The 288,358-nt window shown below is 42.0% G+C and overlaps 2 protein-coding genes across 2 annotated transcripts; both read left to right on the top strand.

The window, feature by feature from the left end:
* The first annotated feature begins 154,435 nt into the window (after positions 1–154,435).
* OSR1 (odd-skipped related transcription factor 1) lies at positions 154,436–161,587 on the top strand. The gene is made up of 3 exons (XM_019754812.2): positions 154,436–154,735; positions 159,192–159,888; positions 160,643–161,587. Exons 2-3 carry the CDS (start codon positions 159,221–159,223, stop codon positions 160,776–160,778), a joined length of 804 nt encoding a protein of 267 aa, XP_019610371.1. The 5' UTR covers positions 154,436–154,735; positions 159,192–159,220; the 3' UTR covers positions 160,779–161,587.
* A 3,239-nt stretch (positions 161,588–164,826) lies between these two features.
* On the top strand, positions 164,827–285,202 carry LOC141571772 (uncharacterized). Its single transcript, XM_074333906.1, has 4 exons — positions 164,827–165,095; positions 211,039–211,137; positions 213,210–213,397; positions 283,159–285,202. Exons 1-4 carry the CDS (start codon positions 164,827–164,829, stop codon positions 283,305–283,307), a joined length of 705 nt encoding a protein of 234 aa, XP_074190007.1. The 3' UTR covers positions 283,308–285,202.
* Positions 285,203–288,358: the final 3,156 nt, after the last annotated feature.

Below are 288,358 nucleotides of genomic sequence, written 5' to 3'. Positions count from 1 at the left end.
CATCTATTTTTGCAAATGAAATGTAATCAAAAGTGATGTTTGTCACTTCAGGACCCAAGTTGTTAAGAAGAGGGTGTACCTTTCCTACCATCTCTTTCCTTTTCTGTCAATTGGAAGCAGAGTGTTCTATGTCCAGGGGTTTGAGGAACCACAAGATGCCAGCTCCTCCCACAAGCCTCCCCCTCCCCCCATGTATCATGTGGTGTAGGAGGACAGAGGCCATGGTCTTGGAAGCGAGACTGCCAAGGTTTGAACACAGGCTCTGCCATTTCCCACCAGCTGTGTGACTTTGGCTACGCCCCTGAGCCTCTGTGCCTCAGTTTCCTCGTTGTGAAACGGGCAATAATAACCTACCTATTAGAGCTGTTTGAGGATAAAATGGGGTCATATTTGTAAAGTTCTTAGAACAGAAACGGTCATAATAAGCATGATTGAGGCTTCACATCTCATAGCTCTTTGTTCCTTCTCACTTTTCTTGCTCTACATCTGTTCCCCAGCTCCTTTAGACACTGAGGAGTCAGGGATGAGATCAGCCCAAGGCCTAGATAGTGGGTGGGTCTACTCTGTGTGTCACTGACCACTGGTAATTAGCGAGGGGCTGCCTGAATGCTGTGTGGAGGGTGATTCTGTGCCAGAAAGAGAACCATGACCAATGGCTGCATGTGTCATTAATTCAGGAGAGGAAATAGTGGCATATGTGTCTGTTCCCAAAAGAATTGGGATTTTACTAGAAATTGTAACTTAGAGGAATGAACAATTAATTACAGAATTTCAAGTATCTATAAGTAAATGTTCAGAATTCAGATGAATCATAGAACCTTAGAGCTCTAAAGATTATTTACTACATATTCTCATTTAACTTGGGAAGAAACCAGTGCCTATAGACATGTGACTTGTCCAGGATGCCTTGATTGATTGCAACAGAACAAAGACAAGAATCAGGCCCCTGACTAGTGTCTAGTGTTGTCCTTAAATATCACAAATGTTAACCTCAGATGAATCTGGTAAAGCTTTTCACACCTTGCTCTCCTATCTAACAACCCTCAATTGTTCCCCCACTACTTTAAAGATAAAGGTTAAGTATCTTATAAGTATTGAAATCATCCATAGTCTAGTGTCCTTTCCCTACTCAGAATCCCTCAGTGGCTGGTACTCTTTACACTGTTGGTGATGTTGTAAATTAGCATAATCTTTTTGAAAAGCAGTTGGCAATACACATCAAGAACCATAAACATGTACTATGGTCCAGTAAGTCTACTTTTAGATCCCTTCCTAAAAATATATCCCTTAATACAGAAAAACCTATATATATAAAGATGTTCATTGTAGCATTATTTATAGTAATAAAAAACTGGAAAGGCCCTAGGTGTTTACCATGAAAAGGATTTTTGAATAAATTATGATATATTTACTAGATGAACAATTGTAAGATCATTATAAGTTATGGAGATAAAAACTATGAAACAACATGAGACATATCTATACGAAATAATGTTAAATGCAAAAGCAGGATATAAAAATATATGTAGAGTATGATTACAATAATCTGAAAAATACGTGTAGGAAAAACACTAAAGAAATTTAAAAAACTGTCATATGGGATTTTTTTTTCTGTTATCCAAAATTTATGCAATAGCCCTACATTATTTTTCATAATATATAAAATGTAATTTTTCTTAACGGTGGATGTTATCATTATGAAATGTTTAGAGATTCCTCATTGCCTACTAAAGGATAAAGGAAAACACCTCATCCCAACACTTAAGGCCCAGCATCTTGCCCCAGTTCTTACTTCCTATATCCATTTCCTGGAACTTTGGTTTTTCATGCTCCCTATGTTCTTGTCAGGCTAGTCCTACGTGAGAAGGAGGCTGTGGGGTCAGGGAAGGAAACATGGAGCCTGGAGATGGACAGACTTTAGTGACCCACCTTTGTCAATTTTTAGCTGGGTGGCTTTGGACACACTGAGTATCTCAGAGCCTCCTCCTCTATAAAGAGTTTCCTCCTCTATAAAGTGAGAAATAATATTTATCTCTCAGGCTGCCAGAGGGATTAAATGGGACAAATATGTAACATACTGGACACAGTAGAGGTATGTTTAATAAAGTTCATTCCCTGCCATGGTTCAGTCCCATTTTCAGCATTGCCCTCACCTGGAATTCTTTTATTCTTTTCTATGTTAATTCATAAGATAAGATTTCTGGCATGTGCTTTAAAGCAAGGATGTTCGGTGTGCGGTCTGCAGACCTGTCGTCAACCAAATAGGTGTAGAAATTGAGTAAACATCAATGTGATCTTGTCACAGATGCGGAACAAGCAGCTTGAGGCCCAGCACAGGGTTTGAGTGGTGCCTTCAAACGCGCTGGGAAGAAATGGGGCGTGTGGAGAAATGGTGAGGGAGCCAGGCAAACAGTTGGGCAAAATTACTGAAAATCAATGACAGGTCCATGGGGGTTTACTACATTAATTATTTTACTTGTGTGGATATTTGAATATTTCCATAATAACCAGTGTTGGAAATTCCTATGCAGGTTTCCTTCAAGACGCCTGTCTTTTGGGGCATATTTTTTGTGTGCATTTTACTTATTCCGATCTCACTTTTAATGACAAGCTTGAATGATGAATTATCATTTTATGTATATGTTTGTGTATGTGTACACACACCCACAAACATATATATATATATATATATATATATATATATATATATACATATATATGTGTAAAAGATAATATATATTATCTTATATCTTATTATATATATTATTTTATATATATATATATATATATAGAAATGTACGTATGTATGCACATGTATAACCTCCAAGGAGAGTATAGACTCCTTGAGAGCATATGCATTTCTTCTTGCCCCATACAACACTTTTTTAAGATGTGGGGATGCCCCATCATGATTTTATCAATGATTTAGACCAGGGGTGTCCAAACTGCGGCCCGCAGGACAACTGTGGCACGCTATCTATTTTTAATTGGCCTGCAGCAAATTCCAAAAATATATTTAGTTTACTTAACTAAACCAGGTGAGGCAATACGTACTTCACCTCGAGTGAGTGGCCCGGCGATTTGTGTATTTTACCGCATATGGCTCTTGGTGAAAAACGTTGAAAAAAGTGTGGACACCCCTGCTTTAGATCATCTTTTTCAACTTGCCTGATGATAAGGTACTTGTTAAAAACAGATTCTTGTGCCTCTTCTGGGATATTCTGATTCACTTGGCCTATGGTGGGACCCGGCCTGTAGATCTGCCAGGAAACCTGCCTTCCTTAGCGTCTGGAGAGCAATTTGGTGTGATAATGTCCCCTATTAAAATACACATGCATGTAGGAGGAGACAGTCAATTCAAACATTTACTGACGCTTACTCGTAACTTACATTTACTCTCAACCAACACTGTCAGCTCTTATTCCTTCAGTTGCTGGGCTAGGGCACAGAATGGGAACCTAGGGTAACCTGGGCTCTGAGAGACAAGGACAAAGAGCAAAAAGAGAACTTCGCTAATTTTTAATCAACACTGACTCTGTCTGTGATACCCATGTCGTCAGCCTCTATAAAGCCCTTCCAAAATCTCCTTTCAATTATTTAAACAAATTTCAAGATAATTCAGCAATGTGCAACAACTATCCACAAAAAGATCATGAGCCTAAGAAACATACACTCTACAAAGGCCTTAATTATAGCTTAGAAATAATAACAGATATAATGGGTTCCATGCATTGGGTGCCGATGTGTAAGTCCGTATGCCAAGGGCTCTGCGTGCCTCGGTTCTCAGACAGATGGAGAAGCCAAGGCCACACAGCTTAGTAAGTGGGAAAGCAGCTATTTGAACCCAAATCAGTTCTGTGTAAAGGACATCTTTTTATTATGCCTCGCTGCTTTTTTATACACCTAATAACAAGGGTCAGGAACAGGGTGGATTCTTAGTAAATACTGGTTAAATGACTGAGTGAATATTCCACAGTGTTCGGTTCCTGTGCTCAACCCCATTTTGGAGGACAGAAGGTTCAAAGCAGGACATAGAAAATATAGAAGGAAACTCTAGGAAAAGAAAAATGTTTAAAAAGAGAGAGTAAATAAAAGGTAGAAAAGTAAAACAAAATCAAGATTTAGAGGCAGAGTAAAATGATTGGGGTAATTAAACACGCAGAGGAAAGCGCTGACGGCAGCCCTCTAAATGGCCCTTTTGGTTTATGAAGCGAGGAGGAGCATAGCGAGAAGGGGACGCATGGCTGGAGGAAGAGGTGGAGGCTCGGTAATCACTGAAGTGGCCTGGGACTTAGCCGCAGTTGGGCAGAGCTTTGTGGAACGGTTGACCATGGGGTTTTGGATGGGAACCAATGCTGAGAAAAGTACAGGAAAGGAAAGAACTCACCGACGGTTTGGTTTGCAATGCTGGTTCTCGTGCCTGCCCCGTGTGCATATATCATCCAGTGTTCTACCAGTCCCCTCTTCCCAGCATCAGTCTTGACTATCGCAACAACTGGAAATACCATTATCTGAATGTAATTGCATTTCTGCAAGCAGACCTCAGTCTCAGTGGATAATCTGACCTCATAGGCCATGATGGATCATCTCAGACCATATGCCCTGAAAGACACACATACCACACGAAAGCCAAACATTATGTCACATGCACTCTGGTCTCTCCATGGAAGCTCCTGCTGTCAAGAGGTTGAGCTCCAAATGAAAGCATGGAAGGCTGCAGAAAACCAGTCCATTCAGCCTGCATACTGGGAGCAGTGGACTCACTGCACTAGTCAGCAGTGGCTAGGAATGAATTGGCAAAGGGAAGCTTAGTTCTCACCTCCTGGATCCCACACATACTGGGGGGTCGAATCTTTTACTCAGCCTTCCTGTTTATTTTTGCTGTCTCCCCCTCCTGTTTCTTTTGAAATCAAGCAAAATTAGATCCTATAGTTTTAACTAGTTTGAGTAAGTACCATGTTTCCCTGAAAATAAGACCTAGCCGGACAATCAGTTCTAATGCGCCTTTTGGAAGAAAAATTAATATAAGACCCTGTCTTATTTTGCTATAATATAAGACCAGGTCTTTAATATAATATAATATAATATAATATAATATAATATAATATAATACAGTATAATACTGGGTCTTATATTAATTTTTGTTCCAAAAGATGCATTAGAGCTGATTGTCCAGCTAGGTCTTATTTTGGGGGAAACAGGATAGTTACATAAGGAGCATTATTTTTATTAAGTCTGTCATACATAAAAACCAAACAGAGTAGAGGAGAAAGGTTTCCACCTGGCGATGAGCACAATCCTTTTGATTACGAACGGCTTCAAGCTTACTGAGCTCATCCCAACCCCATTCTTGATGTCCTGGTGCCTGGATTATGCATTTGCATCTCTTCTTTTATTGGAAAATGTGAAATAATGTCACATAAGGAGATTCCCAATTGACTTCCAACTATGTGGAGTGACCGATTTTCTTTCTCCAAAAATGGGTGGCAAACTAAAAACAGTCAAGTACTCAAGGACAGGGGAAAATATTTTTGGTTCATGTGTTAAGCCTGTTGTATTAAAACCATCCTCAAAGCCTCTTCCAGGAATCTCAGAGCCTTCAGTCCTGACGGTCTCCACCTCCCCTTGGTTTCCATAATCCTCTCTTCTTAGGGTCCTTGTCGCAGCTGGGCCTAAACCTGCTGAATGCGATGCCGTGGCACGTTTGCTTATGCTTTTTCCTTCAAGGATAGCAGAGAGCCTGAACCCCACGGGCATTGCATAGGTGTTTTGTGAAGTCCAACCTTTGTTCTAGAGAGCACTAGAGTGCCCCAGGAACCCCTTTTAAGTAATTAAGATGGCAATACATGGCCCAGCTCCCTACTTCCTAAAACAGAGAATGATTTCAATGGTAATCCAACTTGAGTTTGAAGCCAGATGTGGCTACACCTTTGTGTGTGTGTGTGTGTGTGTGTGTGTGTGTGTGACCAACTCACAGTTCCAGAGGAACCTGAAACTTCCTAATGCAGAAATGCAGCCATAAGGAGATGTCGGTCGCCGATATGTATTTCAACATTTGGAGGAGGTTCCAGGTAAACGGAGATAAGGTAATAGTTTCCAGATATGTGGAGATTGTTGCTGGCTCAATGATTGTCCCCATCAAGCTGGGAGATAATGAAAAGTGCCCAAATCACTTCCTCCTGTTGGATGATTTTTTTGAATTATACGAAGTTATATTCTGTTTGTAAAGGAAGAGGCTCATTGTTCTATATTGACTGTTCATGCTTCCTCCTCAGGACAATTTTGCTATGCTAATTTATCCTTATGAAATAATTTTTAATATCGTGAAGACCTATGTGGAATTTGGAATATTTTCTATAATTATTTCACAATAGCATATGGATTAGCAAATAGTGTGGGGTAGAGGATACTAACAGAGATATTTACGGGGAAAAAAAAGTACACATGAAATATGGTTTGGCCAGGTTTAATACACACAGAATACACTTTAATACTTTCATATGGTCTGAATAATATCCCCATATTGATTTTTTCCTCGTTTCTACCAACTCCACAGCAAATGTACGACAATGGCTCATTGATTTATTGTGAGTGTAGCAATGGGTTTATAACGGCATGAATCATGCCGATTGCTCAATTCACCACATGCCTTAATAAAAGTTTCACTTTAATAAAAGTGAGCTGAGGCAAATATGCCCAGAGGCTGGCCTGACATTCCTTATACATTACCCTGCCTCAGGAAATTATTGCCATATATTTTACAGCAGCTACAGTAGGCTAGGGGATCAGGATTAAAATGTACTAACTACTGGGATATTTAACAGAACCCCTGTGTTCCCAGTTTACCCTCACAGGTACAAAATGAACAGAACAATTAGGAGTGGGTACCGTGTAGGGGCTAGAGCTGGGCTGGGATGCAGGCCCTGGAGGACCATGTGCCCGCACCCCGAGTGTGCCCTAGCACTCTGGGCAGTGGAGGTGGGGGACCTCTCCTCTTTTCCTTCTACACATGCTATAAGCATCAAAGGAGAAAGAGGCGGCCCAGTGCTTTATAAACTACAAATGCAATGCAACTGTCAGGTGAGGGAGTCATCCTGAGGGACAGAGCCTGCAAGGAACACACACCAACCCCTCAGCACTTTGAACTCTGCGTTTGGCAAGATCGATCCTCATGGTTGTGAATAACACTAGGTTTGCATAAATAACAGATCTTACTTTATTGATAGGTGTTTAGGGCTAAAAAAAGAAAAAAAAACAGTCATTCTAATAGTGCTATATTATTCTTTTGTAAACTAAAGATTGCATTTTATCCTCCCTAGTAAGAGGGAGGAACGGCCTCATGACACCTACCTGCTGTTAGAAAAAAAATTGAGCTGGAGTTTGAGAACGTAGGCCAAAAGGAATTGTAGGTACTACTCAAGTGACTTATCACCTGCTCATTATTGCTCTGGGAGAAATTGTGATTAGACGATTGGTATACGATTAAACACTGATCGGTGCAATGCATGTTAGTCCAAGGAAGCCTCTTTGGACCTCTAATCAATACCAATGCCTTAGGCCTTCCTTACAGAACGTGAGCTAGAGGAGGGTAGGTGGTATGAGCCTGCGGAAAGAGTCAGACAGCTCTGGGCTTGAGGCTTGCCTCTGCCGTTAACTGCTGGCTGTAGATCTTGCACCAGACACAAAATCTCTCTGGGCCTCCATTTCCTCATCTGGACTATGGGGTGTTCAGTTTGTTGGAGTGACAAATGCAAAGTGCCTGGGCTCATAGTAAACACTTAAAAATGCAGTTCCCTGCCTCTGTTCTCAGCTGCTGCATAGTGATTAGTCTTCATCTCCTCAATGCTATCACACGTAGCTCCTTTCCACCTCCACACTGGCCGCTGTTTTGCCTGCACCGCAGCCTGGTAGGGAAGACACTGTTCTCCCAGCCTCCCGCTCTGGTTCACGGGGCTGTCCTCTCTGCTCCCACATAAACTTCACATCCAGCACTCACCAAACTAGCCTGTATTCATGTCAGTCCTTGACTTTCTCCCCAGTTAGAAGCTTCAGGAAAGAAACTGTATTTGTTTTTCCCAGCTTTGTTCCCCTAATGTTTAACATTCTGTCTAGCTCATAAAAAGGTAGTCGATATTAAATAAATGATGGAGGAGTATATTAATCAATGATGTCCAGCCAAGCCACATCTCAAAGGGTATGTAGTTTTACAAAAGTGAATTTGATCGTAAGTTTTGAAAATGAATGACAACTCAGGAGCTGCTGGATGCACCCAAACCTAATTTATAATTCAAAGTCACTGCGTCTGAGGTAGAATAATTGCAATAATTCGTGACTGATATTTATCAACTACTTACCATGTGCCGAGCACTGTGCTCCTCATTCCACGTCACTCATGTTTTAGTCCTTATAGCAACTCTATGACACTGGCACTGTTATTAGTCCTACGTTACAGCTTCATACACCAAAGCTTAGAGAAATCAAATAATCTTCCCAAAGTTGCATAGCTAACAGTCGCTGAGCTAGGATTTGAACCTGTGTCTTTCTGATTCCAGAACCTGTGCTCTAACTCTTGTGTTATGCTGAGCAAAGAGCAGTGAGCCCTGATGTACGTCAAAACACTGCTGTCCCCGAAGGGGTTAATGTTTGCATATGGGGCTTAGAATCACAGTGAACTAAACACTAGTTCTCCATATGAGTTTCACTTCCCCGGGCCCATGTGCTGAGGCTTTACCACTTCTTTCTTACTCTCACCCACAAAGGCACTCCAACAGGGGCAGCTGAAATAAAACCCACCATCATCAACCAGGAACTAAGCTGTCAAAAGAAATGAAAAATCCGGGGGCAACTGCAGTCTTACCATTCATTAATGGGTTTATCGGGAGCTCTCTTGACATTGAGCTCTAACTATGGCATTTAAGAAAATCCCAAATTTGAAAATAAATAAGTTGGCTGACATACAGACATTTTACATATGAATTTAATAAAATAGATTTTTCTATTTGAAATCTTTGGTAATCTCTGAAATATATCAACTGCAACCCAGGAACATTGTATCCCAAGTTGTGATTCATGAAATGAAACGGAAATGTATTATGTAATTCAATTTGGAGAGTCCAGCACAGAGCTCATTAGGGCTGTTGCTGGTGACGTGGATTGTAGTTCGAGGCCCTGTGGTTTGGGCAAACTTCTCCCAGTCCTTACCTCCCCTTCCTCTGAGAACATTATAACCAAATATCGTCACCCTTTAAAAATAGCATTCTTGAATGTTTTGCCCACAGATGAGGATAAGCCAGGGGAAATCTTAGGAAAAACTGTGGATTGTTTCTCCTTTTCTCCTCCTTTACCATGAACACATCTCGTGATGAGTCAGGCTCAGAACTGACTCATGGCCTCTCTATGTAGTCCTTGGGTCCAGACCAGACATAGCCCATACATTGGGCAGGGAGACACCAGGATGGCATCTGAGGTGAGGAGCCCAGAGAAATGAAGGGACTTCCCCCAAGGTCGTATGGCTCTTGAACATCAGAGCTAGAACTAACGCTGAAATCTCTGGATTTTTTTAAATTTAAATTTAAATTTTTTTGTTGATCACATAGCCTAAATTTGCAATCAAAGCATAGTTTTCCCCACATATGGTTATTTCCATGAAAACAAGGGGGGAAACGAATAAGAAAGCACTGTACTATAAAGCAATTTTCTTTTAATCGTATCTGATTTTTATTGCACTTTTTAAAATACTGAGATTAAATAAAATTCACCATTTTAACTATTTAAAAGTATATAATTCGGTGGACTTTGGTACATTCCCAATGTTGTGCACTATCACTGCTGTCCGATTCCAGAATGTTTTTATCACCTTGAAAAACCCTGTACCCATTAGCACTCACTCCTCATTCACCTCTCCCTGAGCCCTTGGCAACCATCAGTCAGCTTTCTATCTCTGTGAATTTGCCGATTCTAAACATGTCATATAAAAAATGCACTATGTGGTCTTTAGTGACTGGCTTCTTTCACTTAGCGTGATGTAGTCAAGGCTCATCCATGCTGTAGCATGTATTCGTACTTAATTCCTTTTTTAGGGCTGAATAATATTCCATAGTATGGATATACCTCATATTGTTCATTCATCAGCTAATGGACATTTGGTTTGTTTCCAGTTTTTGGCTATTTATTAATGAATAGTACTGCTATGAACATTCATGTACAAGTTTATGTTTGAATTTTTGTTCGTTTGTTTTCAATTCTCCCAGGTTTACTTAGGAATAGAATTTCTGAGTCATATGTTAATTCTGTTTACCTTATTCAGGAACTCCCGAACTGTTTTTCAGAGTGGCTACACCATTTTACCTTCTCACTAGCAATGTATGAGGGTTCTGATTTTTCCACATTCTCACACATTTGTTACTTTCTAGTTTTGTTGTTGTTGTTATTGGAACCACACTAGTGGGTGTGAAGTGGTATCTTATTGTGGTTTTAATTTTCATTTCCCTAATAACTAACTAATGACGTTGAGAATCCTTTTATTTGCTCATTGGCCATTTTTATATTTTCTTTAGAGAAATACCTATTCAAGTCATTTGCCCATTTTTAAAATTGGGTTGTTTGGGGTTTTGTTGTTGAGTCACTAATGTTCTTTATATATTCTGGATATTAGAACCTTACCAGATATATGACTTGCATTCTGTGGAATGTCTTTTCACCTTCTCTGTGCAGGGAATCCTTTGTGGAGTTTTTGTTGTTCGATTCGTTGTAAATTCCAGGGGAGCTTTACAGAGGCTCACCTCACGCCACCATTTTTCCTCTGATCTCACCTTCTCAATATTGTCCTTTGCACAAAATTTTAAAATTGTGATCAAGTTCAACGTATTTTTTTCTTTTGTTCCTTATGATTTGGGTGTCATATTTATGAAACTATTGTCTAATCCCAGAACATGAAGATTTAGAACTATACTTCCTTCTAAAAGATTATAGCTTTAGCTCTTACATTTGGGCTTTGCATCCTCTTTGAATACATTTTTATATATGGTATGAGATGGTGGTCCAAATTCATTCTTTTATGTGTGAATGTCCAGTTGTCCCAGAACTGTTTGTTAAAAAGGCTATACTTTCTCCATTGAGTGATTTAATCACCCTTGTCGAAAATCAATTGACTATTTTCAAAAATCAATTGACTATAAGTCTCTGAGTTTATTTCTGGACTCTCAATTCTATCCTATTGATCTATGTCTATCTATATTTTTTAGTTACTGTAGTTCACTAGTAAGTTTTGAAATTAGGGAATGAGTCTGCCAACTTTCTTCTTCTTTTTCAAGATTGTTTTGGCTATTCAGAGTCTCTTGCAATTTCATACGAATCTGAGGATCAGCTTGTCTATTACCGCATAAAACACATTTGGAAAGACTCTCTTGTACAACATGTCTACTAGTAATGGACACTCTCAATTTTTGTTTATTTGGGGATGTCTTAATTTCTACTCCTCTATTTAAATAGATTTATTGAGATACAGTTCACATATTATACAATTTACCCACTTAATTGTATAATTTGATCATTTTTCATATTTTCACATTTATGTACAACCATACCACTGTCAATTTCAGGACATTTTCATCACCTTAAAAAACATCCCATACTATTTAGCTTTCACTCTTTCTGGTTTCTTTTAAATAATTAATCAAAACATTTATTTTGGCTTATAATTATTTTCTTCTCCTGTGGGAAACTTCAGCTATGATTTCATTTCTGAAAGATATTACACTTTATCTTAGGAGAAAGAAAAAAACCTAACCAATATGCAACAGGCTGGTTCTGCAACTTTTAAGCTTTAAAACTGTGGCAGATTGTACTGTCCAAAGATGACCAGTATCATCCAAGATGTCTTGAGAAGGGGTTGGATATCATGTAATTGGTATTTGGGTAGCTTGGTCTGGTAGTGTATGCCAGGTGGGCAGACCGACCCAAACTGGAAGCAAGAAGAATGTTTGCACAGTGACTTCCTGGCATGTAGTAGATATTCAGTAAATATCTGTTGAAACAAGAAATGACTGAATTAATTAATTCATTGTGGATGTTCACTTAAGAACCTATCTAGAATGGTAGCTTTAGAAAAATGCAGGAAGGAGTGACGACTAGAGATCTAAAAAGGAAAAAAGTAGATGAACTTGATGAAGGAGCAGCGATGAAGGGCACGCTTGGTATTCATCCGGGAAATAGAAAAATGGAGGAAAGTACGATGGAGAAACATGGTGGACTTGAAAACTGCAAGTCTGTGGCTTTGGGTCAGCTTTTGTTTCCATGATCATTACATGCTATGCACGTTAAATTAAAGAAGGTTTAAAGTTGAAAAATGAGAGAAATAAAAGGAAGGTTGTTATTCTGCCCCAAAGAAAAGATACAATACTTAGGTGAGCTCCTTTAACCTTAATTCCTTGCAAAGACAGCGTGATCCCAGCAGGGATTAAAATATAGAATAGACATTATGACAGAAGAGTAAGAATAGTGCTCATTGCTCATGTTCTCTGCAGAAAACATATTGGTTAATTAATTGATTCAATTATTCCTTCATTCAATAAATATGTCTTGAATATCTGCTATGTGCCAGGAAGTCACTGTGTAAGACACTACAGATACAGTAATACATCATAGTTACTTTCCTCAAGGAGAGACAGATAAGTAAACACACTCGCTGTCATAATGTAGTATGATAAGTACTTCCCTGGGGCTCAGTGTAGGTGTCATCGGAGCACAGGGGAGAGCTCAAAAGCTGACCCCAGAGATCAGAGACTCATTACTTCTCAGTCGAAAGCTAAAGAGTGAATGAAAGTGTGGGAGGCAGGTGAGGTTGGCATGGGCGGGATGGGGAGCATCTGGGCAGATAAATAGCATGTCCAGTGAGCCAGGTATTTGAATATTTTAGGAAATTATTGGCTGTTCAATATGGGAAGGAGAGTGGGAATTTGATTCTGAAGGTAAGCAGAAATCGGATCACTTAGGACCTCTTAGTTCTGGTGAAGATATTTGGACTCTATCAATGTGGAGGACTGAGCCAGTTAATAGCCTCATCTTAAAAATGAGTGCATGCATGTACACACACGTGCGCACACACACACGCGCGCGCGCACACACACGCCCGCGCGCACACACACACATGCACGCACACATACACACAGACCCAGGGAAGTTGTTTTACCCATTATAAAGCCACAGTTTGAGAATCCCTTGAGCACACAAATTCATTATGCACATTAAGTAAATTGTGTGTTGGACTCTGTCTGCCATCTGGGAGGAAAGGGTAACAGGAGATTATTCACACGTGTACTTCAGGAGCTGGTTGAGGAAACATGGAATCAGAATCTCCTTTAAAAGGAGAATAAGTATTCCAGAGTGTGGAGGCGACTTCCTTGACATAGATGGCAGTTCCAGAGGAGAGGCTGAAGTGTCCTAGTCTAGGTCCAACCCACTGGCTTCAAATTAGGAAAACCCAATATTTTTGAAGTTGCCAATTCCCACAACAAGTTCTTTCAGAGAGGGTACATGATATTCCCCATGGAGGTAAGTGAAACCTGCAACATGAAGGGTTTCTGTCTCATTCACTAAGTGACAGAGACCAAGAAGGTAAAAAGAAGATAGGGATAAACAGTCATGCTTTACTGTGGAGTAAAAAAAGCAAAATCTCTTATAGCGCTTTTCTCCTAATGCTTAGACATGGAGAAGACTAGGTGTATCTTGTAAGGACCTTCCTTCAGTAGTTCCCTAGTGGGAAGTGAGCAGTTTCATCTGATAGAGGCGAGGACTTGTGCTCCTTGGAGGAAGAGGTCACTGGGTAACCAGCTAAGGGATCAAGTGAAGAGGATTGTCAGGGGTGCGTGGGATGATCTGCTGGAAAGCAAAACTCTAGTGGAGGAAAAGTGATTCAGATGAATAGGTTTGATGGAAAAAACGAGGATCCAGGCAGGAAATCATGCCCTTTCCATCAGGCAGGCCTTTAACCAGAGGTTATTTCTCGGGGTAAAATTCCTGATGAGCCAAGTGGAAAGTGCTGTTCACACTTTCCTTCCCCAGACATGACCCAAGATGTTTGCTGGAGAAAAGAATCAAAGATATTGCAGGGATTGAAGTTTGAGGTAACTTGAGATCTAAGTAGCCCGGAAACGGGGTGACGCTGAGAGAAACTCTCCACTTCAGATAACAAATTGTACTTACCTTACCCAAAAGAGACGACCTAAAGCTAGCAATGACAGATACTGTTAGGAATCCTTTGCAAGCTTGAAACAGTCCAGCTGTGTTGGAACTGCTCTAGAATTGAAATTTTTGATAAGGTGGTCATGTGGTTAAGAACAAAGATTGTTAATTTTTCATGTGAACTTGGGAGGAAGTGCTAGGCTTTTGTACTGCATCTGAAGATTCCAAGCTCAATTTCAAAGATTCCAAACCTCAGTGAGATTTGTCCAAGTCCCTGTCTTCTATTTCCACCTGGTAGAAGTGTGTATAAGAAGAGTGACAGACCTTTATAATGAAGTAAGCCAAAACAAAGCATGCAACACACCACACCCACACCCACACACACAGACCCACAAGACAATGGAGCAGAAGCCCAGAGTAGAAAGCAAGCTAGAAGGGGAGCCTGTTGCCCCAGTGAGCAACCTGCAGACTCATACCCCCAGGTCAGCTTCTCCACCTGAACAGAAGGAGCACGAAACCTGCCTTGCCCCACTTTGCTGGCTGATAGGAAGAATGAATGAGGAGATCAATGTCTATGTATTTGGGAAGTAGAGGTGTTGCAAAATAAAATGTTTTCTAATCCTCCAATTAGAAAGAATCACATCCAAGGACATTTTCTGTTGACCCTAACGGTCTTCTAGACTGGAAAGGAAAACAGCAGCAGTAGCAACAACAGTAAAAGAGTCCCGATGACCCAAGTCCCACCCAAGTCTGGTTTGTGCTCTGACATTTTTGCTGTGTACTTCTGCTCCCAGTCAGCAAGTTGCTAAGATGCTAGCTTTCACAAATATCCTCAGTTCACCTCCCCGTCTCATGCACTTTTGCTGACTCTCCTTGTCCCCTCTTCCTCTCCTTTCCCTGTACTCAGCCCTCATGGCCTGAAATGTTGGTACTTGGGATCAGTTGCGTGGAGCTGGCTTCTGGTATACCCAGCTCCCCAAGCAATTCTAAGCAACTGGTGACTGCACTATATCTTATCCATCTATGTCTGCCTCAGATTTCAGCACAGAGCTGAGACTAAACATTTTTGGATCAATTGCTTGATCAATAAAAATACTTTTAAAAGTAAAAGATGCAAACATTTAAAAAGAAAACAATGGCATGACCTTTTTGAGTGTACCAAATGGGACATTACTGGCCAGAAATGATTAACTTATCTCCCAAACACACAGAAGTAGAAACACAACAGATTTCGGTTTCATAGCTCACATTTCTCTAATAGAAGTTGTCGTTTTTACTATGAATTTTAGAGAGACTAAATCAACACTAAATTCTAGAACAGTAAAAAATATAGAAAATTGATAACCTCTGTTCCTCTTCACAGCATAAATGTACCTACTTGACAGGTTTTTTAAAAACATTTTCAATAAATTGCTATTTTTAAATGTATAATGGAAAACAAAAAGAATAACGGTGTGGGGTAATGGAAAGAAGACTGGATTTGGTTTTTAAGTCTCGCGTATGAAAGTAATATACTATCCCCAGTAAACTTCTCCAAGCCTCAGTTTCTTCAATCATAGTATCAATATGGCAATAAAATATGCCCACACCCTCAAGGTTTTAAACGACTGAAGTGACATAGTGCATTTAACCATGACTTAGAAATTCTGAAGTGCTTCACTATGTTAGTTAACATTATTACAAAGATGAAACAAAGCTCTCCATATTTTCTGTGAAAAGGGGATTTGGCATTAACCATGATCATTGTGTAATTTCAGATAAGCAGACCCACTTAAGATCACAGTAGACATGCTGGAATTTTGAGAAATGAATGATCTAATTTCATTTTTGTTTTTGTAAAATCGTCAGACAAATTGTTTTGCGGTGTTTTTTTTTTTTCTTTCTTTTCTTTTCTTTCTTTCTTTCTCTTAACATCTGTTTTTTTTGATTCGATCAGAACTAGACATACCAAAAGAGTATAAAAAATATTTTGGGATATATTTGCAGACACTAGTCATTTGGATCTTTTCATGCATTTTCTGGGTTCTTATCTCAGCCCAGCCTAGACACTTGAGTCTTGACATATTCCTCATGTACAAGATGATGTAGTTATCAGGTGAACCTATTTATATTCAGCTTAATTAAGAAGTTTGTTGAGACTGTACCAGTCCAAACTCCTTTACAATAGAAAGTTGGCAGCCACAGTTGTTTAAGTCATTTCCTATCATGCTGTGGTAGGGAGAAAACCTCACCGAGGCGGTAGCTTCTCATGTGCGGCGCCAAGTGAGAAGTCCTGAGTCCTGCTCTTATTGGCGCAACTGGAGCACATGCCCTCTCAAGGCTGACTTCTGACCCACATGGCCAGGTCTCTCCCTCACTTCTTGGCAAGTATGGATACGCTGAGGCCTAGGTACAGTCACCCTGGTTGTTGAGGCAGGTGTCCAGCCAGCGCAGGAAGAGGTGTCCTGTAGTCCTCCTTCCTTTCCTCCAAACCAAGGCCACCGTGACCTCCTTAAGCTTAAGCATGAGCGTAGGTCAGCTGGGGTTCTGTCTCACTCTGCACTATGGAATTAATCTTCACAGATGAAACTGCTGCTCATCCACCAAGAACAGTCCCAGTCTGCAGACAATCATGTGGTCAGTTGGTGCTCAGTATTCAAAACTAGATGTTACATGAGTGAATAAGAGGATAGCAACCCACTGAATTTCTCACACACTGAGCTTTGGGGTGTCAGTTTTCCTTCATTCATTTATTAACGCAGTCAAAAAATGTTGATTGAATGCCTGTGGGTCAGACAGTATCAAGATCCTAAGGATGCAAAGGTGACAAGACATGCAATGGTTCCTGTCCTTGGGAACTTAAAGTCTAGACATGGAGAGAGACTTGAATCCAAAGGAGACACAGTCAACTATAAAACCACCACTATGATGAGTGCTAGAAAGAAAAGATACCAAGTGCTATGAGGGTAGAAAAACTGGGGATCCAATTCAATCAGTGTCAGGAAGCCTTCTTTATAAAAGTGACATTTGAGTTGAGATCTGAAGAGTGAGGATGGTTCATCTAGAAGAGAATTTCAAGAATAAGCAGTTGCTCCAGCAGAGACTCTGTTACGGGAGGAAGAAACGTGTTCTGAAGAGTTGAAAGAAATGGTGCAGCGTGAAGTTAGAGGTAGAGTGATGCCTGCTGATGCTAGGACAGCAGGCAGGGACCAAACCATTGAGGCTTTGTGGCCAGGATAAGAGTTCTGATCCTTACACTAAGAACGATGGGATTTGAAGAGCTTGGCATGAAGAACAGTTTGGAGTGGTAAGAGTGAATGTGGAATACCTGTTAGGAGGCTAGAATAGTAGTCGAGATGAAACAACATGGTAGGTAAGAAAGAATAAGGCAGTGTCAGAAGAAAAAAAAAAAGGAAAATAAGTGGACAGAATGAAGAACTTGGTAAGAACTGACAAAACTTGGAACTAGATTGGATGGTGAGATGCATCAAAAATGACTCTTGGGTGTTTGGCTTGTATAGTTGGACAGCTGAGGGTGTCATTTCCTGAGATAAGGAACCATGGGAGAGTACCAGGTGTAAGGAAAGATTATCAGTTCGTTTTGCACAGGTAGATCTTGAGGTGTCCTTATACCATTGCTGTGTAGACACAGAGCAACTTTGGATAGATGAGATGAAAACTTAGAGGCGAGGCCAGAGCTGAACCAAAAATTTGATTGTCATTGCTACGTAGGTGGCATGAACATCAATGAAGTCAGGGACATGAGTGAAATTCAGTGAAGTGAAGTGAGTATTCCTGCTGATTGTCTCGTTCCATCTCTACAACCAAGCTCTTGGTTCCCAGCCACACACTGAGAACTGCCTCCCCAGGCCATTGAGGATGCTTTTCATTCAGTCCTGGCAGGCTTCTTTTCAGCTTACACAGGTGTGTGTGTGTGTGTGTGTGTGTGTGTGGTATATAGGTAAAGGTTTATTCTGTGGATCGAGAGTTGGACAGTTACCATAGACTGAGTTTGGATTTCATTTTCTAATGCTCTAACGTGCCAAAATTTTCAAAATGGAGGGAGCAAAGGTGCTTTTCCTGGGGCGTAACTTGTTTCCTTTACTCTTGGCTTTTTACAAAGCTCACATGTTTTTCTCCAAGTTTCCCTACTGCTTGAGACTTTAAATGGTCTGATTTTATTTCTAATTTTCTCATAATTTCACCACCCACAATTACTGGATAGCTGTACATTTCCTTCTTCCAGCAAGGTTTACTAGGAGTTGAATACCTACTTTTTATTTTCCCACCTGCCTTGGCATATGATTCTGATTCCTAAACTGAATCTATTGGTTACAGCACCATATGGGCTAGCACTCCATCCCCACAGGTGCCCAAACATTCTGTTCCTTTGAGAGGGCGCTATCAGAGGTCTCAGTCTTTCCAACGGAATTGTAATTGAAATTGCTTGATTTTCATGGACAATTTACTTCCTTGGTTTGGTTTGTATTGATGGGGGAACACACTTGAAAAACACATCCCTTATGCTATTCCTGAGGTGGTTTTTCTTGCTTTTCTATATATCTTGAGGAAAAGGTAGAGTTTTCAAGGGGCCAGAATGTAGATTTTGAAAATGTGCTGGTTCTTGCTCGTGCCTGAGAGTTAGGCTTACCCAAGACTCAGATTTTAGGGTCTGTTTTTATTGCCTGTCATCTTTCAGTACTAGTTTGGAAAAAGATACATTTTGCTTTGAATTTAATACCAACCAATATAGGGTGAGTGCCTAGTATAATCTGCTGGGTTCCTGCCCTGGGGAAACCAAAACAAAAAAGAAAGACATAAGCCATGCCTTCAAGATACATATGACAGAAAATGACCAAGTCCAGGGTGATATGATGACAAAGGTAAGGGAACTGATGTTAATAACATAAATTATTCCACTGGGGATTTTATGAGTTATGTGTTTTAAGGAACGAGGCCTGCTTAGCCGACACCAAACAGACGTATTAATAATTCACTTCACAGCAAAAGATGGTGGTCTCCACAGACAGATTATGAAAACAGAGTACATAGCCAGAAAGTAGAATATGGGCCTAAATATTCGGAAGCTCCTCCATCAGTTAGATTAACATTAAAATTAATGGATAAGTAATTCAATGGAATGGTAGATGCACAGAACATACCAGTGTTAACAAAATGGCCAAAATTTCATTGCATGAAAGTTGAACTTTAAGAGCTAAGATATCTAGAATAACCTCAGCTGATGCCACACAGAAAAAAAGAACCACCCAGCTGAGCCCTGCATGACCCTCTGAATCATGAAAAAATAAAATGATTGTTGTTTAAAAAAAGCAACAAAATGACCTAAGGTGTCTAATAATGTCCAAAAAGAAAAAAATGTATATGAAGCTTCCATAGCCACCAGAAAGACAAACATACATATAATTAATTTTGGATCTCAAATGTGTCTTAAATCAACAAACTTCTACTTATGTTAATGTCTTAATTAAATATCATAATGAAAACTACCCACAGATTAAGTAGAAGAATTCTAGCTGGTAAACATGCCCTGGACATTTGCAAGAATATATTTACTATATTACATAACTGCCTAATGTACATTCATTATGTTTTCAGGTAACAGGAGGAAAAATGCGGTATAATTTTTCCCCCTTGTTAAGGCACTGTCATTCAAGCACCAACCTGGAGTCCTTGAAATATAATTCAGGTTTACAAGATGAAAGCATGGAAATAAGTGTCAGGTGGCCATGGAAGCATGTGTTTCTGTAAAGTAAAAGTCTTAAGAAGGAAAACCAGAAATGCCATGCTCTCTCCATCTTGCTTAGTGAAGGAGCGACAGTTTAAACTGTCTCGAGTAGTAGGTTCAGTGAATGTTGTCACAAATCATGTTCATTTTTGAGGCGACGTGGATGCTGACAACTAGTAGTGTCAGAAATATATTCAAGATTGCTTTGATACCTGTCTTTATAACAGAAAAATATTTCTGTTAAAATGCTGTCTCTGCAGGTTCCTTCCATGTCACAGACATGGTAAATATTTGATTATAGTCTTTGTTGAACAAACCATGCGGTTAAGTTTTAGTGAAGCCAACAAAAAAAAAAAAGGAATTAGATATGTGGATATGTGATTTGAAGATTAAAGTTAGTTTTAAAAAGTAAATAAAACATGGGACATGAAAAAAAAATAGTGAACTTCAAGTTTTGAAGGGACATGGCAGAGGGAGGTAACAAATAGAAATTCTGTATTATCCCAGAGGACATAACTAGGGCTTAGGATTTATAGGGATGTGAAACTTGGCACACTAGAAGGGAAGAACTTCCCAAGAACTTGAGATATCCACTATGGAAATGAGTTGCGTCAGGATGATGAACTCACAATGACAGCACTGTTCAAGCAGATATTAGATTACTGCCCATCAAGGATGCCTAGAAGGAATTGGTTTGTGTGAAAGACTAGGCTAGATCAGTGACTTTCACTCTACTTTTAACGATTGGAACTTTTTTTTCAAATCATCTCCTACGTAAAAGCAGAACATTTCAAAATATATACAAAGGGTCAAAGGAGGACTGCTTTGGTGAGCCCCCACCCTCTGGGTCTCCTCAACTCTCACATAACTGCCCCTTGGAACCTCCTTAGAATTCCAAGGGCTTGGACAACACCCCCCCCCCCCGGCCCCCGGCCCTACAAAATATCTAAGGATTTATGACTCCTTTTGCTTCCAGGATTCCAGGATTATTCTGTATAGGAATCATTCTTGTTTGAAATGGTTCATTGGCCATGTTTCTTTTCTTTTTGCTTTAACTCCTAAACCATAATGCAATTTCACAAATTAGGTTCAGAAATTTTTAGACCAGAGTTTAGTTTTGATCTGCCTAAACACATATCTTGACCAGTCAGAATATAGAAATGATGATTTCTTTTTTCCAAAGAAAGATTTTTCGAGATCTGGTAATATATGTTTTAGATTCAAACTACTTCAAATCCGATTATATGACAATGAGGAAATACAGCACTAAGTAACCAGCTCCAATAACTTTGATCAGCTTGTATGTAGTGTGTTATGGAATTATGTGTTTCTTTCAACTCTGTCTGGCCATAGAGGCTCTTTTGAAGCTCACATGTAGGCAGTTAATCTTACTGGGTTCATTGATTTACAACAGGGAGAAAAATGCTCTCGTGAATCCAAATAACTTAAACTTGAAAAAGTTTCAGTCAAGTGATTTTGTACCTAAGCCACTAATAAAATTAAAGAGATGTCCAACAGAGAACAGATGTCTTGCAGGGGTCATGGCTGTGCAGGTGAAAGAATGAGTTGACCAGTTAATCAGTGTGGGAGACTCAACACACTAACTAACCTAAAAGAGACAGACGCAACAAGCAGATAATGATTTATGAATCAGCATGAAGGAAACCATGGCAGTTCTGATTTGAAAATGAGACTTTTATTTTAAATCAGTTTGTCTGGGGTGTATGTATTCTTAGCAGGCTAAATTACAGTCAATGTACAGAAGAGAGAGACTGGGACAATAAGTCATTGTTGCCTTAGTTACGACAATGAGGGGCTGAAAGGCGTCACCTGGAGAGTCTGCAGTTAAAATGTGGTGGGTGTGTTCACCTTGGGATGTTAGGAATAATCTGTTGGAAGCAACATACTAGCTGCAACAAAGCAACATGGATTCATTGTCATGACACAGAGTTAATTTTCAAAAGAAAAATTGAGATACATAGCACAGTACTATTTCCATAAATTAAAAATATATCAATAAGACTCCTATTTTGTCAGAGCACATTCAAGCACATGGTTGCCTATGGTGCGATGCAGGAAGAACAGGAGCTGAGGAAGGGGAATTAAAGGGAATAAAAACAGCCATCAAACCATTAGTTGTACGGTGTAAAACTAGTCGTAGGTAGGAGAAATGTCCAAATTAAAATTTTGAAACGAAGAAGAAATTGATTAAATCTGTGGATTAGAGAAGATTCCTCAGGGGAGGAAATACTCGAGCTGGTTTTCAGGCACATACCAATATGGAAGTTTGGGAGAGCTTAAATAATTCAGTGTAACTGGAGCAAACCGTGTCCTTTGAGAAGTAGTGAGAGATGAGGTGACAGATCACAGAGGGTCTGGTGTTACCATATAAGCAACTTGTATTTCCCCTACCATGCTACCCCTCGTTGCTCTGCCTTAAATGTAAGAAGTGAAGTGTCTGTATGAGAAGGTATTGTGTGAGCAGTAAAGGAGACACACAAGTTAAAGGCTCACAGGACAAGGAGAGAACTGGGTTTTTCTCTATACAGGAGAACACATCTATGTAATCACACATATAGAATATATTCGTCACCACAAAATTTCCCCCATGCCCCTTTCTAACCAATCCCCTCCTTCCACACCCGACAGCAGAGGCGACCACTTTTTTCTTTCTGTTCCCAGCCTTTGTGCTTCCCTAAACCTCATCAGAAGTCCCCCTGGGACAAATGGTGGTGGATTTGGGCCTTGACTAGATTTCAATTCTTCGGCATAGTCTGTGTGACTATCAGCACTCGACTGGTTTGTCTTTCCGCTAGTAAATTACCTCTGTCTCTTCTCGCACTATCATCGGCAAATAGGACTCGCGTAGAAAATAGCCAGCATTTGTCAGCTAGCCCTAGAAAGGACATTTGCTTTTTTTTAAAATTAAAGTTTATTGGAGTGACAATTGTTAATAAAGTTACATAGGTTTGAGGTGTACAATTCTGTGATACATCATCTATATATCATATCGTGTGTTCACCACCCAGAGTCAGTTCTCCTTCCATCACCATATATTTGGTTCCTTTTACCCTCATCTGCCACCCCCCACCCCCCTTACCCTCTGGTAACCACTAAGCTGTTGTCTGTGTCTATGAGTTTTTGTTTCTTCATTTGTTATCTTGTTCTTTTGTTGTTTTCACTTTTATATACCACACATCAGTTAAATCATATGGTTCTCGACTTTCTGTCTCACTTATTTCACTTAGCATTATAATCTCAAGATCCATAAACATCACAAATGGCACTATTTCATCTTTTCTTATGGCAGAATAGTATTCCATTGTGTATATATACCACCTCTTCTTTATCCAATCACCTATCGAAGGACATTTTGGTTGTTTCCTTGTCTTGGCCTCCATAAAGCTGCAATGAACATTGGAGCACATGTATCTTTATGGATAACTGTTTTCAGATTTTGGGGATATATACCCAGGAGAGGGATTGCTGAATCATATGGTGATTCTATTCCTAATTTTTTGAGGAACCTCCACACTGCCTTTCACAGTGGCTGCACCAATCTGCATTCCTGCCAACAGTGTATGAGGGTTCCTTTTTTTCCACAGCCTCTCTAACACTTGTTATTATTTGTTTTGTTGATGATAGCCATTTTTTGAGTCGGGAAATTTAGGTGATTTAGCCATTTTTGCTTTTCTACAGTTATCTGATGTCTTCAAAAATATTACTTTAAAACATTTTTCTATTTTTCTCCTTAATGGTTGCAGCAGAAATGTAGAGCCACCACATCTTGCTATATACTCCTTGAAAGTGGAAGTCTATTTCCTTTTCAAAAACTATTTTAAAAAAGATTTGCCAGCAAGCACTTAATGGACACCTGTTTTATTCTTAACATTGTACTGAAGGAGTTAGGAAAAGAATCTAAGCAATGATCCTTAATCAAGGTTAGCTGACATCCATTTGAGAAGACAAAACATACCCAAGTGAAGCAATTCGAGAATGTGGTAGCATTGTCCAATATAAGGGGAAAAGATATAACCATGGTTAAATCATCTTTTCTTCGAGATCTCAGTTTCCTCAGTTGCAAATAAGAGGTTTGATTTCAATTAGTGGTTACCAAACATTTATATTACGTACACTGAGCCAGATAATGGGTCTGGCCAGCTGATTAGCTGTACGGGATATCCATCTATATGAGGTGTTAAAACAGCAATAGAAACAAGATAAGATGGAGAAAACAGAAATTATCAGAACTCCTCTCAGGAAGAGTACCATATGTGATCTTAGAGTAAGCCATTAGGGATATTGGGTGAGATTCCCAAGGAGCAAGCTTAAGAAACAACAGATGTAGGATAAACCTTTCTAAAGGGAGGGAATCTGGTTTACCACAGAGCTGTTGTTCTATTAAACTGCAAGATTGGGCCCCTTCCAAGACGCCTGGGACAATGGAGGGAGGCTGAAACTTGCCACTAACAGCCCTATTTTTCTGCCCCCTTCATGCAGTGTTTCGTATTTCTACATAAATGAACAAATATTTTAAAAATATAGCCTGACTGGGACGCATAAATATTAGCACTGCATGCAAATGACTCCTTTAAAATGAAAATTTACACGGAACCTCAGAATGAAAAATAAGTAAAAGGAAAACTACCTTGATTCAAGTAGGGGGAGGACTTCAGACGTCACTCAGTTTCCCTTTAAACCTGCTGAGAACATTTTGTCAAGTCCTAATCCTCAGTGGAATACTGTTTGGAAATTATTGACCTAGATGATTTCCATCTTTTTTTAGCGTTAATGTTCTGTGATTCTGTGATGAGGTATAGACATCTAGCAAATCAGATTGTGATACTTTATTCCTTAAATTCTAACATGCCTCTCATCAATATTAATATTAGGAGCTATCTGATTTAATAACAGATATTTTGAGAAAAATGAAACACTTACGTGTTAAATGTATAATTTTCCCTTATATATCCTCTTTGTCTTTTTATGTTCTGAAAGTTTTCCTGAACTCCTTCTTTCAAACCTTGTATTGAATAATATGTTTCCATTTCCACAAACTCTTTCTTTGATTACACCTTTTTAAAAAAATAGTAACCTGTTCTTGTTTCATGGATGCCCTCTCTTCTCAAACCTTTCTGAGGCTATTGGAATTCTTTTGACATTTGTTTCTCTTTTCTAGATTTCCTTCTGTTTGTTTCTCAGGTTTTGTTTCCATCTATTTTCTTCTCTTTTGAACATCTGGTTCTCTGCAAGTTTCCCAGAAGCCTTGACTGAAATTCATATTTAAGAGGGTAGGGGGATGGTAGATGAGGGTAAATGGGATCAAATATATGGTGATGGAAGGAGAACTGACGCTGGGTGGTGGACACACAATGTGATGTGTAGATGACGTATTATAGAATTGTACACCTGAAATCTATGTGACTTTACTAACCATTGTCACCCCCATAAACTTTAATTAAAAAAGAAAAAAAGAATGAAAGGCTATGTTTATTAATAAAGCTAGACATGTGGTTTCCTCTGTTGCTTCAGTCCCCCTTCCAGAAGGAGGTGGCAATTCAAATTCTGGGGATGTTGATGGTCAGGCTTCCTACCTCCACTTCTGCTGGGCTGAAATAAAGGGAGCCAACTTTGGGGTACTAGTTCTCATGTGGGGGCGCAAACTCCTCTCTGGCAGATTCCTTGATCCCTTAGGAGCATTCCTCAGTCTCCATCCAGGGGGGACACACTGCTGGGGCATGCAGCAGGATGATTGGAGAAGGGGTGTATCACGCTGAGCCAGCGGGTGGCGCTTCATTCACCGTCTCAACTTCTGCCTCTTCTCCCATTCTCTGCACCCTTGCTCATTCTAAAACACTGCAATGAAGAAGTAGTTACGTGGCAGCCTTCTTCCTATACACACTCTGAGCTGTGGCCTCTTATACGTGAGTTTATTGGATAGTATGATCCTATCGTCAGGGATTGTTTTAATGACTATTACTGCTATTCTCAGTGCTTTGAATGAATTTTTCCTTTTTTTGTAATTTGTCATAGTGACATATTAAAGATGGGGGCAGTTGGAAAACTCCATTCAGGGTGTAGGTAATAGGGGGTACATTGCTGGTAGAGAATTTATAAACAATAATAAAACCAACTGAAAGAAAGTCTGGTATTTATTATCACCAAGGTCAGGAATAAAATGCTCTCCCTACCCCACAAAAAGCATCTTTTTAAAAATCTAAGTTTGAAACAGTTGCTTTGGTTCGTGTAGAGTTTTAATCATCGATACGCATGTTTCAAATGAGCACATTTTTTACTACTTATTCTCTAACAAACATTGGATTCTACAGGAAAGTTAATTTGGAAACCTGCCAATTATACAGTTGACCCAACACAAATAGACTCAGCTACACATGTTTATTTCAAGAATAAGTATGTAAAGTTTGGAATCATTTGAGCTTGCATTTGGCGCCATTTGTGTCTCCAATCCCTGTGGTACCCAAATACTCCTGCATCTAAACAGTGGATTTGAAATGAACAGTGACAGTACGTATTGTGATGAGAAAGAAACAGAGCTTGAGTTACTTCAATTGTCTCATTCTATATGACCGTTCTGAGTTTCATTTGTGTTTAAATTTAAAGCCGTGCTATAGAGAGCAAACTGTGAAGCGTAATATTTTTCATGGTAAGTGCAAATTGTAATTCATGCATGAAATCTTTTTTAAAGTTAGAATAATATCCTTAGGTGGAAAGTTCTTCTTTACAAATTAATACTTTGTTTTAAACTAGGGAACAAACCAAGGAAATAATGACTATTACTGAAAGTAATTTGTCATAAAAGAGAAGGGAGTATTGAAAGATGATCCATTCCAGATGCCAAATACTTTCTGCATGCCATTGCTATATGTCGTATCAGTGGGTTAGGGGGAAGAAGGAAGTACATGCATGTGTTCTAGCTGCCATTTTGAACCAGAAGTAGGTACCATGAAGTAACAGAACTCAAGAGGTTAAATAACTTTTTCAAAAACAACATAAGTCTGTATGGAACTCGTGTCACATTCCCATTTACTTGTAGCCAAACTGGGCTTTGTACTTCGTGTGGGCATGCAGCCTGTGGCGGACATGCACACACTTCCAGCTCTCCCAGTTCCTCTGGCCTGATCACAACTCAGACTGCTTTAGCCCAGACCCCGCTCAACTCCCACATATCTTATTCTTTATCCAGCACTTCTCATATTATGCCTGTGTTTTGCTTCCACTTGGACTACTCTTTAAGAGTAAGGACCATATCGTATGCACCCCTACATCCCACGCAGCACCGTGCCTACTTACTATCGGTTCCCTGGGTTGTTTGGTGATGGACATGGTCATGTCCATGCTAGCGAAGAAGGGATAACTAGCCCTCAGTGGTCATCTACTTTACCAGTGGATTTTTTTTTTAATGGCCAATTCATTTGGAAACTAGACTGAAAAGTAAACTCTGAAATCTAAGTGCTTTTTACTTCTTAGTCAAACGTGAAATACAAATATAAAGCAATGAGATTTTCCCACTAGCTTAACTTATACAATGACTTTAAAGGAATTTCTGAAGTATGATAACAGTTGTGTTCTGTGCTATGGCAAGGTCACTGGCATAAGCATATATAACCTTCAGAGTAGAGGGACTACTCTGAAAGATAATACTCTTTGGATCCGCTGGTGGTGTTGCCTAAATATCCTGAGGTAATACTATTTTCTTAAAGTGCTAAGTCACACTGAGTGCATTGGTTCGATCTGAAACCAGAGATTGAAACAAAATTTAACTTGACAAGAGAGTAACAGTTTTGCTCCTTTTCATTTCAGAGAAATTCATTGTTGTAATCAGACACCTTCTGTTCAAATGTTGCTCAACTTCAATTTCAGAGAAGGGTAGGGTAGCTGTGGCTGACAGGAGAATATTAGCTTATATCATTAAGATCTGCCTTAAAAAAAAAATCCAGACAGACAGTTGAACAGATTGAGGAAGTGGTGGGAGAAGAGGTAGCTGTACAAATTCGGTCTCAAACAAAAAGATCTTTCATTTGGAAAGATAATGATGTATTTAGATAAAATCAGTTTATTGAGTCCTGATGGGGTGGAGAGGATAAGCTAAGACTTGTTTAACAAACACCAATTCTAGATATTCAAGAGTGGTAAGTTTAGAATAAATAAAAGGGAGATATACTTTCAACAGAGGGAAGTGAATACACTTCTGGAACCCATTAGCCTAAGAGCTGGTACTGGCTAAAATACAAGTAGACTGCAGAGAGGTTCAATTCATCCATGGATGACAGGTATAGCCAGGATTATTAAGGGAGGCTAGGGTGTTTGGGCACCTCCCTGACCTCCAAGGCTGATGTCAGATGTGGCATCTTGGCCCTCTAGGACTCACTCTTGGAATCATCATTAGAGATAGTCTCCTGGACTGCAAGGACCAAGGGACTGGCCCAGGGGCACAATTCTAATGTTCTTATGTTTCATCTTACTGGGCTAAATATTAACTTTCGGCCTGAAGTGTCTGTCACCAAGTCATCTGTCTTGGTAAATGCCTTTGGGGTCTCAGCATTGTGAGGAGACCATGAATCTTCCCTGCTGACAGTGAGAATATCCACGCCAAACTGCCACTGAGATTTCTGCTTCCCACAATGTTTATGACAGTAAATGAGGCTGTGGAGCGCACCAAAGGTTGTTTACATAACCCCTGATACCTGGTATATTTGTCAGCCCCACTCCACGAACTGTGACTTTTGTAGAGACAGAAAGTGTTTAAAATATAAGGCTACAGATAATATATAAAATTATCAGAGCACTTTACAAGAACTTGCACTGCTTTATTTAGACCTTTCCCTCAAGTCTCATACATTTTCTTTTCTCCTTTGTCTGTTTGGTCCTCTCACTATCATTCCATTTCCTCTGGCTTCTTTGTTAGTTTCAATTGCATACCCAAACAGAGTAGCCGGGCTCTCCCTTTAAACTTATTGTTGGGTCCTCTGTTTGTCTCCCTACATAGCCATTTTCTTAGGAAGCTCAGCTCCACAGATTGGCTATGTGTGCAGTGATTTACAAGTCTGAAGATTCTACTATAACTCTTATCTACACTCTTTACCTTGTTTCCAGTTGTTTCTCCATAGTTTTATGGTTACACTTACCTTACCAGTTTAGTCCTCAGCAGAAAAGCCTATGTTATATGACCTGCTTGCAAAATAGAGAGGCAGATTATCCATAAAACAACCTCTGCAGACTGTCATTCCAATCAAAATCAAAACTTTGGGGAAATATTTACCTATTGCACATATTTCTCAAAAAAAATTTGGAACTTGTGTGTGTAGCCCTCATTGGTGGTAAATTTGTCCTTTAATATTGGATTCTGACTTTTAAAAAGAGCCAAAGTTACCTGATTTAGATTCAACAAATCTGGTAGTAAATTAGCCCTTACAGATTTAGTTAGTTCTATCCTTTATACAATTCTTACTTCTATATCAAATTTATTTTCTTGTGAATTTTATTCCTTTGATGTATTAATAATTGAGTGATGACTTTATTCTTAGAACTGCAGAAAAGTTGCTGATACTGAGGTGAATGATACACAGTTAATATTATTGAAATAAATAGTTGGTCTGGAGGAGATGTTTGATTCCTTGATTCTAACAATCCATTGAATCTATTTTTTTTATGGCTTTGAGTAGGTCAAGACTAATTAATAGATTGTGAAATTTTAAATTTGGTGGTCACGACCTATGATTGATTGTTTTTCATGGAGTGGAAAGAATAGAAGAGAATTGATGTAATTTTTTTCTAACTATCGAGATATAATTGAAATGGAAGAGAATGGAATGATACAAAATGGAATAGGATTCTGATTCTGCTTAGGATGTAGAAAGCCACAAAATAAGTTTGCTTCCACTCTATTAATGAGAAAAGACTGAATAATCAACAAACTAGCAATTTTCTTAAATCATAATAGATTTAAGGTTGCAAAACAACCAGGTTAACTGAATTCCAGGAGTGACAAGTCTCTCCAAGGAGAGAAAAAACACACGTTCACCTTTGGTGGAACATGGGAAGAAGTGGCTGCCATAAAGGGGAGAAGAAGAAGGCAGCTAACATTTTAATGAATTCTTATAGGCTGAACATGGACTCATAGGAAAGTTTGGAGTAACTGGGAGCCCCAGATACAGGGATATCTGCATTCATCCACAAACTATTTTCTACTGGTCTCCAGTGGGTGCTCAGAAGAAAGATTAGAGACTGGGGACAGGGGTGCCCCTCAGTGGTGCAGATGTGTGGGGATCAGCTGCTGCTGGCCTGTAGAAATAAAACACCACTAACTTCCTGAGATCCTTCTCTCATACCAAAAGAAAGGCTCTAACATGCTGGCCAAAAGGCTTGAAACCTTCTCAGATACAGGATTCTGCACCGATACAAAGCAGATGTCTTCTATCACTGAGAAGGCGACAAGAAAGTCTGAAACTCAACCCTCTACCACCACCATCACCACCGCATAGATGCAAATCAGAGTTTGGTTGTCATGGTGAGGAGAAGGGCAGGAGCACCAAGAAAGTTCAATGCCCAAGGCCCTGGTGCACAGGGCCTGCCTAAGACTAAGTCTGTTTCAGGAGGACACGGAACTCCCACTATGTCTAGTACCAAGGAACAAGTGATAGCTGTCTTCTGCGGGAGTTGTTAAGAGCCTGGAGACAGGCCCCTCTATGGTACAGAGTTGGAGGGACTGCTGAAGGCTGAGAGGGGAGCAAGAACACTGCGGAAAGCTCCTCAGCACTCCATGCTCCACACGAGGCGCAAGGTACTAGCATCCCACTGCTGGAGGAATTTTAGTCTGTGGGGCGCCAAAAGTAACTATCACAGTGGGAAAACTCAAACTCAAATCAATTAGATTGAATCAACTCCCCATACTAATGGATTGACCGAAGAAGAGGCATGCCTTTAACTCCATCTATATTGTTCTTCTAAACTATAAAATTATGAAAACCCAAAAGAGCAGACAAAAACCAACCCATTGAAAGAGACAAAACAATCAATAGAGATGATTTAGAGATGGTTGGAACCATCAAACTTGTATTTTAAAATAGCCATGATTAATATTTATTAATTATATTAGCCACTGGAGAATGTAGACAGCATGTAAGAATAGATTGATATGGAGTATATTAAAAAATACAGTTTATAAGCATGTTGGGTACAGCTGAAGAAACAAATGAGTGAACCTGAAGTTAGGACAATAGAACTCACCCAAACTAAAACATAAAGAGGAAAATCAAGCAGGGCAGGAATGGAGGGAGGACAAAACATTCAAGAATCATGGGGCAATACCAACCGTCTGCTATATGTATAGTTGGAGTCCCAGATGGAGAAAAAATGAACAAAGCACATAAAATATTTGAAAAGATCAAGGACAAGAACTTCATATTAATGAAATGCAATAAATCAAAGATCCAAAGAGCCCAGCAAATCTCTGAGTAGGATTAATTATCCCCTCAACACACCTGGACACATTATATTTGAATTGCTGTAAACTAAAGAAGACAATATCTTAAGGCAGCTAGAGAAAGAATACACTTTAAAAATGTTGTAAACCATAGAACAATCATGAAAAATTAAAATTAAAATAGAGGTATAACTAATAAGTCAAGTGGAGATGAAATGAGCATGAAAATAATCAAAAAGAAGGCAAGAAGAGAGAGGCAAAAGCTATTAAGAACGGATGACATAGCAAGCAACTAGCAAGATGATAGATTTCTGTCCACCCATATCAATTATTAGATCAAATGTAAGTGGTCTACACACTCCAATGAAAAAGCAATGGAGATACACACACACACACACACACACACATACATATATATATTCATTCAATATATATATATTCATCAGTCATTATATAGTACATCTTAAATTTACAGTGTTGTATGTGATTTATATCTCAGTGAAGCTGAGAGAGTAAAAAAGAAAAGCAGTGATTCCCAGATTGGACAAAAAGTAAGTTAAATCTATACAGTTTATAAGAAATCCATTTTAAATAGAGATGTAGCTAAGTTAAGAGTATAAAGAGGGGGAAAGATACACCTTACAAACTCTAACCAAAAGAAAGCTAGAGTAGCTATATGATTATCAGACAAAATAGACTTCAAATGCACATTATATTATTATAAAGCAGTCAATTTATCAAAAGACATGATAGTACATAATGTATCTGCACTTAAAAATTTGAAGTACATAAAGCAAAATTTGCAGAACTGAATGGAAAAATAAGCAAGTCCACAATTTAGGTGAAGAACTTAATACTCTCACTTGGTAACTGATAGCATAAGTAGACAAAAAATTAGTGAAGATACGGGAGACCTGAACTATACCATCAACAAACTTCAGCAAATTGATATTTATAGAACAATTACCCACCAATAACAGAATACACATTATTTTCAAGTGCACATAGAACCTTCACTAAGATGCACTACCTTCTGGGCCATAAAACAAAACTCAACAAATTTCAAAGAATTGAGATTATGCAGAGTATGTCCTTTTGATAAGAATGGGTTTAAATTAGAATCAATAGCATAATGTTATTGGAGAGAGTATTGTAAAATACTCAAATATTTCAAAATTAAATACTAACATACTTCTAAGCAATTGATGTGTTTAGAAATCATAAGGGTATTAGAAAATATCTTTTTCTATTAAATGAAAATGAAAACACAACATATAAGAATTTGTATGATGTAGCTATGGCAGTACTTAGAGGGAAATGTATAACAAAATAGAATAGGATAGAAAGCATTAGTGTATTGCAAGTATTCTAAGTAGAAACTGCATATGTTACAACTAATATTCAGCCAACTGCTATGAGCCAAGTGGGTGATACATTTGCTTGAAAGAGACATGATAACTATACACATTATGTAGAAATGAGTTTTTTATTTATTGCTCACTGTTTTCTTATTTGATTTTGTGATATAAGACAGCCAGTTTGATTATAAATATAGCAAGAAGTTTAAAGTATAGAGTTTAATGTTTTTATTGCTATAAAACCTTATGAAGCATAATGTCATACTTATGAAGCAAAGGGAGATTTTTTTTCTCTGCTTTTTGCAAGGGTATGGAGACTTTCAACCAAGTTTCATTTCTAAACTTTCAGTGTGTTTTTTCAGAAAGGAAGTCAGAATATGACATTTTCTGAGTTTGTAACAACTGTGGTATTTAATTCCAACTAGTGTAGATGGCACAATAAAATATATTGTTTTTTTTGTTAGAAGAACAAAGAATATGCATGTGCAATTTTAACTCCTAGATGTAAATTGTGGTAATATTGAGAAAATAATTGACTGTATTCTAAAAAATACTTTATATTAAAGTTTATTGAAAATATAGTTTTAGCAAATGCTGAAAATGCAATGAGAATGACAGAATCCAGTGTATTTTTGTTATGAAACTTCAAACCTTAAGAGATAAAAATCTACTTGGCAACATCGTATGCCAAATTTGTTGATAAAAATTTTGAAATATTTTCATTGGAAAAAAAGACAGTTATTGCAACATTTTCTACAACATTCTACAACCATTAAGTAAGCCTTATTATCACCATATTTAATAGTCTCTAGTAATAATATATAGTGTCCCAAAGAGGCAATTGATCATATTATCAATGGAAAATTACTTTTTGCATATGTGTTGATGCCGTGTGTACCTTAATTTTATCTTACATAATCTTTATTATTAATGTTCCAAAAGAATATTTATTACATTTTATACTCAATTATAAATTTTGCAATCCAATGTGCTCAATGTCCAAACATTTGTAATACTTTTAATTTATGTGAGATAATTGTGGTAAGACAATTTTATAGAGCATTTATTTAGTTGTATAAATTAACCTAAATTTGAATTCATTTAATCTAGATTTGAATTTCTTCCTATATTTAAGAAGAAAAATTGTTAGCTAAGTGAACCTGCAAAAATTATAAAAATAATTACAGGTGATAAGGCTGAAGGTGTATTGGAAAGTATATAGATGTTACTAAACTGGTTAAAGTCTATTAATAATGGATCCATTTCAAAACATTTAATAAAAGATCAGAAATCTTGGGAATCCCAAAAAATTCTGATGATATTCCTGGATATATTTAAAAACACATTGAATGATTTTTAATTTATTTAAAAATACTTTACTAGGTAACTGGGTTTTGGAAATATTTTGTTCAGAAATTGTACTTAACCATTACTATTTACTACATCATTCTGAAATTCCTTGGTTTTTGGAAGAGCAAGTACTAAGCACGGCATATGAACTCACGAATGAGATTCACATTTTTAGTTGTAAAAGAATCCCTCTTGGAAAATATTTCTACAGATGTCATATGGGTAACAAGTTTGGCTACTTAACTGATATTTTTAGCATTCTTAACAAATTTAATTTAAAACTTCAGGGAAAACCAATGCTATATTTCAACACATCAAATGTATCCAAGAAGTTCCAGAAGATGTTATGGCAAGCAAGACTCAAAAATAGTCACACTAGTTGCTATGTTTTCCCAACATTGCTGTAACATATTGAAAAGAATGCTATTAATGAAGCCAATTTGAATAAAATAAATTTAGAGATATTGTTACAGTTCACTTCTATGTCTTAAACTTTTAATCATATTGTCCAGAAGAGAAATTTGAAACACTAAAGAAAAATGTTTTCTTTGCAAACCTTGAAATAATAATTGATTTAAACTTGGCCCACCAAAAAGAAAGTAAATTTTATATCTGAGTTCTTCATTTATACCGAAGACTATTTATAAGATAAAAGTTACCAGTACTTTGGATTAACATTACAGGAGAATTTCTATTGCTAAATAGAAAAAGCATATACTGACGATTACGGTTCACAATGACATACTTGTATAAACTAAGATTTTCAAAAGTGAACTAATCAAAAACAAATGAAATAAATGAGCTTACAGGTGTACCAGAGGTCATCTGTTTCTGGGTCAGGTGGAAAAACAGGAACTGTATTTATTATTCCACTGGACACGACATAAATAGCAAACAAACAAACAACAAAAAATAAAGGAAATGAAAATTTTCAAGAAATCGGGTTTCAGATAATAAAAAGCAATGACCTCTGAGATACGAGAAACAAATTAAGTAAACCTTATGATTAGCTACAGGAAGAGCTTATTAGTCTCTCTTAGTTGATGAAACAGAGTTGAGACACTGAAGCAGCTAGAGTTCACATGGCAGAGGACTGAAGAAAGGAGAGATACATGGAGAGAAAATCAACAGATTCGTAGAGGGTCCTCCTTGAGTATTACGTGGAGTACTGAGCCTGTTCTTATCAGCAAGACTGGAAAAACCTCATAATTCACAGGGCATTGACTAGAATTCTCAGAAGAGTCTTGTCTCAGTGGTGGGGATGAAGTAGCCTTAAATTTGATGCAGTTCTGGTACCACCTAACAAATCTCAAAAGCAGACCTAAAGGGATTATGCTGTTTACAAATAATCAATGTATTGCAGAAAAATGATCAAAAATGTTTCTAGGAATACAAAAATATTCAGCACCTAGTAAAGTAAAATTTACAGTGGTGGCAGCTAATAAAAATTTACCAAGCATGCAAAAACCAAAATGAAACAAACAAAAAACCAAAACCATATAAATAGCACTCATAATGAGGAGAAAAATAAAGCAATTAAAACTGACCCACAGTGACGCAGATGTTAGAATTACCAAATGCATTAAAAAAATTATTGTAACTGTATTTCATGGGCTCAAAAAGCTAGAGGACCGATTAAATGTGTTACACAGACATGCAAAATATTAAAAAGCCCAAATCATCTTGTTAGAGGTTAAAACTATAATGTCTGTGGTAAAAATACACTATGGTTAATATCACACTAGATATTGCAGAAGTGTAGATTAATGAACTTGAACACATAGCAATAGGAATGATCTAAAATCTGATACACAGGAACCAAAAAAGAATGGAGTATCTGTGAGCTGTGAGACAACTTCAAGAAACTTAATATATGTGTAATAGGAAGACTGAAGTAGAAGGGGAAATTCAAATATTTGAAGAAATAATGGCTAAGTAATTCCTAAATTTGATGGAACCTCTAAAGCCATAGATCTAAGAAGCTCAACAAACTCCAAGCATGAGAAAAATAAATAAAACTACAGGAAGGCACATCATAACACCATTTTCCAAAATCAATGATAAAGAAAAATCTTAAAATCAGCTAGTGAAAAGAAGACACAGGAACAAAGACAAAAATGATAACATATTTCTCATCAGAAACTGTGCAAACAAGAAGACAGTGGAGTAACATATTGGAAACACTGAAAAAAAGAAAACTGTCAACATAGAATTTTACATCCAGTGAAAATATCTTAAAAATAAAGGGAAAAAACACTTTTTCAAATATACAAAAGCTGAAGCAGTTACTCACCTGCAGACCTTCAGTACAAGAAATGTTGAACAAAATAATACCGACCTAAGAATAATGGTACCAGAAGGAAGCAGGAGTCTGCACAAAGGAATGGAGAGTCTTTAAAATGGTATCTATGTAAAAATTTTCCTATTATTTAAATATATTTAAATGATAATTAACTGTTTAAAAAATAAAAACAATGTAGTGTGGTATTTATAATACGTATAAGAGTAAAATGTACGACAGAAATAGTGCAAAGACCATGGAGAAATGAAAAAATACTATTCTAAGGTTCTTATACTATATGTGAAGCAATATAATAGCTCTTGAAGGTAAACTGTGATAAGATAATATGAATTGTTTAAATCCTGTAGCAACCAGTTAAAAAAATAAAAAGAAATATAGCTAGTGAGTTAACAAAGGAAATAGCATTACATCACAAAAATATCTGAAAACTGGAAACAAAAGATGGCTAAACAAATTCTAATATATCTATATAATGAAATCTACAACAACATAAATGAACCAGAAAATAATAATGCTGAATCAAATAGTTACTATATAGCATTTTAAAAAGCACAACAGGTACTGGGAGGTTTTCGTTCTGATACTCTTCCTTCAACATCCTCCATATCATATATGGGGAAATGTGGTCCAGGACCCAAATATCCCATGGCAGTAGCACAATCTTAGGCAGCGGTCTTTTGAGGAGTGGTATTGTTAGCAGTTCTGTGTTCTAGTTCCAATCTTTTCATTAACTAGTTGTGGGATAACAGGAAAAGTCTTTTTTCCCTCTGCTTCTGCATTTTTAAAATTTGGGAGTTGGATTGTAAGATCTCTATGACCCCTATCAACTGTAAGTCACTGAACCACATCAGGTCTTGAAAATCCAGGCATGGAAGTGAATTACAGAGGGCCTGGGACCCCAAAAGAGAAAACCGTTAGGCTTTTGTGGGCGGTGCTGGGCTGATTTAAAATGCACAACGCCTACCTCAGGCAGCTCCCTCTCCAGTGGATGTGGCTGGAGTGAAAACAACCATGGTGGGTGATAGATACTATAGTCGTGATACACATTTTCATTCAAAGAGTGATTAGGAGCCACGGCTTCAACATAATTGGCAGAATTCCACATACTTTTTATGTTTTCTGCATACATTACTTGGCTGGGCACAATACATGTCAAATAAATGCATTCTGTCTTTGTTTAAATGTGTGCATGGCTCTATATTCAAAAAGCCTAGTTTTAATTACCAGTCACATCTCTCCTCTGAGTTCCACATTCCTGTCTCCACTTGTCTCCTTTACGTCTCCACTTGGAGATGTGAAATGCATCTCAAATTCAACACACTCCAGACGGACCTAGTCTCTCTCAGCGTTCTCTGTCCTGGGATTGTCTTCACCATCTACCTAGTTACGTTCATTTTATCAAGTGAATATACTATAGCTAGTGACCTATATATAGTGAATGAGTGAATATAATAAAAACCATCCTTGCCATCCCCCTCACTTCACCCCCCTCAATAAAACACGGTACAAAGCTCTGCTGAGTAGACATCCTAAGGATCTCTCCGATTCATCCACCTGCTTTCTTCTCCTCCTTCACTACTCTAATGTCCTATTAACCCTTGATTAGATTATGCAATAAACTCCAAACTGGACTTCCCACATTCACACCTGCCTCTTTCCATATTTTATTTTATTGCTCTCCATATGTTAGCCACTGTGGGGTCTAATCTTGGGGCAAGACTACCTCTCATATTGCCGCTCTGTCCACCCCCTTAAAACCCTTCATGTTGACCTCCACATGTTTAGTGGCCTCTTCTGTCATCCTGCCTTATGCCCCCTCCTATGTCTTCTTTCAGTTCCTGTAATGTGCTGTGCCCTTGTTCACCACAGGGCCTTTCTGCACGCCGTCTTCCCTGCCTCCGATGCCTTCCTATAGCCTTCCCTCTCTTCTCCTGATTCAATTTAATCCCACTCGGCATGCAGATCACAACTTCATGTTTCCTGACTCCATGACTAATTCAAATATCCCTATTTTACCCTTTTATATCACCATGCACGCCTCCTTTACAGATTTTTATCATAATCATGATTTGGAAGAACTTATTTAGGTCATATCTATCTCTTTCACCAGACTATAAGCTTCATGAAGGCACCCAACTTTGTCTTTTTCTGTCCGTCACTGGATCCCCAGCACTTAACCCGATGATTGACACATATTGAGCAATCAATAAATATTTGTTAAATGAGTGAACGAGTGACTACTATATATATATATATGTATATGAATTCAGGGATACTAAGACATTCTTATCTAACTACAGTTGAATCTGATCTTGAACCTTTCTAGCTAATGAAGTCAGCCACATCAATAAAGGCCCAGCGTAATTTCTCTTTGCTAACGTCATCTCTGTTGATAACCAGAGTATATAGTTCTTGCTGTCCTCTAAGCTCCTAGGACCCCCACTGACTGCACAACTCTTTGGGTCTTGCCTGGGTAATGTCTGCTTCAGGTTACTGCAAGTGCCATGAGCGCATGAACTGTATCTTAGACTGTCTAGTGTTATGATGGCAAGCCAAGTGTCATTAATGAACTGCCAGCTTTAGGGCCTTTGTCCCCCGAAGCCTCTTATACTCTGATGGAGGGACAGAATCTCTCATTGCTCTGAGCTCCCCAAATGCTTGGTTTCTATCTCTACTTTGGCCAAATCAATATATTTATGCTCGGCTTTATTTAAATAAACAAATACAAATGTTCAGGTGTCTGTATGGAGCTTGCTTCATTTTCGCCCGTTCACATAGTGAATATCTCTTCCTGGAAAGGTGTTTTGGAGAACTGGGGTGGTCTCACTTTTCTTCACCTTTTCCAGCACAATGTCTTGATGGTATCCCAGTCTTAGGTAATGTTTTCTGACTTCCACTGACTCATGCAAACCAGGGGCCATGCAAGTGCTGGAGTTTTCCTCTTCTCTTGGTCAGTACACTTGTTCTGCAGGATGGCAGAGTTGCCACAGCACTGGATTATGACTCAGCAAAGTTGGATTTTCGTCTGAGTCGCCTGGTCTCAGCTTTCTCATCTATAAAAGACAGAAAATAACCCCTGTTCTATCCATTGCAATGAGTAGTTTCTGAGATCAAATAGGATAATGGGTATGGAGGCATTTTGTAAAATGTAAAGGATTCTACAGATGTTAGGAATTACTATTCGTTCTAAGTGTGACTATGCAAAGAAACATAGGCTGAAGTAGCTAAGACTTTAATTTGCGGCTCTTCTGAGCTAAACCTATAACTCACAATGGGTGCCGGAGGCAACGCTGGCTTTGCTCTTTATGCAGCCAAAGGGAATGATTCATTAGCTGCTGTTACGAGGCCTATATATGCAGCACCACCTGGGTGTGTGGTCAACGGTGCCAAAGTTATTTGGTCACCGGAATGTGAGAGAAATGCCTGGAGCACATCACTGGTGCTTGGTGGGTGGCGATCGCAAACTTCCTTCTGAAGGACTGGGGGATTAGATTTGATGCTAATATCTGTGAGAGACACTGTTGAAAGGGAATAAGTGAACGTTACAGCATGCCTTCAGCAGGCACAGGAGAAGAATGACTTAGACCCTGCAGCAAAGGGTTGACCCCATTTCCAAAGTGCCCCATGCCCTCTGACTTGGCCGCACTTTATTGTGATGGTTGATTTCCTCTGCTGCTCCTCCCAACTGGCTGTGAATTCCTTGAGGGTAGGAATGAGTTTTAGTCATCTTTTAATTTCCAGCCCTTGAGACTTACTAATGTAGAGTACGTGCTCCAAAAACCTTTGGTGACTATTTGGAGGACTAAAAAAGAAAAAAAAAAGATGGCTAAGACGAGGTTTATGGTCTGGCACAGGGGCAGACCTGTGATCAGACAATTACTAAATGATGTGATGTGCTTTGTAGCTGTGTGTGAGGATAGAGGCTTCAGAGAAGGCTCCTAGGGGAAGATCACACTTTATTGCATCTTGAAAGAGGAGAAGGCTAGCCAGGGGCAGAACAGAGGAAATGATGGTTTTAAAGGTTCAGTAACGTTACACGCTGAAGAGGCTTAACTATTTCAAGGTGCTTTTCCATCCATTGTCTCAATTGTCACAGGATTTCAGATGTGAAGAGGGCAATCCTTAGTGTCACATTTGTAGATCAAGAAACCACACCCCAGACAACTTAAAGAACTTGACTAACATCACATAGAAGGTTGGAGGGAAAACCAGAATTAGAACTGTCTTCACTTTCACTTCTTCGCTTTTCCCTCCAGAGCACGCTGCTTTACATGCTCGCTCTTTTGAGGACACTTAACAGTGCATTGGAAGGAGTTCCCAGAAGTAATTATAAATTGGGCAGAAAAATGAACTGTTATCAGAGTTTGGAATGCAGAGATTTATTTGGTAGCTGGTGCTTTATTTACAAACAAAAGGAATTCACCACTTACAATGTAGATCCCAAGTGTAGTAAAGACAAAGAATCCAATTCATAGTGACGTTGACAAGCTGCTGGGTGTGGAGAATATAGATAAATCAACCAATTGTTGCCCAATATTTGGGGGGAAAAATCCCTTGGATTAAAACAACAGCAACAACAACAAAAAATCCCCCTCAAACTTCCTTCTGCAGGGCTCTTCTAGTTCTTTCATTCCTAAATTTATGAACATCTAAAAAAAATCAAATCCATATGCTTTGGGATTAACAACATTGAAATCATAAAACAGCATTGCATAAGAGCTACTTGATGTCCAAGAGTCAGCCTTTGGTCTCCTCAACGAACGTTGATTTGTAAGAGGCAAGTCCAACATGTTCAAGCACTAATAAATGTTCTTAATGACCATGGACTTTCTCAGATTAAATGTGTGATCTGGAAGCAAGTCGTTTTGATGCTCTTGGACTCAGTGTTCTCATCTATAAATTGGGGTTTATTGGATCATCCCTGTGTTCCCTCCCAGCTGGAGGTTTCTGGCTCACAGCACAGTGAGCCTGCCTAGGTTCGTGTTCTGGCTCTGCCACCTAGGAGCTCTGCATGATTGCCTTGTTGGCCTCGGTGTCCTTATTTCTAAAACTACAATCATCGTACTTACCTCATTGACTTGTGAGGTTAAATGAGTTAACACAGGCAAATGCTGAGATCCAGGGCTGGGACGTAGACAGCATTATAGAAATGAAAGCTATCATTGCACACTGGCCTTCTCCTCCCTTTGATATTAATAACAGCAGCTACTACTGTTCCCTGAGTGCTTCCCTTCCAGGCAGGTGTTCCACGCTTTGCGTGGGTTGTCTCATTCAACCCTCACAACCACCCTACATGGTGGTAATATTTTTGTCTCTTTTGTAGACGAGGACACTGAGGCTTAAGAAACTTGCTCCAAGTCATACGGCCAGTAAGTGGCAGAGCCGGGAATTCAAGTGACTCTCTGGAGTCCAAGTCGGAGTTTTAAGCCACCCTGCAGCACTGCCGGATAAGGTAGAACACTTGGCTCTCTCCAGGACTAGAGATGCGACCTGCTGTCATTTCAAACCCCGTCGGGGCTAGGGCCACAAAATCTGATTCAGAAAGTAACAAATAAATATCAGTCTGTGGTACAGACTCACGTGATTCCTACATCCTCAATGCTTCTAATTTAGTCATCTCATAAAAGTCACTTGCCCTCTTTAACATCAACGTATTGGTTATTTCTGTGTTTTTGATGAGTCCCCCCCTCCCCACCAGCGACGTGCTGTCCTCCCGTTAAATTCAACGAACTACTTAAAGATATACCACTGTGGATAAGGAAAAGCATTGGAGCATTTTTATTTTTAATAATAGTAAAACTCAAACCAAACAAACAAATCTTGAGCAGCACACAATCTTCAATAAATGAAAGCATATCCAAAATATGTCTGCTATGCTCCTGCTGAAAAGAAAGAGGTAGCTTTATGTGTCTCTACATTTCCTAACAGAGGTAAGAAGAACCACTCTGCGGGTATCTTAAGGCAAAGGGAATCAGAGCCATGAGCAGAGACCCCCTCAGGCTTTCCAGCCTCATCTCAGGCCATTCTCTTCCCCTCTCTTTGAACCGTGGTTGAACTGAGCTTCTTTCCGTTCTTGAAACCTGCCACACTCCTTCCTGCCTCACGGCCTTTGTACTTGCTTCTCCCCCTCCGTCTCCCAAATTTTCTCTCAGCTTTGTCCTTTGCCTTGCTAATTTCTATGAATTTTCCAAAGTCCGCTCAAAGCGCTCTTATTTAGGAAGGCTGGACAGCGCGGCCCTGCCCACACTCTCATAACATCTGCGTCACGAATGATTTAACGTTTGTCAATCTGCTGGAAGGTGAGCTCCTGAGAGGCTGGAACCTTCCTTTCTGTCATTTTCACCACTGTATCCCCTGTGGCAAGTGCAATAATTTGTATGCTCAAAGTCAGTGAAAAGTTCATAGGTTCTTAAAAGGTAAATATTATATATTACTCCAGGAAGCCAGTGCCACTCAAACATTAATGCTTAAAGAGAGGACTGGGACAGTTTGAGTTTGGAGTCCAGGAATCTGCTTTTGTATCATTAATCCCGTTGGCACCACACTAGCAGACAGGACCTCGAGTATCATGGAAAAGCAGAGAGAACATGTGTTTTAGAGTCAGGACCTGACTTTCAATCCCATTTATTTGTTAATTCAAAGAGCATTGTGAGTGCCAGATGCCATGCTGGATGCTGAAAAGACAGCAGCACACAGTACCTGTCTTTGAGAACCTCATATTCTGGTGGGGAGAGGAAGGGGGAACAGGCATGTGTGATATACTGGACACATGCTATGAGAAGGGTAAGCACAGGGGGCTCTGGGCAGCCAGCTTGGGGAGGGTACCTACGATTATCTGGGCATCTGGAAGGCTTCCTGAGGAAGTGAAGGCTAAGCTGAGGAGCTCACCGAGGAGCAGTTTAGTGGGGCCGGGATGCATCCGGAGGCATAACCAATAGTGCACGTGGGGGGATAGAATGGGCAGGGCAGGGGACCCCACCGTGGCTCTAAGACAAGGAAGAGGATGGTTGGGAAGGAAGCCTCTCTGAAGGCAGAGAACCTCCTTAATGGTGGGCATTCTAGATGGCTCACAAAATTCCAAAACGTTTCCATATTCTCTTTCTCTTAGATACATGGGGAGTATCTACCCTACCTCCTTAAGACTCATCCTGAAGTTTGAAGCACAATTTTTCCCCACTATGTTACTTTAATGAAATTGCCAAGATCAGCGATTGGTCCCTCATGACATATAAAGGGCTCCACAAACACCAAAGCAATAAAGTTAAGAAAGTGGGTGACAGCACCGAATTTCATAAGTATTACAAGTGAATTTAGGGCTTTTATACGAAACTCCCCAAAGGTCCTGATCATAAATTCTCCTTCTCTTTTCCACAACCACTCCCCCTCCCCCCACCAAACTCTCTGGACTTTAAAGCCTCCCCAGGCCTCCAGAGGGGCTCCCTGGTCCTAAGCAGCACAGTGAACATGGGAGCTGGCAGATGGAGCTTGTCCTCTCCCCTTTCCGAATGAGACTGCCTGTCAACTCGGGTCACTGTCCTCTGGATGAAGGCACACTTTAAAAACACTCTGAGCCAATAACTCTAGACATTTTGGTCTCCTGTTAATATAGGATAATACATTTCTAAGTTCAGCAATGATATATAACCCTTTGCAAATTATTAATACTTCATAAAACAAATATTCTAGCTTTTGTTTAGTTCCTGGCTTTCTCTTGCTCTCTTCCTGTCTCATGTTCTTTCTCCTAATTTTTCTGTTCTCCTCTTCTTCCATCTGTCTTTTCTCAGACTCCCTTCATAGTTCTAAGTTTGGTGTTGATCGCCAAAGTGTTGTTCTAACTGTACAGTTTGCTAATGTATCATTTGATAACCTCTTTGAATTTCCAAATGGGATTTCAAAAAACTTGCTTGTCTTTGTTGCAACTGTTGTGGCTTTGCTTCAGAATTTGTTTTTTTAACCCCCAAGTTAAAGGGGATTTTGTAATTTGTAATTTTTTTCTTTAACTAAGGCTATCTTTTAAAAAATTTACTTGTTCCTTCTTTTTCATCCTTTCTCTCCTAAGATTTCTTTCCACTTCTCTCTTCTTTTTTTCCTATATCATCTCATTTTTCTAGCAGCTTACCCCCTTTCCCTTTCCCCCTTTCTGTTTCTGTCCAATTTCCCTTCCTCTCTCTCTGGTGTTGATTTTCTTATCAGTAAGCATTAATATTATGGGAGGAAAAAAAAAAAGGTTCTGATATCTCACTGGAACCCTCACCAGGTCAGCTGTGGCTGGAAGCAATAAGGATTTCCATGAAGCTTCTTTAAGTTTCACAACAGGCTGATTTTATTTTATTCATCGCCATGGGTCTCTTCTGTTGGCGCACGGTTTGGTCTCTAAGTAGTTAGCCATTTCTCAGTGGCTCGACCTTGGAGATTTCGCAGATGGTTCTAGGTCCCTGGACTCCCTCTGAAGTTCTGGCTGCCCAGGTAGCCATGTGAAGTGGTAGGTTTCTCCACACTTTCATGATCCTGCTGTGGCTCGTTTCCATTTTGATTCAGTGCCTCATTCAGCCTGTGGTAATGGCCAAATAACGTCAGCCCTCTTGGTTTCTTAGACTTAATAGAAGGACTGGGAGTGTTGAGAGAGGCTTTTCTTGAACTTCCTTGAAGGGGTCTTTTTACCCTCTTTGTTGATTGGACCAGCTTGCCTCTGCCTCTGGAACTGAATGGACAGGTGGCCTTCCTCTTCTTCCTCCCTTTGGTGCTTGGGGTTGGTCTTCCATAATTGCTAGTTGCTTGTGGTTTCCTGGTCCCCCTCGCCATATCAGTGTCCCCCAGTAGTCTACCCCAGGTCTCCTGCACTCCCTATATATGCCCCTCCCAGGACAATGAGGGGCCACACCCTTCTGCTTTGTTTGTTCAGCAAGGCTCTCCTCCAGCCAATAGTAGCAGTGGAGGGGCTTAGTCAACACAGGGCACCATCCTGACACATCAGTGGGGGAGGGGATATGCTGACAAGGCCAAGAAGCCCTGCTTGGAGAGACACTGCTGGAATTCTTTTTTATGAACAGCTGTAACAATCTCCCAGGTTCTTGGTGGAGATCCTTTGTGATCAGTTTCAGTCCCTTTATTTCCCTAGGTAGTCTGGGTTTTGTCCCCTTTCCCTAAGAACTGTTTCTGTTTGCTAACTGTAACTGGACAACCAGATTCCAGCAGTATGGTGGAGGCGTTAGATAATTAGATCTTCCGATTTTTCTAAAAAAAAAAATCAACCTTGTTCATTTTGACATTCCAGTGTCTGTTTCAACGTGGCTACTTCTTTATATCACTTGTAGAACTTCTGTTCAACTAGTCTTCGGGTGGTTTTCGTCGATGGTTGATCTGTAATTTAGTTGTAGTTTTGATGTGGTTGTGTGAGGTGAGAGCAGTATTTCCCTACTCTGCCATCTTGACCAAAGTCTCCCTATGAAGATTCTTTTAAAATTAATTTACTGTGACTTAAAAAACACTCCACAATAAAAGAGAACAATATGAAATTCTTAACAGAAGCATATACAAATGGCTTATGCAAACGAACAGTTCCATTACACAACTAGTTTCAGTTTAATTAATACATGTTCCTTCTCTCTGTTGTCTTGATTCAAGCTCTGGGTAAATATGAGTTGACGACCATGTGCTAAATGTAAATGCTAATCTTCACTTTTCAAACATATGCATTCTAGGAGTCCTAGCACTTGCTCTTTTAAGCAGGCATCACTAGCGCTTTCCTGCCACTTCTTAACTCTCCATGTTTTATAGCCTTCCAGGGGGAAAGGAGTCTGACTACTTAAGTACCCCTTAAGGCAGAAGGGACAGCATCTCCAAATATCTAACAGATGTCGTGCTGTATCTCAGGATGAATCCATTATTGATTCAGAACTCTCGCTATGGTAACTTTTGCCAGGTTTTCTTTCACACTTGTGATGAGGAAATAGATTGAGCATCAGTAAGGGGACAAGACAATAACAATAAACAGACATGGATTTAAAGCAAGGCAGTAATAACAAAAACAATCCCGGCCCCCTTGACAGTTGCTCTCTTTCTAGCGCCAGGTTGCAAATCACTTTGTGTTTCCTTCTCCCTGAGCTCACACACATTCAGAGACACAGGCTCTGAAAACGTGCCCATTTCAGTTCTTGTTCAAGGAAATATTTGGATAAGAGAGACAGGTCTAAAGAAATTCAGAGTCATCTCCGAGGAAGTTAGCGGCAGAGATGGGAGTGTTAGGCCTGGGAAGTGAAAAGGACGACTTAATTCTCTGTTCCTGTCTAATCAGAAGCACTTGCGGCCTCAAAAGCACATCCTGATTGCAGTGGATGCCAAAGGCATGTTTTCCATGTTCAAAGCCGAATCCATCATCTTCTCCCCCTCCTTCCAAACCTGCATGTCTTACATCCAATTTACCTAATGCATCACTGTCATATTCATTTTTCTCAAACTCTTTACTCGCGACTGCCTTGGATGTTTTCAGGAAGTTGGTGTGAAAAGAATATATGAATTAGCTTATTCAACCTTTACGTATTGAATGCCTACCTTAGGACTACAGAAAGCAATGAAAAATGGTGGTGTCTGGTATAGCAGGAAGATGGTCTTGTAAATGAAAACAAAGAGACATGAGAAGGGGAACACAGCTCTTACGTGACGCTACAGTGGAGAAAAAGAAGTTTTAACTCAATAGGAGGAGCAAGGCTGGGAATTATCAGGGAAGGCTTCCTGGAGGAGGTGACATTTGAGCTGAATTTCCAAGGATAAATAATGTTTCCCGAGTAGATAAAGAGGCTACTCACACAGAGGTATGGAGGTGTGAGAAATCATGCTGTCTAACGGAACAGGGATAAATTCTGGGTCAAGCATAGGAATCACAGGGGATGCATGTTTGAGGGGTTTACTGGGTAGACAGGTAGGTAAAGTTCAGAAGACAATGGACCTTGAACACCACGCCAAAGGTTTGGACATTATCTTCTAGGAGAGAGGAGCCCACTGATACATTTTAAGCAGAGGGATGATGCAATCATATTTCTACTTAAGTCTGATGACTTGGAGGTGGGGGAGGAGATGGAGTCTGATGGGGGCTGTCCACGAATGGAGAGGTACCAACATGGGACACCAAGAAGAAGGTGCTGCAGTAAGAGCACACGGTGAAATTGGTAGGAGTTGGGGAGCCATTCGCTGTGAGAGGCTACATAATGATAACTAATCAATTAATGCAGACCATTAACAAGATTTAAGAAAAACATTTTCAGTGGTCTCTCATGACTTACCAAATTCAGCTGAAAATATTTAGCCTGATATTCAACACCCTCAGGACCTGGGGTCCAATCTGTCTTTCTGGCTTTATTTCCCAATATTCCTCTCCTGGGAGGAAAAGTAGACTGATGCCAATTGCTTTCCCTCTGTTTTCCTGATCCTCTGTCATTGCACAAGAGTCTTCCTCTGCACTGACAACCCTTTTAATTCTTCTAGTCAGCAGCCACCCAGGAGCCACCTAAGCTATGTCCTTTGTCTCCACCCCAATTGAACAGAATCTCTCCCCTCTTGGAGATTTCATAAGAATCTGAGTTGATTTCTCTCATTTCACTTGTTACTGTAGTGCTTTGTATTTGTGGACTAGCCTTCCGTCTTGTCCACTCCTTTTCTCAACTAAAATATACAGGCATGCTGTGTTTTACTGTGCATTGCTTTATTGTGCTTCCCAGGTGTTGCGTTTTTACACACTGAAGGCAAGACCCCCTACCAGCCAAAGATGATGACTCACTTTATTGTGATACTCACTTTCTTATGGTGGTTTGGAACCAAACCTGCAGTATCTTTGAGATATGCCGGTAATTTTATTGAGGGCTCAGATTCTCTTATTCATGTTTTTATCCCCTTTTGTACCTCATGTATAGACCATTGTATATTACAGTTGTAATTGTTTTCAAATGGAAGATTTCTACATCAGCTGAATTTCCCTAATTACATGAAGTAAAGTGGAGAATTAGAACATTGAGGCAGATAATCCAAATGAAAGTGGCCATGATATCTGGCCATTGCTATGTGAAATCTCATGACAATATTAACTTAGATGAGATTTACTAATTGAACAAAGAAAAACACATATAAAGTTTTATGCCCCAAATATCATATCCATCAATAAATGGATATGGTTAAGTCTGGCATATCTCAAAGAGACCAACAGATTGTAAAGATATTATTGATAAGATTCTATAAGCTTATATCCTGCTATTAATTTTTATACGAAATTCCTATTGGCTTTAATGAGAATTCTGATTTTTTTTAAAAAAAGACTGGGATGCCATAAAAGATTTCATGACTTTGTTTTTGGTTCTATAGTGAGGTATGTGTGGGTACAAGTAGAGAGAAGTGCTTTGGGACATATTTACGGACCATATGTATTTATGCATTTAAAGATATTTGAGTAAAAACTCCCCTCAAAGCATGAAACATGACATGAATATTTGCATCATTACTATTTTATTTCTCAATATGATTATCATCATATTTATGTGGTGTTTGTCTTTGAGCAGCAATGAGTACATCGATTACATAAAAAAAATGTTTCATCTTTACATGGTTCATAAGGGTCGATATGATTGCCATTTAACTGGTATGGAACCAAAGTACAAAGAGGTGAAGCTAATTGCTTGAGAACATGCAAGGTAACCTGGGGGCTTTCTTTGTAACGATTTTACACAGCCTTCAAAACCCAGTTCAATCCCAGTTGCTCCCAATAGGTTTGCCTGGCCATTCTGAGCCACACTGGTCCTTCTGACTCTATATTGCACCTGTTTGGTGGGTGTTGGTCTTGTCTGCCCATTTAGACTGCAAGTTCCTTTAGGGATGGGAAAACTCACATTTATTGAGTGCTTAGCATGTGCCAGGTACGAAGAATAGGGAAAGAAATAACCCAGTACAGTACCTTCTCATTGTCCGTGAGCAAGACAGGAAAGTAAATGTGCAATTGCAGGGAAAACAAGTGCTTTTATAAAGGACCGTATGGGGTGGCATTGGCTCACAGAGAAGGGGCTGCTAACAAGCTAACCATTTAGAATTGATAAAAACAGAGGCTCACAGAGGGCAAGTAACTTGCTCCACGTAATAGCCCAGTAAATGGCAGTTGCAGGAATTGAACCCCATGGTAAAACCCCAGATCCCAGGCTTTTTTCTTTATATCAAGTTACCCCCTTGAACACCTAACTGTGTCTTACATGTTTGTGTACTTACATGTTTGTGTTATAAAACACCTATAAAACTGTCACCAGTACATAGGAAATGGTTATTTTGTTGAATTATTGAATACGTGATGTTTCTTCTTCCTGTATTTTATCCCAAATATCAAATTAATACGAAATGACTCACGGAAGCATTTGCATGTTTCCAAAAGGTGAAAATCACCCTGGGAGCGTGCTTTTCTGGAATGAGGGAGGTTGGGGGAAGGTCAGGACAGATTATTGCTCTATATTTCTTATGCCAGTGAAATTGAAACCAACAAACAAGGCCACTGTTTAGCCCACATGGATGGAAATGAGGCAGAACTAGGGTCTTGCAATGGCTGATGGGGAGAAGTCTGTTGCAAAATAAGTAAGTGGACTTTGCCTTTTTATATCTTCTGTCAATTTCAGCTCTGTCTTATGGGTATCAGACAAGGAAGATTCAAGTGCAGGGTGAATTTTGGACATAAGTGGCCCATTTATTTATGCCCATTTCTCCATCATTAACCCTCCCACTCAGTCCTGGAAATGCAAAGCCCAGCATCTTCCATCTGCTCCACGTTATTTATGATGATGCCTCTAATTATGTCCAATTGAGTTGCTGTCGATGATTAAAGGTAATAGGTAATAATAACTTGGCCTCATCATTACCACCATTATTATTAGCTCATTGATTGCAATAATTTCTAAAATTACCCCTTGGAATAAAATATGTTAAGCACCTGGTTTATCCTTTTTAGGAACATCTGCTCTAAATGTGTGATAGTGTAGGACTGAACGTGTCTTGCTCTGAAAGGAAAGCAAACAATGTTGACATTGGGAGCCTTGCCTGTGCTGGTATGGATATATTGTGAGATGATGAGAGAAGGAAATCATGATCAGTCTCAAGTTCAATGCTGGAACGAGAGCTGTTAAAAAAACGGGTGGGTGGGGAGGAAGGCACACACACACACACACACACACACACATACACACACACACACTCCCCAGAATATCCTGCGGCTACTGCGATCTCTGCTCCTTCTTTGGAAAAAGTCACATCTTCAAAGTGACCCACATCTTTGCTATGGCTGTGACTTTCCTGTCCTCTATAAACAGGACACTGGGTATGTGGTCGGTGGGTGGGATGGGAGGAAGGAGAGATGACAGAGCCATACATGGAGGTGTCAATGGTCTACAGGGAGTCCTTTGAGTAAGACCCTCTTCCTAACACCATGTTTCTGCCTCGGTTCTGGAAATCCTACCACCAGTCTTTCATTCTTTTTTTTTGTTTTTCAATTAAATTGTGCTGGGGCGACAACATTCTTTTTGATCAAGTGTTGTCTTCTCCAGGCTCCTCTTGAGCATGACAACCTGCTATGTGGGCGCACTGTGTATTTATTACACCTTGGTATGCTTCCGTTCATTACATGCTTTCCTCCTTTTTCGCACTGAAAGTCACGGTGGAAATAGACACTGCATGTTCTCAGTGATGTAGGGTACCAGGGAACTACAAGCTTTGGAGCAGTACTTAAAATATAGGTGTGTCAAACGTCTGACCTGCCTGCACTGTCCAGTGTGGTAGCCATTAGCTTCATGCGGCTATTTGTATTTAAATTAATTAAAATGAAGTCAATCTAAAATCTCATTTTGTCAGTTGTACTGATCTCATTTCAAAAGCTCAATACCCAATTGTATGGCTACCATTTTTGTCAGAGAAAATATAGAACATTTTCATCATCACAAAAAGTGCCATGTAAGAGTGCTGGTAGGCCATTAGAAACATTTATTAACTAAAGATTGAAGGGGGGATCTTCTGCTGGGTGCTAACGCTGCTTCGCCATAGGAACCCCCAAAATGTTTGACTAACCTTATCACTTATAATCCCTCCCAGTTCTGAAAGACTCAGACTCACAAAAAAAGGGGGGAAAAAGACAAATGAGATATATGCCTCTGTTACTAATGCAGAGGGTGCCAAAAAAATGTATACACATATTAAGAAAGGAAAAAAAAAAACTATTGAAATTGTAATACTCAATCTATACCAAAAACAAAAGATGAATACAAGTCACGTTTGGCTTCTGCAATTACAAGAGATGCTCAAAGTGGTTACCATCAGCATCCAGACACTTCTGATTACAGCAAACTACTGCTTGAGCAACGTTGACCAAAGTGTCCACTTGTATACTTTTTTTGGCACCCCCGATATATAAAATAAATGAGTGTTTAAAAATGAACTGCTTTCATATTTGTTGTCTCATTTACTACTCATAATCTCGGAGAATGGATTATGCCCATTCTATAAATGTATAAACTGAGACCCAGAGGGGCTAGACATTTTATCTAAGGCCACATAGACTACCAGTGTCACTTAGCAAACCATAACAAGCGGTAGAGCTAGTCAGGCCTTTAGAATCCTATTTCAATATCTTCTCCTACACATACACGTGGAAATTAATGCATATTTACTTTTTCTGCATGGAATATTATACCTCAGATGAGCTGATCTGTATTGGGATCAGACCGAATGCAAATTAAGCCTGCGAAATGAAGAGAAAATGTTTGTAATTTTAAAAATTCTGAATTAAGGTACTTCTCCAAATCTCTCATACTGGGTCAAGAAAATGCAACTCATTTTTTGTTTTAAAAGGTATTGAGTAACGGTGGTTTAAAAATAGAAAATAGATTTTCTAATTTCATCAATTTTGCCACATTTCAGAATCACAGAGAATCACATTTCAGAATCTAGACCATGGCTCTAGATGGCTCTGCCAGCTCTGGGTCACCCCATGCCGTGGTACCTCTGGTTTTTCAGGGACTTTGCATATAAACCTTCTGATTGAATTCACAGAAATCAAGGACTATACATGTCACTGGTATGTAAGTACTTGTGGAACCTCTATGTGACTCCAGGGGGGATGATTTAGCCCTGGCATCCAGTCCCTTTAATACTTTCAGGGTCCCTGAAGAATGTCATATTTCAGGAAAGAGCTCTAGTCACGTTGTATCATTAACTTTATGGAGTGTTGTGGCATAACATTTAGCTTGATTCTGAGAGAATAAAGGTGCAAATCCACATGTATAATTTAAAAATAAAAATCCCTTCACTGGTACCACATAAATACATGCCAGGTGTGAAAGGAGAACTGAAATGGTCTCCAAGGATGCTCTCCTGGAGGAGGCTGAGCTTTCTCCCCCGGCTATTCCCAGGCCCTGGGGCACTCGTATGAGTGCTGCCCATTCCCACCTTCTCATCTGATGTGGCCCCGAGGGTTTTTTCAGGGATCCCCTTTACTCTCCTCACTTAGGGAAAATCAAAGTGAATTTCTGGAGGCTCAAACTGGAATACGTTGCCTCCCTTAATGCAGAAAGGATCAGGTAAGATAGTTACGATAGATTTTTGTTAGCTTCTGTGCTCTGTGGCGTAAGGGAGCCATTTTCTTATTTGCTGTTAGAGTTTAAGTTTCAGCTAAGGAGTTGAGTGCTAAGAAACTCAATGGTAAAATGGAGATTCCTGGACTATGATTCCAAAACAATGGATGAGTAGCTTGGCTGACTTGGAGCCATGGAATGAAAATGTATCAGAAAGCATTTATGTCAACGTGCTCTTCCTTCTGTTCTCTGTCGGGCCTCCTTGCCTTTCACAGGGCTTCCCCTTGATTTTAGCAGCATATGCGTACAAAGGTAGTCCACTGCCCACTTGGGTCTACCCTCAAGAAATATGTTAAGCAAAGTTCTCTCCAGCTTCTCCAAACTCCCCTTTCTAGACCTTCCTTCCTCCTTTTAGGGTCTACACTTTCTTTCTTACCTCACTGTTTTTTTGCTTCTCAAGGTCACCCATATCATAGAGGGAAAGAATACAATAATTCCTTCACAGTGAAATGTTAGGGCCTTTCCAGAGCCCTTACCCAGGACCACCGACACTTAAAGGGAAAAACTAGCAAGGGAGATGTTTTGTTCAGAGAAACGAACGAGGCTTTCAGGCTCTCCAGACCATGAACCTGAAAGCTTCTGGTGAAGATCTTCACTAATACTGGGAATCTCCCGGAAGTCTGATTGTCGTTTTCTAAGCCATTGCTTGGCTGCGGGAGGAGAGAGGAAGCTGCTGGGATCCTGAGCATCAGTCGGGAGGACCTAGATGAAAAGTCTAGAGTGAGGGAGGCCCACAGCCACAGAGTACTTGGAAGAAGAGTAGGAACATGTGGTCCACTTGTGATCTGTGTTTACTCGTCTGTCTGGTGTGTCTGAGAGGAGGGCGTAGGCCAGCCAGAGGTCGGCCCGTCAAAACCCTTTGAAGACAGACCCAGCTTCTGAAATGGATCTGGTGTTCTCTTGTTGGCTCAGCGTCCCACAGTAGTCTGCATACTTCTCAGCCCATCACCTTTTGCATGTACATTGTTCACAAATTTCGTTGGTAGAAATGCAGGTGTGCAAAGTTGTATGTTCTCATTTTTCTGGGGGAAAAAAAAATGCTCTCTGGATCCCCATGCTGTCGGATAGTAGGAACTTTAGTCACTTCTACGCAGGCTTAAATTGAAACCCAGTGAATCAGGGTTCTTCCCCTCACCCTTTGTCAGCTCAGAGTGCCATCTAAGTGGTTTTGGAAGGGGTCGTATGCACGTGTTGACATTAGGGCGAGGGCCTGTCATAGTTGTCTTTGATCTTTGTGGTCATCTGATGGGGTTTACCTCATTCACAATGACACTGATGTGTGTCTCTCCTGCTGGTATCCTGGATCCATCCATAGCCTCAGGTTTGTCCCACTTGTGCTGTAGCTGCTGATGGTGGCCCCTGGTCAGGCCTCTTCTGATCTAAAATCTCCTTTAAGGACTTAGGATAGGTTTGAATGCTCTTGCACATCCCTTGGGCTGTAAGACATTCAGAAGATTGTCTCAGCCTCTTCCTGTTTAACCTTTCCCAGCTTCTTCTCCTTGTTCACTGCGCGGGGGTGCAGGCAGGACACTTCTGGGACAGTCTTGACTAAGCCTGCTGAATAGGAAGTGAGATGCCAGACATCTCCCTTCCCAGAACTGGCTCTTTCCCACCCCACACCCAAATCTACCTACAGCTTACGTCACCTTCCTTTAGGGCTGGGCCTGGTTATGTAAAGGAAAGATGGGAAACACGAAGTCCCTTTTCTGAGACGTATGCAGTGACTGCTAAGTCTTGCCCCCTTTCCATCTCAACTCTCTTCTCCCTCCAGCAGATTGAATTTATGTAATTTTTGGTGGGAATGCTTCCGTCTTCCTAGCACTACTATTTATAGTATAAGATTTGTGTCCTGATTCCATCCAAATGGTGAAGAGTCAAAAAACGTTTTCTCTACCATAAAAGCCTGGGGCTCTCACCATAAAAGTCTTGGCTCGGCTTTGGGTTTCTAGACTATATTTTAGAAATAAAAAGTCAAGATTTGATTCTTCTATTCTCTGGAAGAATCTCTCATTTCCTAAAGCAATAAGCCCAGTCCTAAAACAAAATCTCGGTTTTTAGGTAATGGTGCCACGAAGAAGCGTAGAATTCGCAGTAATGCTCTGATTACCACTTCAGAGAATTACCCTTCTACACTTAGAAATGTCACAATTTGCTTGGCCCATTTTAGCAATGATCAGATTCTCATGAGAACCCAGGAAAGGAAGGTGGAGACTACTAGAAGTACCAAGGAGACAAAAACATAAATTTAAAAAAGAAAGGAACGTTTCAAAAAACAGAAAGCGACTAGACCTTTAAATTGTCTTTACCACTGTGAACCTTTCTGAAGGCGTCATGAAAAAAATGGGAGGTAAACTGCAAAAGAAATTCCCGGTAGTCTCAGCTCTACTGCTGAGTAGCCCTATATTTGACAAGACAACCTTACTGGTTTCTTCATCCATAAAATGCGTGTAATGATATTTGTCTGCTTTGTCTACTTCAGAGGTATGTGTCCACATAGATATCTGAGGAGACGTTATTTTTAATAAGCTTTATTCTATAGAGCAGATGTAACTATGCCTAACAATGGTTGTATGAAGGTGATCTCATTTTCAACTTTAGAGGATAGTTATTTTCTTTCCAAACATAGTAACAGTTCTTATCTCTTTCTCTTTCTTCCTTTCCCAGGAAGAATTTAGGCAGAGCGTACTGTGACATAGTCGTTTCATCGTATTTGTGTCCAAATCCAACATGGAACTATAGTCTTTGGTTGAACTTTTGGGTGACTTATCAGTCACTAGGCATTTGAGAAGTGTGTGTACGTGGTAAGTGGGATATACCCCCCAATGGATTGTGGGGAGCACAAATAAAAGGATAATAATATTGTCCCTGCCTTTGAGAGATTCCACATTCTATTGGGGAGACAGTGTTCAATTATGTATTTCTTCAACAAATATGTATCAAGTCCTCTCCTGTGTCAGACACTATTCTAGTTGCTGAGATTACAGCAGTGAATAAAATAAAAAAATTATTAAAAATGGGGCTTCTATTCTAGTAAGACTTGAAACAAGACTTGAAACATACATAAAACGAGAATATTTTGAAATACAATTAATTGTGAAGTCATGTAGTATAGAAGATTAATGATGTAGAAATGAATGTGGGAGTGTTGTTTGCAAAATGCAGCCTTTAAGGAATTCTGTTTTGAGCTAGAGTTTGAACTTTGGAAGAAATCCTTCAAATGGTAGGCAAGGAAGAAATAAAAGGAAAAGACTCAAGAATAAACATTATTTATTTCGGAAACATGGAGGGGTTTTTCTTGCTTGACTTGAACATCGGGTGTATTTTGGAGAAGATTGGGGACTTTGACTAGAGAAGAAATTAGAAGACCATGGCATCTCTGAATACATGAAGAAGTTTAGTTTTAATGGGTTTGGGAGTAAATGGCCATGGATAATTCTGGGTGGGATGGCAGTAGGGTGCTGGGTATACAACGGTGTATGACATGATGCATGTTGGCTTTAAAAAATATAGGTTTTGTGCACTCAAGCTTCAGGCCACTGGAAGGATTGCACATAAGTTTTCATTTTCAAAGTCTACACACCATGAAGAAGATTAGAAATGACCAGGAGAATTGATTGTGTATATAATGGTGATAAGTCGGGATAAAAAGTAATGCCCTAAAGTCCAGATTATTTAATTAACTAAACAAATCTTACTGTGTTAGTCCCTGTCTAGTTTATACCGATACATGTAGCTTTGCATATCCACCTTCATGACATTTATTTATGGGGCAATTGATGTGGATTTAATGAAATGACTCATGATTTGTTTATTTGGATTTACCAAGTCATGTTTCTATTGAACATCAGGGACTAACAACAATAGGAATTTCAAACTCTTAGGAACAATCCTACCACACAAAGGAAAAGGGCTGTGGTGTCAATTTAGGAACACTTTTCTTTTTCTTGATCCAGTGGCCAAGGGCAAATTGATGACCAGGCATTATTTTCCAGAGACGCTTAAGAAACTTACTGAAAAAGGAAGCATCCCTCTATTGAGAAGTTAGACCACAGCAGCCATGTGTTTTATGAACCTTTGCTTTGTTCAGGGGGCAGGGTTCCTTATGCCACTAAGACTAGGACTCAGTTAAGGATAATGTGGTTCAGGGTTTCCTATAATTAAATGGAAATTCCCTGAGTGAAATGGATGGGTCTGAGAAAGATCAGAACTGACAATGCTCAATGACTTCTGATTTTTCCAATCCATTGGAATGCCCACTGGTCTCCCCTTGGATATCTCCTCCTCAAGCTTTAAGTTGGTAAAGTTCTTAGTGGATCAAACAGTGCTTGCCATGGGCTGCCATTGAAATCTAAAAGGAATAGAATATGTGTTTGGTCAATGGAATTGGCAAACAATGCAGGCTTCTAGGGCATCTGGACATTGTTCATATTGCAACCTTTTATTTGTCAATTAGAAATGAACAATCAAGAAAGCGCCTGCATGTGGAGAATATTTGCAAAATTAGTTCTTGCAGGTTGGGTTTGGCTACAGTCCCATCTGAAGCAGTCACACTTCTTACTGAACAGATTTTGGATAAACCAGGAAAGCTTGGCTCCTCAAATTGTTTGATCTTTGTTGCATTGCCTATTTTTGCAGATTCTGACATCTGGAAGGTGAATCAGAACTACACATTTCATATTTCTGTTTCATGTTTGTTATTGGTCTCCCCTGAAGATTGTTATTCAGAATTGGCTGCCAAGGGCCTGCTATTCTAATTGACAGAGTTCCCATCCAGCTTTCTGGTTATTCCTCACCCTCCCTGAATAGACCAAGAACAGGATAGTGTACTTCTTCAAGTTTCATTAAAAACAGTAAATCATCAGAGCTGTGTCAGTTGCTATTTATGCTGAGCAGTTCATAAATGTTGAATGAGTCATTCTAGAGTCTTCTAGAACAGTTCTGTGTAGAAAATTTTTATTTACACTCTAGGAATTTTGGAGAATCCACATGCTAAACCCCAGACATGTATGTTATACATCTTGTTTCACTTAATTCTGTAAAGTTTGATAAACAAATAGTAGACATATGCTTCCAGATGCTACTGGGAAAGCAAAGGAAAAGAAGGAATAACTTCTACTTTTGACTAATTGTATTAGTCTGCTAGGGCTGCCATAACAAAATACCATAGACTGGGTGGCCTAAACAACAGAAATTTATTGTCTCACAGTTCTGGAGGCTAGAAGTCCAGATCAAGGTGTCAGCAAGTTTGGTTTCTTCTAAGACTCTCTTCTCAGCTTGCAGACAGCCACCTTTTCACCGTGCCCTCACATGGTCTTTCCTTTGTGCTCAAACAGCTCTGGTGTCTGTGTATCCAAATCTCCTCTTCTTTTAAGGACACCAATCATATTGGATTAAGGTCCATCCTATGGGCTTCCTTTTAATTATTTCTTTAAAGGCTCTATCTCCAAATACATTCACATTGTGAGGTACTGGGGTTTAGGCTTCAACGTATGAAATTTGGTGGACATGCCCCATTGAGCCTATAAGAGTACATTTTAGCAGCAGAGGAGAAGCTGTACACCTAATGACTATTATATAAACACAGAATCAGCCAAATGTAAGGGCAAAGTTCTGTGGGGGCTGAGAGAAGAAAGTGCTCCCATGCGTTAGGGAGAGCTAGGGAAACCTTTAGACTTGAATGTTTTGAGATGGATGTTGCAGAATAAACTATTAAACTGAATTGTATGAAACTACAATTTATAAAATCGAAACAGTCACATATTAGCAATTTCATATGGCATAACAACATATTTCTTTTCATACTCCCAGTACAGGGCAAGGGTTGGCAGATTTTATTATAAAGAACCAGACGGTAAATGTTTTAGCCTCTGTGGTCTATGTGGTCTCTTTTACAACTACTCAACTCTGTGATTATAGTAAGAAAGCATACTAGGACAATATGTCAACAAAGGTGTGGCTGCGTTCCAATAAAACTTTATTTACAAAGATAGGCTACAGACATAACTACTTAGTAGGAAAGTCAGGGCAATGACCCAGGTCTCCAGACTTCCAAACTAATGACCTTTCCTCTATGCCATGTTAATTTTGTTTCCTAGGAACTAGCACATTCCTAAGTAAATATTAGAGGGGTTTTGTTTGTTTGTTTGTTTGTTTGTTTTTAATTTTAAAAAGTCCATTTGGGAAAATAAAAACTTCTAAAACTACCCCCTTCCCTCCCCCCAAAAACAATAGCAGGCCAGATTTGGTCCTGGGCCATAATTTCCCTACCCTCATGCAGGGGAAACTTTAAATTTCCTCATGCTTCTATTTCCTGAAACATGTCTTCCCTGACACTTTCACCACCTCTGTGCCAGGCACAGAGCTCCTCTCGTGTGACATGCCAATCCCCTCTGTTCCGAAGCGGAGCTTTCTGCCATCCAGAGACTGGAGAGAAAATACCTTGGCTCCAACTCAATGTTGTCATGTGGTAACGGACCACAAACCTAAGCCACTTCTGCCTTGTTGTTTCACTCTTGGCACATGTGTGTTTTGTTTCTATTTTATTGGCTCTTTAGTGGAACTGCAAAAAGACTTGTGGTCTCCTTTCATCCAGTGAGGGAAAGCAAGCAGCCACCTCTCTTTTCACAATCTTCTTGGTATCTCTACTAAGGAAGGGCTCTTTCACAATATCAGATCTTTCCAGATGACTGAGGATTTCCAGCAAATACAAACAATCCATGGGGTGGGGTGGGGTGGGGTGGGGTGGGGTGGGGAAGATACACAAAATGTACACAAACACTCTTGTATTTCACAGGGAGGAAACTGCCAATAAGGCATCCTCCTTGAGAAGGCTCAGTGGTGTCCTTGGGGACCCCTCTCCTATTCGTTAGCCACAAGTATTTACAGAGTGGCTGTTCCCCACCTTGCTAGGACTGGAGGTAATGGTGACCAGTTAGGGCAAGATTCCTTTGCTCGGGGGAGCTTTCATTCAAAGGAGAGAAGACAAAAAATAAACAAGCAGAAAAGTATATAAATCATATAATTTCAGACAGTAATTATCATTTACAAAGAAAATAAAATAGGGTAATGGGATGCAGATTGTGGGTAACTACTTAAGAACTGGTGAAGGGACTTGAACAGAGAAGGGGCCGGCCATGTGATGAGCTGCCTTGGAGTATTACAGGCAGAGGAAAGAGCAAGGCAAAGGCTCTGGGGTAAGAATAGGCTTGTTTAGGTCACAGAACAGCGAGGCCGATGTGGCTGGTGTGGAATGAACTGGAGGGAGAAGAGTAGAGAATGAGAGTGGAAATCCGCTATGAGCCAGTGAGGCCCCAGGAGACGCTGAGTATTACAAGACTCTGTTCCAGATCCAAATAGCTTCAGACTACTGCACTCTTTAAAGTTCTCATGTCCTTTAAACATTATTTCCTTTCCTTTTCTGTCAAGTTGTCTTAGTTTATGCTCACTCTTTCGATGTCCTGTTTCTAATCTCTGAATGAGAAACTAGTTAATTAATGTTATTAAAACTTGATATATGAGATCAAATTGAACTCCAAATGTGAATGTGAAAGACTCTTCCATGAAAAAGTTCATGGGGTGTTTTATAGCCTTTTAAAAGCTCAGATGCCTTTTTCATACCGAACTCAGCTGGGTTCTTGCTAGTTAAGGCTGCTGAATGCAACTTCTGGATGAGAATGGAGATGCTGTAGAAACACAGTCTCTTTTCTTCATAGTCATATCCCTCACACTCCTGTATCTTTAGAGAGAAATCGAGTAGATTTCTGAAGGAAATCCTTGCCACTCGCAGTAATTCTTGCTTTCCAGAATTCCAAATAATCAGGAGAGACATTGGTGACTAAATGAAGGCTCCAATGTCAACTCTGTTCCCCTCCCTCCTTCTTCTCTTTTTCTCCTTGAGTTTATACGAGAATGAATTATAGAACACATCTTTGCTCCCTCCTTCTTCTACTGTTACTGGTAACAAGAAGATGAACAAGAAAATCACTTCTGTTCCTATCTTTATGGAAGACAGCAGTTGAACAGGGCAGGATTTCACTAGAATGAGGAAGACATTGTGGAAGGCTAAAGGCACGTAGCCCCTAGTTGGAGCCTACATGTCTCCAGGACTCAGTTCCCTTCTCTGTAGCTCTTTTCTCCTTCATGTTCTTCTCCTATGATATTATCCCATGGGATCTTTGGACCAGAGCCTGTCCATACTGTTTTTTCTTCCACAAACCTAGTTTTCAAATTTTTATTTTTATTGATTTTATTTTTGGAGAAGCATTGAAGACCAGAATACTGTTTGGCAGGACTAACACTGATTTTACCACCAGGTGCAGGAGACAGCCACCATGCATGACCTCGGGGACACATAGTAACCCTGCTGTATCCTCGCTCCACCCTACCTTGAAATTCCATCACAGCAGCTATAATACTCTGATTTAATTTTTTTCTTTTCCATTAAAATGTAAATACCCAGAGGAAGAGTAACGCCTTAAACCTTTCTAAGCATTTATCCCTTAGGGGGAGTTAGAGTCTTTACTGACAGTAGGTTTTTATGGAGGAAGAGAAGAGAGTGTGAGAACAGTGGGATGCCTGCAACTCAGGAAGTTGGGGCTGAGGTTGGGGATAGTTTCCTTGGAGGTGAAGGGAAGATTTGAAGGAGAGAACTCAAAAAGAAAGGCTGGAAACACCAAAACAAACGGGGCTGACTGCCCAGTCATCTATAGCTCTGGTCTCAGAAAATGTCACGGGGCTGTATCCTCCCTTGCTTCAAGAATCCTGGTCTCTTTAGTGTGTGTTGATTGCCATCCCTCCACCCCAGGCACCATGTCATAAGCCAGCACCTTTATCCCTATGGGGTATGATTTGCTAGGATTGCTGGGTCCAACTTTCTGAATCATCTCAAGACTCGGTTCACTCGTTCTATTGTTTGGTTCCCCTTCTTTGCATATCATAAATAAGAGCTATCCTAAAGCTAGATGACCATTTCTTCTTACTACCATCATTACCTTTATTCAAGTAATGTCTTTCAGAGTCACAAAGCCCTTCCCTGCCTTTCATCCATCTCCCTTTCTTGAGCCAGTTTTATATTTATTTTTTTAATTTTGCACCTTATATTACCCACATTCCGTGGCTCTTGTCATTGACCATTAATCCTGGATGTGGAATCTTGTCAAATCTTATTTCAAATCAAAGCACTCTTTATACAGCCACTAAATCTCCTTCATTTCATGACAGGGATATCTTCAAGGAACTCTGTCCGATTTGTTAAACATGACCTCCGCTGCCTGGGTCCTTGCAGCCTTTCTTCAATAAAGTGGGCTTTTCCAGGTGTTCTCCTACCATAACTTTTAAGAATATTTCCAAGAACTCTTCTCCTCCACCCCTTCTATCCCTAAACAAACCAGATGTTACCCTATCTCCCTGCTTGTCTTAAAAGGGATCTTAAAAGAAATATGAAGGATGGATCTGGCTATTTTCAAATCCTTGGGAATTACTGAACTGAAATGAATTTCGGTTACTGCCTCTTTACCTTGACTGCTCTTCCCATGATTGCAAGTTTTTTTTTTTAAAGGTAAAATGAATAGCCATGTGTTTTCTACTGCTTTATATGATGTACTTATATTATGTCATTTTTTTTTTTTTTTGAAACTTTCCTCTGAGTCAGTTACCCTCAAATGTAAATTTGGGATTTGAGGCAGCTTAATACATAACATTCCTCTCAATACATAACATGCCTGAGTTCAGAAGCAATTGAGAGATGGGCATAGCTGCACGAAGAATAAGTGATCATCTTTAACACTTTGAATCAGTGAATTTTCTGTTGTTTTAATCCTGTATTAGATATACTTTTCCACCTAGTCTCTGGAAGAGTTGCATGACCGCAAGCGTCCTCCCTCATATAGAGGGAGGGTAGGTCCACCCCACAGAGTAAAATGCACTCTTGACAGGCATGCAGATCCCAAAGGGAGGAGGGAGATGCAGGGTCTGAGCCAAGAATGCCCATTTTACTTTTCCAAGTTCACCACGCAGGGACGTCTTTCCTCCTTAAAGGGTAGAAGGAGTAAGGCTTGGGGGAGGGACCAAAAGGAGAGTTCCTCTATATGGAAATTCAAATAGTTGCTCTTCAGTAATATTGTGTTGCATAAGAATTAGTTTGTTTTAAAATGCAGATTCCCAAGGTCCAGTATGAATGGGATAGAGCTAAAGGTTTCCAAAGACATGAAAGAACTTCACGTGATCTTCTTACAGGTTAATGAACTCCACTTTGGGGAACATTGCACTAGAGTCTTCTAAGATGTTTTCCCAAAATAGGATTATATAGTAAAAGTTTTGGAAACACTGGATTAAAAAAAAGTACGCACATTTTTTTCTAAATTTATTGTATTATAGATGTTTGAGAGGACGAGATGCAGTATTTTCCAAACTTGTTTTCCCCAGAATATCCATTAATCGCATGAAGAAACTGTCTAACACAGTTTGAAAGGTACTGATTGAATGTCTGCGATACGAGAAGTGACAATTATAATCTGTACTGCTTAGAACACACCTGAAACTCAGTGTGAGGTGCTGTTACATTTTATGAGAGTTGCTGAAAACCTGCAGCATGTTGAAAGAGGAGCAAATACAACCGTTATCATATCACCTGAACAATGGTTGAAAGAGACTAAAGAGACACTTAGGCAGATGGCAGCTCAAACATGCACGACTGAACTCACTTTGGTAGGATCAAAACCCTACCAAAACCACAGGAAAGCGATTCAAAGAACTGGGAAATAAAAAGAAAACGACTATCCTATTTGGAAGCTGGAAACTGTATGCACCAACAAGAAATGAGTTAGCCAAACCAAACAGCTGAATCCAAAACCATAGTGAAGAAAGCTGGGAATTGATGTGTTAGCCATCACAGATTCAGACGCTCAGGATGGACGGCTCCGGTTTCCCTGGTTATTGGGCGTAGTGGTGTGAATGAAGATAAATAGGATGGGGAAAAACTGTTGGCAAGGCATTCAGATCTCCAGATCTTACTACTTCTGTGCCACTGGATAACCGACCCACCCCAACCCCATACAAGACTAGAGGTTGATTCTCTGAAGAGGATAACACAGAAGAACTGTGGGTTGGCTGGCGAGATGTTAGGGTAGCTGAAGATGAGTATCCTACTGAAAACAAGGAGATAATCAAATTCTAAATGTATAAAATGCTGAATGCTGACATCCCCGGTCCTCCAGCCCCAAGTGTCCTGAAGTACGAATGCCCCAAACAGGAAATTCAAAGAATATGTTTCATGGATCTGATTATCCCAAGGGGAAATACCAAAATCAAGGCTCCCCCTGAGACAGCTACCCAGGTCACTCTACAGGGAAGCTCATGGTCAACAAACCCTGCTTATAAATGACTACACTATTCCCAGTCCCACGTACAATTCCAGAACCTTACCACTCCCCATTAAGAGGTAGTACCTATTTCTCCTTTTGATATGGGGCGGGATTTTGTAACTGCCTCAATAAGTGCAATGTGTTGCATGGTTTTTGAGGCTAGGTTGTAAAAGGTGATGTGGCTTCTACCTGGCCCTTTCTTTCTGTGGACTCTTGGCCTTAGAACCTTCCTGTCATGCTGTGAAAATGCTCATGCTAGTCCACATGAAGAGGTCCACTGTAGAGGAATTGAGGCCTTCAGCCCAAACCTAGCCTCAACGACAAGGCCCGTGATGATGGATGCCAGCCTCCAGCCTCGGAACCTTTCCACTGAGACCTCTGACTGTGTGAAGCACAAAGTTCATCCTTGCTCTGCTCTGTCCAAATTCCTGACCTCTGGGGTCCATGATCATTGTAAATGGTTGTTTTAGACCACTACACTTTGGAATAAATTGTTACAAAGTCACTTGATAATAATTTGTTCCAAAGTAACTGGAGTAAACATTAATGAAATGTTTAATATGTACAACAATTATTTTGGAGGTCATCTTCCCTAAACATTTCAAGACCCTTGGGGAAGCAAGTGCCATTTTGGAATGTAGAAGAATTGTGTTGGTGTGTATATGAGGAGCAGGGAGATGAGATTATGACGGGAGGTAAATGGGTACAGTACTGTATGATCCACAATTCTCTTAAAAAGTTTTTCTGGAATTTTAACTATTTACTTTTTTCTTTGATTAAAAAACATAGAGGATGAGACATGACCTCATTATAAGACTAATAAGTTTCAGGATTTAGTAAAATGAAGAGAAAGTTTTGAATAGGCTAAATAGGAATTCAAAGAATACTTATAATATGTTCCAGAGCTCAGCAAACTTTTTCAGATTGCCTGCTGTTTAGAATTATAGTCATCAGTGCTGTGTTCAGTTACAGGTGGGGACATTATTTTGGAAACCTCTCTTTGTATTGTCTTTGTAACCTAGATCTATTGCCCATGACATTTTAGCTATTTAATAACTCTACTGTTCCAGCAAAGCTTCCCTGAGGAGTGCTTCAAGCTCCCAATGTCCACCATTCTAAGCTCTCCGATAGGAGCAATGAAAATCCACAGGTGCAAGAAATCTGAGGATTCTTTCTCTGAGGGGTCTCTCTTCAGTCAGTTCTGTTTTTGTCTTAAAATAGATCTTGAGCTCTATGGAGTAATTAATCTTAGAAATACAGAAATGGAAGATTAACCCCCGAAGATTAAATGATTGTCTAAATATGTTAATTCCATATGATTGTTAATTTATTACCTTCTATCCTCATGATGAATGACAATCTACCCTGCAAGCTTCAAACAGATTATTTTCATCATATGAGAATAAAAATTTCCTTGTGAGTAAGGAAAAGACATATCTTTCCTCCAAATGAACAACAGAAAGATAAAACCATGCTTATGTAGCTTATAAAAGGTGTGAAAGAGATTCTGAAGTTCCATGACTCACTCATCTGGTGTGACATTTTTCATTTGAAAGAATATTGTTTCCAGCTTGGATTCATTGTAAAAATAGGATTCCCAATATTTATGGAAATAAAAAAATCTTTATCAGCCTTTCTCCTCCTAAAGACGTTTAGAGTTACCAAATCACCGGCAATCCCTATTGATTCTTAGAGATACTGTATGTCACTTTTTGCTAGGATATTTGATTGGCAAAGATAAGTTAATTAGACATGGAGTTGGCCTTCCAAAAGCTTACAGTCTAATAGGGAGGTAAGTCATATATAAAAACAATTAAAATTCAATGTAGAGAGTGAGATGGACCATAGGAAAGGTGGAGGCACACTGGATGAGAGTTGAGAAGAGGGAGAGAATCTTTGCAGCTGGTGCTGAGAAAGTTGGGATGGTGGGATAAAGGGGTAAGGAGTCAGAGAAAGGTGGTTTCCTGGCAGAGGTAGGCTTGAAGAACCCACAAAGGATTTATTTGTTCAAGTGAACAATAAAGATTCAATTTGGCTGAAACATTCCAATCAGACAAACATCAGGATCAGTGGGATCCTGCTAAAAGGGGCGATTCCTACACTCTACATCAGACTTAAAGATGCAGCCTCTGTAAGGACCCACCTGGGCATCCTTGTGCTTGTTTAGCAGGCTCCTCTTCAGACTCTGGTGCAGCTGGATTCGGGGATCTCTGGGCTGAACTGCAGGTTCACAAAGAGGAATGTTGAGGATGAAGTAGGGAAGGTTGCTTGGTGCCAAATCCCAAAGGACATTGACTTCCACAATGCATATGGGCTTTATTCTTTAATTATATGGGGTATGAGGAGAGACCCTGGAGGAATGCGATAACAGATCAGAGTGGTGCTTCAACAACAATAATCTGCTGGTGTGTAGAGGGTGGATGAGAAGGAAGAAAACCAGAGATAGGGAAATAATTGGGAGCTACCTGTAGTTTCCCAGGAGAAGGTAATCAAAGCATGAATTGTAGGGTAGCAATAGCAGGGCTGAAGAGGAAAGCATGGGTGGGATTCCAATCTATTTCACTCTTGTCATTTACTTTAGTTCTTGTGACATCTCTTACTTTGATCTTGCCTCCCATTGAAGATTCTCTCAATAAGTAAATCTGTAAGTACTCCTGACCCAAGTTCTTCCATTTTGGTTAAAATACATTGTGCTTAAATGTATGTGATAGTATTTGCTGCCATGATTTTAAGGGGGAAGAAAAGTTGTGTTCAGGATATTGAGTCCCTAGACAGCACGATGCAACTGATTCTTTGCCAAAACGAGAAAAGTCAAGGAATGGTGGAAGTTGTTGAATTTTTGTATCCTCCCAGCACATTGCATAAGAGTGGGCATATGGTCGTCACTTAAAAAGTCTTGATTATTGATTTAAGCTCCAATTTTAGTTTCTGAAACCTTTGATTCTGTCCCTTGATTCTCTTGAGAAGTCAGGGTATGTTTTTATGAAATATTTCCTCTCTGATAATCGTCTTCCTCTGCTCTCTCTTCTAATACAGCCAATTCTCATAGACTTAATGGGCCCTCATTATCCTCCATGACTCGTAGACTAGTCGCCTTGGAGGAGTGGTAAGGAATCTGGTGACTTCTCATTGGAATTACCTTGTCTTTGAACCCATGATACTTATGAGGGAAAAAGCTCAAATGGCTGAAATATTACTGGCCAGGTAATGTTACTGGCCAGGTATTTCTAGCTCCTCTATAAAACAGGACACAATTAAATAGAAAGAAGAGAAGGAAAATGTTGTGTCTTTTTAAATGAAAACATCAGAGGAAGAAAAATAATATCTGTCTTAAAAATGTATTGGCTTAATAAATTCAGTTTAAGCTTAACCAAAAAATGAAAAAGGGAATAAATTGTGAATTAATCTCAAGAAAAACTTACAATGACCTGCTTTGATCTCTGAGGTGCCTGTTACAGGCTGAATTGTGTTCCCCCTCAAATCTATCTGTTGAAGCTGAGACCCCAGCACCTCAGATTAGGACTATATTTGGAGATCGAGCTTTTAAAGAGGTGATTAAACTAAAATGAGGCTGTTAGGGTGGCCCTAACCCAATCTGACTGGTCCTAAGAAGAGGAGATTTAGACATACAGAAAAACACCAGGGATATGTGCAGGAAGAGGACACAGCAAGAAGGTGGAGACATACCTGCAAGCCAAGAAAAGAGGCCTCAGGAGAAACCAACCTGCCAACACCTTGATGTTGGACTTCTAGCCTGAGAGTTGTGGGAAAATAAATGTTATCAGGGTGTTAAAAGCACCCTGTCGGTGGGACTTTGATATGGCAGCCCCAGCAGACTAGTCCCGTGTCCCCATGCCAAGGGGAAATCTGAGGGCTCAGGAGGTTCTCACGCCAATGGGAGACCCACCACCTGCAGCAAAGCATCTAACTAGTGGTACTTGTGGCGATGCGTCTTCCATCCCCGTCAATGACGGCATCCCAGACCCCAGGAGCAGAGACCAAGAGGAACAAGTATTTCCAGGACTTACCTCCGTTTTACCAGATGTGTTAATGGTGATAGACTAGACATTGAAAAGACCAAAAGGAGAAGCTGCTTTCAGAGTCTCTCTCCATTTTAACAACTGTATCGAAGTTGAAATGAAATGGAGAGTGCTAGCAAGGAACACACTGGGTTATAGCAGACTGAATCGCTTCCCTTCAGCTTGCTTTCTGGGGTGCCTCCCTCTCTCTGTGTTCATGTCTTACTTTCCTCCCCAACTTGACCTTAAATGCAGTCCCTTCACCATGCATTTCGATGTCATCACTCTGCCCCATGCAATCACTACCTGTTTCCACCTCCACCTTCCTTCATGTTTCAGAATGTCCCTTTGATCTCCAAGCCCATCTTCCTCTCTGAAGGTTTCCCGTCAAACCACAGCTGTGAGCCAACCCCAGCTGCTCCCACAGCAACTCTGACTCACGGAGCCCCAGGCTGGGCCAAAGCTCCAGGTCTGCCTGAGAGGGTGAGAGGACAGAGAAATGAGCCCCAGTCCAGACACAGCCCCGCTGGTTGGACTCACCAGCATTTCAGTGAAAAGTAGAGAAAAGCTCTCGTTAATTAACCTGTACCAAAAATACCATATTCCATCAAATCGAGGATACCATCAATTGGAACACACAGTATTATTTGATATACCAATAAAAAAGAATAAATGCTGACAAACTATTACGTATTATCTATGAACTGGTAGATGCTTTAAATTGCAGAATAGTTCAAAACTTAAAAAAAAAATAGTGTCTTAGAATCAATGACATGAGAGAATGTGTCTTAGAATCAAAGCATGAGAATGACATCACTTAAGGGCAATGACCAAATATTTTTTAAAAAACAGATCGCAAAATGTGGTAATAAGCTGAGCTCAGCTGAGATCAGGCTGTCCTTCAAGTTTATAATACATTCACTTATACCCTGGACATGGGGTGGGGTGGGGAAGGGCAGGGCTGTTTAACGTTCTCCCCTGAATTTCTGTGACTTTGGAGCACCTACAGCCCCATGCTTACTGCCCATCCCGCTTTTCCTCTTCCCATTTGCATCTCATGTCCCAAAGGTATTCTTTTTTCTGTGTCCCAAATGGATCAAGGCCTCTTTCCTCTGTATTTTAAAATATGTCTTGCATTTTATTTTTATGTGTATTCAGTTTTACTGTAGGTTTGGGGCCGACAAACGTGGTTAATACTGCAGTATTTAAAGTCTTTCACCCCTTAACACAAAGAATTTCCCTCCGGATGTTATTTCCTCGTTGAATTCCCCACCCATGAGTCCCGTTTTTCTCTCCTCCGCTCCAATGCTGTATTCTCATCTCCCCTCAATTTTCTCCTCTGCTACACAGGGTAGTTCAGCTCTCTCTTTGACTTCCTGTCTATATCAGGGATTCCATATCTGTTTTTTTTTAAATCTAAAGCAGCTTATCAATATATTTACCCCAGAAAGAAATTGTGGTACTCTCCTTTGGAGGCAAAAGTAGGTGCATTCCCTTGTGTTCGTTGTTGTTGTTTGTTTGGTAAAATTACCAGACAGTAAAACACACAAATCGTGACTGTTCGTTTTGAAGAATTTTGACAACTGTACTCACTCACGTAACCACCACCTCAAACAACAGGCAGAGCAGTTCATCGCCCAGAAAATCCTTATGTCCCTTTCCAGGTAATTCACAGCTCTCCTCACGGGCAACCAATTCCTGATTTTTATCACCATAGATTGATTTTGTCTAACATTGAACTTCACGTAAATGGAAGCAGACAGTGTATGCTCTTTTGCGTCCAAATCTTTTCCATTAATATGCCCTTGAGATTCATCCGTGCCATTGCCTACGCTAGTTGTTCATTTTTATTGCTGAATATGATTACATTCCAAGAATATACACTATTTGTTTCTCTGTTCTCTTATGGATGAACATTTGGGTTGTTTTTGATGTGCAGCTGTTATAAATAAGGCTGCTACGAATTCTATGAGATACAAGTATTTTTGCAGATATACAATTTTCTCTTGTGATCTTTAAATTAGCAATATTTCTTCTCGACTACCTCCAAAATACATAAATTTCCCTAAGGGATCATTAAAATCTACACCTAATATCACACGTGGGTTCTCAGGAGAAGGTAATGAAGACATGAATTCAGAATGAATACTGTCCCAGAGATTTTCACGAATATCTAAACTTGTGAAATTTGTTTATGAGACTGTTTCCAGGAATTCTGCTTTTCTATCGAAAGATTTTTCTATTGTTTCAGGTTTCCTGACAACCCTGGCTATCCAAATTTTCATTATCTGTATTGTTGCTATATAAACTCGGGGATTGAATAGATTTGGATAGTCTTTTTGGAGATGGTCTAACATCTCTCAATATCTCAACTCTCATTCCTGTCTGAGACCCAAGAACAGTCTGATTTGAATCCTGTGTTTCACAATCTGCGATTAAACATTTCCAGATCTAAATGGAACTTTCCAATGATGGTATTGCTAAGCTTCTAGTTAGGACCATGCTTATTTAAGCTTTATCCATCACCTTCCTATGAAGAGACCTAGAAATCCTGTCGTTGGAAAGCTCCATTGTTGAATGGTACACAGTTAAGTCAGTTATTTTGCTTTTCTGACCCTTGTTTTCTCTCTTTGTATGATAAGATTATAACTGCATCATAGAGTTGTTGTGGGAAATATATGTGATAGATTATATGGAAAAGCTTAAGACTTGTCAGAACTTTGGGTGGGCCTTGTTCTGCTTTCTGGGGAGTCTCTGTTCGCCCTGTAGGCCCACTCTCCCCTCTTCTCCACCCTGCTCCATCATGCTCCCGGAAGTTGACTTCTCCAGACTGTATCCCCCAAGCTACCTTCCTTGACCTCTGGCTACCAGTTGGTTTCAGCGAATGGGAAGGAGGCACCAGTAAAGAATTGCGGGCAGGGAGGAAATAGACATTTGGGTTTGTATTTCTCTGGAGTACTCCCCCACCCTCCACACTAGTTGTGTTTTCACTGTGGCACTGCTTTCCCTACCCAGCTCCTGGCAGGTGACACTTCTCCCATGGCTCTGGCTCTGGCTCTGGCTGATCCCTTCTGGTCTAGAAGCTAGAAGGGCCTCCTACCACACTTAGTCCTTGAGAGCTCCCATTCTCGGTTGGTTCCTTTAACTCTGCTCATACCTTTGAACACAGTCCATTTCTTAAAATCATTTAAGTGACTCCTTTAAGTGTGCCATCTGTTGTCTGCCAGGGCCCTGACTGGTGCCATCTCCCAGGCCTGCAGTTAGTGGCATTTGCTCCCTGGTGTATTTTGCTACCTAAGAGACTGTATCTCAATGCAGCAGCAAAATGTCTTCGCCAGAAGAATCCCCATGTGGAACCTGGCTCTGTGCAGGCTTAAACAGTTTGTTTATGTGCTGAAATAGGAGAACGTCATTCTTGAAAAGGGATTTCTTTTTTTTTAACTTTTTTTTTTTTAACTTTTGGCCAAACACCCCCTCCCTAACCTCCCCTCTGACACACACACCTAAAAAAAAGAAGACCCTCTGGCTTGTATTTATGAGGGAGTTAAGCATGCAGTTCTCCTTTCAAAGCTCTTCACATGGAAAGGAAACTGGCCTTGACATTTACACAGTCCAGGAGAATTCCAAATAGAATTTGGACAGATTGGGAAGTTACCATCTTGGAGTGTGTGGGGAAAACAATCCTGGTGGGAAGATGTGGTGACATATATGAGACAATCCATAGATGTCAGGAATGTGCAGCTCTGTATGTGCCTTTCTGCCTCGTGATCCAATGGGATTGCCAAAAATATGCATATGTTCTTTATGATATCACAGGAGAAGGCCATCCAATTAAAACACTCCACAATAAATGCAAGGAGTGTAATTCCTGAGTATATTTATGATTGCTTAATGTCAACAAAAGGGTCTTTTAAACACAGCACATTCCTTACCCTGTACTTGCAGATCATGCTAAACACATCCAAATGCACGAACTATAAAAGAAAGAAGAGGCAGTACCCGCACCAAGCTCTTTGGTTTCTGCATCTGGCTGGCGTCCACTGGGAGAAATGTAAGTCAGAGTTTACCACATGGATTACAAATGTGCTGAATTGCAAGAATGATTATTAAATGAAAATATCCATAGCACCTGCAGCTTGTCCCGGAAAATTCCCCCAGGGTATTGTGGGTGCTTTTAAAAAAAAAAAATTTTTTTTTTTTTGAGGGAAAAACAGCAAGACAGGGTGAGATGCAAATGGCAACTGCAGCTGCCGATAGTAGCAACTCCATTAATGTTCCTGAAGGGTTTACAGAGTCAATTCAATCAATCTGAGCTGCTTCCATTCCCAGCACGAGTGGGGTGAAGGAGGGGCTGGGGGCATATCATTAGCCTCTTTCCTTTGAGGTTCCAATGATCAAGAAAATGAAAATAATAAGAATGTAAATGGCAAGTGCTTTAAAAAACAGAGCACATCAGTGCAGAAAGAAGCATGAAGCTGGCCCCATAGCTCTGGCCCAGCAGTAGTGTTTATTCTGTTATAAGGTCAGGGCTTCTTCTAGAAACAGAAACTGAGCGGCTCTGTGGATTTTGTTGATTTAATACATGATTGTATATATATAAAGAACACTCTGCACATATGTAATATTTGGCTGTGCTTCAATTAGCTTCTGTGTGTGTGTGTGTGTGTGTGTGTGTGTGTGTGTCTATATACGCATGCCCACGCATGTGAAAATCCAAAGAATAAAGTTAGGGGAAGTTCAATGAGTGTTTAATCTCTGGAATTTGAAATTAGAATACCTAGAATCAGTGACCACCCAACCGTGGAAGCACCTGGGCAAGTCACTCTACCTTTCTGAGCCTTCATTCCCTCTTGTAGAAAATAGAGATGATGGTTAAACTCCTACCCATCTCACAGATAGATATAAGGATCAAATGAGGTAATCTGTGAGAAAATGCTTTGACTATGATAAATCGCTAACTAAATATTGGTTATTATTAGAGAGAATTTGCTGCTGCTCTCACACATAAGTATAACTATCAAATGTATCAGCAGAAACAAGCCTCACACATACCAGAACACTTTCCATGTAGGTAACCCCTTGTGGGTTATCTACTAGTAAAAAGAATGAATACATTGAAGTCTCTTTCTTGGGTTGGAGAATCAAAGGTAAATTGGTGTAATGTGTATTTGTACTTAAAAAAAAAAAACACTTTTATTTATTTAAGTGTTTTTCCAGGACCCATAAGCTCCAAGTCAAGTAGTTGTTTCAATCTAGTTGTGGACGGCGCAGCTCACAGTGGCCCATGTGGGAATCGAACCGGCAACCTTGTTGTTCGGCGAGCACTGCGCTCTAATCAACTGAGCTAACAGGCCGCCCCCAGTACCTTTTTCCTTTTTAATGGAGCTTTCACAGCACGAATATGACAGATATCTTAAAAGCATTTTAAAATATAGATGTTTGCACCCCTTTCCTGCCTCCAACCCTCTTCCCACCAACTGTCCACAATTGCACATTTCTTCTTTTTTGTCTAGCTTTCTTTGTTTCTTTTGTTTTAATTAAAAGTTTATTGGGGTGACAATTGTGAGGAAAGTTACATAGGTTTCAAGTGTACAATTCTGTAATACATCATCTATATATCATGTTGGTGGTGAACACACAAGTACAGATTTCTAATGGAGTGTTCTATGGTGTCTGGTGGGCCCTGGAGTTTGTGGTGCTACTCTGGGTTAGTGGTGAAAGTGAGCTGCAATGAGCCTCAGAAAAGCTGAATTGACTTATCTTCTGGAAAAGCCAGAGGAAAAGCAGAAATCTAGAAATGTGGAGGGCAGAAAAAGATGAGCGCCAGTGTGAGGTGAGTTTTCGAATCATTTTAGGCAGTTTTGAGATGGTGAGAAAAGAGATTTGTTAAGATTGCCATGCTGCCCTTGACATCAATCTTAGCAACATCTTTCTGGATGTGTCTCTTTGGGCAAAGCCAACAAAAGAAAAAAATAAACAAATGGACAACATCGAACTAAAAAGCTTTCGCACAGTGAAGGAAACCATCAAAAAATAAAAAGATAACGTACTAAAGGGGAGAAGATATTTGCAATGATACATCCCATCTAATAAGGGGTTAATATCAAAAATATATAAGGAACTCATATAACTTGGCACCAAAAAAACAAACCATCCAATTAAAAAATGGGCAGAGGACCTGAATAAATATTATTCCGAAGAGGACATAGAGATGAACAACAGACATATGAAAAGATGCTCAACATCACTAATCATCAGAGAAATGCAAATAAAAACCACAGTGAGATATGACCACACACTTGTCAGAATGGCTCTCATTAAAAAATAAGCAAATAACAAGTGTTGGCAAGGATGTGAGAAAAGAGAACCCTCGTACACTGTTGGTGGGATTGTAAATTAGTGTAGCCTGTGGAAAACAGTATGCAGGTTCCTCAAAAAATTAAAAATACAGCTGCCATATGACCCAGCAATTCCACTTCTGATTATTTATCCAAAGAAAACAAAAAGACTAATTCAGAAAGATACATGCACCCCTATGTTTATTGCAGCATAACTTGCAATAGCCAAGGTATAGAAGCAACCTAGATGTCTATAGATAATTGAATAAAGAAGATTTTACACACACACACATACACAAACACACACACAAAATGGAATATTACTCTGCCATAAAAAAGTGAAATCTTGCCACTTGCAACAACATGGATGGATCTAGAGGGTATTATGCTAAGTGAAATAAGTCAGACAGAGAAAGACAAATACTATATGATTTGACTTATATGTGGAATCTAAAAAAGAAAACAAGAAAGAGAAACTGACATAAATATAGAGAACAAGCTAATGGTTGCCACAGGGGAGAGGGGTGGGGGAATCGATGGGAAAAAAAGAAAAGAAAAGAAAAGAAAATGACTCAAGTACAAAAAAAGGGAGAGAGATACTTAAGTGATACAAACTGGTGACAGGTATATGTGGAGCTTGAAGGAGAGGACAAGTCCAAAATCTCTAAAATGCCTACTGTAACGTTAGTGAACTAGCAGGTGAGCCCTCTGCTGAGACTCAGGTAGGAGACTTGGACTGGCCATTTGTCCCCTCCAGACCTGTTGTTGCCTTGCTATACAATGAAAAGAGTGAGCTGGATACATTTTTAAATGTCTACTCATTCATTTCAAATCACTTTTACTTAAATGCCATTTTATTTTAAATCACAGATGAACTGAAAAAAAAAAAAAAAAAGACTGACATGCTGTCATGAGTGAAATTTGGGGAAGATAATGGTTTAAAGCAAATTTTGAAGATTTTCCCCTACATGTTGTGCATTGCTATTCCCTTTGCCATGTGCTCGGACTTCAAAAACTAAAGTTTTTTTTATAATTTTTCTTGAATGCCAGCCAGTCTTAGATCTCTTCTCAACTGAATTGTATGTTGAGCTGTAACAGCTCAGCTTTATGTGAGTTATAGAAAGATAATAAAAAGTAACCATCATAAGAATTTTAAGCTATATTTTGATGTTGAATAGATAACAAGTTATCTTTTCAGTTATGAAAAGATTCTGGCATATTTTGCTGAAGAACATGTGATAAAATGTGAAATAAAAGAAATGCTCAGGACATATGTGAATCTATCTGTATCTCCATAGCAAAACGTAGGCGGGCAGAAGTCCCACACATGAAGCACTGTGTGGGCCTCCTGCTGGGAGGTCTCCCTCCACTTGAGAATCCATCTCTAGGAACAGCCCTCCCTATCTATCCTGAACAAGGCCTGCAAAGTTAGGTTGATAATCTGCCTGGCCCTTAAACTGAATGACTGAGATTTCGCAGCTGTAATATTCCCCTCTACTTAACATGCACACTCAATATTACAAAGGAAGTAAGTCTAAGGCGCTTTAATGACTGCATGTGATAACACTTAAGATTCCATTTTTCTTACTTCTAGCACGCCCAAGGTGACACGAGTGTAATGTTGCTCAAAAGCTATAGTTTGAAATTCTTAGACTATAGGAAACCCATTTCAAGTGTTCTTCCTACTCCTAAAAGTTGGCATTCTAGATTTAGTGAGGGGAGCTTCACTCATGGGATTTAAAGGAAAACATACAAACATCCTTTATTCCTAACTGTAATCTAACTGGAAACATTAGGTAAACCTGTAGCTCTGATAGTTTAGTTCTTCTGCTTTAAATTGCAATCTTCCATCTCTGAGTTATGTGCAAACCAAAACTGAGAACTGTGGGAAGAAAATGCATGGCTGTGTTCAAGTTCTGAGTGTTTGAGTATTGGCAGGAATTAGAGATCGACAGGGTCACAGGAAATTGTGAAAAATCATTTTGTATAGTTGCCTCTCCTCCTGCGCCCCCTCCCTGTCATGCATGCCTCTTTCATTATGGAAGGTCCCTGGAAATGTTCTCTGGCTTTTAAAGGGAACAAGAGACTACACCTGCCTTGGATGACCTAGTATCGCGTCCAATAGTACTCACAGAAAAATACATAAGTATTTTCCTTAGGTCCAGCCTAATTTCTAAATATAGACTCTGCTTCTGGCTATGATGAAGTAGCTTGTGGCAGACTTAACCTCCTGCCAAGAACAACTAGAAGCCTGATTTTTAAAATGTGTCTGAAGGCTTAAGGGAGCTGGTGATACAGCAAGGGTTTGAGGAGGCAGGTCCTGGAGAGAAAAGAAGTTCAGGGAGGTGAGCACACTGATTTTCTGCTCAGGGCATCTGGAAATTTGGGGTATAAGGTAAGAAGAAGCCAGTTAAAGGACCACTTCCAATGGGCAGAGAAGTGGTGGAGCTTTAGAAAATACTAAGGGCTAGACAGCAAAGTGAAAGAAGAAAGTGTCAATGCACGATCGCATTTGAATATCAAGAAGACAAAGGGGGGTGGAGGGTGGGAGATGAGGGTAAGGGGGATCAAATATATGGTGATGGAAGGAGAACTGACTCTGGATGGTGAACACACAATGGGATTTATAGATGATGTAATACAGAATTGTATACCTGAAATCTATGAAATTTTACTAACAATTGTCACCCCAATAAATTTAAAAAATAAATTTAAAAAAAAAGACAAAAATCATGAAGAAATCCACAACTTTCATGCAGACAATGAAAACGGTGAGAGGGTTAAAGATTTTGCTGACCTGGGTTCAATAATTAATTCAAACGGAGATCGCAGCCAAGAAATCAAGAGAAGGCTGAGACTCAGAAGGGCAGCAATGGAAGAATTAGGAAAGGTCATCAAAAGCAAAGATGTGTCTTTAGAGACCAAGAGTAAGATCGTCCTCATCCTCGTATTCCCAATTACTATGTACAGATGTGAAAGTTGGACAGTGAAGATGGCTGATAGGAAAAAAAAATGATTTATTTCAAATATGGTTGTTAAAGGAGAGCTCTACAGATTCCCTGACCACTAGAGAAATGAACAAGTGGGTCCTGGAGGAAAGTAAGCCTGAAATATCACTTAAGGCAAAAATGACAAAAACTGAAACTGTCCTACTTCAGGCCCATCATGAGAAGGCCGGGTTCTTTGGAGCAGACAATAATGCTGGGGAAAATGGAAGGCAGCAGAAAAAGAGAAAGACCAAATATAAGATGGATCGACTCCATAAAGGAATCCATACGCTGAGCAGGGCTATTGAGGAGAGGACACTGTGGACGTCACTCATTCATAGGGTCCCCAGGAGTTGTAGCTGACCCAACAGCATGTAACAACAACAAAGGAACAAAAGATTGGAATTGTTGACTTTCAAAAAAGCTGAAACTTGAGAGCCAAGATCCTGAAGAGAAGGAAGGTGCAGAGAAGTGAACCTGACATTTGGCCCCAGTTTTTTTCTTCAGGCATTTGACAATTAAGCTGTGTAGGGCAAGAGGCAGAGAGGCTAAGCAAAAAGCAACCCAAAAGTAGAGCAGAATATGTGGTGCCAAGAAATTTAAAAATGGAGTTTAGAACTTGGAAAACAGGAGGGCCCATTGCAGATACCTCATACTTTCAGCGAGGCCCGCTGGAGGATTATATTCTACATGTGGAGGCCAATCGAAGGTAGACCAAGCCTTTCAATGATGTAACCCAGTCTCAAACAATTCAGTCTATGACTGTATTGAGTTCATCTATCTCCTCCTGCCTTCCAAAAGAGAAGTTGAATCATCTCTGAAAGAAGATGACATCATCCAAAGCATTATTTTTATATACAATATCTGATATTCAATAAAAAATGATCAGGCATGCTGAGAAACAGGATTAATAAGTAAACAGACGAGAGAGACAGGCAGGTGACTAAGATAGTAGAATTATTAGAAATGGGTTTAAAAATGACTGTGATTAATATGTTAAAAAAATAGATGGCAATACAGAGAACTCCATCATAGAAATGGAATCTATATAAAATAATCACATGGAAATTATAGAACTGAAAATTTTAATGTCTGATATTAAGAAATTAATATATTTAACAGCAGATTAGACAGAGCTGAAAGAAGCTCAGTTAGCTTAAATATAGATTTAGTAAAAAATATTTAGCGTGAAGGATGGAGACAAAAAAAAAAGATAAGAACTATCGAAAAGTAGAGGAGATCCAGATATAGTGAAAACCTAATGCAGGGTTTCTAAATCTCTGCACTATTGACATTTTGAGTCAAATAATTATTTTTTGTGGGGATCTATTTGCCTTGGAGCAAATAAACAAATTGTCCCCAGTTGAGAGCCATGAGTCTAACACAAGTAAAATGTTAGCAAAACAATGGGGCAGAAGTGATACTTGAAGAGAAATGGGTGAGAATTGATTGGAGAAGCACTACAAATCCAACACCTAGGCATATCAAAATAAAACTGCCAGAAAGCAAAAATAAAGAGAAAGTCATAAATTAGAGAAAAGGAGATACATTTCTTTTGAAAGATAACTTTAAAACAAACAGCTTGCTTCTCAGCTGATGTGAGGTAAACTATGTGACAATAGAATGCTGTCGCTAAAGCGCTGGGGAAAAAAATGCCAGTTAGAATTCTATAGCCAGCAAAAATATCAATTAAAAATGAAGAAGAAATAAGTACATTCCCGGTAAAAGCTGAGAGATCTCATTCCCAGCAGGATATGACCTACAGGGTAATACTAAAGGGAAATGTCAGAAGAAAGGAAGAACAATGGAAAGGTTAAATCCAAATGAATATTGACTCTAAAAAACAATAACAGTGATGTCTTACGAGATTTAAAAATATATAGATATGGTAAAAATAACACAAGATAGGAGGGGTTGTATAGAAAAGAAGTAACATAGCAAGCCTGGCACAGCTCTACTGAGAAAGACCTGATTGCAAGGTTGACTAAGTACACATCTGGGAACTTGAACTTTGGGAAGTTCCCCACCATTTCCTGAACTGAGAAAAGTGGTTCATTTACTGTGTGGTTCATGCTGAATGCCTGCCTGCTTTTCTCTTGCAAATCTGGAATGTTGGTATGTGCCAGACAGAGGGTATCTATATGACCAGTACTCAAAAAATACCCTGGGTGTTGAGTCTCTGATGACTTTCCCTGGCAGACAAGCATTTGACACGCGTTGTCACAACTTGTTGCTGCAGGAATTCAGCACACCCTGTGTGATTCCGCTAGGACAGGACTCTTGGAAGTTTGAGCCTGGTTCCTTCCAAACTCTGCCACATGTGCCTTTTCCCTTTGTGGATTTTGTTTTGCATTTCTCCGCTCAAATCAATCAAAGCTGTGGGTATGACTCTATGCTGAGTCCTGTGTGGTCCATGGGCAAGCAGCATCTGCATCAGCTGGGAACCTATTAGAAATGCAAATTCTTGGGCCCTTATCCCAGACCCGCTGAATTAGAATCTCTGAGGGCCCACTAATCCATTTTTAACCAGCCCTCCAGGTGGCTGGAGTACGCTAAAGCTGGAGAACCACTGCTCTGTACCCTCACTAAAGCAGTTTCCCCAGCTTGAGATGCTCCACACAGACTTCCCTCCCCAAGTCTGTAGCTCGCTTCTCAATCTGCTTTCTCTAGAAGGTCATTCTGAACTTCCTGAGGCCAAAGGAAGTTTGTGCTGTCTTGCTGAAACGTCAACACACCTGAGCTAATTCATATCCAATTTTAACTTGTTCTCGAAATGGTTTGTGTGTGTGAGAGGAGGAGCTTGACTACTCCTGGAGAGTAGGATTTTTGCCACTTCCCATCCCCCTCCGTAGAAAGTACACAGGAGATATATTTTCTGTACTGAATTGAAATCACACAAAACTCCTTTGTCTTTGCATGAAAAATAGTGACGATCTTCCCTAAGGTGATGAGCGACACCCCAAGATGCCTTTTTGTCTTCTTCCGACCTGAGATGAGAACATCAAAGATCTAGGTGAATGGATTTTGGCGGCTTCTCTCTCTTCACTTAAAAACTTTCCCCTTCACAGGCAAACATGCCAGGGAAGCCAGCTTTTTTTCTCTTTTTAAAATATTGGGTTGTTATTGGAGCTTCAGAAGTGTTGTTGAATTTTTTAAGAGAGCCTCTGAGGAAAGGAGATAAGGCTTAAAAGTCCTCAACAATTTGCCGGCTCTATTTAAGACCTTTAGAAACTCTTTTGGTACATTAAAATGTTTTCCTTTAATTTTTAATTTTTGTTTTACGATAAAGCTAATTAAAGCAACACCTGTTTGGAATGATATAGTTGGTGCTGGGTCAACATTTCCATTGGTTTATAATCCAGCTGTGAAAACTCAATTTGAAGTAAAACTTGGGTGTATAATATCCAAACCCAGGGGGATTCAAAAGAAACACTAATATACCAGTGTGCATATTAGGGGGCAAAACAAATAGAAGCAAAGTGGTTTCAGGTGCTCCTTAGTGCGCAAACAGTTTTACGACCACGGTTTGTAGGCCTTCAGCTCCTCGTGTAGGTAGGATGCCTTTGGGTATTTAAAAGAAATGAAAATAGGCCAGTTAGTCTATGTAAAATACTAGCTACTGTGCACACATGGTAATGAGGCTTCTCTCATCAGAGGGGTCCTAAGATGTGAAATGACTACTCTCATGTTTCTTTGGATTTAAGACTCCCTGGAGGCATCCTGATGTGACAGATGACATTATGTCTTGAAGACCAATGGGCTGCTTCTCTCGCCCCTCTTCTATTAGGAGGCTGAAGCAGAGATTTATTACCATGTCACGTAAAGAAGCTGGAACTCGGGTTCAGGCTGGAAATAACACTGAGGACTAGAACTTGCCCTACAGTGGTTCTCAAACACTTTTTAATACCTACAGAGAGACCAATAAATAAAGGAGATAAAAGTGGAGCTGCACAGATTGAATTCGGGGGAGAGCTTAGAGCCCCCAGGTGCTCAGCTCAAAGCTACCCAGAAGCCTGGGGGAGGCTGGCTGGAAACTCGAAGGCTATGAGTAGCATAGTTCAAAAACTACTTCCTGCCAATGATACGACCAGGTAACCCAACTCTAAGCTTCATTTTGATGTGCTCTTTTGGAGCAGAGGTTTAACCAGTTGGTGACGGAGGTAAAATAAGTGTTCGGCAGGGTTTGCTTGAAGATGGGTTCAAGTAACCCAAAGAACTGGCGAAGATGAGGGTTCTGGCTTCAGCTGACCCCATGAAGTTTTCTATGTGGGACCTTTTGTAAGTCCCTGAGCCCCAGGAGTTTCCCCTAGGAAGTGAGGATGGGAATTCCTGACAAGTTACTGTGGTTCTTTTGCATTTGTTTGTTTGAGGACAGAGGGAAATCAAATAAAATGTTGGATTTTCCTATGAAATTAAAGCCATTGGAGGGAGTCTTAAGACAAAATAGAATGTGAGCTACTGTATCAGAAGCATAAGTCACAGAGGAGAGAGAAAGACATTTTCCCCGGAATCATTCAGAGAAGTTGTATGGATCACATACAGATTGTCTCATCAACTCTTTACGTGTACCTTTACGTTTTCAGTTCCGCATTTTCTCCTCATCTTTCTTACATCCCAGACGTTCACGCTATCTGTATCTCTCCTATGTTTCCTGTCCTTCTGGAAAAGTATCTGCTTAATTTAAAGTAACCTTAGACCACTCAAGCTGGGCAAGTTTCTCGACTTTGTGCTATGCGCCTTCTAATTTTACAGTTGAAAATTCTAACTCAGGTTCCTGGAGTCCCAGGCCAGGTTCTTCTGAGTAGTGGAGATGCCTGGTGACTCCTACTGCAGTGGATGAGGTTGTTGCCAACATGTCACTGGCTGTGGCATCCTCGTGCCCCTGGCTCTTTCTTGCAGGAACTGTGGAGAATCAGTGGATCTCACACTCTGAGATCGCACCAGGGATGAACTGACCATTTCTTAAAGAACATGTCACACATATGACGCTTTGCCATCCTCCCATAATCTCCCACCTGACATCAAACCCTTCTCCCCAAGGTGTCAGTGATGGAAAACAGCTTTGAGTCTAGCGACTCCTGGGGATTTTGTTTAACTATGAGCAAAAATGTGTGTCAAAGTTCTGAATTTCTGATGGCTGGATTTTAGGTATCAGCAGATAGAACACTGGGGCCAGAGGCCTCTCGTCTCACTATCCAGTCAGTCTCCTCTGTCTGTACGGAAACGGGAACAGATGATTTCCATCACTCCCCTTTTCCCTTTTCAACTCAATAGCATGCTAGCTCCCTGTAATAGTGACCTGTAACAGTACCAGGGAAAAGGAGACGAGAGGGAGGTGTACAAGGCCACCCCATATCCCAACTTTCTAAGATAAGTGCATTTTCAATTCTGTGCGGTTACTCCTGGAAAACATGTTAGAAACCATTTAAGTAATGTGGAAATAATAATATTTTAGTACCAGCTACATTCCCTAAACTGTCTTTGCAGTGTGGATCAGCAAAAATTCTTTGTCAGGTCCTGGGCCCTGATTTTTGGAGGCTTAAGAGAAATGTGGCTCACATAGATAGGCAGGGAGTGGGAGATCCTCAGACGATTATGGCATATCTTGTGTTTTGGAGGTTTGGGAACCAGGCAGAATTCAGGAGAGGAGGTGAAGGCAATGAATGGCTTTTGTTTGCAGTTTGACAACCTAGTGATGGCTGGAGAACACTCTGGAGGCCCAAAGAGCTATCTGTCATGTGAAGTCAACAGCCAGCTAACCCCCCTTGATGGGATGGAGATGGAGACAACTAGGGGCTGCATGTAGTCTCTTGAGAGGTTCAGAGCCCCTTGTTTCCACCGGGCTTCCCCACATTTATCTCACACTACTCAACAAGCTGGAATTTGACCTGTGCACCCCTAATTCCTTTTCCATGTGACTCTTCTGAGATATGGCTTCCCACATAACATCCCAAGGCCAACCACACTGTCCTTTGACTGTAACAGAGAAGTCCCAGAAATGAAATCCAATGGTAGCCACTTTATTAAGTGGTTGAACTGAATCAGTTAGGATCAGCCCAACCCCTTCATTCTACCAATTCCCAAAGCAAAAGGCAGCAGAGGGGACAGACAGACACTTGGAAGTTAGAACTTCCGTTTGGAAGTTGGAACAGTTAACCCTGGTTCCCAGAGTAAGTTAGTGGCAGGACCAACACTAGAACCCAGATCTCCTGCTCATCCTTTCCTGAGACTGGACCCAGTCTACAAGCATCTTACAAGCAAAGTCATGGGGGGAAGAGAAAATTCTTGTTCAAACACCAAGTCCTTGGGAGTTTCTGTGAAAAATGCCAAGAATGAGGCTTTTTATGAGCCATTTCTTCATGATAAGCTCTAAGCTTTCAAGTAAAGCTTGAAAGAGGCTTCTGGGCCCACATGCTGAGGAGCAGTTGAGGATGGCAGGCATGTCTATGTGCTTATCATGCCTCCACCTGTATTTCTATCCAACACTCTCAAGTCTAGCAGTGGTACAAGAACGTTTGGGGGAGTTTGGTTTCCTTTGCTGCCCTTCTGTTTATATTAGGGTCAGGAATGAGGATGGGGTTCTAGCTGGAGGAAAGGTAAGGCATTTAAGAGTCAGTTGATCTGACAGAAGTTTTGTTCATTATCACCTGTGACTGAATTTAAGAGACATTTAGTAGGTAAAGATGACAGGACATGGTCACCAAATGAGTTGAGGAAAGGGGCAAGTATAATGTGACTCCCAGACTAGACATTGGGCTGTTTTGCCTGGACCCTTGAATAACACATATGAAATAACAAATGAACAAATAAAATCTCATATGATTAAGAGTTCTGTCGTGTGCTAGAGACTCCAAATGTTGTAGTTTTCAGATAAAGGAGATAATAATAAAGATTACAGACTGAATTGGGAAGATCATTTTCATCTTAAAAAACAAAAAAGAGGTGGTACTTGATTCATACTCTCCAACTCCACTCTCACGCCTGAGTGTGGACTGGACTTAGTCACTTCCAAAGGATAGACTAGGGTCAGGGAAAAGCAGAAGCTTCATAGTGGAGAAGCCTGGCGGACATGACATTAACCAAGTGATTGAAGTGAAAATCATTAGTGTTGTTCGGTAGATCTCATGGACCCCCTGATGTGAAGTGATGGGAGTGGGGTGCCGCTGTAGTATTATTACCCATAACCCCAGTCTCACCATGAGAAAAACTCAGACTGGAAGACATTCTGCAGGCTACCTGGCCAAAACTCCTCAAGACTGTCAAGGTCATGAAAAACGAAAAACTGACAGAGGCTACTGGGGAGATATGACAACTAAATGCAATGTGGAACCCTGGACTGGATCTTGGGACAGAAAAGGGACATTAGTGGAAGAGAGGACGAAGTCCAAATAAATTCTGGAAGTTGGTTAATAGTAATGTACCAATGTTGATTTCTGAGTTTTAATAACTATATCTAGGTAATATAAGATGTTAACAATGCGGGGAACTGGACCATTTGTTTGTTTGTTTGTTTGTTGCTACTTCTCTGTAAATCTAGAATTGATCCAAAACAAAAAGGTCATTCAAAATTAAAAACAACTCAGCCCCCCAATGATCTCCTTTGGCCCTGTCTCTCTCCTTTTGTAGCTGAGCCTTCTGAAACACAACATTCACTGCCCACATGTGCTGTGGCTTCCAATTCATTCCCCATCCCTCTTCTTTCTGGTTTCCGCTCTACAGGACCAAACTCTCTGTGGTACAGTTGACACAACTGACCACTCTCTCCCTAAAGCTCTATCCTCTTTTGGTTAGTGAATCTTCAGGGTCTCATGGCTGACGGTTCCCTCTGCTCATACTATACCTGCTCCCTGGATGGTCTCATCTTTTCTGTGTTTTCATTTGCCACACACTTTATATGCCAATGTCTCCCCTTTTTTTCCTAAAAATTCTCCTGCCTACTGGAAACTCCTTTTGTGTGCCCCAGAGGCCGTCACTCAAAATGTCCCTAAACTGAATTCCTTTCTCTCATTCTCCTTCCTTGAAAATTTCCCTCTATACCCTATACTGGGGAATGGCATTGTGGTTCACCCAGTTGTCCAAGCCAGGAGCTTGAGAGTTTACTCGCGTTCCCTCCCTCACTCCCCATGACCGCTCTGAAGATCTTGTAACTCTGACCTCTTCTCTCGGTCTCCATCCTGCTGCCTTAATTCCGGCTTCCATCCATTCTTATCTGCCATACATCTACCGTCCCCCAACTGGATTCGCTCCCTTTATTTCTGCATCTCTTCAATCCAACCTCCATATTTCTGACATGTATACTTCTAAAAACAAAATCTAAACACGTGAGTCCCCTTTTTAAAACCTTTAATGACTTCCTATTACTTTGAAAAAAATATCCAAACTTCTTTTACGTGGTACGCAAGGATTTTCATCATGGAAGTCTCCCATGCCTCTTCAGTGTCATCTTTTTCTGCTTCTCCACATGTTCACTAACTGCTTGTCATTCTCCAGTTCTCGACACATCACACCTTACCATCTCTTTTGACTTTTGTGCATCTAAACAGTTCTTTCCTTGCTACAGCTCAGCACTGCCCAGTACGTGTGTTAAGACTAAATTTCTTCCTGCCTTATCCTCTGATAAACGGAGGCACAGTGAGATTCATTAACGTGCTCATTCTTCACCTATGAGCAGTGGTCTTTCTCATTGAGGGCCTTGAGCTGGTGGGAGTTTTCCATTGTTGGTCTGTTTGTTGGGTGATGACTTCCCAGAGAAGTAAAAAGTGTTGGAGCATATGGTCTGGTGGTTACCAGAATCCTTTAGGAAGGGAGGAAGGAAAAACTGGGGAGGAATAAATGGACCCTTTATAAGTTTGAGACATGGGAGATTAAGAGAAAAAAAGGCAAGACACTCTGGAAAATGGCGGACTAGTCCCAAAATGTAAAACATTAATTTATAATGATAATCCCCAAAGAAAAACATCCACTTTGGCAAGTGATTCCCAAATTGGAGTGGCTGATGGATGGGAGTGACTGCTGAGATGAGGTATTATGCTGTCCATGGAGAAGAGGGGCGGACATTGGTGAATTATGGGCTCTAATTCCACCTGGGACTGTGAGTAAATAACAAAGTGCCAGAGAGAGGCTCCAGATGGTTTGTGTAGTGAGTGTGACCAGAACTCCACTGAGGAATCACAGCCTGGTAATTCAAACCGGGCCTGTCTTTTTATGTTGTAGCAATTCACGAACTTACCAGAGAGTGTCTATTGGGTGTGCTGGTGACCCCCTTACAAAAACAGACTTCCTCCAAAACAGCTGATACAAAATTTAGAGGCTATCTCACATCCTGGCTAAAGCCCCCTGCTTCCTGGAAGGTGATTATTGATCATTGTAGGGAAACCTCGGGCTCAGATCAATAAGCCTGTATACTCATCAGCCCGACCTATCTATTGCAAAGTGAACGTTCTAGGCTGGAGGGGGCAGAACCAAAATAAGAAAGTGAAGTAACAATCCTTTTTAACCCCCACCTTCATACCTCGTTTTATACCCCCGTCTGCTGGTCTACAATAATGAGGGCTTGTTTTCGTGTGAGAAATGTGGAGGGCCTCTGGAGGCCAACACCATCCGTGGGTCACAGGTGCAGCTGTCCAGCTGAAAACCTAAGCAAGCTTTTCCCATGGCTCCTATCTGTGAGTCTTGAGGGGCTCAAGCACCTGGAACAAGCAAGGTGGGGCAGGATCCACTCCTCCTCCACGTGTCACCTGGAGTAGAGGAAGCCCGCAGGGCAGTGTTTAACAGCCTGAAGGAGGAAATGGAACAGGAGGGAGGGAACACAAGCCGCACACAGCTGCCTGGGGACTGCAGGGCATGACAAACTACTTAAAGGCAAAATCCTATGTTGGACGTCGTTTACGTTGAGAGGTGTATTTGTCTGAGGACAAATCACAAATTCTTTCAGTTAGGGAATATAGTTTTGTGATTTACTCCATCATTCACAAACCACTTTTGAGCATCTATTACCTGGAGGAAGATAGGAAGAAAAAATATAACATATTTCCCGCCCCTAAGAATTATTGAATCAACACAGTCACTGACTCAGCATATTCTACTTATTGGGTGCTGAGTGAGGAACTCAGAGAAAAAAGTTACTCTCCCCCAAAAAGTGCTCACAGTCTAGCCTGAGAAACACATTTAGAAAATGTATCTCGACAGAGCTCATTTGAAGAACCCAGGGGATCTTCCATGGAGGATGGTCAGGACTCGGTTTGAGGGACGCTCGAAGGGTTTTCTGGAGGAGGCATTTCCGCTGAGACTTGGGAAGAGGTTTTCTGAGTACAGGGAAGTTTGTGTTTAACAATTCAGGGGTGAGAGAGAACCTGGGCTATACCTGGCTCTACATGGCTGAAGCAGACAGTGGGGTGTGAAGGGGCAGGATGAGAAGCTGGCACGGCCATCTGAAGGTCATGCCACCACATGGGCACTTGACACTGAAGACTGCTGCAAGGAAGCCCTGGATGATTCTGTGTAAGGGCATGATACGCTCAGAGACATGTTTCATATAATTGGTCAGTAAGGTGAAGGATGGACGAGTGAGGTGAGACCAGAAAACCAGAGAGAACTCGAGAATGACGAAAATAGGCCCCAATGTTTCCTTAGCTCGTGTGCTAGACTTCCCATCTCTACAATTACATAGAGATCAGAATACATCGTGTTAATTTCCAACAACTGCTATGCGTGGCTTGAAAGTCAAATGGCTTGTCCATCCTCATAGATTTCCCAGGCTGTGTTCGGCAGAATCAGGGGCCCATCTGCTCCCTTGGCTTAAAGGGAACAAAGCAGCATGGGATAAACCTTCCAGCACTGTCCTACAGGCAATTCGTGGCCTCATCCTTCGGTCCTGGGATGGAGAAGGCTCGGGTCGCCAAGGGTCTCTGCAGGCCAGGGAGGCAGGACGCTTGGGACTGGCTGCTCCTGTGCGGGTGCAGGCATGAATTTTCATGTGCTGCTTTGCTAGAGAAGTGGTTGAAATCAGAAGCAAAATGCCACATTGCACGCCCACTGAAGTCTGGCTCAAGGGAAAGGAAGATGATTGCCAGAGTGTTAGCTGTTCCCAATCCACTCCTGGACCTGAAGCTGTCTTCAACAGAGTTGCCAAACAGCTTGTTAGAGACTGGCCTTTGGGTGGGTGTGGGCAGAGGAGGGAGAAGAGAAGGGAGCAGTTGGCTCTCCATCTCACTTAACTTGTTCAGAAGCAGCTCCCTTTCAGGGAGGCTCTGGAGTTCGCGTCTACAGCCGGGTGAGTCTTTGACTTTGTACGAAAACTTGTTGTCAGATGCGCTGATTTGACTAGATATGTAAGTAAAGGGTTGTTTCAACTGATTTGGAGCTTTTGATCTCCCATGTCTTACTTTAGTGGGGAATTCTTGGGTAAGAGCAAAACCTAGTGCTAAAGCCTTGGAAAGGAATTATCGTTTGTGAAAGAACAATGCTATCTTTCTGTGGATTTCTGAATGGGGTTCTGGGTTTTCACGTGGAAAAGTCTTGATTAGGAGGTGATAATTTAGACATAGGGCAGGGATCAAGCACCATGGAAAGAGCGATGTCCGGACTCAGTACACTGGGGCTTGAGTCCCAGTTCTAATTCGGTGTTACTTTAGGCAAGTCCTTTCACCTCCTCAGGCCTTGCTTGGTCTGGGTGAAATGAGGGCTTTGGTCTTCGGAGTTAGTCTGACTCTTGCATTTTACAATACAGCAGGCTGAGGTCTGGGGTTGCTGAGAATACTTATTTAAGGTCTCAGAGTGAGTAGATGTCAGAGCCATGCGCAAACGTACCATGTACGGTAATGGAAGCACTTTGGTCCCTTTGTGGCATGGTGGGAGATGTCACACCAAGATCACAGGTCACCATAGTTTCCCCTCTTGTGTGGATGCTGACATGAGACTGGGCTATAGCTGAATAAGCCAGAGAGAGAAGTGTTGAAGAGTGAAACAGAAGCAACCTTCTAGCTTACTGTGTAATGACATCACAGGGTGACGGTCAGGAGAAGCGAAAGGGCAGAGGAAAGGGGACGGTCAGCGAGGGTCCTCTTTTGCTCTTGAAGAACTAGAAAGAGCTGGTTCTTAGAATATGTCTTCATGCTTCTTTCACTCACTTCTGAAACAAAAAGAGCTCAGTCTGGGACCCTGGCAGGACAGCAAGTCTTTTCCTGATGACCACAGTGATCTAGGATGATTTATGACTTGTTGCTTTAAAAAGCACACACCCAAAGTCAGGCTTGGTGCCTTCTGGGCTGATACTGTGGTCTCCAGCCAAAGGAGGGCTTAAAGGATGGTGCGGACCTCTCCTTAGACACCCGTCCAGGCTGTGGGTCAGGAGGGCTGAAGGCCCAAGCCCTCTCGGTAGGTCCTGCGTTCACTGACATTTTCTATAGAGAAGAAAAGGGACAGAGTTTGGTACATTTAGGGCAAAATTGAACATAAAATTCTGACTGTTACTTTATATGAAGAAAGGACAGAGTGTTCAGAGGTAGAGCTCAGAATAAGATTTACATGCTCCTTGACTTTTTTCTACATTAATTTTTAAGTTAAATGTGTATCTATCTTAATAATAACAATAATAGCACCCAGTTCGAAAACACTATGTACCACTCTTCTAACTGCTTTAATTTATTAACTGATTCAGGCATCATTATTCTTGTTCCTGGTGGAAAGAGGAAATCAAGGTATGAAGAGGTTAAGCATCTCGCCCAAGTTCTCAGAGTCAACAAGTGTCAGAGCTGAAATGCAAACCCAGGTGTAGGCTCTAAGCACTGCACCATACTGCTTCCCTGAAAAGCAAACCAGGTAACATTATAAACCTTATAACACAAAACAGGCTGTCCTTGTTCCATCTCCCCCCCCACCTCCCCACATCCCCGCTGATTTTACTCTCCAGAAGTAGTAGCCACTTGGCGATGCTTGCTGTTGGGTCCTCTGGCATTTATTTCCACATCTCTAAATATCATGTGTATGCTGTCTTTTTCTCAATGTCTCAAAATTAGACATTATCTGTTGACTTTGTTCTATGGAAAATGAGTTTTTAACTCTCTTATACCACCCTTTTGCCCCTCCCCTAAACACATATATATCTCATCTCCCCATCCTCCATTATAGTCATAGCACCAATTTTAGTCAAATCAATATTCAGTCTCTAGCATTCTGTAAGTATGTAAATATTATTCAAAGATGAGCCATGCAATGTCTGATTACTCTTTACCTTTCTTGACAATTTCGTGTAGTCAGTCACTCCTTCTTTTGTTTCCTATTGTTATCCGTATAACTAATTCTTCCCCAGCTTTTCTAGCAGAGCTATACAGCGCTTCTCAATATGAACAGATACTTCAGGCAATCTTTCAGGCTCTGTTTTTTCCGAAGAGTTATTCCTCCTCGAGCCATCTGTCCTGTCCTTCTCTGCCAGTCAGGATTGTTTATGCTCTGGGGCTGATGCATTGCTGATACTCTAGGATTTATCTTAATCATCATCCTGGGAATTTCCTTCATCTTCCTCCTAAGTTGGATCTCTGGTTTCCTGCATCTTATGTCTTCCTTTTCCTTAGTTTAGACCCTTATTTCGGCTGGGTGGTAGGGATTATATCTTCCAGTAGCTTCTTCAGGAAAAATACAGGGAAGAAAAAGTTCATAACACCTAGTGTGTCTGAAAATATCTTTATTCTACTCTCATATTTGATTGTAGTTTGGGCATAGATTTTTAGATTGGATCTAGTTTTCTGTTAGAATTTTGAAGTGTTTCTCTACTATCAGTGGACTCCCAATACTTCTTTTTGAAAAGTATGAGGCAACTTTTTACTCCTAATTCTTTGTATGGAAAAAATTCTTTGTATGATTTTTCTCTCTGGAAACTTTTAGGGGCTTCTCTTTACCCCAAATTTCACAATGATATGCCTTGATGAGTCTTCTATTTAGTTCAACATACTGGGCATGCAATATTCCCTTTTGATCGGGAAAGTTGTATCCATTGGCTCAAGAATATTTTCTTACAGTATTTTTTTTTTTTTTACAGTTTTTTTTTTCTCTGATCATTCCTTCAAATTAGCTCATCAGTTGAATGTTGATCTTCATGGGTTTATCTTTTGATTTTCTAACTTCTTGCTTTCCTTTTCCATCCATCTTTTTTTACATTTTCCAGGTTTCATTAACTTTAACCATCTATATATTCTATTAAATTTTAAATGCTAATTTTAAGTGTTCTTATTTTCTGTTCTTTTAATATGATTTATTCTCTTCTGCATAGATTTAATATATTTTCTTATATATGAGAATATGCATGTATTTTTTTAAAAAAATGTTTCTTGATTCTTCAATTGCTTCTGTTTCCTCTGAGCAACTTCTCTCTCTCTCTCTCTCTCTCTCTCTCTCTCTCTCTCTCTCTCCCCCCTACCTCAGTCCCTCCCTCCTTCCCTCCCTCCATCCTTTCCTTCCTTCCTACCTACCTACCTATCCACCTCCCTTGGTTTGGACTCATATTATACACTTACTGCAAATGTCTTAGTGCAAATGAATGGCACAGAGATTCATTTTTAAGTTGAGACCCTGAAAATTGAACTGATGCCACGTATATATTTGGTAGGTGTGACTGGGGTGGGAAGAGGAGGAACATTCATTAATCTATGGGCTTTGCCTTAGGATTGTCAGGCAAGGACCGGGCTGTTTCATTGGGCTCCCAAGATAAGTGGGTTTGTCTTCTCTTGGAGCTGATGAGTTTCCCTGGAGAGGAATTCTCCAGCCCCTTCCTGGGGAGTGTACAGGTCTGGCTGAGCAGGGAAAGATGGAGGGTTTCACCATTTCATATGCAGATGTTTACTTACATGCCCCTCTTTCCATTTTGGTGCCTCAGCCCTGCCTTTAACTGGACCTGAGGTCCTCAAGTCCAGAGTCTCTCCAGAGGGTAAACCTATTTTGCCCCTGGATGGAGGGAGGAAAAGCAGTTGTTCGGTTGCATGGGTTGGGGAGGAGATTTACTTCTTACACAAGCTCCAACCAGTCCTCCTCCTTTCAGATCCCACCACACCCTGGCCTTTGGAGCTGCTTGACACTCGCCAATCTCTGTGCTTGTCCAAAGTTGTATTGGGTGCATCCGTGACATCTTTTTGGCTCCACAATCCCTTTACTGGCAGTCAGTCGTTACCACGTGTTTACGTGCTGTCTATTTCCTAAGTTTTGTTGACCATCTCTTGTCTGCTGTAATCCCCACTTTCACTTTCCTTGTCAGTTAGGGTTTGTATCTTTTATATTCTTTAATGATTTTGGAGGAGGAGGTACTTAGTTGACTTTCAGCTAACCTCTTCATCCACATGCTGCTGATTTTCCCCATCTAAAATGGCTGAAAATATCAGCTCCATTTCCCTTGCAGGATCATTTCTGTGATTACCACCATTTCTCATGTACATGTTCATTAGAAAACAATTCCTGATGGTTGGAGTTCTGGGGTATGTAAAGGATGTGTAGGATCCAGTATCTTCCCTCAAGGGAGGACTAGCAGACCACTCCTGCAGAGCAGAAGATGCACCCTGTGGGCAGGAAAGGGGAAATTTCTGGGATGGGAGTTTAGGAGGGGTCAGAGAGCAGGTAAATTTTAAGTTGTACCAGGTGAGTGGCAGGAGAGTTCAGCAAACGCTATGGGTGAGAATTCACATGACAATAGCAGAGAGTTCTTCTGAGCCTGCCTGGGAAGATAAGACAAAACAATTAGAAACAGATGGGCAAAGAAGGGTGGGTTTTGTTTTTTTTCTTGTTTTTTTAATTTTTTTTATTTTTGTTTTGTTTTTGCCAGAAGAGAAAATATAGATCAGAGTGTAAGCTTGGTCTCCATCAGTTTTTGTAAGGATGTGAAGGAGTACTTATGTTTTCTCATAGCTTTGATTCTAGAGGTTGGAAAATTTCAATAATGTCCCTCAAAAGTCTGGAGTCAAGAGGATGCAGTTGCCCCAGCTGCTCTAATTTCCTGCTGGCCTTTGTGGCTGGACTGAGGTGGGTTTATTGTCCTGGGGATGGATATCCCAGGAGAGGAAGTGCAGTTGTCAGCAAAATAGTGACTTGTTTGGAATTCCTACTGAAGGGGAGCAGAGGGGCCTCCTTGTGGGCCCTTGAGAGAGAGACTGAGTGAAGGGAATCCTAGTAGAACTAAAGGAAGATTAATGGGCAATACAAGTGTCAGTCGTAAGGATGAGATATTCTGTGCCCTTGCTGACATGTTGGTATGATGGTGGTTTGGCAATATGTGTCTCAAGAGTTTGATTATTTTTCATCTTCTCACACTATGACTTTGAACAAGTTGCTTCCTTGGCAGAGTTTTGCTGAAAATCAAGGAGCAAATTTCTGGTTGTGTATATGAGTAGTAGACTGGACATCTGCGTTTGCCCCTGATCCCTCCCCAAACTCAGCCTGAAGCCCTAAAACTCAGCCTGCCCAATGTCTCCGATTTCACCACATCAGTGACAGCACTCCCCTTGTAATCATAAGTTATTAACAATGTAAATATTCTGCATATTTTAGCAGAGGGTGTGATTAATGCAATATTAATGGCATAAGGAAAAAGAAATGGGTGTTCTTTTCTTGTTAGAGGCAACCAAAGAGCATCTGTGGGGTGGAGTGGGCTTCATGAAAAGGAGCATTTTATGAATGTCTAATTTTCCAGGAGATCCAGATTTTCCTGGGTTCCCAAATCACTTCTTGTAACAGGAGACATTAGTACCCCTCATGAATTATTTTGTCCCACCCAAATTAATTTTTGAGGTATGAAAATAATGTCAGCACTGTTCTTTGCAATCAAACCCATCTCTACACCATAATTCATGTAGAAAGAGCTCAAATAAAACAATGTAACGATCCAGTGGAACAGAATAGAGAGCCCAGAAATAAATCCATGCCTATATGGTCATTTAATCTATGACAATACAAGCAAGAATTTACGGTGAGGTAAAGATAGTCTAGTCAATAAATGGTGCTAGGAAACCTGGACAGACACATGCAAAAAAATGAAGCTGGACCACCTCCTTACACCATATACAAGAGTAAATTCAAAATGGATTAAAGACTTAAATGTAAGATCTGAAGCCATAAAACTCCTAGAAGAAAATATAGGAAGAAAGTTTACAGACATTACCCAGAGTAAAACTTTTACTGATATATCCCCTTGGGCAAGGGAAGTAAGAGAAAAAATAAACATGTAGGATTACATCAAACTAAAAAGTTTTTTCACAGCAAAGGAAACCGTCAATAAAACAATTTGCCAATGCTTTATCCGATAAGGGGTTAATATCCAAAATTCATAAAAACTCACTTAACTCAACTCCAAAAAAACAAATAGCCCAATTAAAAAATGGGCAGAGGACATGAAGAGACATTTTTCTAAAGAGGACATACAGATGGCAAACAGACATATGAAAAAATGCTCAACCTCACTAATCATTAGAAAAATGCAAATAAAAACCACAATGAGGTATCACCTCACCCCAGTCAGAATGGCTATCATCAATAAATCAACAAACAACAAGTGCTGGCGAGGATGTGGAGAAAAGGGAACCCTTGTGCACTGTTGGTGGGATTGCAGATTGGCACAGCCACTACGGAAAACAGTATGGAGGTATCTCAAAAATCTGAAAATGGAACTACCTTACGACCCAGCAATTCCACTCCTAGGTATCTATCCGGAGAAATCCAAAACTCTAATTCGAAAAAATTTATGCACCCCTATGTTTATTGCAGCACTATACACAATAGCCAAGACATTGAAATGACCAAAATGCCCATCGGTAGATGACTGGATTAAGAAACTGTGGTACATTTATACAATGGAGTATTACACAGCCATAAAGAAGAATGAAATCTTACCATTTGCAACAATATAGATGGACCTAGAGAACATTATGTTAAGTGAAATAAGTCAGATGGAGAAAGACAAATACCATATGATCTCACTTATGTATGGAATCTAAAGAAAAGAATAAATGAATGAACTAATCAGAAACCGTCTCAGAGACATAGAGGAAAAACTGAGGGTTGCTAGATGGGGGGGGATAAAAGGGAAGGTGAGGGGATTAGAATGCACAATCAGTAACCACAAGATTGCCACAGGGCTACGAAAGTCAATTTCGGGAATGCAATCAATAATGTTGTAAAGATTTTGTAGGTTATCCGATGGACACTTGTCTCATTAGGGAGACCACCTCAGGGATGATGTAGATGCCTGATCACTGCACTGTACACCTGAAGCTGAAGCTGAACAATAATGAACATCAACTATAATTTTATATATGTGTATATATAATACATAATTACAAGAAGTGGAGTACAGCATTAGGAATAGAGACATTGGAAATGTAATGGCTGTATGAGATGTCCAAGGGGTAGTAGATTGGGGGAGGGAGGTTATCACTTTGTGAGGCATATAAATGATAAATATCTAACTATTACATTGTTTTGTACACCTGAAACTAATAAAAAAATTTAAAAAAACAAAAAATAAAAATCACCAATCCAAGATAAAAAAAAAAAGTAACAATCCTAATACATAATTAGACCATAGTTTCGGAATAATGTTTTTTAAAAAATTGAAAATTGCCCAGGCAAATGCAAAAAGCAAGTCACAATAAGTAACGCAGCAGTATTGGATTTGAAAGCAAAATATAAAATAAATACCCATGAGTTTATAGTGATAAGAGTTAATTGAATAAAACAAATTGGGGAGAATAGACAAATCTCCCATGAAGAATTCCAAATAATTTAGGTAGACACTCTGCCCTACATAGGAGGAGAGCATAGTGACTTCCTTTCAGAGTAGAGAATGGAAAGGAGGGGAAAAGAGTGACTTTATAGTGGAGAAACCTGGAGAACACTACGTCAACAAGATGATCAAGGTCAACATCAATGGTGGTAAATTACATTATAGTGTGTACCCCTGGTATACACTCTAAGATGAAATTCACACTTTACCTCTGTGATCTTCCTCGTGATAACCCAGAACCTCAGTTTAATCGTGAAGAAGAGCATTAGACAAATCCCCATAAAGGGACATGTGATAACATATCTAACCAGTGTTTCCCCAAAATGTCAAGATCATCAAAAACAATGAAAGTCTGAGGAACTGTCACAGTCAAGAGGAGCCTAAGGAGACATGACAACTAAACATGATGGGATCCTGTGTCCTGGAACAGAAAAAAAGCATTAGGTGAAAACTATGGAAATCTGCATAAACTACAGACATTAGTTATTAATAATTTATCAGTGTTAGTTCATTAATTATAACAAATATGGTATAGTAATGTAAGAGGTAAATAAGGGAAACTGGGTGTGGGTATCTGGCAACTCGCTGTATCATCTTTACCATTTCCCTGTAAATGTAAAGCTTTTAAAGTGAAAAGTATTTTTTTTTAAAAAAAGCAAGTCATCAAAAAAGAGGTATTATGTGTCCAAGTATGTAGACACAAACTAATTTCAAATTCTGCACATACTACATGTAATATATGTTGGTATCAATACCTAGAAAAATCTCAAAAATTAACATTGAATTGTTATTGTCTTGCTTAGTTCTAAAGGAGGAGAGTGGAATTTGGGAGAGGAAACAATGAAAGGGGCTTTCATTTTTGTACACAGTCCTATCTTCTGTAAATATTTATAGAACACATGTATTCATTTATCATGAATGTGGTAAAATAGCACAGTGGGGCCTCTCGGAGCATTCGCCCAGAGGCTGGTTATATGAAACATGCACTAATACATTCTGGACTTGGAAGGGACCTTTATGCCCTGAAGACCGTTCTGAGGAAGAACTGCTTTCCGGGGCTGGTCACAAAGAGTCCTGCAGTTCAGGCACCTGCCAGTGATGATAAAATTAAACATGAAAAACAAACAAACAAACAAAAACTTAATTGCAACGAATTTTTCTTGGTTTGGATCTTTCAGGGGCGGGTGTTTCAGCCTAAAGGGTTTCATTTCTTTAAAATGAACCGGGTTAGTTGTCATCTTAGAAATTAGCTGAAGTACCAGGAATGTTCCTACCCTGGAATTTTGGTGGCATTGTTTGGCCTCTCTAAAGCCATTCCAAGTCAGCAGCAGTGACTATGCAAGGGTGGCTGGAGCAGTGTGATGCAGATGGGTTCAGTCATCTTCAGGGGCATGTGTGAAGCCCAGGAAACTATAATCCTGCAGTTACAACAGCCTTAGTCTTGGCCGCAAGGTGGATCAGAGGTGCAGGAGGGAAAAGATAAGTCAATGTTCCTGGCTGTGGAGCTTCCCAGAGGTGGCCAGCAGCCCATCACAGGACCTGAATGGGTGTGTTGAACTGGATCTCATCCAGTCTGACATCCATATTGCAAGGGGTTCCCTCTGGGGAAGGTCAATAGTGGTGTGTAGGGAAGCTGTGGCAGTAGGAATCTCTGGAAGAGGGGGCTTTTAAAATTATGATTATGATATCTGCCTCGAATAGAGGTGACATGTCCAGGTTGAAGTGGGAACCCACCCATCTTTGTCACATCCTTCCAGTACAGCCAGGAGACAAGGGCACATGGGATACAGACAAAGCTTCCCAACTGCGTGATCGAGGTCTAGTTCTCATTTATTTTTCTAGTCTTATTGCTTAGTTTCCTGCGACTGCTGCTACACATGACCACAAACTTGGTTGATTAAAACAACACAAATTTATTCTCTTGCAGTTCTGGTGGCCAGAGCTCTACATAAAATCAGTTTCACTGGGTTAGCATCAAGGTGTCAGCAGGGCTGGTTCCTTGTGGAGGCTCTAGGAAAGAATCTGTTCCCTTACCTTTTCCAGCTTCTAGCGGCCTCCGTATTCCTTAGTTTGTGGTCCCTTTCTCCAGCTCAGGGGCTGCACAAGTGCCCTGGATCTGTGGCAAGACCAAGTCCAGATAAAACTTGTGGCTGGGAAGGGAGACCTCACTCCATGGCAGGCTTCAGCCTCCTTGGCTCAGGACTCGGCAGACGCAAGCCTGCAAGTTGGAGGTCTCCTTACATGGAGAAGGTTGGGGAAGGCAAGTACTGATGAAACTCAAGGGCTCTGTGCTACTGATTTGCCGGTGAAAGCTGATGCCCTGTCTCATTTTCCCGGAAAATGGGTTCTTGGTGTTCATCAGAGAAAAGAATTCGAGGATGCATTGAATAAGCCAAGCAAGCAGCAGATTTACTTTAAAAAGCACAGTATACTCTCAAGATGGTGAGAGCGGGCCAGCTTGGAGATGAGCAGCTGCCCTAAAGAACAAAGAAGCTTAGAACTTTATGACTCCTAAAATGAGGGCGGAAAGAGTCAAGACTTAGGGGTGCTGTTATAAGCATTCCTAAGTGGGTCCTCGCTGACCACTCCTTCCCGCTGGGAGGAGGGATTTTTGTCCTTATTTGGCTCTGTCAGAACTGTCATGGCAATACAGGGGGAGGAGATTTTTCTTGGCTGCCATGCTAGTAATATTATAATCAATTATAATTAGCTAAAGTTCACCTAACGTGACAAAATGGCTTCCTGGGTCCACTCTTAGCCATGGAAACCTAGTTCTGGCTACTTCTAGTTGCACTTTTTCTTAAAGATGATCTCATCTCCTTCCTTTGAATCCCCTCACCTCCTCCTTCCCTTCCTCCCTCTCCCTCCTGCATGCTCTTTTAGTAATAATAACTCACATTTAGTAATAATAACTCACATTTTTAGCACTGTTGCTTCATTTAACCTCCCCCAGTTCCTGTGCCACTGGTACTATTTCTTTTTCTACTTTTCAGAGGAAGAAATTTAGACGTAGGGAAAATGGCCTCCCCAAGGTCCCTGGGCAAGCAACTTGTGGTGCTGAGGCTCACCTGTGTGGTACTCTCAGATCTCACCGTGTTAGCGCCAGGGCTCCCCTGAGAGATCTAACAATCGGAATATTCAGCGCATTTTGGAGAAAGGTGGAGTATTGCTTACACTGATGGCAAAGGAAGAGTGACTGAGCCTTCTTTCCTGAATAAAAGAAAACCAAACAAATACGCCTGCATACAAATGCTCACACATGGTACCACACATCCCAGTTATCGTCCCTGGAAGGTGCCTGAGCTGCGGAAAACTTGGAGTTGGGCCTTTGCCCTGGAGTGCAGCCCTTTGTCAGGACGGCCTTCTTCAGGGCATAAGCATCCCTGCAAGTCCAGAATGTTTTAGTGTGTGTTTCATATAACCAGCCTCTGGGCTAACGTTCAAAGTGGCACTTAGAGCCACGGGAAGTATGCTCCTTTCACCACATATAAACTGCTTTTATTTTTTTAACAAGAATTATCAACAGCAACAACAGAAATTGGCCATTGAACCCACAAATTTATATTTAGTATAATAGAATGATAAGATATGAGTGTAAGGTCATATTTATTATAATTATGAATTGTTGTCCAGGGTATTTTTTTAATTCCTCATGATGTGTAGCACCGGAAGTTGTAACAAAGTAAATTAAATGACCAGTGTGTTAATTGAATTGGCTAAACAAAGGTCACAACACTTTCATTAATAGAAATAGTAGTTATCTTCCAAAGGATAAAGCTTTCTAAATTACATATCATGTTTAATTTCATGGAGAATAAGATCCAAATTGTTACCATGGCATTGGAAAATCCTTTAAAATCTGGGGCAGACAACTTTGCTAGCCTCATTCCCTATATACAGTGGCTATATATTTACTGATTACTCCAAAATTCTCGAGCTTTCTGGCCTCTACGCTTTTGCTCATTTTTGTTTTCTCTGCCCCAGACGTTCTTTCTCCCACGTCTTTCAAAAATCCTCCAAAACCAAACTCCAAGCCACTTTCCTCTGTGGACCCGTATCCCCACTCAGATTTAACTCTACCCTGTCTTTGGCACACATAACAAATTGTGTGCAGCTCCAACGTAGCCCTTACATCCACCCTGGGTTCTAGTCAGGTGTGGATATATTGCTCCACTGTCCATCATTCTATGCTTCTGGAAGACACACCCTCTTGCCTATGCCCTTTTAAATCTCCCCTCCCTTGCCAAGAGATTTCCACATAATCAGTACTCAAGAAACATTTACTTAATCCAGTGGTTCCAGGATTGGGCTGGGCAGTAGAAGAACAGGGGATGCTTTTTAAAAATACCAAATGCATAGACCCCACCCAGAATAATTAAATCAGAACCCTGGGAGTGCAGCCCTCGCACCGACATGCTAATGAGTTTCCTCAGCGATTCTAATGCACATTCCCGGGAATTGACGTGGGCAGGGGGCGAGGAAGACGTGAGAGGAGCACAAAGGCAGCTGAGCTCAGGCGGTCCTCCCCTAATTAACAGTTTTGCCTGAGCCTTAATCAGCAACATCTCTGAAGACTCAGCTTGCACCTGGAAAAGTTTTGGGCTTCACTGTGACTTTGAAGTGAACTTTAACTTCTAAAGAAATCTGTGATGACACAAAAGGCAGGTAAGATATATAGTTGAGAGATCAGCCCCCACATGTGGAAATGGTTTGTTACACTCTGGAATGTACCTGTGAAAAATGTGGCTTTGAAAATGTTAGTAGCAGATGCTTCTGTTCATCCACATGCAATTTACTGATTATGATGTGCAATCACTTCCTCTCAAATTCCAAGTCAGTTGTCTTCTGGAGGTGTTTCCCTCAATCAGGGCTGTGGTGCTAACATGTGGATTGGCCCTTTCGTACAAGGGATGCTTTCTGGAGGCGTGCCCCGGGCTCTCAGGAGTTGCTCTCTGTCCTCTCTTTACAAGAGTCATGGCGAAGGTGGGAGCTGTTTCTGAGGTGTCAGGAGACTTAGTTCCTAGAGGGCTTGTTAGAACACACATTACTAGGCCCCATCCCCAGAGCTTCTGATTCAGTAGGTTTGGGATAAAACCTGGAGAATATGCATTCCTAAATTCCCAGGTGGTATCAATGCTACTGGTCCAGGAACCACACTTTGAGAACCACTGTTCTAGGCAGATGAGCAAAAAGATCATGATAAAGGGAGTCGAAAGAAATAGAATTGATCAGGTTTCTAAAACTGTGGGGACTAAGGTTATAAATTCTTTAAAGGCAAAGAAGAGAGAGGAATGGCTATGATTCTTAATGTTTTAGGAATTATTCTGTGGCTAACCTATGTTACCCTCTAGCAACAGGGAATCAGGAGTACATGTGTACATGATTTTCAACCACAGGCTGCTCTGTTATGAGTATGTGGATAGGAATTTAGAGGGTATGTCTCTGCCACAGAATTTTTTAAATATCAGAAGTATGAAGCTTTATCACAGTGTAAACCAGACTTTTCTAATAAGAAAACCAACTTAGCTGACCACAATCCTCACCAAACACACAAAGCTCACAACCTTGGCCTGAACCTCTGGCAGGGCAAGCCCCTCTTAGCTGCATCCAGAAGGTGCAGTACAGTGAGAAGGGAAAACAGAGTAAAGAAGGCGGGAGGGGGAGGAGGAAGAGAGGGGGGAGGGCACGGGCAGGGGCAGGGGAGGGGAGAGAGAAAGGGAGGGGAGAGGTAAGGGAGAAGGGGAGGAGAAGGAGAAGAAGAAAAAGAAGAAAGGGTTATTTCTCTGAATGACCACTTACATCTTTATCTACTGTTTGTATCACATAACAACTCACTCCCAGCATGTTAAATAGGTGCTTAAAAAGTTCAAACACAAAAGATTAATCAACGCTGTGTTGTCTCAATACCCCAACAGAAGTCATCACCTGCTGTGTACTCAGGAAGTCCTGTGTCAGTTAGGCCAGATCCAGAAGATAAAAACTAAGTCTAAGAGATGACCCCACCCAACAAGAAGCTGCAGACTAGTTTGTGAATTCAGGAAAGACAGAGCTGATAACCCAAAACTAAATACAGCATCCAGGAAGAGCAGGTGTCCAGAGAAGTAGGACGTGCGGCATCAGATTCCTGTACAGAGTAAACAGTGACGCTGGTGCTAACCGAAAAGTGAGATAAATCTTTAGAGTTCTTGTAACAGAATAGGATTTTAGGCTTTCCAAAGTTGGGGAAAGCTGGGGCTTTCCTGGGCCTTCAAATTCTGTTTTCAGCTTTTTCTTCCCAAGCTGGTCCTCATAAATACCTAGCCCACCCTTTCCTATCTGGTAGCACGTAGAGTGTTCCTTGGTGTATAAGATGGGGTAGGAAGGGCACCGAGTTTTACCACCAAAAGCCATGGGCTTTGGGAGAATAATGTCTACACCTTCACTGGCCTCACCTCTGTAGCCACTGGGAAAAAAAATGTCTGTTGAGTGGGGAATGGAAAGACAGAGCCTGTAAGGACTATAGGAGACACAGCATTTAGGTTCAAGCACTTATGAATATCAGCTAAGTCTCTCAACTGTACAGGAATTTCTCACTTTCCTGGATTTAGTGCATCCCTCTGGAATCAGGACTAGTGCCGAGACCCCCATCAGCTACTTCTCTTTCCTCTCTCTGCAGGTGAAAATGCTCCTGTGCAACCGCTGCAGGTCTGCTTGCTTTTCACCCAGCAAAGATATAGAATCTTTTTTAAATTGTATTTTTTAAATACTAGAGTGTTCTTTGGAGGACTCATTAGGGGAGATGTTTAGATATTCTTTCCATTGATGTCTTATGATCAAACTCTTGCCTGTTAAATGCAAAACAAAACAAAAAAAACCCGAAAAACAAACAAACAAAAAACTAAGGAATTATTTCTTTAAAAGGTCCCAACTTAAATACATCTGTGGAAACTAAGCACAATTTATTTTAAAATTAGGTTTAAAATGTTTGCAGTGTGTGCCCAAACTTTTCCAGATGTTAAAACAAGTAAACAGTATTAGATCAAATTTAATTTGTTTTGGTATTTTAATCAATTTTTACCTTGATTTTCTTATTTGCTTATAATAAGGTTTACTTGTGTGTTGAAGGCAATCTTACAAGTGTTAATTTCAGCTTTTCTTTATAAAGTCATACACACACACACCAAGCCATTTTCTTACTATGAACTGAGATAAACTTTCAGTGTAGCGCTGCTTCATTAAACCAGGAAGTTTATACACCCTAACAAAAAAAGTATGTATTTCCATCACATGTTGGCATCAATGGTGGTACTGTGTATAATGTCGTTAGTACTGGTAGCTGGAATTCTCCGTGGGAGATTGATGAAAGACAGATGACAATAAAAAGGGCATCAGAAACCAAAAATAAAACTCGAGATGTGGCTTTAGAAGCAAGGGCACTATTTACTAAGGCAAAAACTGTTTCTTGGGATGTAGCCTTCCACGCTGAGAAGAGATTGAGACCGGGGTTTCCTATGTACCATGGAAGACAGTAGGGGAAGCTGGATATGTTCCAGAGAGGAAAAGGGCTTCCCATCTCCAGCATTTGCAGAGAGGCAAGGTGCTTTATGGAATGTGTGGCACTTCATGTGATTTTTCAAAAGTAGTTTTCTGAATTGCTTTGAATGTCATGAAATGTGCTGAGTAAGCTCCCGTTTCAAGACTGAATGACGCGTTATAATAGTCTAGCCAAATTAAATGAAAGGGGTAGACTAAGGTAGGCATTTACATTCGATCCGTATTATTGCAAGCCTCGTTTGATTCTGTGGCTTAATAAAGGCAGATGAATGTATATGTCTATAAGTGTATTTTAATTATGCATATCCACGTGCAATTAAAAAGTCATACAAGGTGATATTAATGGCTTCCATCTGCCTTTTCACACTAAGGATAATTTTGACTTTGCCAGTTCTATTCCTGGGGTTGTTGCACAAATATGAATAATGGTTGAGAAGGAGAAATAAAAGCAACTAAACCAATTTAACTGATTGACTTTGGAAAAGACAAAGAAAAGACAAAGACTTTGGACTTGCCAAAAAGAAGAGAATAGATTGTGTAGGTATGAGGAGGTAGGAAGAATGACCAGTCTAGCTCAGGACAAACTACGGCTAACTGTTTGGAAAGAGGGGGAGAAAGAGTAGAAGTTGTCCTGCTAGGATGAGAAGGACTTTGGGGTATAAATAGCAAAGAGGATGATAAATGACTCTGTAGTGTGTGAAGAATGGGTTTCAAAAAAGACTCGGTGTTGCCAGGGAACCGTCAATAACCAGGCACTAGTCGTCCTTATTTTCCTATGAAACTCTTTTCTTTCCATGTTTTGCTTATGGGACAGTTGATCCATCCTCATTTTTGAAATATCTTTCTTTGAATTTCCAGAAGCTCTACTAGATGACAATTTCATGGAAATCTGTGATAACTTCCCTTCCCCATCAGTTAGGGTTGCATTTGTCTGCATGTGATAGGTAATCAGTCACCTTCAGTGGGCTTATTTTTCCCACATAAAAAGGAGTCTTGAGATTGGTACTTTGGCGACAGTGTAGCTGCTCAAGGAAATATTTCTGTCTTCCCTGCTTATGATATCTTCTCAAAATAACTGTCTCACCTTCAGACATCACAGCTGTGTTTTAGATGGGAGAAATTTAAACAGGGAAGGAATAAAGGCATATATCAGCTGAGTCTATATCTTTAATCAGGGAAAAAATAAAAACTTTCCATAGCTAATAGACTTCCTCTTAAATTTCAACCACAATTGTCTCACCCAGTCAGTTCCTAACTGCATGTGAGCCTGAGAGAAATAAAACATTTTATCCATGTACACTGCTCCCCACTTCCCCCATGCAAAATTGGGGTCCTATAAATAAGAGAACTAGACTTCAGTAGGCTACTAGTAATACAAAGATTGGACAATCAAGTTCGTGAACTCATCCTAGAAAAAGTGCTACTATATACCTCATTGCTGAATATCACTACAGTCACCTTCGAAGCACTCCCCTTGGGAAGCTATGCACCGACGCCAGCACCTAGTCCACCCTTCAAAGCAATTTTGGAACTGTTTTTCTGGGATGGCCATCAGAGCTGTCATTGTATTACCCTTGATGTCCTGAATATCATCAAAATGTCTTCCTTTCAATATTTCCTTTATCTTCGGGTAAAGAAAGAAGTCACTGGGGGCCAAATTAGGTGAGTAGGGAGGGTGTTCCAATAGTTATTTGTTTACTGACTAAAAACTCTCTCACAGACAGTGCCGTGTGAACTAGTGCATTGTCGTGATGCAAGAGCCATGAATTGTTGGTAAAAAGTTCAGGTCATCTAATTTTGTCATGCAGGCTTTTCAGCATTTCCAAATAGTAAACTTGGTTAACTGTCTGTCCAGTTGGTACAAATTTATAATGAATAATCCCTCTGATATTGAAAAAGTTTAGCAACTTCTTTGTAATAAGTCCGTGAACTTAATTGGCAGATCTCATATATCTAGCTTGTTATATAAGACTGGATATACAGAACAATTTTGGTAGAGACTTATTGACTAAGTTCTTCCCACACCTACTTACATTTATAAATTTCTAGTCTGTGATCCTCATTTATAGAATTTTCATGTCTTTCAAAGTATCCTGGATGGTATTGCTAATTTTATGTATCCCGTGTTAATTAGATCAAGCTGGAGAAGACTGCTCTCCCCACTAAGCTGAGGACTTTGTACCAATCTAGGAAAGAGAGGGGTATTTTATCAGACGACTCCCTGTTTTACCACATGTATGGTTCATAACCCAAAGCACTGACTCTAGGTAGGAGATTGGGATGCAGTAGAAGATATCACTCTCATGGCAGGTTAGTGGGGAAGGTATCAGCATCAGACCTCCTGGGCTTCTCCATCCATACCATGTAATTGACAATCGACTCTACTAACAGTTGTATCACACAGTTTTCCTCTCAATTTTTTTAGATGCGATGGACCTTTGCAAACCTAATTATACTTTTTTATTCAGAGTGAAATATGCCACGTTTTTCCTAATGAAAAATGGATCCTACTTTTATATACTTATCTGACTGCTTGCATTGTCTCTTTCTTGTCCCCTTAAATAGATCAAGTTGCTTTTCATTGTTTTTAAAAATTTCACTCTGTTTCTCTTCCATAGCTCATGGATTTATGCTTTTATCTTCAGTTCTTTCCATCTTATTTATTTAATTTTTATGAATTTACAAAGTTAGAAAAAGGAAATGACTAATAACTCCATTCAACCCAAGATTAATAGCTAGTATTACTGTGTTTCTTCTGTTCCCCCGAAAATAAGACCTAGCCGGACAATAAGCTCTGATGCGTCTTTTGGAGCAAAAATTAATATAAGACCTGGTACTTTATTTTATTATGTTATATAAGACCAGTCCTATATAATAGTAAAATAAGACTGGGTTTTATATTAATTTTTGCTCCAAAAGACGCATTAGAGCTGCTTGTCCGGCTAGGTTTTATTTTTGGAGAAATATGGTACTTATTCATAAACTATCATTTGAAAGGGTGATGTAATTAGTCATGGCAGGCCTATACTCTGATTGACAACACTTAGAAAAGCCAGATAAAATGCAAACATCATATTTCAAAGACATTGGAAAGCTCTGGAAGCAATGAGAACTAGATGGACTGAACTTTCAGGCAGTGGAAAATCCTTCAGAGGGAGTTTTGTTCCCATGGAGACTGTGTCCATTCTTGGTGTTGGCTAGAGGCTGAGGACCCAGGCCCACTGCTAGGGCAAAGAAAAACCAGGAAAGCTTTTAGTGGTCTCGTGAGGCTAAAGTGAACAGAACTGATGCCTTCAGAGGCCACAAATACACAGCCATTTCCCTCCATAACCCACCTGATGCATTTAAGGCCATGTGGAAATTTAACAGAAAAGTCTTAAAGCTTCTGTAAGTTAGAAAGTAATTGCGGTTTCTAGTTCTTAAAAGCAAACAGCTACAAAGGGGAGTTAACAGGAAAACAAAACTAGAGAGAGCAAACCCCCTAGAAGGAAAGTTAAATTGATACTAACCATCCATAGGTGCTTTTCCTTTGGGGACTTTCATCAATTCTGGGCCAGAGAGAGGCTTAAAATCCAGGCTTGGTTTCTGGCAGAGGGCTGCTACTGGGGACAGAAAAGCAACACAGCTTTTGGTGACCACCTATAGTTGGAGTGTCAAAATGGGGAGACTTGATCCTTTAGCACGTGGTTCATCACCCTTCAATATAGTTAAAGATTTTTCAAGCACATGGTGGGGAAAGGAAGCTACAGATTAACCTTTTGTCTTTCAGAGTGGAGGACAAATTGGATTCTAAAGATAGTGTAGTTAAGACTGTGACATTAGCATAAGCAAAACACATTCAACATGGAACAGACTAGAGACTAGAATCTAAGAACAGACTCATAGATATGGTCACCTGACCTATGACCCATTTTATTGTTCTACCCACGATTTGAAATGTATTTGTTAGATCAAGCTTGAAAATCATGTTATTCAAGGATCCTAGAGTTTACTTTTTTTTTTTAACCAAAACAGTTTCTAAGAGAAGTATGTTACAATCACCCTCTCTGATGACGTTTTTGGTAAAGTTTTCCTTATGATTAAGTCATATTGAGTTTTATATATTTTGGGGATGTTTGGGTAGGAATATATTAGTTCATAACTGGCCATGTCTTTGTCCCTTCATGTTATATCCTGGTAGTTTTTCTTAGTTCTATCTTCCAAGGAAATATTCTTTCTTCAGAATGTCCTGTCAACACTTCTTCTAATTCTTTTATTTCAGTGCCAATTTTCTAATGGTTTTTAATGTCTACGTTTAATATTTCTTGTAGCTCCTAATATTTTGGTTCCTCCTATGGCTCTTCGAGAATATTAGCCAACCAGTGTTTATTTTAAAGTCTTTTCTAAATACCTTGATCATCTCCATATTGTCAGGAGTAAACAGTCCCATCTGTGGGTTCTCTTGACTTCCTTTCTTGGCACTGGAATCCTCATACACCTTTCTTCATTTTGTTCTCCCTTTCTATTGGAATGATCAAGTTTTCTTTATTCCATCTTGTCTCCTGCTCCGTTGGGTTGAAAGTTTTATTTTACATTTTATTTTTGAGATGATTAGACTTCAATATTTACCATCCACGATTAAATTTAAAATGTCAAGTAGTGTCATCTCCATAGTCACAGCAGATTTGCATCACTTCAAAACTACATGGAAACGGGGCCGGCCCGGTGGCTCAGGCGGTTAGAGCTCCATGCTCCTAACTCCGAAGGCTGCCAGTTCGATTCCCACATGGGCCAGTGGGCTCTCAACCACAAGGTTGCCAGTTCGACTCCCACAAGGGATGGTGGGCTGTGCCCCCTGCAACTAGCAACGGCAACTGGACCTGGAGCTGAGCTGTGCCCTCCACAACTAAGATTGAAAGGACAATAATTTGACTTGGAAAAAAGGCCTGGAAGTACACACTGTTCCCCAATAAAGTCCTGTTCCCCTTCCCCAATAAAATCTAAAAAAACAAAACAAAAAGAAAAGAACCTCCTTTGGGGGAAAAAAAAAACTACATGGGAACACTTAAACCGGCAGCCATGTTGGAAGCTGAAGTAGTAGTAAACTTTCCCTCACATAATAAACAGCTAGAAAACTGCATAACATACATGAAATAACTGTTTTCAGAGCAGTACTATGTTCCCTGAGAGAAAGGAAACAAACAAAATGAATGAGCATCCTGGCATTCTTCCTGGAGGCATTTTCTTCCTGAAGCAGAGGAGGGGAGACCCAAGCAGAGCAAGGTGGTTTTGCTGAATTGAGGAGACAGAGATTAGAGTGCTGGAAGCTGATCCAGCTGAAATTTGATGGGCAGAGTACAGCAAAGAATGAAACCACAGATGGAAATAGTTGTAAATCTCTGAAGTACGTTTCTGAATACTAAGCTGCATAGATAAAGATGCCATGAAGACAGGCAAAAAGCACTATTGGAGAGTTGTTGGGTGAGTAATTCCCTGAGCTCACACAGATTTGGGAGGATTTTAAGTTCTAGCCATCCAGAGTAGAGAGACAAGGTTGGGCCCCAATTTCTCAGTATATTTTTGTTTCACGATGATGAAATAAAGTAACGCCTCCCGATTGCAAGGGTTCCACTTCCTGTTTGTTCTTTTATCTCATTAATAAAGTGGTGACAATTGGTGAAAGGGGAAAATTCAAATATATACACTCTGATGATTTCTGTTGCCATCTATATGTGATGGGTCCCAAATCTTAAATTCCTCCCACCCAGATTCAACTATCTATTGACATCTCTACTCAGAAACATTTCAAGTGGCTGGAACTCATTAAATCATGCAAGAATGAATTAAATTAACTATAGTGCTGCAATGCATCATTTGCTAATTGTTTTGCATGTTTATGTTTTATTTCTGTAGCTACGCTGAAAACTTTTGAGGTCAGGCGTCTGGGTTGCATCCTGGCTTTGTCACTTTCTGTGTCCCCTTGAGCGATATTTGGTTTCCTCACTTATACTCGTATACTGAGGGTACATACTTCTTAGATTTGTTTGAGGACCAATGTTTAAATGAACTAGTATATGTTCAGTACTTTGTAAACTGTAAAGGATTATGAAAGTGTAAGATATGATTATATTTCTGCATTCTTCAACAGCACGTCCCCAGGCCTCTTTGCACTCTCCCACACCTATAATAGCACTAGGCACAGAGAGGGTGCTCAATCAGTGTGTGGATATTGATGGACTAGCTAGAGATTGCATGATGGGAGGAATAAGAACACTGGGCTTCACATCTGTACCACCGACTTTCTGTATGAAGTCAGGCCATCCCCTCACCTCTCTGGACTTTTTAAACTCAGATAATAGCTACGAATCCTTTTTGTTCTCATGTTAGGTAGCTCTGTTAGTCTTGCTATACAGATCTCACAATGAGATCCCACATCCAATCCCACATCTTGCCTTGACTGCCATGTCAACATTCTGCTTTCCTTCTATGGTCTACTTTCTCCACCACCTCAGGCGAGGATCTGCCGTGTGACGGTGGATTCTCCATGGGAATCCCCATAACAAAAGGAAAACAAATGTGTAGCCCCCTGTAGTCCTACATACTTCTCTGGCCATGCTAGTCCTAGCCTTTTAGTCCCCATTCCTCATAGTGGGCAATTGAGAAAACATAGCCAGCTGGCTATTTTTTAAGCAAGTCAGTAAGTTCCTTCACTTAGAAAGTTGTGTTTTTCTTCCTTCTGTCAACAGGGAGGGTCTGGGACCTAGTCTCCTCTTCCCCCCTCCACAGACATGAGGTGCTGCCCATGTTCACCTTTATACACTAACCGCTCAAGGCTCATAATTGGCTCCATCCAATCTTGGCTGCGTCCACTTAGATGGCCAGTGACCAACTTTCTGTCTGACTTCTATTTGTACTCAAGGTGGAAATGAGGGTCCCACAGGCAAAGCCTCTTCCACTTCTGGGGCTGTTTCCAAAAATAAAGGTACTGTAATACCCCAAAACACAGGGCATGGGACAGAGCAATCACAGTTGTTCACTGACCTTTCACCTCCTGGTGGGCCAGCAGCCAGCAGACCACAAGGCCCCTGAGGGCTGTGTGATGAAATGTGGTCCCCAGGGTCCCCTCTCTGACATTTTTAGACTCACCTTAAAATAAACTATCTCAGGATGCCACCTCTTTCCAGCCCCTCCCAGGGCTTTCAGAGGGCACTGGTGACATACAGATGGCCCTTGAACTTTCCTCTCATGACTGCTGTTTCCTAGCAGATTTACTTTGTAACTTTTCCCATGGGCTTTAAAAGTATTCTCATCTGCTCTGTTTTTTAATTCAAAAGCTATAAAAATTTGCAAAACATTTTTTTTTCATTTAGAGGCAAAAAATTAATTTCATGCGTATAATTTTGTCTTCCTTTTTCCTCTATCTCTATAATGCCTATCTCTACTGTCTCGTCTCTTCTCCCTCTCTCAAATATTACCTGTACTCAGGAATCTGAAATTCTTTGAAGAAGAAGTGGAAAGGGGCAGGGGGAAGTTGACAGAAAAATAGAGTACTGCGTTTAGATCTTAGCCCCGAGATGCCAGCCTCCTAAGAAGCCCAGGTTCTTGGATGCTGAATACCTGATAGTGACCCAAGAATGTCTGCACCCAAAGTCAGGGCCCCACAATAATTTCAACCTGGCAGCAGTTTCAGTGCTATTTTCCATGGGCGGAAACAGAATTCTCTTTGGGGATCTAGACTCGGAGTTTGAAACACATATATTTCTGATGTTGATGGCAGAGTGGAGATAGTGTGGGGTGGAGGGGGATGGGAGTAACAGGTGTGTAGAAAGATGGAAATTAACTGGAGCCTCCTGAAACTGAGTGGAATGTACCAGAATTAACCAAAGAGCTGAGTTGTCTGGTGTGGCCAATCCGCTGCTCTAGTGGAAAGAACTGGTGAAGAAGCCATCCCGGTGGGGGCCCTCTCTGAACCACAGAACACCCTGCTCGGTCGCTGGGCACTTGTGTGCGTCATGTTCTTCATTATATTAAAAATCACAACTAGGAGGGGAGCCCCTTTAGAGAAGAGCTAGATCTGTTGTTTCCCCGTATCCTCCTAAACGAGGCAGAGAAAACAGAAAATGTACTTAGACTTTAGCATCTGACACTCTCAATTCACTTCATGAAAACACTTTCTGATAAAAGTTAAAGAGATTTTCCATTATAACTTTATTTTATTCCCAAACTCAGAGACTAAGTTCTACACTAATTATTTTTCTTTTTAAAGGAAATATTGGAAGGAAGACTTTTTTTTAAAAAAACTTTTATTTATTTAAGTGTGTTTTTCCAGGACCCATCAGCTCCAAGTCAAGTGGTTGTTTCAATCTAGTTGTGGTGGGCACAGCTCACAGTGGCCCATGTGGGGATCGAACCGGCAACCTTGTTGTCAAGAGCATCACGCTCTAACCAACTGAGCTAACCGGCCACCCCTGCACTAATGATTTAATGGGCAGTTGTTCCCTCCCTACCTGAACCTGATGCATAGATTTGTTTTGTCATTGTTGTTTTAACATATACCTCCTTGCAAAGAAATCTTGAAAATATTTCTAAATTAAGTTATCAAAACTAACTCCAGATGAAGTGAAAAACCCTAAATTGGCAGTAGCATTGTAATCAGCATAAAAAGCTGTTAACAAACTATACCACCCAAAGAAAAATGGCCATAGGCCCAGAAGTTTTTCTAGTAAATTCTATCAACTTCAAGAATAGATTTTGCATACTGCCTAAACTGTTCCAAAGGATAAAAATGAAGTTCCTAAAGCATTTTTAAAGCCACAAAACCTTGACACTAAAATGTAAAATAGAAAAAAAAAAAAAAAAAAGAAGACGAAGCTATAGGTCAACCTTACTTGTGAATGTGAACTCACAAATACCAAATACAATATTAGCTAATTTAATTCAGCTACATGTCAAAAGAACCACCAAGTTGAGTTTATTGTAGAAATGCAAAGTTGCACCCACATCGGAAATCAATCAATACAATACAATTTGTTACTAGGTAACAGAAGAAAAGTCGTGCGATCATTTCTCAAGATGTTGAAAAGCACTTGTCAAATATCTATTTCTATAACAATAAAAAAATTATTGTAGAAAACTGAGTAGTAGAATGCTTTCTTAACATAATTTAAAAAAACCAGGAAACAACAAGAATTATTACATTTTATAATGAAATACTTCTTAAATGCATAATTACCACCCTGCCCTAATTACTAAAGCTTTCGAATTATAAGTATATAGTGAATTGTGTGCCTTCCTCCATGTTCTTTACCAATGTTTGCTTTGTTATTATTGTCCCCATCCATTTTCATGAAAACTCTATTGGAGTTGAATCAGGTGTTGTTGCAATAAATGTATAGCTTAATTTGGGGGAGAATGGGAATACTTATGATATCATTCTCTTATGAATGAAGTTGCTGTATTTTTCTGTTTATTCAGGTATTTCTTTCTTTCAAGAAGCTTTGTCATTTTCCCCATAAATTTCTTAAGCATGTACTATTAGATTTAGTCATGAATAAGTGCTTTGTAATTTTGCTGCTGCTTTAAATGGGGTATTTTATTTCCTATTACATTTTAAGTCGACACTGCTAGTTTAAAAGACTGCGTTAGTGTGCTAGGGCGGCCATAACAAAGTATCACATACTGGGTGGCTTAAACAATAGAAATTTACTTTCTCACAGTTTTGGAGGCTAGAAATCCAAGATCAAAGTGTCGGCAGGGCTGGTTTCTTCTGAGGCCTCTGTCGCTGGTTTGCAGACGGCCATCTTTCACTGTGTCCTCAGATGGTCTTTGCTTGGGGCATGCATATTCCTAGCATTTCTTTGTGTGTGTCCTAATTTCCTCATCTTATTGGGATACGCGTCATGTTGGATTAGGGCCCATTTCAGCAGCCTCATTTTAACTTAATTACCTCTTTCAAGGCCCTGTCTTCAAATACAGTCCCATTCTGGGGTACTGGAGGTTAGGGATTTGATGTATGAATTTGAGGGGCACCCAGTTCAGCTAAGAGAAGCTATACACCTAAGGCCTGTAACATCAACACGAATCAGCCCCCAACAAGGACTCTTATTTGTTTCTGTATGTTAACCTCTCATTAAAATTAATAGTTTATATTTCTATCAGTATTATAAAGGGGGCCATCACATTGTCTGAAAATAACAATTCCTGTCTTTCTTCCCACTTATTATTTGTTATGTAAGAATTTTTCTAGCCCTTTTTGCGTTGGTTACACTTTCCAGGGCAATGGTGACTGGAACGAGTGAATGTGACCATGCTGACCTTTACTTTGACTTCAAAGTCACATTTAGTGGTTCACTGTGGTTTGGAATAGATACTGTTTATCAAATGAAGGCAGTTACCGCCTCTTTCTAGTGTAATCACCTTATTATCGAACAGGCTGGATTCAGTACTACGCAGGCAGATACACATTTTCCTTTTTTCTCCCCTTATCACTCCTGCTTAATTTAGCTCTGTTGAATTGTTTTTTCCTACCTGAGATGAAATCACTGTCAGAATCCCTAGTTTTGCCAATTGTGTCAGGTAATACAATGTTCTCCAGCTACCTTAAGGTTACAAATAGCCAAGTCCAGTTTAATAATAAAACTCCAGACTTTAATCCAACTTAAATTCCCGTGCTCTACAGAAGGCCCATCTCAGCTACAAACACTGCAGTGACAAAAAGGGACGTCACTGTTTTCTCCCTGCTCCTTTTGGTGGTGTGGACTTTCCAGGGTTGGTCTAGGGTGGGAGGAAGAGGAGGTAATGGTAGGAAGCATCTTCCTTCAGTATGTGAAGGGAACTAAATCCCACCAACAGTGTCACTTCAAAGAGCCAAAGAAAGCACTCCAAGAAAGGAAAGTCATCTTTTCAACATCCAGTGATTAGCAATAACAAATCAAGGGACACATTCAGATTTTCCAAGTGGCTCTTTCTAAGGTCCTCTCATTCGGTTTGAGGCAGACAAACACCTTCTTCCTCTCCCCAATACAGACATATGAGACTGCACAGTATAACTCTGACTTTTCAGTTTTCTGAATGAAATTTTAAAGTTCTTTTATGTTGCCCTGAGATGGGTGATGCTAATGCTGACCCAGTAGGAATCTGACTATCCCCTTTTCAAGTCCTTCATGAGTGGTCAATTGAGCAACTTGCTTTAGAATGTGAAGGTACTTAAACTCTGTCACTTTGTTCTAAGCTTCTAGAACCTCGGCCCTGATCCAGAGACAAACGGGAAAGATCTGATGTCACATTCTGTTAGACCAGCGTTTTTCCTGTTTAACATGAATGAATGTTAATTTTTTTGGTTTATATTAAGCTTTTGTTGGTCTATATTTATTGAGATGATTACGTAATTCTTTTCTTTAATCCCTTAATGGGATCATTTATATCGGTGGATTTTCTAATGTGGAGCCATCCATGTATTCCTGAGGAAAATTCTGCTTGTTCATAATATATTATTTTTGCACATTGCTGCATTTGACTTGTTAATATTCAATTCCAGACCATTACATTCATGTTCATAAGATAGATCAGTCTATAATTTCATTTTCTTGTACTGTGCTTGTCAGATTTTTGTGTCATTTTTATGCTAGCATCAACAATGATCTTGGGGAAATAGCTTTCTTTTTCTATATTCTGGAAAAAAATATAATATAATTATTGTCCTTTTCTTGAATATTTGGTGGTCTCGTTTATAAAACAGCCTCAGCTTGATATCTCTATGGAAGAGGGATTTCTACTACTGATTCAATTTCTTCAGTGGTTATTAGTGTATTAAAGTGTTTATTGTTTTTAGTAAATTATTTTCATTCATATTTTTCCAGAAGGTTGTCCATTTCATCTAAATTTTCAAAGCAGTGATATAAAGTTATTCCTAGAAATATTCTAAGATTACGTATATCTCCCTGAACCTACAGAAATCTTCTAGTTTTTGTTCCTAATTTTGTTTATTAGTCCCCTCTCTCTTTTGTCCGTATTCTGTTTTGTTAGAAATGTGCCATCTTTATGTTTTTAAAAATGAAAGCATTTTCTCTTGTTCATCATTTCTATTATACTGAATTTGCTTTGTATTTGTTAAATTCTTTCTTATTGTAATATTTCTTTATTTTTAGTTTATTTGAGTTTTCTATTCTTTCTATAGCTTCTATTTTTTGACTACCTATAATTTTTATTTTCTTGGTTTTTAATAAATTATTTGAATGTATATTTCCCTCTAAGTACAGCTTTACCTCAACGAAAAGTTTTGATGTTATTTAGTTATTTAATTCTAAATATTTCATTATTTAAACCATTATTTTCCTCTAAACCCATGAATTATTTAGGAGTGTGTTTTAATTGTTTTTTAAAAGTTTATTGGGGTGACAATTGTTAGTAAAGTTACATAGATTTGAGGTGTACAATTCTGTAATACATAATCTATATATCACATTGTGTGTTCATTACCTAGAGACAGTTCTCTTTCCATCACCATATATTTGATCCCTTTTACCCTCATCTACCACCCTTAATTTTAATGCATGTAAATTTTAAAATTACCTTTTAAATATCAGTTTCAAATTTAACAGAATGGTTAAATTAGAGAATGTGAGCCTACATGATTTCAAATTCTTGTAGTATTTTGATTCTCTTTGGCTAAATATATGGTCAATCTTTATAAATGTTTTGGGACATAAAAGTAATATCTGTTCTTTATTTGTTGGTGTTCAGGGTTCTATATGTACCTGTCACATCAAGTTTTTAATCTTATTGTTTACATTTTGTATGTTCTCACTAATTTTGTTTCCAATTGATTTGTCTGGGTCTGAAAGAGGTATATTAAAATCAACTGTTTTGAACAGTTTGGACAGTTGGACACTGATGGTCTTAACATGGGCTTCTTTATGTTTATGATTCTTGGTGAATATTTAGCATCTTGTTTCTGCAAATCTTGTCTTTAATCAAGTTAGTATGCTGCATTGTTTGATATTATCTAAGAGCTCTCCAGGGCTGTATTTTTGTTTTTGTATTAATTTGCTTATTTTTTAATTTCATATTTTCCTCCCTGTTCTTCACCTTGGATACTTTCTATTGCCCTGTCTTCAAGTTTACTTATACTTCCTTTGCCATGCCTTTCAGACATGAAATCCATCTAGTCACTATTTTTCCGTTTCTGAAATTATATTTTTCAGGTCTAGAAATTCTTCTTTTTTGCTCCTATTTATATTCTGCAATTCCTATTTCTCTGCTGAGATTTTTATTCAAGGAAAACATGCTTTTTTTACTTCATTGATGCATAGTTAATAACAACTTAAAAAACCTTGTTTGTTTGTTCCAACATCTGGTTTATCTCAGAGTACAACTCTTTCTTTGACTTTCTTGTCTCTTGAGAATGTATTCCATTCTTTGGTTCTTTGTATGTTAGATTTTAAACATGATGCTTATATTTTGAGTGGCATGCAACTTTGAAATCATGTGAAAGTAGAACGTATTTGCAGCTCCCAATGTGAACTCTCCTCAGGCTAAGTGTTCAGGAAGGAGATGGTAGAAGGAATTTCACAAACAAATTTTCTCTCCTTCTAAGTGGATATCATCAAATTTGTGTCAATTATATATGTTTTTGATGCAACTGCATTGTGTGTGTATAGTTATAACATTTAAAACAATTTGTGTGTTGCTATCATCATCAAAAATTACACAGCACATTCCAGTTTTTATGTTATAAATAATTTTAAGGTAAAATACATTTCCCAAATGTGAAAAACTTGTCCTTCAATAAGCCCAAGAGATTTTCTTTAAAATCATGAAGAAGTTCAACTATAAAGGCAAATTTTTTTCAATATTTAGAAAGTCAGCTTAGGACATGCAACTTCTACATGTCAATTATGCATCAAAGAGGTAAAGCTAAAGTCATTTTAGGTTGCAGAGGATACTGCCAATCACTTCACCATCTTATCTAACCAAGTAGAAGAAAAATAATGTCCTCATATAAATTTACTTATTTGTGATTCATCTAGAAATTCATCTGTGATACTTCAAGGTGACAGTCCTTGGCAGAAGACATTGTTGTTATGAGAAAATAATTCTGCTCTGCTTCTCAGTAATTTCTCCCTTATATTGAAGTTGCCTCATTAGACTCACCTATTTCCTTAAAAAAACTGTTAATTGTACAAACTGGTTGATGATTACAGAGAATCCATTACACTGATTCTTTGTACTTTTGTTTATGTTTGAAATTTTTCATAATATAAAGTTTAAAAATTACTTTTTAGTGGTTAAGAAATAGAACACCTATTAAAAATTCCAAGGAATTTCTATAGGGAGATGATATAATGACTCAGAACAGCATTTTAGGCATAAGTATGAGCTTTGGAGACTGACTGCCAACTTTGAATTTTGATTCTGTGTGACCTTTGGAAAATTAATTAACCTCTCTGTGCCTTGGTTTCCCTTTTCTTCCTCTTTTCTTCCCTCTTCTCTTAGTCTTAGCTTTCACCTACAAACTTCTTAATCATCTCTACAATATCTTAATTTTTTTGCAATTTTGTTCTTGTTGTTGTTATTCCTTCTGGACTAACATAAACCATTGCTGAGTTTAAATTTCTCTGTTTCATTTGGGATTCCAGAACATAGCTAGAGAAAAATAAAAATCATACCTTAATAGATTGGCAGGGAGGTATCCATTACTGTGGTCCAGACCTACATATGTATCTACTCCCTTAGCATCGCCTCTTTGTTGTCTTCAGGTAACTCATACTTAAAATTTCCTAAATTAAGCTTAATATCTTTATACTACAAATCTGTTCTTCTGCTATTGTTTCTTATATTAGTAAATGGTACAGCCATCCACCCCTCTATTTATCTAGAAACCTGGGAGTTACCTTGACACCTCCTATTTCCTTCTTAACTAATCAATTCACCAAATGCTATTGATTCTACTTTCTCATTATCTTTCACATGTATCCAAAGCTCCCTCTCCTTACTGAGAAACCTTTAAGTCCAAGCTTCTCTCATCCTTTGCCTATATTTCTACTATAACCTACTGTTTCTTATCTCTATTTTAACTCTTGCCACCCAACCACAGCCCACTGTTTACCCAGGTTATTTTCTTTAACTTCTTATTAAAAAAAAAAAAAAAATTAAACATGCAGAAAATCAGACAGAATAATAAAGTAAAAATCACATGTATAATACTTAGATGTATACAAGTTCTGACAATTAAGTTTGCAAACTCATCCTAGAAAAAGTGCTGCATACCTCATTGCTGAATATCACCACTGTCACCTCTGAAGTACTCCCCTTGAGAAGTTATGCTCGAACCAGTGCCTGCAGTCCACCCTTCAAACCAATTTTGGAACTCTTTTTCTGGAATGGCCATCAGAGCTGTCATTGTATTACCCTTGATGTCCTGATTTTCATCATAATGTCTTCCTTTCAATATTTCCTTTAATCTTTGGGTAAAGAAAGAAGTCATTGGGGGCCAGATCAGGTGAGTAGGGAGGGTGCTTCAATACAGTTATTTGTTTACTGGCTAAAAACTCCCTCACAGACAGTGCTGTGTGAGCTGGTGCATTGTCGTGATGCAAGAGACATGAATTTTGGCCAAAAGTTCGGGTTGTCTAACTTTTTCACGCAGCCTTTCAGCACTTCCAACTAGTAAACTTGATTAACTGTTTGTCCAGTTGGTACAAATTCATAATGAATAATCCCTCTGATATCAAAAAAAGGTTAGCAACATCATTGCAACAGTTCGCGAACTTAATTGTCAGACCTTGTATGTACGTGTTAATTTGAAATGGTTCAGATAAAAATTATAGGCATCATGCAATTTTGTCTTGAATACTTTAGTGCACATCTCCAAAACAATAAGGGTGTTCTCCTATACGCATAGCCACAACACTATTTCTACACCGAAGAAAATTAGGAATAATGCCCTAATATCACTTAGTACCTGGTCTATAGTAAAATTTCCCATACAGTCTCTAAAATTTCTTTTACAGCTACTCCTTAAGAAGCCAGGAATAAATCAAGGATCATACTTAACATTTTTTAACAATCTAGCATACTCCCTTCCCTCATCCACCCCATGTACCTCTTTTTTGGTGATGTTGAATTTCTAGAGAAAACAGGTCAGTTGTGTAGCATAATGTTCCACATTCGAGATTTGCCTATGTCCTTGTGGTGATTAGGGGATCATTTTTTAATGCAAATTTGATCTGCAACCTCCTGCTTCAGTGGTTCCCAGTTGCTCTTACGATAAAGTCCACAAAACTTCGTAAAGTCTGCAGAACCCACAGTGACCTGGCTCCTTCCACCCTCCCCCTACCCTTTCCTGCCATGTCTCTTGTTTACTCTTTTCAAAGCCTCTGGCCTGCACTCTCTGTTTTGCAAATGCCCACCACCTTCCATTCTCATGGCACTAACATCATTTCTCAGCCTAGGAACCTCTTACCACCACTTTGTCTGCTTGGATTCCATTCTTACTTTAGATCCCAATTAAACATGGCTTCTTCAGACAAATCCTAACCCGAATTTGGCTACTCCTAGCTTTTCATGTGTTCTCAGATGTTTCCCTCCAAGGCATGTTGTACAGTTTCATTTAATTTTTTGTCACCAATGGTTTCATGTCTATCTCCCTCACCAGACTGTAAATCCTATAAAAATATAGACCATTCCTCTCTTGTTACTTTTGTATCCCCACCTGACACTCATCACAATAGCTGATCAAAAATTTGAGCAAGTTTCTTATTTTCTGAATGCCTAAATTACTTTGTCTGTAAAATGTAAATGATAATAATAATAATAATAATAATAATACTTACCTTACAAGGTTTTAAGTAGTGAACAAGATAAACCCTATAAATCCTCTAGCATAGTCCCTGGCAAATAGGAAGAGGCCAGGAATAGAAATTCATGGTGATTATTTTAGTAATGCTGAAAAAAAGACCATTTTTCAGCATTACTAAAGGTTGAATATGTAGATATCATTAGCTAGTTTATACATAAATTATATTTAATAGAATGTTTACAATCTCTTACTCAGAGTTGCTGTTCAACTAAAATCTGTATTTCAGTGTCTCTTGTTTGATAAGCTCAGCTGTCACACAATCTTTATTTCTTTAGCCAGTATTTCAGAAGAAACACCTGTAATTGGTGTTGTGAATAAGAGAGGGACAAGAGAGCAGGAAATGGCTCTCTATTTCATAACTTAATTGATTTGTATGTTTATTTGATTGCCAGGAATATTGCATTCATGGCAATGCATCAATGATTGTATTAATTGATTATTTTGACATATAGTTGACTTATCTCTTGAAGAAAAATAATACATTTCAAACTTAATTTCCCACTGTGTTGAAATCTCTTAAACCTGGGTGCCCAGGGACAAATTATTGACTGCTAAAGAGAGACATGCTCTATTGTAAACAATTGCTTCCCCTGATTGGAGAATTTTGTAGGTAGCAAGATGCCATTGCTTGGCACTGGGGCGGTGCATCCCAAACACATGGACTGGTTAAAACCCAAGTCCCTTTAATGATTTCATTGCCTCAGCTCCATTTGTAATGTAAATCCTTCAAAGGTGCTTTCTATTCTTAGAAGAAAAGTCACCAACTGGAGGGTGCGTCACCTTTGCAATCAGCACCCCTTTTAGCTCCTAATGTGGGACACATGGTGGTTGAAGAGCTTACAGTGTTACAGCAATGTCATTACTGAATTGTTCTGTGTTCGCATGTATCATCTGTCATGTAATTGTTTGTTTTATAGTCCATACCTATAATGGGCTAAGTGGGGACTATTTATATCAGTTAACAATGAGTGCCTTTAATTAGTATTTTGTGCAACTGGAACACGTTAAGAAAGCTGACACAAAGCTGGCTGGGTTGGGAGATTCCATGTGAATTTCATTATGAAATTGCTAGGATATTACAGTTGCACAGGTACCAAGGTTTCTTCAGCTGCCATAAATGCTGTGTAAGTTCAACATATGTGAAAAGAACAAACCATCACTTTCGGTCTCATTCAGCTGAAGGACATGTGGAACTTGTGCATGTTGTTCCCAAACCCCAAATTCCTTACGATAGCTCATCCAGGGACCTGCACAGGCCCTCAGATAACATATCACAGAGCCCATGCAAACTTGGGGAAGCATGCCAGAAAAAGGAACAATGGGGTAGCAGTGCTTAATGCTAAGTGAGAGGTTGGCAAACGGATGAAGTATTTTTGTTAACTGGCACAAATGATTTCATTTTCCCCATTCTCATTTGGAGACACTTTGATTGATTCAAAGACTCCTCGTTAACATCCTAGATGCACTAAAGCAAAACTGGGTTTAGCAGACAATGTAGACATAGTTACATGTCTAGACCTAGAAAAAACGTCTTCAATTAAATATACTGCAGAAGGTAGCCATGTCAGCAAAGCATCCATGTCAGAAAAGGACTCCCCACCTAATGACTGCAATCGAGGCTGGCAGACCATTCTAAACAAACTCTGAGCAACTCCACGGCATGCGCCCTCTCCCCGTTGGAGGATTTTGTAAGGTATGCACAGTATATTCAATCTGTCATCTGGGTTTACGGAATCAGACAACATTTTCACATGTTGATCTCAACTTCTGAAAGAATGCTAATTGTTTTGTCAAACTGAAATGAATGGTGAAGTTTTATAATTTTTCGGTGATTTATTACTTAGTGGAAAAACAATTCTGGTTTTTTTTGGACAATGTGGTTAGTGTTACTCACAGAAGTTAGTAATAGGCTTTATGATGTTTTCTGTGAAATCTTTCAAGTATTGTTTAGTGACGATTTATGGAAGCTCTGGTGGAGATATCTTGTAATTAGCGGTTGCTCGTAAAGGCCAAAGTGTCTTTACTTGGTAAATATACCCAGACCATCAAATATCTCTTTCCATTACAGAAAATCCTGGAATCTGCACCACCAGAAAATTACTAACAGTCTCTGCTTCTTGTCACGTATGTTAACCCAGAAGCACATAGGTGAACACAGTAGTTGCTAGTAAACCCCAAACTGACAATAGAGTTCCGGAGGCCTCATTCATAAAACTGTCTTCCTCAGCCTCATTTCCTCAGGGTAATGAAGGGGCAAGCATCTATTGCACATGTTCTTACCATATCTTTAGCTTTGATTGTCTCTCTGCAAGTATTTTGCTATGGATTTTATTCATTCTCAGAGAAAACCATCAGCTCCTCTGTCTGTCTCAATAGCTGGATCTGTATGTGTAACTGTATCTACTTTCATAACTGACCTCTGACTTTAGACCACACATTCACTTCGAGTTTCTGTAGGCCTCAGGATTTTAAGCAACAGAGAGTTGACGGTGAGTTTTTAATACAATCGGCAACTTTCTTTTTCTTCCAGAAGTCTTGTCCTAGTTATACTTGCTGTTACTTTGGAATGGTGGTTATCGTCTTGCCGTGTTCTGCATTTGTATAAGGCATGATTCTCATATCTGTCTTTTTGCATAAGTGGTATCCAAGGTAACATTTACACTTCTCATTTCAATTGAAATCACATATGAGTATAACCTTTTGTTTTGGTATTTTTTTCTAATACCTTTAGCATTAACACTTTAACACAAATGCTTTAATTACTTCTTCTACTGAAATGCATTAAAAGGTTAAGTTGATTTTCAAGTCCTATTAAGGGAATATGTGGCATCTTGCTGCCTCCAAGATAAGATACAGAATGTAGAGCAAGAGATAAAAATAAGGCATGTCACATATAGAATATATCCAAGGCCTATATTGAGCTTTGGGAGGCTCTGAGATCAATTGAAGTCCCTTACTGACTGTTAAAGCCCCTCCAGGGTTCATGTAGTCTTAATAAAAATGAAGCCTGGGGTTGCAGCCGACACAAGGTATCTGAATTTTATTGAGTTTCTGGAAACATCAAAATAAATGCCACTGTCAAACTTGCTGATTGGATGTACGCAAAACAATCCAGTGAGGAAAAGGAGCAGGCCATATACCATCTCAGAGCTAGGAGCCCCTGTTTCAGTGGAGGAAAGTCCTTACTGGACAAGTGGACACCGGATTAGAAGAGGAGAGGGCTGCAGAAATGGGGGTACACACAGGAAACAGGCCCAAACCACTAAACTGAGGGGCAATATGGGAAATGAAAAGGGAGAGAGGTAAACAGTGAGGACGGCGGCTCAAGATGGGGATTGAGGCAGGCTAGGAATTAGCTCTGCTGCTCCAGTGGTAAGATCTTCTGACTAACCGAGTCCACTGTACCAAGCTAGAATCTTTGCTACATGCTGACCCGGCTCGATGAGAACAATTGTCAGAATGTTTTGTTGGGAACCTTAGGCAAATGAGAAGATCATGGTGCCATGAAAAGGCCCTCTAACTATTTGTTTAATTGAGCTTCACTCCATTACTAAGTTCTAACCAAATAAAGTATCGTAGGCAAATGCTGATCGAGACAGAAACACATGTCTAAAAAGAATTTTAAATAACTCCGTTGGCATACAGAACAACAGAGTGGCTTCTATCTATTTTTTTCTGTGTATTGATAAAGTTCAAAGACCTTTCATTCAGAAGTCACTGAGAGTTGGGCAATGAACATGTTTGCCTTGCGTGTAAGTCAGGAAGGGCTTAGGTCATAGCTGATTCTTTCAAAGTCTCCGATTGAATAGAAAACTTGAACGAAGAAGAGTTTAAGTACTATGAAGACAAAACCATTCTAACTTGTTTCTTTTGCTTTTGTCTATAAACGTGCACACACTACATCAAATTGGAAGGAAGACTGTTGTAGATACCAATAAAATGCTTTGCCAGAAATAGTCACTAGCAAATACAGTAGCTTGTAAATGAAAGATGCTTAAAGTAGCAGAAAACTATGACAACCAATGTATTATATGAGATTGTATGATTAAATCTAACTGTGTGGATTCAATTATAATTGCAGATGTAGGAGCCGGTACATTGGCAGACAGACTTGCCAAGCTCAGCTTGCAAAATAAAGTAACAAAAGCTGGGATCAGACCATGAAATGAATCTCTCTTCGATAGCAGCCTGCCCCAGGAGAATAGTTATTGGGAGGTGGACAGGGGCTAGAACAGAGTAGAATATGATTAGATAGTATCATCAGATGATTCAATGATTCTTGTATAGTTAAAGGAGTGCGTAACTAATACTTGAAATACGAGGTCAGCCGTGTCAGTGAGGAAGTGCCCTGCATCTCAATTATTATTCTTTGGCTAACTTAAGAGAGCAGAAGTCTCTTCCACTCTGCTGGAATAATTTATGACACTCCTGGGAGTGGGACACAGCAGGGATACTTGGGTGCCTGTATTGATAAGTGGCTTCCTAGATGGTGTGCCCTTTTTTTGACTGGTGAAGCGGGGACCAGTTTGGGTTACCAAAAGATTGGTTTACTTATTTAAAATCCAAGAATGCCCAAATAAATAAGTTAAATAGGATATTAACACAAGAGTATTAAAAAGTCATTTCATGCTGTGAATTGAAGTGTCAGTAGACAACAGCTAGCAGATAGTGAGTGTGCCAGGTACTGTGTTAAATGTTTTTTTATTTTCAACTCATTTATTTCTTTCAGAAATGTTAAGGATTAGACATTATTATTATCTACTCAATTCTATAGATGAAGAAAATGAGGCTTAAAAAAGTTCAGTTACTTCCACAAGGTCACCCAGCTAGTCAAACAGAGTTAGGGCTCAAGTCCAGCTTATCAGACTCGAGTCTGGGTTATTTTCCACACGCTGTTACTTCCCAGAAGGCGTCTAAGCACACTTCATCTATATATGCCAACAGCCATGAAGTTATGGGGGAAAAATGAGAATGCGAATGTGATACACAAAATAATGACCCCCAAAGATGTCCACATTCTGATCCTCACAACCTGTATATGTTTCCTTACACGACAAAAGGAACTTTGCAGATGTAATTAAATTAAAAATCTTGATAGGAGGAGATTTTGCCAGATGTTCTGGGTGGGCCCAATGTAATCACAAGGGTCCTTATGACAGGGAGGCAAAAGCACCAAAGTCAGAAAAAGGTGACGTGAAGACAGAACCAACGGTGAGAGTGATGGCTTTGAAGCAAGAGGAAGGGGCCACAAGTCAAGGAATAGAGGTGGCCTCTAGACTCTGAAAAATGAAGGAAAGGGGTTCTCTCCAAGAATCTCCAGATACAGCCCTGCCGACACCTTGATTTTATCCCAATGGAGCCCATCCTGGACTTCCAACCCATATATAGAATGCAAGAATAAATGTGTGTGACTTTGAATCTCTAAATTTATGGTAGTTAACACCAACAATAGGAAGCTATACAGGAAACTACCCAAATTAAAATGTAAAAGACTTCCACAGAAAAAAGTCTAGGCCAAATTTGTGCTAATGGTATCTTAATGGTGATACACTGAGAAAAATATTCTTGCACTTCGTATCCTCTGAGAAGTCGTTTAGATAGCATATAATCCGAAAAGATCATGGCTTCCTTCCCACATGTGCCTTCCTCTAGGTTGTGGGGATTGATCTGAGAGGAACCAACAAACCAATGCTGAGCCAGCAAATGCCAGTCCTGTGCACTCAGCTGAATCTTTAGCCCAATCAACCCATCTTTCTCCACATGAACTCAGTAATAATTACCAGCCTGTGATGTAGAGGGGGGTGGAGTACGCTAGATCTCAGCACATTGTGTTCTGAGATGCTTTGTTATCAAAGGAAATCAATAAATTTCCCATGTACGAATAATAACCAGATAGAGATATAATGAAGGACAAACCCCATTTGTAACAGCAACAAAAAATATAAAATACTTAGGAATAAATTTAGGAAGAAGTGTTCGAAACCTGTATGAAAAAAACAAAACAAAACTACAATCACCCCTGAAAGACACAAAAGTAGACTTGAAGAAGTGGAAAGATATTGCTTGGTTTTTGTTTAAGACATCTCAACACCATCAAGATATCGGTTCTCTCTAACTTAATTTAAAAATTGATGTGATCCCAGTAAGCCTTCTTCAGAACTAGAGACGTCATACCAAAGTTTGCATGGAAGGCAAACATGAAAGAATAACTAGGAAAACACTGAAGAGTTGTTGCAGGGATTAACCCTCCAGCTATCTAAACGTATTACCAAACTCTGATCATTGAAACAGTGTGGTAATGGAGTGTGGATAGACAGAAAAGAAAAAGGAAAAAAATCAGTGGCAAGAATGGAAAGTCCAGAAACAGATGGAACTACATGTGGTCATCTAGACTACGGTAACGGTGATTCCTGGGATCACTGGGCTGAAGACGAATTTTTTACATCATGATGTTGAGAAAACTGGAGAGTTACTTGTAAACAGAAAAAACTGTTTCACAATATGCAAAGGATTAAGTTCCAAATGAATCAGAAATATAAACATAAGAAAAGAAACTATACAAGTATAGAGAAAAATGGGAGAATTCCTCTAACTTGGGTGTAGAGTTTCTATGACGTGCTTTTGCTTATCCTTTTAATATTTCCATTATCTGTTTCAGATGCTCCTCTTACTTGCAATGTATGTTTACATTTAGTTTCTTTCACCCAATCTATAAATCTTTCAATAGTTTGTTCTATTTACATATTGATATAACTAATATCATTTACAAGTATACATATTTTGTCTTGATTCTGCCATCTTATGGTCTCAGTTTTTAATGCTTCCTTGAAACCCATTACCTAAGATGGCTATGGCGTAGATATAATTGTTTTATATCTGTTTTTCTTTGCAAATAGTGTGACTTTCAATCAATAGACTCAAATTTTCCTTAATCCCTTGAATTTTTTCTTTGTTAGGACTTCAGTATACATTCTGTTTCATTTACTGGATTCTTCACTTCAGAGACTCCACTAATCTTTAGGTCAGATTATATCATCCCTTTTTTTAATTGCTTTAATAGCTTAATCTTTTCCCCTCAATATGTATTGATTATTTTAAACCTTTCTTATATTCCAGTAATTCAGTTTAAAGTAGTTGACCCTGCTACAATCTGTTTCTAATTAATTATATTTTCTGTGACATAGAAAATATAATTAATTAGTGTTCAGTGGTGTTTTGAAATTTGGTTTCTTTTCTTAACTCCACAAATCCCCTTTTCATCTTCCTCTGTTATTCTAACATCTCATTTCTGAGCTCCTTTGTATTTCTTTTGCATGTGATACCCCTTTTATCTCTCATCTGTCATCATAAACTTCATTGTCTTCTCTTTCTCCAAGGTACATGCAAGCTTTCTCCAACCTTTATCATGCTAAAGCAGCTCCCGCTAACCCTTCTTTTCTTTGTATTGGTACAATGTGGGTAACTCTCTCCAAGTCTGCTTCCATCAGGGCTGAGAACTGTCTTTCCCCTGGAAGGTATGGTTCAAATGGGGTTTTCTGTACCCTAAAGACCAGAGGAGGGAGAAATGGGGTCAGCAGTTTGAAAGTAACCTCAGCCAGGACTATGTGTAGCCCTGGTTTGCTGTTGGAGTCTTGTCCTCTCATCCTGGGTTTTGTTAAACTACGTTTTCCAATTAATCCCACTGACAACATTGTATAGGAATATCCTTACAGTATTATTTTATCCAGTAAGTTTTTCAATGTTCCTTGTAAAGGGTTGAAACATGAAATTATAATTTGTATCCAAGGGACAAATAGAAAACTAAAAGATCACAAGTAATGATTTGTTAATGAGTGTCTATAAAATGTCACATTATGCCAAATGTTTTCATTGTTAAATTTGATATTAGTAAAAAAAAAAAAAAATCCATATACTTGAAAGGAATCATAGGTTCAATTTTCTTATTTTGTAAGAATTTCTGAGCTTACTTGTGAATTAATCATTACAATTTTTACATTTAATAAACTACTTGGAACAAAAGTAGTTTTAAAAGCCAGATTATAAAAGAGTTTCCAAAAAATTATGGGCCAAATTTATATTTAATGGAGATGGGGGTGAATTTGAATAACATTTGTTAGACTGGAGTGGAGATTCCAAAAATAAGGCTGTCTAGAGCAACAAGCAGCATCGACGCCCTGCATTCTTGGGTTGCCCATCATTTCTGTGTTCAGTCGATGCACCCTGGATGTTCCGCCTCAATCAGAGAGTTACCTGGCACCATCCTTGCACCCAACTTGACCTTTCTGATGCCAGCAGCCATTTCTACATCCTTCCAAGCAAAACAGGAAAAAGAGATAGTAAAAGTGGTGTGGGGGGTCTGTGTCGTATCTATGGTGGCCCAGCAGCTTTTGAAAGCCTCTCCTGTGGTCTGGTATTTTCTTACATTATGAGTCCTGCCTTCCGGTGTAGGAACTATACATTACTTTTTCTGGTCTTCATGTAGTCAGGACTCAGGAACGTGATCCCAGTTACTGCTGAGTGTACACACCACCCCTGGCTGCAAGAACCGAAGATGGGTCTCCCTGGAGAAATCTGTGCTTTTGCCCAATCTCTTGTGTGCTGGTGTGGAACCTTTCTACCTGGTCTGAGGGTAGCGGAGCATGGTGGAGACAGGTGGCTTAGAGATGCAGTGATGGCAGCAGAGGTCCTAGAAACAACACCCCTGGGGCAGGCTCTGTGGGGTGCTCACAGCAGCAAGCGCCTGGGCACAGAAATGATGGGATGCGCCTTTGCAGGCAGTTCTGTGCCGTGCTCAGTGTTGCCCCAGGCAGGATCACAGCCAGTCTTGTTCTCTAGCTCTCCTCGCGTTGCTGTGGGTTTCCTTTAGGAAAAACTGTTTCTCCTTCAATTTACCAGTGTGACTGCCTGCATTCCTGTTTGGGTGCCTGTGATAAGAGCCCAGAACGTGGTGAGGGGAGAGTTCAGGTTCTCGGTGTGTGCCACTTCTACCTGCTGCAGCGCATTTGTTTTCCCTTTGGTTAAAATAGTTCTTCATTGCTCTAGACAATTGACTCGAGGCTAGGGCTGTCAGATTTAGAAAATAAAAACACAGGATGCACCACGGATTGTGTGATTCAATTATACGGACTGTCCAGATAGGCAAGTGCATAGAAACAAAACAGATTGGTGGTGCAAAATGTAGAGCAGATCTGTCTAGGGCTAGTGGAGGGAATGTGAAGTGACGGCTAATGGGTACATCTCCTTTTGGAGTTTCTGAACAGAAATTGCGGTGCCGATCGTACAACTTGTGAATATACTAAAAGTATTAAATTGTATACTTTAATTGCGTGAATTTTATGATGTATGAATTCTTACCCAAGAAAGATATCAAAAAATATAAAACACCTAGTTAAATGTGAACTTCAGATAAACAAGAAATAATTTGTAATATGTTTTATATAATCATTGGAATATACTAAGAAATTATTTCTTGTTTATCTGAAGTTCACATTTCACTGGGTGTCCTGTATTTTTTCTGGCAAACCTAGTCTAGATATTTATGATGTCTTTGCTTTTCTATCCCACTTCACTTTAAGTACCACCAGAATAGCAAACCTCAGAAAATGTTTTATTTATTTTTCATTTTTATTTTTTAAATGTCAGACTCTGAGTCACACCGAACAAAACCATGTGGACTCTTGGGAAATTATTTCTTATTTTTTCAGTGGCCACCAGTCTTTCTATGATTGTTGTTTTAACTTCCTGAACATATCTGGTCTAACCATATTCTTTTTTTTTTTTTTTTACACTGACTCTTTCCACCTTCTTCGGTGTTGGTGTCTGTAATGCTGAAAAAAAATTATGTTAGAGAAAATGTGCAGTTGAGTTACAGAAGAATGAATAATTATCAATCAGAACATTTTCTAAAGAAAACTTCCTACCTATAAAATTAGCAATCTTTACGCACAAAATAGGGAACAATTGCAGTAATACTGCAATTATAAAATGAAAATCCTGGGGTAAATGTACATGAGGCAGTTGCAAAGGTCCACCCAAGTTCAAGGGGAGGGGACGTAGGCTCCACCTCTTGATGGAGAAGTAACAAGGTCCGACTGTACAAAAGAACATATGGGATAAGAGCTATTGTTTTAGCAATCTTTGGAAAATACAAGTGGATACAATATATTTAGTCATCAATCTTTTAACATAAACCAAGTTTTTTTAGTTAAATGTGGGTTCACTAACTGGAATTCCTTATTGTTTCACTTATACAGGTATAAACCATTCATGGTCTAAGATTTCAATTTAGAAAAAAGAGTTAACTGTGCTAGGTGATGGATATGTTGATTTACTTTATCTTGGTAATCGTTTTACAGTATATAGTATGTATATCAAATCATCCTGTTGTACACTTTAGATATATACAACTTTATTTATCAATTATTCCTTAATAAACCTGGAAAAAATCATTAAGTTTTTTTCTGGAGCTAGACAAGTTGGTTATATAATTCATTTGAGGAAATAAATAAGCAAGAATACCGAGGAAACCCCTGGAAAAAAAGCAGTGATACAGGAAGCTAGCCTACTAAATATTTAAAACATACTATAAATATTTCAAACATAATATTTAAAACACTGGTGCATGACTAGACCAAAGGAAAAGCACAAAAACTCCAGAAAAAAATTAATTAGTGTATGATTGAAGTGGCATCTCAAATTGGAGAGGGGATTCTGCAGTAAGTGATGGTGAGATAGCTGGAGAGCCACATGAGTAGAGATAAAATTGGTTGTTGTCCTCATCCTGCATGCTACGATAAGTTATCAGGATAACATCTAAAATTAAAATGTAAAAGTTAAAAAAAAATGAAACCACAACAAATTCTAAAAGTAGATATGGGTAAGTTTCTCATACTGTGTCCCTGGGGAAAACTTTTCTAACTATAAGTCAAAATCTAACAGCAATAAGTAATAAGGAAAAACATTAATTTGATTACTTAAAAAAACAAAAAAATAATTTTGCATGACAAAATAACTTTAAAGCAATTAATAAATATCGACAATTTATATCACATAAGGATAATAGACCTAACACTGGGTTCAGCCATGCAAAAGTCTTCGCTTGTTGATATTCAAAAATGGCAGTTTTATATTGATTAACCTAATATATAAAGAATGTCTCAAAGGGGGAATAAAAAATTTAACAACCCTATAGAAAAAGAGTCTAGAAATATGTACACACAGTTCACAGGGAAAAAAAATGCAAATGGATTGTAATCCATACAAAAAATGTTCAACCTCATTCATGATAAAAATATATATATGCATATATATATATTTATATTCAAAATATATATATATATATTCAAACTGTAGGGAAATACCATTTCTCACTATTATATTGGTACAAATCTCAGGTGTTGACAACACATGCTGCAGCTGTGGGGAACTAGGCACTCTCATGCTCTCATGCGTTGGTGGTGGAGATGCAAATTGTACACCCCCGCGGACAGGAGGAATTGGTATCACCTACCATAATTACATATGAACTAATCCTTTGACTCAGCAATCCTACTTCTAGGGATACTTGGGGGTTCATTATATTTTTCTATTTACTTTTGAATATGTTTCAAACCTTCCATAATAAAGGGGTTGGTGAAAAATACAAATGAAAACAGGAAATGGAAGGCATTCATTAAACCAGTCACTTGGTGAAAAGGAGATTAGCTAAGAGTGCTTCCACTCCATTTTCATGCAAGGCCATCTGGGTTTGCGGCTTCTTGACAAATATACTTTGTCAGGGTTCTTAACAAGTTAACAGTAAAGAGGGAGGCCAAAATGTCACTTTGCTGACTGTGTCAGAAACTAGAGTGGTGGATATCAGCATCTGTAGCTGATGAAGGGGCAGGCCAGTTGGTGGGTCGAACAGGTTATGCTGGCTCACTCTAAAACCATCCTTTCCTCACCAGGAAAAGGTTCAGCTTTTTGTGAGTCAGGGTCTAAGAGTAATCTCCTCCAAACTCTTAACAAAGCTGTCTTCCAGCTCTCCTCTGCAGTTGTATCCACGTAGGAAAATTACTCTGTAGATGCTTTCAGAGTTGTTCTCATTATGGTCCACTGCTCTTTCTGAAAGTGGTCAAGGCTTCTGAGAGTACGACTCGTCTCCACATACCAATCTTTTTACAGAAGCATGGCTGTAACTCAAGACAACTTGCTTCTCATTCTAGAATAGTTTAAGGTTGGGCTCAGTCTGTTTGTTGTGGAGATGTGCACTGCATCAGGATTTTGAGAAATCCCAGATGAGCGTGCATAGATGGCAAAATGAGTTTGCAAGATCAAGTGTAACAAAAATATGACTAGCTTTAATTTTTCCAATAACTAAATAATTTCTTTTATAAAGCCCTGTTTTGCTGGGTGGCGTAAGCTTAATTCAATCAATTGGCGGATCCTATTCGTTTCCCCTGGGCCATGCAGAACTGAGGGGCTGACGTGGGTTAAGCTATGAGGAAGATGGGGCTGTTGTCTGTCCCAGTTTGTCTGTCCTTCATGTTGACACCCCCACCCCCAAGGCACCTTCACAGATCCATGCAGCTCTTGCTGTCCCCCTCAGCAAGGTCTGTTCCAGTCTGCTGGATCTCTCTGCCAAGTTCATGCTGAGCTCAGTGATAGGGTACTAAATATGCTAATATTACTGTGCCTCGCTGGACAGATGTAGGATTTCAGGAGCTTAGCTCAGATCCACCTGCCTAGACTTACCAATTTCTACCCTACATCTTGTTCCTTTCCCAAAATCTGTCCAAGGAAGGAGTGGGCATGCAATAGATATCCTCTCTACTATTGGGGTCACCTACCACCACTACCCCCAGATCCTCCTTTCTTGAAGATACACAGTTCCCGCTCATTCCTAATTCCTTTCTAACTTTCGTCTCTCCTCCAAGCTTTAGCTAGACCAGGGAGAAGATCGTGAAGGCCTTTCCTACTCACGATAAAGTCTTCCAAAGAAATGTACCAGAACTGTATATTTCAAATTTGTAAATGGTAGAAATGAAGGTCCCAAACTCAAAATCAACTGAGAGACATACAAGTCCATCAGAGACAAAATATCATATATACGTTACTAAGATAGTTGATTGAAAGAATGTGGTTTTGATAAGTGGACTAATTGGTGTCCCTAGCACTTTCCCTAAATTATACCGTCTTGCAGAGTTTGCTGTCCTATTTCACAATCGTGAGCCTTCCTTGCACAGGGCAGACCTCTGCCACATGGTGGAAGGTAGAGCTGATTGCTTGCATCCTACAAAATTACTGGCACTCTAAAGAAAGATCACCAAGATGGCTTCTTCCAAACTCACTAATTAGATAACTCACCTCTCATCCACGGGAAGAGATGAGTGAGGAAGGTAAAGAGGCCCAGATGTCAGTGTTATGGAAGTTGTTTTGTATGGAAACATAAAGGAAATAGAAACTCTCTTGTAACTATAATGAGTGAGGATAAAATAAACCTGGAGAATAATGTACACGAGGAGTCTACTTTTGTACATATGTGTAAATGCATGAAACTTGGAAACTAGAAAACCATTGGTTTGCCTTTAGGAAAGATCAGGGACGGAATGAGGTTAAAGAATATCAGTTTTGAATTAAAAAGAAGACATTGAGGAATATGAGAACTTTTTAATGATTTTTAATTTGAGGAGGTATACATAGGGGTTTCTTTTTACTATTCGATAGGTTCTTGTATAATGAAATATCATTTCCCAGTAGTGCCAAACATTCATTTTCTTGCTTCTCTTCACGTTCCAATTTGTGGTTTCTGAGGTACTCACAAATTAGTGTGGTATTTACCATAAGCCTCAGTCAGTCCATCCCTTAGGAGTGCGGTGTGGGAAAATCATGGAGGCTGTCAGATGTTTAGAAATATTGGACCACTCTGGTGCTGTCCACATAGGCTGCATCCGCTTTGGTGGTTACTGATAGATTGAAGTTTTTTTATAAGTTCCCGATTCATGGATCCCTCCTCACCTTGCTCAGGGACAGCTTCATTCCAGGTAATTGCTCTTGCACCCTTCTTCTGGGTTTCAGGAACACAAAGGACTTCAAAGGAGAGCTTCTCCCTGCCTCATGGTGGCAGGTGGGTTAATTAAGTCTGACAAATCCCTTCTCCATTGTGGAAACAAAGCACCACTGGGTTGATTTCATAAGAAGAGTCTTCTAGAGAGAGAAGTACTGGGCAGATTGATCGAGGAAGCCCAGAAAGACTTCCCCTGTGAGTACTGTTTGGGCAGTGTCCCAGTGGAAGCATTTTGCATGCACAGTTGCTTTTTTTATTCTAATTCAGAGCAGTTACAATTTATGTTCAATTAGGAAAACAAAAGGGAATTCACTAAAACAGAGAACACAGGTGAGAGCATATTTGTGTGCTTCTGCTATGAGCATACAAGCCAACCTCTGAGTCTGTGAACAAATCATAGCTCTGGATCCCCATTTTCTCACCTATAAAACAAGGAGTTTGGTCAAAATGGCATAGAAGGTCCTTCCAACGGTAACATCTGCAAATTCTATGCAGCTGTATCTCTAGAGGCTTGGCCTCTGATGCATTAGTACTTGGCAGTTGTAGCATACAGGACTCGGTGTACCATTGAGATAACACTGGATGACATGCTGTCCCTATCTAGACCTTCAGTCATTGCTCTGACCAGTTTTGAGAGTCTACCCCAACTTAAAAGTTGCCCCACACTTGAGCTCTGCTCAACATTTCTTTTTATGAAGACCATTTGAGTGTTTCTGTTATACATCTTGGTTGCCATGCAAACTTGGCTCGCAAAGCCTGAAACAAACCCCAAACACCTCCTTACATACTTGCTTTATGACATTTTATTTGAATGCCAATATAACAAGTTTATAGTAAATGGAGGATATGGCAGGAGACTAAAATAACACCATCGTCTTTGAACACTCTAATCTGAGCTTAATAATTTTAAGATTTTTAGACATTTGTAACTCAACCTATGGGCATAATCTGGTAGCAATGGTACTTGGTACAGATGTTATGCATGGAGCTCAAAAAGATTGTCCTGGATCAAATAACACAGTGGTTCCAAAGGAAACTAAATCTTTTTAAAACCCTCAAACATCAGTTTAAACTGTTAACTTTAATTTTATTTTAAATTCATGTTAAAGTAATTGCATCAAGCTGGGATTAGGTACCGTCTCTGACTCTCCTGCTACAGAATTAACCATTTCACATATTAGAAATGCAAATATAGTTATTTAGAAAGGAGAGGCGGTGAAAACTAAGCTAAAGGCTCCTGCCTACTGTGGTCTTACAGCAGCAATGCCCCTAGGTGCTTCTCCCCCAACCTGGACGTCAGTCACCCATCTCTCCATTGGTTTGAAGCCCGAGCACCCATCTGAGAAAATGACCTAGTGGAGAGACCACAAAAGAGCACTCAGTCCTTGGACAAAGTAACATTTTAGCCAGTACCTTACTCATTAGTAATGTGAGTGTTCAAGGCTGACTTGATGATGTTCTTAAGGTAACAACTCTTTCAAGTGCAGCCTGACAGGTCTGGGCAGGGAGCCACCCAGACCAGGATGCCAGTGCCTGCTCAGTAGGTCTCTTGCCCTCTAACTTTAGAAAATTTATCTCTCTTGGTCTCTAACTATAAAATTAGGGGGTTAATAAAATCTCAAGGGTCTTGTCAAGGCCTGATGTTCTGGGAGTTTTCATGTAGCAAAGCTCTCCAGAGGCGAGCAGCAGTGAGAAGGGAACCATGTGTGCAGAACACGGATGGTTCTTTTGTTTACTCCTCTTTGTTTCCCTGGGACCCCAGACTTGGCCACTTCAGGAAGTGCCCAAGTTCTCTGACTTGGGCAATTTCAGGCTGCTGTGGGACACTATTCGTGTTGTTACGTAGGAAAAATCAGGAAACAAGGAAGGTCTAGAATTCAGATTTTATTGACAAAACAACACTACAGATTCCCTTATACGAGGGGGCACTGCATTGTCAGGAAGACTGGTTCATGCCAGCCCGTAAGAGTGGACAGTCCAGTGAGATGAGTGCATGAGGGCCAGCTTCAGGACAGACTCACTGAGGTCAGCTCTGGGCGAACAGGGCAGCCAAGAGCGGAGAGCAGACAGGGACTCTGGTCAGGCAACAGCGCAGCTCAGAGCAGAGGCGCACTTCCGGATCGTGGCCATTTGGAGCCACAGTCCCTTTCCTCCCATGCAGCTCCTTCTGTTGGCCCCAGTGGCAGAGTGGAGACATGAGTGAGCTCCCAGAGGGGGTCAGAACATGATGTTTACACCTCATCATTCCAAGCTCTGAGTAAGTGTCTACCTGCACTGGACAAAGATCGCTCTTTGGAAACCAAGTATCTCGTATTCCATTGAGAAGACTTTCCACATAACTTCTTTTTGTGCTCTTAAAATTTAAGTGCCCAGATGTGATCTTGGAGGCACTTAGCTACTCTGAAACTCAGACTTCACACAGAATCCAAAGTCTTTGATTTTCTTTTTTGAAGACAAACATAAGGATTTGAATTGGTCACATTTTCCATGCTGTGGCCCGCAACTTAATTTTCCCAAAGATTGTTTCTTCTGCTAAATATAGAGCAGAGTTACCTATAGACTGGTTTCAATATTTTTTTTTTGATTTATAATATCTAGAAGAAATGGAATAGAAGTCTCATCTCAATTTCCTTGTTATAAATGGGGAGAACAAAACCTTAATCTTTTTAATAATTAATTGCCTCCATAATGGATTGTCCCTACATTTTTTGCTACATATGCTTTGATGACCTTTTCATATAAGATAATTTTTGGTATAGAGAGAATAAAAAGATAATTTAATCTTTCTTCTAGCATGATTGATCAAAATGTACTTTTTACCATTTATAGTTTAGGCAACTTTACTTCAGTTTTACAACTTGCTATTGGTAATATTATAAATTTTTAAGATTTAGGAAAACCTCTATCAAGTGTCTCATATAAGAATGAGTAAGATTTGAAAGAATTTCCGCTAAACTAGCTTCTAGCTCCATGCATGCCATTCTTTTTCCCAGAACAGATGCGTACAAATGTCTGACAATTAAGTTCGCGAACTTGTTGCAACGATATTGCCAATCTTTTTTTGCTATCAGAGCGATTATTCATTATGAATTTATATCAACTGGACAAGCAGTTAACCAAGTTTACTATTTGGAAGTGCTGAAAAGGCTGCGTGAAAAACTTAGACGACCTGAACTTTTCGCCAACAGTTCAACATGACAATGCACCAGCTCACATGGCACTGTCTGTGGGGGAGTTTTTAGCCAGTAAGCAAATAACTGTATTGGAACACCCTCCCTACTCACCTGATGTGGCCCCCAGTGAATTCTTTCTTTACCTGAAGATAAAGGAAATATTGAAAGGAAGACATTTTGATGACACTCAGGACGTCAAGGGTAATACGACGACAGCTCTGATGGCCATTCCAGAAAAAGAGTCCCACAAATGCTTTGAAGGGTGGACTAGGTGCTGGCATCAGTGCATAGCTTCCCAAGGGGAGTACTTCGAAGGTGACCCTAGTGACATTCAGCAATGAGGCATGTAGCGCTTTTCCTAGGATGAGTTCGTGAACTTAATTGTCTGTCCTCAGATGCCGATAGAACCTCTGGTCCTCACCTTTGTATCACACTCACTGCTCATTCTGCAAGGTGGGTACAGGCGTCTTCCTGAAAGCCAGCCCTACGTGAAGGAAAGTGTTACTAAGGGAAAGTCAGAGAGGAAAGAGACAGCAGATTTAACTGATCTCAGTTAAATATTGTACTTTTTCAAAATTTACAAAAACATAGGAAGATACTGCACATTGCTCGGGGCCTGGACAAGTGACAGGAACTGAAGCTTCAGCTTAGTCAGTTTCATGATGAGCCTCTTTCTGGACAGTCCTGTGAACTGAGGCCTCAGAGCCCTGCTCTCAGGCTTTTCATCCCACATTTCTCATCAGCAATCCACATCCTGGAGTCTCATGTCACCCTGTCAGGAAAGACCCGCTTTGAATTTCCAAGAACAAATTAGATGCTCATGTGTGTCCTCCAAGGGCACCCTGTGCTTCCCTCTTTGTGACTCACACCGCACTGCATTGCCACCTCTGTCCACTAGTCTTTCTCCCCCAGTGGGCTAGAAAGTCTGGTAAGGACAGGAACTGTGCTCACTTCACCACTACGCCTCCAGTGCCCCTCACAGTATCTGGTACCCAGGGATGCTTGTGAACTGCCCGTTGAGCAAATGAAAGAATCAGCAGTTTCTCTGGTCTGTCCTAGGATTTGGCCATCCTACTGATGAGCCATCCTTTGGTTTCACACCCCATTGATGAATGCTTTGTCGGTGATTACTCATACAATTCAAACTTGACATCCATCGCTGGATCAGGCTTCCCAAATGGGTTTGGCCTTTCACAACCAGCCCCTGTCTCCTGCTGCCACCTCCTTCCTGAAGGCAGCAGCCAGGGTCCATGAAATAACAACATCTACAACCCTACCTTTCTGATCACTACCCTTCACTCTTGGACATTCTGTAGTCATCACAGTATTTTCACATACGTGTCATTAGATCTTTCCCGTAAAACTGGGAAGCATGGTGAGGATGTTCTATTCCATGTTATAGACAAGGGAGAAGCTGGAGAAGAAGGAGGAGAAAAGAAAGAGGAGAAGAAGGAGGAAGATGGTGGGGATTTGAAGTGGTGTAACCAAAACCACAAAGGGACCTGAAACCAGTATGCGAGCTTTGTAAATCCCAGTCCAGAGGGCTCTTTGTATGAAACTGTCCTTTTAAGACAATGCAGTAAAGCACTACGCTAGGATCCATTCATTTTCAGAGACGTAAGAGAGAGTCTGAGAAGCCCAAATGGTGATGAAGCTCTTTAGAGGAGGTGAGATTTCAGCTGAGCCGGTAGAGTTCGGAGAGGATTTGGAATGGACACCTTGTGGGGACAACGGGGAAAGCAATTGCTCAGGGGACGTTAGAACACTCACTGGGCATTCTCGTCATTTGCACCCCCTACCTTTCCTTTCAAGAAGAGGAATGCAAACAATCATATCAGCACCGCAGACTAGCCAGTGTGCAAAGTGCACTTTCAGGTGCCCGGATGTCTACACCGTGCACAACCTGGCTTTGCACAGAAACAGTAACCCAATAGTTCAGGGCGCTCTAGTCATTAAGCGGGGCTGTAATGAGTGTTGCACGTGCAGGTTGCTTGTTGCCCTTGACCCTTGCTTTCCTCTGCATGTCGGTCCACAGCAGTCTGCCAGCATAGCTCAAAGGAAGATGGAGAAACACAATGTGCAGGGACAGTCGGGCTCCCCAGAGGAGCGTAGAATTGCCTCGAAACACAAGGGCGCAGGAACATTTTACATCCCCTTTGGAAATCCCCCTACACTCTCTGCCTCACTGGTTTCCTGGTACAAGATCTAATAAATCTGCACACTCAGCTTAAACTTAGTGCCAGCCCTCATAATGGAATGATTACATGTGTTTTGTGTGTCAGAGACCTGACAGAAAGATTATACAACATAGTGAAGCAATCGTTGGGGTTTTGGCAGGGGAAGAAGGAGATAAATATGTGTCTAGGGGAGAAAAATGGCAGCTCATGGATTTGCTGCCTCGATGTCATTCAATCATTCAGCAAAAATGTATTAAGTTTAGGTCAATGCACATTTATCAAGTACCTCGTATGTGGACAGGCATTGTGTTACGTCCTGTGAGCACAGAGGTACACAAGACACATCATTTATCCTTGGGGTTTATGGAGAAGTCCAACAGAAGACACAGATGTATAAGAGGTGATTTTAGTATAATGTGGTAAGTGCAACGAGAGGGGTTGTGACAGGGTATGAAGGTAGCACAAAGAAAGGGTACTTAGTTCAGCCTAGAGGATCAGAGGAAGTTTCTGCAAGAGGACTCCAGAAGGATGAGTTGGGCGAAGGGGCAAGAGAGCTCCAAGCAGAAGACACAACATAAACAAAATTATGGAAGTGCCTGGTACATGTGGGGAAGACGAGAGGGTTGGACAGAAGGGGACTAAATAGAAGAAGTTTGATGTTACTAGTGAAAAAAAGATTGGTAAGTGCTGTGAGGGATTCAAAAATGAAGTATAGACTGTTTTATCAAGGAACTTGTCAGTTGGTCAAATTGACAAGTTATAGATGCATTTTAAATTATAGTAATATAAGACCCCATTATAAAAGATACCAAGCCCAATAAGAAGGAGTAAAGTGCCAAAAGTGACTTAGAGAATGACATGGAATGGGTTTGTAAGAGGGAAAGGGCACTAGCTGGAGGGAAGGATTTAAGGAGATGGTGAGACTTGAACAAGAAAAGAATCAATGAGCAGTTTGAAAGGGAGGAGAGTCAGGCCAGGAGAAGAGAACTTTGGTCAAAGACTTGGAGTTTGTGTTGATTCCAGTCCCTTCAGGAAGTGAGACCATGGCTTTAAAAAAGAAAAAAAATAAATAAACAAGAAAAAAGGAAAAATAAGGTCTTTGTATATAAAGCACTCTAAGCGGGAGGAATCACTTCCCTAGCAGATAGGGCTGCAAAGGAGGCATGAAGATAGTCACTCGTAGTTAATTTGTAGAATTACAAGGAAAAGATGGTATGGGCAACGCTTTTGCAATCCAATACTAATTGTTTTTAAACACTTGATGAGGATACTCTGTTGCAAAGTAGAAAATACTAATATGTCTCTGGATCAAAGAGAAGTTAAAGTAATCTTCAGCAAGAACCCTAATATATGCAGGTATTTAAAGTCCTTCCCCTGTGCTCTATTAAGAGGGACAATTATGTCTAAAGTGACCTTACAATTTGTCATGGAAACAGACAGTTTTGTTTGGGACAAATGCTAAAGAAGATAAGATGGCAAAAAACAGTGTAAATAAGGATAGTCTAGGTAAACTGGAACACGGGGTCCCTTTATCAGTGGGAGTCCAGTCAGGAAAACAGAAAGCATGCTAAACATTTCAACCGAGACCATTTACTAGAGAAAAGGAGTTAAATGGGCGGGGAAGTCTAAGAAAGCACGGTGGGAGCACCTTGGTGACACAAAGGTCATAGGGGTGGAAAACCAAAGGCAAAGGTTGGGGTTATCAGAACCTAGAAACTCAGAGGATAAACCCTGAAGAGCTGGGGCTCAGCCCTTTGGGGAGGGATGACTTCCCTTCTGCTTCTGGAAGGTGTGGGAAGGGCAGAAGAGGAAGTCCACGGGACAGAGCTCCGTCCTCTGAGGAGAGGGTGCTGCCAGCTGGCGATGGCACCTTCCTAGGATGTGAAGTTGATACTGGGAGTGCTGAAAGAAGCCGGAGGCTGGAACCGCTTGGTGACACTGAGAGAAAGGCAGTCCTAGGGAAACACTGGCAGAAACACAGAGCAAACTGCCTTCCAGTCTCCCCCAGATGCCCCCTGTTTGCAGTCTAACAGAAAGACAGCTGGGAGAGGAAAAATGTGGTTTGCAGGGTCCCAGCCCCAACACCACAGAGCAGAGCATAGAAAGGTGAGTTTGGAACTGAGCAAGACAGCGTAATAACCGGCGTCATCTGACTCTCCTTGCAGCGTCGGGTTTGAAAATTGTCCTGATTGACAAGGAATTCTCCTAAAAGACCACTCAGCTCAAGAATGGATAAAACTATCCTCTGGTCCTGGCAGAACAAAGAAATAACATTTATCAGTATTCCCTTTGTGCCAGGAGCTTTACAAATGGTTCGTTAATCCCAATAATCCCATCGAACAAACATTTGTCCCATTTCACAGAGGAGAACAGAGAAGTCTCAAGCTGTTCAGCAGTTTTCCCAAGACCCAGTAGCAAGAGTAAGAGGCAAGGTCAGGACTAGAAACTTGTTGTGTGTGGTCCCAAAGCCCAGCTCTTTCTACCACATCTTGGCTTTTCTATGGGGAAGCTGCTTCTTCCCAGGGCTGAGGATCATGATCGTGGATGGAATCCAGTGGCCGGACCACTCCTGGAGACCTTGGGCCAAATGACCTTGGCCACCACTGGCCTTTTGAAAGCTCAGGCCCAGAGGACTTCCATCCTTGAAGTTCATGTCTAGCCAGATTCTAGCAGCACCAAAGTGATTTACTCCTGCCCATGCTGGCCTCACTCCCATCTGAAGGAGCCAGAACTTTGAATGAGCTCGCCACCTCTTGGAGGAAGCATCGTGCTGCAGCCACCTGTAGCTATGTGGTGTAATGTCAAGAGAGTGTATCTATTTGTCTGTCCATGCATTTGTGTGTCTTATAAATTCAACCTTACTCAACAGGATGACATTCTTGGATAATAGGCTCTTCATCCAATGGGCCAAAAATTGTGAAGGTGAGAGTTATTTTTTGGCTGAATCACGTCTCCAGTCTTAGATGAAGATGGAAGCAAATTATGCCTGTATTTTCTGGAAACACTGAGATGGGACCTTATTGAGGAATTCACCACGACCCAAGGGAACTGAGGAGATAAATGCTACCAGGCGGCTGCAACTTGAGCAAAATTCAAAAACAATAGAATGTCAACTTAAGATCATAGAAGACTATGGCAAGGGTGACAGAAAGCAAGGAAAATGACTTGGTTCCGAGACAAATGAGGATGTGGATAATGGGTGATGGCACTACAAACGCTGCTTTGAAAGGAAGCCCGAAGGGAAGGAGGCAGAGTCAGCTCCCCTACCCAGGGACTCCAGCTCATCACGGAGGATGAGGGAAACACAGCCGCGGTTTGGCAACCTGCCCGCCCAAATGCCCCGGATCCAGCCTTCACCGTGGTTTCCCGAGCAGCTCAGAGGGCCAGGTATGGGTTTCTTCTGTCGTGCCAGTGTTTTTTCAGAGACCGCTTTCAAGCTCTTTTGGAAAGTGACTTAGCTGGAGTCACACGCCTGCCAGCATGGCAGCTGTTACCACTTATACCAGGAACATCTGGCCTGAAGATTGCAGTAAAAGTGACACTTGTCTACAGAGAAAAAATGTTGAAGTATACATTTTGGACATGAAGAAATAAGTAATGACATTTAATGTTTTCATAAAGCTGCTACACTGAGCAGCCATCATCCATAGCTCAGACGCAGGCGTCAGTGTGTTGGTACCTACACCACGGCACGGCTGCATGGTGTGCAGGGGCCCTCTGAGCAGGGCATCCGGGCCCAATTCAGGCTTTGTCCTCTGAAGACGTAGAACAAAAGGAGGCCCTCCTTAGATCCCTCCTTTTAAGACCCAATCCCAAAAATGGGGAGCGGGGAGCAAAATGTAAGGAGCACCCGCCAGATGTCAGGGAAGCCAGCCCTGAGTTGCAGTCGCGGTACCGGGAAAAGCATATTTCAAGGTTCAAGTTTCTCATCTGTGAAATGGAGGTGTCAAAGATGATATGTTGAAGGTTCCTCCAAGAGTTTAGTCTTTGTGCTTTTTGGAATAGAAGCAATTCCACCATTTCTATGCCAATCTCGTAGGTTACACATGATTCTTTCCAGACCCTGCTCTTAAAATGCACATCTCCCTTGATGTGGTGATCTCACAACCCCTCCAACTCAGGATAAGGGAGGGAGTCCAACCAGGCCAGCCGGAAAGCCATGGGTTCCTGGAGGAGAAGACAACATCTTCTGGAGAGATGACAACATCTCCTGGAGGAGAAGACATTGGGGCTGTGTTTCAGCGGCAGCGTCTCCCTCTGAGAGACGGAGACGCTGCCGCCGAAACACAGCCCCAATGTCGCTGTGCTCTCAGCCAAGCTGGATGTGGCCACTGCACTCGACTGTGGCGTCTCCCGCATTTGATTTTAAAGATGGGGAGTTCAAGAGAAGACAAAGCACACTTGCTAAAACTGGGTTCCTTTTTGTTAGCAGAGTGTCAGTGAGGATGATATCATAACTACACTGACTTTGGCAGAGATTGGGATAATTAAATAAGAGTGCATATTTAAGAACTTTGGGATTTGTGAAAGAGCAACCCTTTGCATTATTTTAACATGCTGTCACTAATTATGAATGCCGGCTGAATTTAAAAGTGTTACTTCTGGCAAAATGACACATGAACAGTTAATGTGGGAATCTCATCAATAATATGTATGTTACTGTGCAAGTTCACGTCTCATCAAAGAAGATCCTATGAGCCTTCTCTTATTTTCTCTCCAACTAGGAAGTTGGAGGTAGAGGCAGGTACCATTGGACTCTGGTACATCCCTCGCCCCCCAACTCCTAGAGCAAGCTCTGAAGCCCACCTTTTCTTACAGGGAAGCTGTGCCCTGCTCACCCTTCTCAGTGGATTCTCTGCTCAGACACCCTAACCTGTGGTGCCAACAGAGGAAAGTGACCACGTGGAAAGGCCAGTTTTCCAGCCAGCCCACACTGCTTACTCTCGTGTCAAAGGAGGGTTTGTGGGTCCATAGGGTACCTGTGGTTCGGTGTTACAGTTTTTCTAAGCTTTAGTCTATGGGCCTTTGATTTGACTTTGTACATCTAGCAGCTTTTTCTCTCTAGTCTAGAAGCTGAGGTGAAATCCTGTGTTCAGGGCAAATACCCCGAGCAGGGCTAGAGGCTGGGCTTGGGGGTCACTCAGGTGCACACATCTGGGAGCGCAGGCCTTACTAAGCGTCCGCAGGTCTGAGGCACAGCTGAGCTTCTGTGTTGCTAACAAGTTCCCAGGTGATGCTGATGCCACCAGCAGACCACACTTGAGGACCAAGGGGACCTTCATTATGAACTCGGGCTTTGGGATCAAAAGCATGTGGGTTTAAGTCCTGACTCCAGACCTACCCAGCTAGGTGACTGTGGGACAAGGTCTGTGGCATTTCTAAGCCAAATCTCCTTAGACAGAAAGTGAGAGTCCTCACTGTGCCCACCTCTTCAGTTGGCCATGAGGATTCAGGCAGATCCTATGCAGCATGCAGGGCCCACAAGCTCAGGAGAGGAGAAGGCCTGAGAAGCACGGTGTCCAGCTATGCCCTTGGAGGCTTCATCCCGCTTGCTTCCAGGATTGCCCTCATGAGCCTCAGCCTGGCCACAGCAAGGCCGCTAGCCTCACTGCTCTGTTCATAAAACAGGGGTAACGGGAATGAAGCCTCCTCCTGGAGGCACCCCACGACAGACCCATGTTTGCCCAGTGGACTTTGCTCCTTGTTTACGGAAGTCACTCTGATGGTGTTCAGGATGGAAAGTATCCTTCCCATCACACCAGGGGCCCTGTATGTCCCTAACTTAAGTAAATCGATATAGGCTCTTGGATATGTGCATTATCTGATCTAGACATATGACAAGTGGCTAAACTTGATAGTACTCGGAAAGGTGTACACAGCTTTGAAAGTGAGTTTTTACCACAACAAAATTGGAAAGTACTGTCAAAATAAAAGCATTAAAAAAACCTATGGTCCATCCCCTAAGGTGTTGACCCCCATATGACACAGGGGAATAATCAGCTATCCTACTGTCTATTCTGTCAGCTGTCTACAGTGCTTCTACGTGAAGAGAAACCGTCAGTCCTCTGTGCAAGGTGAACCGGCAAACCAAGGACCCCTCATTTAGCCCACAGCACTTTCCTTCTAGCAGCTCCTGATACACACATAGGACAAACCATGGATGGAAGAAAGGCCCACCCGTGACTTTAGAGGCCTTTTTTCCCTCCATTTACCCCAAATGTGATCAGCTTCCACACGCCAAAGCTAATTTCCACTTTCCTGAAGCTACACACCCCCTTGGCCTCTGTCTGACCTGATTTTAGGGGGCAGCTTTGCTCCTTGGTTCCCTCCCTGGCTTCTGGCTTCCCAAGGGAGCCCTCCTGCAGAAATGACTTTTTCTTCTGTGGGCATGTTTTCCCAGACCCACAGCACACGGTGGGATTGTAACGTTTAGGAAGTGATCACCAGGTACAATCCTCTTCTCTTACAGATAAGGAAAGGGGAAGCTAAAGAAGAAAGCACCCGCTCAAGTGTATGAAATGCCTTAATCAAGAGCGATTGCTTTGACTCTGGATCACATTTCAGTTCTCGGAGTTCTCCTTAGCAAGACCCAATACCACAGGGCAGAGTTGTACTTTACCAATGGTGTTCAATATGCCAGTGTCTAAAAGACCATGGGACTCAGAATGATCCATGGAGCTTTTAAAACATACAGACACGCAGGGCCCACTGCAGGCTCCTAAATAATCAGAAACTCTGAGGATGGGGCCTAAGAATCTGCATTGTGACAAACTTTCAGAGTGACTCTGTGGCCCAGGGCTTTTGAAAAGTGCCTTTTCTTAAACCATTAGCACATGAACGGTTGGTTACCACCTGGTTACCACCGCAGCAAGAACTGGCTGCCTGGCCAGCTGTTAGGCTGAGCTGGGTGATATCTGTCTGGTGCTCCCTTTCTTTCCTCAGGGGGCGGCCCTGCACCAAGTTGGTGAAGTCTGAAATGCTCTGTGCTGGGCCTCCTGCTGCAGCCTGTGCAGGGCCGTGTGCATTGAGAGCCCAGCATTTTCCATTCCTAGGGACCTCGCGGCCTTTTGCAGTGCCCGCTGGCTATCTTCTCAGAAATTTAAGAAAGAGCAAGCCCCACGGCAATACATGGCTTATCCTTTGTTAGATAAATCTTCTGATGTGTTTGTACAGACTACATGTTTTGGCAAATCAAGTCACAATTCTAGAAATTCTTTATCTGAAATACATCAATACTAACACTTTAGTTTTACGTTTTCTCTTCATTTCCTTATTGTTGACATGTGATATGCAAACTAATACCTAAATATACTGAAAGAACCCAACCATTAGTCGTTTTGAAGTGAAAAATCATATGCTAATATATTTCCCTTTTTCGTAATTTGGACTTGCTGAAAGTGTTTCAGCAAGTGCTTCGCAGAGGAAAGGTTCTTGTGTACAGAACTGGAGGCATGATGGGCAAACAGATTTGCCTGGAGTCACCTGGGAATAAAGGGAGCTATGGTAGGAGCTGGCGTCTAAGTGCACACACCACATCCGCCTGGACCGTGGCAGAAGGGTGCTTGGCCCTTACAGTGGACAAGACAGGAAGTGTGGCTTCCTGCTCTGTGCAAATATGCCATTGCTTTATGATGGGCCTCAGATCCACAAATACCACTCCTTCTCCAGAGCCTAGCTTCGCAGAAATCAGAATGCAGGGTTGTTCTAGCAGAGGGGGTGGTCCTCCACCGGCTGGGCGGGTCACCCTGGATTTGCCCAAGGGGCAAATATTATGGAACATTCTCCATTCCAATCTCTCACTCTGCCCCACACCTCCCCAAAGTCAGGGCTTGGGTTTCAGTGGCACCTGGTGGAGGAAAACCATATATCTGAGCCGTATCAGGATGTCTTCCAAGTTCTCAGGGGCAGTCGCTTCTTTCTGAGATGAGCCACCACTTTGGGGACCCAGAACTTCCTCAGTGTGACAGTCTGAACTCAGGAAGCCCCCCTGCTATAAACTAAAGATGCAGGCACCCCTGATCTCCTTCCATGTAGGCAGTCAGTATCATTATTCATGCCTCAAGGTGAGGTACCTCGCAGCTCACATCACTTAGGGATCCTTAGTGGTCCTCAGGAATGTCTATGTCAGGCCCCTTCCCTTTCCACCCTTCTTTGCAAGCTCAGGATAGTAACGAGGAGACCCTACCTCTTCCTGGAGCAAAGAGAGTGATGGGTGTCTGGTGAGCAGAGCTTCCTCTACCAGCCTGGACCAGGGGCACATGGAGCCTGTCTTTCCCTGGGTCCCTCACTGCTTTTCTCTGCCTGTGTCTCAGGCCTTTGCACCAAAGACTGGTGTAAGAGCTAACCATTGCTCTTGGAAAACCTGAGAAAAAATGACACTTTGCCCAGGCACTTGGTCAGTACACTGTGGCTGGAAGCAATCTCAGCCTCTGTTTTCTTCCTTATTAGAAATTGTGCAATTTCAGCTCTACACTTTCCGAGTGCCTGCAAGCAGTGTTGTAAAGAAGGTGGATAGAGGCCTGTGAGAGCAGCCCAGCTGAAACTCCTGAGGATCTCCTATACCCTGTTGTCTTCTGCAGGCAGAGGACAGAACAAAGAGCAGTTATAACAGGTGTACTCCTAGGGCATCTCTCTTCCAGTTCCTATCCAGAAAACCAGAGCTTTGATAATAAGGGAAAGAGAACATCAGAGATACAGCTTTGCCCAACCCATCAAAACAGAGAGTAAAATTGTGGTTGCCAGGAGCTGGGGTGGGGAGATTGGGCAGATGTTGGTTAAGGGTAAAACTTGCAACTAACAGATAAGCAGGTAAGTCCTGGAGCTCTAAGGCACAGCAGGGTGATCAGAGTCAACAACTGTGTCAAAAACTTCAAGGTTGTGAGGAGACTAAAGTTTAGTGCTCTCACCACGAAGAAAGAAACTATGCTTATAAGAAGTGAAGGTGTTTGCGTTATGGCGGTAATCATATTGCAATACATAAATGTATCAAACTAGCTCGTTGTACACCTTGAACTTACACAATGTTATAGGTGAATTACATCTCCATAAAAAATAAATTTAAAAATATGCAGCTTGGAAGCCAAGGAGAAGAGAGCATCCAGCTAAAATGTCGGTCGGGGTTGGGACTTAGAGGAAAGCAAGCAGCAAAGGACCTGAAATCTAAAGGCCTGGGAGAAAGGAGGGTAGGAAGTATCACGTGTTTCAGGCAAACCTATTCAGAGGGAAAAACTCCCTCCATTCCTGCAGTTCTTCAGAAAGCCAAATCGGAATCCGTCGAGGGGCCAGGTACAGATTAGCGCAAAACTGGGAGGGAGGGAGGGAGGGAGTACGCGCAAGAGCCTGGTCCCTTCACCTCGGGAGTTAGAAACCTGGAAGGCAGCTCCAATTCAGCTCAGAGAATGCAGGAAAGTTTCACATTAGATCCTGGCTCATTCTTATTCCCAGGACCAGAAACTAATGATGGTAGATCGTTGCTAAGAATATCGGGTTTAAAAAAGAAAAAAAAAAAAAAAGGAAAAAACTCACAAATCTCGTTTGGAGCAGGGAAAACAGAAACCCCAAGGCAAAACGGAATTCCTTTTTTGTTTGCTCTTTGGAAGGGTAAGAGTGTGCGTCGTTTTACACAAGTAAAGGCGAATTGCGTAACTTAGAAAAGGAAGTTTTTTTAAAAAAACAACACTCAGGTAAAATGAAATAGGGTAACTGGATTTGAGACTTTTCGAGGAAGGGGCACCGGGAGATGTCGCTTGCTCACCAGCAGGTGGCGCGTTTTCTTTAGGATTGCGTCCTCGAATTTCTCCATCACACTTCGCAGCCAGACTTGCTCCAGAATCCTCTCGCCGGAAATCGCTGTGCAGATAATAACCCTCCAGTGTCTGGAAATGTTTAATTACCGCGAACGTTCATTTTTCCAGCGCTGACTGCCGCCGATGTAGCCCTTTCAAGAACAGAATGCCGCGGATGTGGTAAGGTTCTATCCGCAGAGTTTCACCCTAACTATGCACAACTCAGTTAAAATGACTTTTCTTCATCGTTCTCAATTTGATTACACACTGCGTCGTTTCTAACACATTTATTTTCACCTTTGGATAGAGGTAAAGTTCAATAATCTTAGAACACAGATCTGCTATGTGTCGAAAATAATTCTGACAAGTCATATTTGTACAAAAAGTAAAAATTCCTTTTACACACATTTTACATTTGATCCTCACGACATAAGACATTAACATTTCATTTTACCGATGATAGTATGCCCAGAGTTCACGCAGTCCGACATGCATATTCGTGCTTCATACAGTTCTTATAAACCAAGCGTAGAGGCGAGCGTGTACGTGTGTATGGTTACATTTAGTAAGGTGACAAATAGTTTCAAGATACTTATGTGCTCATAAAGAACTTACGAAACGGGAACTGCCTGGAAAAACAGTTCACTTTCCCTTTCAGTTTTGATACTGTAACTTGTCTCTCGCTGTCACAATAAACACCCGCTCTTGCGTTTACCTGGGATTTATTCTCCTAAGACCCTGGAGTTGCTTGTACGTTATCAGAGAGTGTTATCTGCACAAGTGTGCGTGTGCATATGGTGTTACCTACCTCCCGTGCTTAAAAACTTTTCCCCAAAGCTGGATTTTGACCTGATTGATCGTAATGGTTCCAGAGGAACTATTGAGCCATTACAATCCATCATCTAAATGATTACAGAGGGATACCTAAATCTCCCGGTTATTTGAAACCTCTGTACATGCCTAAGGGGGGGGGGAGTTTCTAATGAGCAGACCCCCAATTGTCCGCAATGCAGTTGCAGGAAAGCTTGCGTTGGAGGTAAAAACTTGCAAATGCTAAGTAAACTCCTTTTTTTAAAAAAAGAAAAGTCATTTTTGTGTGACTAGAGAGTGAGGAGAGGTGAGTTCATTTTCAGTCCACAAGACCCCAAAGAAATATAGGCCACGTTCTAGTTAATTTTCTGGAAGCTGCTCAATTTTCACTCCAAAGACAGGCTGGGACACTTTTGCTTCCCAGCCAGCAGAAGTCGGTAGAGGGGCTGGGGTTGGGGCGGGGAGACCAGCAGAAGCTGTCACCACCCAAAGTGTGCCCAGGAAAATGCCGTAGTGAGGGCTTGCTTTGGGACTGGATGCAGTGTGGTGAGTGACCGGGAGGCTCACGCCCGCGGGGCATCGCTCGCTGCCGGACATCACCCTCACTGGGGGTGGGGAGGCGTAACCGGAGGCCTGGTGAGGACCCTTCCCCAAAGGCTGTTCGGCTGCTCGGCTGTTCCATCCTAGCCGAGGCTGGGACCCCTCCGGCGCGACCGTTGCGCCCCGCAGGCGGTGGGCAGGAGAGCTAAAAGGAGCCTGGCAGAGTTTGCGCCAGATCTAGTCGTGGGCTGGAGCCCGCAGGCACAGCTTCAGTAGTGGCTGTAGCCGCGTGTGGCGGAGTGCGCCGGCCGCTCAAGAATCAGATGGGCGTCCAGACAGAAGTTTCGCCACCTACACTGGGCTCCGTGGCCATAGGACTGTTGGGTCCGGGTTACGGAGGACATTTATAAAATTCGAAACCTGACGTCCTTGAGAATCCTAAACCAAAAGGACTTCACTAAAAATTATTCTGGTAGACTTTAGGCGTTCAGGGTCCCCTCCTGTTCAATCTATCCAAGCTGCGGTCCAGGAGCTGTGCTGCCTTCGATCTAGACCTTGCTTAGCATCTGATTAACTTCTCTTAAATAGGTGGGGGAGGTTTCCCCCACTGTTGTTCCCTCTTAAATAGAGCCGCAGAGGGGTTCTCAGTTTCCTGGCTTCCTCCCGCCCACCCCAGGAACCAGAATCTGGTTGGCCTCCAGTGGACACTGAGGCCATGGTTTTGGGGTCACCCCTTAGGTAGCTTGGATTGGGATGGAGAACTCTTTCACAATTAGCAAACCTTGAATTTCGTTATCCAGGATTTCTGGGATTCTGCATTGTCAGGAGACCTAAGAGGAGCCACGTGAAAGTCGGGTGTCAGAAACAGGCTCACCTTGTAGTGTCCTACCTACCCCGATGACCAGCTCCGGACAAGGGAGCCAGGACTCCTCTGGGAAGCAAAGCCTGAGATGCTGGCCAGTGAGGGGCCAGCTCCAACATTGCTTCCCCATCCTGTCCCACGCGAGCTAAGTTCCAGGATTTGGCCTGAGTCAGGATCAATTTTCCAAGATAATCTGGCAAGAACCATATTAAATAACCAGGTTGCATGGTCTTTTCTTTAGGATCCCTAAAGACTCTCTTTCCAATAGTTCTTTAGGTATCCTACTACTTGCAGTTTTCTAGACATCCTTGAGGCATGTTGGCCACAGGCCCTGATACAGAAGAAAAAGCCAAGTGGAAAGGTGAAGGAAGCACAGTTCCCTCGTGTGGAATTTTGAGCAGGAGATGGGATTTGTATACCCCAGGAGGCTCCATCTGGCCTGAATGTCTTCTCCCTAGGGGACATCTCTTAATCAGTCTGGACAGTCAGGTGCCCCATGGTGGAGATGTCTCTTGGATTCTTTTGCTGCTGGTAAGGGAAGTTACCTGAGCTTTGTCTCCCAGGAGAGCCTGAGACTGGTACACCCAAATTCCCCTGCTCCAGGTGGAAGCCAGCACAATCCAGAAATGCCCTGCTGGACTTTCCCTCCAGGCCTTCCTTTGGTCTTGGAACTGGCTGCCTTGCAATCTCAAGGAAGGGGGTGATCTCAGCTCCCTTCTGCTCCCAAGGGGCCTCATCTTGGCCAGAATGTCGCTCCTTATTGGCAGCTGCTAGGATTCCAGCTGCAAACTTATGTGGGCCCCTCTGCTCCGGCATTAACCTGTAGCAGGGGTGAGTTGCAATCCCTTGGTGCAAAGACTTCCTCCTTCTCCTGCCCAAGGCAAAATTACTAGGGGCTGGATGGCAGGTTCTGTTCTGAAGGCCTACAGGTAAGACTAGGGTCTCCTCCAACTTCGCCTTTGGGGGCATTTCCACTATCATTTGCCGAGGTCTGGGAACAGCACCCTAAAGAAACGTCTCAGAGCGGACAGGTAAACCAAAGCTCAACATAGTGGCAGCTCGTCTCCAGAGACACAATTCCAATATGCTAATATGTTGGAGACCCACTAATGCCAGGAAGGGCCACTCAGCAGCAATCTCCGTGCAAACGAGGAGTGCAGTGTGTGCATGTGGATTCACCCAACATCCCCCCACCGACCCCCGCACCCCCTGCAACCAGCGTCCGTTTCTGAACTCTGGACTGGGTGTTCCAGAGGTGTAGCAGGGAGGGGTCGGGGCTGGGGTCAGCTGAAGGTCAGCGCGGAGAATTGAGCAGTCAGGTGGCTAGTACTGGCACTCTCCCTAAGGCAGTGAAGACAATTTCTCGCAGCCAGGACCCTGACCCCTCTTAGGTCCCGAATTCTACCTGAACCAGCTCCTTGGACTTAGAGGTTCCAGAGCCAACGAACTTTGCAGCTCGCCTCACATGCCTGAGCGGCTCTCCAAACTCCCATCCATCCTTCCAAAACAAATGAATATGTGATTAGAGGGTGCAACTGCTCATTAGGGTGGAATCCCAGAAGGTTCTGGGTCCCAGGAAAATAACTTTCTTTACCTCCTTTCCCCACCCTCTGCCTCTGATCTTTCTACTAAACTCCGTACCCCAGGGTCTGGGGTCAGCCATGGGCATGCGGGTGTGTTACCGCCCTCGCACTGAGTACTCGTGAACGTCCGGGACCTGCTCCACACCCAGGGCCCGTTGCCTCCAGGAAGAGATTCTGGGAGAAGAGGCGACTCTGCCAGGGCCAAAGTATACAGGAGCCCAAGCTGTGGCGCGCAGATCCCAGTGCGATCGCCCCCCACCCACCACCCACCCCATCTCCACTCCGCACAGGCTGTGTCCTAGGCGCGCAGGAACAGGATCGAAACGCGAGGAGACCCTCCTCTCTTCGGCTAGGGGCTGTTTCTTTTAGCGCGCTAAGGGTGCCCTGGTGGGCCTAGCAGCACAGACGGGGTCGCACGGCACTGAAGAGCTAGGGACGCAAGTCCTGGGAGGCCAGGGCTAAGCGTGCGCAGCTGCCAAAGTCGGCTGCCGGGGTCAGCAAAACTTTCTTTCTCAGTGCGCAGGCGCAGGGCAAAAAAACGGTTGGGGGGCAGGGGGAGGAGGAGTGGAATCCCGAGGCAAGGGGAGGAGGGAGGGAGGAGGAGGGAGGGTGGTGGATTAAAATAAGTAGGCGGCTCGGTGCAAAGGGATGAGTGAGTCCAAGCTCGGTCTCTCCCCAGCACGTTCTCAGCCGCTCTGGGTTCAGACCCAACCAGGGAGCCGCGAGCAAGGTTCGCCATCCCGGGCGGGCAGGACTCCGGGGCTGCTGAGCGCTTCCCGCCTGTCGCGCGCTGGGAGTCCCCGCAGCCGGAGAGGGGCCAGGACTCTAGAGCTCCGGGGGTGCCTGTGGAATCCAGCGCCTCTGGCTTCCCGGGTCCCCCGCAGAGGGAGCCTCAGAGACGCGCTCAGCCCCGGGACCGCCGTGGAACAAGGTAACTGCAACCCTGGGAACCCCGGCACGACCAGGGGAATGCAGGCAGGACTCCCGGGCTCCCTGTCACAGCGTGGCGAGTGTCCCTTCTCTATCAGTGTCCCAGAAGGAAACTTCTCTTGCCAAACGAAAAGCTGCAGGACCTTTGTGAAAGTTAGAACCGCTGTAGCCCAGAGTGGTTGGGGGGGAGGGGGTCTGGCTCAGGGACTTCCCGCGCGGGGTCCTCGGCCTCTGACCTCCGGGGAATGAGAGGGCGGGCTTCCATTACTGCTCCCCACACCCCACTCGGGGGCCAGGCTCCGCGGAATCTGGGGCGAGGTGCCACAAACTTAGGGAGTCAGCCTGTGGGCCCCCTCTACGAAACCGAAGCAACTTCAGCGGGCACAAACTTTCCCGAGATGCGCGCCTAGCTCAGCGTGACCTACCTTAGCTGATGAAGAAGGAAGAGAGAGTGGATGGATGGCCAAGGCTGCAGCCGACTGCGCCTGGGACAGGTGCATGCCCCTCCCGGGTCGCGCTTTAATGCGAATTTATCTTTTGCAGAGTTGCGTTCAGGTATGATGCGGGCTGGACCAGGGAGCGCGGGGCCGGGAGACTGACCCCGCCTCGCACTTGCGCTGACTTGGTGTGTTCTCTATGGGATGATTGCTCTGTGTGATCAAGGCCTGGAGGGTAACCCGCCACTGTCCGGGTGCATGCAGGGGCGCGAGCACTACTTTCCAATTCGAGACCCGCACGGCACATTAGCTGAAACACTGTGGAGCCGCGGGTGTCTCCAGGTTAGGGCTTGGAAGGGAAGGATTCCTTTGATCCTTTGACTGTCCCCTAACCTAGCCTTCAGGAGAGGTGGAAGCCAGAGGAGAGAGGGAAAGAGGTGAGGTGTTGCCTCCTGAGCTAATTTCTCCCCAGAAATGTCCCTGATAAGAAGGATGGAAACCCACATCCAGTACTTTTTCAGCAGCTCTGGGCAGTAGCGGGGTAAGCTCTCAGAGAGTAAAGTAGCTACGAGGGTTTCTTTGTTGCCACAATTTGGTAAATTTCACAGGGTCTAAGCTGCGGGCTGACCCTTGGGAACAGAAACCACGTGCAAGGCTAGTTAGTTCCCCAGGTTTTCAGCCTCCTAGAAAAGAGGAGGGTTGGTAGGGACGGGAGGGTAAGGGTGGGGGGAGATTAGTGGGTAGTTGTTCTATCTGAGGCTTCTGGAGGTACTTGCGGTTTCATTAAGATTGGGGAGCAGATCGCTAAGGATGCAAAGGGCGTTAAAATGCAGAGGGATGGCCGCCTAGCTAAAGGGTTCGTTCGATCTCGTTCGTTGGGGAAATTCAACAGAAGTAGCTTGTGCTGGTCAATTCTTCGCCTGGAGTTCGGTCGCCTGTCACTTGTGTTGGGGATTCGATGTCAAGGATGGTTTTTCTGAGGCTACTGCTGGGTTCCTCCAGGCACAAGCTCGTGGAGCTCGCTCCGTCCTCATTAATGCAAGCAGTTAACTCGCTCACGCTCAATTAGCCCCGAATAAACCACTTTAATAGACTCGGCACACTTCATTAATGCCCGGTATTGGTCTGGCTGCAGACCCGGGAATGGCGCTCCACCGCGCGAGGGACTCGGGCTTCCAAGCGCGAACTGCATTTGCTGCGCATAGTGGGGACCCTTTGCCGCACCTCCCAGGTCCGGAGGCCCAAACTCCTCGCAGAGTGGTTGCCTCGCTTGGGAAGAGGTGTTCCCTCTCGTATTTAAATACCTAAAGCGTTCACACTGAGGTTTCGGGGTCAGGGCTACCCGAGCTCATCCTTCCCGGCGGTGAGCGAGTGTGAGGCTGTGTTTTTCTCTTAGCTGACCGCTTGAACCCGGATCGTGCATTCGGCCCATTCTTGGTACTAGTGTAAAGAGCCACGTTTCGAACGAATTTCGTCCCCGGGAAAGTCGTTGGCGAGAGTCTGAGGAGCCCTGGCCTCGGAATGCGGCAGAAAATAAGAAATTGGCTGCGCCGCTGAGGAAAATAAATTGAGTGTTGGGGAAAACAAGATCCGGCAGATAGCCGGGAGAGGTTGGCTCTCCAGAGCTGTGGTGGCTGCGAGCGCACCCCCTCCTCCCACCAAGCCCCAGGTCTTCGCTCCTGGGAGCAGGTAGGCGAGGAAAGGCCAGCTTAGTACGCCAGGCTGATGGGTTCTCCCACACCGGCACGGAGCGGGCTCGGGCCCGCGTGCAGAGTCCTACCACCACCACCGCTCGCCTGGCCGAGGGTAGGCCAAGCACCAAGAGAAGGGAGCGGAGGCCCCGGCGGCGCCCGGCGGGCCCTGGGGAGCCGGAGATAAGGATCTGATTTCCAGCGCCTGGAGAGGGAGAAGAGGTGAGAGCAAATCAAAGAGCGCTCACCTCGCCTAAGTCCGGGCGGACCTTTGAAGTTGGCGAGTCTTCTTCCTCCTTCCCACCTCCCCAATCTCAACCGGCCCCTGCTTTGTTTCTGGTCCAATTCCTATTTTGCTTCGCCGTGTCTCAGCCCTATAGGATGATCTTGGTTTGTCCTCGGCGCGACCCGTGCTCCTAGCAGCAGAGCAGATTGGTGCGGAGGCCTTAGCTCTGCCCGCGCGGCCAGCGCTCACGCTCCAGAGGCACGAGCACCACAGATTCATGCCTCCCCCAACCCTACGGCTGAATTAATTGCTGCAGGCAGACTAGGTTTTCATTCGATTGCTAATTTAACCGGCGCAAGCAAATCTTTGCCGGCTCTGGGTGTTTTGCCCTCCTCCCCACCCCCAGCAGAATGGCCCTACACACAGCGAGTGACCTCCAGGGGAAAGGGTTCCTGGGTCAAGATTGTGCTCACTCCTCGCGACAACGAGTGCGACACTTTCCTCTCATTAAAGGCTTCGCTGTACGGAAAGGCAGCTGAGTCTAGGCCACAGCATTGCTGGCCTGGGCTGAGGGTAAGCTAGGCTGGGGAAGCTGCCTGTGTAGGTGTCAGTGTGTTGTGTGAACGAGAGCAGCGCAGTGTCCTGACATCCCACCGAAGGGGACTTACTGCCGGTTGGAGGAGAGATCTGAGGAAGAGAAGAGGCGGAAGAAGGGGTAAAGGAAGAAGTAGGCGGCAGAGGATTGAGAGGGGCAAAGGAGCAGGGTGTCCCAAGCACCCTACTCCCACAATGACTTTTTGAGTAGCCCTCAGTTCAGAGCCTAGAGAAGAGGGAGTTCAGCACTTACGTAGCCCAAAGCCCCTGTGTACTTTCCGCGTTCATTCTCCGTTTGTTTTGCCTCCACTAGACAGACCTAAGTGTCTGGAGGGACAGAGATAAAGGCTTCCCTGCAGAGCACAGACCTGTCCATGGAGGCTGGAGACTGACCAAGAAGGCCAAGAGATGACAGCCTGTTGGTCACTTCAGCACAGCTTCCCTCCAGCCTTGCTTAAGCTCACTGGCCTTGCAGTTGGAGGATGCCTAGATCATAGCAGCTGAGGCGGCCTCAGTGCTCTTTCTCACCTATAGGCATACCCACCTGCCCAAGGCTCACCACACACACACACACACACACACACACACACACACACACACCCTGAGAGCCCAAAGACCCTGCCCCCTTTTGTATGGGGCATGGAGGGTACCGAAGCCCCCTTGCATGCAACTGCAGATGTTTCACTGAGTTAAGGAACAGGGGTGTCAGTGTCCTTGCTGAAACAAGGTGATCCCCAAGCACTATGGTAGCAAGTCAGTCCACAAGCAGCTGCAGAGAAGGCAGTGTCAATAGGGCTCATTAGTAGTGAGGCAGAAAAGCAAATCTGTGGTCAAAGTTGAGGAGAAAGATGACAGGCTTCTAGAGGCCAAGTGGAAGGTCAGGTAGTAGATCTTAATGCCAGGAGCTAGGAGCGGATTTGTGTGAGTTTGTGTACTGTCTGTCTGTGAGGCTCTTCGTGGGTGCTATGTGACCCCATGTAAATATATGTGTGTGTATTGTTCCCTTTGTTATGTAGTAGAGCACTGGATTTCCCACTTTATCTTTGCACCCTGTTATCAACTCCGCTTCAGAATGTGTGAATCTGTCAATGTGCATTTCTGTGTTTGTTTCTCTGCTGATGAAGATGTAAGTGTGCTTCTGAGTTCCTGTTATCTTTGCAGGAGAGTGTAATTCTGTGTTGACTCAGGCTTACATGGATGAAAGTTTCCCTGTGCTTCTGCCTTTCTGTGTTAAGTACACCATAGTCTGTCATTTAAGTTGGTTGCATTGCATTGGATTTAGTTACTGGCTGGTTTCTGTATCTGCCAGAGACCACTTGGAGGAAGCCCTCAGGTCAGAGAGGAGGGTTCCTGTCTTTTCTTTGAGGTCGTTGTATTCCCGCAGTGGTGTCTTAGGGCTCCCAAGTCCTGCCCTGGGGGACAGAAAGGGTGTGGCTGGGCTGGAATTCAGAAGGATGATCTCCCCTGAACTTCTGTTTTCCTCTCCACATTCCCTTCGTTTCTTCACAGATCCAGATTGAGAACCCACAACTACCACAATGGGCAGCAAAACCTTGCCAGCACCAGTGCCCATCCATCCATCCCTGCAGCTCACCAACTACTCCTTCCTTCAGGCAGTGAACGGCCTGCCCACGGTGCCCTCGGACCACCTGCCCAACCTGTATGGTTTCAGTGCGCTGCACGCTGTGCACCTGCACCAGTGGACGCTGGGCTACCCGGCCATGCACTTGCCACGATCCTCTTTCTCCAAAGTGCCGGGAGCCATGTCCAACCTAGTGGACGCGCGCTTCCAGCTGCCTGCCTTTCCCTGGTTCCCCCATGTCATTCAGCCCAAGCCCGAGATCACCGCTGGGGGCAGCGGCCCAGCAGCTCTCAAGACCAAGCCACGCTTTGATTTTGCCAACCTGGCCTTGGCCGCCACGCAAGAAGATCCGTCCAAGCTTGGTCGGGGGGAGGGCCCCGGCTCCCCAGCTGGTGGACTGGGAGCCCTCCTGGATGTGACCAAGCTATCCCCAGAAAAGAAACCCACGAGAGGACGCCTACCTTCCAAGACCAAGAAGGAGTTCGTCTGCAAGTTCTGTGGCCGCCACTTCACAAAGTCCTACAACCTACTTATCCATGAGCGGACGCACACCGACGAGCGGCCCTACACCTGTGACATCTGCCACAAAGCCTTCCGGAGGCAAGACCACCTACGAGACCACAGGTGCGGCACTGCAGGTGGCCCTAGAAGGAGTTGGCAGTCTGCTTCTGTCCTCACCATCCTCCTCCCTAGTAAGGAAGTCCCTGAGACCCCCTATCAGCTCCAAGCCTCCCCAGCTTCCGGAAATTCCCTAAAATCGAGAAGGAAACCATATAATGCTCCGGGATGAGATCTTGGAGCATAGGTGGAGAGAACAAGGGATGAATAGGACCTAAGACTAAGTCAGGTCTCCATGAACTCCACAGGAGCACGCCTAGCTTCCGCACCCCTTCCTCCATCCTCAGCACTGTCCAATAGAAGTTTCTGCGATGATGGGGAGTGACACGTGATACATTCAGCACTTGAAATGTGAAAGGAGTGTGATTGACAAACTCACTTTTTAGTTGTATTTAATTTTAACCGCAGGTGGTTAGTGGTACCATCCTGGACAGTGCAGCTCCAGCAAATTGCCCTACCCCATGTCCCCTAATTCCCCGTCAGTGTTGACCCAGGCCTTAAAAAAAGGCCGTGCTGGCCCCTCCCGAGGAAGGCAGATGGTTGGAGCAGAGATTTATAGATCAGAGATCGCCCAAGCTCCTCCTTCACCTACCTAGCCATCCACAAATTTGGCATTTTGCCTGCTCCACACTAGGTACCCCACAAAACCCTTTCTTTTGAGGGCAAGCACCGTGCTGGCCCCTCCTGAGTAGGGGATCTTGGGCAACTGTTATAACTCTGCATCATTTTGCAAGGATTAATTCTCTGTTTTTGCCTTCAGATATATTCACTCCAAAGAAAAGCCTTTCAAGTGTCAAGAGTGCGGGAAAGGATTCTGCCAGTCCAGGACTCTCGCTGTCCACAAGACACTACACTCACAGGTGAAGGAGCTCAAAACCTCCAAGATCAAATGCTAAATAGAGCCTGCAGGTCACCGGGACCCTGGGTCGCGCCGTTCCCTCCTCCAGAGGGATCAGAAGCCGGAAGGCGACTCTAGCGGGCAGCGGGAGGGGCTCCCGGACTTTCCCCCGTCCCAAACAATGTCCCCTGGGTCCCGGACGCACGCGGAACTCCAGAGCCCCACCCGGAGCTGTGACCCGGGCCGCCCGGGCGGTTCCCCCAGGACGCGGCTAAACTCTTGGCCAAAAGGCGGTACTCACGTGGCGGAAGGGAAACTGCATTTAAAAAAGAAAAAAAAAAGAACGAAAGCTCCGAGGAGTCGCAGCGGCGCCTCTCCCAGAAGTATTACTTTTTCTATTGTTATTTTATACGTCCTCTTTATTATTTTTTTTTCTTTGACCATATAAGCTTGTAACTCTGACTGCGGAGAGAGTGGGGAGAGGAAAAGAAGTTCTGAGCTCACAGCTTCCAGCCCCTCCTCCCGCCCATCTCCACCCGCGGGAGCCTGCAAAAGTGTAATCCCTTGTATCTGCTTCAGCCACCCGGCCCCGGGACCGAGTGCGGGGCTCGGCAGCTCCGGCTCCCAGCTCCGGTCGCGCAGCCGGCCGTGGGCTCCCCGACTCGGTCGGCGGGGCGGGGGCCGCGGGCCCTGAGGCTGGAGGGGGCCCGGCCTCCGGCCCCCCGCTCCGTCGCCTGTCACCGTGAACGAGCAGCCGGCTAGGAGCAGGGCGTTGTATTGCGATTGGCACTTTATGCTGACCATCGGTAACGGACATTTATCACTGGAGTTTTTTAAAATATGAAATAAACGGTTATTTTACAGGCATTGCAAGATGGGTAATTTCCCTCCCAAACGTAGGAAACTGGGCGGCTCCTTTCTTTGAGAGGAGCAGGTTTTCTCTGCTGACTCCAGTCTGTCGCACTCCCGAACCTCCGCCTTATTGGGGTGATAGGGTTGGGATAGGTGGAGAAAGCCCTTTCTCCTGGTGTTGGTCTACCTCGGACTCCATATTTGTTTTGTGACTTTTCTCTTCCACTTCGGTCTTAGGGTCTCAATCTTCCCACTCCTCGCCTCCAAAGGGCTTCCAGTTTACAAAGAAGCCGAGCCTCGGGTGGGTAGAGCGGTCATGAGAAATCCCAACATCTCCGGATGCCAGTGTCGCTTAGGGTCTTTAAAGAGAACAGAATATCACCTACCTCCCCAACTATAGCCCCCCCCCGGCGTCTTGGTTACGCTTCGGGGTGGGAAGGACGCACCCTCACAGACAGCCTCAGACTAGTCCCTCGGGACCCCAATACCCGGCTGCAAATACCTAATCACCTCTGCCTCCCCAAAGCCCCAGAACTATATCCCATCCTCCCTTAGGATTCCCCAGAAAGAATTCTCAGGATGGGGACTTGTCCACTGCCCGCAGCACTGCTCCACGCCCGCGAAGATTTCCTACAGTTTTCAAGCCTTGTCTGGAATGGCGGGGGCGGGCGCCCTGGGAGGCCCGGGAAGTTTAGGAGAAATCTGAGTCCTCCCTCCTCAAGTTGAACCTTCCCCGGGGCGTCTAGTTTTCCCACAATTAGAGGCCAGGCCGTCGGGGGCTCCCCTGCTGGAACGGGGCGGGGCTCCCCTAGCTCCAGCTCCCTGACCGCGGGGCGGCGTAGGCGGGGACGCCCGCGGCCTTTCCCAGACTGAGCGCAGCCTCCCCGGCTTCGGTGCCCAGCGCTCAGCCGGGCCGAGCTTCCCAGCAACAACAGGGACCCCAAAGCCCAGCCTCAGGTAGGGTCCGGTGGCCTGAGAAAGCGGGCCGGGGCTGTCGGAGTTAAAACGCTCTAGCTTTCCACTGCGCGAACCCTGCCTCTGGGATCGCCTCCTGGCGCTGTGCGGGCTAGAACTGCGGTTCCGGAACCCAACTTGTCCCTGTGGCCTCAGCTGGGCCAGCGCGGATGAGCCCTGTCCTCAGTGTTCGGAACCGCGCTGCCCCCTGCTGGACAGGCATGGAGAACTGGCCAGCGACTGAGGGCATCTCACAGTGTCCGGCCCATAACCCCGAGTATCTCCGCTGAAGCCCCTGTCGGCCACTCATCTAGATCTCCTTGACTGATCCCAAGGCCCACTGCGAATGACGGGGCAAGGCACTGCCAGGTCTGCATCGGCCTGTAGGATCTAGGCTAATCAGGCGAGACAGCAATCCCTCTTCTACCGCAGTCCATAAGGACGCGCTCCAGGAGAGAATGGAGCCCGGGTCCCAGAGAACTGTGACCTCCGAGTGCATGGACGGAGGGTTAGTCAGTGGGTTTGGGCTTCGATAGCTTGGGGCCAGTCAGCGCAGGCCGTGGTACTGCCTGCCCTTGGCCATGGCTTGTCATAAGGCTGACGGCCGGAGCCACCTCGTTTCCTTTACTAGTCCTGTGAGGTTTCGGAACGTGGTTGCTCCAAAACGAGGAGAGTGCGTGGGTACACACACACACACACACACACACACACACACACACACACACACACACAGAGTCCCTATGGAGAGCTTTGGGCACCTCTGAGGGCCAGAGATAGAGACCCGCCCCGCGCCGTTGCTCTTTCTGGGGTTCCATCTTTCACGGGGATTGACTACTGCTGTTGCCCCCTCCTCCCTCACATTCCTCCACCTCCCACTCCCTCCGGACATATAGCTCGGTTTTCCAAGGCCTCAAAGATCCTAAGACTGAAATGAGGGGAGGTTTTTCCTTGCTGGCCCACCGCACTTCTGGTGCTAGGAATCCCCACCCATCCACCCTGAGGCACTGGAACCAAGAGACTTTCAATATCAAATGTGCATTCTTGGAAGAGTGGATTTCCAGCGCAGTTTTTTAGGGGGCGGTAGGGAGTGGGGCAGGGTGCTGCCCAGAGGCCTCCTGCCCACTTGCAATGCCTCTGCCTTGGCCTCCTCTGCCGACGATTTCTCATCCTGGTGGATCCAGAAACCACTTCTCAGCATAGCTCTCTATGGTCTACACTCCTGACAGTGCTTTCATAGATTGTGCGGAAGCAGCAATGGCAAGTGGAAGGGGCAGGGGGGCCGCGGGCCACCAGACCCCACACAGGCTATCATTCCCGGCCGACGTGCTTATAGGGGGCCTAGCAGATGGGGGCCTTTTCCTGCTCATCTGGTCGCACGAAAAAGGCAGTCGGAGGGTCAGAAAAATTGGATGGGTTTTCTTGCCTGCCCACTCTGTAGGTGCTGCCTTTCCCCCACTACACCCCTTAGAAAGTAATCCCCCACTTCTGTGTTGAGCGGGTTTTTAGGAGCAAAGGAGGCTGATGGCGCTGGCCCGCGGGAGTTCAGCCGGAGCCCTTCCTAAAGGGGCTAGACCTGCGGTTCATGTGGGGGCAGAGGAGCTACTGGCTGGACTTCTCTGCTGGACAGAAGGCGCGAGAGACCCCCAGTGCAGCCTGGAGCTTCCGGCTGCCCGCTCGGGGCGGAGAGCAGGAGCGCCCCGGGGAAAGAACCGCCCGCAGGGGCTTCGCCTTAGGAGGAAAAGGTTCAGGTGCCACCTCTGCTTCCGCAATGTAGCTAGGGGTTTGGGGGGCACGAAGCGACGTTTTCCTGCGCCCCTCGTTGACGAGGGATTTAACGCTGGAATAGGACCTTGGGGAGGAGGAGGGAGAAAGCAGTGGGATGGTCTAGGGCTCCTTGAGGACAGACATCTTAGCTCGGAGACCGTGGGAGCTGTGATATACATAAAACACCTCCTCCCCGGACGGAATCTTCGTGTTCCGGGACTTGGCTCAAAGGCGTCCCATCCCACTTCCCAGAGCACCATGGCGTTGTGACGTCACGACATCCTCCCGCGGGCACAGTGACGTTACACAGGCCTCTGGCAAGAGTCAGAGATTGGCTGTGTCTACAGCAGTTCCTCATTTATGTAGTTCTATGAAGTCACAGAAGGGCCCCATCTGGAGAAGTGACACCACGGCTCCCACATTTCCCGGCCCCGCCCCTCGAATCCTCTCCATAGAGGCGCCAAGACTCTATGTCCTGTTTCCACGGACAGGATCCGCAGACCCGAAGCGTTGGCAGTAGCCCGGAGTGAGGGAGGATGCCCGGCAGCGTCGCCCTCCGGAATCTAGAGGCTGAGACCGATGTCCCTGCCCGCAGGCTTTTAGGGCATCAGCTGCCTGGGAACACTCTCCCCGCCCACCTGGCCCTGCTAGACCCGGAGCCTTCCCGCCCACTGCGCAAGCTCCGCACGCAGGCGCAGAAGGAACTCCCGGCCCAGAGGAGCGGGCGCTGGAGCGCACGGTTCCGCGGCGGTGTCCCGGAGCCCGCCGATTTCTGTGTCCGGCTCTCAGGGGTCACAAACTCAGGGTAACACTGGCTCGGCGGGCGCATGCAGCCATCGGCGTATGTGAGCACTAAAGATGAGGACGAGGAAGAGGGCAGCTCTGGGTTAATGAGGGTTGGCGACCCTATACCATCTTAAATCCAGCGCAGCCGTGGCCTGACGGAGCTCCCTGGAATTGGAGCTGGCAGGGGTGTGCGGTCGGCCCTGCCTTAGGTTAGAAAGGCCAGTGCGGCCCGCGTGTTTTCAGGCCGGGTCTCCGAGGCCGAGGTCTCCGCCCCCAGCGGGCGGAGCTCTTACAGGCACGGGGCTTGGTCGTCCACACCGCCCGCCGGTTCAGCCCGGTTTTCTGGGCCCCGGCTAGAGTCAGTCTGATATTGGGCCCAGTTTGCACATGTTCCAGATGAAAAATTCACTACGGACGTGAAGTAGTAGGTAGGGGTCAAACCTCATGTCAGCGGCAGAGGAAGAATTAGAAGCGGTGTTTCCTTTGAGGGGAGGGCCCAGAAGACCCCGTTTTAGCTTTTCCTGCCACGTAACAAGCTTTGGGCAAGTCTGCGCTTTTCTGAGCCTCAGTTTTCTTCCAGGGATGGGGATAATACTCTTCCCACCTACCTCATTCAGTTGATGTAGAGGTCAAAGTCATACATATTTTCTCAGTCACATTCACTACTTTAACCAAAAACTGCGCCCTAATGTGTTGCGGAACAACCTTGGCATTTATGAAGCGACACGTAAAAAGTATTATTAGAAATGCTCGCTCAGCATCCTGAAATCGCCTGGCTCCCAAACAGCCTTATTCCTAGGAGAATCTTCCCCCTCACCTTCCCTTTAACATAACCCAGGGATCTTGAAATGGATGGGAGCAGGGTATCACCTGGACTGGTGGTCTTCTTGAAACCTCTGGGAAAACTTGAAAGAAGCCTTTTTTAAAAAACTCCCTTTGGACGGATTAATCCGTTCACAAATTATTATGTTTGGTTGAGAGAGGAAATCGGGTGACAAAATGTAAGTGCTTTACTTACTACTCCTTTGTGCCATATGTCTAGGGAGAAAAAATCAAAAACAACCTGGTGCAGGTGTGCAGCAGGAGCAGAGGCCTTATGTTAGTCCCCCCAACCCCCACTGCAGAGGTGGGGGTGGGGGTTCATTCTGCAAACACCAGCCCGAAGAGAGAAGGATCTCCCTACTATAATCTCCTTTGAATTGTGCTTTCTTTGACTTTCGCTAGGGTGTCCTAGTCTAAAGAAAAACAGCTCCAACAGTGCTATTACATGGATACATTGCAGGAATGTTCCTCTCAAGCCAGCTACCCCAGCCCTGGCTATCTGCTGACATTCTTGGCCATTTTTCCTGGCCAATGCTTGTTCCAGTTCCAGTGATAATGATATAGAAGGACTAATCCAGAAAAGTAGGATGGATGGATGAATGGGTTGAGAGTTTTGTTTCTCTTTTCCAAACACTGAGCTGGCTCTTAGCAGCTCAACCATCTCTGGGGAGGTATAAAACAATTTATTTTCAATGTTTGGTTTGATTGAACTCCCTTGCTAGTGATATAAGTTTTGTCGTGACAGTAGCAAGGATGGATTGCTTTTTGTGATTCGCAGGAGTTGGGTCCAACTTGGAGCCTATAGGTAGATGGTGGCATGGGATGAGGAACTTAACCCAGGACATGGAAGAAAGCTAGAGGAGTTGGGGAAGGAATGGTTAGATCTTTTACCTCTCAAAGGACCAGAGAGGGAATGTGAGCTCCCAGAGAATTTGGGCCTTGCCTTAAATAATGAAATCTACTTAGGAGGTTGGTTTATGTCCTATTAACCTGGGTCAAGAGTCGAGCATCTTTGTGCAGTTCAAGTTGAGATCTTCAGTATTTCACAGCATACACAGCTGTAGGTCTGCAGGAGGCCAAGAACTGGTGCAGGTGTGGTGCTTAAGCTATCAGGAACAGTCTGCATGGCTTTGTCAGTGGAGAGATGCCAGCCCTGAAATAATGAGCAGAGACACTCTAACATGGGTAGGGCAGCTAGAAGAATCGTTAACTGTTACAGGGATCTATGTATCATAAGACCCATCTTTTCCCATTATTCTTTCTTTCCTCATGTTCCAAGTTTCTTTTATCATTTCCTTTCTGTTTGGAGAACTTTTTAAAATAGTCATTATTTTAGGGTAGGTCTGGTGGTGAAAAATTCTCTTAATTTTCCTTCATCTGGGAATGTCTTTATTTCTCCTTCATTTCTGAAGGATAATTTCACCAGGTACAGAATTTTGGGTTGACAGTTCTTTCTTTTCAGCACTTGAAAAATGTTATTTCCTTTGACTTCCATGGTTTCTTATGAGAAATCTGCTGTCATTTGAATTGTTCTCCCTCTACATGTACGTTGTGATTTCTCTTGTTTCTATCAAGACATTTTCTTTGTCTTTAATTCTTTAATTTTCAAAGATTTGATTATGATGATTCTTGGTATTGATTTCTTTGGGTTTACCCTTTTAGGGATTTTCTCAGATTTTTAAATCTATAGGTTTATAGATTTCCATAGGTTTATAGGTTTATTTCTTCCATAATTGAAAAATTTTCTGCCATTATTTGTTTTCCATATTTTACAAAAGTTCAGCTGTAATTTTTCCAAATATGTTTTCCCACCCTCTCCTATAGTTTTTGACTCCAGTGACATAAATATTATAACTTTTGTTATAGTCCCACAAGTTTTTGAGGTTCTGTTCATTTATATTTTTTCAGTTTGTTTTCTCTCTATTGTTCAGTTCAGGTAATTTCTATTGTTCTATCCTCCAGTTCACTGATTCTTTCCTATGTCCCCTCTATTCTGCTGTTGAGATATTTAAAAATTTCATTGATTGTATTTTTAAAATTCTAATATTTCCATATGGCTTTTCTTCATATATTCCATTTTCCTTGCTGAGATTTTCTACTTTTGGTTGTTCAAGTTTTCCTAATTGGTATTGAAACACTTTTTTGATGGCTGCTTTAAAATTCTTGTTGAAAATTCCAACATCCGTGTTATTTTGATGTTGATGTCTGTTCATTGTCTTTTCTCTTTCAAGTTAAGATTTTCCCAGTCCTTGGTCTGACATATGATTTCCACTAGTACCTTTGAAATTTTTGGTATTATGAGACTGGATCTTATTTAAATCTGTTTAAGGACGTCTCCTCTGACTTGCTGTTGTGGTCGAGGAAGAAGGAGGTGCTGCTTTGCTACTGCCATGTGGGGCTGAAGGTCCAGGCTCCCCACTTCACCTCCCTGAGCACCCTGGGAGGAGAGGAGTTCTGCAGTACTACTTGGTGGAGGTGAGAATTCAGGCTTCCCACTAGGCCTCCACTGACACCTCGCAGGCCTGGGACAGGGAGAGGTCCCTTTTTGTTGCTCCTATACAGCTTTTACTGGCGGGTGGATGGATGGCCTTGTTACCCCGGGTGAAGGTACAAGTTTGGCTCCCTACTCAGTCTTCTTAGATACACCTGGTAGGGCAGAGAGGCGCAGCTTTCAAAAGCCAGACAAAGACAGAAGTCCAGCCTCTCCATTCGGTCTTTGCTGATTGGTAATCCATGGCTTATGGAATCTCTGTCTTGTTGTGTAAGTGAATCAGTATTGACCTTACAGAAATATGCACTGTGTGACAGATTTCTTCACAAATTCCCACTTCCTGGGATCACTTCTCTTATTATTCTAAGGTGATCCTGGGTTGCCACTCTAATGTACTCTGGTGGTTTGAATTTCATAGTGCAAAATTGTCACTTTATGTTTTGACATAAAATGTTCTGCAGTGGTCTTTTACTATAAAGTTACAAAACTTTTATCTACTCTCAGAAGTTGGTATGTAGGGTCCCTGTGGATAAAAAAGAACAGCTGATATTTTTAGACTAGCTGTAACCTCTTGAGTTTTGACCCAGTAACATTGAGTCTTATTATTTTGTTTATGAAAAGCAAAAAATTGGATGTATCTGGTGGCTGGGTGCATGGTTTTCTTTTTCACCCTATTCCCTTGTCTGGTTTTCAGATTATAATTTTTAATATAAATTTGTCCATAGAATTTTAAGCCTCATTAAATTTTTGGCAATGGAATTTCAGGAATCTATCCAAAATTTCATAAAATATTAGGTTCGTTTCCTTCACTGTCAAAGTATTTCCTAAAGGGATAGGATTTTTTTTTTTTCTCTTCTAAAATTGTACCTTATAGATTCCTTAGTGCTGCTTTGGTCAGGAAGAGAAATAACTATTAAAGCAAAAACTTCTCTTCAGTTAATATTATTTATTATGACCTAGACTGGTGCTGGAATATAGGCTAAATATGGACATCATACAAATTGAGAGGAACAGTTCTTGCTTTTTCCAGATATGTACTTTACAACATAGCATTTACTTCAGACTTAAGTAAACAACCTGGGTAAAAGGAACTAGGAAGCAGAAGACATTTGTCTCAGCACAGGTTTTATTGCTAAACTTTGCTGGGTCACCTTCATCAAGACCTGTAGCATCTCAGGGTCTCAATTTCTTTACCTGCCAATTAGACTAAAAATTCTTATCTCTTCTAACTTCTACAGCTTTTTAAATTAAAAATTTAAATTTGTGCCATAAATGTAAATAAACTTGCTAAAGACTGTCCACCGCTTTTTATTTAGTCTTTAAAAAGTGTCTGCAAAGACTCCCAGCTTTTCAGCTGCTTTTGGTCTCAGAAATGTAATACAGAATTGTACACCTGAAATCTATGTAATTTTACTAACAATTGTCACCCCAATAAATTTAATAAAATAAAAAAAATAAAAAAAAAAGAAATGTCTTAGAATAAAGAGCATAACAAACTGCCTGAGATAGCTGTAAAAAAGGTTTTCAGGCTTCATGGACAGGGTTGGCTACCTTCCTTTTTGTTCAGAGTGAGAACCAGATTTGTGTTTCTCCTTGGAATGCGCTGATTCTTTAGTCATCAGGCAGCTCGTTATGTTACCCGTAGAAGCCCTGAGCATGGTTTACAGCCCTATGTAGCAGACATACATGGGATCGAAATAGCTGTAATTAGAAAATCAATCTCATGTTTAGGAAATATGCGGAAGCATTTGGATATTCTGATTGGTCCCAGAAGCACAATCAAAGCAAACCAACTGCTCTCAAAGTAAGAACGATTCTAAAAACACAAAATTTGAAATAATGAACACAAAGGCTTGAACTGTAAATATTTATTTCTAGAGAACCAATTACGGCAAACTCATTTCAAATTTCAGGGGGAGGGGGCTCGGTGGATAGACCACACCAATCATTTTGCTGTGTTAAAATGGGAATTCCTGTGTAAGGCCATCTGTAGGAGACAAGAAACCCTCCCTGCTCACTCCCATGGTGAGCAGGGTCTATCCCTCCATCTTTGGACTGGTTCTTAGATGTGGCAAGGAGCTAACAAAGACTCCCTGCAGATTTTATCTTCTATTCATAGTCTTCACAATCTGAAATTAGGGAGTGAGCCAAAGCTAGGTATTACATGGACTTCAGCTGTGGATGGGATGTTAAGGTCATTTCACAATTGGCTGCAAAACACACTTTTGGCTGGCAGGACGAATGTAAAGCGATGTTCAGAGTTTTCCTTGTATGTCTAATATTGGTTTCCTTCCCTGTCATATAAATCACTGTGAGCGGTGCAGTAGGTATGAGCCAGGAGGGCATGGAGTGTGGGCCTCAGTTAGGATCTGTGAGCCTCGCCTCTGAGGAAACCAGGTGAAATGCATTCTGCCCTTTCCAGCTTGTTGGTGTCATTGTTTTCCACAATGGAGTGATTGTCCTCAGCCTGCTTGGTTGGCACCAGGCCCTTTGAGGTGCCCAGAAAACCCCCACATAAATGTGCAGCCAGAAAGGTGGGTGCAAAGCTGGCTTTGTGCCTCACAGGGCCCTCAGGGCACGCTCCCCTCTGGCCTGGGAGGCACGCCTCCAGGTCCGGAACAGAATTTGCTTTGCTTGAAAGTACTCCTATTGGCAGGGTGATTTCAGAGACACCTATGGGAGTCTCCCTCCTTTAGAAAACAAACAACCTCCCACCTGCTCTCCTTACCTGCTCCCCAGGGGCCTGGAATCCCTCTGTCTCATGAGAACCCTTCATTCCTCAGTGAGAGCTGATGTTTAGAATGCAGATCTAGGAGGAGATACTCTATAGATATTCTATACGCTACCATTTATTGATTCCTAACCAGATACAAAACACTGTACCAAGAGATCGACATCCATGGATGTGATTCTCATTTTTTTTTCAGTTGAGGAATGGAGGCTCAGAAGTATACATTTACACAAGGTGACAAAGTGTGTCGTAGAAACAGCCTTCAAATCCAGATTCTTCCGACTCCCAAGTCTCTGACTCACAGGGCCCGTTATTGCCTCCCTGTAACTGGGAGCGCCAAGGGGAGGCTCTGCCCAGAAGGATAAGGAGTGAGGGGCTTGAACTCCTGGGGAGGGAGGGAGCGGCTAAGTCAGGTGGGCTAAGAAAGCTTTGGGCCTCCCAAGGTGTGCTGAGCGCAGGTCCCGGATGATGAAGTCTGGAGTGCTAGCCTTGACCTCTAAGCACAGCAAGGCAGAGGCCTTCTCCTGCTCCGTGGCGCGACCTATGACCTACCGAGTCAGGTCATTCAGGATGGAGCCCCTTCTGGGAGTAGGGGAGCAGGGGCGTGTGGCTGACCCTGCCTGCACTAGGGCTCTTGTGCCTCTTCCATCAGAGAGGGTGCAGCTCCTTTGGGAGTGTAAGACGAGTGTAAGAAGTTCATGTCACTAGCTAGAGTATCAGCTTGTGAGCCCGAATTAGGTGGGAGCACCTCAACGGGGCACGTCAGGGATGAGGGCAGCATGGAGAGTGAAGCCGCAGGGGTTTCTGGGTGCTCTCCTGATGTGACGTGGCTGAGCTTTTCCACTGCCCTTCAGAGGTTCGTCTTGCTGTCGCGGTGCCAATGAACCCCAGCTGGGGAAGGCTGTCAGAGTAAGGTCACCCAGAGCAGACTCTTGGGAGATGGCTTCGGACTCTCTCACCCTCACAGTCTGGTCCGAGCATCTCTCCCATGTGCTTCTACAGAAACCTCAATCATTACACGTTTAATTATTACATTGTCTGTTTACTGACAGATTGCAGGCTCCTTGAGGACATGTGCCAGTTCTGCTGGTCCCAGTGTCTTTTGTGACACCTGAGCCTGAGGAGCTATTCCTAGCTAATCTGCAACCCAGAGAACAGCCTTGGCCCAATTACAGGAACGAGGAAAACGTCATGGGAAGTGGGGAAAAGAAGGTAACTAGTTAACTGTGTTTCTGGGGCAAGCAAGTCTCCTTCTGGTCACTTGGGCTGCGAATGAGAAATGTATGTAAAGTGGAGCGGAAGGAACTGTCTACTGCTGCGTGTGCCTGGCTCCAGCCAGCGTGAGTGGGGCTGGTTAGAGGGGACTTTTTCAGAAAAAGGAATAGCGGCCTTGCTCTGGGACAAATCCTATATTGCCATTTCCCCCCCACCCCCCAAACAATTATAATCTGCTAGCACGAAGGCTGTACGTTTCATTTTCCCTTTACCTTGCATGTAAAATGAAACATTGAAAATGAACCCACAGAAAATGTAGAAGGCAAATAAAGCAATCCTGCTAATTTAATGAAGACGAAGTTGTGAATGTGGCTTTTATGGAGTGTCAACCACTCACTGAGGAGCCCAGCAGGGAAGGAGCAGGAGGGCAAGGGGGGGCTCTGACTCAACCCCAGAGGCCAGAACTTTTTCTGGTTTGCTATAGCACCTGGGGTCTCTGGAGGGGAGGGGAGCACTTCTGTTAAGGAGTGCTCCAGAAACCTCAGCCTTGTGAGTTTTCCCGTCCCCTTGCCTTGTTTTCTCTCCCCATGATGAGACCCGAGGAATGACACAGCTGTCAGGAACACACCCCTCTGGGTTGGTGAACATCTCTCTCTGGTACCTCTGTGCCATGGGGTCCCTACTGAAGACACACTTCTGGCCGGTGCCCTCTGTGGTATGCGGCCTATCTACAAAGCTGGTCAGAATGCAATGGAGGGGGGGCCCGTCTGTCCTCCAGGGCGTCCTTTGAGTAATCCCCTTGTCACAGCCACCTCGGAAGGCTGCTCGCCCTGACAGAGGGGATGTGATGGGCAGCCTGTCAAATAGATTGTGAGTGCATTAGCAGGATTAGCAGGAAAGGCGAATATTGCAGCGTTTCCAGAGTTCATTCACAGCCTCTGAGACCGGGCTGCTCAGCTGCCAAATTGGGCAGGCGCGGGCTTCAGAATTAATGTCACATCTGGGACTGGCCCTGAAGTGGTCAGAGGCACAACAGTCCCATTGTGTTTGGCTTGTGTTTATGTATTTTTATTCCACAACAGAGCTTAATTTATAATGTTAGTACAAAGATGCGTTCTAAGTGTTCTTTTCCATCTTATTGATAAACTAGCTGAAACACTTCAGCAGCCCCTGAAAGCCAGATGCTCTGTTCCTGGCATTTGTTGGAATATTACTGATTTTATTTCTGCTTGTTAAAGTAATAGACCCTCGTTTTGGAAATATTGGATCAGAAAAGTATAAGGGAGAAATTTAAAATAATCCTTTTACCAGATATTACCTCTGATGGCATTTTGATGTATTTTCATGCAGTCTTTCTTCTGCGCATACACATTAGACAAAGTTATGATTGTATTTGATTCTGTTTCCTTTTTTAAGAAAACAAATATTACATCATAAACATTTTCCGATTTTCTTGCACTTTTAAGGAAAACATCTATGAAATATTTTGTGTTCATAAATTTGCGTTAGTTTTCTATTGATGTTTAACAAATTACTTTAAACCTGGCAACTTAAAACAAGACCCATTCGTTAGCTCACAGTTCTTTGGGTCAGAAGTCTTGCATGGCTTCTGGGGTGGTTGGGGTCTCTGCTCAGGACTCAACTCAAAGCCAACCTCAAAGTGTCAGCTGGGCTCCGTTATTCTCGGGGGCTCTGGGAAGAATCACATCCAAGCTCATCCTTGTTGGCAGAATTCGGTTTTTCTAGATCGTAAGGCTGAGGTCCTCTTCTCTTTGCTGGCTGTGAGCTGGGCACTACCCTTCGAAGCTGGAGGCTGCCCATCCCCCCGACACATGGCCCCCTTGATCTGCAAACTAGCAGTGGTGCATTGAACCCTTAGTGTCTTTTGAATCTCTGGCTTCTTCTGTGGTCAGCTGGAGAAAATTCCCTGCTTTTGAAGGGCTCATGTGATAAGATCAGGCCCACCTGAATAGTATCTCTTGGTCATAGGCCTTGAACCAAAGCAGGTGATAGAGGTGTAGTTATTTCAGCACAATTGGGAAATCTGGCTGGGCTGTGGGGTAGCGTGCTGAGGTGGGGAAGAGTGGGGTATTGTGGCTGGTTTGACTCTCAGCTCCTGCAGACAGGAGGACGTGACACGAACATCCTGGTGTTCAGGCCATGCCTGAAATTTCCTGACACAAAGTCCTTGGTGTGAGCTTCGGCTACTGGCCCCAAGCAAGGCTTAACGAGCTGGTACTGCCGACAAAGGGCAGGCAGAGCTGAGGCTTCTCCGGTAAGTGGTCATGAAGCGATGACTTTGTATAATGCTGGAAAATCTCACCCCCTCTCAGTCTTTCGGTACTGTGAGGATAATTGCTGTTCTGTTGACTGACATTTGCAGTTCTTTTTAGTTAGGAGAGTGATTTCAGTTTATGGTCTCCCTTAAGTTTTCCCCCATCCCCTCTTCCTGAACTTAGATGTCCAAAGCTTTCCTCAGTTTTGGGAAGTGTTTAGCCATTTTGTCTTTAAGCTTTTTGTACTTTTTGGCCTCTCCTCTTGGGACGCCAATATTGCACGATGGTTTCTCTTAATGGTATTCCACAGTTCCTGCAGGCTTTCTTCATTTTTTCCCCTCTTCTTTCTTTGTTTTCCTCTTACGGTATAATTTCAAAAGATCTGTATTCTACCTCACAGAATATTTCTGCTACTTGTTCCAGTCTGCTGTTGATGCTCTTTATTGCATTTTTCATTTTATTCCTTCAATTCTTCAGCTCCAGAATTTCTCTTTGTTATTTTTAATTATTTCTAGCTCTCTGTTAAACTTCTCATTTTATTATTTCGTTCATGATTTTGTTGAATTGTTTTTCTGTGTTTTCTTATAGTTCACTGAGCTTCCTTAAAGTAACTATTTTGTATTTTTGGGGGAGCAAATCTCAGATCTCCATTTCTTTGAGGTTGGTTACTGGGAAATTATTGTGTTCCTTTGGTACTATCCTTGATTGTTTCATTTTTCTTCAAGTTTTGTGTTGCTGTCTTCACCTTTGAAGAAGCAGTTACCTCCTCCAATCCTTACTGACTTTTGGAGAAAAATACCTTCCATCATCCTTGTTAGGGATTCTGAGGCTTCCTCAGACCTTTTCCATTGGGACTTCTGCTCCACACTTCTTGCTCTCTCTTGAGGAGGAATTCTATTTTTTTAATTTATTGGGGTGACATTGGTTAGTAAAATTACATAGGTTTCAAATGTCTGATTCTATAATGCATTATCTGTGTATTGCATTGTGTGTTTACCACTTAAAGTCAAATCTTCTTTTGTTACTATTTATTTAGCCCCCTTTTCCTTTTTCTACCTCTTCCCCCCACCCCTTGCATTTCCCTAACTACTAAACTGTTGTCTGTGTCTATGGGTTTTTGTCTTGTTCATTTGTTGCTTTCAGTTTTACATGAGTGAAATCATGATTCTTGATTTTTTCTGACGGATTTATTTTGCTTAGCATGATAATCTCAAAAATCCGTCCGTGTTGTTGCAAATGGCAGTATTTCATCTTTTCTTATGGCAGAGTAATAGTCCATGGTATATATGTACCACATCTTCTTTATCGAATCATCTATTGAAAGACACTTTGGTTGTTTCCACATCTTGGCCCCCGAGAATAATGCTGCAGTGAATATCGGGGTACATATATGTTTATGGACAAACGTTGTCAGATTTTTTTGGGTAGACACCCAGACAAGGGATTGCTGGGTCAAATGGTAATTCTATTCTTAAGTTTTTAAGGAAGCCCCTTACTGGCTGTACCAATCTACATTCCCACTGGCAATGCATGAGCGTTCCGTTTTCCCTGAGGGAGAATTCTTAAGATCGTATGCCTTCTCTCAATCCTGCCCAGCCAGGCTAGGTGCTGACAGCCTCCCACTTGTTGTCCCTAGGACTGTGCTGGATGTTCAGATTTCGGTGCTTTCTCACAATCCTGCACAGTTGGCTGGCTTTCTGCATGTGCTCACTAGCTGTCTGCAAAGGCTTGGACTTGCTGCTGCAGGGGGCTGAGGTTTCAGAGCACCAGGTGTCCCTGTAGGCCACTTGGGAGGACTTGTAGGCGAGGCGTTCCCAGGGGCTCATTGGTGGGCTTCCTGATGGAGTCTAATCCAGTTAGGAGAATCCATGTCCCTTTGATGCCCTCTGCTCCCTTTGATGTCCCTTGGGAGCCCTGGCTACTGGTCTCTCCCCCCAGTCATACAGCAAACGTCAGCATTCTGAGTGGGATGAAAAAGAACTGGGGCTCTTTGGTGGCATTCCCACACAGCTGGGAAACCTGGGCCATCACTCACTCTCACGTTCCCTTGTGGGAAGACATCACAGCCCAAGATTTCTCTGAGCACCGAGCTGTGGCACCTTTGGGGCGGGTAAGTGAAACTGTTCCTCTTACCCTCTTTAACGCATCCAATCTCAGATTTTATTTGGTTACAATTGGTGGGTTGCAACTTCTGGACTTTTGGACTTCCACAAAGGCACTGTCGCTCATGAGTGATTGTCTAAATGGAATTCTTTGAGGGGAAAATGGTAGCAAACTTTTTCCACTCTGTTGATGATGTCACTCTTCTCAATGGTTATTTCTTGAGCACTTACATGCCAGGCACTGTTCTAGGCCCTGGAGTTACAGTAGCATAAGATAAAGTCCTCATGTGTGTGTATCTTCTAGAATTGCACCAGTTGCACTATTTTATAAAGTGGGAGTAGAAAAGTATATGACTGTTTGACACTGCAATTCTCCGACATGGCAAGGGCATACTGAATACACCAGGGGAAAGTAGAAGTCTTGGAGACATGCCTTTTCCAGGTCTGGGATTGAAACACAAATATGGTGGGGTCATGAGGGCAGTGGCAGGGCCTAAGGACACCCACCAAGTTCATCTACTCGTCCAATGTACATGGCTCTCTGCTCTGGTTGTTCAGAGCTGAGGCCAGAGATGAAGGATTCCACAGTGCAAAGAGTCAGTGAGGACCCAAAGGATGTGCCATGACTTACATTGTGTGGGGTGCATTGTTGTTTTCAATTTTGGTTTGCCTAACTGGCTCACTGTTCTAGATGCTTGTCTTAAGTTCTTACACCTCTATATGTGGTATTAACTCCAATAGAAAACAAGCAACCAGCACAAGCCACACAGTTTAAAAAATGCACTATTTTATATGGATCACATTTTAGAAGTTGCTTTTAGTTGAGGGGTGGGGTAACCACTGCCGGGCATTTTACTTTGCCTTGGGGATACAACTCGGAGAGTTGGAGTTTATACCATAATTTGGCTAATCTCAGATTCACCATCTGTACTCCTTTAAGTGGCATTTAGTGTTATGACAGGAAATCTTTACCATCATAAGGAAATATTACTAGAATACACTGTGCTCTGTGCTCAAATTGACTTATCATCTCTGATGACCTATAGAAGAAATGGAAACATCGTTGGTGGCACAGGGAAGCTTGCACGATCAATCTTGCATCCCACAAGGGTTATAGGCCTGCAGCATGCATATCAGGCCTGTAGCTCAGGGCTCAGATCTTTCTAGAGCTCCCTGAGATGGAAAGAATGATTTCTCTCTCTCGGGTCGGTTGTGATGCTTAAATGAGGTATTATGTGCAATAAACCTGACACACCATAAGTATTCAGCAAAAATAGTTTACTCTCCTTTTTTATCTCCTGCTGTATGAATTCAACTTTCTTCGGTATTTTTAAAAAGCAGTTAAAAATTACACCACATTGCTTTCTTATTCCTAGCTGGAGGGTCTGGCATATAGAAAGTGGTTGGTGGGAGTTTTAGGATGAGTTGTTTGTGGTGCTGGGTACAAAGGTGTTTCCTTGTTGGCAGCAGTGCGGTGTGGGTGTGGGGACTGGGCACTGTCTCCCAGCTCTTGAGCAGCACACACAGCTCCATAGGTTAGACTTAGCTCGTTCGGCTCTTTCCAGGTGAGGCTCGTGAGAGAATTACTCTCGTTTCCATATTTAAGCTATTTAATGCACATGCTCTGCTTTTATTTTATTTCTTAGAGTTGACATACAAGATTGTATTACTTTTAGGTGTACAGCATAGTGATTTGACAGTCACATAGTTTACAAGGTAATCACCATGATAAGGAGGTCAGCACAAGCCTGACACCCAAACCAGGTAAAGATACTACAAAAAAAGAAACTTACAGGCTAATATCCATGTTCTGCTTTTAAATCCACCTTTCAAATACCTGGTCACATTTTATATGCCTGGCACAGCACCACAAGTTAGAAATTCAGGGAAGAATTAGACACACCTCCTACTCTTAGAAAGTCAACAAGTAGCAGAGAAAGTATATACAGACACACACAGATACACACACACATACTCATGCGTGCGTGCACATATGTGCTTATGTGTGTGTGTATTTTAGGAAGTAGTGTCCTAGAGTAAGGGAAACACGTGAGAGCTCCTCAGTTGTGAGTGTGGTGACTACGTTTCATATGTCAGAATTAGGATTTATGGACCGATAAGAACATAGGTCCACAGAAAGTCAAAGGGATGATGGATGCTTCAAGTTGGGCTGGTCCTAGAAGCAACCGTGAGAGGTAGCTCTTGTCTTCAATAAGTTCACAGTGTAGTCAGAGAGGCAGTCATGTGCATATCCCTTGATCAAAGAGAGTGCAGCTCTATGAGGTGTGTCTTAGAGGCAAGAGGAGGGCCCAACGGGGAGGTACGGCTGCTCAGAGATATGGAGATGAGGAAGGGGAGGGAGAGGTTAGCATCAGTGAGTAGAAAAGGGAGAGAGCAGAGAGAAGACAGAACACTGGGTTTGGAAGGACGCTGTAAAAAGGCCTGGCTGTAATCTTGTCTAAGCAGGGAGATCAGAGGGCCATCGCTAGATTTAAGACAATGGGGGACACATCCTTGGTGAGCCAGGTGCTTCGGCGGCCGAGGACTTTGTAGTTTGTCTGGTTGGTTTTCAACAACATGGTTGAAACTAGACATGCAGGACTGATTAGAAAACTGCAATGCTTGGGGAAAACATGTAGACATCAGAGACATGCAAATGAAACCATGCAAGCAGTTGTAAATGGACCGTGCCTGTCATTGTGGTTGGCGTGCCCAGGAGACCCTGTGAGCGACCTGTAGCTATGGCCAGGGACAACATGTCTTTGGAGGCTCCTTCTATCTTCTTTGCACACTGTTGGCTTTCTTTGGATGGCACCTTCCTGAGGTAAGACCTTCCTCTCTCTGGTTGTTATCAGGAAATGAACTGGTGGCCCAGTAAACTTGGGCTTCATCAGAACCTTGGGAGGAAAACTTACGTATATATGTGGGGGTACAGATGGTATAGCAAAGGGAGCAGGGGAGGCGTATTAGTTGTTGACATTTGGCAAAGTACTTAATTTCTCTGAACCTTATATTCTCCATTCTTAAATGGAAATAATAATACCTATCTTGAGAGGGCTATCCATAGTAACAAATGAAATAAATTAGTACAATACTTAGCACATATTAGGTATTCCATCCATCTCACCGGTTATTATCACTGTATTTTTTGTTTGTTTTGCACAAGCTGGTGTACTTTGGGCACATGTTCTAGGTTGAGTGGAGCACTCTGAAAATCTTTTTGGGGGACACACAAACATGAACATTGCTGTCCATAGTGCTGAACTGTCATTGTATAGGGCATGGCTGTCGCTCCTAATCCTGGGCCACCGTTGATGGCTGCTCAGTCTCTCCCAGGAACTGTGAGCCACACATTCTGAATGAAGAGACCAAGATGGCAGAGAAGCAAACTAACAGCGGCTTTTAGGTAAATCACTGAGAAATTTCTATGGAGAGAAAAGGAAACAGCTCAGTCTCAGATATTTACGTTACCAAAGAATAAATCCAAACTGACATGGCTGACATGGCTGAGAAAGTAAGACCTGTGTGGTGTGATGGAGAACTGGACCAGCATTAATGTGACTACGAAGTCTGTGAACTTAGCAGAACCCTAGAGGGGTAGAGATTGGTTCAGTGAGGTATCATTATCAGTTGGGTTAAAACAACATTTTAATAGATACTTAAAATTTTTGGTTCAATAAAATATATGTAATTTTCACAATATCACAAAACAAATAAAAGTATTACTTTATAATGTGTGTGTTCGATTTCATGTAATATTGAAAATTTAAGCACACTTCTGAATGTAAGATGTTTTGGAGAGTCAGAAGTTTTGAAGGGCAAGTGTCTCCCTCACATTCCTTTTGTTGAGTGTTCTTGTGATGATTCTGGGCATATTATTTACTGAGTCATTCTTATTCTCACAAAGACCCAAGCTTCTGGAGCAGCTTGGCTATCCTGCATTGTAATGTCTACCCATTATTTAATCCTCCCACCTACTCCCTCCCTCCTTCCCTCCCTCCCTCCTTCCCTCCCTCCCTCCCTCCCTCCCTCCTTTCCACTCTTCCTTCCATCCATCTACCAATTAGCCAATTACCAAGCGTGCAATTATTGAGCATTTACTGCATATTATATTCTCTGGTGTTCTGTTTTACACCAATCCGACAAAAATAGCCTGTCTAATCTACCTGCTATCATGACAAACCCTGACCTTTGACCCAGTGCCTCCAGAATCTGCTGGTGCCATTCCTTCATTCAACAACATTCATTAAGGACTTACTGTAAGGCAGATACTGTTCCAGGTGGTGGGGGTACAGCACGAATTACTGCTATCTAGTGCCTAGATTACTGAAATAGGCTGATTGGTTCCCTACTATTGCCACTGACTTTCTACAGTTCATTGTCAATACAGCCAGAGGTCCTTTTAAACCTAAGTCATGTCATGTCGTTGGTGTTCTCCTGGTCTCCGAAAAGCTTTCCATCTCATTGAGTCAGTGGGTAGTCATGGAGGTGATGAGAAGAATTTGTGTTCTCTCTGTGTATTTTGACGTTACAGCCTGTAGGACTCACTGACAGATCACACATTGGGTGTGAGAGAAAGACAAGCATTAATAGCATCTCTAAGGAATTTGTTTTTAGCTACTGGAAAGATAGAGTTGCCATTTACCGATTTGGTGGAGAAGGACAAGAGCAGATTTGGAAGTGAAAATGCCAACTCTTGTTTGGGACACAACGAGTTTGAGATACCTATTTGGCATTTAAATAGAGATGCTGAACATGTAGCTGGATATACAAGTCTGAAGATACGGCTGGAGATACACATTTGGAGTTGTTAGCATTAACGTGTATTTAAAGCCACAAGTCTGCATGAAACTGCCCATCTAGAAAAAAATGGAAGTTTGCAGGCCTGGGTCCTGGAGCACTCATTATTTAGACGTTGGGAAGATAGGGAGAGACTCAGGAAGCAGACCAAATAGGGAAAGGTGAAGAATTTGGAAGTCACCCAAGTGAGTTATATCAAGGGAAACATATATTTCAATAAGGAGGGTAGGGTGAGGGCTAAAAATTGACTTCTGGAAGTCACAGGAGGTCTTGATAAGAGTTGTTTTGGTGGAATAGTGGAGTCAAAAGCCTGGCTAAACTGTGTGCAAAAGAGAATAAGAAAGAAGCAATGAGACAGAGTAATAACAGCTCTTTTAAAGTAACTTGAAATATGTCAAGGAATCTCGTGATTTTCAAAGGGCTGCACATGAGTATACCAGGAATAGCTTTGGTATTGCTGTGTGGAGCTAACGTTTCCACATACAGCGTTGGCTTTAAGAGAGATAGGCAACAGGTGTGAGTATCTCTCACAATTGGCTAGGAAGGCGTTGAGTCAGCGAAAGGCTGCACCACCTATAGCCTCTCTAAAAGTAACTCAAGGCTTTTCATACAGAGCCTCTTGAAACAAAATAAGATATATTAAATAACAGCAGCAACAATAATAATAGCAACCACTAATTATAGTCCATTAGAGTTTTCACTCTGTGCTAAGCAGTGTGCTAAGTGTGTGACATGGACTATCCCATTTAATGCTCACATCCCAGTGAGGTGGGTGGTCTTTCATCTCACACCCTTAGTAGCGTATAGGCAGAGGTGTCGTCCTTTAGAATATCTGGGAAGACCCTGAGTTTGATTACTTTTCCATATGGGCATGATTTCAAGACCCTGCCGAAGAACAATGACATGAAATGACTTTTCAGAGGTGATGTAGGGCATAAGTAAAGGCTGTTTTCCTCAAGGGTTATTATTGGGATTGAGACGTCACTCTTTCTACTTCATTTCTCAGATCTCTTTAGGAATACAGGTGCTATTTTAAAAAATTTTTTTATTGGGGAATATTGGGGAACAGTGTGTTTTTTCTAGGACCCATCAGTCGATGTCCTTCAATCTAGCTATGGAGGGCACAGCCTAGCTGCCGTCCTCAATCTTAGTTGCAGGGGGCACAGCCCACCATCCCATGTGGGAATTGAACTGGCAACCTTGTTGCTAAGAGCTCTCGCTCTAACCAACTGAGCCATCTGGCCACCCCACTGGCAGCAGCTCATTGTCTTCAGTGTAGTTGTGGACGGTGCAGCTCACTGGCCCATGTGGGAATTAAACTGGCAACCCTGTTGTTAAGAGCTCGCACTCCAACCAACTGAGCCATCCGGCTGCCCCCAACAGGTGCCATTTTTAATGGATTCTGCTAGGCTCTTAATAGACAAAGCGTGCTATCTTCAGGCGCCTTGTGTGGTTGTGGAAGAGGCCTGTCCTTCTTGTGGTCCGACTCTCCTCTTCAGTGCCTATGGCTCTGCTTGCCCCTTGTGGAGTGAAGGACTCGCTTCATTCAGAAGGAAGCAAAGTGCAAAGTGAGGTCAGTGGTTCCTGCTAACTCTTAAGACTTTAACTCTCAGAAACATTTCAGAAATGTTTCCTAAACATTTACAAGAAACAAGAGGTATTTTGATAGGCTTATAAACTTTATTTAGTTTTAACAAATACCGAAGTTACTGGTTTACTATACCAATAGGAATTACATGTTGTGCTATAAAGTCACAGGCCAAAATAGTTCAGATAGCGACGGCTCTAATTAAGACTCCAGTGCGCGGTGGAGTGTGGGGAAAGTAACACTGCACAGTCTATAGTCTATTCTTTTAAAAACAGTTTAGCTTCTCAAGTTCCATTTATTTAAAAGAGCTTTTTTATGGAAAACTTAGAGAATATTGGATTCATTAACAACAATTGTAGGTTTCCATGAATAGCAGATGGATCCATTGAAAAGGCTGGATGAACAAATATGAATTGACCATGACCTCCAGAAATTAAGGGTCTGTTTGAAACCTGTTAGTGTAACAGCATTTTGTATAGTAGCTTTCATCTTTTTCTCCCTGGATGGAATTAAATGCTCCTTTTTTTCCTTTTTTTCTTTCCTACTACTATTTTCTCCTTTACATGCACACACACATACACTGACAGAAATTAATGTTCAATTCCCATAGTATAATTTTCTCTTTACTCATATTTCAATGCATGTTTTTGTTTGCTTGTCTTTATCCCACAGTTGTTATTGTTGTTGTTATTATTATTGGAATGGGAATGAATCTGTAGGTACTGTGTGTTCCCCCCAGCTTTATTGAAGTATAATCGAGAAATAAAGTATATATAATTAAGGTGTACCAAGTGATGATTTGATATACACAAGCATCGTGAAATGAGTACCACAGTCAAGCTAATTACCACATCCATCGTCTCACTTAGTTACCGTTTGTTGTGTGTGTGTAGTAAGAACAGTTAAGATTCACTCCTAGCAGATTTCAAGTATGCAGTCACTGTGATCACCATGCTGTCCTCATATATTAGATCCCCAGAATGTATTCATTTCTGCCTGGAAGTCTGTACCCTTTGACCAACATCTCCATATTCCGCCACTTCCCAGCTCCTGGCAACCACCATTCTACTCTCCGGTTCTATGAATTTGACTTTTTTAACTTCCACATGTAAGTGAAATCAGACAGTATTTGTCTTTCTGTGTCTGGCTTATCTCACTTAGTATGATGTCCTCTAGTTTCACCCATGCTGTTCAAATGAAAAGATTCCCTCCTTTTTCATTGCTGAATAGTATTCCATTATGTATGTATGCCAAATTCTCTTTATCCATTCATCCACTGATAGACACTTGTTTCCATATCTTGGCTATTATATATATATTGAATAATGTTATTGTGTGTTTTTTAAACACTCTTCCAAATGGCTGCCTTGGACTTCATATCCCCTACTAACTGAGTAGGAACAAGACGAGGAAATAACTAAAATATTTAAGGAGGGTTTTCTGTACTTACTTTTACTCTGAAACATTTCTGGGGATCAAAACAATGACAAGCATCAAAGAAATAAATAAGCTCTGTGTGTTTCTGGTTTCCCATTATGTAATCCTTCAGGATTTTCAGGAGTTGTAAGACTCTTGTTATGAAAATTGTGAAATAGATATTTTAGTACCACTATTTTCTCCTTTTCCTTCCTTTCTCCATTTTTCTTTTTTCCTTTTCTTCCTCCTTCTCATTATTATTATTATTATTATTAATTTATTTGTTTTAGATACAGCTACCCCCCTCCTTTTGGATATATTTAGCAGATCCTCAGTGTAAGTGGTCTTGCATGAAAGACTCTCCATAGGTGTACAAGTCTTTGCTCTTTCAGCCCAGTCATGTCAAAAGTCCATTTTGGCCCTTGATACTAATCAAACACTTTCCAGGGGATTTAACAATTACCTAAAGCCCCTTCAGGTAAGGCTTACCATTTTTGTGTACGTCTCTACTCTCCTCAACTCCTACTGATGGAACGTGCGTTTTATAAAAGGAACTCTGGGGGTAGAATTTGAGACCCTGCATTTGAATCTCTTCTCTGCCACTTACTAGGTGTTTGATCTTGGGCAAATTATTTAATCTTTCTATGTTTCGTTATCTATAAAATAGGGATAATAATATCTAGCTTATATATATTTGTGCTGATTAAATGGGATAAATTTGATAGAAGAAAAGCTCACTATAAATTATAATGTTCTGTTTAATATTAATATGTAAATTATAATAGTAATAATAATTTAATTTGAAAAAAATCCTGTTGCGGACTAGACTTTTTTCACATTAGACAGCCTATTTTAAGTGATAAGATACAGTTAGACCACCGTTTATGTAACCATCTTCTAAATTGGGCAATTTAAATAGTTTCAGAGTATTTGGGCCTATAAAGAACACTGCAGTTGGCATGCTCACGCATAGATAATTTATCTTCATTCTAGAGTTTGGCTCCAGAAGGCCAGTTTCTTTCTCGAAGAGCTGCCATTGTTCTGGGCTCCTGTTTTGTTAGTGCTGCTGCTCTGCTCTCTGGAGCATTCTCTCTGAATTCCAGAAGGACCTCCAGAAAGGCCTGGGCGAGAGTGGGGTTGCAAGAGGAATGGCTTTGTGGTTGTTTTTTGGATGGTGAACTGGACCAATAATGCCTCTTTGCTCTGGGGGATCCCGATATAGGGAAAGAGCAGGTTTGCCTGGGGACAGATGATGGACAAAGCAGAGAAGGGAGGGCATGTCAGGTCTCTAGGTGCCTGTTCCTGCTGGGGTCCCCTGGGTTCTCCCCAGCTGGGCCTTATAGGATTACAGTTGAATTCACAGCTCAGTCTCTGCCAGAGAGAGCAATTCTGTATGTAACCTCCTCCCGCCTCCCACCAACGTTGCATCCCAAGTGAAGAGTGGGGCAGCAACCCTCCAGGCTGTTAGCAGCTCTGTCTTTGAGTGAACGGCCTGTGAAATGTTAGAGAAGACCTGCAACCCTCCTCCCTGGGTGGATATCACCTTCTTCCTTTGGATTTTATAAAGAACCTGATCCTCTTTGCCTGAATGCAGCCAAATAAACGGGAGTCTCAGAGGAGGTTGATAGCTCAGCCATAGAAGTCCCACAGCGACGTCTGGTTTTGATGTATTGCTGATGGATATGATCATGCTTACAGAACGAGATCACTTTTGCCAGTTTGAGAGAAAGGTCATGTTTTTAATTTAACTTAATTTCCGACACCAAAGAGAATTTTCAATAGGATATTCGACTTTTGCACCTTTAATGAGACCAGATGCTCTGGGGCTTGCAGCAATGAAGAGAAAACAGATTTTCTAGTTTACACTTCCCCTTCGTGCGTTTTCTAAATTGACCATGTGTAGTTCCTTTAAGGATGCCATTCTCCATTGGTGTTTCTCTCTTTCTCATGTTCCTTTTCCTCCCTTCCTTCTGTTCCTTCTCCTTCTCCTTAGGATTATCTTCGAGCACATAACGGGGGCTAAGCAATGTGCTTGCAGCTCTACAAACATATATTTAACTTCCATTGTACAGATGAGGAAACTTAGCAAGGTGAAGCAAGGAGTACAGTATAAACTGTGTAGTGGGTTGATACGCTGAATAACAGTCATTACAAGCTTGGATACTGAAACTGGACCACCTGGGTTCAAGTTCAGGTCTGACCAGTTATTTGTGGATGACCTGGGAAAATCACTTCACCTTTTGAACACTGGTCTATGTTGATTGTCTTAAAATTGCAAGTATCTATTTTTAAATGATGATAATTATACATACAAAAGGACATATACATAGTTTAATAAAACAAGTACCTGGATACCTTTCAACCAGATTAAGAAATAGAACATCGCCCATACTTTTAGAATCTTGTATGTGTTCCTCTTCTGGGTCAACCCTCATCCTCGTTAACCCCCCAGAGCTAACCATTACCTTGCATTTTGGTTTTATGTTTCTTTTTTTGGTTTGGTTTTCTATACATGTAACACACACACACACACACACACACACACACACACACACCATTCCTAAACAATATATTGATGAGTATTGCTTTGTTTTTTTAAACTTTATTAAATTGAGAAATACTGTAATGTATTTTTCTTTGACTTGTTTTTTAAACTATAACTATAGCAAGTCATGTAATTAGAGTTCATTTATTTCAGTGCTAAACAGAATGCCATTATATGACTTTATCTAAATTCATTTAGTCTCTTCAATGGACATTTGGGTTGTTGCAGTTTTTTGATATTAAAAACAATACTGTTATGCACATTATTAGACTTTTTGCCTGGGGCACATCTGCTGAAGTTTCTCTAGGGTATATATCTAAGAAAGGGATGGTCATAGTTATATGTATGTTCAGATTTATGCCCAGCTGCTCTCTAAATTTGTTGTAACCCATTTATTCTCTGAATGCTAGAGTAGAGAATTCCCATTTCTTTACTTCTTCACCAACACTTGGTATTGTCAGGTTTTAAATCTTTTGCCAATATGATGAGTGCAAAATATATCTTGTTGTTTTAACTACAAACTTTCATTTCCAATGAAACTGAGCTACTTTACATATGCTTATAGTTATTTGCATTTTCTCTTATGTAAAGTACCTCTTTATGTTTGTTTTTTTGCCCATTTCTCCTCTGACAGTCTCGTATTCCCCATTTATTAAATGGGAGACTGTTCTGGAAGCTTTCTAATGGCCCTTACAGCTCTATGCTCTGTGATTCAAAGACTGACATTTTGAAGCAGCTAACTCTGCTTTCACATGTTGTGTTCCTCTCTTTGAAACGTGCTTGTTATGTCGTAGGTCCTGACGCCAGGTCATGGCCTCATCTCCTAGATCCAGGACAGTAGAGAAAAAGAATTTTCTGGTTTTCATTGATTATTTAAACATTCCCATTGGCCGTTAAATATGAGATCTCTTTTTTCCTGTTTATATTCTGTCAAAGACATAATGGGGGTACCTCTTCTGTTTCTCTGCTGTTGCTCACTGGTGGTAGAATCAAGAAAAAAATGAAAGCCGAGGAGAGAACTTCTTCCTGTTTCTCCAGAGTTAGATGCATGATTGTAGTTTATTTTTAGGGTAATTTATTACATGTCTCTTCATTGCTTTCCTTCTAACTCATGTTTTCCTTCAGATCAATGATTTCAAAAGCAACAACAAATGAAAACAAAACAAAATTCCCTGAAACCAATGAACCAACTAACCAACAAAAGCCCAAACCCAAACCAGCACAAAAGAACCTCAACAAGCATTATCAAATCTAATATTGTCCTTAGATTGGGAGCAGGAACTAAACAGAAGTGGTTAAAATTGCTTGCATAATTGCCAGTGTCTGTTCCTACCGCTCCTTTTCTTTTATCAGATCAGAGATCCTTGAACCAAAGCAGGAAGGTGGGATGTCAGCAAGGTGATGTAATAGGAACGTCCCCACTCATGTCCCACCCGAGCCACAATTTGGCAGCCATCGATGGACAAAAGTGCCTTTGTGGGAGTTTGGAATCCCGGTAGGAGGTTGTGAAACCCCAATGGAGCCCAAGACTGAGGACAGCCATTTAGGGAGGCCAGTCGCGCACCCACATGGCAAGCTCACTAGCTGTGGTCCTGGTTACAGACACGGAAACAGCTCTGTCTCCCAGGAGACTTGACTACAGCCTCAGTTGTCCTTCGTCCTGCCAAGGCAATCTGCTGGCATCATCTGCCAGGGGATATGGGAGGACCCGCACCTGACCGTGCCTTGCGTAAGAGGCCAACTGACCTTGGTCTTGGCTGTGGACCCTGAAGCAGCTCTGTGATTGGTTTAAGCCTTACCCAACCATGGTCTGGGACCAGTGCTTCCTACCCAGAGACCTTCCCAGTGATGCAGTAGGAGCTGTCCCAGGGACATGGTGGGAACCACATCTTTTCAAACAGGCCCGCCATCATCGTACCTAACTGGAGACCCTGAAGTGGACTCATGTCCCAGAACTAGCCCTACTGACCAAGGTCATGGAGGCAGTCCCGTCTTCCTAGGAGCTAGGCAGGATCCACACCTGGTACCAGGCCTGCCAACTATAGACCCCACTGTGGACCCAGCACAAGCCATGTCACTGGGCTTCAATCTTGCTCAACTGTAATACCAGAGAAAATCCCATTACCTGGTGATCTGACAGGAGAAAATCTTTACCTGCCAAAGGCAGGTCTATAAAGCCTGAAAGAGGTGTTTGATCCTTCAAATGCAGTCAAAGAACCTGTGCAAGGCTACATGGATCTTGAAAAATCAGGTAAACACGATACAATCAAAAGAAAGCTCCAGTAACCAACCCCAAGTAAATGGAAACCTAAAAATTGCCTGACAAAGAATTCAAAACAATCATCTTAAAGAAGGTTAACAAGATGCAAGAGAACACAGATGACTAAAAAAAATCAACAGTATATGAACAAAATGAGAATTTTAATAAATACAAACCCTAAAAAAGAACCACAGAAATTCTGAAGCTGAAAAATACAGTGACTGAACTGAAAAAACTCAATAGAGAGCTTCAACCACAGGCTTGATTGTATAGAAGAAAGAAGACAGGTAATTTTTTTTATTAGTTTCAGGTGTACAGAACAACATAATGATTAGACATTTATATCACTCACGAAGTGATAACCCCAATGAGTCTATTACCCATCTGACACTGTATATAGTTATTAGAATATTATTGACTATATTCCCTATGCTGTACTATATATCCTGACTATTTTTTAAAATTATAGTTGACATTCAATATTATTTTATATTAGTTTCAGGTGTGTAGTGTAGTGGTTAGACATTTATATAATTTATGAAGTGATCCCCCCAGTAAGTCTAGTACCCATCTGACACTATCCATAGTTTTTACAATATTATTGACTATATTCCCCATAATGTACTGTACACTCCTGTGACTCTTTTGCAACTACCAATTTGTGCTTTTTAATCCATTCACCTCTCTCACCCAGCCCTCCAACCCCACTCCCATCTAGTAACCATCAGTTTGTATTATGTATCTATGGGTCTGTTTCTGTTTTGTTTGTTCGTTTATTTTGTTCTTTAGATCCCACATATAAGTGAAATCATGCGGTATTTTGTCTTTCTCAGTCTGACTTATTTCACCTGACTTATCTCATAATACCCTCTAGGTGTTTCATTCTTTTTTTATGGTTGAGTATATTCCATTGTATGTATGTATCACAATTTCTTTATCCAATTGTCTGTCGATGGGCATTTCAGTTGTTTCCATATCTTGGCTATTGTAAATAGTGCTGCAGCAAACATAGAGGTGCATATATCTTTTCGAATTAGTGTTTTGGATTTCTTTGGATAAATACCAGGATTGGAATTGCTGGGTCATAAGGTAGCTCTATTTTTAATTTTTTGAGGAAACTCCATACTGTTTTCCATAGTGGCTGCACCAATTTGCAATCCCACCAGCAGTGTACAAGCGTCCCCTTTTCTCCACATCCTCGCCAACACTTGTTTGTTGATTTACTGATGATGGCCATTCTGACAGGTGTGAGGTGATATGTCATTGTGGTTTTAATCTGTATTTCTCTGATGATTAATGACATTGAGCATTTTTTCATATGTGTATTGGTCAGCTGTATGTCCTCTTTGGAGAAATGTCGGTTCAGTTTCTCTTGTTAATTGGATTGTTTTTTGGTGTTGAGCTGTATGAGTTTTTTTTTTTTTTAAGTATATATAGATTTTGGATATTAACCTGATATCAGGTGAATATCTTCTCCTATTCAGTAGGATGTCTTTTCATTTAGTTGATGGTTTCCTTTGCTGTGCAAAAACTTCTAAGTTTAATGTAGGCCCATTTTTTAATTTTTTCTTTTGTTTCCCTTGCCCATGAAGAAGTATTAGTAAAAATATTACTAAGGATAATGTCAAGAGTTTACTGCCTATGTTTTCTTCTAGGAGTTTCATGGTTTTGGGTCTTACATTTAAGTCTTTAATCCATTTTGAATTTATTCTTATATATAGAGTAAGAAGGTGATACAGTTTTATTTTTATTTTTTGCATGTATCCAATTTTTTCCAGCACCATTTATTGAATAGACCATCTTCCTTTGTCATACATTAAATGACCATACAGGCATGGATTTATTTCTGGGCTCTCTATTCTGTTCCATTGATCTACGTGTCTGATTTTGTGCCAGTACCATGCTGTGTTGATTACTGTGGACTTGCATACTTTGACATTAGGTAGCGTACCTCCAGCTTTGTTCTTCTTTCTCAAGATCACCATGGCAATTCAGGGTCTTTTATGGTTCCATGTAAGTGTTAGGATTATTTGTTCTAGTTCTGTGAAAAATGCCATTGGTATTTTGATAAGGATTGCAATGAATCTATAGATTGCTTTGGGTACTATGGACATTTGAACTATATTAATTCTTCCTATCCATGAGGATGGTATATATTTCCATTTATTTGTTATCTTTTTAAATTTCTCTCTTCAGTGTCTTATAATTTTCTGAATACAGCTCTTTTACTTACTTAGTTAAATTTATGCCGATGCATTTTATTTTATTTTTTGGTGCAATTGTAAATGGGATTGTTTTCTTAATTTCTCTTTCTGATAGTTTGTTATTGGTATATAAAAATACAACCAATTTCTGAATATTAATTTTGTATCCTGCTACTTTACTAAATTCATTTATCAATTCTAATAGTTTTTTGGTAAAATCTTTGGGGTTATTTATATATAGTATCATCTGCAAACAATGACAGTTTTACTTCTTCCTTTCCAATTTGGATGCCTTTTATTTCTTCTTCTTGTCTGATTGCTGTGGCTAGGACTTCCAACACTATGTTGAATAAAAGTAGTGAAAGTGGACATGCTTGTCTTGTTCCTGATCTTAAGGGGGAATGCTTTTAGTTTTTCCCATTTAGTATGATGTTAGCTGTGGGTTTATCATATATCACCTTTATTTTATTGAGATAAGTTCTCTCTAGTCCCACTTTGCTGAGAGTTTTTATCATAAAAGGACGCTGGCTTTTTTCAAATGCTTTTTCTGCATCTATTGATATGATCATATGATTTTTATTTTCATTTTGTTTATGTGCTGTATCACATTAATTAATTTATGGATATTGAACCAACCTTGAATCCCAGGAATAAATCCCCCTTTATCGTGGTGTATGATCTTTTTAATGTACTGCTGAATTCAGTTTGTGAATATTTTGTTGAAGATTGTTGCTTCTGTGTTCATTAGGGATATCAGCTTATAATTTTCTTTTTTTGTAATGTCTTTGTCTGGTTTTGGAATTAGGGTAATGGTGGTCTCATAGAATAAGCTTGGGAGCCTCCCTTCCTCTTGAATTTTTTGGAACTTTTTGAGAAGACTAGGTGTTAATTCTTCTTTGACTGTTTGGTAAAATTCACCTATGAAGCCACCCGGTCCAGGGCTTTTATGTGTTGGGAGCCTGTTGATTACTGAATTTCTCTCTTCAGTGTCTTATAATTTTCTTCGATTTCATTAGTAGTAACTGATCGGTTCACATTTTCTGTTTCTTCTTGACTCAGCCTTGGAAGATTGAATGTTTCTAGGAATTTATCCCTTTCTTCCTGATTGTCTAATTTGTTGGTGGCATAGTATTTTCTTAAAAATTTTTGTATTTCTTTGGTGTCTGTTGTCCCTTCTCCTCTTTCATTTCTGATTTTAGTTACTTGGGTCCTCTCTCTTTATTTTCTTGATGAGTCTGGTTAAAGTTTTATCAATCTGTTTTATCTTTTCAAAAACCAGTTCTTGGTTTCATTGATCTTTAAAATTTTTTTTAGCCTCCATTTCATTTATTTCTCTTCTGCTCTTTATTATTTCCTTCCTCCTATTCACTTTGGGCTTTGTTTGCTTGTTTTTTTTTTTCTTGTTTTTTTTTTCCCTCCAGTTTTCTTAGGTGTAAAGTTAAATTGTTTATTTGAGATTTTTCTTGTTTCTGGAGGTAGGCCTGCATTGCTATGAATTTCCCTCTTAGCACTGCTTTCATGGTGAGAAGACAAGTCATTTTAAATGAGCATGGTGACTATAGCTAATAATATTCTATTGTATATTTGAAATTTGTTAAGAGAGTAGATCTTAAGTGTTCTCTCCACAAACAAAACGTGGTAACTATGTGAAGTGATAGATGTGTTAATTAGATTATTTGTGGCCATCATTTCACAATGTATACATATATCAAACACCACATTGTATACCTTAAATATGTACAATTTTTATTTTATACCTCAATAAAGCTGGAAAAAAAAGAAACAACAATGAAAAAATGTGATGCATTGGGAAGTCAGAATGTTCAAAGTTTGGCAGCTAACTATCCAGCAATACTCTTATGTTGTCAGAGGCTGAATTCAGTATAAAATCGTCAAGTGGCTGTGCTGAGAACTTCTGCATCATAGGTAGTGAGTATGGCTGATGGGGGTGGTGATGGTGGTTGTAGAAGTCTCTGAAAAGCACATTGCCTTCACTGAGTCTCCATCCTGCCTCAAAGTGGTCAATGGTGTGCAGTGTTGCCTCTGCCTCCTGCAGGCCTTGGAACACAGCTCAGGATCAGATCGGGAAATCGAACCTGATCTTCCGAAGACTCGATTATTGAACTGTGTCTCCAAGGAGGCATGTGAATATACTGAAAGTGGCAGCAGTTGGCTTTCATAGGGAGGTTATAAGAGCTGGTTAAAATGACTGTGGAATCAGTGGCTTCTGTTTTATTTACACAGGGCTAACTAGGATGGAGCTGGGTGGGCAGGGGGTATATGTGGGCTTGTTGAAGAGATGAACTAGAATATTTGAAGAGCACATACAGGTTTCTTTTACCTCACGGTGTAAAATCCCTGGGAATTTTGTTGAATTTTTTTCAAAGCTGGAACTAGAAGGGTGTGGAGACCCAGTGTACTTCTAAACTAGGGCAGCTGGTTTACCTGTCTAATATGCATTTTGAATCCAGGTAAGGTGTGTTAGCCTGGGTTTTCCAGAAAGACATATATATACATATATAAAGGAATTGGCTCAGTCAGGAATCTGGAGAAACAGGAGAGGTGATGGTTTCAGTTCTTATCTGAGTCTGAGTCTGAAAGCAGCAGAAGGCACTGACGTCCCAGCTCAAAGACAGGCAGAGAGAATTCTCTCTTACTCTGTCTTTTTGTTTTATTCAGGTCTCCAGTGGATTGAATGAGACTCCCCCACATTGGGGAGGGCAATCTGCTTTATTCATTCTATAGATTCAAATGTTAATTGCATCCAGAAGTACCCTCACAGACACACCTAAAATAATGTTTAATGAAATTTCTGGCCACCCTGTGGCCCAGTCAAGTTGGCATATAACATTAACCATCACACCACTAGACTTACTGCGGTGATCCCATTGGAAGGTAGATACATGTTGAATCACTGTGTTGTACACCTGAAACTAATATAATATTGCATGTCAACATAAAGAATAAAATTAGCCATCACCAAAGGGTTTCAACATTTAAAAGGAGGAAAACGTGAAACTCCTTGATTCACAGGAAGGTGGTAGTAGTTGTGGGGGTGTTGAGACAGAGGCTTTGTTAGCCAGATTTCTCCATCATGCACAGCCATAGTTGATCGTCTGATTGTCGAGAAGTCTTTGTGTGTCATCATATACTAACAGTGTCTAAGTGTGTTAAGAAAATACCCCTGTGCATAACCTCTCTGTTTTCCCAAGACTTTCTCAATTTCTCCCTTTGCTAGCTCTCCTCCTACTCCCGTAAATCCTAATCCACTGCCACTGCTGAATGCCACGGTCCTTTGCTACGCTGCACTGGTCAGTCTGTCTTTCTTGCCTGTCTCTCCTGGTCTCCTGGAAAAATCAAGTTGGGTTGTTCTAGGTAATTTATTTGCCTAGGATTAGTTTTTGATTTTGTCTGTATTCCAGATCATTGCTTCTGAAGGTTTGGTGAATATCACCTGAAGAGCTTCTTAGTAATACAGAGATTCCTGGGCCCTATTCCTAGAGACTAGTGGGTTGGGGGGTCAGAGAATTACATTTCTAACATGATATCAGAGGATGCTATTGTCACTTGTTTGGGGACCTTAATTAGAGTAGTGCTGCTCTTTCAAATTTATTTACATTTAGTATAATACACGATAGCGTTTTCATTGTTGTCTGTGGTTTCAAAACAATATTTTATATTATTTGACTTATTTTTAACTATTGGTTATTTCTCATTAAGTTTTTGGTTCTTTGAGGACCAACTCTTACTTAGATTTTGATCCATAATAAAGTCAGTTTACACCATGCTCAGGATGTATATGTTGATTGAGTAACAAAGAAGGAAAAAGTGATCGGTTAATGGAAGTCCACACCACTCAGCTCCAGGCTCACCGCTTACGCCCTTATGGCACATTTCATCCAAACCCTGGAAATCGTGATCTTTCTCACTTCCTGCTGCAGCTCACGGGCAGACTTGAGACCACCCTGCCTCGGGCTGAGAAGTGAGAAATTCTGAAAGCAATCGAACACTGTAAATTTTCACAGCAGTTCAACAGAAAGCTGTTGGGCACAGATGTTTCTGTAATTGTGATATGCTGGGAACATTCTCGGGGCTCCAAGCGCACAAGGCCTCAGCCTCATTCTTCCACCTGGATGCCTCAGTGGGCGAGTCTCACTGTATCGCGGCTGTAATGGGAACCAGGTGGCAGCATGTGTCTGTTTTAAAAGAGCTGAGCAAGATTCATGTCTGAGTCCCAGTCCCTTCTTTCCTCCTGACCCAGCTCGTTCCTCGGGGAGCTAGCTTCGGTGATGGTGCACCTTTCTGCTCACTCTCAGCCCCTCATGCAAGATGGGAATGGAATCTCATGTTTGCTGTTGGGTGGAGCATGGAGGCCTTCCAGCTGCTCTTTGATAGGCTGTAAGAAAAGAATCAGGAAAAGGCTTCAGGGGTGTGAAAGAACAGGATTATTCCAAATGGCCTCTGTGTGATCGGGATCACTACTGCTATTTGAAAATCCACGGAAGTATTTTGAAACTTGGGACATGTTTCTTCCAAACTGAATTTGCTTTTAGCATATAATATTCCTGCTTTTAACTAGAGGTAGCTCTCATTTGCTTCAGGGCTCTTCCTGCTTGTGGAAACATGAGGAAGGCTATGAATAGCACAGGGGAAACATCTGCCACTGCTTGAAATGTACACAGCAAAACTGACAAAAGTTCAGTGAACTGGGAACATTTTTCACAAATGTTTCCAGTTGGGATAACTTTAACCTGTGTGTACTGTAGCCAAAGGAGTCAAGAGGTCGGAGGATAAAGGATGTAGAATTGTGGTCCTGGGAAGAGGAAACGGTGTGGCATCAGGCATATCTTGGGAGGACCACATGCTGGAGTTAGTGTCCCGCTCTGATGCCTCAGGCCGAGGGATGTTCTTGTGCTTACAAGTGTCAGTGTTACTGTGTAACAAATGTTCTTCTGCTTCTTTTTCACACTGTTCTTAACACAGGCTGCTGAAAGACTTGTTTTTACAAGCTCTGGTATAAACTTTGTGTCTTAATTTGATCATCGACGTGTAACATTGTCTATACAACTGTAAAACAACACAAGTTCCCTAAAGGGTAGTTACTTATCTTCTAAGAGCCCAGAGGCGCATCTACTCTCAGTTTTAGATTCTGTTTAGAACCTGTCCCGCATCAAGATATAGCTAAATATTTCTTCTTGATTCCCATTAGTCACCACCATGTAGTTATTTTTAAAATGACTTATTCACCTTTTGAATCTATAATCTTTATATAGCAAAAAGAAAAAAAAAAAGATTGCAAGGGTATTTGCTGTAACTCTGAGGTAATTGGTAAGATAAAATTAAAAGAAGCTTGAATAAAAACAAAACAAAAGGAGACAAACTATTAGAAGTAATAAGGAAGTTCAGTAAGTTTGTTGGGTTCCAGATCAGCTTAAATATATTTAATATTATTTTTCATCAGAAATAATCAACCATCAACTAACAGTAAAATAGGAAGGTAACCTTCATAATATCAATAAGAACTGTGAAGTACTGAGGAATTAGCTTAATCAAGAGTACACAAGATTTCTATAGAAAAATGTTAAGTTTTATTAGAGAACAACCTACTTCAGGGACATTGTGAGAAGGCAGGATTCTTTGGAAGGGACAATAATACTGGGAAAAATAGAAGGCAGCTGGAAAAGACCAAAGAGACATGGACTGACTCCATAAAAGAAGCCACGGTCATGAGTCTACACGAGCTGGGCAGGGCTGTGAGGACAGGACACTGTGGTTGTCACTCATTCATAGGGTCTCCAGACATCGGAGCCGACTCAGTGGCATATAAAACACATAAAAGATGATTTATTTAAATGGAGAGACATTCCTTGTTCTTGTATGGAATGAGTCAATATTATCAAGCTGTGTTCTTCCCAAATTAATGTCTAAATTCAGTACAATTTTATTTAAAATTCCAGTGAGATATGTTGCAAGGCTTGATAAATATATTCTGAAAATTATATAGAAGAATTAAGGTCCATGCATAGGTAAGTGAACATTTAAAAAAATAGAGAAAAGAGGGAATCTTTTTTTTTTGCCAGATATTAAGACATGTTACAAAGAATAATATTCATGTAAAAGGGACAGGTAATCTAAATGCATGCAGGAGAGCTCAGAGACAGTAAGGTACCTATGTCTCTCTAGCTCCATAAATCTGTATCACCTACATCTGTCTGTGCCATCTATAGTTATTATGTGCACATCAATCACCTATATGTGTGTGTTAGATGTATATCTATATGTATATTTATATCTATATATGGGAATTTAATATTCAAGAAAACTGGCACAACACCTCAGTGAAGGGGTTGGGGAAAATAAGTAGTTTAATAGTTGGATTTGGGAAAACTGGCTCACATTATAAAGAAAAATAAACGTGATAATATATAAAAGTAAATTTCAAATGGATTAAAGACTTAGAGGTAGGAGGAAACACTATAATGTTAATTGAAGAGAATAACGGACAATAAAGGTGTTGGAGGGAGGAAGAAAGTCTTCAATAAAACTATCACAACACAATGTGTGAGGCAGAAACATTGGTGAATTTGATCGTGTCAAATTTAAGGTCATTATGAATGAAGTTAATAGCAGTTTAACAATTGGGATAATATTATTGCGATGTCTAATGTGGACAAGATATTGATATCTAGGACATAAATAGAACGCTTACAAATCAATGTGGAAGAGAGGAACCCCAGTGGATAAATGCGTCAAGGATATGAATAATGTTTTCAACTGAGAAAATGCCTAAAAGCTGCAGTGCACGAAGATACATCTATTTTTGACAGTGATCTCTGTGGCAATGGCAAAAGCCATAGCAGATGAAAACTGGGGTTTTGGACAAATTTGATTCTCTCGTTCTCACTTTGCTTGGAGTTTGAAAGTTGGAGTAGCTCCTTTGATTTGAATAAGCATTGGATTCATTGACAATTCTAGGCAAAGGAAGTCCCAAGAAAGAGAAACTGGATATCCTGATAATTTGGATAAGATAGAGACGTAAGTGGTCAATTTGAATATTAAAAAGCAACGTGACAACGTTCTGGTGAAGTGGGTGATACCGGTTACACAACCCAACTCTAGTACTTGAGTAAACAGTTTGGAGTGCCCATGCTGCAAAATGAGATGGATTCAAGATGACTCAGACATAACTTTCTCCTGGAGATCACAGTGAAATGATCTTTTCTACATAACAAGGACTGAAGCTCTGTGGGGCTCATTGTGATCTTATTTGTGACACGAGGACAAGGACGGACAAGGACGGCAGGTAGTGCCTGGATTATTGACCTGGAGGGCACCCTCCATAAAGATCATTCGCGTGGCCATCAATCCACTGTGCACATCCTCCAGAAATAGTACAACGCTAATTCCTCCAGTCATTCATTTACTTGTGTCTGTCGCGGAGCTCTGGGCTGAATGTTCTGGGATGCCTGGGAAAGGAACGTGTGGTCTTGAACTTTCTGTCCTGCGGCAGCCCTGGGTCAGGACAATGGCTGGAAGAGCATCTCTGACAGGTCCTTGCCTTGCAGGGACCTCTGTTGCTCTTTCTCTCTGATCTGTTTGTCCTCTCCTTGCCTGTCATAACCGTGTTTACGAACCACCCAACCCTTCCCATTAAAAATGACAGAGATGATGGGGTCCAAATGAATCACTTTCTAAGCATCTAAGGCGCAGTAATCAATTATAGCTCCCTGTCACCGGGACAATGATCTCTGTAAATTGGGGATCTTTACGAAGGCTTGTTAAGAGATCCATTAGGAGGGGGTGTGGCCTCCTTTGCTCCTTTGATACATTGTTGCAACAAGAAGCCACATGCCTGTGAGGCCCCTTCCCTCGCAGGGCTTGCCGCTTGGAGTCACAGATGGGCAGTGTGCGGGTAAGGAGGACCTCTGGGATTCCACAAATTCTGCCTGAGAGAAGGTATCAGACTAAGTTGAAGGGTGTTTCCTTCCTGCACCTTGTGGGAAAGGCTGCAGTGTCTGAGGCTTTGCTTTCTTCCTCTCCCTGAGGAATCTACCTTTTCATCTCCCCTTGGCTTATCTCTAATCGGGGATTAGCTGGACCTGGCAGAGCTGGAGGGCGAGCTAAGTGAGTCCGCTAGCTGTAGTGGCGGTAAATAGCCTAGGGCAAAGGAAAACCTAGGATCCTGTTTAAAGAACCGATCCCTGTAGGGTTGAATATAGGAAGAAAGTTCTCTAGGAATCATGCACACAACTGGGGGCAGGCAGGCAGCCCTTCTCTCAGGTCAGTTTAATTTGAGACGAGAAAAGAGAACATAGATAGGACTTTGATCTTGAACATGGAGAGGGACCCAGAATTTCCATTAATGAAGTGGCAGCCTCATGGTGTGTGTGTGTTCAGGACCCAGGGTTGGGCTTGACACCGCCAAGCAGTATTGCCCTGTGTGGCCCTTTCTGCTTGCTGTGCTGTAGAGTCTGGCATGTGTGCTGCCATCGCTCCTGTGCAGGCTTTTGGAGGAAGGTGAATAGAGGATGCCTGCAGAGATCTGCAGGCAGAACAATCCCAGAAGAGTGACGCCTGGGGCACAGGGGTCCTGGTCCTCCTTGGAGCTGCAGTGTCTATTGCTAGCATCTCCCTGTCTTTGTGGCCCCCAGCCTCTCCCTTCTCCTGCATTTCGTTTGGGCTCTATCTGTTCCTGTGTGAATCCCCGTGGAGTCAGGAAGAACCACGTGAGCCCCACTGTTCCCTCCCTCCCCTCTCCACCTGATGAGGGCCTGTTCCTGCGTCCCCCCCCCCCCCCCCAAGCCTCCAGGTCTGGATCAGGTTCCCCAGCGATAACCAGCAGGCTTCTGTTTCCTTCTCTCAGCTCACTTTTGCTCCATCCTTGTTCTTAGTTACTGGATGACCAGACCTGTGCATATTGCATCTCATTTAATACTTGTAACAATTCAGTAAAACAAATGACTAATCCAATTTTATAGCCAGGCTCAGAAATTTTAAATAATTTGCCCAAGGTCACGCAGCTAATAAATGATAGATCTGGGGTTTTGTCTTGAGTCTGTCAGACGACATTTTTTGCTTCTTTTTATTACCCTTTGAAACTGTTGGATGATATGGATTAGGTCGTTTCTTTCTTCTTCACTTGAATTCTTGGGTTGTTCACCAGTTCCCCACCAGGGGCCTCTTTGGCTCTTGTGTCCACTCCACACAGAAAGAAGCTTTGCAGGCAGGCCAACCGGCCCATGCTTCCAGCCCAGGCCAATCTATGAAATCAAGTGGCAAATGTTAATAGATCTTCTTGGCTGGGGATTTTTAAACCAAAGGAAGCCATCCTTTCAGTGATTGTGCAAATTTGATTTGTTCATCAACACATTTGCTCTTTTTCTTTTTACAGATTTCAGAACAAAGCTTTTCCTAGTATCGCTATCTAATGAAAGATTATCTTCATTGCAAAACAGTTGGTGGACATGAACTGTTACCATTTGCAACAATTTGTCTCCGTAACCAGGAATTTTTTTTTTCTTTTGAAACTATAAAACCAAGACAAATAACTGAAATACACTGAATGCTGAGGGTGACAGGAAACCGCAGCTGTCATCCTCCACTTCAAATTTTCATCTCAATAAAATTAACTGTATTGTTCTTATCAATTGTCTTTATAATTATTAAGTGTACTAACTTACTAATAACTGATTTTTGAAAATCTGTTCATGTGTTTGGGTTGCATATCTTTCATTTATAAAGAGAATTCATCTACGACAGCTGTTTGAAAAATGCTGTGTGAACAATGGCTCTGAAAGCCTTTGTTTGCACCTCTCTTTCCCTGCCACCACCTTTGTAGACCCCCCCCCCACACCCGCTTGCTTGAGCTCCAGTCCTTATAGTTGGCCTTGACCCCTGGACTGGGGATTTCTTGAACTGTCTTCTTGCTATTTTGAAACTTGCATGAGGTTTTCAGCTGTGCAAGTCCCAGCATCTGCCATTTTCCGAGGTCGGGACTGACCTCTCTAGCACAGCTCTGCGGTGGTAACTTCTGAGGCTGAGCCTGCATGCAAGCCCTGAGCTGGATCCCCACTTGGAGGTGTGGACTCCTCTAACTCTCTGTTGATTGCCATCTGAGGGGGCATCTGAAAGTCCCAGAGACGAGCCCCTCAGCACCTGAAGTCTGTATTGTTGCTCACACGTGGCAAGTCTGCACATGTGCTGAGACAGGCTGCTCCGTATTGGCAACTACCGCCCACCGCCCCGCCATTTCTGGGGCCATTTAAAACACAAACGTTTGCACTGTGCAATTAAGGCAGTATTGGAGGAAACACAGAATTCCTGACTCTATGCCATGCATTGTGCTAGGTGGTTCCCTGTGCATTTTCTCTTATTTGCTTCTGGCGTGCACTAAGTGGAATAAACAAAACAAAGAACCCATTAGAGAGCACTTGTGAGATTGGGTTGGAGAATTTGCTTTTATGGGGGAAGAAGTGAAGGGAAGTATTTGCCACTAGGGCAGGGATTTATTTATTCTACTGGTGGTTCTCAGATTACACCCAAGGGCTCTGATGCCTTTGGAGTGCCCTGAAGGATTCTGTGTACAGGGGTGGGATGCACAGAGCCAGGGGGATGATATATGTAAACGGCCAGGGCTCCCTCATTGGCCAAAGGACAAACAACCTGAGAAGGCAGGATCTCTGTTTTCAAGGAGCTCACGAGCTGGCTTGGAAGAGAAGGCATGATATATGGACAAGGTCATTATGACAGTGACAGCATATAGTCATGCTCAGCACGGAACAGGACCCAGGAGAATGAGTGATTCCTCCAGGCTGGGCATCTGGGAAGACACTAGGACTCATCTAGGCCATGTTTCATGGGACACGTCTTCATGTCCTCTCCTTCTTGCGCAGTTTCCGTGTCTCCACAGCACTTTCTCCTGCTACTTACAAGGAGAAGAGATTTCCCCATGTTACTTTATGTCATGAGTAATGGGTTTAGGGGGTAGCACGGGGGTTTAGTGTAAGGAACTGAAGGTGCAGTAAGGGCCATGGGGGACCTCAGGGTCATTCCCATTCTGTGACTCAATTTCTCCTAATGGGACTAATAATAGTGCCCACTCGTTGGGATTTGTAAGAAAATCAATGAGACAATCCATGCCTCACTTAGTTCAGTGGGTGGAACATAGGTCTTCAATGTATGTAGTTTCTATTGTTATTAGCAATTTCTGGTTTCTTATAACTTTTACTTGCTGTGGGAATATGTGATTCCAACTCAGTTCTCCTCTATGTCTCTGTCTTGACTTTGGCTTTCGAACTCCTTTCCGTTTCACCTCTTGTTGCCCTTGCCTGCTTTTCTTCTTGTTTCTAACAGTGTTTTTTAGAGTCTGCTTTTCTTAGCTCACGTTTTCTGATTGGGCTGTGTTATACGTGACTAGCTATTTTATTAGCAGGCTTCCCATTGGGTCTGTGTCTTTTTACGATCCAATCATCAGGGACTATAGGCCAGACAAATAACATACTTAGAAGAAAGCGTGGACAAGGCATGTTGGATGGCAGGGCTTGGTGCTGTGCCGTTTACCCCTCAGGGTTTAACTTTGTACAGATACCTGCCAGTTCTGATCTATACTCCATCTCATGTGCTCAGTGCTGAGAGGTCACAGGTGAGAACTATATGGTCCTTCCTTGTGAGACCTCTCCATCGGGAGGTGGATTGGAGGTAAAGAGAACAAAGTGCCCAGAAGACTGCAATGTGTGTTGGCTTCTGACAGCAGAGGGGACAGGCTGTAGAGGTCAGTGGTGGGCCCCCAGAGCTTGTGCATATGGACCAGGCCCAGGGCAAAGAGATCCAGGGGAAGTTTTACAGGCAAGTAGCAGCAAATATGCCAGATTTAGTGCTAAGTGCTTTCAGTATTCCTTACTACAAGCCCATGAAGTAAGTACTGCCACTATCTAAATTACGCATTTGAAGGAATGGACGCTCCGAAAGGTTAAGGGGTTTACCCAAGCCACATGATGCTAGTAAGCGGGAAAGGAGTGATTCAGACGCAGTGATGAAGGTTCACACAAGAACAAGGGCATAAAGGGAAGAAATAGTTTGAGCCCTTTCCATCTGGAAAGGCCTCCAGTGTGTTTGGCTGGAGCCCACATGCCTACGGAGGACTGTTGGGGGAACGTCTGGAAAGATGTGTTGGGAAAAGACTGCGGAGGATGCTGGATATCGAGTGGTTTGGGGTTGGGACCAGAGTCTCCGTGACAGCCCTGGGCACTGGGCCTTGCATGTTGTGAAAATTCAGCAGACGCTTTTTGAAGTGAAAAGGGATTTAACTGCCAGGGAGAATGGTTTGGGGGACATTTTCTTGACTGCCATCTTGGATACCCAAGACTTGTTCCCCAGCCCAGCGCCCCTTTCTCCCCCCCACTTCACATGGACACCAGGGTGATCTTCCTAAAACCTAGGCCTCTTTATGTCACCCTTTTGCTTCAAGTCCTCCAATAGCTCTCTAGCATTCTCAGAGCAAAGTTAAAACTCCTTAGTGCGGCATTAAATAAGCTTTCCATCTGTACTCATCTCACGTCCTGGTCTTCTCCTTGCTGGTCCTGAGGCTGCCACATCAAACCGCTCACCCTTCCTTAAATAGGCCGTCCATTTTTAAGAATCTAGGTGACTGACAGGCTCTCACCCCATTCTGCGGGAATATAACAGCCAGCCGTGTTGGTTAAGCCCCTTCACAGGAATTCATTTGTTAGCTTCCATAACAACTCAGTCAAGCAGACTCTTTGTTTCCATTTTACAGATGGTTAAGCTGAAGTTCAGAGAGGTTAAAAATGCTTGTCCAGGGTCACAGAACGAATAAGATCAGAGGCAGGATTTTAACCCAGACAGCTTGACTCTAAGGCTGTCCTTGTCACCACCATCGTAAGTGAGCTCCCTTTATTTGTTTCACTGGGTGAGTGCTTTCTTATTCTGCATGGCCCTGTCAGATGCCTCGTCCATGGCATTTTCCTTGATGACTTCCTCACCTCCAAGCCTATCTGTCAGATGAGTCAGTCCACAAGGGTTTGTTCCATTCTGTAATGGCGTTTATCACCTCATATTAGAGTTGTTTTCTAGAGCTCTGCTGTGGACTGAATATTTCGATCCCTCCCTAAATTCCTATGTTGAAGCCCCAGTTCTCACTGTGGTTGTATGTGGAGCTAAGGCCTTCATGGAGGTGATGAAGGTTAAATGAGATCATCAGGTTTGGGCCTGGTTCCAATAGGATTAGTGTCACTATAAGAAGAGACAACAGAGAACTCACTCTCTCTCTGTGCCGAGGGAGGACACAACTAGACGGTAGCCATCTACAAGCCAGGATGAGTACTGTTACCACAGTTTCAAATGAACATTTCTTAAGTGGAGCACAAGGTGAGTACGGTGAGTCCAGTTCAATGGTGGTCCATAAGAGAAATTGAAATAGAGACGTTTATTACTCACGGGTCCTCGAGGAAGTACCCAGCATGCCTTGAGGAGCCAGTTGGGGAGGTGAAGGCAGAGTGCAGGTGGAGGGAGAGGGAAGACCTCGTGCTCATGCCTTCATTAGGGTCTGTGGGTGAAGTGCTTTGGGGTTCCCAGGCCAGATGGTTCAATTCAAACCCAAAGAGTTGGGTTTCGGTAAGCCCCACGGGGGCTTTATCTAAGGGGTGCCTAACGCAATCGGGTACTGGCGGGGGGGGGGGGGCTGGTGATCACAAAGGCTGTCAGGGAAGTCTGTCAGGAGCTGACATTTGACATTTGCTTGTGACTCTGCGCTGCTATCCAGGGCTTGTGCTTGCAAGAGGGGGCCTAGTGTGAGCGTCAGGTCCCTGCAGGCTGCTGGGCCAAACAACATGGAGGCGAGGCAGCGGTACAGGGAGCAGATTAGTTTAACTCTCCACAAGAGCCCTTATCAGAAACTGACTCTTTGATCTTGATCTGATACTTCCAGCCTCCGGAACTGTGAGAAAATACATTTCTGTCGCTTAAGCCATCCAGTCTATGGCATTTGGTTACGGCAGATCAAGCCAACTAATGGAAGCTCTGTCTTCCACGATTGGGTCTCCTTTTCTGGAATGTGCGTTACTAACTGGCAGGGATCCTGTCTGTCACTGGCCCTGTGTTCCTAACACCTAGCTTGAGGCTTATTGAAAGTGTGGCGTGCAGTGGAGTCCCGGGAAGTCTGTGGAATCGTGCTGCCCTGCACCCTCACTACCTCACAGCAGGATCCCACAGCACCCATGTCTGCCCTGTTCACCTGTGCTCGGGGCGGGGAGTGGGGGGATGTGAGACCCTGGAGGCAGGGGCTGACTTTCCTGCACAGAGCGTCCACTGACTGCTGATTTACTAGCTTCTCGCAGAGGGCTTGGCAGCCTGCTGTCTCCTCTGGACCTTGTAAAGTGCACCCCCACACCCTCGCCCTGTGCCAGCAGCCGCCCTGCCGACGGCCCGGGCAGAATTTATGACAAGGATTCATCAGATTAGAAGGGATGACACGGAGCTTCTTCCACTGTGTACAGAATGCAGTCGGACCACATTGCAGGCCCCTCTGCCTGCTGTGGTCATGCTTGGCATTTTCCAACCTGAGGAGTTGTTGGGAAACAGTTTGATTTGACAAGAAATAACTTTAAAACTATCCTGGAGCCGAATTGAAATTTAACTCTTTCAGGCCCCACTTGTGCTAACTCCGGCCTGGCTTTGAGTCCTTGCCAGCAGTTTCTTCCTTTTCAGGACCCAAAGGCAGCCTTGGGCTTCAGCCCAACCTCCAATTCCTCTTCTGAGAATGGAATATTCTCCCCAAAGCCTGGAAACCAGTTATGACTCTCTGCTGTCCGTGTGAGGGAGCTCACCGCTGCCCTCCTGCCGTCCCCTTTCATTATGACACTGCTTCGCTTTATGGAAACTTCTTTAAAATTTAAAAAAACAGAAAAACAAGAGTTTTACTTCCCTCTTGCTTTTGCATCGCCTGGACTGACTTTTGCCATCTTGGGCAACAACTATTAGGTGGGTGCCAAAGTAATTGCGGTTTTTGCAATTACTTTTAACCTTTTAAACTGCAATTACTTTTGCACCAACCTACTAAAACAATAAACACCCGCTCCGTCTTTCACACAGCAGTTTTCCATATATTTGAACACAGCCATGGGTCTTATTCATCAAACATTTATCAAGAAGCTGCTCTTCCGGGCGCAGGAGATGGAGAGACAAGCGCAGGACGATGGACTGCGTGTGACTTTGTGTCGTGTGCAGCCTCGCGCTAAGGCTTTGCTCATACAGACCATCACCTGTGCTGTCCTACCGGGCCGTCCTGCATGAAAACGATACTGTTGGTGTCTTTGAGGCTCTCAGATTACTCCGGGAGCTTCCGAGTCTTCGTTGCCCTGCTGAAGCTTTTTGGCTCTCTTTCAATGATTCCTCCTCAGTCATGGCTTTGCGTTTACTCACCATCTTGTTCTCATCCGCCTGAGCCTGTTCTCACCTGTCATGGTCCTTCTGCAAGTGGGGGGCCTCCCTGTGCTCTCTGACCACACCTGAGTGGTTTAGGGCTGTCATCTCCAACTTGGACTTTGAACTCCGGTGAATGGAGCCAGCCCTCAGGAAGAGCCATTTGCTAAGGTTTTGCTTTAGTGAGTGGTTTCTAGAGATCAGTAAGACTTGGAGGTCACTTGACATGGATTAAGGGAGACATAGCCACCCTTTGGTTCCATCTGACACGGGTTCAGCTGCATCTACATAACAGGTGTCATTCAGGATGATACTTGCCCCCTCATGTAATTGTCTCCCTTATTAGCTCTTTATAGGAGGGGCTGCATTTTATTTTTATGCATCTTCACAGACAGCACCAAGAAGGAATTAGCTGGAAGGAAGGGGGTTGCTTGGCAAATCTGGAACAAATGACAACTACTACATTCATAGCTCATTCCAGGTGCTTAGGGGTGGAAGTGTGTAATGGAGGAAACATGGCACCTGTTCCCACAAAGACTTGGACATGGATTTCCCATGACATAATCAGCAAATGACTAAGTAGTGAATTTGGAGAAGTTGGTTTTGGGGAGGCAGTGCTCCTGAGGGGTGCTCACCGTTTCTTGGGCTTGGCTCTGGTCCAGTGAAGGGCTGTGGTCTTACCAGCAGCGTGAGTGCCTTCGATGGTCTCCACAATGGTACTCAATCAGAGAAGATGGACTTGTCGCTGTTTCTGGAAAGTCTAGAGCTTCAGTCATCATTCAAGGCACTAAGAGGAAAAGGTTTCACAGGACATGTCTTTTGATTGAGCCCCAGGATTCCTGGGAACACAATCATCATTTGTTTTGAGGTTGTAAAGGTCTGTGGAGGGCAAGATGAAGTGTGGTGGACTTTCTTGGAGGACACAAAGCCTTCAGCAGGTTGCCTGCTCTAAGATATGTATGTGGGTACCTGTGTGGAAAAATCAGACACATCAGAAATGTCAGAGTTAAACACTGAGACAGGAGAAAAACGAGGCGAGTGAGACTTTCCGGAGAAGGGAGGAAGGAGGGAGGGAGACTAGCTCTTCAGTGAAGGGGTGTCAGTTGTGCCCTAATGCCACTAGATCTGGAAGTGCTTTTGTGATTTCCCAGTGTCAGCTATAAGCTATAATAGCTCTCCCACCTTCATTCCAGCGGATTCCTTCTTGGAACCCCAGAGATGAGCAGAACCAGGCGTTGACTCCAGCTCTTCTGACCTTAAGTCCTGAGTCCTGGAGTTTTCCACAGTGACATGTGTGGCTGCATTTTTCACTCATTCACTGATGTATGTACTGTGATTCTGTACAGCTCTGGTCACATATTCCTAATTATTGGGCCAAAGAAAGGCCACTAGACTCAACTTTCAGACAACAAAATAGAGCAACCTCAGTTTCTGGTGTAACACCACACCTCTCATGCCCCGCCTCTCTGTTTTGATCCAGAATGCCTATAACCCATTTTTGTGGCATTTTGTAAATTTAGCTTGGGGGTAAATTCATAACAATACTTGGAATGTACCTTCATTTTGTAATTAAAGATGAAGTGACTCATCCAACCTTCTCTTTCTCTCCCCACAAATAATCTGGCTGTAAAACAAATCTCTGCTATTAAGTGGTATTTATTTAATTGTGATTTGCTGTAGAGCTGTTTAAGAGCGGGTCACTAGGTTAAAATCATTGTACCCGTCCTCTGAGCAGAGGACGCCTTGCGCTGACTTACGTGTGGATGTACTTTCTCTGACGCTGAGCTAACACAGCCGTGTTTACATTACACACATTCTCTAGCTGCTGACATTTTTTTTTTTGCTCCAGAAGGAAAAAGACAACACAGACAAATGACCTTATTTGATGTGATATGTCAGGTTAAGCTGGACCAATGGTTGATCCTTTCCACTTGCGTTAGCTGCACTTTCTTCTCGTCCTTTCCAACCTTTCTTACTCCCAAATCAATGTTGAAGAAGAAACCAGTAATGTCAGATGATCTGAATCCTTTGTAGTTTGTACTGAGAGTCTCTGAAGCTGAATAGAGTCTCCAAGGGCTAATGAAGCAATGGGCTCCTTATGCACAGACCCAGGCCACTACCTGAGCCCCTGGTTGTCTGCAAATATCTAAGAGTTTGGAGACCCACACAGAACTTTTTTGTGCAATGTCAAAATGAGCCAGAGTTTACAGACAATGCGAGAAGATACTCAGGGTAGGGCAAAGCTTTCCTTGGGTTCTTAAATAGTTTTTCTAAGGTCCCTCGTCTTCTTCACATTCAGAGGCCTCTTTGCTCTGCATTTTCTAGGCAGATGTGATAAATGTCACCACATTTCTCAAGAGGAACTGAACAAGACAGATAGGCTCTACCCCAGCAGGACACCTGGATGGCAGCCTTATCTAAAGCCAAAATGGGACTGCATGTGCCTGCCTGTTTATTTATTCTCCTCCTGTTTGGAGACTTTCCCTGATTAATTACTTTCTAGTAATCGAGGCTGCTAACTAATGTCTCATCTGATTAACCTGTAGTTTGGCCCTCGGTCCCAGAGGGTGGGCTGGCCATCCCGCCTGGGGAATGAAGGAGGTCATTGGCCAGGGGCCCCTGGGATGCCAGTTTTGGGCTCGTTTATTTGCTTTAAGTCTTGTTTGCTATTCCTGCTGCAGTGACTGGCGACAAGTCCCATCCAATCTAATTGGCCTGCTGAAACAGCAGTGAACACAAGATTTAAGAAATGTTTTCTTTGCAAACTTCTGGTCCGACAGACACTTTGAGATCATATTTCACCCTGTTTCAGTTGCACACCATTCCCTGGGACTTTCAGGAGAAATACTGTGAGTCTTACCGGAGAACTGCTGCTTTGTGGTTTGGGGGGGCTGATGAGCTGGAGGTGGGAGGGGAGGCTGTGCTGAGGCAGCCCGGCATCTTCAGAATCTAGAGACCCTGCCAACGTTAACACATCCGAGGAGGTATTCAGTATCAAAGTCTCTCATATTTGGCTCCATAAACACGATACCGGTTGCAAAAACAAAGTTAAGGAGCTCCTGCTGATTACTTCAATAAAAGCTGTTTAATTATGAACGTTTGGGAAATGAAGTTACCAACAGGACCAGGAGAGCTTTGGCGTCCAGTGTCCCTGCTCCCAGCATCCCGTTGTTAAAGCAGATTGTCCACTCCACTGAAAAGGCTGACATTGAGCAGGACACACCCTCAGCCCTGCGGGACCCTGCTCACTTGCCAGCAACACTCCCTCTTACTGCCGGGGCAAATTTTGGGAACTGAGTAGAGATAGAATCATCAGATGTTATCAGTGCCATTTGCAGGCCATCCAAGGGTGACTCGTGCTGCTGGTTGAAGCTCCCAGAAGACCTGTATTGGTTTCTAGGTAGCTAGCTGATGTTCCCCGCCCCCCACCCCAGAAGTTAAGGTTCTGGGACTAGACAATGTGGAAGTGAATTCTGAGCACAGAGCCAGTGGGTCTGATTGTGACTACACATTTTGGGATCCTCAAATGAGTTTTTCTTAATAACAGTTTAGGAAACATGATCTTATTAGTGCTTCTGTATAGTTCTCCACTCTCTTTGCGTAGTTATTGCTAGTTATTTTATGTCAAATGGAATAGGTAGGACTATCCATGTAAAAGTTTAATGAACAAAAATCAGAGTTGAATCTGTGTATGTGAGAAAAGAAATGTAAGGATATATGCACGAGTCAACTCTTCCCCATAAGTGATTTATTCATACATTTGGATGATTATTTCTCAATGAACCAAAAATTATTTATACTTAATCATTTTTGGTAGAAGTCTTTAAAACTCGCTCTAATTTAGCAGCAGATATTGAATACAAGTGAACATTCTGACATTCTGAAGAACTATTGAGTAATTTATGTTTATGGCCATTTGTGTGTGTGTGTGTGTGTGTGTGTGTGTGTACATGTGTGTGTTTGGATTTTGTGTCATGAGGATGTTCTGGGCTCTTGCAATAACAGCATGTTCTTGATTTTTATTTCCCTTTAAACAACGCAGGAGTAATTCTCTCTCTTTTTTTCTTTCCTCAGTGAACAAGACAAAGAGAACAAGACAGGAAGAAATTCAGAGTTGGAGCAAAGTTCTTGCTTTAAGTGCCTACTGCCTGAAGAAGACCTGGAACCTAACAGGTACATGAGGAGACCAGAGTGGTGAAGGGGAGGGGACCTGAAATTTATAGGAGAGGAGGAGGAGATAGAGAAAGAGGTTACTCTGGAGTTTTTTGGGGGGGTCCTTAAGTTAAACTTCAGGCCCTGGGGCATTCACCTGGAGAATATGAGCCCCAAACTTTTCTTTTTCCCAACTTAGATTAAATTCAAGTTAAAGGGCAACTTTTTATGCATGGTATACAAAGTTAAAATAACACCTTACATTCCTCTGGGTATGGATTTGTTTTCTCTCCAAATGGTCAGAGTTACTGAAAGAAACAGAAAGAAGGTTATTGGAGGTTCACAAGACCCTTTGGGAAGAGCCCACTTAATCAGACCAGCCACTGGGACTTTGAGAAAAACCAGTGTAATGTCGTTACCTGACATTAGTGAGAAGGGACCCTGATTAGTGAGAAGGGTTCCCAGGAGCTGCCTGTGTCATTATTAATGACAAGCTGCAGAATGTATGGGTCAAGGAAAGGGGGCCAGGCTGGGAATTCAGATGCCCAGCCCCTGGTCCAAGCTCTCCTGCTATTTGTGTGACCTGGAATAATTCATTTAACTTCTTCGAGTCTGGTTCCTCATTTGTTTAATAAGGCTAATAATACCGATGCTTAGAATCCTAGGTGGGGGATTCTATGAGATAGAATGAGGTGATGAATGAGGTAGAATGAGGTCACAAATGAGGTAATGAATGTGACAGAGTTTTGCCAAGATTACAAACAGCAATGCAAATTCAAGGGATACTTATTTCTATGTAATGTAGTCACATTTAAATTCTTTGACTCCGTACGTAATAAAATGTGTCTTAGAGGTTATCTCACTTAGCACTCTGATTTTATGTCCAGGAAACTGAAAGAGGGAGGTAGAGAGAAAGGGACTCGCCCACAAAGTAACATGGCATGTTAACTGCCAGGACTGAAGCTGGAACTAGGGGATCTGACTTCTTTAGGTGTTTTTTTCAATGTCTCATACAGAGAAGGCACATAATAATGGTTGAGTTCAAATGAAACAACTTCAGTGCTATGAAACAATGAAATTCAGGGAGAGTCAGGGAGTGTGTCAAAAGAAGGCGATTGTGAGGCCATCCTGACCTTCTTGGCTTTGTCTACAATATGCTCACTTTGCAGATCATTATAAGGTGCGTCCCTTAGGGAAGCATGCAGTACAAGTTTCCTGTCTCCATCTGCTAAACTCACACATGACTGTGAGGTTTGGGGTCTCTCATCACTCAGGGCTTTGAATAGCTGGTTACCTGGTCACTTCTAGACAGATTCAGGCCCAACTTCCCCATCTGGGAGAGGGAGTGTGACTGAACCCAGGCCAGCCTCTGAGGAGTGATTGGCCTTTAGGTAAGGGTCCTGGCCCAGGAGTGTTCCATGTACATCCATGTACATTCCTTTTCCATACTAGGAAGGGCTATGAAGGGCAAAGCTGGGACAATTTTCTGTTCATCCCAGATTTGGTTCTCCATGTGGGGTAGCCCAGCTCCAGCCTAAGAGTCTCAGATTCAGGCATCCCAGAGGCTATGCCATGAAATGTAATCAGTGGTTGCTGGGCAGTTGAGCTTTTATAGGGTAGCCGCTAGATATTTTGAGATTTTGATGCTTTGAATTCCATCTTACATGGAAGCTTCTCGCCTCCCCCAACTAACTAATAATACCTCAGACAGGGAAGCCTGCAGTTGGAGTTGGGGTCTTTTCTGTCTCCTATTTCGTGTTACTCTTTCCCCCCAGTGCCTGCCCCTAGTCTGCTCTGGATTTTCCAGGGATGGAAAGGGCTTGTGGGGAAGAGTTCGGGAGAGAGAAAGGTGGTGCTTGATGGGGTCTATTATGATCACGTGTGTTGCCCTCTGGGTTTGGGGGGAGCTTGACACTCATACTGGGGACCAACTGCTGTGCTCTTAACACAGATGATGTCCCTTCAAATTGGCCACTTGCTGCTCCAGATGTCAGTGTCCAGCTTTTCTTGGGGTAATCCTGTTGCCCAGCTCCCAAAAGGATTTCTTGGGCAGAATTTTTCATAACACGATATATTCTGATAACTTTCTACAGGGTCCATATGGAACCCGAAGGAAACTCCAAACCCAAGCCATTCCTGGGCAGCCACCTCTCCTCCCTCTGCTTTTGTCTCCCACTGTCTGTATCTTCTGCATTTCTCCAAGGTTGGAACCAACCTCGGTCTCCGTGCCTTTGGACCTCAGATCAAGGTCTCCAGAGTGTACTCCTGAAGACTCCCACAGGTAACAGGGATGCATCCCCTTTTCTTTTCTCATGGAGTGTGTGTAGGGGTGGTGGTAATGCTCAGCGTTCTTGCCAAACAAGTCCTTTCTTCTAGATCTCATCAACCTCAGAGGTTTTCAGAGTGATTGCAGGGCTAAGGGTTGCAAATATGATTTCTGAAACATTTCCATTGCAAATCCTGCATTTGCGTGCTAGCTGCTCACTTTATAAGGTGTTATTAGGAAGAATCTCATTTTAATTCCTGTTACCCTCCCATCTGAAGTATAGACCAATCACATCCGAGGCTTCCTTATTTGCCTTGCTGGAGAGATGCAGTGAATTTAAAGAGGTCAGGGAAGGAAAGAAGCTTTGCAAACTAACATCCTGCAGAAATGTTGGGCATTATTCTTAACATCATGTAAATCAGAAAAGGTGAATGAATATATAAATCACATCTCTATCCTTTAAAATGAATTTGCTGAATCTTTAGTGGATATGGATTCACATTTTTGGTCATCAAGACAGTTCATTAGCAAACAGTACTTCTGAGATCAGCCATATTCAAACCACATGTGTCTTTCTCTTTAGAAGAGAAACTCTACTTTTACTAATGCCTGATTTTCTTTGTCAGAGGAGTGGTGACCTTTGGTTCCTCATAGGCCCAGACCAAGAGCATCTCACTCTAGCCTTTGATGTGAACTCTTGGTACCCCACAAAGAGGAAATATGGTTTTGCTCTTTGCAAAGGAATTCAAGACCTTTAGGGTCAAGAACTCATAAAAGCAATATATATATATGTATATATATAAATTATAATATAATAAAATATATATATGTGTATATATACACACACATATATATACACACACATATATATACACACACACATATATACATACATATACATACATATACATATATATACATATATATATATATATATATATATATATACATATATATATATATATATATATATATATATAAAATGATTTCTGGATTTCGTCTTCCACAAGCCAGTGTCCACTAATCAGTTTGGGAAATAAATATCAGCAACTAGGGCTTTAGGCTTGAGAGTGTGTGGTGTCCGTCGGTCAGTGGGATTTATCCTGAGGCTATCTTGACTTTTGCTATGCTTTATGAGAGTTTAAACAGGTTTATTTTATGTTTCAATATGCTAAACAAAAACAATAGCAACAAATACACAAACAAAAATCAGGTAGAACAAAAGCAGAGAATTGAATGTATGTTTCCAAGCCCCAATTGTTAAAGTTTATTTGAAGCTTTCAGTTGTAACCGAAGGATGCCTCCTAGCCTGTGCACCTTACATTCACCTCTCCCAATGTGTCATCTCAGGATTAGTGAAGAGCAGGAGAACCTTGGATGTTTCCTGACCTTTCTAAATGGTCATTTCCAGAAATAATAGATATAAGACTCTAACTTTTATTTCCTTTTCTTTGCATGTAATAGCCTAGAAAGACTGATTGTGTGTGTGTGTGTGTGTGAATATTGAGAATGGGAGGGAAAGAATGGAGTGTGGTATTCATTCTATTCAAAAGTTTGTACCCAGGATTTATTATGTGGCCCCCCAATGTGGTTGAGTCTAACATTTAGTCTTCCAATGAATATTTATTATCTCTCATGGTTCAGGAACTCTGATAAATCTCTGGGGCTACACGGTTAATTAAATCCTGGTTCCCTCGAGGTGCTTACGTTGGAGTTGGAGCTCTTTCACTGTTGTATATGGAGCACAGAACTTGAAAATTATTCACTACAATGCACATTTATTCTTTATTTGGTACCAAAACAATGAGACAATCCTTGTTTAAATATTTTTTAGAACTTTCGTTTAAAGTGCTTTTTCCATAAAACATTCCTGTGTATAGAGATCTTGGTTTTATGAGGAGTGGGGATTTTTCTTATGCAGATTTTCTTTATAAATTTGGAGTCACTGATGAAGTGGCAAGGGTGGAAGATTTAGTGGGTGGCAGGAAGATATACACAACATCTTTAGAAGTTGCCAAAATCAACACGAACAAGATGTTCACTATCATAGCTTTCAGAATTTGGATCTATAAAATTATTGTGGTTATGTCTAGGACCAAGAAACATTGATTTTTATTTTACTGTAATTTTGCAGATTGTGCCACTGGCAACATAACTTATCCTAGCATTCTTTTGACAAGATCAAACGAACTAAGTCTGGTTCTACTTCATTCTGGGGTAGGGTTGTCTATGGGTCTGGGGTAGATTAACTCAGTTGGTGGGAGTCTAGGGCGAATGCATTTAGCTGCATTTCTGATTTCCAATTAGACATCAGTCACCTTCACAGGAAAGAAAAAGGGGATTCTTCTTTGCCTGTGGCTGTAGCCTAATGCCAGCTACCATAGGTACAACGTATAGTCCTCAGAAGACATGGGGAGGGCGTGAGGACTTGGTTTCTCCAATCACCTCTCCAAAGGAATAATTCCACATACTTTGTACTGACTTTATCAATCTAGTTGCCATAGTTTTTGTGAAGTGAACCTTGGAAGCACTGTAGAGTGATACCTACCAAAATGGAACCCAGGCCCACTGGCAACTTCCATCAGTGAAGGTGAGCAAATATGGCCCCAGGGCCTAACTCTGCCTTCATTTCTTTTTGAGATAAGAGGCCCTAGCACTCATACTGCCAGATGTAGTTCACGCTTCTACAGAATATGGTGCTAGTTATTGTTTAGTTCTCTCATCCTAGGTATCCTGGGTGAATTAGAGCCCTTTATATGGAGGACAGAATAATCTACCCATGAAGCAGGTCTCCAGTGTCTGCTTTTCTGAATGTTACTCAGGGTTGTGGACATGCCCTCGGGCATCATTTTTCTTAAGACTTCACATTTTTTGCAACTATCTTGGGTTGAGAAAATGACATTACTCAGCCACACCAGCTTCTTGCCAAGGTCCTCTATAAAATGTGTAATAAAGCAGCATTTTAAAGATGAAACATGTTTATTTGGTCTTTCTTGTTGATGGAGTAGTCACTGAAGGTCCAATTTTTCCGGGAAGATAAGCGACAAGAGGATTGTGGTCTAATGGCTGCACTGAACTGAGAGAGATGGAAAGAATGAATAGATCTAGATATTAGGGATTTGCAGAAAGATGCAGGTGGGTGCTGGCCCTGGAGAAAGGGACAGGAGACAGATCAGAAGTTGGTGTGGCATGCGTTCCTCGTCAATACACTTCTACCATCCATGGCTGGGTGCCAGGTGGTCCATGGCAGTGGAATATGCCTTCACTTAGCATGGGCTGGGCTGTCTAGAGGCTGTAATAGATGATGGACACTTCTCAGCCATGCTTCCCTCCAGTGGCTTGACATACATACAGAACAATGTGTGAGACATTGTGTCCCACAATGCATGGGTGTTGAGGCATGGGCCTGCCCTCAAATGGGTCAGTCTGGAAAAGAGAACCACAATGTAAGTGGCAAAAGATGGGATGGATCAATGGAGACAGCAGTTGTCGGGGAAGAGTTCAGGGGAAAACTGGGATTGGTGGTGGGAAAGATATGACACAAGAGAGGAGGGTACTACCTTCTCGTGTGGACAGGTGATGATGGCACATGGAGCAGACTGGGATTCTCACCTGAAATCCACCACAGGCACCTGGAAGTTCCAGGGAGCGCGTTCACCTGAAGACTCCCTTCCCTGCAGTGGCAGAAGAATGGCTTTGAAAATGAACGTCAGCTGCTTCAGCTGGGTGCTCTGCCTCTGTGGGCTCAGGGAATTCTCAGGGATCGAAGAGAGGGGCCACTCTGATCGGCTCACCCTGAAATGCCACTTTTTGATTTCTTAGGGTTTTCTTTGACCATGGAAATGACAAAACGGAATTTCTTGGAGGGGGAGTGGGGAGAATATTTTTAGAATGAAGGACTTTTTTTTTTTTTTTTAAATGAGACAACTACTGCAAGATTTTGAAATTTGACAGAAGCAGACAACATTTTCCATCCCCGTCATGAAACTTTGCCCAATTCCTTGGACCTTTAAATACCACAGATAAGCTTCAGTTTCTGGCCAGCGGGGAAAGGGGCTCACACAGAGATCTGGGGAGGCTCAAAATGACACCTGTACAGGGGCTGCCAGTGATTCTGTTTTTTCAGGCCCAGGTTTCCTTCTCTTACCCTAATTAGCTGGATGCTTACCCTCTACTTGTAGGATCTGGCTGTAGAAAACTTAGTGTTCAATTCCAGCTTCAACCATTTACTGGCTGTGTGACCTTCTTTGAGTTAGTTCACCTCTCTGGGCCTCTGTTTCCCCATGCGTAAAATCAGGACAAATGCCATCTGCACCTAGGTGAAGCTGACGGTTTGTTGTGTTGCATTGCATTGGGGGCCGAGTGCAGTGAGAGATGCCCCCCAGGGGAAGTGGGGCTTGCGGCCTAATCAGACAGACGATCGAAGCAGTAATTCTAATTGTGACAGATGTGACTAAGTGTCCAGTGAGATGTAATAAGTATATACATGTGCACGGGTTCAGTGAGAGCTGACAGAAAAGTACAGTGGAGGCAGAGAATGGGTCAGGACAAGCTTATATGAAGAGACATTTGACGCAGGATGGAAGCTGAGGGCCACTGGTCAGGGAAATGTGGATGGGCAATCGGAAGAGGCAGTTCTGCCGAACAAAGACATGAAAGTTTGGAGACGACCCACGGGCTCATGACGCGGCATGTGGGTGTCACTGAAGCATGTGATGTGTGCATGTGAGGCAGGGGCTGGGTGAGAAGGGAGAGTGTGCTGACAAGATTCACATCGCTGAGTGAGGTATGTCCCTTTGGATGTGACAAGCTTCTTCTCAGAGGCATCTTTCCTGACCAGCTTTGCTGAAATAACACTGTTCCCCAGTCTTCATTCACTCTCGAACCCGTGTCTCTCCTTTCTTTTCTTCAGAGCAGTTCTCACAACTGGAAATTATTTGTCTGCTTTAAAATTTAACTTTTAATGTAAATTTAACATGTTCTTAACTAATGTGTCCTCTGTGTTTATACATGTAGTTGGCATTATGAAGACACAATAAAAATTTGTGCAATGGATGAATAAATAGCGAAGGGTTCTCCTCATCTAAAGACAGAATTGTCAGCAGATTGCCTCATAGACTGTTTAAGACAGGCCCTAAGTGACATGGGCAACTCCCCTGAATCTGTGGTGGTGGGAAAGAAAGACTTCACCTTCTTTGCTGCAAAGTCCTCTGAGGCTGGGAAGCAGCATGTCCCCCATGTTTTTGGAAATGACGTAATGAAGGTCTACACCTCTCTGGTTTCTGCAGAGAAGAGCGGCAGAAAGAGGCAGTGGTCAGCTCAGAAAACCTCAGGAGTAGGACAAAGGGCTGTATCGCCTCCATGTTTCTGCCGCAGGCCCAGAAGTCTTTCTGATCTTGGTGTAGGATGGATGTCTGCTTGGAGCCCCTGGTCTGTTCTAAGTTTGATACCCCTTGGTTACTCTTGCACACTGTCAGATCCCATGATGTGTTGGTTTAATGCGTCTTCATCAAATACACCCCAACTCAGCTCATGTCCACCGTCATTCACAGTAGTTGCTACTGTCATTTTTATGTTTCCTTTGAGGAGGGATTTTCTGAAGAAACCACAAGGCCGCTTTGTGTCCTCTCACTCCTTCTAAAGAAGGTAGTAATAGGATATCCAGGTAGTAATAGGATAAGAGTGATAGCATTTGGGATCTTCATGACTCTTGCAAAGTTGTTTGCACATACTCATGTTGAGAGCATCGGAGGGTCTGACTGCACCTACCTTTTGAAACAACCATATTTTTATAAAACCTGTTAATTGAATCTTAGCGTTTCCACAGACTTTTACTCCAATGCTAGAGATGCATTTTCTGTGGCTCTAATGACTCTTAAAGGCAGCTAGTGGAGGCTGTTGACTCGACCTCAGCCTTTCACCTGGTCAAAAAGTTGATGGCTGTGGATGAGTCCCAGTAGAAAGGTGTAATGAAGAGATTCTATTCAGAGCAGGGGCAGGGGGAAGGGAACCCACGGGGACTGTGCACCCAGGGACTACCAACCACGGGACATCCGTAGGCCTGAGGGGCAAGGCAAGGGACCAGGAATGTTACTCTGATCTCCTGGTGGAACCTGGAGATCTTCTATCTGGGGTGCAGCACAGGAGCTAGAACTGAATTAGAAAAACAGCTAAAACCAGAAATAAGATGGGGTGAGGGATCCAACGGGAGGTAACGCACATATTCCAACCTCTCTCTCTTCTAGCTCTTTGCTTTCCTGCTTGAGTCTCCCATTGACCAAAATAAAGTAGAAACTCCAGGGCACAGAGCAGAGAGAGGGGCAGGAGACTACTGTAGGGTGTGGCCAACAGAGCAGAACCAGCACAGAATGCAAACATGAGTGTACACAGAAGGCCCTTCCATGGAATGTGGTGGTGAGCTCCTTTGTCAAATGAAGAGCCTAAATATATAAATAAACATGTATTCATTCCAGAAACACATCAAATGCCTTCTATTACGAGGCTGTATATTTGGTGCTGGTGAGTTTTCCTTCTGGTTTTCTTTAAATGAGGCACTTCCCTATAGTACCACTCTGGATTATTGACAAAAATAATGTGGAGTCTTGTGGGCTCTTTGAAAAGGTCTGCCCCCAGCTTTGAGGACTTCTTTAGCGTTGTATACAGCAGCTTTGGCCAGGTCTGCATTATTTTGGTGAGTGACCGAAGTCCGGCCACACCCGACTCGGTCTGAGGACTGATTTGTTTGCACTTGATTGGGCCAGTCTTTGGTAATGTGTAGAGACCTGCAGAGACAGAGCTGCAGTTCTCACGACTGGGAGCTGTGAGCAATTTTTGTGACATGAAATTAGGAGAGTGGAGAGCTAAGGAAGAAGTCTGGCTGGAATGTTTCTCAACCCACCTGTGGCCCGGACAGACCGGCTTGACCAGCTCCAAGGGACTGACTGAATTTTAAAGATTCCATTTCCCACATATTTTGAGAGTGTGATTTTGAGAGTGGGCATCTGTCATTTTGTTAAGTAAATTTCAATGTAATTCGCAGGTGTTTTGCAGAAACTGTTTAACATCCTGCAGTTGCTACCCATAGGCTTCTCTAGCAATTGGTTAGGAATTCTCCACATCGGGGAAAGCGTAGCAAGTAAAATAATTGAGAAAAAAGTTAAGCTGGAAGAAATACAGATATCATTTAGACCACTTTCTCTTTTTACAGATAGAGAAACTGAGGACCCCAGAGGCTTGGGGATTTTCCAGGGTCTACCATGAGGTTTCGGGCAGAGGCAGAGATGCAATGGTGTGGGGGTGGGGGGTGGTCAGTATGGCTGAGAAGCAGGCTAGCCATTGCCACAAGGTTCAGTCGTGTTATCTTCACAGTCATGCTTTTCCTCATGAGATGTTTGCACTGGCAGGTGAAGCTTCCCTGAACACAAACAAGCAAACAGGTTACTTGTGCTATCCTCACAGGGTCTTGATGTTTTCCTTCACCTGTACCCTTCTCGGAATACTCAAAGAACAACGGTTTGGAAATATATCTTTCTGACCCCAAATTGGTGAGTCCAGAGCATCCTGGCTGTTATGACATGAAAAGATTTGGCAGCTCAGCCAGGAGTGGACCCCAGGTCTCCTGATAGTTTTGCCCAGTGCTTTATCCATGGCAGCATGTCACCTCCTTTACTGACAGTGACTCTTTACCATATAATATACAGGCAGGAATTGATTGTTTATACAGTTTTCCATCAGTAGAATCTCTTTGATTTTCTTAATCTCCTGGATGGTAGGCAGGAAAGGTGCGATTATTCCCATAGTATATTGAGTTTGCAGGCTCAGAAATAGTATTTTGCCCTACAGCGCACTGCTGGTTAATGGAGCACCTGGAGCCCAGTTTGTTGACTCTGGGGTGTCCAATGATGGCCTTGTGCCATCCCTGTGCCCCAGGCTCCTGTGGACGCCAGTGTTCTGTGCTGATGTTCCAACGGTCTGCTTCTTAGGAGATGAAGAAGTTAAAGAAGCTGTTCTGAGACAGCCCAACCCTCACATTGCCAAGCAACTACCGGAGCGAACCTCGGGACAGTGGCGTGATGGGGGCTCCCCAGCATTGACCTCCTGCCTCGGATGCCAGAGCTTGAGTTTGAACTCTGTCACCTCAGACTTTATTTTTAAGCTCTGCAAGTGTATAAAACTTCATGCTACATATTGCACAGATCTTGGTATTGAGACTGATGATATTGTGGGAAAACCGGAGTTGGAAGCAGGTTAAACCTCTCTGCACACAGCAGGGGCTTTTCATCAAATTCAGCTGCAGGAAACCCTTTAACTGGACCACATTGCTACTGAAAATGTCACCAATCAATCAACAAGTATTTCTTGGGACAGCAATGTGAGAATTCAATGAGCTCACCTAAGTGACAAGTTAGGAAGTCAGTATGGTGCAGAGAAAAGGCTGAGACATTTAGAAGTGGGTTTGAAGACTGACCCTATTGTTTATGAGCTGTATGAGCCCAATCAAATTTCCTAACCTCACTAGGCCTCCGTTTATCCACCTATAAAATGGGAAAATACTTACCTCTTCAGGCTTTTGGGAAATAAGCACTGATTTCTTATTAATTTGCTCTCCTTGTCCAACATTTAAAAACTATAAAGTGATAAATCATTGATAGGCATCAATTAACGTACTTGGAATTGCACAAGACAATGGGAGGGATCGGGAAGAGAGAGACATGGCCCCATTTCTCCTTATAGAGACAAGACTATCCAGCATAAAGGTAGGATGTAGCGAGGGCAGGTGAATGAGGGTTTCTGGGCTTAGCAACAACTTCCTGGAAGGATGGGCATGGCGCTTGTTGGGTGGATGAAAGCATGCGCTAATGGGGGAAGAAGGAATTCCAGGTGAGAGGAACAGTAGAAGAAAAGACGGGGATATTTGTAGGACAGCCTAAAGGCCAGTCTGACCAGAGTGGACAGAAAATAAAGAAAAATAATGAAAACCAGTGCTTTATGGGTGGGACAATGAAAGGAGTCCTTTAAAGCTAAATTGAGACTTGTTATACTGTCTCGTACAGACGACATTAGGCTGGGACAGGACCTATGTCTTCATTTTGGTATCAAAGGTCCATACAATTTTGAGCATAGCACTTGATGTTTAAGGATGCTCAGTAGTTATGTATGAAGCAATAAACAGGTGTTTACAGATGGTCAGTCTGGCAATGGTGTCTGTGATGTTGGCAACACTTATGAATGTGGACCTCACAGCAGATACGAAAGGACTAAATTTAGCCAATGGCTGCAGTTAATAAGGTCAAGCTGGATTTGGTTTCCACGTTAACTTAGGCTCACTGCAAATGACTTCATTTATTGCATTTAGATTTTTAACTCATGCTTTTTAAAATATAAGAAGTGTACATACTGTTGAAAAGATACCAACACTACAGAAAATTCCCACTTACGTTCTCTTCTTCTAGGCTTCTGCCACTTTTAAAGGCTTATTATGTCTCCTTATAGACCATTTTTGTAGGTCTGAAAATACATATGTAACATACACTGACATACATGCATCCAGTCCTTTTAATCAATTTTATTGAGGTATAATTGCCACAAAATAAAACACACCAATTTTAAATTTAATATTTGATGAGTTGTAACAATTATATACACCTCTGTCTCATACTGGGGGTGCCAAAAAGTGTATACACATGACTTGTGTTCATCTTTTGTTATCGGTATATATTGAGTATTACAATTTTAATACAGCTTTTTCCTCTCTTAAAATGTGTATACATTTTCTTGGCACCCTCTGTATAATTTTAAAATGTAGGAATGAGATTGAAATGTATATACTATTGTGTAACTTGTTTATACATTTAGAAATGTGTCATGGACTTTTTTTTTATGACACTAAACTTTTTAATTATTGCATAGTTCCCTGGTATGGATACCATTAATTTATTGAACTATTTCCTTATAGAAGGATATTTAGATTCCCTTCATATTCCAACATTCAAATAGAGTAATGACGATTCTTTTGCATTTGTCTTTGACACTTTACCAGGTATTTCTATAGACTGTATTCCTAGAAATGGAATTTTTTCGGTCAAATTTTTAGAAACTTAAGAAAAAAAATAGGCATTGAAATATTGCCTTCCAAAGAGATTATAACAATTTAAGCTTCCATAGTATAACAAAATGTCCTTTTCCCAACATATTTTCAATTTGGAGATTATCAAAGTTTAAAAGTTTTGCCAATCTAGTTGGTGAAAAACAATAACATGTTGTTTTAATTCGCATTTTCCAAATTGTTGGAGATGAGCATTTTAAATTCATGTTTATTATCCATTGGCATTTCTTCTGTGAATTGTTTTTGTATTTTGTCTATTTTCTACCTGTTTTTCTTATTCTTGTGACTTACGAGAACTCTTTTTATATATGTCATTTGCTCCCCTATTAGCATTCAAGTTACTATTCTGACAGGTGTCTTAGGGCAATGTTTCTGAAACCTTAACGTACCTGAGCATCGCTTGGGCATCTTGTTTGAACAGAGAACGTGATTCAGTGGGTCAAGGAGTGGGCCCAGGAATCTGCATTTCTAATAAACTCCCAGGAGCTTCCAGTGCTGCTGGCCCATACACAATACTATGAGTAACAAACTCTTAGCACGTATGCGTTTTGTTTGGCAGGATTCCATCCTGCTCAAGGAACAATGTGTGGTAGATTTTTCTTTTGTCAGATAAAAGCACAAAAAAGTGATCTGAAGAAAGTGATCTGTGTCAAAATAAGAAGCCAACTGTAGCTGATGAGATGGCTGGAATCAGAGTCTTTCTAGGGAGCTGATGTGCGGGGAGAATTTGGGTTTTAAGTCCCACCTCTACTTTACCTTTAGGTCACTTAGTCTTTCAGTTTCCAGGTTGATAATTAAAAAAAAAATGACAATAATCCCTGCTCTGATTATTACACCATGTTTTTTTGAAGCTCAAAGGAGAATTATTGCTATGCTTTGTGACCTGTAGCAAGCTAGAACACAATAGGTGTTATACCTGCCTGTGCAAAGCCTCGGGGGTCTGAACAGCAGGTGCAGAGCACGTGAGGACCCAGCTTGCTGGCCAGTGTCTGTGGTGAGGGCAGAGCGCTTGGCAAGTTTTTGTATTGCTCCCCAAATTATTCCTTATGGTCATAAGTGTATCTGAGTCACTTTGGATTTCAATTTTACAGCAGGGAACCACTTCAGGATCTCCTGAATGTTTATCCACAGATGTGTCAGGTGTTGTGCTCTGTGCGTGATTCTGAAGCTAGGTCATTACAGTCCAGCTATCTGGATCACGTGTGCAGGTCCCCCTCCAAACACACCAAGACAAATACGATTCCTCAATTACCACGGTAACTATCATTAGAACTCAAGGAGAATTTGAAGTATGGATTATCCCAGTTGGCTGTCTATGGCAGACAGTAGGTAGATTTTCATTAAAAGTGTTTCCCCTTCTCTCAGAGCACATAGGTAGACAACATTCCAACTTTCTTTGCAGTTAGATCATTAAGTTCTGACCATTGGATCGTGAGTGGGAGTCCTGTGTGTCATTCTTGGATGAGGTTCTTAAAAAGTGGATTTAGGTTTTCCACTCCTCTGATCCTCTGTTGGCTGGCTGAGCACAGAGGACTCCATGGTTCCAGCAGAGAACTGAGCATATGATGGAAAGATCATGGGCCCCTGAGTCCTACCGGATGGCCCGACCCCATCTCTACCGCCTCGTTTGGACTTTATGTGAGCAAGTTATTTATTCATGTTGTCTTTCACACACTGTGTATTTTGGGGCTTGTTCAGCATAGTAGTTAGAGTTACCTTAACTACTGTACTCTAGTTTGTATAGATTGTTGGGATCTTCGCCAACTGACATCTAACATAAACGTTAGAGTTCTTTGAGTAATCTATTAAAGGATCACCTAAGATGAATACATAAAAGAGAAAAGGTGAGTGAGAGAATCTGATGGATATGGTTGGAAAGTCTTTGAGAGGAGAAGCATTTGATATATGGGGACTCTTCTGGTTGTCTTTCATTGCAAAATTTCACTAACCTTTTGTGAAAATTTATGACATTTAGAAATCAGGCAGTGAGAAGCTGTTAAACGCTCCACGTGACTACCACTATCCTATCTCCCTTTAATTCCTTCCTTGCTGCTCAGGCCTAGAACAAGATGGCTATTCTTTGGAGAGTGAAAACTGAGTGCAAGTCCTGTAATGTTTCTGTTTGATGTTTTTGGCAGTGAGGATGAAAATTCTAGACTGAAATGATATTGTATGAAGTCTGGACCGATTGCCTTATTAAAGTAGAATGGATTTCCTCTCTTTTTGCTGTCTGGATCAATTCTTGGAGGAGTTAAAGAATTTGGTCTCTCAATTGAAGCGACATATTGTACTGATAACACGTGAAAGTCTAGTCTGATTGGACTTACCAGGCCTTTCCAACTCCCCGATCACGTGAGCATTAGGAGGGCTTTTGCAAAATAAATAGAGCTTGCCAAGGTCTGTTAAGAAGGGTTCCAGATTCCATTGGCCAAAAATGGAATGTTTAATACAGTATAAAAAAAGAGAAAAAAAGAACCATGGAATTCTGAGTCCCACCTGTTAAATTATTTGTCCTTCTATTAGAAGCAGGAATGAAAGGCGTATGTTCAACATCATGTTGGACCCATTTTCAATGGCGGGAAACCAAGGTAAACACATTTTTCCTGAGGTAATTGTTGATATTAGTTCAGCTCGTATGATGCAGGTGTAGCTATGTGAACCATTTTATTTGGACCTGTCCTCAGCTGGAGTTGGACATGCTAGTGGGAAAGCCTGAAGCCTACACAGCCAACAGTCTGGGGTCTCGAATTTTTCAGGGAGCCCTCTGGCCCAAACATTGCTGCTATGAAGGTGCCTTCTGGGTTCCTGGCCTCAGTTCTTATTTCTTCACATGTGTGTTTGGGAACATTCATCTCATCTCCTCACTTGGGTTAGTCCTGATTTCTTATTCGGCTCCACTCGAGAATTATAATTTCCCTTATTTTACATGGATACATGTCTATGGTTCTATTATAAAATCTAGAGATCTTTTTTCTTTTAATTTTTTTTATCTTGGCTCTTTCCTTCTCTTTGTCCTGCCCCTTATTCTTTGCCCCCTATGTTAATAACCAGCATGTTTTCTTTCTCAGTTTTGTGTATTTTTTTGTTTTCTTTCTCCTTGCTTGTGTATTTACAAAGGGTGCCCCCCAAAAATGTATACACATTTTAAGAAAGAAAAAAACTATTAAAATTACGCTGATGGTAACCACTTTGAGCATCTCTTGTAATTGCAGAAGTCAAATGTGACTTGTATTCATCTTTTGTTATCAGTATATATTGAGTATTATGATTTTAATATAGATTTTTCCTGTCTTAAAATGTGTGTACATTTTTTTGGCATCCTCTGTATATACAAGCACATATACACACATATATATATTTTTACATTTTTGTGTCATTTTTAACTCTATTTTTTGTGCCTCTGGTTTAACTGCAATTTTCAGGGTCGCATACAGGGTTTCGTTCTCAGGCTTGCCTCCCCAAACACATTTAGTCCATGATATGATTTATTTCTTTATTTGTCTTTCCCACAAATATTTTGTGCCAGGTCCTGCACTTGTTATTATGGATGCAGAGATGAACTGGGTACAGATCCTCATCTCTGGGAGTTACAAGTGTGTGTGCCTCGTGCGGGGAGGGCGGGCTCCTGGAAGCCCAGACAGGGGCATCCAGAACAGCCTGGAGGGGCCCACCCTCTTAATACTGGGCTCACCGCTTCCCTGGAAGAACATGTTCCAGGTCCCAGTCTGGGATAATTCAAAACCCACATGTCTGCTCCAGGCTCAGGGTGGAAGGGTCTCTGGCATGGGAGCAGGAAGAGTGGGAGCAGAAATGGGAGCTGGGGGGCTCTCCTGCAGGGGGTGAGACAATGGCGGGGGACATCCTACCCAAGAGTCTTGGACAACTGTGCTGGTGAAAGAGGTCAGATGGGCAATGACTCTTGCGTATGAACTGTTTCCACGTCTGTATTTGTAAACGAGGTACCAGCAATGAGATGTCTGTCCTACATTGCTTATATCATTACTTCACATGTGTGTCCTGGCCTTCCGGCTATAAATGCATGGAGGGCAGGACCTGTGTGTCACATTTGTTCCACGTTTCCTGTGGCACAGGACACAATGCTGCTGACTGCAGGGATACAAAGGGAGCTGTGAATGAATATTTACACACGAAGCTCCACCTCTAATAGGCTTTTTAATATGTTTTGTTTAACATCCTCACTTCCTAGAAATGTCTACATCTGCAGTACTTATAGTTCACAAAACACTACCCAGAGCGTCACTGCATCTTCACAGTGAACTTGGGAGGCAGACGTCTTTGCTGGTCTCACTGTTTGCCACTAATGCAGAGACACCTGAAGCTTAGGCATTTAAACCGAGACAGCAGAGCTGTCTGTGGGAACACCTAGAACTCAAACCTGCTCTGCGCACTGCAACTTGCTAAATGGCCCTGAAGGAGCACAGAGAATGCGGAGGCTCTCATGGCCCTGGTTTGGTGCAGGGCCACTTAAATTCGCAGGAGCTCAGCCCGTGGTCTCAGGGGAGCTAGCCTTCTCTGCAGTTTGAGTGGACAGTCACCAGTGTGGGTGGGGAAGGCACCCACTGGGGCTCCAGAGAGCCCTGGAAGGGAATGCTGGGGTGCCAAACTGCAGTCTGGGATCACAGTGCCAGGAACCGCACCGTTAGCAAAGCCATCTGTTGGGTTAAGGGTTACCTGCCTCAGTCTTCTGTTTAAGCCAGAGATGCTGTATAAGAGGAAGGCAGAAGGTAGAAGCCAGCATTCATATTGTTGCAGTGTCAGTTGGGTTATCAATTACTGTCGTCTGAGGACCTGGGAAAAGGACCTAAAGTGACGTAAGTTTGTTTTGTTTGCTTGTTTGCTATAGGGAGACTTCGGAGACTACTGTGTGACCCGAGCTAGACCACACTGTGGGCCACACTGTGGGCAGGAGGTGAAGGGGCTGCCAGGGAGAGCACAGAGAAGCTTTGCCTCCAGGGTCCTGTGCTCCTGGCTAGGAGGCGCTCAGGTCCATCTGATCTTGGACCACTGCTCCTCAGGACGTCCCTCAGATATCACCTCCATGTTTCTGGGGCTGCTCCAGGAGGCAGCAAAGCAGGATGAGGGCCTCCTTCCTGTTGCTCTTCCAGAGAAGGGAGGGGGGTGTCAAGTAGGTAGGAGAGAGCATCCAGCCTAGGCATCTTCTGGTTACTTTGGGGAAAGCAATCACAGGACTCTTGATTTTGGAACTAGGGCAGACTCATGGGCTGAAGTGCAGTGATAGCCCCCCAGCGTGGCCAGGTCAGTCCAGAGCCAGCACGATGGGTGTGCCTGCTGTGTCAGCGGGGGAGCAGTGACCTTTAGTCCACCGTGGACCTTGTAGAGACTCAGGCTGCTCTTCCATTACTTGCATGAAAAACAAAGAGGCATCAGTGCTGAAGTTCAAAGCCATGGTTCCTGTGTGTTCCTTAACGTGATGCAGGTGGGCTTTCATTGGAAACACCTTCTGCTCCTCCAGCTCCGTTCTCATGAAAACAAACACTGGTGCCCTTTGCCCAAGTCAGAAGAGGTGGCCATGAAATCGCCGTGAACTTCCCGTGCACGCCCGACTTCGAGCAGCTTCCTCTGTAGGGGTGGGGACCTGCACAGCGCGCCCAGAGTTCACCCTGGGCTACGAGACAGAGGCCCACGGGCAGGACGCCTGTGTGGGCCTCGTGCCATAGCCATGCTGGTGTGGGGTGAGGGCTCGGGGCCCCTCAGCACAGGCCAAGGTGCAGCTACAAGGGAGGGTCTCCTCATCTTCACTCTGGAAAGACTCTTCACAATCCAGCTTTGGAATCATTGCCTCCTTCTGCTTCAGATTACAATCGCTACTCAGATGTGCGGTTCAGCAGACAGCCGCAGACGCTGACTCCGTACATGTGAAAACCCTTGTTATATGACCTTGTACACGTCACTACGCTGTTCTGCGTCTTCGATGGAGACATCCGTGAAATGCTGGTCTTTCTAGTACTTACTTTATAGGACTCCTTTGAGGATTAAATGAATTGATACATATAAAGGACTTTGGGCAAATGAAAAAGACATGTATCCACCATTATAATATCATGCAGAGTCATCTCACTGCCCTAAAAATCCTCTGTTCTCCACTGATTCATCCCTCCCCTCTCTTAAACCCTGCCAACCACTGATCTTTTCAATGTCTCCAAAGTTTTGTCTTTTCCAGAATGTCATATGATTGGAATCATACAGTGTATAGCCTTTGCATATTGGCTTCTTTCACTCAGTGATATGCATTTATGCTTCCTTCAGGTCTTTTCATGGTTTGATATGTCATTCCTATTTATTCCTGAATCATATTTTATCATCTGGATGGACCACAGGTTTTTATTTATTTATTTATTCACTGATGGAAGCCTGCTAGTCGCTTCTAAGTTGTGGCAATTATGCATAAACCTGCTATAATCATCTGTGTGCAGGTTTTTGTGTACAAAGGCCTATTTTTATTACATTGAACATATAATATATGTAGTTTACCTCTGCTATTTCAGAGTGTGCAATATATATTAGGATTGATACTCAAATGTCTGATGTAGATTTCTTCGCCCAGGCTGGCAGCAATGGGAACCTGTAGGGTACCCAGCTGTTCACTCAGAGGACACCTTGCTGGTCACCTCTCACCCCCCTGCGTTTGTTTGTGCCTTTAATGCCAGTGTGTCTAAAAGCTCAGGCATAGCTGGTCCCTAAATCTTTACTTAGGTTTACACGCTTGTCCTTATGGTCTCGAGTTTTAGAAAATAAAAAACACTAGTACATCATTAATTGACTGCAATATAATGTTGCAAGGAGTTATACAAAAGTGTCTAAGGCATAAAAGCAATATTGCAATTGAAAAGGGGGTAAAATCTCTAATGCTATAAAGTAGGCAATTATGACAGAAACTAATTTAAATTTAGGAAAAAGACAAAATTACTGAGGGAGTGAATAGAATTGCCAGAAATTTATGATGAAATCGACACATTACTCTTGACTGTATGCAGATTTCATGAATGTGAAGTGGTGACTGCAAACATTCATTTCTGATAAATTTGTTTTAGATGATTCATTTGGACATGGAACCTAAATTTAAAAAAATACACACACACACACACACACACACACACACACACACACAATGGTAGGCAAAAGAGCAGGAATAAATGCCTAATAATATTTAGAAAATAAAAGGAAAAAAGTAGGACAACCTTATCACTCCAACCAAGAATTCCATGAAATATATGATACTGTATTTAAAAAACAAAAAAAACTGAAAATTTGAGAAATTGTTCATATCACGAAACAGAATTTCTAGAACCGAAAAATTAGTGGTAAGGATTTTTATTTTCTACCAATTTTCCTTTTGAACTATTTATTTGCAATTAAATTAGCAGTTACTCAATGGAGTAACAATGGCTTTAGGCCTCCTGAGCACCATCCTTGGCAAAATAGTGGTGATTCTTTCTGTTCATGTGTGAGATAAGGCCAGCCTTACTCAATAGATGCCTCCCAGCTTCCTCTTTCACTTGTTTTGACCTTGGGTAGGTCTCTTCAAGCTTTAATGCCTCCACCTAACAACAAGGAATGAGAGATTTAGACCATGGGTTCTATGAGGACCTTTACATCTCTTACCACCAAACCCCAAGACAATTACCCAAGACATAAATTTGCTGGTCATGTTCTCTTTCCCCTATTCTACTAGTCAAGGATCATTTTAAAACATGAGACCACTAATTCTCAAACCACCAAAAGTGACAGTCAGGGCAGGGACATAGACATGCTTCTAATTGTGAGCCAAAGAGGTGGCCCTGTAATTAAGGTACTGAAAATAACATAAACTCTATCCCTACAATAATCCTGGAAGCTAATAACTCCCATCACAAACCATAAAGGTTGAGCTGCTCCATGCTCTTCTGTGCCCAGCCTTCAGGTTGCCATTTTCTGATTGTTTTACCTTCCAAGGCTAGCCTTAATGTTCGCTGTAACCAATTTTTACCTTGTAAATACCATTTTCCACTGTGTGTGCCCATGTCCTACTATCTCTCCATCTCTTTTTCTTGGCAACGTTGAACTGTGTTTGTTCAAGTCTATTACCATTTCCCTGTTGATGGTATGATTTAGAAAGCACAATGTGCTTGCTCTCCATGGCCTGACCCTTTTTATCCCTCTCTTAAAATTTGCTGAACATTGGGGTTAGGTACATGGAAAACAATCACTTTAAATTGTTCCTTTCCTTTTTCTTTTTATGAAAGTATCTGGTGCCATTCACCTGTCATTTTATGTTGCATGCTTGTGTCTGAGAAAGAGAGGAAGGAGACTTCTGGGCTGGTGGTAGATATGGTCAGTGAGATGCTCATTTTTGCAAAGAAGGCATTATGCTTGCTTTCCTTGACTTGCATTGCATGCTGTGTTGCTATTGACTAGTGATGTCCATTTATTTTAAAACAACCTTGAAAAGTGAGTAGAAATGGTTGTCCCCATTGAACAGATGAGAAAACAAAGGCCTAGAGAGTTAAATTAACATGTCAAGGTCTTGCCTAAATATCCGTGTATGTAGACATGAGCCTACACGGAACAATTTGTCCTGAACCTCCCCATTCCCAGAGAAGTCCTTCCTAATGTGATATATCCTGAAGGGCAGCCTCTGGGCTGAAGTAACTTGATAGTAGATGGCAGTCTTCCAAGGAGTTGCTGGTTTCCTTAGGTCTCAAGTTCCTTGCTTGTGCAAATATGAAGGCAAATGGAGTGGGATATTGCAACATTGGGTTATCACTCACATGGTAACTTGCATGGGAAAATGTCTCCCCTGCACAGATTAATTAAGAACCGATCCTTTGGAATTCTGTGCCTTGGAATGAATTATGGGTGGTTTCTGTGAAGTTAAAGGGACAGAGACTGTTTTCTGTGGTTGCTAACTGGAAACTGTAGAGAAGTGTAAGTGGGCAGGAGAGCTGCATTGTAAAAATGCAGGGTGTTGTTAATTAACACCACACGAAGCATCCAACCACAGCATTTCCCCCCAGTTCGATGATGTCTGTGGGCATTGCAGCCTAGAAGTCTCCAAATTACTCCCGTGTTGTGCTAGATGCAGCTATGATTGAGTACAGTTTGCTGAGGACAGTTGGGATAATAGAAACCTCATCTGTCAGTGGAGGAGCGTGGACAGCAGATTGGGGTAAAAAAAGGTGAAAGGTAAAATCTGATTCCAGGCTGGTTCCAGAGCCAGTTATGTCTACCTGGCAGTAATCAGGGAGTAAGAATTTATTGTTTGCAACTCCACTAACCAGTCCTCATGGCTTGGGCAGAAGGGGATGCTTCTGGGTTGACATGGCCACTCAATGCTGGAGCCTAGACCCCAGAGCACCAGTTATTATCCTTTTCAGTTGAGGAACCCACAAGGTAAAAGCAGGTTGCACCCGTTGTCCAAAGCACAGGCTCAACATCCTGCAGCTGAGGCTCTGGCCTCTATGAGGACAACTCAGTCTTGCAGTGATTGTTTGACATGACTTTAAAGTAGGACAGGATAGTCAATTTTAATGTCATGTAGAGGAGACTCCCTTTGCATTTATTACAGAAAAGCAGGAGATCAAGGAAGAGTGACAATTGTGTAGTCATTATACACACAGCGAAGTCTCACTAATTTGAGTCAGTGGAGGGAGATCGGTCTGATTATAAAATATTTAACAAGAAATGCCTCTTGATAAATTTAAGATGTATTCAGGGTTAGATAGGCATAACAAAATATATGTTAAAATATACTAATTGAGTATAAAAATGTCCTTCTCAATGCTATAAAATGTTTATTTTTTAGTAGGTAAAACATATGCCATACCAGCTAATTTACACTATTAATATACTTTTCAAGTAGCTATTGCAAAGATAAAGTCTAGCCTGGCTTCTGCCCAAATTATCAGACATTCCAATTAGGGAAATCTGGATCAGGTGCGAAATGGTATATGCAGAAAGAAAGGTTTTATTTGTGTGGAGGCCAGACACAGGGCTCTGCAATCGAGATAGGCATATGAGATTCAGTTCATAAATATTTAATGACACATACTATATGCTCAGTGCGAGGCTGTGAAGGGAGCAGAGCTGAATCAAACATGCCTTTCTAGAGAGTCTATGTGGCAACATGTAATATAAGGCATCTGTTCTTGGTGTGCGTGGTAACAATGGGAGTTCAGAATGGAGACTAGGATGATTGGACAGCCTTGGATGCTACAGTAAGAGAGAATGAGAAGCCATGGGAAGTTTTTGACCAGGGAATACCATGGCCAGAGCTCTGTTTTAACGGCAGCCACACATGTGGTAATGTGAAGAGGTAGGTAGGGAACTGTGGCATAGTTTGAAGGAGACGTGTAGCCCAAGAATTATAAACCATGGTAGTTAATTGGATGTAAAGAAGAGAAAGGGTCCCCGAAGGAGCTGAAACACACCCATCCTGGGCGACGTGGCATGATGTTAGTCGGGCCCATCTGGTGTAGGGGGGCTACTTTGAAGACTGAGCTTTGGACATTTGATTGTGAGTACTTGTGGGTTGTGCTGTTAGAGGTGCTGAGTTGGTATATGGTCTTAAGTTTGATGAAGCTGGATTTAAATTACAAATGTGAGAGTTAACGGCGTAGAGGTAAGATGTAAATGTGGGGACTGAGTAGAGGTAGAGTGGATAAAAGCAAAGAACTGATGTCTGGATCTTGGGTGGTGGATCTATGGTTAGGAAGTGGCACGTGTCGTCTGTGTATTCTCTGTACCTCCTGTAACTTCTCTGTGGTTCCAGGCAGTACACGCCCTCGCTGAAGTGGCTGAGGATAAAGATGGGACAACTGAATTTTCTTGTAAAGAATTATGCCATTACACTGTGCAGCCAATGACTGGATTTCTGCTTTGCTGACAGGTTATCTTTAAATTATAATAAAAATGATCCTATCGGTCATTCTCAATCTTTGCTTTCCTTTTCTTTGTCTCTGTCATGAATGCACTTTTGCCTCTTGATTTACTGTTAGAAATTTCCTGTGTAGTTTGGGGCTGAGAGTTAGGGGGTCAGGTTTGGGGATTTGAAACCCAAACAAACCTTTCACTGCTTCCTACAGTACACTAAAATTAATTTAGGGGTCACAGGATATCCTGTGAAAATATCAAGAGCAACTTAGACTTTTATTTCTATGTGGATCCAAAAGGAAAGCACATGTGCACAGCATGAAGCTCATTTCAGAGTATCCAAATTATTTTGTTGAGTGAGAACGTTAATGTATCAATCTCAGAATCAAATTCTGAAATAAATATTTGAAAAGATAAGCACGTTTAACCTTGCAAAAGAAGTTACAGAGCATGGGATCCAGTACAGCAAAACCAAGAACCCAGATCAAGTATTAAAACATCAACAAAATAAGATAATCTTACTGACAAACAATCCATTTCAACTGATGTTTGCCAAGTGTCTATGAAGGGAAAGCATAAAGCATGACCAGGACAGGGGTGGGTAGTCTAAAACATCGGACACGACTCCTGTTCTCAGGGAGAGTAGACACTGATGGGTGAGCTTAGTTATAAAAATAACAACAATAGCAATGACAACAATAGGCTGACTAGTGCAAAGCAAAATGAAATAGGTGGTGAGCTAAGACAAAGAAGCGCTGAGTATGAAGGGGTGGTTTAATTCTGAAAAGAGGATAGGAAATGTTTTCTCATAAGCAGTTGTATTTGAGCTACACCTTTGAGGTAATAATTGTAAGCATGACGGTAGATGGTTGTGGTGGTGATGATGATGATGAGGAGGAGGAGGATGAAGAAGAAAGCATTTGACAATCATTGAATGACAGTGATTCACCTGGCTCTACATTATTTGCTGAACAGATTCTGTTAATGTTTCAATAGGTAAAGTGGAAGGAGGGGATTTCAGATGACAAAAGAGCCTGAGAAGAAACATGTTGTGTGTTGGTGTGTGTAAAATAGTCATTTGGTTTGTTCGAGGTACGGGGTACATGGAAAGTTGCAGTACGAGATAAGATTGGAAGAGGGATAGGGACCAGGTCAGGAAAGACCTCCAAATACCCTATAAGTCATACCTAGAACTCTGTGGATACCAGGGCGGGCTGGTGGTGTGTGCGTCTGGCCTTCAAAAACCCTGGAAAACACTCCTGGAATTGCATGGTCTGCAGCAAAACTTTCTCCTGAGCTTTATGAAGGAAAGTTCTTGAACCTGGTCTTTTGATGGCTCTAGGAAAGAGGAATTTGGTGTGGGCCCAGAAGACACCATTAACAAAGGATGGCCAGGCATCGTGGACAAAAGAAGAGCTGGGTGACGCTTTCTCAGAAGATGTGGTGTTCTTTCCCATTTTAATCCACATGCTTTCTAAAGCATCTGGACTTCCTTGAGTTTTAAATACGAATTCCACATATGCCTGAAATAACCTACAAGCACCTCAATGTTTTACTAACAAAGAATACTTGTTTTTACTTCAAAAATTGACTGATTCTACAGTTTGTACCTCAGTGGGGGAAAAAATTTCCTATTCATGCTGAAGGTGTCTTTATGGGAAAAAATTCTGAGAATTCTGATAGCTCTGAAAGAGACAGAGAAACAGAAAAACATAATAACTCCAGGAGAGGATATTATATTTTATAAACAAGTTGAAATATCTTAGCGATATCAGTTGTGGTCTTTTTTCTTTAAAGTATGTGGTCATTTGGGGAATGATGAGGGAACATATGTGTGTGGCGAGAGGGTTTAATCAGCTTGATAAAGCTCATGACTTGAGTCCAGCTGGGCTGAGTCCAATTGAGATTAGGAAGGAACAGAAAGGTTTGTCTATAGAACAATTAGTGGGTTGTGGGAAATATTTAGTTCTGGTTTTTCGTTTTGGTAAATCTTAAGGAAAATAATAAAATAACAGTGACAAAATAAATACAAGCAAAGCTTAAAGGCCCATATCTGTGTTTCTACCAGATTTTGGAGGCAGCAGCATTAAACATTTGGGACTCACTTCTCTGGCTCATGATGCAAAGAACACTTGCTCTCAAATATTGAATTCTTATTTCTCCCTGGTGTCCCTGGGCATCCTGGGAGCAGAGACTCATTCAGTTGCAGGGACCAGACCTGCTTTCTGAGTTTCCAGGCTTCTGTGAGATTTGGATTTTAGTGAAAAAGGTTATCTTAAAAATTCCAGAGATTTCTAGGCAAGCTGTTAACATGAGAACTGACGTTTAACTATTCCCTCTCAAATTCACCTTGAAACAATCAGCAGAATATGTTAAAAATGAAACAGAAATCTTTGTCGACATGATGAACAGTAAAGGGTATCATCCACATGCTAGACACTTGGGGAATTTGGTGAGAGGCCATGTCCGTGGGACCCAATGCAGTCCGTATATGGTGGAATGACCAAACCAACTGTGAAAATGTTGAAACACTTTCAGATTGATTGGTAGACAGCTACTTCCTGGAGCACCATGAATGCTCTCATGCTGTCCTTGCCATCCAGATGGTTCCCTCCGAGGAACGCTTCAGTCTCCCCACAATTCAGCAAATAATAGGAGAATGCTTGGTACAATAGGAAGGTCTTCAGAATCCCCCATCAGTGGCCATTGCGATAGCCCATGCTGTATTACTTGTTAAATATTTTGGATGTCAGTGCTATTGATTTGCCAGCTGAGATGGTGTACGAGGGAGGTATTGTTGTCATTTAGTGTTTATCTTCTCAAAATAGCATCCTTTTCTTTGTGGGACCTGCTGCTTTCCTACACCCAACATGTGGTTCTGATGGGGGATGACAAAGAGAACCTTGGCAGTGGTGATTGATCCAGGGATGAACAGGTCAGTCAAGCCAGGTCAATCAGGGCATTGGTTTGTTTATCATGTTTGAACGGGAGTTACCACTCTTAGGTTACAAAGTAGAGGATTTTGAAAGGCTCTACAACAATGCACCTGCTGCATGGGGGAGCTTGTGTAAGAGAAAAAAAGTCCAGACACGGGGGAGCAGAGCTAGAGATCCCATGGAAGTCCTCAGGCTGTTGAGTCCCTGGGTGTAATTGTTTATGAAGCTTCCCATCTATCCCCATCCTTGCTGTTTACCATCCCCTTGATAGAGTGTGATTTAGATTATTGTTACTTTCAACTAAAGAGTATTGATGAGGACAGGAAGTAAATGAGAGCTAATCCTGGTAGAGCCCCGTGAATACTCCAGGTAGAGAGGGGGCACTGGAAGCGACCCTCCACGGAGAGGCAGAGTTGGTTCCCCATCAACAGTAGAAGGAGACACAGAGCTTATTTCGTTCCTGGTGGAAGTGGTTACACCTTCCTAAGAACTGGCCAGGGAATCCTATCTTCCCCATCTGTGCTGAGATGAAGCTCCCAGCTGTCACTCAGGTGTGACTCTTTCTACTTCCTGACTCCATCTTCTCAGGATGCTAGTTCTCTGAATTGGCAATCCATTGTTGGGTTGAGCTTTTTCCTATTTTGGTTTCTTGTATGGAGTTTTTTCTGTTAAAGTTTCCACCAGGAGGGTGCAGACCAGGTTCTCACAACTTCAATCCCACGTGAATTTGAGCCAACGTTAGGTGGCATAATTATGCTTATTGTGTGTGAGACACTATAATATGCTTATGTTGTCTCACTGAATTCATACAACAAATTTATGAGGTAGGCACTTGTTTTCCAACTATTTTATGGCTACAGAAACTGAGGTGAGAAGCGGTCACAGATCTAACGAATGGTGGAGCATAATTTGAATGCAGGTAATCTGACTCTTACCTGTGTGCCATACTATGAACAAAGGACTAGACAGTGGTTCTGATGGAGCCCTGAGACTCTGGAGCTTAGTTATCGCTGAAGCCTCCCTTCTAACCTCATCCATTCTCCTGCATTCCCCACAACCCTCCTTAATCTAGTTCAAGCTCAATTTTTGGCCACTTTCTACTTTCAACCAAGAAGTCTTGACTGAGGAGAAAGTAGGAGGAGACGCTGGAAGCCCTCCATGAATCCTTCAGGTGGAGAAGTGAGCACTAGTCATAAGGAAAAATGGGAGATTTCTGTGAGGTGACGAGACCAGACAACACTTTTGAGAGTTTTGAGAGCTTTCTGTGTATCAGGAGGTGACTGCCAAAGTCGCTGACAATTCAGAACTTTTGCTCTGCAATAACTTCGCTAGAAGGAGACAAGCACATTCGAGAAAGTATTTGATGAATACTCTTAAACTCAGTAGGGAGCAGGGGCTGTGGACTACATCAGTAAAAGGGAGCAGATGAAGGTGAGTGTGTGCCTTATCTGGATGAAGTACTTTATCAAAAATGTAAAACAATGTTGGAAACAGTGAATGGCTGGCTTGATATGTAGAAAACAATAAGAAGACAAGAGCTTGAAAAAGTCTTCAGGAACTCCAAGAAAAAAATTCAAAGAAAAATGATAAGAGATTGATGAGATGTGGGAAATAGATCTCAGAGACCAAGCTGTGCACAGTAAGAATTCCTAAGGGATAAAACAGTAAAGATGTAGCAGGGAGAAAAATAAATAAATCATTGAAGACATTCCCTGATTGAAAGAGATGACAAGAGAAAGAGGAAAAAAATATGTAAAATAGGGTGACAGAAACGAGAACACATATAACCGATTTATATTACAAGGGAAAAAAAAACATCACTCAGATTGCTGTAAATTAAATTGAATGTTAATAAGAGACAGGTCAAGGCAAAATAACAACAACAACAAAAGGATTAAAAATACAATGAAAAGCAACAATGTGTCAGGGAAACAAACCAAAAGAAATCCGGTAGCTGACATTAATATCAGATAAAATAGAAATTAAGGCAAAATACATTTAATGGGGTCCCAAAGGGTTATTCTATGTTGATCAAAGAATGGATTCATAATGAAAATATGCAATCACACATTTCTATGTCATGAATAGCATAGGACAGGTAGCGCTAATACTTATAAATCTGAGGAAACAATAAGACTATTGTGCTAGATTTAAACAGAGCGTTATCAATGTCCAATAGTTTAAGTAGGCAATAGTAAAAAAATGGAGCAGGAAAACATGAATAAGGACCAAGAGGTCTGGGTTAAGTAACAAGGTTGGATTTCTACGTTAGTGATCCGTGTTATGTCCATACGGATAAATTCCTTCTTTTCAAGTGTCTTTGGGACCCTTATAACAGGGAGTTATTCGTATTCCAGGCAATGAAGAACATCTCAATAAGAAACCCCTCCCAGGCCCCAACAGAAAGTGTACTGACCACAATGTCTGACCAAAAAGCTTTAATAAAAAATAACTAATAAAGCATTCCTTCGTTAGATGGGGCCCTATGTGACCTCCCAGCCCCTCTGCTCAGACCATCACGGCCTTGCCTTGGGAGACAGGCATTTTGTATTCTGCGCTCTTAGAATTTTCACAACAAGGGAAACAATATGAAATAATATACCCCAGCAGGGGAGCAGAGAAATTTACTGCAGGCAACTTCATGTTAGTTTTTAGAAAGAAAGAAATAAATCAAATGATTAAAAAAAGAAAAAGAACTATGGAGTTAGAAAGATTCTTAAGTCATCATTCTGCCCAACTATCTCATCTTACAGAGGAGGGAATGGAGAGTAGGGAAATAGATCTTGGAGACCAAACTCCATACAGTAAGAATTCCTGTGGATTTGTCCCAGGTCGTGTAGCAAACAAAATCTGGCTGGTGCCCAAGTCCCCTGATAGGGTCACGGCTCTGTGCCTTTCCACTGCTCTACAAGTTTATCTTGAAGCAAGGACGAGGGCTACATTACATGTGTGGATGGTGGGCTCGGTTCCAACTTGGAGTGACCGTGGCTTGCTCGCTCATCTGGCAGAGCTGAGGCTGGCGGTTCCCAGGGGACTCCTCTGGTGAGGAGAGCCTGAGCAATGTGGTTGTTATTACCCAAATCACAGGCTTTCCACCTCTGCCAGGTAACCTGTGAAACAACCTCTGACACCATTAAATGCAGAAATCACTAAACTGTAAACGTGTGTTGGGGGGTGTTTCCTGGAATACTCCTGTGATCTCTTTTTTGTCGAGGCTCATTTTGTTTTCATTTTTCCTCAGGATTTGACTAGTTCCCTACCTCCCCACCCCCCCTTTATTTCCTCCATCACAAGCACCAAGGATGGGACGCACCCTCGGTCTCCTCTCTTTGGATGGCATTTCTCGGTAGGCAAATGTTTTTCCACATCACCCGTCCAAGTTGTGTTTTCTCACTTGTTGTCCGGCTGGATGGCAGTGGAGACCAGGTCTTGTTAACAGAGCGGAGGAAGCAGAGATGTGAAGGTTGCACTGGCCTTTCAAGACTGCTGAACTAACTGCTTTGGGAGACCTTGTTTCCAGTCCTGAACTTCTGAACTGAGGTTTTTATGAAATCCAATCCTCATTGTTATTATAGCATAATCCTCTTTCAGTTATCCGCCCAAATTCTCTGTAATAAGTTTCAGTTCTTCCTTCCTTTCAGAAACTGTCAGGGACTTTGGGCCTCAAGGCTTGGGTATCCCAATCCATCTCCTGCCTCCCTCTTCCTGGTCAGATAGAAGGGACCAAAGCTTGGTGGAACGGAAGCCAGCTCAGCCTCTGAACTCAGCATGACTGGGTGGGGTAATTGCAGAGCCCCTCTGCGGTGGAGGTAGCAGGATGTCTCTTGAAATAATGTCCTCTCATCTTATTACATCTTAGTTTGGGTACTTTCAGATGATCACTGTGTGTTGAGAAATAATGAAAAGCAAAGGATTGTAGGAGAAGGGATCTTAGCGATCACCCATTCCACACTCCCTGTTTCAGGTTTCTATCGCTACATAACAAATCTCCCCAAAATGTATTTGCTAAACAACCACCACCATTTATTGACTCATGATTCTGTGATGTGGGTGGGATGTGGTGAGATGTTGCTTTCTGGGCCAGGTGGGTTAGGCGTGGTGTGAGAATGGCCAGGTGTGGCCATTCTCGCTCCATGTGGTCGCTCACCATTCACTTGTCAACCTGGACATCTTCACATGGAGGCTGGTTTCGGAGAGACAGAAAGCAGAAGCTGCTTGGCCCCATAAGGCCTGGCCCAGAACTGGCTTCCACCATGTTCTGTTGTTCAAAGCAAGTTCTAGGGCAACCAGGCATTTAGAGGAGGAGCAGACTCCATCTTTTGGTGGGAGGAGTGGCATGAAGTTGCAGCCATGGGGGGGGGGGATGTTTGGCACCATCTTTGCAGACAATCCACCACACTCCATTGTTGTGCAGAGAGCTGCAACTGGGCCCCTGCGACAATGAGTGACCCCATGGATTGGCAGCATGGTTAGGGGCTCTGACCTCAGGAGAAAGAACTCACTTTTCCTATGTGTGAGGAAAGAATTCAAGTTCCCTCTTAGACTAATCTGAAAATAGCAGGGAGTGAGAGGGGAACAGTGATGGTGAGAAATTGAGGTGAACTAGAGAAAGGATGTTTAGTTTGAGCTCTGCCAGCCACATCTCAGATCTATCAAATAAGCCAAGTTCATGTTTCTACTTGGACTTTGCATAAAACCCACAGGAGTGTTTTTATGTTTGTTGAGTGACTATTGGTTACCTTATCTCACTAACTCTATTTTTGATCTGGAAATGTGTTGAATAAGCACAAAAAGTGAGGCACTGAGGCTTTTCTGTCCCACACCGAAAGGTGATAATATGAACATGATCCTTTACCTGGAAAGGGTGGTAGGAAGGTGGGAAAGGAAACTTCATCTAAAACGCCCCTGGGGCAGCACCGTCTGTGACTGCTGTGAAATCTGAGATCCGTCCCAATGGCCTAGGAGCTTCCTCGAGGAGGTGCTAAAGGTCTCTGGCCATTTCTCTTTTCTCTTTGTTCATTGCAAAGAGGTTCAGTAGAAAGCTGATGGAGTTGGTTTGAGAAAGGTATTTTGTGGTGTGCACTGCATTTTACACACTTTTGGAAGCTGCTTCCTTCTGGTCTTAGAAAAAAAAAAGGCATCTGAAGATGTGGGCTTAGCTTGGAGTGAGGAGGGGAGGCTGAGGCACTGCCCCCTGGGTGGTGGCTGTGGGCATGGGGCCTCCCTGTTTACCCAGTCTGAGGAGGAGGCGCCAGCCTAGTCCTGCCTTGCTGTCTTCTTGGGCAGTAGCAATGCAGTTTTGCCAGCACAATCCATAGTTCTCCCAGACTGGATAACACCTAGTTCAGGCCCCATTGCACCTGTTATTTACGTAATTGATTCTAAGACTTTGAAGTCACCAATAGCTAGATGGACTCTTTTGGTTTAAATATTACTCAGTGCATTACCTTAAGGAATTATTTAACTTGGGGCTTTATAAAGTAAGTACACAAACTTATTTAGTTTATATTGACTATTTCACAATGGAATTTTTGATTATTATTTAATCACTTTATTGTCTCAATCTTTGAGGACATGAGCATCTACTATGAAACAATACTTGCAGAACTCTTAAGGTGATATGACCGTAGTAAAAATTTTTGTGGTTCCCCAGTTGAAAAATTGGGGAGGTGAGGACGGTAAATAAGATAGATGAAGTAATACCGACCGATGTTGACTACGCTGTGGTGGTTTTACTATTTGTATTCATTTCCTTTTGCTGCTGTAACAAATTACCATTAATTGAGTGGCTTAAAACAGCACAAATTTATTCTTTTACAATTCTGGAGATCAGAAGTCTAAAGTGTGTCAGCAGGGCTGCATTCCTATGGATACCCTAGAGAAGAATCCATTGCTTTGAATTTCCCAGCTCATAGAGCCTGCCTGCATTCCTTGGTTTGTGGCTCCACAGCACTCCAACGTCTGACGCTGTCATCACATCTCCCGCTTATAGAGACCCTTGTGATTACATTGGGCCCAAGATAACCCAAGAATCTTCCCCTTGTATAATAAGTCCTTAACTTAATAACATCTGCAAAGTCAAGTCTCTTGCTATTTAAGGGACGTTATTCTGTCTACCACACGACTGATATTTAAAACATTCATATAGTGTTAGTTGCAAATGTTTATACAGTCTGTTCAGCTATCGCATGTTTCTTTTGATAGGAAAAATGGTATCAGTGTAATGGTGATTTTTTTAACTCAACATTTTAATGATTTTAAAAAGGGGCAAGCTTGTTCTCAAGTAAAGAGAAAGCTTCTGCGATATATGAAGACCTTAATTAAAAAGCTGAAAATCCCATGCAATGCTTTACTGTAGAGCAAAAAGTGACTGATACGAGGGTTTTCAGTACCAGCCTGTCTTCTTGTGTTTTAAGCTATTCCGGGAAACTAAGTGCAAATAAAGAAGCTGTAAATAAATTTCCCCTAGTGTTAAAAAAAAGTTAACTGATGGAGAGGATTTACCCCTTGGATCATATATTTCATTTTGATGAAACTGATCTGTATTAGATGCAAATGCTCTTTGGGACCATGTCTCAAAGGCAGAAATTAAAGAACTCAAATTAAAAATTGAATTAAAGATGCAAAGGATGGAATGCTTTGATGCCAGGAGCAAATACCTGATGATTTTACTACTCTATTATTTGTATTACTAATTGTTACTATTTTTGTTGATGCTGTGGTTAGAATTTCATGTGTTTTGAGTGGTCTGGCCTTACCCTTATTTTTCCCAAAGCCCTGCTGCTTTTAATGTGTGGTTTTACAGAATGTGAGGTTTATCAGGAATGTATATATGACATTATAACAGAAAGTGCTTCATTTGAATTTCAAAGCCACAGTTAATTCCCCTCACAGTAATAGGCAGATGCCATCTGAACAATAATTATGAATTTTGTGTTTCCTGAAAAGCCGCATCAAAGGTGGATACTAGCCCCAAGCAGAATGGGGGAGCATTTGGGAAATCGGGAAAGATTTGGAAAAAATTTGGTGTCGATAACGTTTGCGCTAATTGTAAGGAATAAATAGGTATTACCTGGGTAAGAAAAGATGGGAAGAAGATCCAGAAAGAGGGTTAGACACCAACAAATATTTGTTGCATTGGTTCATGAATTTCTTAAGAAGCATAAGCTTGATTTTTTTACACACAATCAAATGGCTTTGATGCTGACCTTGTTTGTTGTATTCTGTTTAGCAGCTGGTTGAAAGGGAGCATTAGAGATCTCCAGGGTGACAGCAATTCTGTCCCCTTGGGGGAAATTATACACGGGGATTCTGACTAGGCCCGTGATTCCCCACCCCCACCTGGCTACCTGGCACTCACCTGTTAGGTGATCAAAACTAATGTAGGGAAAGCCACCTTCAGCACAAATGAGGTAGATCACTGAGCCTGTCTGCAGGAGACAAGCCCTGGCAAGGAATTTAGGCTCTTTCCATTTGTGCAAAAGCAGTTTCCTTTTAAGTTCTGAATTGTTTATTCATAAACCAAGACTGGGGCCTGAGGAGGGGGGGAGAGAGAGAGAGAGAGAGATTCAGATTCAGATTCTGCCCACAATCCTTGGGATGTATTTGGGGTGAGGTTAGCACGAAGGCCATTTTTTGCTGTGGGACTCAGCAGGCTCCGGCATTGGAAGTGATGCCAGGCTCACAGACCCCTGCACGTCAAGGTGGGAGCAGGCATTGATACAGTTCTTCCTGTCTGCCTTAGTTTTGAGAAGAGGAGCTAAGAGGGCCAGAGGAGGTGAAGTTTTGCGATGCAGAGAGACTAGTCACACAATGTGAGTTTTAATTGAAATCATATCCCCAGCATTTTACTTTTCAAAAGTTGTTAGCATGATCGCGGTTTCATTTTCTTGTGACTACTATTATTACTGTCAGACTGACTGCGCTGGGCTGGGGCTGAAGGTTACATGTGGGCTGGGAACGCTGGGCCACGTGGGCGGGGCTGGCAGATAGAGCCGCAGCCTCCGAGCCGAGCTCCTGCTCCCAGGCAGCCAGCTTCCCTGCCTTGCCCCTGGCTGGGCGCTCACTGGCTCCGGACACCGGATGGTCCTTCAGCACGTGGTGGTGAGGCTGCTGCTTGCCTCGTCTTCTCTTCCGGCTCAGATCTTTTGGGTTGTCCATTATAGGCAGCTGGGTTGAGCTGTGGCTCACGCGTACCACTCTGCCTTGCGATCTCTGCCGGAGCCTGTGAATCCTCTGCAGGGTTCCATCCTGAGGGGAGCTGGGGTCATAGCTTTACTAGGCTCCCCAGCCTTCACTGTGCATTCGAATGTCCCGGGGAATCTTGGTAAAATGCAGGGACTGATTCATACTGTTGAGTATGGGGCTTATGACTCTATTTCTAAACCAGCTCCCAGGTGATGGCAATGCCCCCTTTCATTAGCAAGCACTGAGAACATACTAACAGCTAGAAACCAAGTTAGATGAGGCCTCTAAGCTGTGTGTTTTTTTAGAAAGAAAATCCAAGGAGAGTAAACTCTAAAGGGCCCTCTCTTTGCTGAGTGCCTGGACTGTTGGCACTACGTGGGACAAAACCTGAGAGGTGAGAAACATAATGCCACTTCCTGCCCTTGGGGAGCTCGTGCCCGGGTTGGGGAGACAAGACTCGCACACATGCAGCGATCAATCACATGTCATATTTTATTGCTGCTGAAGTGGCAAACGAGGGGTACAGACTCTAAGTGCTCTGATGTGGAAAGTAGCCGGCTGTCTGAGGGAGTTTGGGAATCTCGGTTCAAAGTGAGGTTTGTTGAGAGGTGACAGTGGTTAACTCAAAGGAGGCCGTGTAGAGGGTAACCCTCTTTTCTGCCTTCTTCCCCATGACACTTGTTACTCTCTTATGTCCTGGTCACTAACATTCCCAGTGGTTTCTTTAGGCCAACTAAGTGACCAGAGAGAGGGGAAGGGCATTCTCTATTTACTTGGACATGTGCTCAGCCCAGGGTGGTGCATCATGGGAAATGACCCCTCACCCAGGATTCCCTTCTCCTAACGTTTCCTAAGGCCCTGCTGTATTCCAGGCCAGGTTTCCACAAGGTCCTGGGTACATAGAAAGGAGCAGATACCATGTCCACCCTTTAAGAGCTCAGGTTGGTGGAAATTAACATGTTGTAGAGTGACTTGTTTCCTGTGAAAAACATTGAACTAAGGGATTTCTGCTAATGACATCTTTACCTCTCACCATAGACAGCAATAGAAGTTTTTCAAAGCCAGTTCAGAAAAAAAAAAAAAAAAAGAAGAACACATCTCAATCAAGGCTTGATTTGGGTTGTTCTGACAAACTCTCAAAAAGTGCTCTCCAAGTCTTCTTTGGTTTAGAGGTGGCTGTGTTTGGAGGAAGGGGTCAGCATGGCCCTCCAAGCGTCCCTGGGTTAGGCTCCAGCTCAAGATCTTTAGGGAAACCAAGTCTCTGCGGTTTCTGAGGAGCTCTGCAGTAAGGTCGAGCGCGTAGGTGGGATGGGATGATTTTCTCCCTTCAAACATCCTTGCGGCCACGGGGCATCCTGGAGCCTATCCCCTCAGAAGCCACCTCTCACATGCTCTGAAGCACAGGGGATCGGCCTGAGTCATACTGCTCATCAAGTTATTTTCCGTAGGGGAGGGGTTTGCCTTAACTGTCCCTGGAAGAAAAAGAAACCCTGTTTTGTCATCCTTTTCTTGTAATATTTTAGTACGAAAATGACTTTGAATACAATTGCTAAGAAGTTCAAAATGTTTAATGGGCTCCGTGGCAGTCCAGCTAAAATGCCTGTCACTTTGTCTCTCTAATGTGCACTGAACATTCCTGCCTGGAGTGAGAACCGACCGTGAATGTTATTTTTTTGGCTTGGATCTTGGCAGGTGTGTAACGTGACTCCTGATAGCAGGACAGCCGATTACATTCGGCTATAAAACCATTTCTAAGGCTCTTGGCACCCAAACTGTTATTGCATGTCTGCAGGTGTTTAGTAATTGGATTAATGCAGAGCCGAAGGAATGTCTGCTCCCCGGCTCTCAGAAACATTGAGGAAAGACAAATTCATTTCGGAGAGTGACCTGGAATGCACGATGACAGGCCTGCGCTCACACATGAAGCCAGATCTAAGCCTGCACGTTTAAAATGAACTGCTGTGAGCAATCACCTTCCATAGGAAAGTTTATCCAAAGCTAAATACAATAACAATGGCCTTGTGAGTCAGGCGGGAAGGGGCTTCAGCCTGGGGTTTGATCCTCTTCCAAGAGCAACTCAGACAACTTGAGCTTAAGCTTTCCTATCATGCAGCTCATGAACCCTACAATCCTAGGTGTTTAATAACAATAATTTTTAAAAGGCCTTGGTAAACAGAAGAGAATGATAAGCCTCCCAGTGGAAGTGCAGAGACCACAAGACTATCCTGTATCATCACGCTCTTACCGATTCATCCCCACCTTGGTTGTAAAGACAGAGCCCTCACTGCGGCACAGACCTCCTAGGATATGCTCCTAAAATGACGAGCAGGGTTCAGAGCCACTGCAATTGCCACCAGTGCATAGAAGTGGCTGCCCTTGGTGTAATTTCGTCATTCGCGCCAACTAGAACTTCTGATACCCTCTGGGAGCAAGAAGCCAAACTCGCAGTGGCCCCCATCTGAGTGGATAAAGCCCGATGGTTGGGCCTTATAAACCTAACCTCTTTCTCAGTTTTATAACTCAGAAGGGAGGCGGACCATTTGGAAAGAGTCCAAATAGACGGGAGATAACAGTGAAAAGGCAAGTTTTGTGAAGAAAAGCAACAGAATTGGTACTGCTTCGTTTAAATCCTAGAGGGGTAACTTGTAGTTTCCACATATTATTACAATAGGCAGGGAGAGCAGAATGGGGGGGCGGGAAGGACAAGAAGCCAATCATGGGGTGCAGAGCATGGATTTGATGGGCTTGTAAGGTAGAGGAAATGAGAAATCTGTGTGTGGAGGAAGGAGAATGGCCCAAAAGGCTACTCACTCATTTAACAAAATTTCCTGATCATAGCTATGTGCTTGTCCTGAATGTGTGGGGATTGCTACGTGACAGGTATGTTTTCGGTTTTCTGAGAGTTACAGTCTAGGAAGCCTTGGCATGTAATTGTAATGCTCTGGATGTAGTGACATAGATGGCTGTGAGAGCTCATGGGAGTGTTTCAGTGGCCTGGGGTAGGGGCGGAGCAGGTGTCTCTGGGCAGGTGTGCCTCCCCTTTGGAGGATACCAGGACTTCTTCTGTAGGTGGATGGGGTTCTAGCTGGTACACCAGCTGGTTTTCCAGCTCTCAGTTGGAAAGAAGTCATATTGGGGAGGGAGGATGCAGTTCTAATTGCTAATTGTTTGGTTGTTTGGGGTTGTAGGTGAGTGGAAAGCAGAAGCCTGGAAAGCAGCTGTGGTCATCTCCACCTGAGGGTCTTCCAAGATCTGGAGGAGAAGGGACCCTGCAGGGCATAGCTGGGAAAGCAGGGGGTGGGTAGGTAATGTGTGGAGAGGAAAGTGAGACAGGCCTACAAATAGCAAACAAAACAAACAAACAAAAACAAATAGCAGTAACAATAAACTTTCAAATGAAAGGTGGAGGTCCAGAGGGGTTTGGGCCGCAGGGCCTGCTTGGCAGGCAAAGGCCTGCTTGCTCAGAGCCTTTACCTTTCAGGTGTCAGCGTGGTGGGCAGGTGGGGCCGCCCAAGAGAAGGGCAGGAGAAGACAAAGGAGCAGAGGGCTTGGGTGGGGGGGACAGTCCAAACCAGGACAGGGAAGAGCGTGGTCTGCATGAATCGTGGCAGAAAGGGTCGGGGCGGGGGTGAGCAGTGGCAGGCTGGTTCTTAGTGGGTCAGAGGACAGTGCTGAGGACATGTTTTACACTTTTGCAAGGGCAGAAAGGAGCTGGGATAGTTGAGATGAAAACAGGAAGCCAAGAGGACGAATGAGACCAAACAGCTTAATTTTAAATCTTTAATAAAAGGTTGAAAAAGAAATTATGAAAATGTTGCCTGAGGAACTAACTGAATGATGATTTGAAAGGTCTAATATCACATAAATCCATATGGTTAAATCAGAAAAGCTTCATACAGCCTGTGAGCCCAACCCCATTAGTTGACACTGAGGAAACTGATACAGAACAGCACTTATTCTGAATGAAATATCTGATGGGGCAGCCCTGGGACCAGCCAGGGTCTGACAGGATATGGGCTGGGGATACACATAGAGGCGCGAGGGAGGAAGGGTAACTGCTGTGTGCTCCTTTGCTACCCTGAAATTATTCAGTCAACCAGAAAGTCTTAACTAAGTACTACCTAAGTTCCAGGCATTGGGAAAGAGTCCAGGGTTTGATTGAGAACTTCCAATTCTATTGGGAGTGACAAGAAATCTCTGGCAGAGAGACTAGTGAGTTCCTCGGGAATTCTGTTGATGGAAGAGACAACTGTGGTGGGCATGGCCCAGGAAGGTTTTGAAGGAGAGCTTGGACAATACGTGTGTGTGTGTGTGTGTGTGTGTGTGTGTAAGGGGGGCAGAGAGGAGAGAAGAGTCCACAAGGCACTCAGAAGCTAGGTATTTGGTAAATCATGGTACAGCCCTATTTGTGATGCATGAAAATGCGTGATTGATTCTGATGTTATCCGCTGACGTTTCCTCCACAAACATTTCGGGCCAGACCATTTTGGAAAGCAGAGTGGAATTGCGCGATTTCCTTCTGCTGAAGTGGCAGAAAACCTGAGTTCTCACCTTCCCAGTATCTCTAACTTTCAGATGGTCTCATCAGTGAACTGGGGTGTTTTGTTGAGAAGATACTTATATTTAAGCCAATTGTAATGCTGTTGCTCAGGTAACATCTGGAGATCCTTTCAGCTCTGAGGCTGGTCTTCTAAGGGGAGTCAGGGTGTCCACAAATGGTTGGCAGGATTTTCTGGGCCAGGAAGGAAAAGGGCCCCCATCAGACTCCCTCTGCTCTTTGTCAACTTCTTCCTTCAGCACCATCTTACTCTGGGAGCCCCTGAGAGCAAAGAGTCACTCTACACCCCAAATCTTCCCTTGTTTACAAGATATCTGGGCACAGATGGAATTATTGCATCACAGGCCAATTTCCTCACCTCTTTGAAACATTTTATCATATAAAGCAGCGTGCTGAAAGATCTCAATGCTACCGAAGATTGCAAAACCAAAGAGGAGCTTCACCTGCTCTCAGAATTTTGTCTAAAGACCTTTCTGTGTACATTCCATTTCCTTTCCAGCCACAGGGTACCTGCCGCTTCCACCGGAGCAGCCAGGCAGTTTCATCACCTTCTTAGGCCACAGTTGGTCCTGACAAGTAACTCTTCCTGCAGAATAACTGTCTCCAGTTCTTCCTATGAGTCATTTTCCCAGGTGAAACCCTGGTGGAACCTCATGGATCGGAACAATCTCTTGCAAGAGGGAGACTAAAATCTGAAGTGCGAAAAATCACCAAAACCAAGGAAGCCAGTTAAATACACAAAGAAGACTAATAAATGTTTATTTATTAATAGAGGGCCTTATAAGATATGTTCTTAATAAGGAGATTGAATTGAATCACAATTAACATTTTACATATGCACACACACACACACACACACACACACAATCAATACAGATAGTTATTTCATTAAATCAGAAATTCTACTTTATCATCCTGTTTGCTTTGTGGCTATTATTTAATCAAAACCCTTTTTATTCAAAGATATGATGGCATAGGTAAATTTTAACCCAGACATTCAATTATCCAAATCACTGACATTTTCCTGTTCTCAGAAAAATGATCCACGGACACAGGCTGCTTGTTCCTCTCCTGCCTCCGCCGGCAGGGTAAGATGTAGAAAACTGGCAAAACTCCATTTTCAGTCCATGTTCAAGCTGGGATCAATCTTGCTCCTCTTTCTCTCTAAAATAGAAAGAAGAAATAAAAGAAGCCCTTCTTTATATACAATTGGATCTTATTCTCCAAAGGGGTGGCAGCCCCTGGATTGCAGATGAAAAGGTCCATTTTCTCCGGGGATAATCTGGGACAGGGAAGTAGGGGTGAATGTCCTCCTGTAAGTGCAAGACCTTCTCCCCAGTTACCTTCAAGAGGACAGAGGGAGGCACCTGGGGGTCGGGGATCCGAGTCAGCAAGCAGCAGGGCTGTAGGGCCGGGCAGACAGAGCTTGGGAAAGGAAGCTTGCACTGCATGGCTCCTTGCACTTACATCCGACCTGGCCTGGGGCTTGGCAAAGCTCCCGACCTTCCTTCTGTCTTCTTCAAATGGAAAGAACAAGTCGAAAGAGGAAGCACTAGATAGGAAGGTCCTGAAGAGCTCCATGCTCAGAAGTGTTTGCTGATTGGTTCATCCATTCATCATTCAGAAAGTATTATGTATTCACGGCGCATCTAACCCAAGGTCAAGGCTGGAGGTACAGAGTTAAATGATTCACCGTTGTCTCCAAACAGCTCCCTTCTAAGGGCCGAAGAAGAAGCTGCATCGGACAAAGCGTCTTGAAATTCTGGTTGCACTTGTATTGGGTGTCCTTACTGATCGCTGATGTAGCACCCTGATCTTTTCTGATGAACTGGGAGCATCAGTAGCTTCTATTAGTAAGATGATGGAAATGGATATACAACTTGCATAACCATGAAGACTGAATTAGGTAGAGACTCGGCCTCAGGGCTCAGCCTAGGGTGAGGCAAGTGAGCACCTAGGGCACAAAATTTATGGAGGTGTCATGGTCAGGGTGGCACTAGTAGGGGGTCTGCCTAACACTGACTGCTTGACAGACTTTGTACAAGTCATTGAAACTCTCTGAGGTTCAGTTTGCCATCTGTAAAACAGGGACATGTCCCCCTCAGAGAGTTGTTGAAAAATTAATAATATAATCTTTGCAAAAGTGCGTTATAAACTATAAATGACATATAAATACGTATTGGTTTTAATAATAATAATAATAATAATAATGGTTTATGGTCTTTTCATTAATCACAGTGACATCAGTAACAGCCATAACCAAAACATTCTTTGTGGTAAGTTCAACACATTATATTGGAAAATGGAATATAGAAACCTTAACGATGTGGCTCTATACTTCGTAAGAGGCAGTAATTAAATATAACACAGTGGTTACATGTAGAAAGATTCTGAGCGATTGACTCAAACAGACTTGAATTTTAATTCTAGCTCTGTCACCTACAAATGTTTAACCTCACAGTTGTATTACCTCACAGTTCTTGAGATCAGAAGTCTGGATGAGCTAGGCTTGATTCTGGCCAGGCTGGGCTCCTATCTGAAGGTCCTAGAAAGAATCCACTTCCAAGATGACCCTTGTTGGCAGAATTCAGTTCTTTATGGTTGTAGGACTGAGGTCCCTGTCTTCTTACTAACTACTGGCTGAGGATTGCTCTCTGGTCCTTCCCTGTGCACCCCTCTATCTCAGCAATAGAACCTCCTTTGTGGTGAATCCCTGTCATACTTTGAATTTCCGACTTCCCCTTCTACTATCAGCCAAGAAAATTCCTCCACTTTTAAAGGGCTTGAGTAATTAGGTTAGACCCACTCAGATAATGTCACTATTTAGATTAGTAACTAATTGCATCTGCAAAATCCTTTTACCATATGATGACATATGATGGCAGTAACACCATAGGGGGAAGGTCACGGAGGCCATCGTAGACTTCTGTCTACCCTGCTAATGGGCATTTCTGCTTAGATTTCTTTTTTTTTTTTTTTTTAACGTTTTTTTAAATTAGTCTCAGGTGCACAAAACAATGTAATAGACACTTATCATTTATATCCCTCACACAGTGACAGCCCCCCTCTGACAATTTCCACTGTCTCTATTCCTAATGCTGTACTCCACTTCTTGTGACTACATATAAGAAAGGGATTCTTAATGATAATGAGCCACAGGGTGCTCCTGCACCAGGAAGAAGGCGTTGTGGGCACCATGGATCTTTACTTATCATTGAAAAGTAATTAATTAGGTCATTGGAGGGATGTTTTCTCAGTTTCACATAGGACATTTTTTCTTTTTTTTAAAATTAGTTTCAGGTGCACAAAACAATGTAATAGTTAAGCATTTATCATTTATACCCCTCACACAGTGACAATCCCCCTCCCCCATCCACTACCCCTCTGACATCGCACACAGCCATTACATTTCCACTGTCTCTATTCCTAATGCTGTACTCCGCTTCTTGTAACTATATATACATATATAAAGTTGACATTCATTATTGTTCATGCCTGACCAGGTGTACAGTACAGTGATCAGGCATCTACATCATCCCTGAGGTGGTCTCCTTAATGAGATAAGTGTCCATTCGATACCCTACAAAATCTTTACAACATTATTGATTATATTCCCCAAATTGACTTTCGTTTCCCCATGGCAATCTTGTGGTTACCGACTGTGCTTTCTAATCCCCTCACCTTCCCCCTTATCCCCACCCTCCCTCCCATCTAGCAACCCTCAGTTTTTCCTCTATGTCTTCACAGAGTACATTTTGATGCTCAAAGGGCATCAAAGTTGAAGACTTTGGGTTGTGTGCTGTCAAGGTCCATGTCATAATTTTTTCCTTGAGTTTAAGTTTAGAGATAAATGTGTCTCTAAAGAGAGATTTAAATGCTTTGGATTTGTACTAATAACTACTATTAAACCAATGTGGATCCCCCACTTTGTTTTTAGCAATCAGGTAGTTAAAACTTCAATTAGAGCCCAACTGTTGTGCTAAACCTACCTCAGTGCCTGATAATTCCATCCTTGTTTTAACTTTATATCATGTCTTTATCTTGGGCTCACAGGATGGTTTTTAATGAAACTATTATATATTTGCAACAATTGGTATTTCAGTTTCTGGGTAGAGAGGACATAGATTTTTCCTCAGAGGAATTATGATTGTTCACAGAGTTCAAGAACCCCAGCTCCCTTCCCCATCCCTGTTGTGGTTCAAGGCTAGGGTCCACAAAATGCCAGTGTCAGCCAATGGCGGGGCTCGGACTATATCCCCTCTGCCGTGGGGGAGAGTTCACATTCTCCCCCAGAAGACCTTTGGCAGGTCAAATACCTCAAATTCTTCCACGCTTAACGTTCTGCTGGAAATGCAATTTACTTTCCCTGTTTCCCTCTGTTGCTTCAGAAAGCTACATAATATTGGTGAGGGAGGCGGTGAGAAAAAAGCTGGAGTACAAGGACTTCTAATGGAAACTGGAAAACAGGGCTGGTCCTCACCTCTTCTCCCTTCCCTCCCTAATTGCAAAACCATACAGGAGAGTGGGGCTAGTTGATTCCTAAGGTACTTTATATAATTCTCTTTGATTCTTTATTGCTGTCTCCCTTGTTGACACCCAGCAAATTCTGATATAGTAAATTTTCCTCATATCTTTTAACTCAATCATAACATGAGACAATCATCATTAACTATAAACTCAGGACAGGGTTGGAGATGGTTGTGTTGAGCAGGTAGGCATAATAATAACAATAAGCCTAAAAGGAAACTGAAAGAGGTCATGAAATACTAAGAAGAGAAGCTGAGATCCAAACTCAGGCCTCCTGACCCCCAAATCCATGCTCTGAAACCCTTTGCAATGCTACCAAGTGGAGAAGAACATTCGTGAAGGTCACTGCCTTATCATGTGATAAGGGACTGCCCTGATTGATGACATCATACTTCATTAAACATAACTTCACCACAGCAAATGGACTCCAAGAGCAACCTGAAGTGCTGACATTGGAACACGGAAAATAGTCACCTCCAGTCCCCATGAAGTCTCGGGCATCAACTGAGCAGTTCTGAATGGATTTTTCAGTCATTTCAAAATTAGAATATATAACAACAATCTTTAAGAAATGGAAGTGCTTTGTTCTAATGATTATACTGAAAAAATTATTCTAGGGATATACTCAGAGATGTACACAGTTGTACACAGAAGATGTTCACTTCAGTGTTATTTATAATATCAAAATAGATGGACCTGAACCAATGGTCAGCAAGAAGTTTGAGTACGTTATGACACATACACACAGTGGGACCTCAGCCACTAACCCCTCACTGTGGAAGAATATATACTGAGCGGGGAAAGCTTTCTTGCAGTATTGCTAAGGGAAAAGGCGGGTTACGAAACAGTATTTATTTTTAGTTTTAAAAAGTATATTCACTGTTGTGAAAAAAACACTTGGGTAAGTAAAATGTTCCCAGTGTGACAGGACTACAGGTGACTTTTGTTTTCCTCTTTATGCTTCTCCCTTTTTTCCAGACTTTCTACAATGAGCATGTTTTACTTTTGCAATTAGTCAAATACATGTCATTTATTAAAAATAAGCCAAATACTGACCTCTAGCATGCAGCCCAGGTTATCCATGAGTTATGCTGCTCAGTGCCCTCAGTCTCATACGGAGCTCTGACCATCCAGCTATTTAGACACCCACTGTCTAAGTCCATCTCCTGAGGGCTCTAATACCAGCCCACATGGACCTGGGCTGGAACACAATTGGAGTGTCACTTTGCCAGGGTACAAGTAGTTACTCTTCCCCACAAGGTCGAGCATGTGATCTGATCTCACATACCGGACCATTCCTCCTGAAGAAAGTTCCTCCCCCACTCAGAGCACTGCCTCCCGGAGGGGTGTCCCTTGTTGCCCACTGGCTGAGGGCATGGACATGCTGTGGAATGTGGCAATTGTCAGCATTGGCCTTTCCTGGGCTTCCTTGGGACCTCATGCAAGAGGCTCCCACAGGCTAGGACATGCTTGCACTTGTCTGAATTTGCACTGGGTGCACCAGGGCTCTGCTGTGCTGCGCTTTTATGAATACATAGTAGGTAACCCTTTTGGAAGTAGGTAGGCTTTGAATCACATGGCAATGGCCACATACCCAGGCTGAGCTGTTGGCCATACTCACTTCTCTATGTCCTGCCTTGCTCAGAATGTTACAGGTGTTGGTTAGACAGGCTCAGTGTTGTAACAAGCAGGCTGTGGGGCTGCATGATTCTGAAGGGCCACTGGGTTTCAGCCTTTAGAGAAGCTGTCCTTCCACAATGAGGTGTCAAGTGCTACTCCTCTAGTTGAGCTCTCGCTTGTCTGCTGTCATTCCATGGTAGACAGTTGAGCACTGGCAAAAGCACTGGTCGCATTTGTGGTCTAGGAGCTGAGAAGAAGGCTGGGTGCCCTGGGCTGGAGAAAGGAAATGTCCCCAGTGCCATGACCGGAAAGGACAAAGTCTGGGATGCACCGGAGCCCAACTGCTTTTGCTCTTCTGAACGTGTGACCTGAGCTCGGAGCAGAACCTCTGTGAGCACTCAGGGGGCAATGTTCAAAGCACCACTGTGCATGTGTTCCCTTGGTTTCTTTGCCTTTCTTGCTCCCTCTTTGAAATGAAAAATAAAGCCACCTGTCAAAGCTGGTGATATGTTCAGACCTGTAACCCACACAGATTCAGGAAGACTTCAAAGTGGAAACTCCTCGGATCTGATTACATTTCATCGCAGATGGTGAATTTATGCCCTGAGCTTCCACCTTTGCTCTGACTCCTGTTCTCTAAGCTGGTGAAGAGAATACACAGCGGTGTTATGTGCAGACTAATGAGTTAAATGCCGCTTATTCTCTCAAACTTAACAAGACTATCTGGATTTCAACAGAGATGCGCTGAGACTTAGACCGTGGGCCCTGGAAAACATTTGCCCATTGGAAGATAAAATACCCTTTGAGACTCCAACTTCCCTACCACGGTGTCTGTCAACTTCAAAGAACTTCAACTAGGAACAATGGGAATAAAAGTGGTATATAACTCCTAGGGTGGCTGTGAGCAATAATTGAGTTATTATATGCAAAGACCTGAGAATACTGCCTGAGACAAATCATTAGTGTGTGAGCTATTGTTTCCCTGAGGAAACAGACACAGTGTCTAGAAAAAGGGAGGTGAGTCTTTATGATGATGATTTATTCAATAACTATCTATACCCATCGCCTAGTGTAAACTCCTCGGGCCCACCATGATCTGGCCCAAGCTTAGCAAGAGGAGATAGCCATGCTCGTATGTTCCATTGTTCGCTTCCTTGACTATTTCACTCTGGAAAAGACCAGCATGTTCCATCCTCAGAGAAGATCTACAACTCTCTGCTTTTTCTGTTATCTCTAAAATTCTATAATGCATGTTTTCTGGGCCATAAAATTTGGTCCTGGGATTGGACTGACTACAAAGGTGGTGGAGTTTTGACTTATCCTACAAGGCTCGTTTTGCTGCTACCCACATGGCGTCTCTATTTTTGTGCACATGTGTCAACCACTGGTTTGTGTTCAGGGTCCCAGCTGAGAAGGATTTATTGAGAAAAGAGTAGCCGTGGCTTGGAAGAAATGTTGAGTTTATTCTGGGGTAGCTCTCCCAGACTTTGGAGTACTTTCCAGGTGAGTAAAGCACTGACCAGGCAAATGAAACAGTAGACCTGGGGAGAGCTTCCCCACACTGGCAAGGGAGGCTCTGTTGTCTCATGTGGATAGAGCCTCATTTGCTTTCCAGACTGGGGACAGCTGACCCAGTAGGAGAGCATATTTCCCCAGGGTCCCAGGGTACTACTTTGTCTCCTGCTTCGTGAGCTGTAAGGCTCAGGCATCGCTCAGGCGTCTGCACACTCTTGGCTCAGGGCTCCTGGTTGGGGTGCTCCAGACACTTGGCCTTTTGCTCATGACCTGGTCCTGTCCCTTCCCTCTTTTGGAGGAGAGAGGATTCAGATGGAGTTTGGTTTGATTTTGAATAGGTCACCATGGCCAGTCGGCTGCTGGTTTAAAAGTGTCCCTACAGAGAGCATTTCTAGGTTGCGTTCTTAGGTTTACTTAGGAGGCATGGGGGGACTGCGTCAATTCAGCGTTGCACGTAGACGTTAGGACTCCCTTTTCCACACTCCTTCTTTTCCTCTTCGCATGTGGCACTTTCCATATAGACGAGAATCTTGTAAACACCTTGTTTTGACAATTGCCAGTACCACTGGCCTTTTAGCCAAGACAGACCATTCAGCGACATTCCCAGACTGCTGACTCTGTCCACTATTATGGGGAAACAGAGGAAATAATTCCTGTCCTCAAGGAGTTCACAGTCTTATGAAGACAGGAGGAGGGATAGAGAATTGCCAGGCGTGCGGAGCGTGCAGGTGGAGGATGCATGAAGTGTGGGTGGGAAGGCTGCGATCTTGACAAGCAGCTTTGTGCTGTCTCTCCCAGGGCTAGTTTCCTGCTCATGGAAAACCACAGTCAGGGCTGCATCTGAAGGTCCCACCCGGACAACAGTCTTCATCGGAGGTAGACTGTCTTCTCCTTTAGGGACTGATACTGATGTAAACCTTGGCCTTCCCTCAGACTTGCAGGGAATTTTGGAGAGCACCTGTGTCTACACAGACACTGGACGTAGTTCTTAATTTCTCGGATCCATTCTTCTGGCATCATGGCCTCACTCCTCAAGTTGTTCAGCAGCAGGAATTACCTTTTAATCCAAATATCAGGTGCTCCTGACTTTCTTTGTCCTGGACTCCCCACCTTCTTACATGCACTCAAGCCCAACTTGTGAAATCTTCCTTCATAGCCTACTCATCTGTTCTCAACCTTTTCTTGACGTTCAGGAGTCACTGCCCATGCCGTTCAGGTGGAAACTGCCACGTACACTTCAGGCTTATCTCTGGTGTCATTGTCCCATATGCCGGCCATTTAAAATGCTGCCGAAAGTTTCAACACTTGCATCAGAGCTTTCTCCTAACTTATAAACGCTTTGGAACATAGATCCCCTCTCATATATTTTGTTGTCTCTTACAAATCCACTAGAATAGTGGATTACACATGGTAGTTATTCAGTATGTTTCTATTTCCTAACAAACTTCTCACACATTTGTACATGTGATAATGATAATAGCTCCTATTTATTGAATGTCGACTATGTGCCGGGCTATAGATGACTTTCATGCATCGTTTTATTTTAACCCTTGTGACAACTTTGCAAAGTAAATATTATTACACTTATAGTAGAGATGAGGAAACTCTGCTACCTGTTGGAAGAGTCTGGTGGAAAAACAAAGGTGAATCTAGATGCTATTTATTCAGTGATCTATTCCCATTGTCTGGTGCAAACACCTCTGCCAGGGAGCAGGAGTGGGAGGGGAGGGGCTGATGTGTGAGGCGATGGTGATTTTACGTCTGACGAGTCCCTTGAATTGAAGAATTATCTTTTATTCTTTGGCAGTGTGAAGCTTGAGACAAACCTTACTGCAAATAAGGTGATGACAAAAAGAATGTCATTTGAACTTGTTTACTGGTCACGTGACTCAGGTACTCAGGTATGGATTTAGCACAGCTGTGTTTTTAATAATCTAAGCCAGATTAAAGGAATCCATGTTTGAAATGTGAGTTTTATTTAACAATGTGTTACTTGTAGCACTTCAGACACATGTGGACTTCTAAATGTCTGTTGAGGAAGCTGGGTGAACATTCCGTGAGCTGCAGTTTTCACAAGATTTGTCTCCTCCAAATCTTATTAAAAAAAAAAAATAAGCTTTGGTAGCGCCCATGTCCCTCAAATAAAGGAACACTAATCAACTCACACAGTTCACTTCATTTAATTTTTAAAATAGCTCCATGCTATTTTACTTTAAAAATCTTAAGAGATTTCCTGAATAGATCATTACCACCAAGTTGGTACCGACTTGTGGAGGCAATAAAACAAATAAAGTCATTAAAAATAATTTGAACAAAAGAAGTAACTTGATATTATGCCATCTACATTTGGTTAAAATGACATTTTAAAGTTCTCTTTCATCTTACTAAACAGATCTCTAAAAGGAAAAAAATGTGATTAATAAATTATCCTCCATAAATCTTATGATAACTATTATAGTCTTTGGAGAATTATGAATCCACATCTGGAAAAAGTATTTTATATGCTACTGCCTGTAAAACAGCATGCCATGCATTTTACAAGTGCACGTTAGTAAGTAAAAATACGGTATGTGTTTTGTGTTCATCATTTTTCCCCTCCAAAAGAAGTGTAAGCCTAGTTTATTTCATAATAAAGAGTGCTAATAAAGTTTATATGACGCTTGTTTTCCTCCCTTACTTTGGTGCTGATGCAGTTTTACTAGGTTATTTAGAAGAAGCTTTCTATCAGAACTCAAAGAAGCCTTCATTATATGTTGAGTTGGTCCGTCCCCTTAGAATCACTGCGTAGGCAGAAGCCAGCTGGGCCAAGGGGGTGGCAGAAACATCGCAGGAGTAAGCTGAAGCCAGAGAAGCCACACACTTCACTTTTTTTTTTTGGCTCTTGCATTCGATTCCTTTTATACTATTTTAAATGCACAGGTCTCATGAGCTAGTGATTCAAAATGCAAGATTGGCTCATTTTTGGAATTAGAAATTTGATTAAACTTAAACATTTGTTAAATAAAATGAGCAAAGTACTTTGAGAGCCAACAATGTCCCTTGGAAATAGAAAATGTTTTTTTGTTTCCAAGCAGCTGTTTGCAATAAGAAGTGGCTGGTGAGTGAAAGGGAAGGACGCCATTAAGGGAAGGTAACCCCTCCCGAGTTTTATGGAGTCTGCAGTCATGTGAGCGCCATCAGTGATAAATATCACAATAGAGGCTGCAATGTGCCTGCTTTCATTTTCATGTGGATCCTTGAATACACTTTAACTCAAGTCACAGAATACATTTAATGACCATGGAAAAGTACAGTCTTCGTGTGCAGAAAAGCGACCTTAGGGGGGGAAAAAGATATAGTAGAATTCTTGTTTTTATAAGAATAACCTTTAAGAACCCATAACAATAACACCTGTAAACCAAATTTTCTGTTGTTTGGATTTTGGAAAAGCAACAGGCTGTATACTCTACTAACGTAGATACCAGGTTTTCGGTCTCCAGAGAGCTTTAATGCATGTATCTTTTGGGCCTTGCTTCCAAGCACTGAGTGACCAGATTAAGGGCTTGAGATGCTGTTGGAATGGTGAAGACTGTCAAGTTCACTGAGTCCAGCCCCCTTACTTCACAGATGAGGAATCTGTAGAGCAGAATGGGAAAGGAACTCATTCAAAGGCCAGTAACCAACACAGACTGGACTAGGAACCATGTTTCCTGAATAGAGGTCTCCCAAATCCTAACTATTGGAGTGGATTGGCAAGCGTTGAAAATATTGCTAACTCAAAATGGGATCAGCTTGGCATGTGTGGAGTGAGGTTTCTGTTCTTTTAATTGGATCCGCAAAAAAAATCTCCTAGAGTCTCATTTATTCAACACAGGTAATTGATGGTGCAACTCATGGTGTCATAAAAACACCACTTAATCCCTATGAAATAGGTAAACGAGGGCAATTTTGGTGTACTCAGAGCATGTAGAGAAATTGTTCTATTATTCTAGGTTTCTAGCTGATTTCTACCAATAATTAGCTATGTGAGCTTGCGTGGTTCTCACAACAGCTACGCACCTACATATTTTCAACTTTAACATCAGAAAAGGTGATTGCAAAGCTACCTTTTAGATAAAAGTATACATTAAGGAATTATTCCAAGACTGGTTTCAGAGCTTTGATGAGTGAAGAGAGTCTCTAATATCAGTTCCAATTTCTATCCGATGCCTATAGATGTGAGGTATTCCTGTGTAATAAGCCATCCCCAAATTTAAAAACGTAAAGTAATAGCCATTTATTTAACTCTTTCTTTTTTTTTTTTTTTTATTTAACTCTTGACTCTGTGGGTTGGCAATTTGGGCTCGGCTCACTCATATGTATGCTGGATGATTCTGCTTCACGGTTTAAGTGGCCGTTGATTGTTGGGGTGATGGCAGTATCTGGACACGTGGTTTCTCTTCTCCTACAGGGTAGCCTCGACTTGTTTGTATGATGGTTGCAGAGTCCAAGAAACAGGGTAGAAGTGATCGATGTTGCTTGAGGCCTAGACTCGGGACTGGCACACCGTTATTTCCACGGCATTGTGTTGTCAAGTCACAAAACCAAGTAGATACACCGGGGAGGGGAAATAGCATCTGTCCTTTAAGGGAGGAGTTGCAAAGTCAGAGTGCAGTCAAGGTAACATGCATGGATGCACAGATGAATGGAGAATTTTAGCCATTTTTCTTTTTTGCAATCTACCACAGTGCTTAACTCATTATTCAGAACACTACGTGCTCCATGAATCAGTGATACTAAGACTTTTGGATTTCATGAACAAGTAAAAAATAAAATAAAATAGTATGGGGAGTGTACATAACTATTCAAAACTTGGCAATTTTTGATTGTAATAAATAACATTTTAAACAAAATGCCAATCATCCTCTACCTCCATTATTCTATCTGTATAAAAAGGATGATTTACCACCAAAAAGTATAGGAAGAATGTAATCTCAGAGTAAAGGAATTGCAATCTTTTTTGTTTTATATGCCTAATTTATTGTCCTTGTTTTTTTGTTTTTATTAGGTTGGTTCAAAAGTAGTTGAGGTTTTTGCAATTGTTTTTAAGCTTTTAAACTGCAATGACTTTTGCACCAACCTAATACTTCACTACCGACTAGTGACACTTCGTCAAGGGTTGCAATGCTTCAGGGGGAGCTGTCCTCGAAGCTCTACTTTTTTTATTCATAATTTTCATCGAACTGGTCCTGAGCAGCTATTACTAAGACAAGATTATATGCAGAACTGCTTCTTGGTTGCACATTGGAGTTATAAAAATCTCAATATACTAGAAATAACAAAGCTTTAAAACTAAGACAAAATGATTTTTCAACAAGTCCATTTATATCATAGCCTGTCACCAACTTTTTTCCCACTGCTCTTTTCATCCAGTTGGCTTCCCCAGTCTAAATCTGAGTGCTTTCCATGAGAGAGAGGGGGAAGGGAGAGAGAGAGAGAGAGACAGAGAGAGAGAATGAGAATGGACAAAAAATGTCACTGCTTGTCATTGCTGCAAATGGTCATCACGGGGCCTTGTTTACACTGGGGACTTTACTTAGTGCCTTTCACCACCCTGACTGCGGGACTGGTTCCCTCACCTCTGCGGCCCCCCTCTATTCTTTATTCTGTGATGTGCCATGTTAGTCCACCACTCAGAAGGCTTTCAGAGCAATGGAGAGTTCATTCTTTCTGTAGATACCGTATTGTTTTGTTAGCATCCCTAAAGATGTACCTCTTGCCAAAAAATTAATCTCAAACTTTGCTGGAGCCAAAGAAACCACCTCAGCAGCATTCTTAACGCTGTCAGTGTTCATGAATCCTTCCCACTCCTCCATGCATACCATTACACCTTCATGTTGAAAAACGGTGAGTGTGTGTGCATACATGTGCCTTTTCAGTCCCATTTTCATTTGGAATCTGGTGTCCAAGCTTGTTATTTAAAATGATCGCTAATGCTATTTTTTGTCACAGTGTTCATCTGGAAAAATGAAGTAACAGTCGACCAATACATAAACCTGAGAAAAACAAAGGGAAAGAGGATGTTATGAATAACAGCAATAAAATTAACTTTTCTATATCATACTGATAATTTGCTGGACTAATTTTAAAAGCCCATGATGGGGAATATGAAAATTCTCTCTCTCTCTCTCTCTCTCTCCCTCTCTCAAAACCTGTGGATTACAGCAATCATATATGTCTGACCCTTCATTTGGATTTTAAGCTTTCTTTGGCAAGCATACCTTGGTATCATTTTATTTTTTACTTAGAAAGATAAATACCTTTGTGATGAGGTGGCATGCAAATCCCTTACCATACAGAAAACCAACCTTAACTACCATTCTCTTTGAAATGGAACTGCCCTCCATGGAATAGAAGGAAGGCAATAAGAAAACAAAAATGCCTCCCTGAAACAGAACCCAGAATCTAAAACCAGTCATTCTCTTGAGGGTTGAAAATGTTTCTCTTCAAATTAAGTTAGACTTGTGTTTCTACCATTATGGTTTTAGAAATGGAAATTTAACAAGGATGGCCATTTCTCTGTTTCCAGATGGTCCAGAAGATCTGGATGCTTCCCAAACAAATGGCCCATGTTCCTAAATAGCAATTCTCTAATAAAAGAGGTGCATTTCTTTTGGTGATACTAATGATGGCTTGTTCAGGCTGAACCTACACACCTCTGTCTTCTGAGGTTATATAACTGTAGAGTTATATATATGTAACTCCATATATTCCGGGGTTGCCAAAACAATGTATACAAGTGGCCACTTTTTGAACATTGCTCAAGCAGTAGTTCGCCGTAATCAGAAGTGTCTGGACGCTGATGGGAACCACTTTCAGCACCTCTTGTAATTGCAGAAGTCAAACGTGACTTGTATATATTGAGTGTTACAATTTTAGTACCTCTTTCCTTTCTTAAAATGTGTATACTTTTTTTGGCACCCTCTGTGTATATGGTATCAAAGTATCTACATGTAAGAGATAACTGACAACTTTTGAAATACATATCCAGAGTTGTGGGTAGAATTTGCTGGGAAGTAGAAACAAGAAAGAACTGTGTAGGTAGGACAACAGTCTGGCAAAGATAGGAGTTATATTGGGTGCCATTTAAGAGTTCTCAAGGCTGCACTGAGTATTCATGTGGAAAAACCGAGAAAGCAGGTTGGATGGGTGGAGTTGGCAGCTTCTGACGTGGCTCCCAGTGATCCCTGCCCCCTGGTACTAGTGCCCTAGTGCAATCCCCACCCCGTGAGGGTAGGCTGGACCTGATGACTTGTTTTTAACAAGTAGAATATGGCAAAAGTATTGGAATGTCACGTTCATGATTAGGTTATGAAAGACTGTGACTTCCTTTTGCTAGCCCTCTCTCTCTGGCTCATATGAGATTGTTCTGATGAAGCAAGCTGCCATACCATGACCTGCCCTATGAAAGGCTCAAATGGCTGGGAACTGAGGGTGAATGACCCAACAGCCAGTGAATGACTGAGTTCCTCATCACAATAGTACACAAGCAACCGAATTCTCTTGACAACCATGTAATGAGCTCGGAAGCTGATTCTTCCCCAACAGGCCTTCAGATGAGACTGCTGTCTCAGCAGACGCCTTAATTATAGCCCGTGAGTGATTCTGAAACAGAAGGCCCTAGATACACCATTCTCAGATTTGTGACCCACAGAAACTGTGAGAAAATAAATGTGTTATAAATCTTTGAGTTTGGGTTTGGGTATAACTTGTTATTTAGCAATGGATATTGTATTAGAGTTCCCCAGAGAAACAGAACCAATAGGATATATCTATATCTATATCTATATCTATATCTATATCTATATCTATATCTATATCTATATCTATATCTATATATCTATCTATCTATAGAGAGAGAGATTAGGAAGGAGACTGAAGAGAACTGATGGTGCAGATGAAATCCAAAGTCTCTGTTCTGGAAAAGTCTCTCTTGCTCAGGGAGGCTGATCAGGGCTTCAAATGATTGGATGAGGCCCACCCTCATTATGGAGGGTAATCTACTGACTCAAATTTCACTGATTTAAATGATAATCTCATCAAAAACACCTTCCAAGTTGACACATAACATTAACCATCAGAGATGTGAAGCCACATTGTAAAGGCACCTTTCAGAGACGTTGGAACTCAGTATCCTGTGCAAGAGAGAGAACATTCCGTTCTTCAGCAGGATGTCGTATGAAAGAAGCAGCGTTTCGGGCAGATGAGTCTGACAGTGTTGGGTGACAGTTATAGAGTTAGTTTTATCTCAGCTCTTAGGTCATGGTCAATGATTTTGAGCACTTGGGAATTTAATTACATGTAAATTTAACCAGTTGTTAGAAAGCAACTAGCCATGTGATGCCCACCTAGATTATAAAAGAGCATAATGCTAGCATCCCAGAAATCCCTGTGTGGCCCCACCTGATATAACTTTATATCCTGCATGAGTTTTTATTGTATATTCTATAATCAAAGAAATTTGGAAAATGTTAACTAAACTTATAATTATGAATATCAATGGAACACAGAACATGTACTGACCAATCTAGGTTTATTAAGATTTTCCTTCTCATCTAGAGTAATTGTCTTAAGAGCAAGGGTCTTGCCTCATGTTCTGCTTGAGATGTCAGCTTTGAGCATAGGAACAATCACCTCATACCATGTTTCCCTCAAAATAAGACCTAGCCGGACAATCAGCAATAAAGCGTCTTTTGGAGCAAACATTAATATAAGACCCGGTATTATATTATATTATTATATTATATTATAGACCGCGTCTTATATTAATTTTTTGCTCCAAAAATTAATATAAGCATTAGAGCTGATTGTCTGGCTAGGTTTTATTTTCGGGGAAACACGGTCGGTGCCATGATGATGCCCACTTTTGACTATTTGACAAGTGGGCAATGGGAACTGTCTCAAAGCTTGCTGGAATTTGTCAGGAAGTAGGATGTTTTGGTGAGAAAATATATGTCCAGCTGAGCCCAAACATCCCTCATAGCCTTTAGTCTTTAGGGAAAAATTGTCTATCAGTGAAGAGCTGGGAGTAGGCAGCCTAGGCAATATCTTGTGTAGACAGAGTTGAAATGACTGGGACTCTTGAGTCTGTCATACTGTTTAAAGAAACATCTGGTTTACCATGCTAAACCATTCAGCATCTTAGTTTGTGGATACATTATGAAAGTTAACAGGCATCTATACCAGGATTTACTATTTAACTATTATAGTTGTGTGTGTGTGTGTGTGTGTGTGTGTGTGTGTGTGTGTGTGTAGAGAGAGAATGGGGGTGGGGAAAGAGAGATTTCAACATTAGAGGCAGTTCTGAAGGTCACATAAGTGCAGTAGAAGCCCATTGTCCTGCCTGCAGTATTTCACCAGTTGATGAAACGTATGGGCTCCATGGAAAATATATTCTGAATTTCTTCTATAAATTGTGTTTCTTTCATTGTGGTCTGCTGGCGCTAGGATTTGGTCTGTCAAGGGCATAATAAAAATGGACATAATGCTTTGAAATGCCAAGAGAAACAAATGCTAAACAGGAGCCTATGCAGACTGAAATATGCAAACAAGCCAAGGGACCCGATCCGTGCAGCAGGATGGGCTCTTGGGTATGCAGGCAATGGGAGCACGGTGGAGCAGAGTGGAGTGGAGTAGACTCTAAGATCGCAGCATGCACGGCGGGAACACTTGCACACCAGGCAACGACCACCTGAAGCATGTGTCCAATTGCAGGTTTAGTTGAGATTAATGTGCTTGGATGACCAGCCCTATCCTAAAATTTCCGAGAGAAATCAGATTCTGATGCCAAGTTTCCTCAAAACAGATGGGCAAGCCTTTTCTATGGAGAAAGCACCAAGGTGAAATGCCACATGTCAGGAGAAGGGATGTCAAACTTAATTCTCAACAGGCAGAAACAATGTAGAATAAACTGGCCTTCAGACATTTCTGGATTGAATATGGAAAAGGACCCCAAAGCTCTCTTCTTAGAAAGATTGCCCTCTCCCGCTGCCCTCTCTGGCTTCCAAAGTTCACCTATTGTGAAATGCTAGCATTTGTTACTGGAAAAGAACACCAAGTAATAGGTTTTCACCCTCTGCAAAAAAATTCTTTGTTTTCATGAATTCAGTGTGAGACCATATATGTCATCACTCTTCCTCAGTGTTACAAAAGGGGGGATGCTTTCATCTGTCTTTGTTGGAACAGAGCATGTTTTCATACCACTTTATGTCAGTGTCTCCCATTTTTAAGCTCTTGTTTTTATTGGACACTTTGGGTTTTGCAGCCCAAACTGCACATATCCAAAACCCACTAGATTGCAGGCCAGATGATTGGGCCAGGGAATGGCCACTTACTCCCAGATTGACGTCAAAACTGATTGAAGTCGAGAGCCAAACATTCTACCTGCATAATCTCTATTCTCTGCTCCCCAGACCCTCTGCTCTTTCCCAAGATGGTGAGTGTTGGTTATGGTCATGGCTCCATTTTGACTAAGTCCCGAATTTGTGTTATTTAGGACTTAAAAAATACTCTGTCCCACTGAACCCCTATTATGTGTAGATTGCTACCACTGAGCCTGCTAACCTGCCCTGTAGACTGCAGTTTGAGAAAGAAATAGTAGGGTTCACACCTGCTGTGGGAGGAGGAGTTGCAAAATGGGTGGAAACCATGAAAAATATCTTCCTGTAAGTGTCTAAAAGAGGTAATGTTGGAGCTACTGCTGGGACAATCGGATGACTGCAAAGTACAAAATGGAAACAACAACAAAGTTCCACATTTACATGAAACACTAAAATAATTACAGATATATTAATGAATTAAATGTAATCCATAAAGTTATATGTCTTCCCTACCATGGAATTTATGAGTATTATTATACACTCGTTAAAGGCAACTGTCATACAATGAAAAGGATGGAGGTTTTAGCTTCAGAAAGCATGGATTCTAATCTAACTTTATTATTAGCTCTATGACCTTGGATAAGTGAGTATAAATTTCCTCAGTAGTGAAATGGAGTTAACAATAGTCATAGTCATTGATATAATGGCTAAATTTTATAAAATACGAGAAAGCATATAGCACTATACCAGGCACGTAGAAGGCACTTCATAAACAATTGTGTGAGAAGCAACACAAACATGACCTGGCATTTACATGTCAGGTCCATAAAGGCTACATACACACAAATGGGAAAAGAGGAGATTTGAAAGAGACACATTAATCTTGGGAATGTGGGAACAATGGTGACTAAATGTAAGCAGGGCACCTGACTTCTCAGAATGACTCTAGCTTTTGAGAGGGGAGTTTATCCACTGCGCTATCTGTCCTCTGGTCCTTACGGACTGTCCTCCATCCCAACCCCCAGTGTGATGGACAGATGATTCACCCACCTCTTTGGATAGCAGTCTTCCAAAGCTGACACCTAACTGAACTCAAGCAAGATGACTTTTTAATAGGGTTGGAACCCATCATTTTGGAAGCAAAAGGAAGGTGGACAGGTGGTGTCGGGATGGTCAGCCATGGTAACTTTTCTTTGCCTCTTATTAGCAACCTTCCTAACCCGCTGTGGCCAGTGCAGCCCCAGGAGCACCTTTGTCCAGTAGGACTGAGGCCCAGGAGGTCAGAGAGGAGTAGTCACTGTTTTGCTTTGCATTGTGTGTGGGCTAATGTTTAAGGGAGGTGCTCTGCTAATGTCATTTTTTCCATTGTCAGGGGGCTTGGGATGGAGGACAGTCCATAAAGACCAGAGGACAGATAGCTAGCGCAGTGGATAAACTCCCCTCTCAAAAGCTAGAGTCACTCTGAGAAGCCAGGTGCCCTGCTTACATTTAGTCACCATTGTTCAGTAGAGCTTCTTTTCTGCCCTACACACTTTTCTTTTTGGGGGATTCAGTATTTATTCCTTTTGCCTTGGGTTTTAGGTTTTATACAACAGATACTTATTGATTTATTGAGTACCTTCTATGTACAAGACCCATGGATGGGACGGAAGGAAATTTGTGGACAGCTCATTTCCGGCACCAATTCTTACACACACAGCTCCTACCACTGACCGTTTTGTCACTTTCTTTAAAGACAAATTAACTTGCTGACCTTACTGTTAAGTGACTAGCTCGGGGATGGCTCTGCTATAAGCATGGTGGGAGACAGAGGAGAGGCACAGAGCTGGACCTCAATTCCTTCCTCAGGAGCATGTCACCTCATTGTAGATACGTGGCCCCTTTCTGAGCCAACTTGGTGGAAAAGCTTTCCATGACGTAGTGTAAGGGCAGAGGGACTACCAAGGAAGAAACTGAGGAAGAACAAGGGAAGAGGTGAAGTCATGGCCTGAAAAAGGATAATGGCTGTTATTTCAGACACATAAGGAAACCTAAGAGTGGAGGAGCCAGTGTGAAGCTCAGGAGTTCAAAGTCAAGAAAAAAATGAATTAGAAATCCCTTTTGCATAATGTTGGATGTATGTTCCAGGGGGATGTTAGGTGGCCAAATGGGAGAACATGATATATTTTACCTGTAAAATGTTAAATAACCTTATTTTAAGATAGTAATAGATAAGCTGTCCAGAAACCATATTTTTATACTCGTAACTACTAGGTGATTCATACAGGCCTACATTTTTATAGAGGTTTTAGAACGGGGTAGATTCTTTGGAGGTCCAGACTTGAGGGAAGGCTTTCTGGGAAAGGTTCAATTTGAGGTTGGTCTTGAAAGAGGAGTGAGACATGGAGAATTAGAGAGAGAATTAAAGAAGCTGACTGCAAAGCACTGTATTCTATCCTCGGACAATCCCCTCTCCTGCTGCTTTTCCTAAACACTGCAACACTTGAGTTTCCGTTGACAACTCTCTCAGCTGAGAAACCTCCCAGGCTGGGTGCGTGCCTGTCCCCTCACCCTCTAGCCCCTTGCCCCAGCCCAGCCTGTATCAGCCCAGGATCCCCTCAGCACCTCAGGCCCTTTTTAACTCACCTCTCCTTGAAGATCCTTTGATCAGCACCACAGAGACAACCACAAAGCACCTTCCGGAGCCCAGGGATCTGCTCTTTTCATCTCTCCTGCTCCTCTGGTTCTTTGACAACAGGTGACACCTCAATCCTTCCTTCTATCCCAGATCTTTCTCTTGCAGCCCAAACACACATCTTGGGCTTCCTTTCTGTGGACTTTATCCTTCCAGATCGCCTGCCAAAATGTAAACCTCATCTAATAACTTTCTTCCCTTCTCAGCTCACAATTCTGAATCTTTTGTCAGAAAGCACAGATGCAATTCAGTCAACAGGCTTTTATTGAGCACTGAATGTTTGCCTAGGCCTGCATGAGGGCTGCACCATAGATCCACAGCTGCCCAGATGTGCAAATCACAGGTTTATATTTGAGCTCTATATAGGACCTAACCATGAATAGGCAGAGCATGGGTTTTGAGTGACATTTTAGAAAAGGGAGGAGTGAGTTGCAGGAAGGTTAAGTGACTTGCATGTTCCCCCATGGCCAAACTAGGACAAAGCACCACATCTCCTGACTGAGGGTTCAGTAGTCCTTCTCTGCCATGTGGTCCCGCAACCATCACACCTCCTAAAGACGAACCTGACTTATGGGATGGACCCTGCTATGGTGCTCACATTTCAGATGAACTGAGGTTTGGAGAACTTAAGTAACTTGCCCAAAGTGAGTAGGTGGCAGAGGCGAGACTTGAACTGAGGACAGAACGAGTGCAAAACCCATGCTGACAACCACCCCATAGTCCAGCCATGGTTATAGGAAGGGATGGGTTCATGGTGACTCTGAGGCAGAATTTGCGTTCATCAGTGGAACACGTGAGGTCTCGTGCTTGGTCTCAATGGAAGGAGGAACTTAGTCACAGAGGTATGTCAAATAAGAAAATGGGCATCCTGTGAGACAGCAAGCACCCTAGTAAAGGGGAATGTGTGCTGTTGGCGGTGCTGGAGGGCAGAGTCCTGCATTATGTAGAAAGTTGGAATAAGTGGCTTCTGAGGTTTCTTCAAGTCTTCATTCCGTAAACTTGCACGAAATCAGTGCCTGCCATGGAATTCGCCATAAGTGAAAAAGCCATGTTTGGAAGGTCCTTTCAAGTATCCTGGAGCTGGGAGATAGAAAAAGTGAACTTCATTTGAAGATTTAAGGAGTTGTGACAAGTTGCTTATCTTACAAATGCTCACTGATGACACCCAATGTGTCCCCTACTCCTGCTCTCTGGCCTTGAGGCCCCACCCAAGACTCATCCAAAACTGACACTTTCCTCCCTAATTTTTGTGAAAACTACTTTAGAAAAGAATAGAAAAGAAGCCAGTTTGACTCTTTGTTGTGTCCTTAAGACCGGGCTACCTGCGCTTTGCTCATTTTCGTGATTGGTTTAGGGTCTGATCCGAGATGAACTTTAATCTCTGCATTGCGGGAATTTAGTTCCTAATATGTCAACTCCATCCTGCTGAGTGTTCCATCAACACCCTTAACCCAGTTATCTGCAGGGACTTTGACCCCAGACGGGGAGTCCCAGATGGAAGCCAGGACATTGCTTCAGGATGGACTATGAAAAATGCATGTAGGATAGAAAAATGTGAATTATGTGTGAAACAAACAAAAGCACCAGGCAACATGGAATTTGTGTCAACAAAAGCTTGCTGCAAGCTGTTGCTTGCTTCTAAGGGGGAAAGCAGACTCTGGCGCCTGGGGAACAGTAGCAGGGAAGGACGTTTTTGCAGAAACAAAAGGGGTGACCTGTTTTGACGGTAATTTCTTTCAAGTTCTTAAGCTCTTCTCTTTCCTGCATGTACCTCCCCCAGCAACTTGGGAAGTTCCTGATTATGGAGCCAGTCTGAGCCATGAGGATGGGGATAACTGACATTTATAATATTTTGACACAGTCAAGAGACGAGAAAAACAGTCCAAAGGGTGGGGCCTCCAGTTGACTTTCTTGTTGATTATAAACCAGCTCCATGACAGCGTCACTTGGGTGAAGGAGGGGATGTCAGGGTTCTCAGGAGGACTCACGTACTGGAATGTCTAGCTCACGTTCCAATTAAAATATTCATTCTGGTGATATTAAACTATGTAGACTTTTGGTGCCACCAACTGAAAATGTTATAAGTACTGGTTTCCAAGCTAGCTGCAGAAATCCAAAACGATCATTCCCTCACTGAGAGATATTTCTTGGTAGGAGACAACCAATACATACATTTTTTGTAAGCAAATTATGTTCAGTTATTTGAAATGATTACCCTGTTCCTCTCTGGATCACTGCTGGAGACCCAGGCATCCAAGCGCCATAGGCAGCGATGTCAAATATAATAAATACCATTCGAATTAGGTTCTGAGGGCGGCACACGCAGCTCTAAGTTGGCTCACAGCCACTATTGCTACCACCAGAGCTGCCTTCCGAAGGTGTTCTGGGAGAAAAGAGCCCTGTGCAGTCCAATTGGCAAGCCTTCTGCATAAATACATCTCCCTTTACAAGGCTGGTGAGATTTTGTGGCCCGCAGGCCATAGCCTCAACCCAAATCCATGACCACCACACACTTTCATTAATGTGGGAGGTACCACTTCTTGCTCTCGCTTCTCCAAAAGGCTCCCGGGGCTCATTGCAGCTTTTTATAGAGAGATTGAGGGAGGCAGTCTGCCAGGTCTGTTGAAATGAGGCACCCCTCAAATAGAATTTGACTTCGTGAATAGAGAATATTCAATTTAATTCCATTCCATTTAATCCAATGCATATTTATTGAGTGCCAATTACATAACAGGTTCCGTGGACCTGCCTTAGCCTGGGCTCATTTCAACCTTATCTCATCCCCTTTCCCAGTCTTGGTTTCTTCATTTGTTAATTTATAGGTGGTAATACAATTCCCTCAGGATTCCTGGGAGCTTAAATGAGAATGTCTGTGTGGTGCACCCAGCCCTTTGCCTGGGACACGGTGGGCATGCAATGAATGGGCAGCATCTCCTGTCCTACTCCCCTTTCTCCGAATGCGCAGATACATAAATCTGTCAGCCCCCAGGAATCACTCCAGGCAGAGGCAGGAGATCTGTAGAGGGTGTCTCTGGTGAAGATTTCCTTCTCGGGACTGTATTTCTATGGTGAAGCAGTTGGGTTATGCTGCCAACTTCATAGGGTAGGGAAATTAAATGAGATAATGTCTGCAAAATGCTTAATGCATATTTAATGGCTCATATATTCCCTGCAATGTTATTACTATTATCTAATCTCTCTCTCTCTCTCTCTCTCTCTCCTCTATTTTTCTATGTCCATCTATACTTCTATCTATACATTTGTTTTGTTATTACTGATTATTTTCTCGGCTGGAAACCTCTTGGACTTTGAAGGTCCAGTGGCCCCTCTACATCTCTGTTGTGACTTCCTGGCTCCTTAAAGAGTTTGGATATGCCTCCATTCATTCCATAGACATTTACCAAGTACCTGCTAACTGCCAGATAGTTTGCTAAGCCCATGGGTCGCAAAGACAGGTTAGGTCACCAAAACTGGCCACACAGGCAGGATCTCTGACATCTAGCAGCTTATGATTTGCTGAGGGAACCAGAAAAGTAGACACATAATCTCAATACCATGCAAGAAACGCAAGGGCAGAGGTCAAAATGGGTGATGTGGGAGCACAGAGTAGGGACAGGCACCCCACGATGGGGCTGGTGGAAGGGGGCTTGGGATGGCTCCTGGCAGGGACAGCTCAGCACTGCATATGGAAGGACAGAGGTTTCTCAGTTCTCGAGAATACCAAAGAATTTCCACACACACTTGTGTCCTTGAAGCATCACGGGCCATCACAAGTGATGGAAAAGTCTCGATTCTGCCACCAGAATCTGGAAAGGCAGCATCATAGGCTGGGAATTCTGGGGGTGGGTGGGTGGGGGTTTCCATCCCAAAGACAGAAACACAACCTTCTTTTTCCCCTGACTCCACAGCAGAACTTTTTGAGAATGTGTGCCTGCACTCCCAGCTCTCCCCAGGTTTTTCACAGTAGGCCACCCCTGTGGGCTATCCCAGACAGTTGTGTCCCCATAGTCGCCTTGAGGAAAACCTCATCAGTACTGGGACCAGGAAGCACCCCTGTAACTGTAGACAATGTTTACAGGGAGACTCACACGGGAAAAAGAGCCCCAAGACCACCCCTTCCCTAATGTCCGCCTTCTGCTCTTGCGTCCACACATGGAGGGACAAAACGGCCATGCTGATGCCAAAGTGATGAGAGCAGGAAAGTTCATGAGCACTGTGAGGAGGTGATAACCAAAGACGCAGAAGGGCCTATGCCCTCCATTTCTGGTTTCTGGTGTGGAGAACATTGCTCTGAAACATCAGCGCTGGCTGCTCACTTCATGCCTTCGGCCCCAGTCAGGAAATCTTCCTCATCATTCCAGCCACATTTTCAGGGATCTGGACTTAGAAGCGTTATTCTTCCATCCAGGCCTGGGACTGAGCTGGCATCTGGGCCTGCCCTGTACTCTATGTCTCCTGCCCATTTCCTCCTACTGTGTCTCCCTGCTATTTCCTGTCCTCCTTTGCTTTCCCAGGAAGCCCTGAAAATGGCCCGGAATCTCATGACAAACCAAACAGCGAGCGTGATAGGGAACCTCTCCTGTAGGGCTTTCAGCCTCTCTCTCCTTCATACCTAGCTGGCTCCTCGGCAGGAGGTCATCGGCCAGTTCCTGGGCCTGAGGCCGTTGTTAGAAGCACCAACTCTATAGCAGCTTGCACAGACCTCCTTTCATCTGGCTGTTCTCAGATGTGAAGGACACAGAACAGAAATGGTCGAAAGGCCTGGTTAGTGGGGGGGTGAGGGAGAACAGGAGAGGGGGAATCAAAATTCAAGACCAAGGCCCCCATACACCCAGCTCTATGGCAGCTCATCAGTTTTCCCGCTTCTCCTCGCGTGGGAGCCTGTGTGTTGCTGCTGCAGCCGCGGCCGCATCTGTTAGCAATGAATAAAGATGGGGTGGTGGAGGTGGGGCCGGGGTGGGGGCAGGAGGAAGGTCTATTTAAACAAAATGTGTTTGCTCACACACATAAAACCACAGGCCTCCTGGAGGCGAGCACCCTATTGGGCCCCCTCATTCTTGAATCCATAATAAGGAGCATGTGATTGAAGAGCTGAAGCCTTTGCATCTCGTCGGTGGGCTGCGGCATTGCCAGTTCTTACAGATGAGGGGCTTGGGCAAGAAGAGTTCTCAGGGCCTTTGTTCTGCTGATGTCCTGTGTCCCGCAGGGACAGATTGGCTGGTCTAGAGCCGAGAACCCTCCAGTCCTCTCACCAGGCATAGAATCGGAATGCTGTAGGACTCAGCGTGGTTCTGGCCCACGGAGGAGGGAGACTGGGTCTTCTCCAGGCTTCCCAAGAGTGAAGCAGCCACGGTGGAAAAAGACTGTACAGTCCCCAGGGCAACACCGGACTCTTTATGTTAGCATTTCAGGCCTCCAGGCTCTGATGTCTGCTTTCCCATCATTCCCATCACACTGTCTCATGTTTACTTTATAGTCATGACCTCCAAGGAAACAAGAGGGAAGAAAAGTGCCAGGGAGGCAAAAGCCAGAATTCAGAGTCACTAGAATATTTCTGGAAGGCTTGACAGATGAAGGCAGTCTTGCATGTAGAAGGAAAAAAGTTCCAATTTTTCTCTTTAGCAAGGAATCCTCTTAGGAAATTATTGGGAAGAGACAAGAGTTGGAGGCTCCTCTCAAGTCCCTTAAGGACACAAAATGGGAATATAGAACGAAAGCACCACCCCCTCCCATCTTCCTTCTGTGGGCCCTGGGAGGTAGGGGTTCTCTGTGGGCAGGTGCAGCTCCCACACCAGCCGTACCCATGGCAGGGCTTGTGGCTGGTCCTGATACCCTCCACACTAGTGTTTCTATTTTTAAGAACCTTCATTGCCTTAGAGTGCTGACTAGGTGGGAGGTAGGAGAGAGGGGAAGAAGAGGCGTGGTATATGATAATATTTAGTGGTCTGGAAGTCTTCCATACCTGCTTCACAATAAGGGGATAAATCCACCAGAAGATGCAATGCACTCAGGCTGGGGTTGAAACGACATCAGTTAGGTGTCTCTTCCAGGAGGGTTGTGAAGGGAGGTGTCTACGAGGTCAGACAATTAAGTTTGTGAACTCATCCTAGAAATAGCGCTACATACCTCACTGCTGAATATCACTACGGTCACCTTCGATGTACTCCCTTTGGGAAGCTATGCACTGACATGGGCACCTAGTCCACCCTTCACAGCAATTTTGGACTCTTTTCCTGGAATGGCCATCAGAGCTGTCATTGTATTACCCTTGATGTCCTGAATGTCATCAAAATGTCTTTCTTTCAATATTTCCTTTATCTTTGGGTAAAGAAAGAAGTCATTGGGGGCCAGATCAGGTGAGTAGGGAGGGTGTTCCAATACAGTTATTTGTTTACTGGCTAAAAACTCCCTCACAGACAGTGCTGTGTGAGCTGGTGCATTGTCGTGATGCAAAAGCCATGAATTGTTGGTGAAAAGTTCAAGTCATCTAACTTTTTCATGCAGCCTTTTCAGCACTTCCAAATAGTAAACTTGGTTAACTGTTTGTCCACTTGGTACAAATTCATAATGAATAATCCCTCTGATATCAAAAATGGTTAGCAACATCATTGCAACAAGTTTGGGAACTTAATTGTCAGACCTGTACATCCCTTTGTTTTTCCGGGGCCAACCTTGATTGTGTACTCTAGGTACAGCTCAAGGGCCATCTTCGGTGAGCAAACTGGATGTCTTGTGCGCTTGTTATAAACTCGGTCAGCTTGGCCATCACTGACCCAATGTCTGACCCCGGAAATTAGCCTGTTAGTTCCCAAGTTTCCTGCATATCTTAAATGGGGAATTCCATTGCCCAGACCCCTCAGCAGCCTTGGGGATTAATGAAAGCCTTGTTCACAAATGTCTCAGACTCCATAAAGGTTTAGATCGATAATTAACAAGAAAGAGAAGGCATAAACATTTCAAATATATATCAACTCCCAGATCTGTAACAGCCAATAAGTCTAGAAACTGAGTGGCCACAATTTCCCTCAGTGACAGGCAGCCCATGCCTTTTCAAAAGTAATTCTTCAATAAGCATAAATTACCACTTGGGGAAACCTTCCATGTATGCCATGGCTATGGATTTATTAAGTGAAAATGAAACTTTTAAATAAATATCTGAAACAAAAAATGTATTTCCCATCTAATCAGGCCACAGAGGCAGGAGCTTTTAAAGTGCTATGTATCGTGGACTCTGAGAGTAAAAAGCTGAACCCGTTTTCTTAGAAGTCACTCTGCTGAGTCAGTCGCTGCCATGAAATCTGCCTCCCCAACTCTCCAAACACTTGGATCCTCCCAGTTCTTGGTACTTGCCAAGAGCAACGAGGGCACAAAAGTTGCCAGGATTTCCCCAATCTCTCAGGGAACCTGACAGATTCTGAGTCTGAGGCATCTTGTTACCCTAGCAAGACCTTGATTTGAATTTCCCTCTCAGGCTCTCAGCAGACTTCATTTATTCACCTTCCCAACCAATTGTTCCAGCTACATTGTCTTCCCTGCAAGGGCAGAATAGGCTAGTGCTTCAGCTTTCAGTTAGTTTTGTTACTAACGAATCCTTGCAAGAGACTAACTGAATACCAAATATAAGATGGAGGGATATATCAAAAATCTCACCAGCCCCACAAATGCTGGATGGGATTGCCTGTTGTGTAGGTACCCTATTGGTCTCTCCAGCAATCATTCTAGCCTTTCTCTCTTGGCGGCTTCCCAGCTCCAGGTTTGGACCCTCATGTACATTAAATCAATCAGTCATTCCTACTTCTCTTGCCAAAGAAGGATGCGGGTGAGAACTCAGGCCCAAGCTCATTATCATGTGACATCTCCTGTTGGCAAGAATTTGTTCATTCATGAACAGGAATCATACTTATAGCGATGAGGTATAAAAAGATATTTTTTAAGCAGCTTTAGATGAAGTTTTCCTTGCTCACAAGGAAAACCTCAGAAAGAGTTAGTCTCTCACTCCTGTTGGCAAAAATGAGGAAGTATTGCTATTGGTAGACATCCTGTGATAGAAAAGGGACCCAGCCTTAGGATAAAGCTGAATCTATGGAAAATAGAGTAGTGATGAAAATGAAACAACAACAACAAAAATTGGTCCTTGATGTCCTCATAGAGGGACTAGGTTAATTTCTTTTCCCTCAGAAAATTCAAGTTCTAACATAAGTCTTTCCAGGACTGTGAAAGTTGGGGTATCTCATAGATTGTTGAGTCTTCCAGTCTATTCTTGGAGAGAAATGTCAGGGTTGGAAACAATAATTACACTATATTGCTGTATACAAATGCTGGGGTTAATGTGCTTATATTACATTACATATTTTTCATCAATTTTCTTGAGGAATATCGATTTATAATTGTATTATTTGGGAAGTCTTTGTAAGTTTTGGTATTAGGATTATGCTGGAATTATAAAGTGGCATGGGAAGTGTGTTCTGTTAAACTTTGTGTAAAATTAGTGTTATTTCTTCCTTAAATGCTTTATAGAATTAACCAGTAAAATCACTGGGTTCTGGTATTTTATTAGGGGGACATTTTTGATAAAAAACAGTTTCTTTATAAAGTACTATTCAGACTTCATTTTATCTTGTGCCATTTTAGTAAGTTATATTTTAAAAAATGCATCCATTTCACCAAAGGTATTTAATTTGTTGGCATACATCAAGTGTTGCATAATATTTATTATACATTTGATGTTTTTAGGGTTGATAGATATAACATCTTTCATTCTCAGTCTTGTTAATTTTATTCCCCTTCATTCTTTTCTATGTCATCAGTCTAAGTGTTTCTTAATTTTGTTGAATTTTTTTCTTCAAAGATTCAAACTTTGGCTTTCATAGTTTACTAATCTTTTTCCTGTTTTAAATGGATTTTTTTGCTTTTACCTGTATTTATTTCTTCCTTCTACCTACTCTGTATTTACTTTACTTTTATATTTCTAACTTCTTAAAGTGGAACCTTAGGTCATTGATTTTTTTCTTTAGAATTGCCTATCAGCATCAACGCGATATGTTTTTCTCTAAGCACTGATTTAGCTGAATCCCACAAATTTTTACATGTTGCCTTCTTATTATCATTGAATTTTAAAATGTTTGTTATTTCCATTGTCATATCTTTTTTGACCAACATATTATATAAACATATGTTTACTTTCCAAACAGTTGGGGCTTTTAAAAGATATTTTATTCATAATGAATATTAATTTAATTCCACATAGTCAGAAAACATACCTGTTATATTTCTATCCTTTTGAATATGTAGGGTCTTATTTGGCCCAGCATATGATCTATCTAGGTGAATATCCCATATACATTTGAAAAGGATATGTATTCTGCTGTTGTTGGCAGTAATATCCTACAAACAATAATTACATCAATGATCTGAGCAACACATTATTTTTGTATCATTATTGTATTATTTTTTGAAAAAGGGTGTTTTAAACTATTCTTGTCAAGTTGTCTATTTCTCTTTTTAATTATGCCAGTTTTTCCTTTACGTATTTTGAAACTCTTCTATTAGATATATGCATATTTGTAGTTGTCATGAATTCCTGAAAAGATCTATTGTATTTGGTAATAGTACAGACATCTTTGTCTTCTTATGCGTACTGTTTTCAAAGTACATATTTTCCCATCCCTTCATTTCAAAGTTTGTCTTTATATTTGATACGAGTCTTATATCTTACTTTCATGTTTAAAAATTTTTTAAAAATCCATTTTGGCAATTTCCTGCCCTTTGCTTGGAGTGTTTCTTCCATTAAAATTTAATACAATGTTGACATGTTTTATGTAAGTCTAGCATTGTATTATTTATTTTCTGCTAATCCCCTATTTTTCTCCCAGTTTTATTGAGATGTAATTGACATACAATCCTATATAAGTTTAAGGTATAAAGTACAATGATTTGACTTACATATATCATGAAATGATTACCACAATAAGTTTAGTTACCTATTATCTCATATAGATGAAAAAAAACCCCAAAAAGAAACACCTCCCCCAACTTTTTTCCTTTTAATCAGAACTCTTAGGATTTACTCTTTTAACAATTTTCATACATACCATATAGCAGTGTTAACTATAGTCGTCATGATGGTTGCCAGCTGGGAGTGGGGTCTGGGGGTGGGTAAAAAAGGATTAAGAGGTACAAGTTACAATAGTCATGGGGTTTAAAGTACAGTATAAGGCGTATTCCATGTTTCCCCCAAAATAAGACATAGCCGGACAATCAGCTGTAATGCATCTTTTGGAGCAAAAATTAATGTAAGACACAGTCTTATTATATCATATTATAAAATACCCAGTATTATATTATATTATACTATATATTTTAATATAAGACTGGGTCTTTTATTAATTTTTGCTCCAAAAGACTCATTAGAGCTGATTGTCTGGCTAGGTCTTATTTTTGGGGAAACATGGTAGTCAATAATATTGTAATAACTATGTTTGTTGTCAGGTGGGTACTAGATTTATTGGGGTGACCACTTTGTAAGTTATATAAATGTCTAATCACTATGTGGTACACCTAAAACTAAAATAATACTGTATGTCAACTGTAATTGAAAAATAAAACAGTTATAAAGAAAACCATGTAACTTCATTTAAAAATATATCATTGCCTACTTTTAAAAAATTTTGTTACTCCTTTCTGATTCTTTTGGATTATTTGAATATGAAAAAAAATTTTTGATTTTAACTTATCAATTGACTTTTTAGCTATATCTGTTGTATTATCTGCTAGTGGCTTTAGGGTTTAAAATATACACCTTTAAATTATCACAACCTAATTAGACTTTAGATTAATTTTAATATATTTTGTATGTATTACATCTAAATATATTACACATACCACATGACAATGTTATAATTTTGCTTTAACCAGCCCTGTGTATCTTAAAATAATTAAGATGAAAGCATTGTCTTTTTATGTATGCCACGATATTTACCATTTTCAATGGTAGTCATTTCTTCCCGAAGATCTGAGTTTCCACTTACTTTCATCACTTTCATTTTCCTTCTGTTTGACTTGGATCCTCTAAATTTTCTTGGTTTTATTTTATTCCTGAAAATATTATTCAGTAAGTGTAGTTTTAGCCTGTGAACGTATGTCTTCCTCCAGTTGTATAAAATTTTTAGTTCTTTCTGTTTTCTTACTGCTCCATTGTCTTTATTTAAAATATATATTTGATGATTTTGCTTAACTCTAGCTTTTATATCTCTTAACTGACATTCTAGTTAAATTCCTCTGCACTATTTTCCAATTCACCAATTCCTCTTTTATTGTGTCCATTCTAGATTTTATTAGATTTTTCTCATTTTAATGACTCTATTTTGAAATTCCTGTTCTTGCTCAATTTCTGCCAATTTTTGTTTCCTATTTTATTTTCTTATTCAATTTTATAGAAATTATCCCTTTATTTCTCTTATGTTCTTACACAAATTTATAATTTTTCTCAGAGTATCATATAAAGTTAATGTCCTCTGAGGAAAGCAGCTTTTCAATGTGTTAATAATTTTTAGCTGCCTTTCGTATCCTAAGACTTATTTATGCACTTTAAATTTTAATCTCAGATGGATTTGAAAGTATATTTTCCTCATTTTCCCACCTGTGTGTATCCTTCTTATTCTACCAAGTTTGTAGATGTCACCTTGTAGCTCTCCTGAACCTGCAGACCAGCTCCACATATTCTAATGACATTGTAGAACTCCTTCCCTGTGGTACTTTGTAGAAATGACAAATCTGATCACTGAAGCAGCAGGTAACTTGATTCTATTTCTGGCCTTTGTGCTCTCCTGCATCCCTCTGACCACAGTTTCCTATCAGCACACACCCTAGGTTGAATCCACAATAGCTTCTTTTGTGTCATGGTTGGAAATGTCTCTATAGTACTTTACTTCAGGTACTGGACCTGCTTTAATCTCCCGGTTTGCATGGAGCCCTTGTGGTCCATTTTGACCCATAGGAACTGAGTTCCTGGCTACCAGTGCTTTGCTTTGGATCGTGATCTAGAAGGCTCAAGGCTTCAGCTCTGCTCACTGCTTTGCATTTAAGTTCTATTTCAGACCATGGTGGTGTTTGTTATATTTTTGAGCCAAGCTCTGTCTTTTAGATTTCTCTTTTTATATTTAATTTATCATTGCTATGTGTTTAAAGCTGACAAAGTGTACTGGGCATAAACCTAATATGTCATCTTTGCCAGAACTCTTCTTCTCATTTTATAAATGGAGAACGGAGGCTCAGAAAGGGGAAATGCCCCATCTAGGGCCTTACAGGAAACTTGTACCAGGACCTGAGCAGACACTCAGGTGTCCTGACTCTAAGCCCTGGGAATTTTCACTGTCCCCAGATGCTCAGAAACCGACTCAGCACTGAGCTGCTTCCTGCTTTCTTGCAGGAATGAAGCAGGAGGCAGAGACAGCTGCTGGGGAGAAGCACCTGATGTTTCTCGATAAGGTGGAGAAGATGTTTAACAGATTTCATCACTGCCAAATTCATGTCTGCCTCAAACACCTTTCTTTCAGCAAGCTGTCACAGTCTGAGTGAAGCACGTCACCCCACAGTGTGAGGTGCCACAGGAAGCCAATGACCTTTGCATTCACCACAACAACTGAAGCTCTAGAAACACTATTTTCCCTTTGAGGGCTCCCTTATAAAGGAGAGATAAAGGAAGAAAATTGACTTCCAACTTGAAATAGGCAAACATTTTATTGTATGTTGTACAAATAAATCTAATACAATTGTCAGTTGAAAAATGTCACTCAGCTTCAGGAAAAAAAAAAAAGTTCCATGTGGTATGTGTATTGTGGGAAAACAATTTTTAAAACCTGCTTGCTGGGTACCGTCACCTGATCCATTCCTCATAATATTGCATAGCTATGTGATGAAGGGCAATCAGACTAAACTATTTTATTACTTAAAAGTCTATAAATCAAGATTTTTAACTACAATGTGAAGGAAGCTATTTTTCCTCCTTTTGATTACTTAAAACTAGCTAAGAAATAAATACTTTTGGTCTCTACAGCCATAGCAAACACACTGCAGGATGAAAATGATATTAGATTTTCTCTCCGTTCCAACTGGCCTGCCTTTATGCACTGGGACCTCTTTAATTTCTGAAGCTTTATGGCTGGTTCCCCATCCATGTGACCACTTTCTCCCTAATCGCTATAATTCAGAGTTCCAAATGAAACCATACACACTCAGAAGGCCACTTTTACTTGCAAAATGTGTATTGGAAGATGGTTTGTTCAGTTCTGTGCATTGAGCTCTTGAGCAGCTCTCACCAGCCAGCAGTGGTATTAGTAGGTATTCAGTCAACCGAATGCCTGCTGGTCAAGAGCGGCCACCACCTCTGAAGATTGTCATTACTGAACATAGCTATGGGAAGGGGCATTTCCCTCACTATGTTCTAAGATTAATGTGGTAGCAGTTGACCAAGGTGACTAGGCCAAGCAGAGGATGTTTGAAGGATCACGTCTGTGTTTATCTAATGCTTTGAAGATAAAGGTGAAGATCAGCAAATTCCTATTATTGCAAATGATCTGATAATGACTGTAAGAATTATCCTCATCCAACCATAGATTAGCATTAGATACATTCAAGTACATCAAGTTTCATAAAGCAGTGCACACTCCTCAGCTGTAGGGTTTACTGTGAGTGACAATGCCAATCAAATAACCATGAACGGGAAAGCCCCTCTGCTTACTCACTAGATCGCAGATTTAGCTACCTCTCTTGCACTTGCAAACAAGTAACACAGGCAGCAAATGCACTAGACATGGCTGGAGAGAGGCCAGGGAGGGGAGAGGGTGATTCAGCTCCCTGTATTTCTGTCTCCATAATGTCAAACAGTGAGTATCTTCAATGAACCAGCTAATATCTCTGTGTTGAACTAACAGGTTGTTTTGACATCGTTAGACACAACCAAACAAAGAATGAAAACAACTTGGTAGCGGTATTTCACAGTTCCTGACTATAGGCACAAAGCAATCAAACACACCTGCACGAAATCCTGAACTATATGCTTTGATCCTGGCTTCGGTCAAGGTCGCTACCAACCCTCCCCTTCTTGATGAAGTTTTTCCAACTGAAGTAACCGCGGCCCTGTGTCTCACCCTGTCCAGATCGCAGAGTGAGACCTACCTCTTACCTTTACTTGCATAAGCAGGTGCTCATCCACAGTTTGGATGCTCTGCCATGTCAGGCAGGTAGGCGAGAACGATGGGGGGTTTCCTAGGCCTAGAACCTGCTACAACTTGGAGACCAGGCTGCAGGTGGGAAGAGATGATCAAATAATCAGAAGCTGGGTGCCCTGCATTTAATGTAGTTTTCACATCCTGGAGCTTGAAAATCTTGACACATAAAGGTTAAAGAGATTCTCGTGGCAGAAAAAGAGGTTTTTGTTTTTGTTCTTTTCCAGTGTGGTATTGTGCATTTATTCTTTTAGTGTATGTGCTGCCGAAGCGAGCACGTGTGCGTTTATTCTTTAAAAGATTTTTATTAAGCATATAGCTGACATACAGTATTATATTAGCTTCAGGTATATGCCATAGTTCTTCAACATTTATATACCTAAGGAAGTAAGTGATCACCACGATAAGCCCAGCCACCATTTGACACTGTGTCATACTAGCACAATATTATTGACTATTCCCTATGCTGTATATTAGCAAAAGAGGTTTGATGTAAACTTCACATGCTTCGCATAAGGGGGAGTAAATTTTAAAAGTCTGATGTTATAGAAATGAGCCCAAAAGAGTTTTGAATCAATTCAGAGGTGATACATCCATTATGTGTTAGGAAGGAACCTGTTATGTTCAGGTGTCCACTCTTAGTCCAGTTCTCCTCCAATGGACCTCCTGGCATCCCAGTGAGAGGAAGAATCCAGGGCTGGAAGGATGCTGGTCCTGGTGGCAGGTGTCTCCTCTCTCATGTGGCAGGACAATGCAGGGTTGGCGTGCAACAGCCCTGTCTGAGGTACAAGATCCTGCCCTTCCTCTGCTTTCAAACTTCCTGGAGCACTCTTATCCTTACCCAGGGTTCCTCCCCTCCTTCCTTCCTTCCTTCTTGCCTTCCTTTTCCCCTTCCTTTTCCCTTCATTCTATTACTTCAACTAGTTATCTTCAAGGTTTGTTGATAATCTCTATAATTTTCTTTGTTTCATTTTATTCTTTTCCTCTCACCTCTGTTGTTGACTTCTCATTATCTCTGGATTTACTACTTTTTAAAAGCTTAAACCTATTTTATTAATTTTCAATCTTTAATTTTTTCTAATATATAAATGGAAGACTTTAAATTTTCCTCTGAGAACTTCTTGGATGCCAGCTGTCCAATAAAAATGTAACCATGACTACAACTGTACCTATAATGTGTGGCTATATATTGCTTTTATTTTGTAATTCAGTTTTAAATATTTAAATTTCTATTTTGATATCTTCAGTTTGGCATGGTGTTTTCTTTTCTTTTTCTCCTTTCCTCGCTTTATTGGATAGGTTATTTCCCCTTTTCTATTTCTTCCTCTAGTAGGTTGGAAATTATACATTTTATTGCGATACTTTTGTGATTTCTTTAACATTTTTACCATTCACACTTCAGTTAACACAGTCCAAATTTTATCAATATCCTTATCTTCCTTCTGAATATCTTTGTTTTTATTGGTATTTAGTTATTTACTCTACTTTGGTTTTAAACTCCCTCAAGTAGATTGTCCTCATCATCCTCGTCATCCTTAGTAGTATTTTTAACAGTTAATGCTAATCTAAATTTATCAAAAATTTTGTCCTTTCTTTCTCCTCCAGTGATTTTGTACCAGCTGTTTTAAATATCTCATATCAAACAAGATTACAACATTGACTTCTGGAGGAGTGAGTGGCATTTCACATTTGTACACGATTTCCCTTTTAAAACCACTTTTATCCCACAGAACGTAGTGTGGCAAGTTAGCTTTCAAGACAATGTGTAATTGTCTGACATCCACTCAATCAGTGTCAAACTTCGAAACTCCCAAGTAACTAGGGACAAGTCTACTGGAATTATATTACGTTTAGGAAAGAGGTGTCATTCTCTTATCGGTCAGGTTCCCATCCCCATCTCTTGTCACTCCTGGTGTAGCATCAAATACATGCTAGTGGAAGCCTCAGGATTTAACACAATTAAGAAGAATGATGTGCAACTAATATACACTTTGATTGGTTCTTTCAAATTATTTGAAGCCGTGTTTCCCTGTTGACTCTGGAGACAGACATTGGGGTCCTTCACTTTCAGTATCAGATTTGATATGTGGTATAAGCGGCCGATAAACTAGGATTTTAGTATTTTTCTAAATTTAAATCTAACAACTCAGCCATTACAAAAATCTTTTTTTTTTTCATTAGGAATCTGTATTTTCTTCATCTGTTAGTCCATTCTTTTGATACACTATGCTTCAGATATGTTGTAGCTTTACTCTGAGGAAAAGAGAAACATTTAGAAGTTTGATTTTTACAACAGTGGGTTCTACTGACTCTTCAATAGCCTAATAATCTGGAAGTTGCCGTGGCCCTACTATTCAATACATCTCCAAATCTAAATATATATGTGAATGTATAGGATGCATATGTTGACTGCTAGCTCTGTACACAGAAACCAACACAAAAAGTACTTTGTTTCCTACCAAAAGTTCTAGAAATATTAGGATGATCTGAGTATATATGGTCACATGGCAATATTTCTACTGAACATCAGGCAAAATATCTGGTCTAAGCTTCCAACTTTTCATTCAAGTTGCCAGTTGTGTCTAATTGGTAAAGTCATATAATAAATACTCTGTCTACTCTTTTAAAATGAACCATTGATAATGCATTAATATAGATAACGTGACAAACATTGGGCTCTTTTAATAACCCTGATTCATCTTTGTCCCTCCTTTTTTTCATCCCTTTTATCTGATAGAATAATATGTATCCTCCTTTAGATCATGAATTCCCTAGAGACAAGGTTTGATTTTATTAAGTTCTTTATTTCTTATAGAACCTTACACGGGTTTCATAGGCAATGGGAATGCCGGTAATGCTGTAAAAAGGAATTAAAGAATGCATGAATGAATGAATGAATGAATGAATGAATGAATGAACATTTGTCCTTTGTAGCCTTGGTACTTTGGCTCAGGATCTAGGGATGATGGAGGGCATGCTTATGGGACTATTACTGCAAGTGAGTCCCAGCATCCCAGGTGGTCCGGAGCAGATTTCTGGGGAAACTGTGTTCCCATTTTCTCCATTCTTGCTAGGATTAGTGGAGGAAAAGAAAGGCTGATGGCAAAGTTGCATGTTGAATGAATTTATAAGCAGATTATATGCAAAATACTCTTACTAGTTCTATCTGTCTGGACATCTCATGCCTTCCTGCACCTGCACCCCCCCCCCCGCCATTACATTGAGTAAACCTACAGATTAAAAAAAAAAAAAATGAATCCATCTTTATCATTTCTCAGATTCTGAATATTTAGTCACCACTGTATTTTATATCAGCCACACTCTTTTTCTTGGCCATGTGTCTACATTTCTGTGCACTTACTGTCTGGACATGCTCCTTCTTAATATTTAAACAAAGTCCAA

The sequence above is a fragment of the Rhinolophus sinicus genome, linkage group LG05 (assembly GCF_036562045.2).
Source record: "Rhinolophus sinicus isolate RSC01 linkage group LG05, ASM3656204v1, whole genome shotgun sequence".
Lineage (NCBI taxonomy): Eukaryota > Metazoa > Chordata > Mammalia > Chiroptera > Rhinolophidae > Rhinolophus > Rhinolophus sinicus.
The sequence above is the reverse complement of the archived record's forward strand: the minus strand, read 5'-3'. Positions and strand labels throughout refer to the sequence as shown.

Coding starts and splice junctions, on each gene's coding strand:
- OSR1 (XM_019754812.2), top strand. CDS start 159,221: ATGGGCAGCAAAACCTTGCCAGCACCAGTGCCCATCCATCCATCCCTG. Junction 159,889..160,642: donor GACCACCTACGAGACCACAG/GTGCGGCACTGC, acceptor TTTTGCCTTCAG/ATATATTCACTCCAAAGAAA.
- LOC141571772 (XM_074333906.1), top strand. CDS start 164,827: ATGCCCGGCAGCGTCGCCCTCCGGAATCTAGAGGCTGAGACCGATGTC. Junction 165,096..211,038: donor TCAGGGGTCACAAACTCAGG/GTAACACTGGCT, acceptor TTCTTTCCTCAG/TGAACAAGACAAAGAGAACA. Junction 211,138..213,209: donor GAAGACCTGGAACCTAACAG/GTACATGAGGAG, acceptor AACTTTCTACAG/GGTCCATATGGAACCCGAAG.